General features: G+C 41.5%; 12 protein-coding genes across 18 annotated transcripts; 7 read left to right on the top strand and 5 right to left on the bottom strand.

Moving 5' to 3' along the window:
• Positions 1-3,850: 3,850 nt before the first annotated feature.
• Positions 3,851-42,216, top strand: LOC119781631. The gene is made up of 7 exons (XM_038282171.1): positions 3,851-4,149; positions 12,510-13,274; positions 14,018-15,023; positions 37,759-37,874; positions 38,102-38,158; positions 38,563-38,619; positions 41,231-42,216. Exons 1-7 carry the CDS (start codon positions 4,125-4,127, stop codon positions 41,989-41,991), a joined length of 2,787 nt encoding a protein of 928 aa, XP_038138099.1. The 5' UTR covers positions 3,851-4,124; the 3' UTR covers positions 41,992-42,216.
• Positions 42,217-47,727: 5,511 nt separating this feature from the next.
• On the top strand, positions 47,728-83,180 carry LOC119781639 (zinc finger C3H1 domain-containing protein-like). 2 transcript variants are annotated; one of them, XM_038282179.1, is made up of 35 exons: positions 47,728-48,402; positions 49,532-49,942; positions 50,204-50,382; positions 54,139-54,535; positions 56,424-56,632; positions 56,710-56,833; positions 56,917-57,008; positions 59,061-59,252; positions 59,458-59,616; positions 59,693-59,830; positions 59,912-60,030; positions 60,101-60,226; positions 60,321-60,495; positions 60,579-60,707; positions 66,666-67,277; positions 67,403-67,509; positions 67,590-67,721; positions 67,791-67,912; positions 67,988-68,089; positions 71,322-71,450; positions 73,444-73,618; positions 73,687-73,873; positions 74,158-74,346; positions 74,506-74,743; positions 74,819-74,924; positions 76,262-76,460; positions 76,540-76,634; positions 76,706-76,813; positions 76,924-77,028; positions 77,115-77,268; positions 77,444-77,544; positions 77,889-77,990; positions 78,447-78,486; positions 81,770-81,832; positions 82,537-83,180. In XM_038282179.1, the coding sequence occupies exons 1-35, from the start codon at positions 47,865-47,867 to the stop codon at positions 82,645-82,647; spliced, it is 6,165 nt and encodes a 2,054-aa protein (XP_038138107.1). In that variant the 5' UTR covers positions 47,728-47,864; the 3' UTR covers positions 82,648-83,180. The 2 variants fall into 2 exon arrangements, with proteins under 2 accessions (XP_038138107.1, XP_038138106.1); XM_038282178.1 differs by having other exon boundaries at positions 47,729-48,402; positions 59,437-59,616.
• A 7,181-nt stretch (positions 83,181-90,361) lies between these two features.
• On the top strand, positions 90,362-113,290 carry tbc1d15 (TBC1 domain family, member 15). Its single transcript, XM_038282206.1, has 17 exons — positions 90,362-90,460; positions 91,332-91,433; positions 97,279-97,353; positions 97,442-97,589; positions 97,710-97,917; positions 101,640-101,742; positions 101,830-102,024; positions 103,100-103,228; positions 103,710-103,813; positions 106,068-106,162; positions 107,661-107,777; positions 107,906-108,006; positions 108,367-108,466; positions 108,546-108,643; positions 109,292-109,408; positions 109,631-109,717; positions 112,579-113,290. The coding sequence occupies exons 1-17, from the start codon at positions 90,443-90,445 to the stop codon at positions 112,750-112,752; spliced, it is 1,971 nt and encodes a 656-aa protein (XP_038138134.1). The 5' UTR covers positions 90,362-90,442; the 3' UTR covers positions 112,753-113,290.
• A 5,380-nt stretch (positions 113,291-118,670) lies between these two features.
• tph2 (tryptophan hydroxylase 2 (tryptophan 5-monooxygenase)) lies at positions 118,671-136,568 on the top strand. Its single transcript, XM_038282211.1, has 12 exons — positions 118,671-118,899; positions 124,208-124,342; positions 124,513-124,696; positions 125,162-125,262; positions 125,366-125,433; positions 125,611-125,807; positions 131,157-131,292; positions 132,721-132,847; positions 133,385-133,480; positions 134,299-134,432; positions 135,842-136,047; positions 136,290-136,568. The coding sequence occupies exons 1-11, from the start codon at positions 118,726-118,728 to the stop codon at positions 136,014-136,016; spliced, it is 1,527 nt and encodes a 508-aa protein (XP_038138139.1). The 5' UTR covers positions 118,671-118,725; the 3' UTR covers positions 136,017-136,047; positions 136,290-136,568.
• A 2,630-nt stretch (positions 136,569-139,198) lies between these two features.
• On the bottom strand, positions 139,199-144,610 carry si:ch211-218c6.8 (apoptosis facilitator Bcl-2-like protein 14). The gene is made up of 7 exons (XM_038282172.1): positions 144,567-144,610; positions 144,091-144,154; positions 143,276-143,447; positions 143,037-143,126; positions 140,591-140,649; positions 140,242-140,514; positions 139,199-139,338 (listed from the first exon to the last, which is right to left on the bottom strand). Exons 1-7 carry the CDS (start codon positions 144,608-144,610, stop codon positions 139,321-139,323), a joined length of 720 nt encoding a protein of 239 aa, XP_038138100.1. The 3' UTR covers positions 139,199-139,320.
• A 73-nt stretch (positions 144,611-144,683) lies between these two features.
• Positions 144,684-147,570, top strand: snx20 (sorting nexin 20). Of its 2 annotated transcripts, XM_038282212.1 has the most exons (3): positions 144,699-145,025; positions 146,066-146,208; positions 146,407-147,570. In XM_038282212.1, exons 1-3 carry the CDS (start codon positions 144,971-144,973, stop codon positions 147,076-147,078), a joined length of 870 nt encoding a protein of 289 aa, XP_038138140.1. In that variant the 5' UTR covers positions 144,699-144,970; the 3' UTR covers positions 147,079-147,570. The 2 variants fall into 2 exon arrangements, with proteins under 2 accessions (XP_038138142.1, XP_038138140.1); XM_038282214.1 differs by lacking the exon at positions 146,066-146,208 and having other exon boundaries at positions 144,684-145,025.
• Positions 147,571-150,778: 3,208 nt separating this feature from the next.
• On the top strand, positions 150,779-155,711 carry mphosph6 (M-phase phosphoprotein 6). The gene is made up of 5 exons (XM_038282174.1): positions 150,779-150,984; positions 153,283-153,395; positions 154,571-154,661; positions 154,767-154,870; positions 155,073-155,711. Exons 1-5 carry the CDS (start codon positions 150,937-150,939, stop codon positions 155,206-155,208), a joined length of 492 nt encoding a protein of 163 aa, XP_038138102.1. The 5' UTR covers positions 150,779-150,936; the 3' UTR covers positions 155,209-155,711.
• A 3,671-nt stretch (positions 155,712-159,382) lies between these two features.
• On the bottom strand, positions 159,383-175,211 carry gpia (glucose-6-phosphate isomerase a). Its single transcript, XM_038282193.1, has 18 exons — positions 174,979-175,211; positions 171,535-171,625; positions 168,965-169,033; positions 168,768-168,887; positions 167,993-168,076; positions 167,755-167,901; positions 167,576-167,647; positions 167,442-167,486; positions 166,718-166,771; positions 166,430-166,490; positions 166,038-166,081; positions 165,400-165,552; positions 165,183-165,312; positions 165,036-165,112; positions 161,362-161,490; positions 161,156-161,231; positions 160,983-161,049; positions 159,383-159,667 (listed from the first exon to the last, which is right to left on the bottom strand). Exons 1-18 carry the CDS (start codon positions 175,095-175,097, stop codon positions 159,544-159,546), a joined length of 1,662 nt encoding a protein of 553 aa, XP_038138121.1. The 5' UTR covers positions 175,098-175,211; the 3' UTR covers positions 159,383-159,543.
• A 2,006-nt stretch (positions 175,212-177,217) lies between these two features.
• lsm14aa (LSM14A mRNA processing body assembly factor a) lies at positions 177,218-198,467 on the bottom strand. Of its 5 annotated transcripts, none has more exons than XM_038282182.1 (11): positions 198,144-198,467; positions 195,481-195,644; positions 188,736-188,895; positions 187,399-187,473; positions 185,622-185,825; positions 182,413-182,487; positions 182,025-182,204; positions 181,710-181,875; positions 179,502-179,540; positions 179,104-179,338; positions 177,218-178,776 (listed from the first exon to the last, which is right to left on the bottom strand). In XM_038282182.1, the coding sequence occupies exons 1-11, from the start codon at positions 198,262-198,264 to the stop codon at positions 178,753-178,755; spliced, it is 1,443 nt and encodes a 480-aa protein (XP_038138110.1). In that variant the 5' UTR covers positions 198,265-198,467; the 3' UTR covers positions 177,218-178,752. The 5 variants fall into 5 exon arrangements, with proteins under 5 accessions (XP_038138110.1, XP_038138109.1, XP_038138113.1 ...); XM_038282181.1 differs by having other exon boundaries at positions 182,025-182,207; XM_038282185.1 differs by lacking the exon at positions 182,413-182,487.
• A 551-nt stretch (positions 198,468-199,018) lies between these two features.
• LOC119781644 (transcription initiation factor TFIID subunit 4-like) lies at positions 199,019-224,412 on the top strand. Its single transcript, XM_038282187.1, has 15 exons — positions 199,019-200,080; positions 204,216-204,376; positions 204,478-204,561; positions 206,164-206,331; positions 206,406-206,528; positions 206,621-206,710; positions 209,463-209,654; positions 209,762-209,837; positions 209,914-210,019; positions 212,995-213,164; positions 213,539-213,669; positions 217,916-218,047; positions 218,159-218,215; positions 218,988-219,110; positions 224,067-224,412. Exons 1-15 carry the CDS (start codon positions 199,120-199,122, stop codon positions 224,223-224,225), a joined length of 2,733 nt encoding a protein of 910 aa, XP_038138115.1. The 5' UTR covers positions 199,019-199,119; the 3' UTR covers positions 224,226-224,412.
• A 924-nt stretch (positions 224,413-225,336) lies between these two features.
• On the bottom strand, positions 225,337-238,396 carry LOC119781643 (BTB/POZ domain-containing protein kctd15-like). Its single transcript, XM_038282186.1, has 5 exons — positions 237,890-238,396; positions 234,037-234,212; positions 229,499-229,643; positions 228,966-229,271; positions 225,337-225,624 (listed from the first exon to the last, which is right to left on the bottom strand). The coding sequence occupies exons 1-5, from the start codon at positions 237,914-237,916 to the stop codon at positions 225,463-225,465; spliced, it is 816 nt and encodes a 271-aa protein (XP_038138114.1). The 5' UTR covers positions 237,917-238,396; the 3' UTR covers positions 225,337-225,462.
• A 9,050-nt stretch (positions 238,397-247,446) lies between these two features.
• On the bottom strand, positions 247,447-272,430 carry LOC119781638 (carbohydrate sulfotransferase 8-like). The gene is made up of 4 exons (XM_038282177.1): positions 272,282-272,430; positions 257,951-258,106; positions 251,342-251,382; positions 247,447-249,513 (listed from the first exon to the last, which is right to left on the bottom strand). The coding sequence occupies exons 2-4, from the start codon at positions 258,069-258,071 to the stop codon at positions 248,557-248,559; spliced, it is 1,119 nt and encodes a 372-aa protein (XP_038138105.1). The 5' UTR covers positions 258,072-258,106; positions 272,282-272,430; the 3' UTR covers positions 247,447-248,556.
• Between the last annotated feature and the right edge of the window lie 15,149 nt (positions 272,431-287,579).

Consider the following 287,579-nt stretch of genomic DNA (forward strand, 5'->3'; position numbering starts at 1 on the left):
CGTCAGCTACAGTTGGCTCACTGGATTCTCTCGCAGAGATAGAAACTCAGGTTAGTGAATGTGAATCTAAGACCGGCCAAGACTATGAGCATAAGTCACTAACATTAGTCGCTTTTTTGAAATTAGAGTCGCTGGAGGGGTCTGAAAAGTCGCTAAATATAGCAACAAAGTTGCTGAGTTGGCAACACTATTTACAGCTGACATATTTTCACCTTTTGTGACTCTGGTACCAAAGGAAAATCAGCCAGCTTTAGCAATAACACATCTAGTTAGCTTTAAAGCTGGAAACCCACCAAACTTTCCTGGAAATTCCTTGAAAAACAGATCAGCAGTTCTGCAACAGGAACCAATGAAGGACATCTCTCTTTCAAATATCATCAAGATCAATACAGTTACCCTCCAAAGGGGCCCATAAACCCATAAAAATGGCACAAGTTTTCGGGAATGCAGCGGCAAATGGTATTGATCATCTCTGTAACACCAAGAAAACAAAACTGTTTCACTAATAAAACTGTCAGACGTTACAGAAAACATAATCCTGCTAACCCCTGGGGAAAGACTGAATGTATGTAAAGTGCTTTGGGAGGCGGGGTACACTATGTATAGGTCGGCAGTCAATAGCAGGACAGGCCAAGTCTCTTGACTTGAAAAAGTTCTCAATATAAGTACAGACCATTTACCAAGGACCCTAGTTGATCAAGTTTAAAGTTATTATACTACAGCATGCAGAGATGCTTATAACCCTGTAACAGGTTAAGACCGACTGAAATAAAACAAAATATCCATATTTCTGGTCAGTGAGCTAAAGAACAAGTGTCTGCAGGATAAGAACACCATGCATGGCCATGCAGATTTTATCCAAATTAGCTACAACTGGGGTTTGAATCCAGGAACAGTTTTTGCAAGGCAAAAGTTCTAACAAAGGGACTGCTGTGTACAAAGAACTGTTGCCTCTAAAGTTGTGAAACTGCTAGGATGATTCAGAGTTTTACAGAAACATCAGGTGAAAGGAGCTGAGGCAAGAAATATAAAATAGACTATTCAAAAACAAGACATCATCAGTTAACAGCTGTGTACCCAGTTAAGCAAAAGTATGGACAACAAAATGACTGCTTCTGGTAAGTGTATGTATTACTTTAATTATGTGGTCAAACAAAATTAAAGAGATCATTTTTAATAAGAGAATAATTTCATGTCAGTAAAACTTGTGAAATATTGATCTATTGAGTAAAGTTGTGGATGGAAATTGCTAATCAATGTCATTGTGAAGCATTCAACCATGTAATCCAGTTAAAGCAGATAGATGGTAATTCACTCTGTTGGCAATTTATTATCTTTCTTCTATCCAAAACACTAATTAATAGGATAAACAATGAATCATTTCCATGTAGCCTTGGAGTTGTGTCATCTGAGTGAATACTTTTAAAGATAAAATAAAATATTATGAAGGGATTCTATAGTAAACAGATCTCCTTCCCATCACAGTTCCACCCATTTGATTATAAAAAATATATTGTTTTATGTAAGTGATAATAAAAAAAGGAAAAATCAAGTAATAGAATACAAGGGGAAAAATAAACCATAATTATGTGAGGATAACATAATTGATGCAATTGAAATTTTACTTAGAACTGATCCAAATTAATTTGACTCCAAAAGATTTATCATGGTATTTACTCATTACTACTGAGATCAGTTTCAGGAGAGGTTCAGATAAGAAACCAGGAGTCAGGTGTGTCTGTACTGGAGAGAAAACTATCTATGGCATTCATTTCTTTTCAAGGAAAAGATTTAAAAAGGCTAAAATTGTTGGGATCCAGAGGTCTGCCCTCCAGAGGGCGATGTGGATCCCTTTCTGTGGGCTTCTGTTGTCTGTTGGGATCCAGAGGTCTGCCCTCCAGAGGGCGATGTGGATCCCTTTCTGAGGGGTTCTGCTGTCGGTTGGGATCCAGAGGCTTGCCCACCAGAGGGCACCGTGGATCTTCTCCTGAGAGTTGGTGCTCATTAGAAGCAGCTGATCCCCATCTGCTGATTAAGATCTCTCACTATATAAGCTGAGTGAAAGCTCCCCTCTGAGCCGGATTGTTGTCCTTGCTATGGAAGCAAACCTGAGCCGCTCTGCCTGTTAACCCTGCCTGTCTGAACCTGCAAACCTGTGAGTTTGTTCCTGTTAATCTGTTAACCTGAACCTGACCTGCTCTGTCTTCTCTGCCTCCCAGGAGGGAGACTTGTGTTGCCAATAAATATTGGACTTTAATCCTGCCTCTGTGTCCTTGAGTTCTGCATTTGGACTAGCAAACCTCCCACATCATGACAGAACAATCCGGCCAACAGACTAGCCCAGCAGACTCCTTCTACGCGCTCCTGGGGAGGCCCGCTCTTAAACCTCCGCAACCACCCTGGCAGGTGGCTTTGAGTCGACATTATGATGAGTTGGTGGCCTCCTTAGCCCCTGAGCCCGCTCAGAGTCGTCCGCCACCACCCTGGCAGGTGGAGTGGTGCCGGCGTAATGAGGAGTGTAATCGAAAATCGGAGATGGAGCGTCGTCGACGAAATGAGGAGTTGGATCGCCAATGGCAGGAAACTCTTAGCCGTCTAAGGACCCCTTGGCCCGGTTGGAACCGTCGGGAGACTCCTGAGCCTGCTCCTGATGTGAAGCCACAATCGGTGGCCTCCTCTGCTCCTGATTCGGAACCGCAATCGGCAGCTTCCGGTGCTCCTGATTCTGAGCCAGAGTCGGTGGCTTCTGGTGTTCCTTATGCAGAGCCGCAATCGACGGCCTCCTCAGTTCCTGATTCAGAGCCACAGTGGGTGACCCTGTCTGAGCCTGTTGCTGAGCTGCAGAAGCGGAGGCGGCGTCCTCCTCGGAGCTTCCTGCAGCAGCAGAGGCAGCGTCCTCCTCGGAGCTTCCTGCAGCAGCAGAGACGACGTCCTCCTCCAAGGCCCCTGCAGCTTCTGAGACTCCGGTCCTGCGGTTGGCCTCCGGAGCGTCTGTTTCAGCTCCGTTTCCACGGCCGGCCACCTGAAACTCTGCCCTGCTGCCGGCCCCACGGCCGGTCATCTGAGACTCTGGGGGTACTGTTGGGATCCAGTGGTCTGCCCTCCAGAGGGCGATGTGGATCCCTTTCTGTGGGCTTCTGTTGTCTGTTGGGATCCAGTGGTCTGCCCTCCAGAGGGCGATGTGGATCCCTTTCTGAGGGGTTCTGCTGTGGGTTGGGATCCAGAGACTTGCCCACCAGAGGGCGCCGTGGATCTTCTCCTGAGAGTTGGTGCTCATTAGAAGCAGCTGATCCCCATCTGCTCCCCTCTGAGCCAGATTGTTGTCCTTGCTATGGAAGCAAACCTGAGCCACTCTGCCTGTTAACCCTGCCTGTCTGAACCTGCAAACCTGTGAGTTTGTTCCTGTTAATCTGTAAACCTGAACCTGACCTGCTCTGTCTTCTCTGCCTCCCAGGAGGGAGACCTGTGTTGCCAATAAATATTGGACTTTAATCCTGCCTCTGGAATTATATCCCAGAATTTGACAAATTACACTTCAGCTGGCAAAGCCCCATTTCAATTACTGTCTTACTTTTCCTGATGACATTTTTCATGACAATTTCAATTGCTGATAAAGAAAAAGGAAAATTATTATTATTTTGAGCTCTAATCAAAACCAATTACCTAACATTTTTGTTTTAGCTGGAAAGAGAAAATATCAACAACATTCACAACAATGGAAAAATAGACTATCATGAAAAAATTATACTACAGCATGCAGAGATGCTTATAACCCTGTAACAGGTTAAGACCGACTGTAATAAAACAAAATATCCATATTTCTGGTCAGTGAGCTAAAGAACAAGTGTCTGCAGGATAAGAACACCATGCATGGCCATGCAGATTTTATGCAAAATAGCTCCAACTGGGATTTGAATCCAGGAACAGATTTTGCAAGGCAAAAGTTCTAACAAAGGGTCTGCTGTGTACAAGGAAACATTGCCTCTAAAGTTGTGAAACTGCTAGGATGATTCAGTGCATTACAGAAACCTCAGGTGAAAGGAGCTGAGGCAAGAAAAATAAAATAGACTATTCAAAAGTAAGACATCATAAGTTTACAGCTGTGTACCCAGTAAAGCAAAAGTATGAACAACAAAATGACTGCTTCTGGTAAGTGTATGTATTACTTTAATTATGTGGTCAAACAAAATTAAAGAGATCATTTTTAGTAAGAGAATAATTTCATGTCAGTAAAACTTGTGAAATATTGATCTATTGAGTAAAGTTGTGGATGGAAATTGCTAATCAATGTCATAGTGAAGCATTCAACCATGTAATCCAGTTAAAGCAGTAGGGGTGTAAATAATGATTGTTTTGTATCGATGCATCGATCCAACAGCCGACGATCCGATACATCGACACGTCCGCAAGACAATCGATTCATGTTTTTTTTTTCCTTCGGTCTATTTTTATCCATTTGCTCCTGGGCGTAATTCTCCCTCCCGTGCTGCGGTGCCGCTAAACCTATTTTGCCCTCCTACCTCGCTTCCTGGTTATACTCTTACAGCAGTTTGTTGCAGTGAGCTTAACACAGACATTTTTAAATTATGCTCAATATTGAAGCGTGGTCTGTGCTACACGCTGTGGGTCTAGATACGGCCGAGGCGGCGAGGAAGTGGGGGTGAGTTTAGTCCGACGACGGAGGGACATGAGGGCCAAAAAGAGCGGAGATCCAGGTGGAAAAAGGGTCCCAGCGTTCTCGCGCACCTCGCTCTTCTAGCGGGTCAAACTCCACAAGTTGTTTTCCGCAATTTCGGTCATAAAAACAAAACAAGCCGGCCTCCTGTCTGCGGTCAGCTACAATTTGGGAGAGGAGCAGTGGAGCTACTGTGGAGGGTGCGGGGACGTCTGGAGCCCAGGTATTGCATTGCACTCATTGCACTGATTTTCTGCAGTATTTTTTAATGCAACTTTTCTACTTCTGTTATTTGCTGTTGTTTGTAAAAAAAAAAATGCATAACGATATTACAGCTTTCATGGATTTATTTCAAACTTGAAACTTTGTTTAGCCTGTAAGGTGAAAAAAAAAAATAATAATAAAAAAAAACTTAACCGATTAATCTATTAATCAAACCGAATTGAATCGAATCGTGGTGTATTCTTGAGTATCGAAAATAATCGAATCGTTGGGTCAGGAAATCGATACTGAATCGAATCGCCATGATGGGTGTGATTTACACCCCTATAATGCAGACAGATGTTAATTCACTCTGTCAGCAATTTCTTATCTTTCTTTGCAGTGAGAGAACAAGACAAATAATAGTAACCCTTCGAATTTATTGTTTTTGCCCTGTTCTTATTAAAAAAAATTTCCTCTCATTAACTCAAACCCTTTTGAAATGCTGTGAAGGTGTCCACATATAAAATATTGTATGTATTTATGTTGTAATAAAAAAAAAATACAGTTAAGGAAAACAATAAAATGTGATGAATAAACTCCGAGAAAGAGTCTAGGTTTTAATTATCTCCCATTCTTCCATGATGATAATTCTCTTGATAAGGGATGTAATTGTTGAAAATGGAAATATAACATTATTATTTTTATCTTTAACCATTATAATCAAGTAACTTTTTGTTTGTCCTTGAAAGAGAAAATGTCAACATCATGCACATCAATTGAAAAATACTCTTTCATGTGTATACTGCTGCTGCACAATGGAATATCCTGTAGTACAGACTACTGCAGTCTAAAAAATCCTTTTTTAGACTGCAACTTTTGACCACACACCTACCAGCAATTATACACAACTCTCTGATCTCTATGCTAAAAAAAAGTGACCAACACAGAATACAGTGATCCTGAAACTCTAGCTCTAGCACTAGTCTTACAGGGACAGTGTTAATAGATTTTAAAGTGCCATATTCCAAACTTAATTAAACTAACAATTTTGTTTTTGTTTTGTTTTTTATTTTAGTTGTATTTGGTATTAAATTAGCCCACTTGGCTATATATGTCACGTTTTGGTTGTGGTTTAGAGGACCCAAAATGCAGAGGCATAGAGGCTGAGGTGATTTCTTGTAGTTTTAATGAAGAAAGCAGTTAACAAAGGAAGGAATCCAACTGAAAATGTATCACAGACCAGAACCGTGGAGACATCGGGGGAAACACGCACAAGGAGCCAAGGAGAGACGAGGGCAGCAGATAACAGCGATGACAGGACCAGCAACAACAAGGAACCAACAAGCAGTGACTGCAGAGGGAGAGTACATGTAGCTGACTGAGACAATGGCAGGGCTAACGAGGTGACAAGGAGCAGGTGTGAGAGGAGACAACGAGGGAGCCAAGGGGAAAGGAACACACACAAGAAGGCAACAGAGGAAAACAACAGAAAAACCTGAGAACATAAATATAGAAACTACAACAAAATTGGAAAAAACCAATAAAACTAGGAGACATGGAGCAAAGTAAAGCACAACATAACCAAAACCATGACAATATATACAGTATTTGAATACATTTTACTTTGCCTACCCTCATTACTTAATTACTTCAGTACTGTGGTTCTGTTATTCTTTTTAACTGTTTGGTTTATGCAAGATAAACAAGAAGAGCAAAATTTGGTCAAAGCAGTGGACATAGCAGTAATTTACACAGAGTTTCACTGATAGAACGGAGGCTGTCTCGACTTGTGGTAAATGCTTAGATCAACACAGTCACTGGAAATGAAAGAGCTGCACCAATGCCTCAAAACATCAAACTGCCCGCAAGCACCTCTAGCTCAGCCACCTGGAACTGCCTTGGCGCTGAGCGGAAATCTTACCAGACATCTGATAGAATGGATCCCTCATGGAGATAATACATTGTGGCCAACAAAAAGCTTGAACATCCCCTCATCAACATCAGTACTAAAAAAGGACAACAAGCAGCTACAGCCCACAGTATTTAACCTTTTTATTTAACCATCAGAAGAGTTTGACTTTGAGAGTCTCAGGTTTGTACCTTGAGGGTTCTTGGTTAAAGCTTTGGGAGGAGAACTAATGGGTCCAGAGATTGTTTGTTCAGCAGAGTCTGTTAGCTGCTTCAGCGTCTTACTTCTAGAGAGAGGGCAGACCTTGGTCTTGAGTTTCCAGCTCTTGGTCCAGAGCTGCATGGAAATCCAGAGAGGAGTCTTCAGGTTTGGCTCAGAGGGCAGACTCGGCAGGTTAAGCTCTTCCAGAGCTTCACAGGAGAAAAACAGGTTTCCTGAAAGTAGAGACAAAAAGGGTTAAAATCCAGTCTGGATTCAAAATCAACAAAGTACTCAGAAGGATCTTGTCTTAGGTGCTAACCAACTGGATTCAACACTGTGGCATTGAGGCAAGGTCTGAAGACAGCTTATATAGTGTGGACCCTCTGATGAAGGAATGAGCCTCAGCTGTGCAGGAGGCTCGGCTCCGGAGGATCCACGGCGGACTCTGCTGGAGGAAGGTGGTACTACTCCAGCTCCCAACAGTACCCCCCCCTCAAGGGCGGATACCAGACGCTTCAGATAAGACCTAGGGAAACAAGGGAACAAAAAACAACCCACCAAGGGTGGGCGGAGGGGGCAACATACTAGGAAAGCAAGAAGCAGAGTCCACAACAAAAAAACCAACCCACCCAGGGTGGGCAGAGGGAAAGAAAAAAAAAAAAAAAAAAAAACTGAGTCCCAGAACAAAAAACAATCCACTAAAGGTGGACGACAACAAAGAAAGTCTCTGATATTTTACCGGGAGACCACCGGTAGCAGCTCAGAAATAGGTGCAGGGCGGGGCCGCCCACTGCGGCACCGGAGCTGATTCAGAGGGGACCGCCGACTGCAGCTCTGGCCGCAGCATGGAGAGAGCCGCACACGACGACTCCGGTGCAGCCTCCGACGAGGTGTCCTGGGGCGCCCACCGTGGGCTCCTGGATGCTCGGATCGGCCGTAGAGGGACTCCAGTAGGTTCGGCGGAGCGGGGACTGGTTGACTGACTGGAGGCATGGCAGGAGGAAGACCACGATTCAACGTGTCTATGAGTCCAATTAAAATGAGGGTCGTGTCGCGCCAACCACTCATATCCCAGAACCAAGGGAGAACAGGCTGATGGGAAAACAAGAAAGGTTAAGGTCTCTCGATGACTACCAGAAACTTGAAGCTGAAGAGGCTGAGTCTTGTGGGTAACTTGGTGTAGACTCCTTCCATCTATGGCTGAGACTTTAAGAGGCTTCCTCAGAGGGGTGGTCTCAATGTTTAGCTGTTGAACTAGATTAGAGTCAATAAGGTTTCTCTCACAACCAGAGTCTATGAAGGCTGACAGAGTGAGAGTCTGATCAGAACAGAACAGAGTAGCAGGTAAAAGTAGATGAGAAGATTTTCTATTTAGTTGATGCTTCACCAGACTCCTCATAATCTCAGACGAGCCCCAAATCCTTTTCTTCGCTGGACAGGAAGAAACAAAGTGCCCAGGTATTCCACAATAAAAGCAAAGTTTCTCCTTAAACCTTCTCTTCCTCTCATCGGGTGTGAGCCTAGTGTGACCAATCTGCATTGGCTCCCCCTCAGTTGATTCAAAAGCTGGAGGAACAAAATGAGTTCTAGACACGGGATCAGATTCAGGCTGGGCACGGCTCTCAGTTCTGAACGCCTCTTCAGGAGAAACAAAGGAAGAGGTGTCCCTTCTCTTAGCCGTAGAAACAGAAACTGGTAAAATATGACTCTTAATCTTTGACTTGGATCTGGTTCGAAGACGGTTGTCCAAACTAATTGTCAACCTGATGAGTTCCTCCAGAGTCTCAGGTACTTCGAGTGGGGTGAGTTCATCTTTAATATTTTCGTTTAAAGCCTTGAAAAAAGCACTCTTAAGTGCACACTCATTCCAGCCTGAGGTTGCAGCTTTAACCCGGAAGTCAATGGAAAAATCTGCTACAGAGGAATTTCCCTGTCTAAGAACCAACAGAGCACGAGAGTAAATTGTTTGGTCAGAATCATGGTTAAACACTTGGGAAAACTCGGAAACAAAATTGGAAAAATCACATCTGAGGCTATCTTCGGAGGCAAACTTTGCCTCCGCCCACTCTAGGGTACGTCCGGTTAGTTGGGACAGAATAAACGTTATTTTTTTTTGTTCAGTTGGGAAACTGCCAGGAGAGTTCTGAAAAATAAGTCGGCATTGAAACAAAAATCCCTTACATTTGTTAGGGATACCTGAAAATTTCTCTGGGAGAGACGGACGGAATTCCGGAAGTGACGTGACAGGCTCTGGTTCCGGAAACGGAAGTTGAACGGGCTCCGCTCTAGGAGTTGATTGTCTGGAAAACTCCTGCAAAAACACATCAAATCGTGTGTTAAACTCACGAACGAATTTGTCCACAAGCAGGTCGTGAACATCACGAATGGCGCTCTCAAATCTCCTAGCCAGTTCTTCGTGGCTCTCACGGAGGGAGGTTCCAAGGCTCTGAATCTGGGCTCGTTGATCACTCAGAATCCTCCAGAGTGGTTCCGCTGGGTTAGTCGGTTGGCCGCAGTGTTCTGTCATGATGGGTTCACAAGAGAGACCCAAGTATGCAGAACCCACGAGAAGGAGACTGGTTGAAAGGTTAACAAAGGTTTATTGTTTCACAAGAACATGGAAATAACACTGGTACTGGTTCAGGCCTGGGGGGCTGGTTCACTGGAGTCTGCGTGGGAGACAGTTCAGTTAGCGTAGCATCAGAAGAGTTTGACTTTGAGAGTCTCAGGTTTGTACCTTGAGGGTTCTTGGTTAAAGCTTTGGGAGGAGAACTGTTGGGTCCAGAGATTGTTTGTTCAGCAGAGTCTGTTAGCTGCTTCAGCGTCTTACTTCTAGAGAGAGGGCAGACCTTGGTCTTGAGTTTCCAGCTCTTGGTCCAGAGCTGCATGGAAATCCAGAGAGGAGTCTTCAGGTTTGGCTCAGAGGGCAGGCTCGGCAGGTTAAGCTCTTCCAGAGCTTCACAGGAGAAAAACAGGTTTCCTGAAAGTAGAGACAAAAAGGGTTAGAATCCAGTCTGGATTCAAAGTCAACAAAGTACTCAGAAGGATCTTGGCTTAGGTGCTAACCAACTGGATTCAACACTGCGGCATTGAGGCAAGGTCTGAAGACAGCTTATATAGTGTGGACCCTCTGATGAAGGAATGAGCCTCAGCTGTGCAGGAGGCTCGGCTCAGGAGGATCCACGGCGGACTCTGCTGGAGGAAGGTGGTACTACTCCAGCTCCCAACACTCTGACTCTGTTACCAAAAGAAAACAACCAGCTTGAGCCATACCACATCCAGTTCACCTTCCGAATGGAAACCCACCAAACTTTGCTGGAAATTTGTTGAAAAACAGATGTGCAGTTCTGCAGCAGGAGCTAATGAAGGTCACCTCTCTTTCAAACATAAACAGAGGTATGAGACAAAATCAATACAGCCACCCCAGAAACAAAAAAAAAGGCCAAAAGTTCTCATTGTCAGGATTCAGCGGTCAATGCTGATGCTCTGTAACACCAAGAAAACAAAACTGTGTCCAAATGACTCTGTGTCAGATGTTACAGAGAACATAGTCCCACTAACCAGTGAGGAAAGACTGAATGTAGTGTAAAGTACTTTGGTCAAGTCTCTTGACCAAAGGGCAATGTAAGTACCGGCCATTTACCATTTGCCATGGACCATCTAGTTGATCAAGTTGGAACAAATTATATTACAGTAGGCAGGGATGCTTACAACCATGTAACAGGTTTAGATTGGCTGGAAAAAAACTAAACAAAAGAAAGAATTAATATTTTTGTTAAGTGAGCCAAAGAACAAGTACCTGCAAGAAAAGAACAACATACAAGGCCATGCAGATTTTATTCTAAAAAGAAATTACTTGGATTTGAATCCAGTAACAATTTTTACAAGGCAAAAGTAAAAGTATGGACAACAGATTTACTGCTTTCCGTTAACCTCTTACACCCTCAGGGGGTATAAATACATTTCTGCCTGACAAAAACACACAAAAGTAAATCACTTATAGCCTCACAGCTATTAGATTTAAGAAGAAACTTTTGGTAGGTCTGTAAAGGTAAGATGTCATAGAATGGTTTTCTGGTGTCAGCACCATTGTAGCTTTGACCCGGCCTGAAATATTAGGGACAAAATACAAAATATTTTGCATTTTTTGAACCTCGCCAAAATTTTCTTTGAAATAAACATTGCAAAACACTACCAAAATATTATTTATAGCACAAAAAGTAGTACAGACTTTCAAATCTAAATGTTGTGTAAAAATATACCAAATTTGGACTCAATCAGATGAATCATATTTATTTTAGAATGGTATTAGTGAGAAATTTCTTAGGCGGAGAGGCCATTTTGGCACATTTATCCAAAAATGTCACCAAACTGTGCCAAATGTGTTTTTTACATCAATATTGGGGGTTTGTTAAAATTACGAGGTCACGTAGCAGCTGGGCCCACCAGTGGGTCCGTAGGGTACTAGGGGTTAACTTTAGGCAGGTAAGATCTTCCGTATCATTCTATCTTGTACCGGATCTGGAGAAGCCTATGAATGACGACACTATTGTTAAACATTTTGATGTCATCTCCTGAGTTTCCAGGGCAGTTCCTAGAACAGAGCCAACTTTTTTTTTCATTAGCTTTTTGAGCTGTTTTGCTCTGATGCTGTTACCCCAGAAAATGATGACAGAAGAGACAAAACTGTCCAAAAGACATGTATAGAAGATCTGCTGCAAATGCTGAAGGACCTAAACTTCCTCAGGAAGTTCAGCCTTTTTATAGACCGCTTCACAGCTGCTTCTCCACTTTAGTTTGTTGTCCAGGTGAACATCAAGGTATTTATACTCCTCATCTGGGTTCTCTCCTGGTACCCCAGCCTTATTCCACAGTCCAAAAACATGTCTGTTACTGGCTAACCCTCTCTAAATTAGGTGTGAGTTTGTGTTATGTTTCTTTGTGTGTCTCTGTGTTGCCCTGTGACAGACTGCTGACCTATCTATGGTATAGCCTCTTGCCCATAGACTCCCAGAGAAAGGCACCGGTCCTGCCGTGACTCTGATGGAATAAGCAAGAGAAGGTGGAAGGATGTTTTACTGTTGGATTAGGCTATAATCTATAATCAAAGCATCCATGTCGTTTGGTCAACCTGTGTTTGTTTGTGTGTTTGTGTGTGTGGTGTGTGTGTGTGTGTGTGTGTGTGTGTGTGTGTGTGTGTTTGTGTGTGTGTGTGTGTGTGTGTGTGTGTAAGTGATTCATTTTCACAAAACCTTTTTATGAACAAAAAGCAAATGGTGATCCTGGTAAAGGCCACAAGAAGACATGTTGGTGAGCTGATAGAGTTGTTTCTTCAAGCATTGCTGGAATCACGCCTTCAAAGAAAGTCACAAAAGTATAGGCAATGACATAAAGTTAAACAAAAGTTTTACATCCACAATAATGTTTAATTCAAAGGCAGCTGCCTTGGTGAAATGTTGAAGTTTTTAGATCAGGAAAAGTTTTCTTTTGGTTTACACTCTTTTTCAAATTCTCCAACAGCTTCCCAGGAACCAGAAATCAGGATGGTTCTTATCGGAAAAACTGGAACTGGAAAGAGTGCAACAGGAAACACCATATTAGGGGAAAACCTCTTTAAATCTAAACCCTCTATGTCATCAGTAACACTCACGTGTCAGAAGAAAGACTGTTGTTTTGTTGGTCAGAAGCTGGCTGTGATTGACACTCCAGGTCTGTTTGACACAAAAGTAACAAACAGAGAAACACTGAGAGAGATCGCAAAATGCATCAGCATGGCTGCTCCTGGACCTCATGTGTTCCTGGTTATTCTCCAGCTGAACCGATTTACAGAAGAGGAACAGATGGCAGTGACATTAATCCAGACATGGTTTGGAGAAGAAGCTTCCAAATACACCATGGTTTTATTCACTCATGGAGACCTGCTGAGTGAGATGAGAGGAAGAGAAGCAATGGGGAGTTTAATCAAGGAGAATAAAGCTCTCTCTGACCTTATGGAACAGTGCCAGGGACGACACCATGTTTTTGACAATAAAGACAGGCATCCACATCAAGTCAGAGAGCTGCTGGAGAAGATTAACCAGATGTTAACAGAAAATGGAGGAAGCTACTACACCAATGAAATGTTCAAAGAGGCAGAGAAAGCCAACAGAGAAGAAATGAAAAGACTTCTGAAAGAACATCCAGAAATGAGCCCTAAAGATGCAAGAGAAAAAGCAGAGAAAGACAATTCATTCATTCGGGATTTTCTTGCAGGAGTTGCTGCTGGAGCTGCTGCTGGAGCTGCTGGTGGATCCACTAATCAATTTTTTTGGGAGCACGTTATGGAGTGGGAGGTGTAGTGGGAAGTGTAGTGGGAGGTGCAGCTGGTCAGGCAATATCATGTATTATACTGTGATTGTATTGTCTTGTTTTTAATCATTAACCTGCAGCCCCTTAGGGGCTTTATTCAGATCATATTAAAACACATTTATTTCTCAGTTCTTTTGGTCATTAAGCCTGGGATGCACTATGATATATAGTTAAGCCTTGCTTGCAGCCCCAACTCAAATAATGCAAATAAATCACAGAATTAAAAATTTTACAGCTTGCAATGTTTGTCCTCACACTCTGCGAACTGATGCTCAGGTGCAATCTGAGAATACAAATGGTACTTCCTCAAAAAAAAACAGGTCGGGGTCTTGAACAATCAAAACATTGAACATAATAAATAGGAATAGCTAGTAAAAGAAGAAAAAACTTCTGTTTTTTTTTTGTTTCATGCATGCATAATGTGAAAATCTCAGAGGAAAGAGCTCTCAGTCCGATTTGAAGATTAAGAATCAGATTAATCTAATTTGTTGATTCAGTTATTTCAAGACATAATTCACCAGAACCTTTGCGTGACTTTATAATACATCAAAAAAACAAATAATAAACAGGTAAATTAGTCAGTCTTCTTACCTTTATTGTGAATTATCTTTAAATGTTCTCAGATGGCCCCATGACATCTGAAGCTCTGCCCACTGCTGATGTAATTTTGTTATTTTCAGAATCAAAGCAAGAAGGGGACCTCAGAGTGGTGCTGGTGGGTCAGGAGAAAGTTGGGAAGAGCTCAGCAGGAAACACCATCCTGGGAAAAAGGGCATTTGACTGTCATGTCAGCTCCATCCCTGTGACTCTGAGCAACCAAAGGATGGAAGGAGAAGTTCTGGGCCGTACAGTCTCTGTGGTGGACACCGCAGGGCTCTGCAGCTCCCGTCTTTCTGCAGAGAAGATCAAAGAAGAGCTGGAGGAAGCTATCAAGCAGAGCTCTCCTGGTCCTCATGTTTTCCTCCTTGCTCTCCAGTTAGGAAGGTTCAGCAAACAGGAGCAGGAAGGGCCAAAGATCCTGCAGAAGATTCTGGGTCCTGAGGTCCTCAAACACACCATGATCCTGTTCACCTACGGAGATCGACTGAAAGACACTGATATAAACTTGGATCAGTTAGTTAGAGAGGATCAGAACCTGCAGAAGCTGCTGAAAAGCTGCAGTGGGATTTACCACGTTTTTAACAACAATGAGATGGAAAACAGGAAGCAGGTCCAGGATCTGCTGGATAAAATAGATCAGGTCTCAAGTGGAGGTAGAAAATATTATGAGAAAGGTTCTCAGTCTGATGGACGGTTGTTTGGAAATATTTGCTCATTTCTCCATAAATCCACCTGCAGCATTTTTTTTTCTGTCACAAGGTTTTTTGGTAAAATGTGCAGATATCTTCAAATAATACCTCACTATAAACATCTTTTGTTTTTCACTATTTCATTGGGAATTCTTTACAAGTTAGGATACGCAGATCTGATCCTCATGAATCACTTTATAGGTGATAGTGGAAACAAACTGGTTTGTTGGATAACAATGAAACAACCAATAATGCTACATGGTAACCTCATCAATTTTACAAGATATGAATACTTATTTGTTACTGTACCTTGCTCTGTTACTTTCTCCCTTTTTGTCAAAAAACATTTTATTTTCATGCCGTTCTTCTTTTCTAATAATCAGAGACGTTCATCAGCGTGAAAGCTTGCCTGCAGTAGTTAAGAAAGATATTTCAAGTTATTAAATGTTTATGAAGACTGAAGTAAACACTTTTTTAAGTTTACCCTCTAAAGTTATAGAGATTACTAAGGCATTTAGTTAATCTTTATTTGCTTTAGGCTTGCTGAAATCTACATGACTGCATGTGTAACATGCTAATAAGGGAATGTCTGATATGGGACTGATGCACCTTTTCTGTGTATTTTGAGTTTTTCTATTTCTTTCACAAGACTGATGATATGAGGGAATTTTATTTTTGTTTATTTTCGTCAGTTCTAACAATCATATTGGTTCAATTACGACTTCATATGCATGTTGAAAAGCTTGTTTCCAATTAAAATATTATAAAAATAAACAATTTAAGTATCTTATTGAATCTGAGTGAATAATATAATCCAATAGGATAAAATCTAAAGTTGTGTCATTTTAATCTGAATTAGATTTCACTAAATGAAAAACTAAGAGAATTAGATTTTCCTTTCCTCCAAAAAAATACACATGTATATCATTAAAACATATGAACAATGAAATCAGCAATTTTCCTCCCTTAAGTGTTTAAAATAAATAAACCTTACAGTTTTACCAAATATATGGAATATAGTTTGAAAAATGCAACTAAAATATATAAAAGCAATGTCTGGTCTACAAATACCAGCCTGGAGAGAAATGTGTGGCCTTGAGAGAGAAACAGACTGAGTGAAAACTTTTATAGTGAGTAAATAGGATAAATTAATATATAACAGAAGAAAGATAACATTTTTCCGACAACAGTCCACCCTTTCGATTATAAAAGGATATTATCCTTGTGTAATCGATATCATAAAACAAGGAAAATTTATGAATATAAGAAAACTAAGAAACTAAAATTGTGAATAAATGTAAAGAAAGCTAAAAACTACAAAACTAAAATAAAAAAAAATTAATAATAATGATAATTAAAAAAATAATAAATCAAAAATCCACAACTGCATTAAGTCGGTGGACAATGTTAAATGATTATAATAGATGGAAAAATTATGGAAAGGATTATGATAGCTAAAATATGTTGACAATAAATAGAGCCCTGGAATCACACCTTAGTTGGCAAAAATATTTACTGTTTTTCCCCATTATGATACTTTATGGTAAAATATCTATTTGCTGAAAATGTAAAATTTTAGTTCTCATCATTATCAGTTATCCTTTTTTTTCTCCCTGGAAAGAGAAAAGTTCAAATCAGTCAAAACAATAGACCCCTTCATCTCTACAAAGTGTAAGTCAAATTATTAATCCGAGCTTCATTAAAAATAAAAAAAGGATCAATCTCTATGCAAAATGTTAAAATCATAACACAAAGTTGTTTCACACAGATTCAGTTCAGCTCTTCAGAATCAGGCTCAGTCAAAGCACACATTGAAAAGTTGGAGGATTTAATCTCAGCCCTCCTCTTTCCCAATGGTAGCTGATATGACCCGATTATCAGAGTTCATTCTCTAATCCAGAAATCTCTGCCAATACTGACCATCAGCCATCAGGTGCTCATCTAACATTTGGACTTTCTTTTATTATCAAGAAAAGTAATATCAAACACTTAGACACTAAAAAGGTTAATCTTTGATTAAAATACAACCCATCACAACAGATTTCCCTTCTCATTCATGTTGTATGATTAAAAATCAAAAAGCCAAAACTGATGTCAGACATCTTCAGGTGGGCGTCTTCATCTTTCTGTTGATGTTGGTCCCTTATACAGGCGACATTTTGAACGTTGTCTACAGAACAGCTGGTCCTCAACACATCAGGTGGACTACTGATGTGTTAATTAACCAATCAGAGGGGATTATTCTGCCCCTTTATTCTGATTTCTTTTGTTGAAGCTTTTCCTGGTTCCTTCCAGATGAGCTCTGATCACTTTCTTTTGATGACTTTGAGCCACACCTTCTCCTGCTGAAGGATGGAAGGATGGCTGAGAAGGTCCTCCATCAGGATCTCCAGGCACCTTGGTCCGTCTGTAAAGCCGTCTCTGACTAAGGGGAAAAAGGTCTTGTAGATCATTTTATGTGTCACCTGTCAGTCCCAGTCTGGCCAGCGGTCAGTGGTCTGGCCCGTTCAACATACAATAAGTAGAGTGGATCCACATCGACAGACAACATATAAGACAAACAGATAAGACAAACAAAACACAAACAAATGGCCATAACATAAATGATTAAACGTAATTGTTGCATGCAAACCTTCATGTGTGTCAGGCCCTTTTCTCTCACGGGGGGGGGCCTTAGCCTGCCCATCTTTACTGAACCTCCTGTAACTGGGTCAACGGTAAAATGGACACTTTTCTGTCTATTTATACGCAGGTACTTTAACTCTAAACAGCGAATCAGTTACTATTCTGCTGTAAGCCAACCATTTATAACTTTATGTCAGGTGCTATTTCAGTTCTAATTCTGAAAGTTAGGATGTTTTTTTGTTTTTTATCATCCTTGATTTAAATCCATTAAGCAGGTTTTAGGTCTCATTCTCTTTTAAACATACTTGTTTTAAATGTGCAAAATTCTTATTAATATTATTTCACTCTCTCAGGAAAATATGCCACTTTGATTCAAATCTTTCAGGATTTAATTATTTATTTTTTGCAAATATATAATTTTAGTTAATAAACTCATAGCCTTTATGCATTTTAGTTAGTTTTTCCCAAACTACATCCAATATATTTGGTTAACTGTAAGGTTTCTTTATCTTAAACACTTAAGGGATGGAAATTGTTGATTTCATTGTTCATATGTTTTAATGATATACATGTATATTCATATATTTTTGGAGGAAAGGAAAATCTAATTCTCTTAGTTTTTCATTTAGTGAAATCTAATTCAGATTAAAATGACAAATAACTTTAGATTTTATCCTATTGGATTATATTATTCATTCTTTTTCCTCTATAAGTTGCTGTTTTGTTTACATTTTCATAAATCAGAGCAACATTCACCAACATTCTCCATCTTAGTCAGAACCTCAGACATTCATGGCACAGGGATAAAGCAACATACCACAAAATCATGAAGAGATGAAGCTAATCTCTCCGAGTGGCTGCTGTGGAAATAGAGAATTTGGTTTGTGACTAAAACCTGTGCGCATTTCACAACTACTGTGTCAGACCATGTTTGGACCCTTTTCTCTCTCTGGATTTGCCTAAGTTTTCATCTCCAGGTCCGTCCATAACATTATGGAACATGGTGACAGCAGGAAATGAACAAAACCAGACCCGTCCTGTTTTTAAACAACCACAGGCCTGATAATAAACGTTTTGTTTTCCAGTCCTGAAGCCGACATAGGAAAAGACAGTTGCTGCTGAATTTTTCTCTTTTAAAAGATAATTTTTGGTTTAGATACTTAAGGATGATTCTAATTTGATCAGAAATGATTATACTGACTCTAAAACAATCCTGGTTCAGTGAAAGCCAACCAAGCCGTACATTATCACCTTCATTAGACATCTTCCCACAGATAAAGTCATGTCAAGAAAGTCACTCTGTCAGCAAGCATTTTCTTAATTGCAAGATGCAGAAAGGAATCTAATAAGAGAAAGTTATCAAACTTTTCTTGAATAGTTGGAAGTCTATGGAAATGGAATATAAAATGAAATTAAAAAAAGAAAAGAAAAGAAAATATATAATGGATCACAATACCCTTTTACTGATTTCTGCCAACAGGCGGTTTCAGTCCTGGAGCTCCACCACCTCAGTCCAAAAGGTCAGCCACTTCTCAAACAAAACAAATAATTCAATAATAGAAAAATTTATTTAGCACCGGAGAGAAGGAAAGCCTTATGTTGGTGCACCTCCTCCTTGTTTCCCCACAAAAAAAATGTCCCCAGTGTCTCTGTCCTCATGGTTTTTGCACACACACACATTGTGAAGCAGGTTGCAGCTCAGGTGAGCTATTAGGGTCAGGGGTTCAGAGCAGATGAAAATCCTTTTGTGTTGCTTTCCCCAGATTTTAACCCATCATTTCCATCCGGTTGCTGTGTCGGTGTGTGTGCCTTGGGGGGGTGGGGGGAGATTGATGCTTGAAGCAGGCTGCCTTTCTCTGGCGGGCTGATGGGAGGGGTGCATCTCCCCCAGGTCTGAATTCCACAAGGAGCGGCTCCGATCAGGGAGTCCATGTTTAAAGGGCAGGGAGTAAAAAAACAAAAAAACAATGATTATTTAAAGAAGAGTTTCAATATTTCAAATGAATAATAATAAAAAAAATAATATAAAGTTGTTCATCTTTACCATATAAAAGAAGAAGCCTTTTCAGGAAGGAATGTTGTCTCGTCAGTCCCCCACTTCATCCTTCAGTCACTTTAAGTCACATTTCCCCTCTCGTCACAAACTTTTCTCATCTAATTTTCTCATATTTGCTTTTATCATCAACCTTGCTTTTCTCTATTTAATTTTGTTTTTCTCTATTTAATTTTAGGTTAATTCCTCCATTTTACTAGTTTTTTCCGTTTTAAACTTTTAAATTGACCTTATTTTATGCCCCACTTACTTTTTTCTGTAATAATTTAAAAGTATTTTTATTTTTAGCTATGAGTTATTAACTTCCTGTACAAATTTAAAGTTTAGTTTTTTTAAAAGCACCATTGAAATTAAAATTCATTATTATAACTTAGTATAGTGTAAGTTTAATATGTAATACAGTGTAAATATGTTTAGTATAAGGTTTAAACACTGCCTTTTTTGACTTCTTATTTTAACCCATTTCTTTTTGAAGCTGAGAGTTTCTTTGAACTCTCCTTTTAACCATCCATCATTTTAAACTGTTTTTTCTTTTTTCTTTTTCCCTTTTTTTTTTTGTTTTTTTTTTTAAATCTGTAAATTTCTTACCTTACCTTCTTTTTAGCCTCTAACGTCTCATGATATTGGTTTATCTTATTTTTAACATTTTTGTTTATTGCAACATTAAAAGAACCTTATTTTCTTAGCAATTGTTCAAAAATGTCTCCTTGGGCAGTTGACAATTCCCTGGAACCTTGCCTTTTGTTCTACTACCATACTGTAGAACTGCAAAACCTTTCCCATTATCTACAGGTAATTTAACTCTGCCCGATGCACACCATTCCTCTGGTGCCGACCTGGATAACTGGGGGGGATCCCACTCTAGATTACTGACGTCTCAGTAAAATTAAATGCCTTCTGGTGGCACCTACAACCTTCCTCTCACCCTTAGAGAGAGCCTCACGTTCCTATGCGATGTCTTTTGGTTCACAGGTGGAACAAAAACCTGAATTGCCTTTCTGCTCCCCAAAAAGAAAAGTTATCTTTTATTTTGTATGTATATTCTTTAGTATTATACTAATGGTAATGCTTTTGAAATGATTAATCTTTAATTTAGTTAGATTTTTTGCTAGATTACATTTATTTTTTTGATTATTTTTAATGGAGAAGAAGAGGACTTTGTTTGAGCTAATTTTCCAGTATTTGATTTCTAATTATCTTTAAATCTGTTAACAACCTTTTGTTTTGTAATTTAGTTTTTGAAATTTAATCTAAATTGTGCCGACAAAATATTAATCTCACCGTCTCAAAAAAATGGTTCGTTTTGATCCTCCTGCTGACCTCCAGGACCTCAATGTCAGAAGTCCTCACTCCCTTAACCTTCTAAACGGGGTATTGAGGCTGGAAGACTGCTTCCTCCAGGTGGTACCTGACACTTCTGACAATCGCTGTCCTCAGAAAAAATCACCAAAGAGAATCCTGCCGACAACGCCAAATTGTCATGGGAAAAAAGTATTCAACTATTCATCCTAGTTAAATAAACGGAGATCGATGGATTTCACTCAGTCGGCACATTTATTAATCATCTTTGCAAAGAGAGAACAGTCATCATGGCACAGCATTCTGCTCTGTTCTGATCTGGGCAGGGTTCGTTCCCCCCTATCGAAAGCAGTCAGAGTCATAACAAATTACACACACTTTGCTTAACAGTAACATGTTATGAATAAACCTTGAGAAAGAATCTGGATTGTTATGGGAAGAAGCTATGTCTGGTCTACAAACAACATTCTGCAGGGAAGGGTGTGGCCTTGAGAGAGAAACAGCCTGAGTGAAAACTTTTATAGTGAGTAAATATGAATATTAATATATAATAGAAGAAAGATATAAATTTTCCCGCAACATGAGCTAAACCCATATGCAGAACACCAGACTGGAGAGACTGGAGGAAAAGTTAACAATGTTTATTAAAGGAAGATGCACAGAGAAACATGGACTGGTTCTGGTACAGGTCCGGGTCTGGCATCACTGATATCTGGAGAGATGGGAAGTTGATTAGCCAGGTAGTTAGATGGATTGATGAGTGGGTAATTTTCGAATGTACCTTGAAGAGGTTCTGACAGATCCTTGAGATGGGGAACCGATTGGGTCCAGAGATTGAGGAAGTAACAGACAGCTCAGCAGCAGCAGCGTCTAGCTTCTGGCTAGTGAGCCTCAGACGTTCCTAGCTCTTCCCTGAGAGCTGAAGGAGGAATCCAGGCTAAGACCTTCAGGTTTGGCTTCCTTGGGCAGGCAGGCAGGTTTCCAGGTAAAGCTCATTCAGAGCTTCTGACTTCTGTCAGGCTTTCTGTGAGTAGAGAAGATAGAGACAGGTTAGAATCCAGTTTCTCTCTAGAGTCTACTGTGATTCACTAGATGTGCAGAGGCTTAGGTTTGCTAACCAAACTTGGTCAACACTCCGGCATCAAAGGAAGGTCTGACTGCTGCTTATGAAGGAAGATGTCATGATGCGATGGTTTTACTAGCCCAAATGCAGAACTCACAGACACAGAGGGAGGATTAAAAGTCCAATATTTATTGGAACACACGGAAACTGCAGGTTCCAAGTTTAGACAGGCATGGTGGCACAGGAAACACAACGATCCAGCTCAGAGGGGAGGTTACACTCAGCTTATATAGGGAGAGCTTCCTTAATCAGCAGAAGGGAAAACAGTTGTCCATGCTGAGTCCAAGCTCCCCAGGCATGGATCCACGGCGCCCTCTGGTGGGCAAAGCCCCGGATCCTAACAGTACCCCCCCCCCGTCAAGGGCGGATTCCAGACGCCCCAAAGAAAAAAAACAACTCGCCCATGGAGGGCGAAGGGCGAACCAGGGATGCCAGGAAGAGTCTCAGGTGGCCGGCCATGGAACCGACAGCAGAGCAGAGTCTCAGAAGCTGCAGGGGCCTTGGAGGAGGGCGTCACCTCCGCTTCAGCAGGAAGCACCGGGAGAAACACTGTCTCCGCTTCAGCAAGAAGCCCCGAGAAGGAAGCCGTCTCCACTCCCACTGCTCTGCAACAGGCTCAAACAGGTCCGCCCACTACGGCTCCACATCCAGAGCAGAGGAAGCCGCCGACTGCGGCTCCGCATCAGGAACAGAGGGAACCACCGATTGTGGCTCGACCTCAGGAACAGAGGGAACCACCAATTGTGGCTCCACATCCGGAGTCTCTGGAAGACGCAGAGCAGGCTCAGGGGTCTCCAGACAGCACAGAGCGGGCTCAGGGGTCTCCAGACGGCACAGAGCGGGCTCAGGGGTCTCCAGACGGCACAGAGCGGGCTCTCCAGGAGCGCGTAGAAGGAGTCTGCTGGGCTAGTCTGTTGGCTGGATCGTTCTGTCATGATGCGATGGTTTTACTAGCCCAAATGTAGAACTCACAGACACAGAGGGAGGATTAAAAGTCCAATATTTATTGGAACACACGGAAACTGCAGGTTCCAAGTTCAGACAGGCATGGTGGCACAGGAAACACAACGATCCAGCTCAGAGGGGAGGTCACACTCAGCTTATATAGGGAGAGCTTCCTTAATCAGCAGAATGGAAAACAGCTGTCCATGCTGAGTCCAAGCTCCCCAGGCATGGATCCACGGCGCCCTCTGATGGGCAAAGCAGAAGGTCTCCTGATGGGCTGACGAGCTTCAGGTGTGCTGGAAGCTCCAGCCCAGGAGACACACAGCGCTCTCTGCTGGAGACAGATGGTAACTCTCCAGATCCCAACAGTAATCCCAGTCATAACAAAAAAACAAATAACAGAAGAGGATCCTTGGCGCCCTCTGGTGGGCAAGCCTAAGGATCCCAACAATTTGATTCAATTGTATGGAAACAGAGACACATCTAAATGGTGAAGAACACCAGACTTGACCACTAAAATGTGAGATCCCCTGGTGTATTTTGATGTAATTTGAAAAGAAAATACTTTTTATATAGATTTTCTATTTAGATATGATTATGGAATCAGGGCGGTTTTAATGCTTTTTTTTTGTTTGTTTGTTTGTTTGTTTTTCGATCTGACTACGATTAACATATATAATCTCTCTTTTTTTTCTTGCTCTCCATAAAACTTAAGATGAATAATATTTTTCACAAGGTATGTATTGTAGAAGAAGGACCAAATTACATTTAGAACCTCCATGGAGTATTGTGAAGGATCAAATAAATTCATTTTAAAATAATGTAAAACTCAAAGTTCTTGGCAAAATCCAGAAACTGGAACAGTGGTGAGCAGAATGGAAAAAAAAGCAACAGTGGTAAATGGGAATTAAGGAGTTTAAACAATTGGGAGAATTTGAGGATGACAGAAAACAACCAGATTAATGCAGAGAAGCTGAGCTAAATAAAACCAGTCAAAGCATATGGCATAACTAAATACAATAGGTAATTACAATAGGAAAACACAAAACCAAACACTAATATGAGATATAAACAACAATGCATAGAGAATATAACACCAACAACAACAAAAAACATAAAAAAGAAACTCAGAGGAAGGAGTGAATATACCAAGATCCCAATAACATTGTAAAAACAAAAACTAAATGGCAAGACTTTATTAACAACAATGCAAAATACAGAACTTATTAGAATGCAAACAAACCTAACAACAAAAACACCTGTAGGTAATGATAGATCTGACTTTATTTCCCCTGTTCACCACCTGCTCCTTGTTCCCAGTCTGCTGTCAGGTCTCTATCAAAGTAATACTAGAAGGTTTTCACCACTTCATCCCTGCTGTTCTGGTTCTGTTCTGTTTCTGTCTGCACTAGAAGCTGCTGCTCTGCTCTGCTTCACTTCTTTAGTTTCCTCTCATCACAAAGAGCTTCTGTTATTCATACATAGAGAAAACAACAGGCCAACTTCCTGTTTGTCTGCAGCTGCAGCGTCCGGTTAACTAAACATCAGACATATTATAGGAACACTTACAATGACAAGTGGGTTTAGGTCTGGCCTTATTGTATCTGTAAACCTCACTATTAAAAAAAAATATATAAAAAAAAAAAAAGAAAACAAAAAGAAAAAAGTACATAAAAAAAATATATATATATATATACATATTTGTTATACATATTTTTTATTTTAGTTTCTTCATAGTCTTAGTTTCTTCTTATATTTAAAGGTATGATGTTCCTATGTTGATCATATAATTGTTCTTTTCATTTTACAGCTATATGATTACCTTGAAATGATCAATTATTGCTTATCTCCATTAAATACTAGCTACATATTTTAACATTTGTATATATTTATATAATATTTATCAACATATAATCTTTAGAGTCCTAGTAGAAATGACTTTTATAAATATATATAATAATGACAGAAATACTATGAAAATTATAATTATAGACACACTACTAATAACAATGATTATCATTTATGCCTTATTCTTTAATCAAATAATATAGAATTTTTTTCACTTACACAACCTTCAAATTCTTATTTATTTTATTTTTTATCTGTAATATTTATTTATCTGTAATATTTACATTTTCTAATGTTTTTAGTCTTTTGTAGACACTATAAAGTGTAATTTGTTTTTGCAGACACTTTCTTATCCTTTTTTTCTCCTAGGAACAGTTATTTTACTTCTGTATTTGTTATTACAGCGGACAGTGTTTATCATAGATAATAAAGTCTCATATAATTGCTTTGATAGAGAAATAGAATAAGTTTTTAGGAAATAAGTGAAGCTGAGGTTATTCAAAGAAAGTCTATTAGTCCTTTAGAAAGCTTGGAGAACGTTTCTTCATCAGGTTCCATATCAGTAAGAAAAGCTTTGCACATATACTTTCAAGACAAAGCTCACATATGACTGTTCTAAAAAAAATGTAAACATATTGTTAGGTTTAAACACCAAACACCTTATTCAGCAACCTGCACAAAGAATGACACAGAGAATTTAGTATATTTTACTTGCAAGGAGAGGGGATCAGAAACTGCATTCAGTTACAACTTCAAACCCACTCTGAAGCAGTATCTGCTCTCCAAGCCCTTTATTGAAGAAACGCCCTGATTACAATGTGGTTTCAACCGCTAAAGGGGGAGGGAACAGAACCCAGTTGAAACCAGAATTTTCGTACAACATCATACAACATCATACAACATCATAGGATAAGGAGAACCCCTCTCCTTATCTAGTTGCACAGTTCTCCATTCTCTTCCACACCCTTAACGACATCTGTTAACAGCAGTCGCAGTCAGCATCCCTCCTGCACAGACTTAAAAAACATTAATGACACAGCAAACAAAACTAAATGTTTTAACACTCTTTGTAATATGAGTAAGATAGAGATAACAAAATGTGTAAGTATAATATGATTAAAGTAATATGATTAAAGTAGAATAACTTATGTACAATTAATTAACCCAACATTTCCCTCCTGTTTATTCACTTTAAGCTATTTATTTTATCATTCAATAGTTACTTCTTTTCAGATTTTCAACTAAGAAATCATTCTTTTTTCTTTTTTTAGCTGTAAAGGGTACACTCAGAGGTACTTTAAACTGGTGGGTTATTGTCGTTGGGATTAGGATAAAAGTCAGGAAAGTGTAAAGAGAATTCATCCTCTTCGCTGTCTTCATCATCCGATAGGTGTTCCTCAGTGGACATAAGGGCATACATTTCTGTTTTCATGGGTTGTATTGCAGTGGTAATTAGTCTATTTAGCAGCGCTCTAATACATGGAATACAACAACATCCACATAAGGTCAGGATGGCGGCAAATATAGCTACAGACATCAAAATAGAAAGTACCAGTTGTTTGTATTTACCAAAAATGTCTCCAGATCCATCCCACATTTTTGTGTCAACTCCAGAATGGTCTTTCATTTTGCTGTTAAGAGAGCGAAGGCCTTCAAGGGCCTTTGTGAGGCTGCCATCTGCAGCAGTGTTGTTGGGAATAAAGGTGCAACACTGATCTCCAAAAATAGAGCACACACCACCTTTTTCAGCTAACAACATGTCAACAGCAATACGGTTCTGGAAAGCCATCAGAGAGGTAGCTGACAATTGTTCATGGACGGCGGAGAAGCCTTGTTCTGTTTTATTTCCCAGCCTCTGGACGTTATAATGGATGTAGTTGATCCTGTCTACATTTTTATTTATAGTACACCACCAGCATAAGAAAGATTCAAATCCTGCAGAAACTTGATTCACTAGTTTATACTCATCTGGAACACCTCTGGGTACTCCAATACTGTTAATATAAGTAGGGTCATCTGGACTCCACGCATTTTCAGATGCCCTCCTTCTTCTAGTATGCCATGTGTGAGGTAAAATACTGTTTACAGTCGTTAACAATTCATCCATTGTGAGTGAAGTAATAGAAACAGGTAAAATCAAGGTGACTGCAGCACACAATCCAGTGGTGTTGCATGGAAGTCTGTCAAACAATTTGTCATCTCCACACCACCACCAGATGTCACTGCGGGATTGAGGTTTAAAAAAGGTGGATACCAGTAAAATACTTGCACATTGTTTTTCATTTAGTGTACCCAATTTTGGGCCCACTCCGGTCCTGTTTACACAGGTGAAATTTGCCACAGCCACTTTCTTCAAAAAGATTGGTTTTTTCTTCTCATCTGTGGTCAGGGGATAGATCTTATCCCAATAGGTGCAATTATCAGTTGGAACTGTATAATTCATTATATTTAGAAGACATTGAGGAGTTATGGTGGCAGGAACCACACGTAACAGCGGTCTGGCTCCCATACACACAAGACAATCATTAGACACTGTTTTAGCTGCTTGTTCTGCCATTAAAAGCCAGTTATTTGTTTGCCCAGAGATTCCAGTGGTGACTTGAAACAGTTCATCCGTTTTAAGCGGGTCATTAATATTTTGAATTTTTATCTGTTCACCTTGGGCAGAAGTAAGAATCCCTTGTATCTCATTTTCTTCTTGTGTAACATTTGCAGAGCACAGATACAATGTCCAACACGGATCGGTTTCACTAGACCGTGCACATATAAATGAGGAAGAACAGCCTTCCTTCTCAAGGGGTTCTGCTGTGGAGTTTATTGTCATAGTGAAAACTTTGGAGGCATGGTTAACAGTGAACCCTGATATTCTACTCATCCATTTCTTAGCTAAAGATGTCCATCCATATGATCCTTTTTTCCACTGTCCAGTGGTTCTGAAAACGTCTCCCCAACTCTTTTGAGTTCTTTGAACTACACGGGGATATAGGTAGAAATCATAACCTCGCCAATCTCCCGGGTCAATTTTAAATCTTTGCGAGAATGTTTGAAAAGGAATAGTCACTACACTGATTACTCTAGTAGAGTTATAGCAGAGATAGACGTCCCTTTTACAAATAGCTGGCTCATGGGGGCAACAAGAATCCTTGCCCTGAGTGAGAGCTAAAAACAAAACTAATATGAAAAGTTGCAACATCATCTAGGTTCAAACTTCAAAAAGTTTCCTATGGGTAATCTTTTACACAGTGGTCTACTTCCTATGACCTCTCGGCAGAGTTGTTGAACCTTCACCAGTTTGAGATGGTTGTATGCTAAAAAATACAACCCCCTTTGTACGATGGACTTCCTCTGAAGGTCGGTGAAGGAGACCAAATGCGTATTCTATAACAGGTACCACAGTAGAATTACTAGAGTGCTAAGCAGTACGGTAAGGTTCCACAGAATAATTAAGAAAGTGATTTTACACATTACTCATCTGATCTATCTATCACTTTCTTGCAGTGTGACAAGTGGATCCATGTGCTTCTTTCAGCTATTTTTAATGCAGTTGGAGTGGTCAACAAAACCTGATAGGGTCCTTCCCACTTAGGTGAATACCAATGTTTCCTCTTTATGCTCTTTATGAGGACCCAATCACCTGGTTCAACTAATTGGTTTTCCTGTGGAGACACAGAGGGTGGGACACTGTCAGTTTGGTTCAGCTGTTGCTTTTGTTGCTCCAGCATCTTTCTCATGTAGTCTGCTAGAGTACTTTCATCATCTGTTTCCCAGCTATTATTAAAATAGGGAAGTCTATATGGTCTGCCAAATATTGTTTCATAAGGGGTCAACCCGGTCGTACTTGTAATATTTATGTGTAGTTTAACTAAATCCAAACATTGAGTCCATGATCTTCCCGTTTCTTCCATACATTTCCTAAGTCGGTTTTTAACGAATCCGTTCGTTCTTTCCACAAGGCCTGCGCTTTGTGGATGGTAAGCACAGTGGTTTTTCAAGTCTATGTGAAAGGCTTGTCCTATTTTGGTTATTATCTGATTTACAAAATGTGTGCCATTATCACTATAAATTTTCTCTGGAATCCCATAACGGGGAATTATGTCTTTGCATAATGCTTTTGCGACTGTTAGTGCATCTGGATGTTTTGTAGGAAACAGTTCTACCCATTTAGAAAACGAGTCAACTATTACTAAACAGAACTTTTTACCTTCACTAGGGCTTAGTTCTATAAAATCCATATGTATATGTTGAAAGGGGTAGTTTGGCTTTGGGAATTGTCCTCTTTTAGGCCTTAGGTTCCCCTGAGCATTGTGCTTTGCACATATTAAGCATGCTCTACAAAAATTTTTTGAATAAGCATTAAAACCATAGGTCGTATATGTTTGGTTTACCAATCCTACCATCCCTCCGGTTGACACATGGGTTTTACCATGGGTCAATATAGCTGCCCATTTGTATAAGTTTTTTGGAAGGATTGGTTTATTTTCTGGTCAGGTGTAAATCCCCTCCTTTAATCGTGCTCCTTTGCTTTTCCATTGTTCTTGTTCCTGTTTAGGAGCTTGCTGCTGCATGTCTTGTAAGATGTCGTCTTTTAGTGAATTGTCTGTTAATGTTAATACTGTTATTTCTTTTAAAGCAGCTTCTTTTGCTATTTTATCTGCAAAGGAATTCCCTTTTGAAACAGCATCTTTTCCCGATGTGTGGGCCGCACATTTGCATATTGCCAGCTGCTTTGGCAGCTGTACTGCTTGTAAAAGTTCTTTCAGTAAATTGGCATGGGTCACTAGTTTCCCGGTTGATGTTATCATGCCTCTGTTTTTCCAATGTTGTGCAAAGGTATGTGTTGTAGCATAAGCATATTGACTATCTGTCCAGATAGTTACTATTTTGTCTTTCATCAATTTGCATGCTTCAGTAAGAGCAATCAGTTCTGCTGCTTGTGCAGAGTAATGTTGTGGTAAAGCTTCCGCTTTTAGCACAGCGGTATGTGTCACTACAGCATAACCAGTTCTTGTTTTCCCTTTTTGATCTTTTTTAGAGGATCCATCAACAAATAATGTTTCTCCTTCTGACAAAGGAGTGTCTTTCAAATCTGGCCTACTTTTAGCAGTTTGTTCAGCCAGAGCCTCACAATCATGAGATTCCCCATCATCTGGTGTGGGGATAAGTGTTGCTGGGTTCAGCACCGTGCAGCGTTCTATTTTCAAATGCGGCTGTGACAGAAGTAAAGACATGCATGAGAGGTGTCTGGCTGGGGATAGAAAAGTCATTTTAGTTTGTAAAAGCAAAGCAGACACCGAGTGGGGAACTTTTAATGTCAGTGGATGGAATAATACTATGTCAGCACTGGACGTTACTGCCAATGAAGCAGCTATCACTGCTCGCACACAGTGTGGAAGTGCACATGCTACAGCATCTAATTTAGTAGAATAGTATGCTATTGGCCGTAATTTATTCCCATGCATTTGAGTTAAGACCGAGGTCATAAAATGACCTTTACAGTCCACCATTTGTACAAATTCTTTTTCATAGTCTGGGAGTGCTAACGTGCAACTGCTCACCATAGCCTGCTTAATGTTACAGAAGGCCGCTTCTGCTTCAGATGTCCATTTTAGGTTGTCTGACATTTTCAGTTCCTCTTTATACATAAGTAAGTTTAACGGTGCAGTTATTTCTGCATAATTTGGTACCCAGCTTCTGCAATACTTAGTGAGTCCTAAGAAGGACATCATTTGTTTCTTTGTAAGTGGCTTAGGCGCATGCAGTATTGCTGCTTTTCTTTCTTCCATTATGGTTCTGCCGCCAGCACTTAATTGATGTCCTAAGTATTTTACACGTTTTTGGCAAAATTGTAGCTTGTTTTTGCTAACTTTATGGCCTTCATCTGCCAAATGTTTCAGTAATGCGATTGTATCAATTTCACAACCTTCTTTAGTCTCAGATGCTATCAAAATGTCATCAACATATGTTAATAGTTGGCACAAAATTCCCTTTAACATGGTGCCATTCTGATCCTAATTGGCACATCCAGACTTGCTGAACCTCTGCACCATTTAAATGGTAAGATTTTCTCAGATTTTCCATTTGAATTATGCATTCTTCTACATCCTCCTTTGGAGGGGGAATTCCTTCTACTGCTTTTCTAACATCTTCCTGTGTCCAGGTTCTATATACCATTATTGTGGCTGGTTGTCGGTTATTTCCTTCAACCTGGCCCGCTAAGGGGTTTGGTAATTCTATTAAAGGAAGCGTAAGGACTTCTCCTACACCTTCCTGTTTTACAGGCATCACTCGGAGTGCCTGTGGGGACAGAATGTCACTAAATGTTGTCGCTAAAGTTTTTGACCAATCTCCTACGGACCCTTTGGACCTAGTAGCATATCCCTGGGAGGTATTAGCTTGTGGAGAAGCTGCTTGAAGAGGGGCTGTTTTCAATGATCCTTCTGGAGGAGGTATATGCTGTGGGGGAGTATATTGTGGAGGATCCCCCGTGAGTGGCGGAGCTGAGGGATCGGCTGCAGCGGCAAGCACCTCCCATTTGTGGGAGATTATGTATTTGATGTAGCAGGTCAGAATAGGGCCCTACGTACTCGTCATCTTCCTTTCTATGAAACATTATTGATCTTTCCTTTTCCTTTTTTCTTTCTTCACTTTCTCTTTCTTTCCCCTTCTTTCTCTTTTCTTTGTCTCTCCTCTCTCTCTCTTTTAGCTCTGCGCTCTCCCTCTTCCCTCTGTCCTGCTAATTTCATCCAAACCATGGTTTGCATGTAACCTTCTTTTGCCATCAAAGTGTCTTTATTTTTGCTTTTTGTTTTTATTTTTTGCTGCAATTCCTTTATGTTTGTGGTGCTCAATTTACCATTAAAACCGTAGTTTTTTATCCAGTAACACAACGGCTCTGCCGCCCATGGGTCATCATTTTCAACTGCTTTCCAGTCTTTACACTGGAGTTCCTCCAATAACTTCTGTTTTTCTTTACTTTGCCCCTTTCCCATTTTGAACTAAATTTGGGCCCAGTGGGTTTTCAACACCTGTCGTGTTCTAAACACTGGGGCTTCAGACAAGATGGTGATCAACGACTTTTTGTGGTAAAACTCACTTCAACCCTTACAGGTGGAGTTTTCTTGTCTACAAACATCCACAAAAGCTCACCATTTAACCCTTGTCTTTTTGGTATGAAATACAGATATCTAGTGATATCTATATTTCCTTACACACGCACACACACACACACACACACTCACTGCGCAGTTAACTTTTACTTTATTTCTGTTTACTTATTTTAAACACAGAGGACGCCGCTATCCTATGCAGAATTTTACTAGTTTACAACTCGGGGAGCCTGCCCTTACAAACTAGGGGAGCCTGCCCTCCCGCGGACTTTAACTGTTTTAAAATTTCTATTTTACCTGATAGAGTCTAGAATTGTCAGGGTTTTAGTACAAAAGGGGGACCTCGTTACCCCATGCGGAATTTAACTATTTAAGATAGAGGACACCGCCGTCCTTCACGAGGTTTAAACTGTTTGCAAAGGGGAATCTCGTGACCCCACGCTGAGAGGACTTCAAAAGGGGAATCTCGTGACCCCACGCCCTTCACTTCGATCTTTTTTTCTTTTTTTTTATATTATTATATTTTTATAAATTTTTTATATTTTATATATTTTTCTTCCAATAATTCACTCACTCCTTATTAAAAGAAAAACTACTCACAATTCTCTGCGTCCTCGAAATGCTTCAACCGTCGGACCCCAGCTTGTAAGGGAGAGACCAGTCCCGTAAAGGGTCTCTTTGCTGCGGCCGCAGGCTTATCTGGATCTCACTCACCTGCTGGGGGTCGTCGGGTATCTTGCAATCCGGCTCGAAGGACCAATTAATGTTAGGTTTAAACACCAAACACCTTATTCAGCAACCTGCACAAAGAATGACACAGAGAATTTAGTATATTTTACTTGCAAGGAGAGGGGATCAGAAACTGCATTCAGTTACAACTTCAAACCCACTCTGAAGCAGTATCTGCTCTCCAAGCCCTTTATTGAAGAAACGCCCTGATTACAATGTGGTTTCAACCGCTAAAGGGGGAGGGAACAGAACCCAGTTGAAACCAGAATTTTCGTACAACATCATACAACATCATACAACATCATAGGATAAGGAGAACCCCTCTCCTTATCTAGTTGCACAGTTCTCCATTCTCTTCCACACCCTTAACGACATCTGTTAACAGCAGTCGCAGTCAGCATCCCTCCTGCACAGACTTAAAAAACATTAATGACACAGCAAACAAAACTAAATGTTTTAACACTCTTTGTAATATGAGTAAGATAGAGATAACAAAATGTGTAAGTATAATATGATTAAAGTAATATGATTAAAGTAGAATAACTTATGTACAATTAATTAACCCAACACATATTAAATATCATCACATCTGTGTGTGTATTTTGGTTAGTTTAGGATAGTTTGAGTCAAAACAAGATAATATGGAAAATATGAGAAATGTTAAAGATAAGATATTTCCTGCTGTCAGGTTTCTGAATCATCCTCTTTGTGTTAAATCCTCACACTTGTCTTCTATAAGTTTTAACTGTATTTATTTAATGGGGGTTACTGTTCTTCTGTTTTCATTTTATGTAAATATAATTTAAATATCCTGCATCGTGAGCAGATGAACTGATGCTGTTTCATCCCTGCATCCATATCTATGAAAATGAGGTCATCCAGAGTAGACCTAACAGTAGAAATGCAGGGAACTGCAGCAGCATGACTCCAAAAAAGCAAAACATAAAACATTTTGACAGACTTCTAAAATAATTTAACTTTTTAATACTGTTAAAAACTTTTGCTAGTTATATAACGACTCATTGGATGATCGTCTCTAAGATCTGAAATTCTCCTTTTTAGGGCTGAGGATCCTTTAGACATGGGAACCCTGATCTGAACCAGGTTATCATAGGTAGTCTATGGAACTACCTGAAGGTGCCCAGGAACCATTTTATCTTTGTATCAATATTATACAGTAGTACCCTCAGTGATCAGAGCAAAGAACATGAATCTTTGAGCTTCTCGACCTCTACATCACTTTACCTACTTTATACTTATTGACGTCAGAGGTAAGGTAGGTAGGTTCTATAAAGAGATTGTGTTTTCAGAAAAGGTAGAGAAATTATTGTCGTTGTCTAAGTGTCCTGTTCCATAAACCCTAAACCTTGGACTTAGACAACTTTTATTGTCATTTTTGTCATGAACCAAGGACAGATGGACCCAGTATTCAGGAGAGACAGTCAGTAGGAAAGTTCAAAAGGTTTATTAAAATAAAACAAAACAAAAGCGGAGCTGTGGCTCGCGGACACTGCAGGCGGGGGGACGGGGCACCGCCCAATCTCAGACACTCTAGGGGAGGAAACACAGGTAAGTGACCACGATAAACTGATATATGATTATCTGGGTTGGTCACTTACCTGGTTTAACAGTCCAGACCATGAGTGTCCCCAGTGCTGCAGTCCCAGAGGTCCTGCTGGAAGCTGATCCTGGTGAGGGATCCAGAACAGATAGGAACAGGCAGGATCCAGATCAGACAGGAACAGAGACAGGTAGCAGGATCCAGACTTCCATGCATTCACAGGCTTCCAGGAGGGTTCAGAGTCAGACTGGGACAAGAAGCATGACCAGGTGGTCACGCACAGGAGCAGACAGGATCAGGTGAAGACAGGCAGGCACGGTGGAAGAGGGTAGCTGAGACAGGACGTAGGAACCGGAACTTGAAGCAGGACTTTAAACTGGTCTCCTCCCTGGAGCCAGGCTTACTTTGATAAAAACGGAACCTCCCCCCATAATGAGCCAAAAACCCAGAGGACTCCGTGGGGGAGGAACAGTGGACGATCAGGAGACACTAAAACCCTCTTTCCACTGGCAGCTAGGATCCAGGACATGGACCAAATAAAAACTGAACAGAAAGACAGACAGAAAGACAAGCAATGATCTGGCCCTGAATGCTCAGGCTGAACTGAATATAAACTAGAGGAAACAGGTGAGAGGAATAAATTATAATGAGGCAGGGAAGGAAGAGGGCAGGTGAGAGGATTTACTAATTAAGGGAGAGCAAACAGGCCAGATCATGACAATTTTGCATACACAGAGTGTATATATAAAACGAAATTTTGTTTTGCACAGCTCATGACATTTCCATTTCTTAAAGTGCAGCAGTGATCAAATGTAAACATTGTGGGAGAAAAAACACATTCACATGGTCAGCTTGATGTAGAGTCTGTGACATGATTTAGAGGTTTTTTTAACAGTTTAGCTGTGTGATGGCGGTGGGTAAGAAGGTGTTTCGGAATCTGCTGGACCTGCATCGGATGCTGCGAAGCCTCTTCCCAGAGGGCAGCAGGAAGAACCATGGTGGGGGTGTGAGGAGTCATTGATGATGTTACGGGCTCTGGACATGCAGCGCTGGGATGAAACGTCTTTAATGGAGGGAAGAGGAGCCCCGATGATCTTCTCTGCTGTTCTCACTACTGTGAGAATCATGTGTTCCACCCTAACATGGTTTTATATCATAGGTCATGCAGACAGTTGTTCTTGAAGCTTCACATACTCTTCCATTTAAGACCAAAAAAAATGAAAAATAGCTGCCAGTAAAATAAATTAAAATTGACAAAAGTAGTTATAAATAAAAATTATAAAAAGTGGAAATCATTACATTGAATTTGAATAAATATATGCATATTTTTATGTTAATAAATGAAACAAATAAACGAGCCTGATGGAGCTCCTGAACCAGAATGTTGTTGAGCAACATTTTGAGGCAATAATTTCTGAAATCAGGTGTTTTTCTGTAACATTCAGCAAATGTTCAGTCAGACTTCTGCACCTTTCAATAGGGATGTAGGTTCACTGTTCATCTGCAAGGGGCTTTAACTTGTCTGGGATATTTTTTTAGGCATTTAAAAATAAAAATCAATATTTTATCTTATTTAATGATCATTTAGTAATTTATTATTACTTTTTCAGTTTTTTGAAACACTAGTGTGAATTTATCATTTTCTTTGATGGTTAAAGAGTTTGTAAACTTTTAAGCACAGGGTTAAAGCTTTCAGTATTTGTTGCTGGATCTACAGACAGTTTGTCTTAACCCTTATATTATGTTAAGGGTCAATTTGACCCATTTCACTTGTTGTGTTGATCAAAGTTATCTTTTTTTTTTCTTCATGAAATTTGGTGACTTTTCCTCATCTGGGGTCATGAACATGTATGTAAAATCTGGCCACTCTGATGTGTAGTGGAGTGTCTGTGCAGAGTATGTATACAAATATGATGTTGTGGGTCATTTTGACCCGGACACTTTAATGTGGGTAAGTAGCCACTGAGGTAAATAAAAATGCTTTTTTGATGTACTTTACTGTTTTCATTTGCCTCCGAGAGCCAGACCCAGGTATGGTAAGGGAGGAAACTTTCTTGCACTAGTTCTTGTCACTGCTCTCGTGTCATCTATATGAAAAAACTCACCAAAAAATTAGCTCCTGAAGGAGAACAGCTGAGTAGTCTTTATCACAAATTTTGAACTGGGACAGTGATGTAGAGGAAGAGGTTTCTGAGACAGAGGATCTTTCAGAATCAGAAGACAAAGTTATTGTTGATCCAGATGATCAATTTTCCTACGATGAGAAGGATTTAGAGGAAGAGTCTGCCATTGTCCTAGCCTGACGTAGTCCGACTCAATTCTAGGCAGAATATGAGTCTGATGCTGCTCCATAGAGCTGTGATTATGGGGCGTGTTTCGAACGAACCAGGAAAAAAAATGCCTCTGCACTCAATTGGATAGACCTACAACCAATAAGAGCAACGGAGTGCGTGATGTATGTTAAGCGAGGCATAGTTGTTGTCCACAAAAATCAAAGCGTGCGGTTTCACGCCTAGAATAAGAAGATGAGACTTGATCGCGTTTCTCTGTTCCTCTTTTAAAATTAATTTGCTGTCGATATCTTCTAGAACAGACCTAATAGCAGAATCTACTCACCCAAACTCTCCAGCGGCAGCCATTATTGTTGTCACCCAAGCGCGCTTTGGTCACGTGGTTGATTACGTTACTGTTTGTCATCTGTCCATCATCGTATAAAGCCCGCCCTGACAATTTGATTGGATCGCCTTACAGTGGGCGATAATACTCGCGCTACTATGGAGCAGAGCCAGACCGAACTTCCCCGAACTCAAACTTTGTGGGCGGGACTAAGTTCGGAATGGCACCAAGGCTACCATTGTCCCCCCAACAGATGAAAAGCCAGGAATGAGGCACTCATCTTCCACAAGAGTGACATGGAAATCTGAAGATTGTAATATAAAATGTTCAACATTACCACACCAGAGTTGATGCAGACTGTCATCAGCTAATTTGATAAAAACTCCTTGTCCTACCATATTTGCCATCACACGAATTGAGGAGATTCAGTCAGCATTGCTCAGAAGCAAAATCCAGCTATGCTTGGAATATGCAAGTATATACTGGAAGCTACATGGAGGAAAAGCTTAGAAGAATCAGGGGATGTGTGTGGTGCTGGAGATGAATGAAGGGCTGCAAGTCATAACATCACTTGTGACGACCTCTTTATGTCCTACCTCCTTGGAGAAGAACTTCAGAAATGAAAGCTGACCATCTTGGGAACAGAAGGTTCTTAGAGTTAGGGTTAGGAGTACAATGCAAGCTGATATATCTCTGAGCACAAAAGAGGACTTGAAGGCAAAAATTATCCTTGATTATAACTCAACCAGAGGAGGAGTTGGCAATCTGGACAAAGTCACAGCAACATACAGCTGCCAGGGCAAGGCTGCCCGCTACCCAACCAACATGAAGTGGAGAGGAAAAGATCCCAGCTCTGTCCCTCCCAGTAAAACAACTTGTGTGAAATGTATGAATTCCATCTGCAGAAAGCACTTACATTCTTCCCATCATGTGGAGAACTTTGAAATTGTTAAATGTTCAAAATATTAGTAACTAATGAATTTTATAGGTAAAGTAAAAAAAATAAATAAATAGTGAAGAGGGAACATTTTAAACCTAAATGAAGTGTGTGAATTAAAACTGTATTGTTTGTGACTTGACTAAATGTTTAAGTAATCTAAAATAAATAATTTATTGGTTTAACCTGTTTTCTTGACTATTTTTGCATGCATTTACGCAGTGCGGGTCAAAATGACCCGCAACATAATGAATGTCAACATTCACATTTCTGTGGGTTGATGATGGGAGGGGACTGGGATCAGCGTTTTATATAAGAACAGAGATGGGAGTCAAGCTGGTCACCACCAACACCTTAACAATCGGAGCACCTCCTCCTGCTGCCAGGAATATGCCCAAAAGAAAAGGTGAGTTTATATATGATGCTGATCTTGTTGATTTTGTTGCAATGAATAAGTTCTTGTTGTCCAATTTTTCAAAATTAGGTTATTTTTCTGCTTTATTACCAAACTGCATCTTTATGATATAATCAGATAATTTAACAAATATTGAGCTCATTTCAGGGACACCGATGAAAAAGAATAATATCCTACAGTCATTTATGTTTCCTCTATTTCTGCTTAAACCCTTATAGGCTCAGCCACAAACAAGGAACAGGCCCAAAGCAGAAAAAGAGCCCAGAAATCAAAAGGTGAGCTCAAATTAATCTAATTTCGAATTTATGTAAATAAATAAAATATATATGCAATATATCTAAGATTTTACTTACCTATGAATTTCTAAATATTCCTTAAACAAGTATGTGTTGTATATTTTAATTAGTCTGCTTTAAATCAATTTCATTATGTGAGATTATATTTTTATGGATTACGATTCATTTCTTACTATAAGAAATTTAATTTTTGATATCTATAATTAGTTGTGTATATTAACCAATTTATTTCAGTTTTAGAAAATAGTGATAATCTGTTTTAACATTGTTAAGCATTTTAGGCATCTTAACTTTTGTCTTTGAATGCATCTAAACTTCATAAATTGATTAAATGTCTTTGTTTATACGAACATTGATGTAAAAACTTACTTCCTCTACTTAAGGTTCAGGCAGGAACTCAGGACCAGACAGCAGCCCAGAAAGGATCCAGAGACTTTTAGGTGAGTTCAAAATGATATGAATAATAGTTTAATCCGTTTTTAAAATAGTATTTTCTGCTGTGTAAGTGGGATTTTACTTTTGCTTGTATTCCTAAATGTTCCTTAGTGGATCTTTTATGTTTTTTTTCCACCTTTTTTAATTATAAGAAATGAAAAACGCTTTCATCCAAAGGTTAAGATTAGAGAATCAGATGCGTGCAATCAGCATTTTGCAGTTGGTGCAATTCAACATAATGCTGCATTCATGTCTCTGTTTAATGATGAAAGCATCTGATAACAAAGCCGATGGAAAGAAAATAACATATGGTTATAATGTGGGAGTGGAGATGAGTGGTCATCATTAACACGGCAACTTAGGTGGCTGGGAAACACAAAGCCTGGCAGAATGGATGAAACCTCTTAGACACTAAACAGCTAAAGAACCTGTAGAGATCACATATGTTAAGTTTAGATGGTTATAATTTGTGACTGCATTTTTAAAAACTAAAAAATACGATCTTAAATGCTTACATTTATAGTATATTCAGAGAATTCAACACTTTTATGTAAATTTAAAAGTTGTATTTGACTAGTTTTCCTAAATCTATATTATAGGAGATAACGATACAGCACATAAACCTAGAGTACACTGATTAAACAATTTGATTTTTTTTTTTAATCATGTGGAATAAACATACTAATGAGTTTATCAGACAACTAATTCATAGCATTTTATGTGAAATTAAAATAGTCTATTAGAAAGACAAGGCAGATTATATAATGTAGCACATTTCGGTAATGAAACCTTGCAAAGTTTTTTTTATTTTTATTTATTTATTTATTTTATTTATTTCGAACAGACAGTAAAAACAATCAAGAAAGAAAAAAAAATTGAATGAAACAAACTTAAGAATGAAAATATAAAACAAATTATTTTGCCCATGTGACATGTAAATTTTATATTTTCTGTTCGAAAAGGAGCAGGTAGAAGATACATCTTATAATGTCCTGCCCCTTTCCTACTTGTCAATTTATCATCAATTAAATGTCAAAACATCAAAAAACCCAAAAAAACACTTGTTTCCATTCCACATGATGTTTAGCCATGTACAATTATTTTAAGTTCTATTTATGTCATCAGTTACATTATAGACTATTAAACAGTCATCTTATATAGCGTATTTTGAAATGAGCTCGGTTTTAATCAGTTTATTAAATTGGTTTGCATTTTGAATTTTTTTAAACTCGTCATTCAATCCATTCCAGACAGTTACTCCACACACAGATAAACAAAAACTCTTTCTGTTTGTTCTAAAGTGTTGTTTTTTAAAGTATCCTTCACCTCTTAGATCATAACCCCCCTCTCTGTCACCAAACATTTCCTGTATATTATGTGGAAGTTTTTGATTTCGGACCTTAAACATGAATTGTGAAGTTCTAAATATTACCAGGTCCCAGAATTTCAGTATATTTGATTTGATAAATAACTGGTTTGTGTGTTCCCAGTATCCCACTTTATGTAGTATTCGGATTGATTTCTTTTGTAAAACGTATAATGGCTGTAAATTTGTTTTGTATGTATTCCCCCAAACCTCCACACAATATGTTAAATGTGGTACAATGAGTGTGTTGTACAGAATAAACAAAGATTTGTAATCCAGGACGAAACTAATTCTTCTTATAACAGCAACACTTTTGGCTATTTTAGATTTTACTAGGCTGATCTGAGGTTTCCAGCTAAACTTATCGTCTAATTATTTATTTGTTCTGCTAACTTAGGCCCTACATTTACAAAGTTACAAAGTTTACTTGGAAAAAAACATAAAAAAGTTTGACGCAGTGGCATAAAAAAGGCGGGTAAAGAAAAATTAAGCTTGAAATCTAAACTACATTTCGCCTAACAGTTGAAATAGATTAAAGTAAACTCTAAAAAATATATCTTAACCTTGACTTTAAACTAATCCGAGGTTTCCAAATTTCTCATTTTTAAAAAATATTATAAGACGAGCTTTTATTGTATCGTAGAAGTAAAGTGTGGATGTGACAGTGTAATAAGAAATAGTAAATAGAGGATCAAAAAACTTGCACAGAAGAGTAATGCGTGAAAAAAATAAAAGTTCTAAAGCTCAGCAGAAACAGATTGCAAACATAAAAAAACTATTCAGTAAAGTAATAATATAAATTTAGTTAAAAGAATTGAGAAAATAGAAAAAAAAAAAACAGCCACTTTACAGAATGATGTCAGAAACTGCAATAGACATGAAAAAGACTGGAAAATAATATTAATTTTTAAAAGATTGCTGGTTCTGGTTCTGCAGATTAGATCTGCTCCAGTTGACCTGGATGGTCTGGCTGTTGATTCACTGTCAATCACTCTGTAATGTATTTTAGACTGAAGCCATTCAGTGATTTCCAGAATAACAGAAGGATTTTAAAGTCTATTCTCTGCAATGCAGGGAGCCAGAGGAAGGACTTTAGAACTGGGCTGATGTTCTCAACTTTCTTAGTTCTAGTGAGGACGCAGGCAGCAGCGTCCTGGATCAGCTGCAGTTATCAGATCACTAGAGTGTCTTGTTTTTTAAATAAGCTGGTTTAAACAATAACTTTTAACAGACCTTTCTTTTTTTAACAGCTCCGGAAGAAGAGAAAATCACTGTATTGCTTGTTGGTATGACTCGAAGTGGCAAGAGCTCAGTGGGAAACCAGATCTTAGGAGGAATTTTTTTTGTACCAGGAATTGAAACTTTGCATTGTATGAAAGGAACTCGTGTCCTAGACACTGGAGATAATTTGGCAATAATTGATACTCCAGGTCTGTTTCACAACGGATTAACACCTCGTGAAATGAAGAGAGAGTTGGTCAGATGTGTCTCCCTCTGTGCTCCTGGTCCTCATGTGTTCCTGATTGTGATCAACCCAGATCAGTGCAGACCACCAGAGGAACACATTGTGAGAATCATCCAGACTCTGTCTGGAGGTGGAGCAGCCAGTCACACTATGGTCTTGTTCACTTATGGGGACATAGAAAACATCAGGAGAGAGCAAGTTCTCCTTAACCTCATTCAAGATTGTGAAGCAGGTTACTACGTTTTGAATAATAATGTTAATGGTCTAATAACCAGATTTCAAGAAATTAAAAACAACAGAGGCTACTATAGTAATTCCATGTTTCAGCTCGCAGAACGAGCAATAAATGCCGAAATGAGAGGAACAAACCCTGATCAGAGAGCTGAGGATGAGCGGCGCCAGGGGGAGACAAATAACACCTACATTCGGGCTGTTGATGCAGTGGCTGATCTTGATGAGGAGGAAGGTACTGCCCTCATAGCTGAGGTCGGACCTTTACTGGCAAGAGCTGAAATAGGAAGGCGGCAAGGGTGCATTACACAGTAATAACTAATTACTCAGCAGCGGAAACCTTGAAAAGAAATCTGTGTGTGAACTTAATTTCCTGAAAATGTTATTTCATATTGTTCTTCAGGTTAGAATAGAGTAAGTCAACTTTCCTTTAGTAATTAGTAGCTTATGTAAGCAAAGGAGTATGAAGAGGTATTGTTTGATGTTTTTCTGAAATATATATTGAACTTCAGAGAACCTTAATATTAAGTCTGCTGTAAAAACAAATTTATCACATATCTCTTGTGACATCTAATAAAACATTTTTATGCCTCTTCTGTGATTATTCAATTCAGTTTATTCATATAGCACCAACTCATAACTCATGTCATCTCAAGGCACTTTACAATTCTGTCGTTGCTTGGATGAACACTTGTTCAGAGAAAGAAGGAGGAAACATCAAAAAGCCTAAAAGACACAGGGCTTAAGTTGGATGCTATATCAGTTTAAAATAAACCACGGATTCAAATAAACACAAAACCCTTCAGATGTCTTCAGGCTACAATGGCAGCCTATTGGTTGGTTAGATGCAACTGCAGCGCTCACCAACCAATAGGCTGCCATTGTAGCCTGAAGACACCGCCCCTCATTATCATATTAAAGCAGAAGCGAAGAGGGGAAAATAGAATGTGATAAATTAAAAAAATAAGGAAATACTTAATGAATAAGGGAAATTGGAAAATGGGAAAATTAAATTTTTTTCAAACAAATGGTAAATGAAAAATAGATAAAAGAAAAATTGGTAAATAAAAAAGGGATATTTGAGAAATTGATTATTGAAACTGGGAAATAGAAAATCGGGTTAATGGAAAAAGGAAATTGAACAGTGGTTAAATTAAAAGATAGATTAATGAAAAATGGGTAAATAGATAAAGAGATTAATGAAAAATGGGTAAATGAAAATATAGATAAAAGAAAATGGGTAAGTAAAAAAAGGGATATATGAGAAATTGATTATTGAAACTGGGAAATAGAAAATCGGGTTAATGGAAAAAGGAAATTGAAAAATGGTTAAATTAAAAAAATAGATTAATGGAAAATGGGTAAATAAATGAAGGGATAAATGAAAAATGGACAAATGAAAAATTGATGAATGAAAAATAGATAAAACAGAAATTGAGAAATAGATAATCTGAAAAATAATTAAATAAATAAATAAATTGGCTTAATGAAAAAGGGAAATTGAAAAGTGGTTAAATGAAAATAAGTTTAATGAAAAATGGATAAAGGGATAAATGACAAATAGATAAATGAAAAAGAGAAATTGGGAAATTGATAATATGAAAAATAAACAAATTAAAAATTGGTTTAATGAAAAAGCTAAATTATTTATTTAACACATTTTTAATTTATTTCACTGATTTTCTTCATTTTTTGATTTATTTTACTCATTTTTTATTTATTTCACCCATTTATTTATTTAATTTTGGCTGAAATGGCTCTCCATAGTAAACTAGCTCCACAGTCGAGAGTCAGTTAAAGGGACATAGTCACAGTAAAAGCTGAGCCCACAGCTAGTCTAGGACAGAAACAGGACTAAACACTAAAAAATAGGTCAGGGCATGATGGCAGCAGCACAGCTGATATTTCTCTCCTGAATGGTGTAACAGCCAAACAGGGACAGACCAGATGAAGCTATTATGATGAGAAAAAGCAGAAAGAGCAAAACGTTTGAGATAGAACTAACTAATATTGCAGAATAGGAGAATAGCGATGAAGGGGTCCGTATGTTCAGTCTTGATAAATAAAGGCAGTTTTCATTTTATATGCAGAGACAGATCCAAACATATGAGGAGAACTGATATAGATTTTGATACCATCAAACTGAAATGGCTACAGAGCTTCGTTTATAATTATGACGTATGGGATTTGTACATTTATTGGTGGAGTTAAACTTTTGATGAACTGTGACTGTAATTTCTAAACTAACTATAAAATCAACAGATTTTTTAATTATTAGAAACTTCTTTTTAAAAACATAACTTTTCAGCACATTCTGTCCCCATTTGGAACAACAGCTACCACCTGATAAAACAAAACAATTCAACAAACACTGGATAAAGAAAGGTATTGTTTTCTTTTCTACACCTCATGGAAACAGATATAAATTTTGTGTCAATATAATATAAAAAATATATGTACAAAAAATGTAAATTTAAGAAAGACTTAAAGGCACGTCCTCTCACTCTGATTTTACTAATTAAAGATATGATTATACATTCACTCAACCCCCAAATAACCATCTTTGATTAGAAATGGCATTGACTTTATTTACAAAAATGAAATTATTATTTCACCAAAAAAAACTTTGCTGTCAATATTTTTTACATCAACCTGAAAAAGAAAACATTTATTTAAAAAAACTATGGAGATATCGCTTTTAAGAAAACCAGAGGCCTGTTTGTTTCCTTTTTAACTCCCACAAAAAGTAAATTAAAAAAGAACAACTTCAAAATGATGCATGTTTACCATTGTTATTACATTTTTCAACAAATATTCAACATACTTGCACCTTACCAACATTACAATCAATTCCTGTGTGTTTTGAGATTCTGTAATTAAGAAAACAGAACTTCTCTTTTTTCAGCTGAATCTTGCATGTGAGTTTTAACCCTCTTTTAAAGTGTAATATAATAAAGGTTGGTCTCCTAACAGGAGATAAAGACTAACACTACTGTTATAATAATTAACTGCTTCTGGATACGTTCTTATTCAAAAGAGCATTAATTTTGTATTATCCCAAAGCAGTTTTTGTTAAACAAGTGTTATTTTTTTTTTACTATCCAGAAGCCCAAGTAGTATTGCTAATATAGTTTAAATTTGAAAGTCATCTTTGTTTTGTTTTCTTCTGACATGGTTAATTTTTTTATTTTTTAGTTTTTGTGGGGGGTTGTTTTCCAATGTTTATCAGTCATACATGTAAACATCTCCTCAGTCATAATATGTAAACTTTGTCTCTTTTTTTTATGAAATCATGCCTAGTTACATCTGAATCTAATCAAAATAACAAAAAATAAATAAATAAATAAATAAAAAAAAAAAAAATATATATATATATATATATATATATATATATATATATATATATATATATATATATATATATATATATATATATATGTCAAACCTTTTTTTGCTGTTAGTCACTCAAAGAATAACTGTGATACATAAAATAAAACCTTTATATGCTGTTAAAGATTCTCAGTCATCCAGGTCATATTCATTCCAAAAAACTTAAAAAACAATCCACTGGACTTTGTTTCCAAGTTTCAAGACGTTTTCCTTCCCATCCAGGAAGTTTTTTTCAATTAAAAATGTCAGAAATAGCACGTTTGAGGCTTCATAGAGTGGACCCAAAAAAAGCCTTGTTTAAGCTTAGAATTGCAGTGATAGAATCGATTCCTTCCTGTATATTCGCAACCCCCACCCCCGTACGAGGGAATAGAACATCTCGCTTGTTCAGCCAGGCCAACAATTCCCTCTTACGACCCCTTTAAGAGGCATAGACAGGTAAGGGGTATTGCATGCTACCAAAGAACCCTAAAGACTGCTCTTTCCTAGGGGGCGAACTTGTTTGTCCAGTCCAATTTGCATGTTTTCTAAGTCAAAACAAGGCTTTGTTTTTGATCCACTCTACAAAGCCTCGAACTCAACACTATTTCTGCCATTTTGAATTGAAAAAGCTTTCTGGATGGGAAGAAAAATGTCCTCAAACTTGGAAACAAAGTCCAGTGGATTGTTTTTTTTGTTTTTTGCTTTTTTTTTTACTTTTTTGGAATGATTATGACCTGGATGACTGAGAATCTTCAACAGCATATAAAGGTTTTATTTTATGTATCACAGTTGATCTTGGAGTGACTAACAGCAAAAAAAAAAAAAAAAAAAAAAAATGGACACAAACAAAAAGTGGACACGCTGACATTTTTTGAAAGGAAAAAGCCTCCTGGATGGGATGCAAAACTGCATTTTTAAACAATCTACATAAACAAACTGTTTTATCTATCTATTGTTTTTTACTTTCTCTGAAGTTTATATGTTTGTATTGAGTGTGACCTGGGGCCTGTTTCAGAAAGGAGGTTAAGTGAAAACTCTGAGTTTGTTAACCCTGAAATGAGGGAAACTCTGGGTTTTCTGTTTCAGAAAGGGAGGTAAGTTAAACCTGAGAAAGCAGAGTAAGTCAAGCCCGTTTCTGAAAGAGAGGTAACTTATACTCAAAGTCAGTTACCATGGCAATTTACTCTGTGAACCTAACCTGGTCGGGAGCAGGTTTTCTTCAGAAAATCCAGAGTTTATTTTGGTCTCCTCCCCTTTTTTAAAGAGGAAGTGGTGTTTAAACACCTCATTGATTCTTTGGGGACATACAGTATTCATTGCACACATTTCAGTCACGTAGAGCGCATCAAAGGGAATGAAATGGCATGTCCTTTTATGGATGATCCTGTTTGTAAAGCCAGGTAGCTACTCTACTCCCATGGTGTGCTCAAGGCTTACCTGCTTGAAGTATGTTTTTATATTTCATTTTCAGCTGCTGCCATGTTCTTTTGATGCCTGCAGGATTGCACCTATCCATGAAAACTAAATTAGGTTTAATAAAATACTGTTCTTCCAGTTTCACCTCTGATACTATAACAGTTGGGTAAGTTACTCTAAAATAGTTCTTAATTACTAACTACAAATTTTATCTTCAACAAGTCTAATTAGATTAATGTAATAATTAGACTCTAGAAAGTATTGGTCTACTTACTAATTTGTTTTACTTACTTATTAATTACTTTCTAAATCCCAAATCAACCTCAACCACTTGAACAATACAAGGAGAGACAAGAAACTGCACTTCTAATGCTCTCAAATAAACAATATTCAATTGCATGAATTAATCTTAAATTGACCAAAGTGTGTAACTAGAGGGAGAAAGTTCAAATCAAAATATACCTTTTAAAAATTTGATATTAAATCCACAATTGTTTTATAGTCTTTAATTTAATTACAGTATTTATATGACTTAAGTAACTTAATTCATTACACCCAACACTGTATAAAAGTAATTAAAATGTAAACTTACGCATTGACTCTAGCAGCTATTTTCACCCAAGCTAACTCTCTCTCCTTCGCCGCTGCAGTCGTGTTGCTTTTTTTTTTTTTAAATACATGTTCAAATTCTGCATATGCTTGCATAAGTACATCCAGTTCTGCTGGTGAGAAATATGCACACCTTTTTTTGTCTGACGCTGTTGCCATGGTGACTCGTAATATCTGTGCTCCATTGATAATGGCTTTTTATAGTTGTGGTGCACACGCTTAACTCAGAGTCAGTCAATTTAGAGTTGATTAAACTAACTCATTTCAGCTGTTCTGAAACCCAAAACTCAGAGTTTCCAATCTCAGGATAAGTCAACTCAGAGTTCAAGTTTTAACTCAGAGTTGGTTGAACTTCCTTATTGAAACAGGCCCATGATGTCAAATTATTTGTTTTTGTTCACAATCATGACCAATAATACTCATTTTGAAAGTTAATCCGTCCTAATGCTGAAGTTTCCAATTTTTGAACCTCTTAATCATTATCTGAAACAAACTGGTTTATTTGAAAACTTATCATTTATTTTATTTTATTGCTGTTGTTGTTTTTCTTTCCTCTTTTGAAGTCAGTTGGTGGCGGTAATGCACCGATACGGTAATGGAGAATCGCCAATTATCACCACGAAGAAGAGAAAGCTGAAGTCTCGCGCAGCCTTGGTAGTATCGCGATTGTTTGGATTTGCTAGCAGGGACCTGAGAAGAACCGGAGTAGTCAGCAGAGAAAACGGACAACCAGCTAGAGAAGCTAGCTCCTCCGCGGCCGTCAGTTGATCCGCAGCCCCGATTACTCCGACATGAACTCAAACACAACCGGGCGACCAGCGGCAGAGGACGGGGAGCTAGAAGACGGAGAGATCTGTGATGATGAAACCGAGGAGAGAGCTCCTCCGCGGCGGGGGGAGGGGCGTAGGCCTCGCGGCGGCCCCAGGCCACGGCCGAGGAAACTGCACCAATCACCGCACAACATGCGACCTCTACTGGGTCCCCCACCCCAGGATTTCAGACACATGATGCCCTACAACCCCGTACCCCACCTCCACGGTCCGTTCCCCCCCAACCTTAGGCAGCCAGACCGGCCTCCTGCCCCTCCGCCTCCCGGGATGCCGCCTCTGCCCCTGCCGCCGCCACCCGGACTCGGTATGCATGGAGAGACGAACAACCGGTCCAACTTCTGGGAGCGGAGCCACGGGGCCCTGGGGAGGTTCCGGCACCGGGTGATGCCAAACGGAGGACGGGGCTCCTGGAACCGAGGAGGAGGACCAGGAGGGAACATCAGGGCTGGGCCTGGAAGAGCTGGACCCATAGAGCTCCACGGATCTCCGTCCAGGAAGCGTATCCTTTCTGGACCTGAGTCCATGCTCTCTGACAGGCAGGACAATCCCCGACAAGAACAGAACCGGTCCGGATGAATGGGTTATAGAGAGCAGCCGGAGCAAACCATTAGCTAAACTGGATCCTGGTTTATAAACATTAGGATCAGAACCAGAGTGACAACAGGAGCAGCTGATAGTGGATCAGGATGGAGATCAGGGGACAGATTTTACTGTCTGCGTTTAGAGATGACTTCAGTTTATGTTTAGAAAGAAACGAAACTCAAGTAGATTTTTATGACTTGAAGTTGATGAGATGTTTTCTTTTAATGCAGTTTATTTAATAATTAGATGTTTTAAACAGACTGATCAGGGATCAGCCACTCTGGATAATGTTGCACAGATGCAATATTTGGGATACCTGGCTGTGCATTATTGGTCGATACTGATACCATCTGTTTGAAATTGATCTGTGTATATCTATGAAGAACTGCATATTACTTGGATGTAAAATAATTGCCATCATGGCTTCATGTCAAGCTGCTGCCTACCTTTGTGAAGCAGGAAAAAGACTAATACAAAGTGAATCCAGTAGAACTTTTTATTGCTGGATCCATTCGATACTGGTATCGGTGCAACACTAGTATGAATTTCAGTTTAGTGCACCGATACCATTTAGAGAGCCAAAAGTTTATTCAACTATTGTCATTCATTCCAGGTAGGCAATAAAAAGTTCTACTGGATTCACTTTGTTTTAGTCTTTTTCCTGCTTCACAAAGGTAGGCAGCAGCTTGACATGAAGCCATGATGGTGATTATTTTACATCCAAGTAGTATGAAGTTCTTCATATAAACACACACATCAATTTCAAACAGATGGTATCGGTATCGACCAATCATAGCGGGTCCAAAAAATATGGCATCGGTGCAACACTGGTAAAGACTCAAAATTCTGACTATTTGATAAATCAGCTGAAATGTGAGGGTTTGTTTTTTTAGTAGATGTGAAGTTTGTGGACCAACTCTCCTGATTTTCTGTTAGCTACGTATGTCATCTCTCCACAAAATCCTTTGTTTTTTTCTAAAGGTTCTCCTCACCCTTTCATTTCCTGACTTCTTTAATGATTAGTTTTCCTTATTGAGAAACCTCAGAGAAGCAGCCGCCGAGGGTCCGGGTCAGGAAAGTGGGTTCTAGCGTGAACAGGGCCAGTCCCAGTATGGACGAAAGCTTCGAGGATCTTCTGTCCAAGTACAAGCAGATCCAGCTGGAGCTGGACTGCATCCGTAAGGCGGAGACTATGGCGCTGGAGCCCGCAGCTTCACCTGTCCCAGAGACTGACGCCGCCCCTGCTGCTGCTCCTCCTGTGGAGGCCAGACTGACACCAGAACCAGCACCAGAACTGCCTTTGGATCCTCCAGGTGCTGAACAGCTGGAGAAGAGTGAAAATAAAACTTTCCTTGCGTTCAACATCAAACCGCTTCGACATAAACTTCCCACGCCTGCTGACCTGGATGAGGTGCGGTGCAAGTTGGAAGGGCAGGATGCAGGAGGGGGGGCAGATGGTGAGTGTGATGATGAGGAGACCAGAAGATGCTGCTCTTCTTCACTGTTAGGGGACTCAGTGGTTACAGGAATCCAGCTTCCTGCATGTTTAACTGCCCCTCCCATCAGCTGGGCACCTGATATGTATTTGGTCACATTTCTGATGCTTCAGTCAATCTTTTAACCCTTTAAACAGCTGGTTCCTTCTCTGATTCACATCTGCTTTTCAACAGAGCAGAAACGGATGCCAGTTACACTTCATTGCCTCTGTGTCTCATCAGGTGCAGAACCAGGAAGCTCGGCGGCCACAGAACTTGAAGGAAATGTTGCTGCGACTGTGGAGGAGAAGCTGAGCGCTTCCTGTGGTGAGGAGGCCGATCAGGAGGAGAAACAAAACGCTCAGGATGTCAGCTTTTGTCGCAGCGAATCGTCTGCCTCCAGCGAGGAATCGACTGACAAGGTGACGCTCTGATGCTACGTCTCAGGTTTTAGTAATCAGTTCAGCAGCTGTAGGGAGAACTCTGATACCCTGCGGGTCAACTGCTTCTGTTCTCGCTCGGTCCCTGGATCCGTTTGCATGTTTCACACACAACCTTGTGAGGTTCCAGCTGCTGTTAAAGGACTAGTACACCCAAAGCATGATTAGCCTTCATTTTCTACTCACCCCCATGCTGAACAACACCCTGGAGTACTTTTTTGATATCTCAAATGCATCTGGAGATCTGGGAGGCTTCTTGCTGTCTGCTGACATTCAAATAATGGAGGTCTATGGCGCCCGAGGCAGAAAGGTCCATAAAAGTCCACAAAAAACGTGTCAATCTTCCTCCATACTGCTCGTCCAATGTATTCCAAGTGTCCTGAGTGGGTAGCGTCCATAATTTACTCAAAACGAAGTCATTTAGAATGTTTTTAGAGCATAAACAGTAGTGTATAGGATTTCCTGAAAGCGCGTTCACGAGTCTATGGAAGCCGGCAGACCAAACCAGATGAAAGTGCGCATTCAGCTCGGCAAAGAATTCATGCTCTTCCTCAACACTGAAGTCCTCAGACATTTTTCTTTCGTTGTTTCTTTCTTTGCACAGGTAAACAGCACATTTCTTCTTCTACGCTTGCATTATCGGCAGAGCAGACGCTGAATGCGCACTTTCATCTGGTTTGGTCTGCCGCGGTTTCCATAGACTCGTGAACGCGCCGGGATTGACGGAGCAAACTGATCACAATAATTAAAATAGGCTGCGCTTTGTAAAGTGAAAAAAGTCGTAACATGCAACTTTTGTCAAAAAAAATGAACATGGCACGGAACCACCATGTTTGTTTGGTTTTAAAGTGGGGAAACGTATCGTTAGTTTCTCAGGTAGCTCATCTGATGCTTTCCTTACCGTGTTAGTAGGTTACAGACAGGGATAAGGTTGGCTACTTATTTTACTTTTAATTTCATTTGAATTAGCTTAAGCAGCGTTTGTATTTACTTTATAAATAAATTAACTTGCAAATTATGAGGGCAAGGCTTTTAAAGTTTAAATCTTCTGGCAAAGATAAAGTAAAGAAGATCCTGCAATTTATGGAAGTAAAGCAGAATAAAATCCAGCAAGATCAGTAATATTTCAATTAATTATCTGCCACATTCCCATGTAAATATCTGTCTTTGGAGGATGTGTTTTTTACCACCCCTAGTTCTCTCATTTTTATTCCAAATACAATTTATAATTTGAATCACAGGGCTATTTTTATCTCTATGGTTCAGTATTTTCTCAAGTAGCAACTTTAACTGCTATACTTTCCTGTCTTAAAAGGCAGAACTCTTCTAGTCTAAAAAAACCTCATTTGTTGAAATGGGGGGGCCTATTGTTTGAACCCCTTAGGGGCTTTTAAAAACAAAAATGTATTTTTTTGTGCTTTATGAAACAAACTACCCTATATTCTGTGGATGTACAGCTACATTTCTCATGTAAGTTTGCGTAGTTTTAACACAAACATTTATTTTTCATATTGCACCAGTACAGTTAATGAGCAACCTGTACTTGTGTGCTTGTTTGTTATGTCTAAAATTTTTATTTTGGAATAAAGAGGTTAATATAAAAAAAATTTTTTGTCCGATTCATCGAATAATCGGCCGATTCATTGATTTTTAAAATAATCGGTAGTTGCAGCCCTAATATCAACGTATCTGACGTGTTCCAGACGAGCGTTGAAGGTGTTTCTAACTTCCAGCTACTGTATAATGGCGTATTGGCAGCATTTTGGTATAAAGGGGGTTCACAGGAGGAAACCGTCTGTCGTCCTCCAGACTTCATCCCCATCATAGGGGGAGAGGGAAGGTGAGTGTGATGGATCTTTGCTGCGTTCACGACGATGACCAACAATCCTCCTAGCAGACATGACGCTTAATCTGAGCCACTGCAAACCTTCTTTCTTTTTTTTTTTTCTTTTTTTTTGAGGGAGTGCACACGGTAATCAGCCCACCTCAGGAGTAGCGATGCACCTGAGGGGAGCAGCTTTAACTGATGCTTCGTGACGCCTTAGGCTGCTGTGCGTTATGCATAAGTTAGGCTGTCGTTGGACATAAGTTTTGGACTCGTTCAAAATACGCCGTGTATACCCCCTAAAATGAAAGAAATACCTAGAAAGTTCAGCGTATGCCAGCATTTTAGGAGATTCTGGGACGTCAGGCAGACGCTGGCTAGATCGTCGAGGTGTGAGAGAGGCCTAAGGGATCTCAGAATGAGTTGATATAAATGCGATTAAGTTAGCTGCTGTGATCTGGAAGCCATTTTCATGAAGCCATTTTAGTCAGGGGGGGGGGTTCTCCCCAGAGAGTCCATCTGGAACAGAGAACGGAGAACTTTACAGGAACTATCTGCTGTTCTCTGAAAGCAGCCGAGGAGCTCTATCCAGAGCTGGATGGACGGGTTGATGCCTTCACTGTCTTCAGCAGCGGTTTCAGTGTTTGCAGTTAGATCACAAAGAATGAAACAAAGAGCCTCCAAGGAGGGGAGGCTCTAACCAGAGTAAAAAATCAGCAGCAGGTTGAGTGGTAGAAATTCGTTTTTTCTTATAAAACAAGTTGTGTTGCTTTTCTGCATAATGGGAAAAACAGAAAACTAACTGGCGTTGGTTGCCATGACGATCCTGCAGCGCTGTCTATCATTTATTACTCTTTTCTCTGGGTTAGCAGTTCCCAGCACGTCGGGTTGAATCTGCGTCATGCAACCAGAGATCAGGGCTGCGCTGATCCGATATCTGTCCAATATAAGCGAAAAAACATGTAGCCGTTTATATCTGACTGCATCTAAAGTCTGAAATATTTGCATGATGATATGAATCCTCTGCTTCTTTTTAAAGTTAAGCTGTGTGTAATAGCACATGACCTATTGTTGTTCTTTCAGTAATGTCGCTTATCAAGCTTTTTCTAACATCCAACACTATGAAACAGTAAAACTATGTATCATTAATGCTAATATTTAGGGATGCACGATATAATCGGCCCCCTATCGGTATCGGCCTGTATCGGCCTTAAAACTGAATATCGGACATCGACCACCCCACCGATATTTAACCCAATATTTGATCAGCTTCTGAGTTTCTAAAGTCTAAAAAAAAATAAAAAATTCTTCTTCTTCCTCAAAAACTTCTTTTTTACAGACTTAAAAACTTCTAAAGACGAGGGAAAAAATATTGATACATTAAAATATCCCAATATCTTTTAAAATATCGGCATATCGGATATCGGCCAAAATCCCAATATCGTGCATCCCTACTAATATTGTATCTGGTCAATGTTGGTATCGGTCAAAAATCAAAGCTGAAGTATCGGTGTCGCATCGGAAATGGAAAAGTTGTATTAGGACACACCTGCCAGAGATGGACCAATATAGCGACCGACTTAATTTTTTGGTCAATATTAGTATTTGTTGTTTTTTAATATTTGCGGAATCTTGCATGTTCGCTGATTTAGTGCGTTTAGACATCCTTTGAGATCAAACGAAGGATATTCATTTCTGGTTCCTCCATCTGCTACCGCAATTAATGTTTTCTTTGATTTGTTACTAAATGTGTAACATTTGTTATCATTTGAGGAAGAGAAAGAATAATGTTTAAGAATCAGGCAAAATGTTTGGCAGCTTAGGTGATTGGTTAGATCTGAAAATAATCGATATATCTTCAATCTCTACATATAAGAATGGGATGTTAACAGCTTCTAACTCTGTGTTCTCAGCCTGTGGAGAAGCTGGAGGAGGAGGAGCTGTCAGAGCTGCAGCTCCGCCTCCTGGCGCTGCAGTCAGCCAGTAAGAAGTGGCAGCAGCAGGAGCAGCAGGTGATGAAGAAGAGCAAAGACCGCATCGTTAAAGCCTCCCAGGAGAAGAACTCCGCTCCTGGTTCTGGAGCCACTCCTCCGGACAGACAGCGAGTCACGACCCGGTCGGCGGCGGCCGCCGCTGCAGAGCAGAACAGCAGCAGGTCCAAACCTTTGGAGAAAGACAGAGCCAAGAGCGGGCCGAGACCGGCTGACAGGGACCGCCTCAAGCAGAGTCCTAAACCCGGTTCCAGAGTCCCGGCTGACAGGAGCCGGACCCCAGCAAGAGCTCACGGCACCAAGAGGCTGATCAGTCCAGGTGAGGCTGGGGGTGGAAAGAGTGGGCGGAGCCTCTTGAATGATTAAAAACATTCCTATCACTGCAACAAAACCTGTTTATTTAAAACTTTGTTCTGTCTGGGTTCTTCTGAGGGCGGTGTACAAAAGACCCTTAAAGGAATAGTACACCCAAAACATGATAAGCCTTCATTTTCTACTCACCCCCATGCTGAACAACACTGTGGAGTACTTTTTTGATATCTCAAATGCATCTGGAGATCTGGGAGGCTTCTTGCTGTCTGCTGACATTCAAATAATGGAGGTCTATGGCGCCCGAGGCAGAAAGGTCCATAAAAGTCCACAAAAAACGTGTCAATATTCCTCCATACTGCTCGTCCAATGTATTCCAAGTGTCCTGAGTGGGTAGCGTCCAGAATTTACTCGAAACGAAGTCATTTAGAATGTTTTTAGAGCATAAACAGTAGTGTATAGGATTTCCTAAAAGCGCGTTCACAACGCTACGGAAACCGCGGCAGACCAAACCAGATGAAAGTGCGCATTCAGCTCGGCAAAGAACTCATGCTCTTCCTCAACACTGAAGTCCTCAGACATTTTTCTTTTGTTGTTTCTTTCTTTGCACAGGTAAACGGCACATTTCTTCTTCTACGCTTGCGTTATCGGCAGAGCAGACGCTGAATGCGCACTTTCATCTGGTTTGGTCTGCCGCGGTTTCCGTAGCGTTGTGAACGCGCTTTTAGGAAATCCTATACACTACTGTTTATGCTCTAAAAACATTCTAAATGACTTCGTTTTGAGTAAATTCTGGATGCTACCCACTCAGGACACTTGGAATACATTGGACGAGCAGTATGGAGGAATATTGACACGTTTTTTGTGGACTTTTATGTACCTTTCTGTCTCGGGCGCCATAGACCTCCATTATTTGAATGTCAGCAGACAGCAAGAAGCCTCCCAGATCTCCAGATGCATTTGAGATATCAAAAAAGTACTCCAGAGTGTTGTTCAGCATGGGGGTGAGTAGAAAATGAAGGCAAACATGTTTTGGGTGTACTATTCCTTTAAGTAGTTTAGGTTTCGATGTTAGGTACTGCTGTTTATATTCTGTAGTTTCTGCGCAGTGTTATTTTGGCCCTTAAGGCATGCAGAAGTTAGGACAGCGTTGCCGTGACGACCGTTGCTGCTGCTGTTTGGAAAGTTCAGGCAGTTGAACCACTGAGCTAACACAGAGAAAGGACTTGGAAATATGTGTGTTCTTCAAATAAGTGTGCGTCACTGACGAGTAAGTTTAATATTTGAGTGTTTATTGCAGTTAAATGGGTTATTTTCGTTCTTAGTTACCTGTTGATAAGTCTTGGTTATCTGCTGTGTGTGTGTATCGTAGAGTGTTGTGCCAAACCTACGCATCCACTAGATGGCGCCAAGCAATGATTGTTAGCTAACTTTGTCGTTTGCTGATTAACAGTATATTAGAGGTTAAACTTTTTAGAGTTTAATTATTTTCTCCTTAGCTTATCTATGGTGTAATGTGTAATGATAGGGTCATTTGAATTATCTTTCTTGTCTTGTTTTAGGAAACCACACACACACTTACACACGTACCTACCTGGAAATACCTTATGTTTATTTAATCAATTGGAATCCAAAATTGAGTTTGGAATACAGACCATTTAAAGGATCCTGGCTCATGTCTTCATTCTCCACCTGCTGCACCTTCTCCTAACATCTAGTCCTGATTAAAATCCTGGCCTGAGTAGCGTTCTGGCTGACACTCCCGGATGAGAGCAGTGATAAACCGAGCAGTACCTTACAGTCCTATAACTGACAGCAAACTCACCTACAGGCGGGTTGTAAAGTTCTTAAATAATGGTGGAATGTGATGGCATCATGATGCTGGTCCCTCTCCACAGGCTCCATGGCCAAGCAGGCGGCCCGGAAGCAGCAGCTACGAACCTGGAAGCTGCAGCAGCAGCGGAAACAGGAGGATAACTGGCGGCAGGAAGACGAGGATCGGCGGAAACGCGAGGAAGAAATCCGCCGGATCCGGGACCTTTCCAACCAGGACGAGCAGTACAACCGCTTTATGAAGTTGGTGGGGGGACGGAGGACCCGCAGCAGGGTAGGAGGCGGCCTCGGCGCCATCTCAGGTGAGTCCGACCTTCTCCTACAATCATCCAATCAGCTCTCTGCCTTCAGTCCAGAGACCAGGACCTCAGGAAGTGTGCTGGAAAGCCCGGCCTGGACACGTCAGGGAACCTCTACCAGTACGACAACTATGATGAGGTTGCCATGGATACAGACAGTGAGACCAGCTCCCCAGGTGAGCCGATACCTGTGATCAGTGCCATACTTCCTGTTAACGGGTAGCCAAGACGGTAACTAGACGCTTCCTGTTTCTATCAGCGCCGTCACCGAAGCACACCCTGGTGCCTGCAGATGAGTCCTTGCCCCCCCATCTGGGGTTCTACGGGGCTGAGGCGGCCGCCTATGGGATGGTACGCTCAACATTACCACCTTCATTCAACACCAACCCTTAAAGCTCCTGCCTTTGCCTTTCAGGGCCGTCAGAGGCAAATATGTATTGGCCTATAGAGCATCGGTTTGATATGAAATTGCTTTTTTTTTGTTTTTTTTCCAACCCTGAAGAAAAACGCCTGCCTTCAAAACAATGCTGCCTCTCTTTGTCTGCGTGCCATCCAGTCCATGACTCTGCCTTATCACCAGACCTCTAGAGACCAAAAAGAAACCAAAAAGACAAAGAATAAATTTCCTCCCAAATCTAATAAATCCTTTTTCCCCTTAAGTTTTATGATTTAAAACCGACAGTTCACATAAATTATTCAAATAAAAAAAACTGCTGTTTTTTTTAGTCAAAGCTGCTTCCTGTTGGGATCTGATGCAGATATTCTCCACCTGCTTGTTTTTACAGGTGAGGGAGGGGCTGCTGCTCAGACAGCAGAACTCCTGAGGATTAATTTATAGACGCAGGAATCAGTCCAAACACCAGTTTAGAGACTTTGGAACAGCTTTAGAATATAGTTAAAGTCGTAGGGAAGTCATATTTAAATGTCAAATAATTCTGGCTTAAACATGTATATAAATGTGCTCTTTATTCAGTTTTGTTATTTTTTTTCCGTTATCTTATACGTGCCAGTTATACATCAGCTTGTACACCTAAATTCGGCCAGTCATATATCAATGATCCTCTGTCAATCTAATTTTTTGGTCATAGCATCTTGATTCTTATGTCGCAGCTAATATACGCAACGGTTGAAATCAGAATCCTTTCCTTTCCCATTGAGTTGCGTCCCAGTGTTCACGGGGATGGACGTCTGTGTCTTCGGCAGGCGTAGAGCTAACAGAACTGGCAGCGTTGCGAGGCAAGGGCTCAAACGTACGGCTGGAAGCCTTCTACACCAAACCAAGCTTCTGCCGCCCTGGCGTCCTCTTCCACAACATCTTCGTCCCCGCTTTCCTCCTCTAAATAAAAAATGGATGACGGAGGAGACTCATCCACAACCTCCGACACTAAACTCTCCTCTTGCATGTTTCGTTTCTAAGTGCTACTTGGTCCCAATGGAATTTCCCATTGGGAACCTGCTAGCACTAAGTTGCTAACTGGTTAGCAAGATGCTTCCGAGACACCGGCCACTATCAAACTTGTTTTCGAACCTTCAGCCACAACAATCCCACCCCCTTGATAATTGACCAATCACATTCGTTTATTCACTCCTATAAAGTCGTGCACCACTCGGGAGAACTTTTGAATGGCCGTTTCCGTACGATTTTAAAAGCTCAGAGTGGATTTTTTAAGCATAAGTCCTATTTACACTACCCTCTGAAAACTGGTCCGTGCTGAGCTTGGATCAGTTAACCGTGCCGAGGTCGGGTCCTTACGACCATTTACACATCAAGCTAGCATGGTTCCTCGCCTCCTTGTGGCAATCTACGGTTCTACTGCTCTCTAGAGGGAAACAAGCGAACCAACATGGCGTCGCCCATAACATTCAGGATGTTTGCAGGCAAAGAAGCCAGTCTTTGATGAATTTGACAGAATCAGCTTTTGGGAAGTGGATACGACAAACGATAGTCTAATCAGGGCTTACAGACACAGGAGACAACAAGTTGAGGTTTACTACACCACTAAGCAGAATCATCACTGGAAATCGTGTGGTACGGTAGAGAAGCTAGTATTTTTATGAATGTCTGAAATGTCATGATTACGGAGGCCGACGGTAAGGAGAGGACGCGGTCTGCTCATGCTCTCTTTGACCCGAGCCAGAACTGAACCGCGCCGAGTCTTACTGATGAACTGGTACCATGTTAGCACAGTTTGGTTGTCTGGCACAGTCCGGTTCATTTGTGCCATTTTGACTTAACAGTCATCTCGGCACGTTTTCAAAAGGGTAAATGGGGCTATAGAGACCCTTTAATTGGAACCCTTCCCTGCCTTCTGATCCCCGAATATAAACGTGAACTTGAACGCAGCCCACTATCCAGACCCTTATTCCTAATGAATAATGTTCTCTTACTGTCTTCCTCCTCAGGATTTCTCGCAGGCCTTCCTCTCCCCCATCCTGTCGGGCGTTCCTCCCCCACCTCCCCCTCTCCCCCCTCCTCCTGATGAACCGGAGCCGCCCCCCAAGCCTCCGTTTGCTGACGAGGAGGAGGAGGAAGAGATGCTGCTAAGGGAGACATGTCTGATGTCGATGGCCAACAAAAGGGTGGCGGCGGCTGAGGTGAGTCTTCTTGCTCAGACTGGTTAAACTGGTAAACTGGCTGAGGCGAGCCAAGCAGACTGAGTCATCAACCGTCGCTCCTGAACGCCCCAGCTTTATCATCTAGAGCCAAAACTAAACTAAATTACAGCAGACAGGTTTCAGGTTTAATCATCTGAATTCAACTCCTTTCTGCCATCATCAGGGTGTTTTCTGTCCTGAGCAGAAGAGCTCCAGCGGTCCTCCGTCTCCCAGCGCCCCGCCTCCTGCGGAGGTCCAGCCGCCTCCCAGAGGGAATCTAAGCACGGTCAGCCTGAACACGGTGCCTCCATCACGCAGCAGCAGGTTCAGCAGAGCGCTTCCCGCCGCCAGAGGTCCACTGGTGGTAAGAACCTCCAGATGTTGGTGTTTGTCCCCCCCATCTGGTCCAGGATCAGACTATCTGCATCTTCCTCTTTCAGCTCCCCAGGCACAAGTCAGTGGTGGTTTCCCTCAAAGACTCGGATGACAGCGACTCGGACATGGATACCTGCAGCTCCTCGCAGGCCGTGTTCGGAGGTCTGGAGTTCATGATCAAAGAGGTCCGGAGGACTGTGGAGGTAAGGCTCTGTCTGGGCCGGCGGTGACGCCTGCTGCTCTGCTTCACGATTAAAGCTGATTCTTCTGCCGATGTTTCAAAGGCGACGAAGCCGAAAGCAGCATCAGGAAGCGAGAAGGAGAACAACCCGGTGAGAACTCGAGAAACACTACCAGAGGCCAAGAAGGCAGAGTACCGCCTCCTCAAAGAGGAGATCGCCAGGTAGGACCAGGAAGGAGTGAGATAAAGACTTGGAGATGTTTGAGTTCTGAAGCGTGTTCTGGTTCTGCAGCAGGGAGAAGCAAAGGCTGCAGAAAGACCACGGCTCCTCTGCTGCCTCTGAACCCGTCCTGGATTCCTCCAAACCATCTGCGGAGCTCAGGCTGACTGAGGCCGAGCAGAAACTCAACAAGCACAGGTGAGTCTGAACCCCCCCTTCCACCCCAGAGAGCAGAGGAGGTTCTACCTTCCGCCTCTGAACCCCGAAGCTGATGACCTCGGTGTTTCCACAGAGATCTGCTGCAAAGAGACGAGGCCGTCCTCAGACATCTGCTACAGCAGGAGCTGAAGAAGACGGAGACGCTGAGAGCGTCTGAGACCAAGGTGATCAAACTGAGGGAGCAGCTGCAGGCGTCTGAGAAGATCGTGGCGGCCAACAGGGCGCTGCTGAAGAAGCTGCAGGAGCAGGTCGGCCCGACACGCATGATCCCCTGGTCCTGTTGGTTCCATTCTGTTCAGACCGCCAACAGGAGCTTCCTGTCCCCCTGCAGGTGCAGCGCGTTGAAAAGCGTGTGTCCCTGAAGAAAGTGGTGGCCGTCCGACTGGAGCAGGAGCTGATGCAGGCTCAGCTGGCCGCCGGCAGAGGACCCAAACGGCCCGCAGAACTCAGCCAGACCGTGGTGAGAGGGCCGGCTTTAGCTTCCTGTCATTCACAGGAAGCATTTTCTAGAATTTGCCTTTGGGGGATTCTTATGGTTGCCCAGGTCCCGCAGGGCGGTTCACTATAGTGCTGCTTTTTTTTTTTGCGGAAAGTTTAGAGCCACATTGGGAAAGGCAGGGGCTACATATTTCGGACTTTATCCATGACAGGATACAGTTTGAGATGTCAAAAAACCTCAGCACAAGAAAAGCACATGTAAACACGAGGCGAACATTTCAGCAGAAGGAAAGCCTTCCATGAGTCGATGGTGTATCCCACAAAGTATGTCCCGGCAGGACAGGATGCTTCCCCTTTTCCCTGTCTTCCAGTTGAGAAAATCCTTTGTCTAAATTCGAGTGATATGAAGAGAGTGTTTAGAAAAGACAGAAACACAGCAAAGCAGGGACAGATCTCCCTGCATGAACTGTTTCAGAGCAGCAGGAAAATGCGACCGCCTCTTCAAGAGTCAGAACAACAGTGCAAACGGATAAAGCTTTCCTCTAGGCTTTTTGTTAAAAGGATGCTCTAATGAATTAATTTATATCCACCATCTGACTGCAGGAATCTCAGTAGATCAGAAGTTAATCCAACACTTTTTATTTTCTTACTGACTCTGTCATATTACAAGCATTTATTTTTCATTGCTTACCGGAAACGATACAGAGAGATGTTATCCATCGACAACCTCCACTGGAACGATAAGCTGTTACATTTTTAGTGATTCTGGAAGAAACTGACCAAGCAAGTAACTGGAAAGTTGAGTGGAAGGAAAAAAGTGCGGTTGGTAGGCGCCAGAGCATGTGAACGGAGCACAATTCCTGCTCCCCGCTCAGGAGGATGTTCGCTCTGCCGATCAATGTTGCACCTGGATGCTCCGGCGAAATCTCTCCACACTCGCTTTTCTGACGTTTTTCCTTCATGTAATTATTTAATGATTTAATGATGTTACCGATACATGTGGATTGTCTTATTTAACTGGCTGTTAAATTATCACACTCTTTCCCATCTGTGAACGCAACAACTCGCTCCATTCATGTTGCCCCGCGTTTCCTATTTATTACTAATTTATTTTACTAAAATACATTAAAAAAAGGTCACTTTGCCTCCCATTGCGACTGAGATAGCAGCGTATAATGCATGTATGCGATCCATTTTCAAAAACAGGCTCTTACCACAACGATCACTTTATGTAAACCCACTCTGTATTGTTAAGTATAGTTAGTGTATCTTTTTATGATATTTTACAACCCTTTTTTATCACACAACATGAAATCCTCGTCTCTGAAACAGACTATAACAGATTAGAGGCACAGACTACAGCATATGGATTGGCCTAGGATTTAAGTCAATCAATCAAATAAATGTTATTTTACAAATTTTATAATCCAATATAGTGATGCACGATATTGGGATTTTGGCCGATATCCGATATGCCGATATTTTAAAACTCATGTAGCCGATAACCGATATCGATACTGATGTTAAAGCTGGACAAAAATAAGTAGTCATTGAAAATAGCAGTTTTCTTATCCATTTCTGACACTTTGAAAAATAATAAACTCAAATATATTTTCATATGCTGATATCAAATTGATTTTTAAAAACGCGGTATCGATCTATTTTACTTTCAAAATCTCGTGAAATTTCATCGTTCTGTTACAAACTCTCGTGATATTTTGCAAATTCTTGTGAGATTTTGTTAGTAAAATAGATCGATACCGCGTCAATATATCAACATATAAAAATATGGCAAAATTTCGTGAATTTTCGGGGGATTTCGTAGCATAACGATGACATATAGCAATATTTCATTAGTAAAAGAGATTGTTATGGTGTTTTTAAATGGCAATATATCAGCAAATGAAGATATTGGGATATTTTAATGTATCAATATTTTTTCCCTCGTCTTTAGAAGTTTTTAAGTCTGTAAAAAAGAAGTTTTTGAGGAAGAAGAAGAAGTAGAATTTTTTTTTTTTTTTTTTTTTTTTAGACTTTAGAAACTGAGAAGCTGATCAAATATCGGGTTAAATATCGGTGGGGTGGGGTCCGATATTCAGTTTTAAGGCCGATACCGATAGGGGGCCGAATATATCGTGCATCCCTAATCCAATATTTTTAATTGACGGGAACGCATCGCAGCGAACTGGAGTGGAGCGAAAGCCACACTCCTGCCTTTGAATTGAAAACTGCTCCGCTCACATGCTCTGGTAGAAGCTGAAGCAAAAAGGATAACAGAAGCCCGTTAGTGGACTGAAGCAAAGCCCACACCAAGAGTTTTCTATAACTACAGTCATTTAAAAAGCTGAAACGAGGTGATGTGATATTTTTCCTGTGAGGCCGCTCCTGAGTGAGAGACGTAATCGGAAACCTCTCCCTGTAGTAAAGGGACTGGGCTGCTGCTCCGTTGTCCAAAGGTCTTTTAATGAGTCTTTAGAAAGCCAGAAACTTTAGCTGGTTTGCTGTGACGTTTCCACAGTGGGTGATCAATCTGTGGGCTGCGGCTGTTGATTCACTGAATTTTATCAAGTTCAAAGTCGACTCCTTCGTCTGACAGGAAGTTTTATAGGATTACATGGTGTCCCAGGTCCCTACCTTTATAGAGACACTGGTATCACTCTTAAGGAGGACCTAGAACCCACACATAGCCAAACAGTAAAACACTGGTTTAAATCACCATGGTTACTAGGGGCGTGATTATGAGATCTTATCTCATTATTACGAGATAAGATCTCATAATAATAAGATAATATGTTATATTTAGCAGATCAGGAAGGAAAGTCATTGCTGAGCTATGCTACATGAAACACGAACAATGAGTTGGTTGTCAGATTTAATCTGCTTTTATTTCCTTTTAGTTATGCAACACAGTGAAATACTGAGTTTCCTCAATTAGTTTTAGTTTGTTAGCATTGCGCAGTGATTCCTTAGGATTGTTTAGGCGGAAAAGCTCACTCTACCCTGACCTGCTGGAAGTCGCACTGTTCCTGCAGGAGCAAATAAACCAGCACAGGATGCTTATTGGTTATAAATGAATGCATCTGAAATGCATCCCAGCTGGCTTAGTGGTTTCCCAAAGAACTGTCCGCTGGCACCTTCTCAAAATCCTAGATCCGCCAGGAGAAAAGCTGAGGCTTCAGCATTGTTTAAAACGACCAGGTCCCAACTTGATGCGGCATGACCATTCATATGAAAAACGAAAACTTTATGGAATCTGTATTAATAGAGCTGTTGACGGATTTTCACTTATGGTCATAAGGCTGCATGCTTATTATAGGGATGCACGATATTGGGATTTTGGCCGATATCCGATATGCCGATATTTTAAAACTCATGTAGCCGATAACCGATATCGATACTGATGTTAAAGCTGGACAAAAATAAGTAGTCATTGAAAATAGCAGTTTTCTTATCCATTTCTGACACTTTGAAAAATAATAAACTCAAATATATTTTCATATGCTGATATCAAATTGATTTTTAAAAACGCGGTATCGATCTATTTTACTTTCAAAATCTCGTGAAATTTCATCGTTCTGTTACAAACTCTCGTGATATTTTGCAAATTCTTGTGAGATTTTGTTAGTAAAATAGATCGATACCGCGTCAATATATCAACATATAAAAATATGGCAACATTTTGTGAATTTTCGGGGGATTTCGTAGCATAACGATGACATATAGCAATATTTCATTAGTAAAAGAGATTGATATGGTGTTTTTAAATGGCAATATATCAGCATATGAAGATATTGGGATATTTTAATGTATCAATATTTTTTCCCTCGTCTTTAGAAGTTTTTAAGTCTGTAAAAAAGAAGTTTTTGAGGAAGAAGAAGAAGTAGTAGCATTTTTTTCTTTTTGTTTAGACTTTAGAAACTCAGAAGCTGATCAAATATCGGGTTAAATATCGGTGGGGTGGCCGATGTCCGATATTCAGTTTTAAGGTCGATACCGATAGGGGGCCAATTATATCGTGCATCCCTAGCTTATTCCAAAAGTAGTAAGTAGTAATCCCGGAGTTATGTGTTTACTTTGTTGATCAAGTGAAAAACAGGAGCGAATCTACAACTGTTCAGTGGAACAGTTGTAGATATTTATAAGAGATAATCATAAAGACCAGTTTTCTGAGAGATGCTCCCTTACTGTCTCAAGTAAATCATGACCAAATCTATAGACAATATTTCATGATTATGAGATAAGCTGTCTGATTTTATTTTGTTTTTTCGGTTTTGTTTTGTGAATGCAGAACGCTTCCTTAGAAAATGGGCTACCTTTGTACCGCCACTCTGGTAGACAGTGCTGTGGCGCCCTTTGGCTGTGCGGTGCAGCGCGTTATCTGTAGTTGAGGTGGTCACAGTGGAAGACATGAACTGACTCAAACCCCAAACAACATGGATGCCAAAATAACTGAACGATCGATATCATCTAATGAACATGTACAGAGTAGGGATGGGGATCGTTAATATTTATTGATATCGATACCTTTATCGATACTCCTTATCGATCCGAGTCTTTATCGATACCACTATCGATACTTTTCTGTTATTTGGTGGAAAGACGATGCAACAAATTTTTTTAACAGAACTGGTATTGCTTCTATTGCTTAACAAGTGAGCATAACAAAAACGTTTCTAGCCTTCAATAAACATGGCTAATGTGATAGGCCACTTCGAAATGACATAAAACTAACTAGAATATATTTTCACAATTGTTGGTTAATGTATTGTCTACTGTCACTTTTCATCATGTTTTTAGTGATTAGGAGAATATTTAACAAATAAATAATTGTATTTTAAATTAAATGTAATTTTTAATAAATGTTGGCATCAGTAGTTTAATTATATATAGAGCAATATACAACTGTAGTACTCATGTTTCTCACCAAAAACTAAATTTCCCCTTTCTTTACGTTACACTTGAACGCATCATGATAACCTAATTGTCGTTTTACTGAGCCAATCTGAACACATCATCACGCAGCATGTCTGAAACTTTATTTACTTTTCAAGCTAACTAGCTTGTATGCTGCCGATTACAACACGGATTTCACAATTACTATTTTTAACTGACCGGACAAGCTACAAAGTCTGTGTGCGCGCTTATCAGTGGTACTCTGAGTGGATGATTAAGACGGGCCCGACTGTGGTGCGGCGGCAGCAGCAGGAGGAGGAGGAGTCTTTTCCGTTCAGCCATTCTCGAGTCGCGAGCAAAGTTAAGTGCCAGACTTCACTTGTTTTACTTTTAATATCTGTTTGCTTACAATTTCATTGCAAAACATTGGTGGACATGCTGCAGTGATTGGATTGATTAGATTTAAATGCTGTGACGCGACTCGAGGTACACACAATTATGTTACAGGACCTCCGGGAGAAAAAAAACAAAACGACCAGACTCGATAGTGGTATCGATAAGCCCAAACGTTATTGATTTTTGGGTTTTGAAAAAAGTGGAACCGGGTCCTTGTCCTTGATGGAACCGGGTTTCGATCCCCATCCCTAGTACAGAGGCTGGTTTTTTGTCTATAAATTGTATTTAGATAGCAGGAAAATTATCGCAATATAGTGATGATATTGTATCGCAACACCCATGCCAATACTCGCACCTAATGGCTACACTGCGGTTGATGAGGAAGCGGTTTCTGGACTAAGATGGCGCTGCTATCAGCAGTTTGAAGACTGATTTTCCATCAGTCTGATGACAAATGAAGGATTATTCTGTGCTTTATTTGAAAAGTTGCTTCCTGCTGAATTCGGCTGTTTTGATGATAAAAAGATTTTATTTTAGTTTCTTATTGATTTTTATTTTCAAATGGTGTTTAATTCATTAACGGTGACCCGAGCAGATCTCGGCTACATGCAAACCGCTGGACAGAATCTTCCAGATGTTTTCCTCTGCCGGTCTGATCCGTTCTGATAGAGTTTCTGTTCTGTCTCTGCAGCCCAGTAAGGTGCAGCGTCTGGACGCGCCCCCCCGCGGCTCAGAGCGGCACTTCGCCGAGCTCATCGCTCAGAAACGGCGTCTACAGCAGCTGGAGTCCGAGTACGCGCTCAAGATCCAGAAACTGAAGGAGGCTCAGGCTCGGCATAACAAAGCGGTCCCGGCAGAACCGCCGGCTCCAGCCTCCACCCCCCCGCCTGCAGCCCAGAGCCAGCAGCCTCCCCCCGCAAGCCCCTTCCACCTACCTCAGCCGTCTCTGCACGACCTGTCCCAGGACAAGCTGGTTCTGGACAGCGAGGACATCCCTGAGGATCCAGATCCCGCCCCTCCCTCGGCTGCGGTCAAAGGCGGCCGCCGATCCTCCCTCAGGAAGTCCAGCACCTCCTTCACCAAACCCCACCTGGAGACTCCGACCTCTGCGTCTCCTAAAGATGCCGCCGGCTCCAAGCCAACCAAGATGGCCTCCAGCTCGGAGGTCCCCGAGCAGAAGTTTGCAGGTCTGGACCTCGATGGCCTGAAGAAGAGATACCAGCAGCAGGAACGGCTGGAGGAGCTGCTGCAGAGGGAGCTGATAAGAATACAGGAGGATCTGAACGACCCGCCAGCTGGACAGGTAGGTCCCCCTAACCTCCTCAGCTGGTTCTAACCAGCAGGGCTCCTCTGGTCTGATCATTGACTGATCATTAGAGGAACCAACAGGGTTGGTTTGAAGCTGACTTCTCCTCTGGCTCTGATCAGGTGATCCCTGTGGAGCTGGACGCTGGGAACCAGCCTGTGGTATCAGAGCTGAAGCCGGTGTCCTTTGAGCCGTACCACAGCCCCCTGCTGGTCTTCAAGTCCTACAGGTAGAAATGATTTAACCAGAAGCGTTTGGAACGGTTTGGCTGCTGATTGATGATTAGATTAAAGCGTTTTCGCCCGGCAGGTTCAGCCCGTACTACAGAACCAAGGAGAAGTTTTCTCTGAGCTCTGTGACATACAGCAACACCATCGAACCAAACAAGTGTTTCTGCCGCTTCGACCTGAGCGGAACCTGCAACGACGACGGCTGCAGATGGTGAGTTCCTGCCGCTCGGTTCCGTCTCCATCCTGACCGCCGCCCGCTCTAACGGCCGTGTGTCTGCAGGCAGCACATGAGGAACTGCACCATGGGTGGGAACCAGCTCTTCCAGGACATCCTGTCCTATAACCTGACTCTGATCGGCTGTTCAGAGAGCAGCTCGGACGAGGAGATCCGCACCGCCACAGGTGGGGTTGTGCAGAACCGCAGCGTTTGATGCATCCAGAAAGAGAGAAATCATTGAAAATGTTTCTGTTGTGCAGAGAATTACATGAAGAAGCTGTTTGGTCCAAACAAAGACCGGATGGGCGTCGATCAGAAAGCCGTTCTGCTCGTCAGTAAAGTCAACGAGAGCAAGAGACACGGTTGGTAGTGTTGTGATTCTATAGGTAAATTCTATTCCCAGCCCGCTGGGAATTTATGTTTCTGATACTTTAAGATGTTTATTGCCCTCCCCTGTAGGGGTGGTAAAATATCTTAATCAGATATTATTTCAGCTGTTATATAGTGTTTATGACACACAGTCCTACTAACTATGTGTTAGAACAATAGATGAAAGATTGATTCCAGCACTAATCATGGTCAAACAGTTATTTCTGCCCATACAGGTGCTGGTCATAAAATTAGAATATCATGAAAAAGTAGATTGATTTCAGTAATTCCATTTAAAAAGTGAAACTTGTATATTATATTCATACATTACATACAAACTCATATATTTCAGATGTTTATTTTGTTTAATTTTGATGATTACAAATGACAACAAATGAAAATCTCAAATTCATCATATCAGAAAATTTGAATATTACTGAAGACCAATAAAAACAAAGGATTTATAGAAATGTTGGCCAACTGAAAAGTATGAACATGAAAAGTATGAGCATGTACAGCACTCAGTATTTAGTTGGGCCTCCTTTGGCCTGTATTACTGCAGCAATGCGGCGTGGCATGGAGTCGATCAGTCTGTGGCACTGCTCAGGTGTTATGATAGCCCAGGTTGCTCTAATAGTGGCTTTTAGCTCTTCTGAATTGTTGGGTCTGGTGTATTGCATCTTCTTCTTCACAATACCCCATAGATTTTCTATGGGGTTAAGGTCAGGAGAGTTTGCTGGCCAATTAAGAACAGGGATACCATGGTCCTTCAACCAGGTACTGGTAGCTTTGGCACTGTGTGCAGGTGCCAAGTCCTGTTGGAAAATGAAATCTGCATCTCCAAAAAGTTGGTCAGCTGCAGGAAGCATGAAGTGCTCTAAAACTTCCTGGTATGTGGCTGCGTTGACCCTGGACCTCAGAAAACACAATGGACCAACACCAGCAGATGACATGGCACCCCAAACCATCACTGACTGTGGAAACTTTACACTGGACTTCAAGCAACATGAAGTGCCTCTCTTCTTTTCCTCCAGACTCTGGGACCTTGATTTCCAAAGGAAATGCAAAATTTACTTTCATCAGAGAACATGACTTTGGACCACTCACCAGCAGTCCAGTCCTGTTTCTCTTTAGCCCAGGCAAGACGCTTCTGACGCTGTCTGTGGTTCAAGAGTGGCTTGACACAAGGAATGCGACAGCAGAAACCCATGTCTTTCATACGTCTGTGTGTGGTGGTTCTTGAAGCACTCACTCCAGCTGCAGTCCACTCTTTGTGAATCTCCCCCACATTTTTGAATGGGTTTTGTTTCACAATCCTCTCCAGGGTGCGGTTATCTCTCTTGCTTGTACACTTTTTTCGACCACATCTTTTCCTTCCCTTCGCCTCTCTATTAATGTGCTTGGACACTGAGCTCTGTGAACAGCCAGCCTCTTTAGCGATGACCTTTTGTGTCTTGCCCTCCTTGTGCAAGGTATCGATGGTCGTCTTTTGGACAACTGTCAAGTCAGCAGTCTTCCCCATGATTGTGTAGCCTATAGAACTAGACTGAAAGACCATTTAAAGGCTTTTGCAGGTGGTTTCAGTTAATTAGCTGATTAGAGTGTGGCACCAGGGGCCATCAATTTTGAACCTTTTCACAATATTCTAATTTTCTGATATGATGAATTTGAGATTTTCATTTGTTGTCATTTGTAATCATCAAAATTAAACAAAATAAACATCTGAAATATATGAGTTTGTATGTAATGTATGAATATAATATACAAGTTTCACTTTTTAAATGGAATTACTGAAATCAATCTACTTTTTCATGATATTCTAATTTTATGACCAGCACCTGTACATGGAATAAATTCACCACAACTTCTGTTCAAAATATAAGAGTTTATTAACAAAAATCATTCAGCTCCAAGTCAAACATATTTCAGTTTAACACTCTCAACCAAGACTAGTAAAACTCAACTAAACTAAACTAACTACTATGTACAAAGAGGAAGGGGAAAACGGTTGAAAAACATATGACAGGTTAAGATGGATTCTGTGTTTGAAACCAAAATTTATCTGGAAGAATTTGGGATCTGATCAAATTAGCTTTTCACTAATTTTAAGGACATTGGAATGTTTTCAGACCAATTCACAATGCAAATCCATGAGGTGAATAAAACATTATTTGGCCAAATAATGTTCTATTAAATGATTTGCTTAATCAAGAACCAAAAACCTTTAGTTAAATGATTCTTTACCCTCTTTGAAATAGCTAGCAGCGAATAGACATCAGGATTCCACTAAATGACTCTTGGTCAGACTTGGTAATGGAAATGTAATGAGCATTTGAGGAACACGTGAACACTAATGTTATATCAGTGTTTAAACCCTTAGTGAATAAAGCTTGTCTAAGCTTTAGCAACAGCTCAACACATATTCCTGTAGCATAGCGTAGCATGCAGTCCATTCTTTAACATCAATTAGCGTTGTCTTTGCTCAGCTTTAAACACACGATATGATTAGCATCATCAAAGACACATTGCTTGTTCTGTCCCTAATCATGCCAGACCTGCAAACCTTTTTCCATGTCCATTTGGAAAGCTTGAGTTTCATCCAGTTTTGCAGCTCTGCAGTCAGGGACTCATTGTCTCAGTCTCACAGCAGGGGTCCTCTCAGTCTCACACCAGGGCATGCTCCTCATCCAGTTTGGCTCTGTAAGTTCTGAAACTCAAGAGAAATGTATTGCAAAAGTTCTGTTTGCAGCAGTTTGGTTCTGAAGGGTTCGACTTATCCTCGATGGTTCTGGGGATCTGGTTCCCCTGGGGCCCGCATCTCCACTGTGGGCCACAGTGGGCCCCAGCTTTGAGTGCAGGAGCAGAAGCAGGCTGGATCAGAAGAGGGAGAAAGAGAGAAGAGGAGAAGAGAATCCTGTGTGCTCTGTGGTTTTGTTCTGTCCTCACAGGGAGGGGGGTAGTTTTTCACACCTCTACTGGATTCCATGTGACTGCTTGTGACTGCTTTTGCTGAAAAAGGGGGGGCTGCAGAAGTCCCCCAGCTGTTACTCTCCAAAGCTGCATTTTCTTCTCTGGTCATCCTATCAGGATGAAATATGGACACTGCTTCCCAATGTCCAAAAAGTATGATCATGGCATATGGCATAACAGTAGATCCTCCCTTAACTCTGATCATCAGCTGCTGCAGCTTTCAGACCTTTTAATCGACCTGCTCTGGCTTCTCAGTGCCTCCATACACAACCTGCAAAGACACGAGGAGGTGGAAACCAAATCCGTCGGCACAGATTCCCGCCAACCCAGAGGATGACTGCGATGACGAGGCAGCGGCTGCATATCTGACCCCCGAAGAAGGAGGTGAGACTCCAGAGCTGAAGCTGTTTTCCTGTAACAGCTTCTGATTTTATTACGTTTCTGAACAAAGTAAAGTTTTATCAGCTGCAAAAAATTTATTGGAAAGAAATTAGTACCCTTTTAAAAAAAAGAATTTCTTTAATTTATAGGGATGCACAATATAATCGGCCCCCTATCGGTATCGGCCTTAAAACTGAATATCAGACATCGGCCACCCCACCGATATTTAACCCGATATTTGATCAACTTCTGAGTTTCTAAAGTCTAAAAAAAAAAAAAAATACTACTTCTTCTTCTTCCTAAAAACTTATTTTTTACAGACTTAAAAACTTCTAAAGACGAGGGAAAAAATATTGATCCATTAAAATATCCCAATATCTTCATATGCTGATATATTGCCATTTAAAAACACCATATCAATCTCTTTTACTAATGAAATATTGCTATATGTCATCGTTATGCTACGAAATCCCCCGAAAATTCACGAAATTTTGCCATATTTTTATATGTTGATATATTGACGCGGTATCGATCTATTTTACTAACAAAATCTCACAAGAATTTGCAAAATATCACGAGAGTTTGTAACAGAACGATGAAATTTCACGAGATTTTGAAAGTAAAATAGATCGATACCGCGTTTTTAAAAATCAATTAGATATCAGCATATGAAAATATATTTGAGTATATTATTTTTCAAGGTGTCAGAAATGGATAACAAAACTGCTATTTTCAATGACTACTTATTTTTGTCCAGCTTTAACATCGGTATCGATATCGGTTATCGGCTACATGAGTTTTAAAATATCGGCATATCGGGTATCGGCCAAAATCCCAATATCGTGCATCCCTATTAACTTAGGTTATATTCAAATAAAAGCACCCTGTTTCTTTAGCACCAATTCACAACACGTCACATCAGGGGACTTTCCAGTCATTTCAGTGGGATTAAAGGACGCATAGCCACCGCAACCGCTGTCGCGCACTAAAAAAAATCCTGACTATGCGTCGGATGGTCGCAAACCCATGCAGACCGGAAGCAGAAGTGCGCAGACAAAAAGCAGCTGTGATTGGTCCTTAGTATGCCTTTCCGGCTGTCTGTGTGGTCGTCCTTCTCGATTCGGTTTTGGTGGCGCCATTTTTAAAAACCAAGAAACAACTACAATGGATAACTACGACGAAAGGTTAATCAAGGACAAACTATATAAAGATGCCAAGATCTCTGCCAAAACGAAGTTCTCGTGACCATCCGCCGAAGTTCTCGCGAGTTCTCGGATAGGCTCCACCCTGCGCCTTGGTGGGAAACTGCTGTGCTTCCCTAGAAATTCCAGAGCGACGGTGCAGAAGCACACCAGCAAAACTGGTTCACGACCAGACCCAAGCGACATTTGATGTGTTCGGTTGCAGAAGTCTAATCTGCCCTTTAAGGTTCAGTTTTCTACCTATGGGAAACTTAGACAAACTTTATACAAAATGAAATTTCGTTTCGTACAGCTCTCATGACATTAAAGTGCAGCAGTGATTAAAAAAAAAAATCTGATTTTATCCAGTCATTAACTTGTCCAGATTCATATGAAGTCAGAGTTCTGCGTAAAGCTCTCGTGCTTAATAATCACTGATATGAGCAGTTTTATTAGAAAAACACATAACCTATTCTCCATACATGTTTTGAATCATTAGCTCCCCAAAATGTCACAGCCAGGACTCCATCCTCCTTCTCCAGTTTTTTATAATTCCTTAGATTATCTCCTGCTTACATGTCAATATTTTTCTCTGGGCTCATGTCAACTTTTGTCACTTTGAGGGTGAAGCCATCTTGAGAAAGTAAACGGCCTGTGATTGGCTCATTTCCAGGAAATCTTTCTGACTTCAGATTCTCTCCTCCAGTAGAGACAGACCTGTGCTTTCATTGCAGTTTGCAGCATGTATGTAGATCCCAGTTATTTGGACCAAGCTAGCAGCTAATCGCTCCATCTGTGTCATGCTGTTCGATCAGCCGACCTCTCTCAGAGCGTCATGCTTGCTGTGGACGTGGTGACCTCCGACGACCGCCGCTACTTCATCAGCGAGACGGACGACATCTCCAACCTGGAGGCGAGAATCCTGGAGAGTCCAAGAGACACTCAGCTGTGGATCAAACTTGCCTTCAAGTACCTGAACCAAAGCGAGGCGTAAGTTTCTGTCCCAGCTGCTTTTTGCTCCGTGGTTCTGGTTCCAACATGTGTTTGGATCTCTCCAGCTCTGCAGCCGAGTGTCTGGAAGCAGCTCTGAACACCTTGTCTCGAGCTCTGGAGAGCAACTGTGATGACCCCGAGGTGTGGAGCCACTACCTATCTCTGTTCTCCAGGCGAGGCAGCCAGGAGGAGGTGCGGGAGATGTGTGAGATGGCCGTGGAGCACGCGCCCAACCACAGAGTGTGGTGGAAGGTAGGCCCCTGTTTCAGGGCCGAGTCCCCTTTAAAAAGTCACAGTCCTTCCTGATGCTCCTGAGAGCAGCTTCCACTGATTCCACAGTTTGGAGGCGGACGAGTGTTGAGATAAAGCAGTGAGGCGAACATCGGCTCCTGTTCAATAGAACATGAAGCTGCTGTTCCATCTGTGTTACAGGCCTCCGTTAATCCTGCCTGACTTGCAGTGAGACCCGAACTGCTGTCAGCTGTGTTTAGGATCTTCATCAGGTTCTAATGGGTCTTCCTGGTTCTGCTCCTCAGTACCTGAACCTGGAGAGCTCGTTTGAGGGGAAAGACTACGTGTGCGACCGCCTGCTGCAGTTCCTGCAGACCGAGGCGTCGGCGGGCGTCACTGAGAAGCTTTCCTTCCAGCTGATGGAGGCTCTGCTCTACAGAGTGCAGCTGAGTCTGTTCACAGGCCGGATGGAGAGCGCCTTGGCCATCTTACAGGTAAAACTCCTCCTGATGAGACGTTAAAGGCCGCCGACATGTTGTTAGACCGTTTGATGACGGCAGCAGGATGCTCAGATTTAAAATGAATTCATAATAAAGGCTTTCTTATTGGCTGCAGATCTTTTCATGGTGTGTCATTTTTTTTTTCTTTCTCAGGCGGCCTTAAAATCCACTAAGGATCACAGCGTCGCCGAGTTCCTGACGGCCAGCCACAGGGCGCTGCTCTGGCTCTCCTACATCCACCTGACCGAATTTGACCAGCTTCCATCCAGCCTCTACGACCCGGTGCAGTCCGGCCCGGGGCGGCTGGTCTGCACAAAGTCCTTCCAGCTGCCGTGGAGAACGCAGCAGGACATCAGCACGCCGCCCGACATCCTCGTCGCTCTGTTCAAAGGTCTGAGGCGGCGCCTCCGATCAGAGCAGCTAAGGCTCTGATCTCCGATTCTCATCTCTTCTGATGCCGTTTCAGACGCCATCAGTCAGTGTAGCGAGGAATCTGTGCCGGACAGCGAGAGGACGCTGGCCTGCATGCCGCTCTACGCCAACCTCATCCTGCTTTACAAGGTGCTGCAAAGGTGAGTCCATTACTTCTAGTCAGTTCAGTTCATTTAGATAGTGCCAATTCACAACAAACCTTCTCAAGGGACTTTACAGAGACACCACAGCATGTATAGTGGTAATCCAGGCTGTCAGAGGTGTGAATCTGTTAAGGGCTGGTTATAATCCCGGCAGCAGTGTGTCGCAGATATTTTTGATTTATGCCCAATATTGAAGCGTGGTCTGCGCTATGTTATTCCACGCCACAATGCAAGAGGGACAATCAGGAACTAGCTGTGGGTCTAGATAAGGCCGAGGCGGTGAGGAAGTGGGGGCAAGATTGTGTAAAAACGGAGGGACCTGAGGGTAAAAATGAGCAGGGATCCAGGTGGAAAAAGGGTCCCAGCGTTCTCACCAACCTCGCTCTTCTAGCTGATCCATCTTTACGATTCATTTTCCACAATGGCGGTAAAACAAAAAAAACGAGCCGGTAAGGTACCAAACAGGAAATACGCATAGTGTAGAGCGGATGTAGATTTGACCAATCAGAGGCCTCCTGTCTGCGCTCACCTACAATTTTGGACAGGTGCAGCAGAGTGTCTGCAGCAGGGGCGGGGGCACATTTTCACTGCAACACACATGCAGACGACCTGGTTTCTGAGCATAAATCAGCCTTTAGTGTAATTACTTGAACTGCGCATGAACGAAGGAAACACTCAGTGCTCTCTGCACTGCCCTCTGGTGGTCAGTAGGGATAAAATAGAACACATAATTAAAAATCCCCACAAATTTTACTTTATAAAATAAATTATTGTATTTGTTAATATTTAACCTTGAGAATATTTACATATATAAATGATGTTGAATCATTAAATGTAATGTAAATACAGTGGCTGAGGTGAATCAGTTACTGGGAGGATCTAATTAAATGTAACAATTAAACATGTTCACCTTCTATCTTCATCCTGCTTTCTAGTTCAGGGAATCAGTGGAAGCTTTGCTCATGTGTGATTCGTTTGAGTGGGGAAACGGACTGAAGTTGTTCTCCTCTCTGCTTTGGAGGAGGGAGAGGCTCATAGTAGCAATCACTGCTTTCACTTGTTGCCAAAGTCAAATGATGCAGAAAGATTTAGTATGATTTGTCACTTTGTGAGGGGAAAAAATAGAGGGGTCTAATCTAGGTGCGTCTGAAACGTCCCTAAGTTGGCGCCATTGAAGCGAGTGAAGTGAGAGGAGGGCCTCCAATATTGGCAGCGTGATGTTTGAGTCTCCCTGAATAGTTTAATACGTTCTTAATAAAACTGAGGAACAGTAGGACCATCTGAAGGGTCCCGGGGCCGTTTAGGTCTGATCAGGAAGGTGTGTGTCCCTGCAGGTACGATGAGGGCGTGGCTCTGTGTGTCTCCCTGCTGGAGTTCTGCCCCGACTCGTGCTCGCTGCGTGACGCTCTGGCCGACCTCCACATCAGCAGAGGAAACGGCGAGCAGGCCGTCAGCATGTGGCTGAACGCTCTGGCCGACTGCCCACACAACGCCCAGGTGTTCTACCACTGCTGCAGGTTCCTCGTGGCTCAGGTCAGTCCCCCCCCCCCCCACTCACAGAATGCCACCGTTGTTTACACTGTTCAGATCTGATCTGTAATGTCCTCTGCAGGACAAGTCCAACGCCATCCCTCCTCTGTTCCGCGGGTTCATCCTGTCCCTCTGTGAGGACGAACAGAGTCAGAAGGCGCCTGTGGACATCCTGCGGTAGGCAACGCTCCACATGTGGCATCCAGAGGAGTTTACATAAGGTTAACGTCTCTTCTTCATCCAATCAGACACTTCTTAGGCTTTTCAACCCAGGAGCATCTGAGTGGCGCCATCATCAGGAAGGAGCTGGAGGAGCAGCTCAGGCAACAAACATCTTTCCTTCACCTAATTCACTGGTGAGTCTTTCTGTAGCTCTCAGGTCATGACCAAGGTGGGCGGAGCTTAATCCCAGGAGGGATTGGACCTCTGAGCATCTTTAGGGCTAGATTTAAATTTATCTTTTCAGTCGTTGGATGTGGCTGCACGGCTCTGAGGAGGAGGCGGTAGAGGCCTTTGAGCAAGCGTTGGGGTCGGTGCTGCAGCTGGAGGACCTTCACACCCTGTGGATGGAGTGAGTGTTCCTGCTGTGGGGGGGGGATGGAAGCGTAAAGGTTTGCTCCCGCTCGTCTGACTGGGCTCTCTCTGTTCCCACCATAGCTACCTGCTGTTCAGCTGCAGGCCGCAGACCCTCAGCGCCTCCAGGAAGCTGTTCCCAGATCTGGTCCATCGCTGCCTCAGCACGCTCCCCTCACGGCTGGAGCATCCCTTCAACCCCGCACAGTTCTGGAGCTGCTACCACTTCCATAACAAGGTGAGACACCGGCAGGTCCGGAGCGCGGCCGGGTTTACCTCTGAACACCTCAGAGTTGATGGTCGGTAAACCGGAACCACCCAGTTTGTTAATGCAGCTTCAGAAACTTTGAATCAACTTCAGTAACATGAGGATCCGTGTCGCTGCTGCTGATGGTTCCTGTCTCCTCCTGCAGGTCGTGTCCCTCTACCTGAGACATGTGCCGCAATCCCAGCATGCTTTGGTGCTGGAGAGGCTGAGAAACGCCATGCCAGGCAACACTGAGCTGGGCCTTAGGTACGCACACCTTCTCATCCTGCTATATCTAGTGAGGACCATCTCTTTGACTCCCTGTTGCTTTCAGGAGTACCGAACTGCCGGAGCAGGGTTCCGCCATTTTTACATCAGTATCAGAAATGCAGTCGGTCCGACGGGAATCTAATGGCCCTCAGGTTTAAGGTTCCTCCCAAACTTCTGGTGTGACCTTTTTGTGTTTATTTAAAAGTAGAGACAATCAAGTAACAGAGAGCAGCATTTAAACAGCACATGTCCTCACAAAAAACAGGAGCACACGCTTTTACGCCCCTACAGATTCGTCCGTGATGTTGCAGCTCTGTGTGAGCCGTGCTGTTGCCTTGCAGGTTGCTGCATCAGGAGTTTGTTGAGGGAAACATGGAGCAGCTGAAGTTTCAGGCCCGTATGCTGACCACCAACACTCCCAGATGTTTGTCCAGCTGGAGAATGTGAGTGAAGACCTCAGCGACTGTGGATCATGATCATAACAGATCAGATATGATTCAATAGTTTGATTTCCAGCTGAACCTCTGGTTGATATGTAGAACTGAGTATAGATTCAGGTTCTTATTTATTTTTTCTCAAATGCAGCTTGTTCCAGATGTTTTGTGATTAAACCTTATCCTTTATAGGAGTCTCAGACTTTCAGTTCAGCATAAATTATTATATATATATATATATATATATTATAGTTTATAATCTCTGGAATATGTTGGCCTAAATTACTGCACTCATTTGTGATATATGAGCTGAATTCCCAGCTTATTGCAGCTCTAAGCGATCAGTTTAAATCAAAGCACTTGAGGAACTGGTTCAGTGTTGGTCTCAGTTTGGGAGACCGACCATCGACAGCAGATCCAAAGATCAGAACCGACTGACTGACTGTTTGTGGTGTTTGTGTTCAGAGCGATCGCTGTGGAGCTGGAGCTGAAGGAGCGTGGCCAGGTGAGTCCCTGTACTGTTGGGGGGGGGGGCTAACTTCATCATTCAGTCTGCAGTAACCATCATCTCTGCACTCAATTGGATAGACCTACAACCAATAAGAACAACGGAGTGCGTGACGTATGTTAAGCAATGCATAGTTGTTGTCAACAAAAATCAAAGCGTGCAGTTTCACGCCTAGAATAAGAAGATGAGACTTGATCGCGTTTCTCTGTTCCTCTTTTAAAATTAATTTGCTGTCAATATCTTCTAGAACAGACCTAATAGCAGAATCTACTCACCTCAACTCTCCAGCGGCAGCCATTGTTGTTGTCACCCAAGCGCGCTTTGGTCACGTGGTTGATTACGTTACTGTTGATCATCTGTCCATCATCGTATAAAGCCCGCCCTGACAATTTGATAGGCCCGCCAGATATTGTGCGAGCATACTCGCGCTACTATTGAGCAATGCCAGACCGAACTTCCCGACCTCAAACGTTGTGGGCAGGACTAAGTTCGGAATGGCACCCAGGCTAATTATTTTCATATTTAAGCGTAAAATTTGTAACCTGACAACAGCCAGATGCATGTCTCGCTCCGCCTACTGTAGCTCCACTCACATACATCTGGGAACCCGCCATAGGAATTGCCTTTACTGAAGGCTGGGCCTTATCAAAACTCCTTGCATATGATTGGATAAGCCACTTGTCTGTCATCTTTATTGACGTGCTATTTCAACCACTCACATCGAAGCTAACCCGTGACGCTGTGAGAGGAGGAGCCATTTGGTAGATCAAGCTCTTGCCAAATCCGGTCGGGAGAAGGGCGAAAACATCGTTTCCACCAACAAAAGCCTTCAAAGCCGTTCTCTGATGTTCTTTTAATGAAACAATATCAGATAGATTGGACAACACAGAAGAAATAGCAGCATCAATGCCAACGCTTGCTTCCTCAATGCGAGCCGCCATTGTTGTTGGAATCTCACGGTCGCTTCTCCACTCCAGGACACACCCGCCCTGCGTCCTGATTGGACAGACCATAAATTCGGTTGGGGAAATCACTTTCAATGAGCGGGTTCCCAGATGTATGTGAGTGGAGCTAGGCGGAGCGAGACATGCATCTGGCTGTTGTCAGGTTATAAAATTTCATCTTTACACCACATTTTTTTTAACCCTAAACTTTTCCAAAGAAGCAGGACTATGTCCTCTCTATATACAGGTGCTGGTCATAAAATTAGAATATCATGAAAAAGTAGATTGATTTCAGTAATTCCATTTAAAAAGTGAAACTTGTATATTATATTCATACATTACATACAAACTCATATATTTCAGATGTTTATTTTGTTTAATTTTGATGATTACAAATGACAACAAATGAAAATCTCAAATTCATCATATCAGAAAATTAGAATATTGTGAAAAGGTTCAAAATTGATGGCCCCTGGTGCCACACTCTAATCAGCTAATTAACTCAAACCACCTGCAAAAGCCTTTAAATGGTCTTTCAGTCTAGTTCTATAGGCTACACAATCATGGGGAAGACTGCTGACTTGACAGTTGTCCAAAAGACGACCATCGACACCTTGCACAAGGAGGGCAAGACACAAAAGGTCATTGCTAAAGAGGCTGGCTGTTCACAGAGCTCAGTGTCCAAGCACATTAATAGAGAGGCGAAGGGAAGGAAAAGATGTGGTCGAAAAAAGTGTACAAGCAAGAGAGATAACCGCACCCTGGAGAGGATTGTGAAACAAAACCCATTCAAAAATGTGGGGGAGATTCACAAAGAGTGGACTGCAGCTGGAGTGAGTGCTTCAAGAACCACCACACACAGACGTATGAAAGACATGGGTTTCTGCTGTCGCATTCCTTGTGTCAAGCCACTCTTGAACCACAGACAGCGTCAGAAGCGTCTTGCCTGGGCTAAAGAGAAACAGGACTGGACTGCTGGTGAGTGGTCCAAAGTCATGTTCTCTGATGAAAGTAAATTTTGCATTTCCTTTGGAAATCAAGGTCCCAGAGTCTGGAGGAAAAGAAGAGAGGCACTTCATCCATGTTGCTTGAAGTCCAGTGTAAAGTTTCCACAGTCAGTGATGGTTTGGGGTGCCATGTCATCTGCTGGTGTTGGTCCATTGTGTTTTCTGAGGTCCAGGGTCAACGCAGCCACATACCAGGAAGTTTTAGAGCACTTCATGCTTCCTGCAGCTGACCAACTTTTTGGAGATGCAGATTTCATTTTCCAACAGGACTTGGCACCTGCACACAGTGCCAAAGCTACCAGTACCTGGTTGAAGGACCATGGTATCCCTGTTCTTAATTGGCCAGCAAACTCTCCTGACCTTAACCCCATAGAAAATCTATGGGGTATTGTGAAGAAGAAGATGCAATACACCAGACCCAACAATTCAGAAGAGCTAAAAGCCACTATTAGAGCAACCTGGGCTATCATAACACCTGAGCAGTGCCACAGACTGATCGACTCCATGCCACGCCGCATTGCTGCAGTAATACAGGCCAAAGGAGGCCCAACTAAATACTGAGTGCTGTACATGCTCATACTTTTCATGTTCATACTTTTCAGTTGGCCAACATTTCTATAAATCCTTTGTTTTTATTGGTCTTCAGTAATATTCTAATTTTCTGATATGATGAATTTGAGATTTTCATTTGTTGTCATTTGTAATCATCAAAATTAAACAAAATAAACATCTGAAATATATGAGTTTGTATGTAATGTATGAATATAATATACAAGTTTCACTTTTTAAATGGAATTACTGAAATCAATCTACTTTTTCATGATATTCTAATTTTATGACCAGCACCTGTATGAGGCGGAAACTAGTGAAATTATTCACCAAATATTTCAGCTAATCATCATACTCTGTTAGCCTGTTTTACAAGCTGAACTTGGATGTTCCTCTTATTTTTCCTATTATTAATTTTAAACTGAGATTAGCATCTATTGTTAGCGATAAGCATCACAGTGGAAATCAGTCTGCAGCATCTTCCATAAGGAAAAGAAGTAAATAGCTTGACTAAAACAGCTTAAACATCTTTGTTCCGCTTCTGAATTTTTAATTTCCTGGCAAAATTAAAAAATCAGAAAAAAACAGCGTCCACAGTGAGGAGTGTTTTTGGTGCCTGGAGGCTACGGACCAGTAATATGAGACAGAAATCTGAGGCTCATCTCTCTCCCGCAGGTGTTTCCTGTCTACAGCTGTTCCTTAGCCTCTGCTCAACTGAGCCGACGCTCCGCCGTCTCCTCTTTTCTTCTTCTTCTCTTATTTTGTCTGTTGTTCTTCTAGGTGCGTCTTCTGTATCAGCAAGCTCTCCAAAACCTGCCGCTGTGCGCCGCCCTGTGGAAAGATGTAATTCACCTGTGACACACAAACACACACACACACTCAGTAGTTAATGCTCCTTCACCTCCTCAGTAATTGAAGCTTTTATTTTGAAAGGCCCACTTTGAGCTGATGTTTGTGTTCTTGACATGACATGAAGCATGCACTTTCTGGACCAACTGAATAGCTAAAAACAAAAAAACCACAGATGGGAAAAAAAAAAAATGTTTTCATCTATTTTTTTGTGGACTGGGTCTGACACCAGAACCGGTTCTCATCTGTACCCAGAAAACAGTTTGAGCTTTCAGACTGTTTAAACACGCCATAAACATTTAGTCAGTGAAACTGGAGGAAAGTTTGTATTTGAAAGAGATCAGAACCAGTCATGGACCCAGTCTTGGTTCTGGAACACGACTTAGTTTCCTCTAATGTGAAGGAGTTAAAGGAACCTAAAGTGAGGCTGTAGATGATGTACAGGCTGATCAGTATCCGTCTGTATCGATCACTTTGTTTTGATTGGTTCCTGATGATCAGATATGGATCAGAGACTCTAGAGGTCATGTGACTGAGCTGTTTTGACTCGCCTCTGTACAGCATGTTCACCTCGCCCTTCCCTCCGTCCCCTCCACCCCTGTGTGACCTCATCTGTCTGCTCCCCCCTTCTGATGCTCCTCCCCTTCCTCTGTTCTCCTCCTGCTCCCCTCTCTGCTCTCTGCCCCTCCTCTTTGCAGCGGTTGTTGTTCGAGGCGGCGGAAAGCGGAGCCTCCGACCGTCTGCAGCGGCTGGTGGACAGCTGCCAACAGGCGGGGGTCATCTTAAGTGTCGGGGGGGTGGATCTGTGATCAGACTGATAGTAGAGCTGATCAGTGGGTGACTGATTGACGAGGTAAGGCCACGCCCCCAGCCTGCCACCCTACCTCAGTGAATGTAAGTATGAGCTGCTGCTGAGTGACGCCTTTGCTCTTCACCACCTTCTCTTTAGTTGCTCTCACCTTTCAGTTGGACCCATTTCCCTCCCCTTTTTTTTATTTCACTCACTTAAGAAGCGGTGGGGCAGCCACACCCCCCCTCCCCCCCCCACTTTTATTTTTTGTTTTCTATGTGTGTGGACTTTTATTTTGGTAAAACTGATCAAAGACAAGTGTTCAGGCTGTTGAACCGGTATCAGTGTGAAGACGGCCGCCTGCCGCTGTAGTGTTTTCTGATTGGCTGATATGTAAGAGACTGCCACGGAAACCGAGTCGCCACGGGAAGCCGCAGAACTCAGCCGGACTGCTCATGTGCAATCTGTTGTCGTAACAACTAAAAAGACTTTTGTTCTGCCAGTGTTGTTTTCTACATATTAAATGTTATTAAATTATTTTTTATAAAGATGGAAATGAGTCTGGAGTTTTCTTGTGTCAGTGTTGTTGTTTTTTTTAAACATGACGCCATGATGGATGGTCGGACATCACAAGTCAGACCTGCTGGAACTGAAAATCGCATCAATTGCTTGAACAGATAATCGACTCGTGTTTTAAGAAAATGGTTTTGAATTCAAATGAAAAAATCTGATTTGTTTGGGGACAATGCTCTGAAAACACCAGCAGATTGTTGATTAACTTCTGATGAAGATGAGGATCAACCATGAAGACTTCACCTTGTCTGAAAAAACCAAAGGAAGCAAAGATTAAACTGAGATTCTGCATTTCTTAGGAACCATTGCAGAAACCAGTCACTCTGATCCCTGAGAGCTGCCGTCTTAGGGCCGGATCTATCAAAGGTTTGCGTGTATAAAAACGTGCACGCTAAAAATGTACAAACTGATCTATCAACAGCGTGCTAAAAGGATTTGGTCTTTAAAACGTGCTAAATAGCGCCTCTTATCCATTTAGTACTTTTTCTGCAATGAATATGCAATATGGGGCGTTTACACGCAAAAGTGCGTCTTGTAGGAGGAGAACATGTAAATATATTAATTTAGCACTTGCAACGTGATTTATCAAACCTGAAAGCAATTTTGCTAACGGTATCTGACTCTATATTTAACACGTTTCAAAAGCAGGTGCAAATGGTCTGTATGCGTAATTGCGCACACATGGCAGCGGTTATTGTCGCAAGAAGGAGACATCGAAATGAAGCAAGGAGACGCAGAGAACGCATTTTTTCACTCCGTGTGAATATTTTGGAATGAACGAGGAAACGATCATCAAAACATATCGTTTATCCAGCATTGCCATTTTGGAGCTGTTGGGGGAACTCCGAATGGATTTGGAGCCAGCCACAAGGAGGACCCACGCAATACCAGATATCACAAAACATTGGATCTCCCAATCTAGTTTTTCAGAAGTGCTGTCTGTCGTTCTAAATGACATGTCGCCCTGACACCCTAAAAAAAATAATAAAAAAAATAAAATAAATATATATATATATATATATATATATATTGGAGGGTGTGGGGGTGTCACTGTAAGATTTAAATTTCTTAATGCACTAGTTTGTACAAACTACTTTGCCGCAAACCACAAAACGCGCAAAACCATCATTTAAATAGGGCGTCTCCAACAGTTTTGCACCTGCCACCAGTTACGCAATCACTCTTGTTAAATCACCCGCAAACCATGGTTCAGCCCCTTGCGCAAAATTCCAGTTTGCGAGCGCAAATTACTGCACGCAAAATTGGATCTTGATAAATCCGATCCTTAGTTTTAAAACTTAAACAATATAAAGTCATTTTTGACAATTTACATCAAATCATAATTTGATAAAGTAAGAATAGGACTTAAATGAACTTAAAAAAATGTCCATAAAAATACAACACACATCATTAAATCATGAAATACCAGATTGTATCGAAATAACAGTTTAAACAGTGCTGTTTAAAAATTCTGACACATTTTGTCCGTTTTCTGATCTCTAAATGTATAAATTACCTTTGTGTGTATATGACACATTAAATCCAAAATGTTCTTCCATACTGTATAAACCATTTTACAGCAATTTATAGGCGATTATGGTCTATTTAATGCAGAATTAAAGATTCTTACAATTTAAAGCACATGTATAGGAAAAAAATTGTGATTTTTTTTTTTATTAAGCCATTGATATTTACATGAAAAATACTCTCAGAGAGGATGGCAAAAGTGTACATGAACAGATGATTAATTAAAATTGAAAAATACAACATAAAACAAATAGCAGGGGATTTATATCAAACATTTGGAGAGAAAGAGCCATAGAAATATGAAAAACAACTAGAATAGCAGATGTTGGAAAGATTTCAAGACTCAATCTTTGGCATATTTTATCTTTTTAAGAGAAGAAAAAAAGGTTTCAAATACATTAATAAACCAATGAAAGGAAGGTTTAGCATTTCTCCATTTAGCACAGTGGATATGACATTTATCCAACAGCAGGACATTAATAGTATCAGAAACAGACAAGGGAAGATGGTCCAAATAAAAAATGACATCAAGAAACATGTTCAAGAGTTTCACTATTATTATTACAAAAGGAACATTGATCCACCTCCAAACCAAATCCTTTTCTTAAAAATTCTGCCACAGGATAAATTCTGTTTATAACTTTCTTTGGCTTTAGGTAGAATAGACCATTTAACACATTTTGAGAAAGCTTTATCAACTGTATGTGAACTACCAGGATTATCTCTCTTCCAAGTAAATCTATCATAATCATGAAATTTTCTGGCTTTCAAAAAACTGCTAATGAATTTATTATTGCATTTTTATCAAGCAAGTTGCATTGTGAAATCAACAAATTGGGCAATATTGGTGGGTAATTATTATATAACCTAGAATATCTAACCAAGTGAATTAAAAGCAGTGGAATCGATTTACACAGTTTGTTATACTCTCTTAGAGAAAAATTTACATTATATATATATTTTTTAACCTGAATGACTTAAAATATCGCTGTTTATCATCCAATGAATCTAACATAATGTCTTTGTTGAGCCATTCCTTTTCAAAGATAATAATAATAATACATTTTATTTAACAGCGCCTTTCTTGACACTCAAGGTCACTTTACAAATAATACAAAAAAATAAAAAGAGATGAAAATACAGATACAGGAACATAAAAAACAATAAAACAATCATGGATAGGGAAAAGAGCAGTATATTCACAGATAAGCTGGAACAGATGGGTTTTGAGTCTGGCTTTGAATAAGGGGAGAGAGTCAATACTGCGGAGGTCGGGAGGAAGTGAGTTCCAGAGCTGGGGAGCAGAGCGGCTGAAGGCTCTGCTCCCCATGGTGACAAGTCGAGCTGAAGGTACAGTGAGGTGGATGGAGGAGGAGGATCTAAGGGAGCGGGAGGAGGTGGCAATGTGAAGGAGGTCTGACAGATATGGAGGAGCAAGGTTATGGATGGCTTTGAAAGTATAGAGAAGGATTTTAAATTGAATTCTGAATTGAACTGGGAGCCAATGGAGTTGGTGAAGAACAGGGGAAATATGATGGAAGGAGGGGGTTCTGGTGATGACACGAGCAGCAGAGTTCTGAAGAAGTTGAAGTTTATGGAGAGATTTATGAGGGAGGCCAAAAAGAAGAGAATTACAATAGTCAAGACGGGAGGTGATGAGGCTGTGGATAAGGACAGAGGCAGTATGAGTGGTGAGGGAGGAACGGAGACGGTTAATGTTGCGAAGGTGGAAGTATGCAGACCTGGTAATTTTATTTATGTGAGACTGAAAGGAGAGGGAGGAGTCGAGGATGACACCCAGACTCTTGACCTGAGGGGAGGGGGAGACTAAGGAGTTGTCAATGGGTAGTGAGAAACTTTTGATTTTAGATAGGGTGGATTTAGTGGCAACGAGGAGGAGTTCTGTTTTATCACTGTTTAGTTTAAGGAAGTTTGAGGTGAACCAGTCTTTAATTTCAAGTAGGCAGTTAGTAAGGGACAAGGGGGGGAGTGAGGAAGTGGGTTTACTGGATAAATAAAGCTGGGTGTCATCCGCGTGAAAGTGAATGTTGAATTTCCGGAAAATACTGCCAAGGGGAAGAAGGTAGGTGATGAAGAGGAGGGGGCCAAGAACTGAGCCTTGAGGAACACCAGAAGTGACAGGGGAAGGGTGCGAAGTGAAAGATTTGAGCTGAATAAACTGAGTGCGGTCGGAGAGATATGAGCGGATGAGGTCAGAAATTTCAGAAGAAGTGGGCAGTAGGAAGGAGGAAAATGACTGGCTACGGGGGAGGGGGAGTGGGAGGCAAGGCGGTCATATGTAATTGCTGGTGAATGGAGCAGATTTTTTCATTAAAGAAGGTTGACAAAGAATTACAGGTCTGAGTAGAATACATGTAAGAAGGCAGGGTGTCAGGGGGGTCAAAGATCTTATGCATTATGGAAAAGAGAGACTTGGAATTTCCATCATTGGAACAGATAAGGTCAGAATAGTAATTTGATTTAGTAATGGCTATTGAATTTGAATATTGAAGTAGATGAGTTTTATGCATTTCTTTGTGTATGGAGAGACCAGTTTTTTTGTGGAGGCGTTCCAGTTGCCGACCTTTGGCTTTCATGAGGCGGAGCTCAGCAGTAAACCAAGGGGCAGAGCGGGAAAAGGATACAGACCGGGTTTTGAGAGGGGCAAGGGAATTGAGATTTACGATTAATTGTGGGTGAAAATAATTTTCCAATAATGCAAAATCTGCTTGTTGAAGTTAGACATCTTAGTTGGAATGTTTAAATGACTCTAAAAACAGATTTTATACCACTTACAGCTGATGAGTTTACCATCAAAGGAGAAACACTTCTTGTGCTTGCTCCTTTCATTCTAGCAACAGTGGAGTTGTGTGCAGAGAAGTGTCAGGGTCAAAGGTCCTCCCAATGATGAAAATACTCTATATGGCACTAGAGCGTAATGATTCAACTTTGCGGACTGAGGCAGCAAAACGCCTACATGAGTACCTGAAGCATTGAGTCACAGACACTGCTTCCAACCTGGAGTCATTAAGTGTGTTGACCCTGGGGACACTTCTAGACCCCAGATGTACTACGGTCAGAATGTACATCTATAATTGGAAGCACAAATGAGCCCCAGCCAGGAATATCTTCACTTCAGGCATCATGTTGGGCATTATTTGTTTGTCGTTTGTCAGTCATGTACTAAAATGGCTATTTGTTTTTGTTTTTTTGTTTTTTTTTTAGATAACCTTTAGAAACTTCTTGAGATCGAAGTGGGGAGGCAGAAAGTGCCACAGCTGATGCCATCCACGAAGTACATAGATACTTGGTAGAGGGCTATATTGCTAGGTCCCAGGATCCTATTATATCCATCTATCCATCCATCCAGCCATCCATCCATCCATCCATCCATCTTCTTCCGCTTATCAAGGGTCGGGTCTAGGGGTGTGGGAAAAAATCATTTTGGCAATATATCGCGATTTTTGGCTGCCTGATATGATATCGATCTTTTAGTTCCTAGTATCGATTTTTTTAAAGGAACATTTTTTTTACCTAAAACTGAGGAAAAATGGTCTACCTTTGTTCCGCCACTCTGGCAGATGGCGCTGTGGTGCCCTTTTGCTGTGCGGTGCAGCATATTATTTATAGTTGAGGTGTTCATCGTGGAAGACATAGACTCACTTAAACCCCAAACAACATGGATACCAAAATAACTCAACCATCAATATCATCTGATGAACATATACAGAGGTTGCTTTTTTATCTATGCATTAAATTTTGATAGCAGGAAAAAAATCACAATATATGGTTATAATGCAATAAAGTGATAATATCGTATCGTGACCCGAGTATCGTGACAAGTATCGTATCGCAACACCCATGCCAATACTCACCCCTAGTCGGGTCACGGGGGTAGCAGCTTCAGTAGGGAGGCCCAGACGTCCCTCTCCCCAGCCACTTGGGCCAGCTCCTCCTGGGGAACCTCAAGGCGCCCCCTTATTATATATACTGGGGGAAAAAAACAAAAGACAGGTCTATCCAAACCTCTTTCACCTTTCCTTACAATTTCTCTGCACTCCAGCCTCATCTGTGCTGTTTGAGCAGGTGTTTTCCACAGCTGGAGAAGTGATCTCAGAAAAACAACAGACTGAATTTCAAAACTTTGAAACAACTTATTTTTTTTAAATAAGAATCTTTAAAGAAAAAAAAAAGAAGCCAGTTCACAACATCCTAATTTACATGTTTATTTAGAGGTTATTACATTACAATACAGGTTCACATTATTTATTGACTGTATGTAAAATATCAAAGATGTTTTAAATCGAAATTAAATGATGAAATAATACAATGCAGCACGTGCTTGTTCCTGTTTGGCTATGACACCATCCTGAAGAGAATTAACATCCGTACAGCTCTCATCAACACCTTTGTTCATAGATGTTGGAGATCGGCCTGTTTTCCAGTGTAGCCCTGTTTCTCTGACTGTGACTGGATGGATGTGCTCTCTTCATCCTCTGGCATGGGCATATGGGAGCTGGCTCGGAGCTCGTCTGTCTGGCTGTGTTTCCTGGACGGGGTCGCCTTTTACAGATGCTTTTTGTATCGCTGCTTCTGCCTCCTTGAACCCCAGTGGGCCTCAGCAGATGGCCGCTCACACTGAGCCTGATTCTGCTGGAGGTTTCTTCCTGTTAAAAGGGAGTTTTTCCTCTCCACTGTCGCTACAAGCATGCTTAGTGTGAGGGATTGCATTTGAGTCAATGAGTCGATGCAATCAACTGGTTTTCCTTAGATAGAAAACTTTGAATCAGTTTGACTGGATGATCTGGTGAACTGTAAAGTGCCTTGAGATGACATGTGTTGTGAATTGGCGCTATAGAAATAAACAGATTTTTTTTTTGTTTAATGACTTAATTTGTATTATTGTGTATAATAGATCATTAAATCAGTGTCAGTTAACTCTGTCAACTAGGTTGCCTGTAGGGATTTCATTGTCCAGCAGGTGTCAGTATTCAGTGAAACAGTATCAATAGAGTTTGGTAACGTATTAAAACGCTTCATGATGCCTCATCAACCATCACTAGTCCAAACTTTAATGTTTATTTAATTGAACTTAAACATTATTTCAGTACTATTAAACCCTCTTCTCACCAAAAGGCACAAAAACCCTTTCAATCTGTTCCCAACTAAATATCCTGGACAATTTATCGATGTAGAGGACATGTGTATTTGTAAAATATATGTATGTATATATGACATTGCTAAACAAATATGTTTGTAAGTTTGTTTGTCTTTCCTCCTGACTGTACTTGTTTATTATGATTATATCATTATACCCTCTGGCATATTTATTTGTTTATCTGTATGTTGTATATGTTATTGTTGACTTTAAGTGAAATAAAAAATAAAACAAAATCAACCCATCACTAGTTACAGGTATTTAGAGATGGTCTAAACTGGAGAAGGGATTAGATCAAATTCAGCTTGAACCAAAAATAATCTTGTGCTGGTTTGATATCAGCCTGTATTTCAGTTTTACTTCAGGTACTTAAAAAAAAATAAAAAATACTGAATATAAATAAAGCTTAGATTTCTTAATTTAAAAAAAAATGTCTTATTTTTTTTCTAAACATTTGACCGGAAACTGTGTTTTCGTCACCGGAAGCTGAGCTGTCAGCTTTGTTTTGGCAGCTGCTGGTCACGTGACGCCTTGTCGTCAGATGTAGAGCAGCAACATGGCGGAGCTGCTAAAGGTAAGAAAACATGAAACGAAAACATGGGTTTCAGCAGCCAACCAAGCGCGGGGTTCGGCCTCAGACTGGGCCGGGCTCCGTGGAGCCATTCGGGCTAAACCTCAGGCCGTTAACCGCCGTGTTAGCGGCTAGGATATCCGTGGCAGGAGGAAGCAGCTGAGGGGAGGAGGCAAACTGTCAGCAGACAGACCGTTCTAGTCTGAGCTGCACTCCGAACCGGTTTCCTACCAGACTGGTCCGGCCATTCGGGTGTCGGAAAGTCGCGGGACGCGGAAAGTCCGACCGGGGAGTGACGCCCAGAAACAGAGCTGCTGCCCAGGCTTCAGGCCGAGGTTCCCCTCCCAGGGCTGCTAGCAAAGTTCCCAGATATACATCAGATCACATGAGCCAGCCTGGCTAAAATGAAAGTAAAAATCGGATTAAAATTGTTTATTTGTTGTTTTTTTTTAAAAACTGTTTTGTCCTTGTTAAAAATATGTAAATGTGAGAAACCACGCTGACATAGTGGTTCATTTCTGATCTGGTTCCTATGGTTACTGATTTGAATCTGGTTCCTATGGTTACTGATTTGAATCTGGTTCCTATGGTTACTGATTTGAATCTGGTTACTGATTTGAATCTGGTTCCTATGGTTACTGATTTGAATCTGGTTACTGATTTGAATCTGGTTCCTATGGTTTCTGATTTGAATCTGGTTACTGATTTGAATCTGGTTCCTATGGTTACTGATTTGAATCTGGTTACTGATTTGAATCTGGTTCCTATGGTTACTGATTTGAATCTGGTTACTGATTTGAATCTGGTTCCCATGGTTGCTGATTTGACCTGATTCTGTTCCTGTCTCTCAGTGACTGAACGTTTGCCTCTGCAGGTGATATTTGAGCATGATGGGATCTTCCTCCATCCGAGCCCAGATGATGGAGGCCTGGACCAGGATCTGCTGGTTTCAGGATCCCTTCGGATCCTGGAGAAGGTGAGAAAAATCTTCAAATGAATTTGTGAAAATTTAAGAATTATCTGCCAGAAAGATCTTGATAGACATTGATGAGGCTGTGTGGGAAAATATTATTTCAAATGTGGGAGGGGCTACAAGGGATGCAAGAAATCAATTTATTCACTACAAAATTGTACATAGGTATTATTTTATACCAAGTAAGCTATGCCGGTCTAATAAAGGATAACAAATGTTGAAGTGTAGTAAAGAGGTGGGTACATATCACTATGGGATTGCCCCTTTTGGAATATCCTGATGAACCAGACTAAATGTAAGTTTAAATGTGTAATCTAGTTTGGCCCCGATGAATGAGACATCGGAAGATTGTTGATGAGAACAACCTGTTGTCTTTCAAACCATGTCTGTGCCTATTGGCCAACGCTCTGACCAATGAGAGCAACTGACTGTGACGTATTAAGCGCCAAAGAAAGCTGGTGGGTGAGTGTAAACAAACAGCCTGTCGGTAAAACGGCGAATACGTCCTTCTTAAAAATAAATGAGCGTAGAGCCTCTTCCTGCTCATGTTTCAACCAAAACCCCAAGTCTAATCCTTCCAAAACTGATTCCAGAGCTGAGTCAAGCAAGAACCGCGCAGCTTTGTCGTCCATCCCTCAAAACCCTGACCGCTTTGCATCCAGAAATTCAAAACACATCTCTGTGTTGTGATTGGCCCAACAGTTCTAGGGCCTGGAGCATTGATTGGGGCTAAACCACTCGCAGACAAAGAAGATTTTTGCCGCTGGCGGGTGGGGCTAGTTTACTAGGCTACATTTGGAAGGCAGTTTTGAAAAAAACTGGAGGACTGGCTTCTGCAACCGCTCACATCAAATGTCGCTTGGGTCTGGTCGCAAACCAGTTCTGCTGGTATGCTTCTGATTGGTCTGGAATTTCTAGGGACGCACAGGAATTTTCTGCCAAAGCGCAAGGGGGAGCCTATTCAAGAACTCGAGAACTTTGGCGGCACCAGCTGGAGTTTTTATTTTCCAAAACAACAATGGCGCGTCTGCAAGATATCACGGTCACGGAGATGGATCTATAGTTGCTAGACATCGAAGAGGAACAGGTTCTGTTAATGGAGTTGGCAAAAAGACAGATTAACCTTTGGTCGTAGTTGTCCATTGTAGTTGCTCCTCAGTTTATAAAAAATGGCGCACCCCGGCACCGAATCGAGCAGGACGACCCCGCAGACAGCCGGAAAGGCATACCAAGGACCAATCACAGCTCCTTTTTGTCTGCGCACCTCCGCTTGAGGTCTGCGTAGGTTTGCGACTTTCCGACGCCTAGTCAGGATTTTTTTTTAGGTGTGCGACAACGGTTGCAGAACCTCTGCGTGGGGGGGCGTGGTCGCTTTTTGATGGATTTGACTTTTGCAGAGACTACGTCAGAAGTATAAATTGGCCTTTAGTTAACCTTTACCAGAGTCTGCACAATTCCGCCTTTTAGGAGATACAGGTGCTGGTCATAAAATTAGAATATCATGAAAAAATAGATTGATTTCAGTAATTCCATTTAAAAAGTGAAACTTGTATATTATATTCATACATTACATACAAACTCATATATTTCAGATGTTTATTTTGTTTAATTTTGATGATTACAAATGACAACAAATGAAAATCTCAAATTCATCATATCAGAAAATTAGAATATTACTGAAGACCAATAAAAACAAAGGATTTATAGAAATGTTGGCCAACTGAAAAGTATGAACATGAAAAGTATGAGCATGTACAGCACTCAGTATTTAGTTGGGCCTCCTTTGGCCTGTATTACTGCAGCAATGCGGCATGGCATGGAGTCGATCAGTCTGTGGCACTGCTCAGGTGTTATGATAGCCCAGGTTGCTCTAATAGTGGCTTTTAGCTCTTCTGAATTGTTGGGTCTGGTGTATTGCATCTTCTTCTTCACAATACCCCATAGATTTTCTATGGGGTTAAGGTCAGGAGAGTTTGCTGGCCAATTAAGAAGAGGGATACCATGGTCCTTCAACCAGGTACTGGTAGCTTTGGCACTGTGTGCAGGTGCCAAGTCCTGTTGGAAAATGAAATCTGCATCTCCAAAAAGTTGGTCAGCTGCAGGAAGCATGAAGTGCTCTAAAACTTCCTGGTATGTGGCTGCGTTGACCCTGGACCTCAGAAAACACAATGGACCAACACCAGCAGATGACATGGCACCCCAAACCATCACTGACTGTGGAAACTTTACACTGGACTTCAAGCAACGTGGATGAAGTGCCTCTCTTCTTTTCCTCCAGACTCTGGGACCTTGATTTCCAAAGGAAATGCAAAATTTACTTTCATCAGAGAACATGACTTTGGACCACTCACCAGCAGTCCAGTCCTGTTTCTCTTTAGCCCAGGCAAGACGCTTCTGACGCTGTCTGTGGTTCAAGAGTGGCTTGAGTCAAGGAATGCGACAGCAGAAACCCATGTCTTTCATACGTCTGTGTGTGGTGGTTCTTGAAGCACTCACTCCAGCTGCAGTCCACTCTTTGTGAATCTCCCCCACATTTTTGAATGGGTTTTGTTTCACAATCCTCTCCAGGGTGCGGTTATCTCTCTTGCTTGTACACTTTTTTCGACCACATCTTTTCCTTCCCTTCGCCTCTCTATTAATGTGCTTGGACACTGAGCTCTGTGAACAGCCAGCCTCTTTAGCAATGACCTTTTGTGTCTTGCCCTCCTTGTGCAAGGTGTCGATGGTCGTCTTTTGGACAACTGTCAAGTCAGCAGTCTTCCCCATGATTGTGTAGCCTATAGAACTAGACTGAAAGACCATTTAAAGGCTTTTGCAGGTGGTTTGAGTTAATTAGCTGATTAGAGTGTGGCACCAGGGGCCATCAATTTTGAACCTTTTCACAATATTCTAATTTTCTGATATGACGAATTTGAGATTTTCATTTGTTGTCATTTGTAATCATCAAAATTAAACAAAATAAACATCTGAAATATATGAGTTTGTATGTAATGTATGAATATAATATACAAGTTTCACTTTTTAAATGGAATTACTGAAATCAATCTACTTTTTCATGATATTCTAATTTTATGACCAGCACCTGTAAGTCATTGATGCCAGAGGGTATTCCAAAAGCTGAACGTAGACGAATGATGACAGGCTTTCTGGTAGCAGCCAGAATTATTCTTCGTAAATGGAAGAGCCCACATAGACCGGAAATGAAGGAATGGCTTCAACTTATGTCAGAGGTAGCAGCTTTGGAGTCATGATTTCAAGGGTGCAGAAGGAGCCGAGTAAAGTTAGCCAAGGTGTATTTTGATACATATTTTGGGTGTTGGTATAAATTCTTAAGGAAATCATAATTAAATGTCAAATCTTTCTGGGTTAAACGTGAATATAAATGTACTCTTTATCAGATGATATTGTCCCCAAATTTTGAAAATTTCTATAAAAAAAAAAATAATAATCCCATCTTAAAATCTGTTTTTTTTTTTCCCGTTATCTTATGCAGGCCAGTTAGTTATACATCAGTCTGAACACCTAAATTCGGCCAATCATACATCAAAGGTCATCTGTCAAGCATACTTTTTTGGTCATAGCATCTTGATTCATATGTCGCAGCTAATATACGCAACGGTTGAAATAAGAATCCTTTCCTTTCCCATTGAGTTGTGTCCCAGTGTTCACGGGGATGGACGTCTGTGTCTTCAGCAGGCGTAGAGCTAACAGAACTGGCAGCGTTGCGAGGCAAGGGCTCAAACATGTACGGCTGGAAGCCTTCTACACCAAACCAAGCTTCTGTTGCCCTGGCGTTCTCTTCCAAAACATCTTCGTCCCCGCTTTCCTCCTCTAAATAAAAAATGGATGATGGAGGAGACTCATCCACGACCTCCGACACTAAACTCTCCTCCTCTTGCATGTTTCCGCTGTCCGTAGCGTTCCTTGACAGCGTCGTTACTAAGTCACTAATTTAGTGCTACTTGGGCCCCGTCCACACGAAGTCAAAACGAACACGAAACACTGATATTTTCCAAAACGTTTGTCGTAAAGACAAGAGACGTAGAGACGTAAAATAAATGTGATTGTCCACACGAATGCATGAAAACGCTGCAAAATGTATGCCAGGCCTGTAAGTGGCGCTGTGGTGCCAAAGCAAAAATAAGCGACGAAATGTTGGGCATGCGCACTAATATTTATACATGTTTGCCCTGCGGGTCCATTTTCGTGGTTCAGTCAAATTCAGGTGCTGAACTATGTCGTCGATATTGCTCTGTTCTTCCTGGAGATATTCCAGAAGAAGAAGATTCTGTTGTAAGCCCGACAGCAGGGTGAGTAGCATGAGCAGCAACCATTCAACACAGTACGGCGCCATTGTTGTTGTGATACTGTGTCGCGCATGCGTGTTTAGAGGCGACGCTATGACGCATGCGTGTAAAAAAAAAAAAAATGCGGTTAGAGCTTAAAGATGGAAACGCGAAAACGGCGTTTCAGAATCTTCCCGCTCTGAAGGCTGAATAAAAAAAGATCGTTTAAAGACCCCCGAAACGCCGCGTTTAGGCCAGGGTTCGGCTTCGTGTGGACGGGGCCTTGGTCCCAATGGAATTTCCCATTGGGAACCTACTAGCACTAAGTTGTTAACTGGTTAGCAAGATGCTTCAGAGAAAACGACCACAACCAAACTTGCTTGCCAACCTTCCGCCACAACAATTCCGTCCCTTGATAAAAGACCAATCACATTCACTTTATTCACTCGTGTAAAGTCGTACACTACTCGGGAGAATTTGCGAGAAACGGTTGGAAAAGCCGCTTCCCTACAACTTTATGGGATTTGGGGTTTGTTGCATACTGTGTGTATGTACATCAATATGTTTGGGAATAGATATTTGATGAGTGCTGTCATGTTCTGTGTTGTTGCCCATGTGTTTGTGTGTTTTTGTTTTTGAAAGTCATTTTTCTGTAATTGTATTATTTTCTTAAAAGCTGAACAATTAAAAAAAAAAAAAAAAAAAAAAAATATATATATATATATATATATATATAAATATTCAAATGAAGCCAAAACATTTAGTTCCTCCCATAACTGATTAGAGAGCTGATAACCATCAATATATGACCATGGAAGCACAGAAAAAAACACATGCAAGGGAAAATGCTTCAAGATATTAAAGTAAACCTGCAAATTGGATTGTCACAACAGATCAGCTCCAGAACACAAAGAGAATTGAATTAAGTCATTGATTTATAATGGTTATAGTCTGTTTCCATTCCTTTCCGCTATGGCAGGACATTATAGCCAAAAAGTATATTACAAAATATTTGTTAATAGGATATGAGTTATCGATATAAACAAAATAAAAAGCTTTGATGGAACAGAAGCCTGACAGTTATTCTACTAATTTTATAAAACTTCTCATGTAACATTTTAGAACTATTTGCTTTTTTTGAATGCTTAAAAACCAGAACGTCAGTGACGTATATTACAATCATAGACATATAGTAAAATGTGTTTAAGTCATATTACTGTTAGTGAATAGAATGTTATTCGTTATTTATTAATATTAAACTATTCTCCAGCCTTACTTCTTGTTTTTGCTCCTTTCAGCATTTTTCTTTTGGATCCGCTTGCCGTTTCTGAATAATTTTTGCGGTGTGTTGTATTTTGCTGCTCTCTATTAGCTGAAGATGCAGCATATCTTCTTTGCAGCTTATTTCTTTTGCATGTATTTAATGTGTTTGTTTTTGTAGCTTTTTTTCTCCGCATTTTGTAATTGCATTGCCTTTTTGTCACCGCAGTGATGCGTTTAGAAAAAGATGAGAACGTTTTATGTTTGGCGGCCTGCTGATCAGTCTGCTTATCTACCTGCAGGATGCAGAGATCCTGGTCGAATACCGGCCTCTGGAGGACAGCGTTGACCCGTCCAATATGTTGTGTGCTGGACAGGTTTGGCCCTGCTTCCTCTGTGACCTCACCTTAGCTTAATCCCCTTTAATGACGTCATGATCTGTAGCTGCGTCTTGTTTCTCCTCAGGACTCCAGTTCGGTGGTGGAGTGGGCCCAGTGTCCCAGGGAGAAGTCCCAGTCCCGGCAGCAGCTGGAGACGCAGCAGAGCTATGAGACAGAGTGGGACATGGTGAACGCCGTGTCCTTCAGGAAGAGGAATTACACCAATGGAGAGGGTGGGTCTACACATGACTGATGGAGGAGTTTCTGTCAAGGAGTAGGAACTGTCTATGTTGGAGTCTTTAAAAGCAGCCCATCTGTCGGGTGTTTTCTGAGCCCTGCGTTTTGTCTCTCAGGCTCTCTGAATCACAGCAACGAGCGGAGCCGCTGGGCTTTCACTGTGAACATCAGCGACCTCAGCTCCATTAAGGTGAAGGAGGAAGGTTGGACCTTCCTCATCCTCCAGTTGAAGGACTCCTCCAGCTTGCTCCCGTCGCTGCACTTCCACCAGGGCGGCAGCAGAGAGTTCCTGGACAGCCTGAGGAGGTTCGCTCTGCTGACAGAGTGAGTAGCTGCAGAGTATAACCAGCCCTTTAGCCTGAACTAGACTTTGATCATTCAGAAGAGCAGAGCAGAACTTGTGTTTTTATGTTTCCAATCAGCACCAAAAAAACAAACAGAATGACAGGAATAATTTTCAAAAGCTGCTGGATTATTAGACTTAGACTTCCTTTATTGTCATTGCACAAAAAAACACAAGCTGAATCTTGACAACGAAATGTCGATTACTTGGCTACCAGTGAAAAAGAGCTAAGATCTTATTCCTGCACAATAAATATGTTTTCTAAAATAGAAATACTGTGAACAGTTTCAATATATACAGAAAAAGAAGAACCTTTCACTAGAGCCGCAACCACCTGATACCGGGATCAGATATCAGCTCTGATGTTGACTAATTAGCTGAATCAGTTGAAGGACGCCCATCCAGATATTTCATTGTTTATTAATATCAAACCTGGTAAAAACACTCAGTTACAGTTATCTAGTCACTTCTATTCTATGTTTGCAGTGTTGGTTACATCATCACACAGAGCAGCACTGCAGCCTCTAAGGATTTATATCCGTTTCTGATTTTTTAACTATCGATTTTCAACATGTCAAGCCTGATCATTCATTAAACAGTAATGCTGGGTCGGTATCGGCCCACTCAGTCCAGGTTATTAGTAGTGATGCACGATATAATCGGCCCCCTATCGGTATCGGCCTTAAAACTGAATATCGGACATCGGCCACCCCACCGATATTTAACCCGATATTTGATCAGCTTCTGAGTTTCTAAAGTCTAAAAAAAAAAAAAAAAATACTACTTCTTCTTCTTCCTCAAAAACTTCTTTTTTAGAGACTTAAAAAATTCTAAAGACGAGGGAAAAAATATTGATACATTAAAATATCCCAATATCTTCATATGCTGATATATTGCCATTTAAAAACACCATATCAATCTCTTTCACTAATGAAATATTGCTATATGTCATCGTTATGCTACGAAATCCCCCATAATTTACAACATTTTGCCATATTTTTATATGTTGATATATTGACGCGGTATCGATCTATTTTACTAACAAAATCTCACAAGAATTTGCAAAATATCACAAGAGTTTGTAACAGAACGATGAAATTTCACGAGATTTTGAAAGTAAAATAGATCGATACCGCGTTTTTAAAAATCAATTTGATATCAGCATATGAAAATATATTTGAGTTTATTATTTTTCAAAGTGTCAGAAATGGATAACAAAACTGCTATTTTCAATGGCTACTTATTTTTGTCCAGCTTTAACATCGGTATCGATATCGGTTATCGGCTACATGAGTTTTAAAATATCGGCATATCGGATATCGGCCAAAATCCCAATATCGTGCATCCCTAGTTATTAGATTAGATTGAAAAAATCTGGATTAATGGGTCTCTACTCTTCACAGAGGAGAAAAGAAAAGATTTTTGCCTGGAATAAAAACATGTCTGTCAGGTTATAAATATCTAAGATGATTATTTAATAGTTTGAGTTTAGCAAGAAAAACGTTGGGGGGAAAATTATTATCCCAACCATTTCGGAGCTGATAAAAGTTATTTTTAACAAGTTTGACAAGTTTGTTATAATGTACAGTTTGTTTGTTTTTTTGTTTTTTATCAGCGTCACACTGAAACAGAAGGTGGTGAAGATGAATCATTCAGGGACTTCCTGGCAGAGATTTACCGATACATCAGACGGCCGATATTTTAGGCCAATATTTTTCTTGCATCTGTATCAGCCGAAAGATGCAGCGTAAATTTATTACTGCTTTCAGCAGCTTTGCTTTAAGATCAGATGAAACTGATCTGCTAACGCTCCCTCCATCTGCTCTCCACTGTTAATTTGTTAATAAAGATTGGTTTGATTTGTTATGAATGAGATTAGTGCAACATTTGATGTCATTTTGATCTCGAAAAAGAAGAAAGGAATATATCAGGCCTTTAGAAAAAAAGAATGACAGTAGATCTAAGATTAATTTAGTCATTTTGTATACACAGTATAAACGAAAAGAAAGTCAGTTCAGGATGGCTCATTAGACCATCTTATTCTTTAAAGTGCAGCCTTGATAAGGCAAGCAGCAGTGATTTAAAAAAAAAACAACAAAAAAACACTGATATTAAGTCACTATATGGGCGTTTCTCAATTCACGAGAACGCGAGTACGTACTCGCGTTCTCGTGAAGTCCGTTCTTGCCGAGAACGCAGGAAGATCGGACTTGACGAGAACGCGAGCACGCAAGCACGTATGTGTATTGGAACAGAAGCGTACTCGTGACGTCATCACATGCAACGTTGTTTAGCATTTCTTTAAAAGTCAAAACTATTTATTCCCTACACAAAACATTTTGAAAACAATATTTTTAATTTCTAAAGCTTAAAAAACATTTAAAAAAAATTACCAAACCGCAAAAAACCGCCATCAGAACGAGCGGTAGTTCACACATAACTAGACCGAGAGAAGTGCACTACAGACGGGGTAACATTAGCCCTGGCTGCGGTTACCCTCGGAGGTCTGCTGGTCACTCTGGTCCGCTCAACGTCAGACTTTTTTTTTTTTTTTTTTTCGCACTAACTCTGTAAACAAACCACACAGGGAGGCTTCAATGTGTAATGTTATCGCCTCAAACGATTTCAAAACGTACTTTTGAAGAACAACAGCAGCAGAAAAGGGAATGTTTAACTTAACACTGTGAGCGCTGTCTCGAATCAAGCTGCGGCCGCGGGGCATTCTGGGGAAGCGGTCAGTCTGAAGAACGCACAAGTCTGCTCTGATGCATGCTCGATAAAGAGGGCGGGGCAGAACAACATCCGGGGATTTGGTGCGTTCTCGATCTGGCGTTCTCGAGAATTGGAACGGTACTCGGGCTGAGGCTGATGACGTGTCACGAGCACACGAGAACGCTCAAGAGCGCATATGGAGAAACGCCCTATGTTTGCTTGGCAGCAGTGATGTCAGACAGATCTGGATAGGATCTAAGCATCCAATATGGGATTTTTACCCTGGTGGAAGAGGATCTGATGCTGGAGCATTAAGGGCCTGTTGCCTGTGCTTCACCATCAGTTGTTGTTGAGCTGCTACTACTGCCTCCAGCTCCTGAAGCACTCGTTTCTCCTAGCTCAGGAGAAGAAGAGGAGGATGGTGGCGATGCTGTAAGGGTGGTAGCCCCCTGGGTTGAAGAGGCTGACGTGGTTGAAGCAGTAGTGGTGCCATCGGCAGGTTTAGCAGCGACAGACGATGCTGGAGAAGGTGTGGAAGTTCTCAGTCCTGGATAAATAAATGATGGTCAGGTCCTTTCTGACTGTCTGTCTGACTGGTTCTTCAGAAATTCGGCTCCTCAGAAGAAATACGCTGCAAAGACAGAAATGTTTGGAAAAGTAAGGAATTTTAAGATGGAAATCTGCTGCCTGTTTTTCGCAGAATTGTGAGTCTCTTTTTGTTTGATTTATTTCCATAAGCAGACAGACCGCCTGCAGAGACGGATCATTTCGATATTAATTTCTACAACGATAAAATGTTGTGAGGCTGAGATGAAGTCAGATTAGGTGTTGAGGCTCTCTGCTGCTGCTGAGGCTGATAAGTCTTATTAAAGTTCTTATCTGCGTCTCAGTGAAAGGCTGCGTCGGTGCCGGATGTTTGGGTCCAGATCTGTTGCAGAGGGACGTTCTGCTTACGCACACGCCGAGCTGACTGAGGGTCTGTGTGTTCCAGGTGTCCTGAGGATGAATCGTGTCTACTGGTCAGCACCCCAAACAAAGCTCTGTCCCAGTCCTTCGAGAACCTGATGGACGACAACAGCTTCGGCCTCATTCATGTAGGAACATAAACACTCACACACCCTCCAGAGTCTGACTGATGGCTCTGATCAGCATCTCGTTAATCTGAGGTTTTCCTCCTGCAGAAGTTTAAGCGGGACCCGTATGTGACGACGCTGGGCAGCTTCTCCAAAGTCACCAACTACATCTACGATGCTCTAAGGGGGACAGAGGAGCAGCAGCAGCGCCCCCCTGAGGAGGTGGCAGACCTTCTGGGTGAAGTCATTCCAGGTCTGGAGATCAACCAGCAGGAGGAGCCGGGCTTCGAGGTCATCACCAGGGTGAGCAGCTGGAACATCAGGTTCAGACGTGATCCCTTTCAGCCAATCAAGAGTCAGGGAAGCAATCAAGCTAAAATCCATCCAGCTGCTTTAACCTCCTAATATCCACCTAATTTCTGGGAAATTCGCCTATTTTTTATACCCAAATGGAAAAGCAAATAACTTAGCAAATGTAAGCCCAAATTACATGTGTGATACGTTTTTTGAAAGCTTAACACCTTTTAGTTTCTGAATATATACATGAAAATTGGGCGAGTAAAACACCCAAGCTGCATCAGTTCAAACATGACTCAAAGTTAGTTTTTTTTATTCTCGAAAATAATAAGTATTTTTTGAACAGCAGTGATAAAGACATGCTTGCTTGTTGTGGCTGCTTTGTCATGCTACAGTTCGACATGCTGCTTTGTTGCTTGCTATGTCCATAAAATGAACTAGGTGGTTGAATTGTGGAGAATCTAAGCTTTCCAACGATGTCTAACATGTCTATTGGTAAACATTTTACCAGTGTAATTTTCATGGATTCTGAGTTATCCTATGTAAACGCTTTAAAACAGTGGGTTTTGAGAGGCAAAGGGGTGGTTGTACTCTCACAGCAATGAGCCGCAGATAATTTTGAGTTATGCCCAGTTTTAAAGTGTGGTCTGCGCTATGTTATACCACCCATTCCATGAATTTCAAAAACGCTTGATTTTCTCCCGACCTTACGATTCCTTATGGGGAGGTGGTCTTGAGAGGCTGATCGCCCCTCGTTACTCCCTGTTCACGACGCACGATCAGGCTGAAAGTCGGAAAAATTCTCACACAGCTGGAAAATCGGCCTGAAAAGGGCAAAAAATTGTACAGTTTATGCCCGGCTTAACAGAACCACAGAAAGTTCATTAAACAGGGGAAGTAAGTAGTAGCAGTAACATTATAACAGACGTTTTCATTTAATTAGATGGAATGAATTTAAATCATAAGTTATTTATCTTTTTTAATCTCTACTTTTAACCAGTCTGTCTGAATGATCTGATTGAACATGTCACTTTAAATACACTGAACTGAAGTTCGGACATCATTACCTCCAATGTGACAGATCGACCTCGGGTTGAGGCCTCAGGTGACCCGGGCGGAGCCGCTGTCCGCAGACGAATGGAGTAAACACCAGGATCCCGAGGGCAGGATGGAGGATGAGGCCACACTCAGACAGAGGATCTTTAAAGGGGCAAGTCTCAGTAAACCAACACAGAAATCAGCTCCTTCTCTCAGTGAGCAGGATTCCTTACAGACATGGTGAAAAGAACTCCTCCATGTCTGCCGCCTGTTTCTGTCCTTCCTGGATGTGTTACATCCAGGCCGAATCAGGCTTTTAAACCCTGATGTTTTTATTGAGGCTGCAGGCAGACAGGTGAAACAGGAAACAACATACCAAAGTGACATAAAATCTAGATAGTGACTCAAAAATGGCTTCTGTTACCTTTAGTAAGTCTTTCATGGTTTGTCTGTAGGAACATGTAGCAGCCTTTTTTCATAAAGAACTACTTTACCCATAATGCACCATGCCCATACAAGAACCTGCAGCCTTAAAATTAAGCACTTAGATTTTCTTACAATCAAGTTTTAACATGTTGTACCGAAGGAGCTCCCTGTCAGTCATGTGACCTCATGATCAGACCAGATGACCCGGTTCTGTCTGTTGCCTGCAGGGTCTGTGTCACGCTATCAGGAAAGAAGCCTGGAAGTTCCTGCTGGGATATTATCCGTGGAGCAGCACCTTGGAGGAGAGGAAGGCTCTGCAGAGGGCCAAAACGTACGAACCCACAAACATCTTTGTCTTCCTGTCTTTAAGGGGACTCCGCATTCAGCTGCATTCATTTCTACGACCATAGCATTAGTTCCCACTTTAGATTTACACCAGTGGCGGCTGCCTAATAGAGGGCGCTAGGGCACCGCCCCACCCACCCAATGACCCTGATTAAGACTAGGGATGCAGGATATTGGGATTTTGGCCGATATCCGATATGCCGATATTTTAAAACTCATGTAGCCGATAACCGATATCGATACCGATGTTAAAGCTGGACAAAAATAAGTAGTCATTGAAAATAGCAGTTTTGTTATCCATTCCTGACACTTTGAAAAATAATATACTCAAATATATTTTCATATGCTGATATCAAATTGATTTTTAAAAATGCGGTATCGATCTATTTTACTTTCAAAATCTCGTGAAATTTCATTGTTCTGTTACAAACTCTCGTGATATTTTGCAAATTCTTGTGAGATTTTGTTAGTAAAATAGATCGATACCGCGTCAATATATCAACATATAAAAATATGGCAACATTTCGTGAATTTTCAGGGGATTTCGTAGCATAACGATGACATATAGCAATATTTCATTAGTAAAAGAGATTGATATGGTGTTTTTAAATGGCAATATATCAGCATATGAAGATATTGGGATATTTTAATGTATCAATATTTTTTCCCTCGTCTTTAGAAGTTTTTAAGAAGTTTTTGAGGAAGAAGAAGTAGTAGTATTTTTTTTATTTATTTTTTTAGACTTTAGAAACTCAGAAGCTGATCAAATATCGGGTTAAATATCGGTGGGGTGGCCGATGTCCGATATTCAATTTTTAAGGCCGATACCGATAGGGGGCCGATTATATCATGCATCCCTACTTAAGACATAAAAAATATATTTATTTATAATGTAATTTTAAATTGAAATTTGAAATATTTCGAAATATACTGTATTGATATATGTTTTTGAGATGTGCAAGATAAATGTTTAATCTCTGCAAAGGACGCAACTAAGCAGCGACCTGAAGTGACAGGAAGTGTATTTGCTCGCTAGTACTACCCGATCCGTCCTGGAAGCACGATCCGTTCTGCACATGCGCCATCAGCTCATATGCGCATCCAGATATACATCCGGGTCGTCCTCGATTTTATTTTGTTAAAAATACCTAAATGACGTTTTCCCTCCGCAAAAGTATTAAACGTACTAAAATATAATTTGTTAAAGTTTAATAAAGTATTTCCTGAGAAAATAAATGCCTTAAAATCCTTTCTGTTTTATTACTCGTCTCTGCCGGATCTGCACCGGAAATTGGATCCTACACTACTTCCAGGAGCTAACGTTTTCGGCTTTGGATTTAAACATAAATTTAGTCTATTTGAGTTTTATGTTTTCCTTTCGTGTTAACATTATGGTATAATGTGTGTGATCTAAAGAAAGAAACAACTAAAATCCAGATAAACATGGTTTAATCATATTTTGTGGGACTGGAAAATTGTCTCACAAAAGTCATAAAACATTTTTTAAAGATGTGTTTTAGCATTCTTTAGAGAGTTAAGAGGCAACTAATTTTAGAGAATTAACATACAATAAAGTGTACTTTTTCTAGATGTTTGTTAATTTGCATAGTTTCTCTTAAATAAACACATTCTCAGTAAATAAATAGTTTTTATATATTAAAAAAATATAAAGCTGACTAATAGCTTCTCCATAATTAAACTGGTACATAATTTTTTTAGGTTTTTAACACCATATTGGACCATGCAAAAAACAAATTTACATTCACAAAGCCTTAGAAGGGCAATATTTATGTACAAAAAGTAAACCTGTACATTAAATTATTTTTTTTTTTTATAAATAGTTTTTATAATATTGTTTTTTGCTGTTGGCATTCATATAAATATACTTGGTTTTTGGTACGTCTTGATACGTTGATACTTAATACGTCTATTTTGAATTTATAGCCCCCTGGAGAAAGCACCACCTGCCGCCACTGATCTAAACCCTACAGCTAGACTCTAAAAGATAATCCAGGCCTTTAATGTAAAAAAAATTTTTAAAAATGGTTCCTTCAACAACTAACCTGGAGGCACGAGCCCAGGAGGCCGCAGACGGAAAACTCAGGAGGTTTTTAACGAGGCAGCTCGTTTAGAGCCGAACCTGTTAACGTCACTGATCCGAAAACGAATCGGGTCAGGGATTAACAGGTAAACTAAGGGATGTATTTCCATGGTGACGGTGACTCCGTGTGTCTCAACAGGGATGAATACTTCCGGATGAAGCTGCAGTGGAAATCCATCAGTGAGGAGCAGGAGAGGAGGAACTCCAGACTGAGAGACAACAGGAGTCTGATCGGTGAGGAAAAGGAGGAGCCTCCAGGTTTCATCAGCAGAATCCTTCTTTGAACATTTTAAATCTGCAGAATCACGGCGCTTCTAGAGACTCCTAATGATTATGATGATGATCAAATCTTTATCTGAAGCCGTGGTCCTGCCTCTTTCAGCAGTTAAATATGTCTGATTATTGTGGAAGGCAGACGGGATGAGACCACATTTTTACCATCATAGGACCAGGATGAACGTCTCCAATGTTTTAGGAGAAAATGGTCCAGTTTTACCACCAAATAAGCCTCCAGTTTACTGTTGAAAGGATTAGAATAATTCTGGGCCCATAAACCTCAGACGAGTTGAACTCCTCTGTTTTCCAGCAACATAGTAATAAGCAAACTTCAATTTACAGATTGACTGATAGAGGTTTTTAAGGCTGACACAGATGCCGATTATTCTGCAAAGTCTAACCGATCCCTGATGTGGCTGCAGGTATTTTTTAATCTATAATTTAGGCTGATATTTTTCTTTCTCTTCATTTGCATGAAAATAATGACATAATGATAAGAAATGTTATGCAAGATTTAATGAAAAAAACATTAATAACGGAGAGCAAATGGATGGATGGATGTGTCTGGCTGCTGAGTTCAGTTTTTTTTTTTTTTTTATTTGTTTTGTTCTTACACAGTAATATCAACACAAATAGTTAAGCCAATTATAAATATTAAACTAATAAACACTGAAACTAACTCAGCCAACCAGCAGTTTATTTACAAGTAGCTTTGTGGACATTTCTTGGATTAAACCCTTTGTTTTGTTTATAAATATCATCATTCAGCACAAAGTTTAAGTCGGTTTGTTATTTTTTATTAACATTGTGTCTTATGTCTATTTTTTGAAAACATTAATCAATTTAGCTTTTTTAGTTTCTCCATTGTCCCACAAACAGAAACGCTTCAGTACTTCGGTTCTAAATGTTGGTTTTACAATTATTTCACACCATTTTAAATCATAACAAATATACTTTTTATCAGATATCTTTTAAATATTACTTGGTAAACATGATGTATGAGCTTCGTAGTTCAGTTTCTAAATACTGTAATAAGCTAAATTAGGAAATTTTCATAACTGTCCTCATTTGATGGTTTTCTTGATCGATTTCCACTTACATTTCTTTTTGCGATTTTTTTGTAAAAAGAAAACTGGTGTTAAGTCTTTTCCTATATTTCTATGCAGTAAGTCAGAAATGGAACGATCAAAGTGTTTTATTATAGATATTATGTCTTATTATTCAATTAATCTTTTACTTTATGTAACACATAAGTTATTTTAGTGGTAAATCAGTGAACAGAAGCGCATAGAATTCGATAAAACATTAACGTCTGCCTAAAATATCGGCCGGCTGATGTACCGGTCCATCTCAGCTGATCCAGTTCCAGCAGGTTGGAGCGTTTTGGAAGCGCTGTACATACAGGATGTCATGGAGGTCAGAGAAGGTTCAATATGTTTGTTCTGTTCTGCTGCAGAGAAAGACGTGAACCGAACGGACCGAACGAATCGGTTCTACGAAGGTCCGAACAACCCCACCCTGACTGTGCTTCATGACAACCTGATGACCTACTGCATGTACGACTTCGACCTGGGTGAGATCTTCATCACATCAATCATACAGCATCATGATGCCTCTGATCCCTCTGGGCCGTCAGAACCGGGTCGCCCCCTGCTGGACTCCAGAGGTTCTGTCACTCACCGACCCTCCATGTTCCTCCAGGGTACGTTCAGGGGATGAGCGACCTGCTGTCACCGATCCTTTACGTTATGGAGAACGAAGTTGACGCTTTCTGGTGTTTCGTCTCCTTTATGGACCATATGGTAAGAAACCAAGTCAGAACCAGAACCATCCATGTGAAGTCACTGGTTTCAGCTCAGGAGCCGATTGGTTCAGGAGGTCAGAAGAACTTCACTTCCTGCTGTTTCAATGGTTACATCAGAACACATCAGAACTTTCAAACCCAGTTCAGGTCAGAACTCCTTCTGTCTATCTCAGTTTATTCCGGAGTTCTGGAACCAAACCAGTAGAACAGAATCTGGGTTCTGATTCTGAGGTTTAGCTCATGGTTCTGTTAGAGACAACCAATCTGCCTGAAACGGGTCTGTATGAAGAATTCTGTTCTATTTAAAGGAGACGGCTGAGCCGTTAAATCATGCAGGTTGGGTTTGTTTGTATTGCAGCATCAGAACTTTGAGGAACAGATGCAGGGTATGAAGACACAGCTGATCCAGCTCAGCACGCTGCTCAGACTGCTGGACCTGGCGTTCTGGAACTACCTCGGTATGGAGCGCTCTCTGGATCTCACTCTGCTCACATTCCCGTGGATCCGTCGCTGATACCATGTTTCTGTGTCCCTCAGAGTCCCAGGACTCCGGCTATCTCTACTTCTGCTTCCGCTGGCTGCTGATCCGCTTTAAGAGGGAACTGAGCTTCCACGACGTCCTGCGGCTCTGGGAGGTCAGTTTGGAGATTGTATCTTCTAAAGATTTTTCTAGCAGGTCCCTGAAGCCTGCAGAGCATCAAAGTCCTGCAGACTTCAGAACCAATGACTTTGTTTAGATGCTGGTGACATACTTCATATTTCCACTTCTACCTGATGATCCTCTGCTTACATGGTCACCATGGAAACCATCCACACTGAAAATGTTAAGATATAAGCCTTTTTTTTCTTGATGTAACTTTATTTTGTCTTTATTTTATTCAGAATGATCAAAAACATGTAAACATAAAACATAGGTTGAAAAAGGAGCAAATATATAAAACTGAACATTTTGGTCATCGTGGCACATAAGGGGTCTGAAAGTGAGTTTTTCAGATTTAATGTTAAGAGTTAAAGTCAAGGAGTGAAGGACCTGCAGCAGTAAAGTCTCTGTCTCTTTAAATAAGTTAAACCTGTTTAACACTTAAATGACCTGATCAGAAACATCAGCTGGAAGGTATGTCTTTACCTCAGCAAGCAGTTTGAGATACAAAGATCTAGATTGGACCTGTGCAGAAAAGATAACCCATAAACCTCATCCCAAACATCCCATCCCGTTCCAATAGTCTAGATCCTAATCTTTGCCATATCTGGTTCCTAGTGACAACATGTCCATCTCCCCTCAGGTCATGTGGACCGGGCTGCCCTGTCAGAACTTCCATCTGCTGGTCTGCTGCGCCATCCTGGACTCTGAGAAGCAGAAGATCATGGAGGAAAACTACGGCTTCAATGAGATTCTGAAGGTAAAACAGGATCAGCCAGTTAGCTTCAGCATATCAGGTGCACCAAGTCAGCTGCAGCACATTAGCTTTAGTTATTTAGAAACAGCCAGTTAGCGTTAGCCATTGATCCTTATCCCTAAATCAAACAAAAGTAAAGCTTGAGCACAATAAGATTCCTGTGAAGACCCAACAAGCAGGAGCTGAAACTGAATCAGCTAAACGATTCTTTTCCTCATGTTTCAGCACATCAACGAGCTCTCCATGAAGCTCAACATTGAAGAGATCCTGCAGAAAGCTGAAGGCATCTACCATCAGATCCGCAGCTGCAAGGTGGGGATTCAGTTCTCAGGGACTCTCTGGGAACCTGGTTGTTTACAATGATACAATGGCCCAAACGGGCAGATTGGATGTTTGTTACCATGGTTTCAAGGCCCCGATAGGCAGATTGGATGTTTGTTACCATGGTTTCATGGCCCAGATAGGCAGATTGGATGTTTGTTACCATGGTTTCAAGGCCCCGATAGGCAGATTGGATGTTTGTTACCATGGTTTCAAGGCCCCGATAGGCAGATTGGATGTTTGTTACCATGGTTTCAAGGCCCCGATAGGCAGATTGGATGTTTGTTACCATTGTTTCATGGCCCAGATAGGCAGATTGAATGTTGGTTACCATGGTTTCAAGGCCCTGATAGGCAGATTGAATGATGGTTACCATGGCAGATTGAATGTTGGTTACCATTGTTTCATTGCCCAGATAGGCAGATTGGATGTTTGTTACCATTGTTTCATGGCCCAGATAGGCAGATTGGATGATGGTTACCATGGTTTCAAGGCCCCGATAGGCAGATTGAATGATGTTTACCATGGCAGATTGAATGTTGGTTACCATTGTTTCATTGCCCAGATAGGCAGATTGAATGTTGGTTACCATGGTTTCAAGGCCCCGATAGGCGGATTGGATATTTGTTACCATTGTTTCATGGCCCAGATAGGCAGATTGAATGATGGTTACCATGGTTTCATGGCCCAGATAGGCAGATTGAATGTTGGTTACCATGGTTTCAAGGCCCCGATAGGCAGATTGGATGTTTGTTACCATTGTTTCATGGCCCAGATAGGCAGATTGAATGATGGTTACCATTGTTTCATGGCCCAGATAGGCAGATTGGATGTTTGTTACCATGGTTTCAAGGCCCCGATAGGCAGATTGGATGTTTGTTACCATTGTTTCATGGCCCAGATAGGCAAATTGAATGATGGTTACCATGGTTTCATGGCCCAGATAGGAAAATTGGATGTTGGTTACCATGGCAGATTGAATGTTGGTTACCATTGTTTCATTGCCCAGATAGGCAGATTGAATGTTGGTTACCATGGTTTCAAGGCCCCGATAGGCAGATTGGATGTTTGTTACCATTGTTTCATGGCCCAGATAGGCAGATTGAATGATGGTTACCATGGTTTCATGGCCCAGATAGGCAGATTGAATGTTGGTTACCATGGTTTCAAGGCCCCGATAGGCAGATTGGATGTTTGTTACCATTGTTTCATGGCCCAGATAGGCAGATTGAATGATGGTTACCATTGTTTCATGGCCCAGATAGGCAGATTGGATGTTTGTTACCATGGTTTCAAGGCCCCGATATGCAGATTGGATGTTTGTTACCATTGTTTCATGGCCCAGATAGGCAAATTGAATGATGGTTACCATGGTTTCATGGCCCAGATAGGAAAATTGGATGTTGGTTACCATGGCAGATTGAATGTTGGTTACCATTGTTTCATTGCCCAGATAGGCAGATTGAATGTTGGTTACCATGGTTTCAAGGCCCTGATAGGCAGATTGAATGATGGTGACCATGGCAGATTGAATGTTGGTTACCATTGTTTCATTGCCCAGATAGGCAGATTGGATGATGGTTACCATTGTTTCAAGGCCCCGATAGGCAGATAGAATGATGTTTACCATGGCAGATTGAATGTTGGTTACCATTGTTTCATTGCCCAGATAGGCAGATTGAATGTTGGTTACCATTGTTTCAAGGCCCCGATAGGCAGATTGAATGATGTTTACCATGGCAGATTGAATGTTGGTTACCATTGTTTCATTGCCCAGATAGGCAGATTGAATGATGGTTACCATGGTTTCATGGCCCAGATAGGCAGATTGAATGTTGGTTACCATGGTTTCAAGGCCCAGATAGGCAGATTGGATGTTTGTTACCATTGTTTCATGGCCCAGATAGGCAGATTGAATGATGGTTACCATGGTTTCATGGCCCAGATAGGCAGATTGAATGTTTGTTACCATGGTTTCAAGGCCCCGATAGGCAGATTGGATGTTTGTTACCATTGTTTCATGGCCCAGATAGGCAGATTGGATGTTTGTTACCATTGTTTCAAGGCCCCGATAGGCAGATTGGATGTTTGTTACCATTGTTTCATGGCCCAGATAGGCAGATTGAATGATGGTTACCATGGTTTCATGGCCCAGATAGGCAGATTGAATGATGGTTACCATGGTTTCATGGCCCAGATAGGCAGATTGAATGTTTGTTACCATGGTTTCAAGGCCCCGATAGGCAGATTGGATGTTTGTTACCATTGTTTCATGGCCCAGATAGGCAGATTGGATGTTTGTTACCATTGTTTCAAGGCCCCGATAGGCAGATTGGATGTTTGTTACCATTGTTTCATGGCCCAGATAGGCAGATTGAATGATGGTTACCATGGTTTCATGGCCCAGATAGGCAGATTGAATGATGGTTACCATGGTTTCATGGCCCAGATAGGCAGATTGAATGATGGTTACCATGGTTTCATGGCCCAGATAGGCAGATTGGATGTTTGTTACCATTGTTTCATGGCCCAGATAGGCACATTGAATGATGGTTACCATTGTTTCATGGCCCAGATAGGCAGATTGAATGATGGTTACCATTGTTTCATGGCCCAGATAGGCAGATTGAATGATGGTTACCATGGTTTCATGGCCCAGATAGGAAAATTGAATGTTGGTTACAATGGTATCATGGCCCAGATAGGCAGGTTACAGGTTGGATGATGGCTGCCATGGATACTATGGCTCAGATATGCAGATCTATGTTGGAGACTCAGAGGGTTCAGCTAAGAACTGATGTTAAGAGTTGCTGCTAACCAGGACCTGGTTCTGATTCTGATCTTCTCCGCAGGACCTTCCTCACTCCATCAGCACCATCCTGGGCTTCGACACAGAGCGCCGAGTTTCACACAACTCAGATTGCGGATCCGCTTCACGGCCCGTTCAGCAGCAGGACGTCAGTTCTAACGGACACTACCGGGAAAACAGACCCCAGAACAGCTCCAGAGGGGTCTTCACTTCGTAGTTAACGCATAGACTGACTGTAGGTCAGCAGGGGGCGCTGTGTAGCTCCAAGGTGGATGGAGAAGGATGTACAAAGGATCGCAGATTATTAAGAACCTTATTTTTCTAACTTCTTCTTCTTTCTAACGTCTCTCTGCTCCTGATGTTTTCTAAGATCCTGACCTGCAGGACAGACAGGAGCAGGTGGGGACTCACCTGGACTCTCACATATGTGCCACTCGCGTGTTTCCCAAGTCAGAACTCGCCTGCTGATCTGACACTGCCGGAGAATATATTCGTCTTGCAAACAGCAACTAATCAGTATTTCTATTATCGACGCATCAGCTGATTTTTATTTTTTTTTTTCATTTGTTTCTCTTTTGTTTTTTTCATCTTTAAAGTGTAAAAGCCCAAAGTGACTTGCTGAAACCGCTCAGCCTGTCCCAAATTGAAGTGTATTACCTTCCTTCATTAAAAAAGCTGCCAATGCCCTTTTTGGTCTCATATTAACAGCTTCATCACATATGTCTCTCTTAATAAAGCTACCAAAGATGACTGAAGCTAAAAGCTCTTCAACACATTTCAGCTTCATGTTATTCTAGTGTATTTTGGTGAAACTAATGCTGTGTTTAAGGAGACCCATTCTGCCTCAGAGGGTTTACAACCATCCGCCTTTGGTCCATTTAATCTGATGCTAAGGGATTTAACAGTCATTTGGAGAAGGAGGACACAGTTCACTCGACGCTTTTTATTTCTGCAAACTACATTTATTTACCTTTAATTATTCCTCTGATTGTTTTTTAATCCCTCTTTTAAAGTTTGAATCACAGCTTAAAATATCAACCAAAGGCATTAAAGATTTTATTGGTTACACCTGAATGTAGAAGCTGCATTAAAACAAGGATATAGCAATTATGCTCTTTATTAGTGTTGCACCAATACCAGTATCGGAAAGGGCCCCAATCCAGCACTAAAATGTTGGTATCGGTGTCGTCGAGTACCAACAAAAAGGGCACTGATACCATTTTGAGAGCCAAACATTTATTCAACTATTGTCGCCCATTCCAGGTAGGCAATAAAAAGTTCTACTGGATTCACTTTGTATTAGTCTTTTTCCTGCTTCACAAAGGAAGGCAGCAGCTTGACAAAGCCATTATTTTACATCCAAGTAGTATGCAGATCTTCATATATACACAGACACATCAATTTCAAACCGATGGTATCAGAATCAGCCAATACTGCACAGCCAGGTATCGGGACTAAAAAACTGCATCGGCGCAACACTGCTCCTTATTGAGAAAATAAATGTCACACATCTCAAATGAGTTTAAATAAATATGTTGAGAACAAGATAGAGCCTTGTCTCAAATACTACAGGACTGCTTTTTACATCTGAACATGTGGAAGTTCAACCTTAAGGGTTACATTTAAATATCTTGGAGATAAAAACATCCACATTAAATTTGTTAAGTTTAAATGTATCGAATTAAACTCCACATTATATCAAGATTTAAAAATAAAAAGTCCACTTTAAACTCGTTATATCCAATTATGATTTCTCCTTTTAAGCTCTACATTAAATCCAAACCTTTTTAGATTAGATTAGATTAGATTCTACTTTATTGTCATTACACAGGTACAGGTACAAGGCAACGTAATGCAGTTCAGGTCTAACCAGAAGTGCTATAGCAGCAAGTGCAGGATAAATAATGGTTCCATAAATACAGGACATGGGTTTCTACTGAATGAGTATAGAGATGAATACCATTATAAATAATTAACATAATATATAGGTAACTAGTGTTATGAACAAAATTTGCAGCTAGATATGTATTAAATATAATATACAGGTGGATATTACTATAAAAAGGGTTTTTACAGTTATGTACAATAACATATATACAGACGGGTTTTCTATAAAATTTATAAATAAAGTATCTAAATTATCTAAATATCTAAAAGAGCAGTGGAAGGTAATTGCATATTACAGTTAATGTACGTTATTGCAAATGTAAATGTAAACAATTGGTAGTGTGAATTAACAGTTGGCAGAGCAAATCAATAATCAGTCAAAGTGAGTAGTGCAAGATGCATTTTTTTTATATCTGGAGGAAAAATGTTTACCTTTAACCTGTTACATCTAAGCAGGGGGAAATTCCACCTTAATTACATCTGAAGAAGGTAATTCCACCTTAAATTCCTTACAGCTCAATTTGGTATACCAGGCTACACACATATGTCAGTTATTGTGTTAAATCAGTTGCTTTTAATTTAATCAATAAAAGGTAAAATTATTCAGAGCTTCTTGATTAGTCTGTTTTTAATTGCAAGGTTTCGATACAACTTTTTCCATTTCTGATAAGATATCGGCACAAATCATACAAACTTTTAATGCTTATTTTGTTGTATGGAGATTCAAAAAAATTTTGATCAATTGAATTATATCGGTGCAAACCGATATAATTCAATATATTGAATTAGGACATTCCTAATCTTGAAAACTATTTAAACATTTTTCAATATTGGTGAATATTAATCTCTTTGGTCCAAAGAACCTTTAGATCAAGCAGTTAACAGGATGTTGTTCTTTACTCATAGATCTAGCTGAGAGATGGAGGTGTTCTGGATCTAAAAATGTGAAGAGAAGCTCAAATAGAACCATGTTTACTGATTTTTCCATCAGTGTGAAGCTCAATCTTCATCTTTATGGTTCTTTCTCAGGTGGCCCTCGGAGCAGCTGCTGGTTCTGAAGGGAAATGGAGGCTCTCACTCCAGTTTAAACTCAGGGTCTGTTCTCATTAACCTGTTTTTTTTCCTGTCTAATCCCTCGTTAGGAACTTAAATGTCAAACCAGCTGATGCCTCCTTAAATGTCAGCTGAGCAGCTTCAATGGCTCTGATAGACGTCTCCTCCTCCTCTTGGTCTGATAGGAGCCATTTGAAGGTGGAGGAGACGGCCGTCAGTATCACCTGCCATCTACTCATAAAGTCGCATCAGAACCAGAACAAAGCCCCTCGCCTTTCATTTCCTGTTCTGCAGGAAATTGGGAGAGAGGCGGCTGACGGCTGCTTCTGCTTATCAGCTGCTTCCTCTGAGCTTTATGAGGAGGCTGAGCGTCACCGTCTGACCTGCTGCTCCTCATCCTCACTAGGAGGAGGAAGAGGAGGCCGCCTCAACAACAGGAACATCTTCAGTTCTGAGAAATTAGAGGCAGAGTTTATTAAAAAGACAAGGATTTTTTTTTAAAAAAAAGCATCATAGAAACATAAAATAATCAGTTTTTAGTTTGACTTCTTCTCAACCAAACATACATTCCTGTATTTTCCTTCTCTGATAATCAGGACTGCACCTTAAAAACAAAAATTTCTTCCCTGGATGATTCTATCAGGGTGTTCCCCCTTCTGCTTTGTTCTGGTTCTAAATTTTGAGCAGGTTGACCCATAACAAGTCATCTTCTCAATCTTTTCCTGCACCTGCTGGATGTTTGGGATCAAAGTTTCTTTAAAGTATCCTGCTGGTGTAACGTGATAGTACCCAATTAGCTTTCATTTTCAAAATGATTAAACCCAGAACCATGACGGAACCTCTACCGTGTGCTGCTGATCAATTTAGACTCAAGTTTTGCCACAGTACAACAATCAAACATCAGAGTGATGAATAAAGCTGCAATAACTGAATATCATGGAAACGAAAGCAGCAGGGAATCCAGAGTTGTTTCTCAACTGAGTCCATCTGTTGAACCCAGATTAATTAATCTGATACAGCAGCCAAATCAGAACATCATCTGAAGGTCTGGGTACAGTTGCTACACCAGTGCTGAGCATGACTGCTTCTCTGGTTCCTGTCCCGCTGGGAGAACAGGATGTGGATTTCAGCTCCTCTGTCTGAAATATCTGAGAGAAACGATAGCATCACGTCAAATATTCTGTTTTTAAAACATTTTTCACTAATCCTTGTCTATCCTGAGGTTTTATCTCCGGAAGACAAATGATTTCAATTGCACTTGGACCACAACAATGGACCATGAAGTGTGACAGTGAGCAGGGGAGGGGCGAGGGGTGGCCATGACCCCCACCTGTAGATTTTTTTGGACATCAGGACGTAATTCAGCAACTCTACACCAGAGATTAGCAGTAGAAATGCTCAAGTTAAATATCATAACTACTTATTACCTCTATTGGTTATAGACTTAGACAGACTTTATTGTCATTTTGTACACACAGAGTGCATACAAAAAGAAATTTCATTCAGCTCTCAAGACATTTCCATTTTTAAAGTGCAACTATGATAAATGTATGATCTATAGTTGACAACATTCAGGGTTTACATATATATATATATATATATATATATTTTTTTTTTTTTGAAAACCCCATTTTTTAAAAATGTTGCTGTCTAATGGCAGTAGGGAAGAAACCGTTCTGGAATCTGCTGGACCTGCATTGAATGCTGCGAAGTCTCTTCCCAGAGGGCAGCAGGGAGAACAGTTTATGGTTGGGGGGTGAGGGGTCATTTATAATGTTACGGGCTCGAGACATGCAACGCTGGGATGGAATGGAATGTTCTCACCTTCTTCCAGTCTGAGGCGCTGCAGCCTCCACACCACCCAGTGAGACAGCTGGTCAGAACGCTCTCTATGGTGCTTCTGTAGAAGGTGGGGAGGATGGGTGGGGGCAGGTGGGCTCTCCTCATCCTCAGCAAGAAGTACATGCGCTTCTGTGCCCTTATGATCAGTGAGGTGGTGTTTACATTCCAGGTGAGGGTGTCTGTGATGTTCACCCCCAGGAATTTGGTGCTGTTGACCACCTCTACAGCTGAGCTGTTGATGAGCAGTGGAGCGTGGTTAGGCCGGTTCTTCCTGAAGTCCAAGATGATCTCCTTCGTCTTCTCCACGTTCAGGATCAGGCTGTTATCTTTGCACCAGTCCACCAGCTGCTCCACCTCCTCTCTGTAGTTCTGGTCATTGTCATCACTGATGCGGCCCACCATTGTGGTGTCGTCTGCAAACTTCACAATGTGATTGGTGGTGAACCTGGGGACACAGTTGTGTGTCATCAGGGTGAACAGCAGGGGATCAGGATGCAGCCCTGAGGGGATATATATATATATATGTTATATTACCAATAAACTCAGAGCCACATATCACTACACTCACATTGAGCATGACAAACATACAGTAATTCATGCTCCATTAAAGCTTGTTTTTTTTGTTTTTTATCGGAAAGAGGAAACGTATTTTGTCTTTGTGAGTCATCTAAGAGTTTTATAAATATGTATTAAAAATAAAGAACTGCTTCACTTAGATATACTGACTGCTAGCCTCAACCCCAAACTGTAGCCTGTGTCACCGCAGGTTTCAGAACTATGAGCAAACAGGGAGGTGGAATTTAGTTTATTTCAGAGGCTTTCAAGGAAATTTGATTAAATGAGGTGAAAATGTGATGTTCAGGTGTTCATCTGGAGATGAGGAGGACAGAATGGCGTCAGAGTGGATAAGATGGATGAATGATGATGATGTGTAAAGGTGGAAATAGGTGACATGGAGATGAAGGCAGCACGCTGTGTAAGATGAGTGGATCTGCTGCCGGTTGTTTCCTGAAACTATGATTGGTTGCATCTTTCACGTTGACCCATTAGTTAATGAAGGTGTCTCATCCAGAAGGTCCTGATATATTTGATCAATTCTGAGCTTATTTCTTTAAATTGAAGCTAGGTTAGAATAACCCATCCTTGTTCTGGTGGATCCAGATGTTTTTAAGCCCCGCCCCTACAGGTGTTTGGCAGCTTCACACTCTGCATCAGGGCAAAGCCCTCCTATAGAGGGAGGTGGTTCTATCCCTCCCCCTGCAGCAAGTCCATCCATCAGTGGGTGGAGCTGCTCCCCCCCTCCCCTCCTGTGGGAGTATTTAAATGGAGCAGTGTTGGTTCTGGTCCTCAGCATCAGCATCAGGACGGCAGGCTGGAGCCCTGGTACTCTTACACTCACTGGTTCCCCATGGCTTCGGCCCATGTGATGAAGGACGGCGGGTCAGAGCCGATACCTCGCATGCAGCCGGCCATGATGATGTTCTCCAGCAAGTACTGGTCCAGGAGGGGGATGTCTCTGGACTCAGCCATGTTCGACCAACAGAACCGCCAGCAGCAGCAGAAACACACCGGAGGACAGATGGTGAGAGTCTGGACTCTTCCTCCTCTTCATCCTCCTCTCCTCTCTGGGTCTGTCTGCCTTCAGGTGCTTCTGCTCAGTTCAGCTAAACTAGAACTTCACACTGGGTCAGGAGGAGCTTCCTCAGAGTTCCTGACACTGGTTAAACTGGTTAAACTGGGGCCAAAAAAAGTCAGGAAAAAATAAATTTAATCAGTTTGTGAAGCAAATCCAGTATTTATCAGATCAGTTGAAACTAATTTCTTTCTTTATTTATTTAACTGTATTTTATTTGTACTATATTTTCCCTTGATTTCAGAGGATGGGAGAGAATGATTTACATTTAAAATAAGACGATAAATACCCCATTATCTTATTTTAAGTGGATAAAATCTAATTATTTTTATTCTGGGAGCAAAAATCCTCATTCTTTTGGCAGATCATTGTATTTATCTTCTTCAATTAAGAGTAACTACACCTAATTTAAGATATTTCTACTGATTTATTCATCAGTTTTTACAGTGTCATTTATCATAGTGATCAGGTTAGAGGAAAAGGAGGATGGTGTTAAAATGAGAATTCGACTGGATTCATTTTATTCCTTAGTGAATAAAATGAAGTCATAGAGCTGAGGGGATAGATTTCCTTTGTTTCACAATACGAAGGAAGATCTCTATCTGGAAAAAAAAAATCCTGGGTAGGATTAGAAATCATGAGCTTTACATTGGGATTTAAACCAGCAGCCTTCCCCTGTAGGTTCCAGCAAATCGTGAATTCATTTCTTAGATCCAGTTTATTTGGAATTCAGTTCCCTGTTACCGGTTCCCTGGTTTCACTTTATTTTCCATGTTGAAATTTAACATTAACCAGTATGAAAATCAGGCATTAATACAGTTAGTATAAATATTGTTCTAAGTAAACCCTCTCCTCACCAGACTCCAGTCATCTCATCAAGTTATCATGTTAAGACTTAGACTCACTTGATGAGATGACTGGAGTCTGGTGTGTTATTGATTGGTTGGAAAGAAAACCTGCAGCCAGCCAGTTTGACATCCCTGCTGTAGGGCATCAAGCATTTCCGGATCATATCCTGCAGCGAAAGGTTTGCATGTCCGTGTCTGTCAGCATCTCCATGTTTAATCAGGGAAGCAGCAGCTGCAGCTCGCCTCTTTGAAGCATTACTAACAGAAAAGAGCAGCAGTTTCCTGCTAATTCGCTGCAGGTTGGAAATTTAAGGGACCATTGTTGGTTTGTCAGTTTGAATCTGCGGAAAATGACCAGAGAAAACCAGCAGAAAAGCCACAACCAGGTTCAGGTTCAGTGCTCAGCTTTCTGAGATGTTCTGCTGTTTCCTCCTCTTCTGTCTGGTAAATCTCAGCCCGATTGGTTCCTTCTGTTTCTATGAAGCTCAGGTTCTTTGTCCAGAACTGAGACGTTTGGGTTCTAGTAAAGGTCTTGCCTGGCGTTTTTAATACTGAAATCATTTAATCACAGACCTCTTCATGTTCTGTTAAGGCTTCAGCTGTTCGCCCCGCCTGCCCTGATCTTCATATCTGGTATTAATAATTCCATGGAACTTTATTATTGTTCTCCGATGAGGAAAATTCCATGTTAGTGACGTACGAATACGCCAGCAGAGAAATACCTGCAGAAAGATGGGGTTAGAGACGCTCAGGGATGGATTCACATGATTGACCAGCTTCTCCTGTATGACTCCTTCAAAGATCTGACCTTGCAAACAATCCCTGAAGCTTCCTGGAAGGACAGTTTAGACCACAGGTGTCAAACTGGTTCCAGAAAGGCCGTGTGGCTGCAGGGTTTCTTTCCAACCAAACAATAGCACACCAGACCACATTCATATCATCAAGTCGTTATGTTCAGATTAGACTCCCTTGATGAGATGAATGAAGCCTGGTTTCGACCAACAGCATGGAGATTCCTGGAAAAAGATGCCATCTGTGAGGAAACCTACTGCTTCTGTGCTGGAGATCCAGAGGTTTAATAGAAACACAGTTTCCTACATCTGCTCTGTACTGAACAGCTCTTCATTTCTCTGGTTTGGCTGATCTGAAAAATCTTTGCAAAGACTGAAAACAAAAGGTTTTCTTTTTGTTTTATTCTAAAATATATATATACACTCACCAGCCACTTTATTAGGTACCCCATGCTAGTAACGGGTTGGACCCCCTTTTGCCTTCAGAACTGCCTCAATTTTTCGTGGCATAGATTCAACAAGGTGCTGGAAGCATTCCTCAGGGAGTTTGGTCCATATTGACATGATGGCATCACACAGTTGCCGCAGATTTGTCGGCTGCACATCCATGATGCGAATCTCCCGTTCCACCACATCCCAAAGATGCTCTATTGGATTGAGATCTGGTGACTGTGGAGGCCATTTGAGTACAGTGAACTCATTGTCATGTTCAAGAAACCAGTCTGAGATGATTCCAGCTTTATGACATGGCGCATTATCCTGCTGAAAGTAGCCTTCAGAAGTTGGGTACATTGTGGTCATAAAGGGATGGACATGGTCAGCAACAATACTCAGGTAGGCTGTGGCGTTGCAACGATGCTCAGTTGGTACCAAGGGGCCCAAAGAGTGCCAAGAAAATATTCCCCACACCATGACACCACCACCACCAGCCTGAACCGTTGATACAAGGCAGGATGGATCCATGCTTTCATGTTGTAGACGCCAAATTCTGACCCTACCATCCGAATGTCGCAGCAGAAATCGAGACTCATCAGACCAGGCAACGTTTTTCCAATCTTCTATTGTCCAATTTCGATGAGCTTGTGCAAATTGTAGCCTCAGTTTCCTGTTCTTAGCTGAAAGGAGTGGCACCCGGGGTGGTCTTCTGCTGCTGTAGCCCATCTGCCTCAAAGTTCCACGTACTGTGCGTTCAGAGATGCTCTTCTGCCCACCTTGGTTGTAACGGGTGGTTATTTGAGTCACTGTTGCCCTTCTATCAGCTCGAACCAGTCTGGCCATTCTCCTCTGACCTCTGGCATCAACAAGGCATTTCCGCCCACAGAACTGCCGCTCACTGGATTTTTTTTCTTTTTCGGACCATTCTCTGTAAACCCTAGAGATGGTTGTGTGTGAAAATCCCAGTAGATCAGCAGTTTCTGAAATACTCAGACCAGCCCTTCTGGCACCAACAATCATGCCACGTTCAAAGTCACTCAAATCACCTTTCTTCCCCATACTGATGCTCGGTTTGAACTGCAGGAGATTGTCTTGACCATGTCTACATGCCTAAATGCAATGAGTTGCCGCCATGTGATTGGCTGCTTAGAAATTAAGTGTTAACGAGCAGTTGGACAGATGTACCTAATAAAGTGGCCGGTGAGTGTATATGAATAATATAAAAAAAGAAAACAAAAAAAAACAACTTATTCTTAGAAAATGATTGTGATCGTCGTACTTTACCACAGTCCACAAAACATCCGACATCTCCCCATTTCTCTGACCCATTTAAAATCCTTTCCATTGATTTTTAAATGTAAAATGAATCCCTGATGAAACCCACATTAGAAAAGTATCATAACTATTTATACATCTGAAAAAAAGTTTCTGACCAAACCGGAGCAGAGCTCTGAAAATGTAAATCCTCATGATTAAAAAATTAGCTGGTTTGATTGAGTTCTGGTGAACTGAGTGAATAAGCAGCAATGTTAGCTTATCCTTCCCAACCTGTTTCCACTCGATCATCACAGAGGAACCAAGAGAAAGTCCAAAGCCTGGCTGGAGTGTGCTGGTGGAAGCTTTGCTTTCCTCCTGAACACGTTGGTTTCCAGGCAGATTAGTTTTGTCAGACATTATTCTGATGCATTTTTACTGGTTTTGTTACAAAAATCTCTGATTTCTTCAAAGAAGGAATCAGATGTCTATTAGAGCATCTGGAAAATTGGATCAGCCTCTCTGGTACAAGATCAGAGACAACAAAGATCACATGTGGGGTTCCTCAAGGGTCCATCTAAGGTCCCCTCCCTCTCTCTAACTCAGATCTAAGTAAACAACACTATAAGTTAATATAAGTATGCAGTACCATGACACCATGTGACTGGCTCTGGGTGAATGCAGAAAAGAAATATACGCATGGATGAGCTAAACTGCCTAATGAAACCACCCCACTTTAAAAAAAAATATATTTTAATCTTTAATTTAAATTTCAATAATCATTCAATAACTTTATTATTTTTTTTGTGTGTAAATTGTTTGATTACCTTTATGCTCCTAAATCTTTTACTTTTTGTTTCGAATATTTGTTATAATTTAATTAAATTCAGTTTATTTCTAAAGCGCCAATTCAAAACACATGTCGTCTCAAGACACTTTACAGTTCAACCAGTTCATACAGTCAAATTGAAGTTTTCTATCTAAGGAAAACCAGTTGATTGCATCGACTCATTGACTCAAATGCAATCCCTCACACTAAGCATGCTTGTAGCGAGGGTGGAGAGGAAAAACTCCCTTTAACAGGAAGAAACCTCCAGCAGAACCAACCATGTCAGAGGATTAAGAGAGCACATCCAGCCAGTCACAGTCAGAGAAACAGGACTACACTGAAAAACAGACCGCTCTAAACTTTACAAACTTTTTCTAACATGGATGGAGGTTTCCTCTCTGAACAGGAGCAGCTGGTTTCACTGATAAAACTCAGTAAAAGAGACAAATAATCACCAAACTGATCTGGTTTCTATCTCTAACGATAAAATCTAAATCTATCCTTAGTCTGTTTGTTTTGCTGATGATTTTTACTGCTGTCTGACATTTTTTTATTTCAGTTTGTAGTTTGTAATTCTTCATTTCAATAAAATTGAAAAGCAATCCACTGGACTTTGTTTCCAAGTTTGAAGAAGTTTGGCTTCCATCCAGGAAGCTTTTTCAATTGAAAATGTCAGAAATAGCGTTGAGTTCAAGGCTTTATAGCGTGGACTAAATACAAAGCCTTGTTTTGGCTTAGAAAACATGCAAATTGAACCAGACAAATTGCAACAAAGTCCAGTGGATTGTTTTTTAACTTTTTTGAAATGACTATGACCTGGATGACTGAGAATCTTCACCAGGATAATCCTTTATTTCTGCAGCAGGGATTAAAGTAATCAGATTATTCTGACCTGTTCTGATGCCCAACGACAAAAGAGGGCAACGTATTTCCGCCTGTAGGGAGCTGAAAGTAATCAAGTACATTTATTCGATTACTTTCTACTGCTTGTTCTTTAAACTGTCAAATGTTCTCATAAGATTTAACCTCCCAAACAGAAACTGGACTCTGATCTAACATGATGTGGTTTTAATTGTTTTCTTCATCCTCATCATCCTCAGTCCAGGAGGACATCCTTTTGTCCAATCAACGAGACGCCAGAGGGCGAGAGCGCAGAGGATTCTGGGAAAACAGCGGTGGTGTTTTCACTGAAGAATGAGGTTGGCTGTCTGGTCAAAGCTCTCCGACTCTTCCAGGTCAGAACCAGAACTGCAATCTGATCCAAAAGCTTAAGAGGTCCAGAACCCTATTCACACCTAATACCAAGTGCAGGATCAGAACAACATCTAATATAGAACCAGAACCAGATATGCTGCACTTAGATCAGCCTAAATGAATCCCTTTCATCTCAAACCTCTACTTCCAGGAGAGGCGGGTCAACCTGAACCACATCGAGTCCCGGATGTCGAAGCGGGTTCCTAATGAGGTGGAGATTTTTGCTGACTGCAAATGTAGCAAGAAAGATTTCAACGAGCTGCTGCAGCACCTCAAAGACCACGTCAACATCATCTCCTTTAACACGCCTGCCCACGTGTGGTCAGCTGAGGCAGGTAAGAACACGGATATGACACACCTGCAGCATGTTCATAGGTTTGAGCGCAGGGGGTAAAGATAAGTTCAAAACAAGTCAAATGGATTCTAAAAAAACAATCCACTGGATTTTTTTTTTTCAAAGTTTGAAGGCTTCTTTTGTTAGCCTGCAATGCCCCATATCTCTCTAAGTGTCTGAAGGGGAGGTCGTTAAAGGGGATTGTTGGCCTGCCTTAATAGACGAGGTCCTTTACTCTCCTGTACAGGGGCTAGGCTGCTATGATAGCGGAAAGGGTTTTCAAAAACATACAATGTAGCAATTGAGTTAATCCCTTCCCACTATCATCGCAGTCACACCCCCTGTACAGGAACTGATTTAGGATCCCTTAAACCGATTTAGGACAGGCTGTAAATCTGGGACCACGTCTACAAGCAGAAACGCTGACAGAAGGTTTCCTAAGCCTGCTTCTGTTTTGTTTCTACAGATGAAGAGGATGTTCCCTGGTTTCCCATGAAAATCTCAGAGTTGGACCAGTGCTCCCACAGAGTGCTGATGTACGGGTCGGAGCTGGATGCAGACCATCCTGTGAGTTTATGATGGCAGCTGTGTGATGCTCCTGTATCTTAAGCATGGTCTCATCCAGACTCAGAATGTTCTCATCTCTGTTCCTCTCTTTCCCTTCTGTCAGGGGTTTAAGGACAATGTTTATCGTCAGCGCAGGAAGTACTTTGTAGAAGTGGCCATGAACTACAAATTGTGAGTCATCTGCTTTCCTCAGTTCTGATTGAATTCCTGATTTCTTTCTCATGTGTCCTTCTACTGATCCATGCTTTCTTTAACTATCTTTAACCCACATATATCAGCACCTTGAACACACCTTTAGACTTAGAGCTCTCCGTGACATGTATTTTTTCTGATGTGTCTCCTTGGCAGCGGGCAGCCCATCCCTCGGATCGAGTACACCCCGGAGGAGGTGAAGACGTGGGGGGTAGTGTTCAGAGAGCTGACCAAGCTGTACCCGACCCATGCCTGCAAGGAGTACCTTAAGAACCTGCCGCTGCTCACCAAACACTGCGGCTACAGGGAGGACAACATCCCACAGCTGGAAGACGTCTCCCACTTTCTTAGAGGTTGTTCACCAGACAGCAACTTTCTGTCCCTAATTCTGCTGCAGTCACCATCCTGAATAGATCTAAAGTTAGGACCCCTTTAAATTCTAGGAAACTTCTAGCAGACGTGGATTGTCACGGTGGGGGGGTAGGTTTGACAGGACCCAAATGCAGAAACTGAAGCTAAATGTGTTTCTTGAAGATTAAATAACAAAAAGGGGTAACAGAAGCAAAAATCCCAAAAACTAGTGATGTTATGAGATGAGTCAAGGCTTCGAGGTGTGTGTCGAGTAATGGAGGGTGCGTTTCATTTGGAGGAGGGACGGCCGAAGCCTCGCTACCCAAACATACCACTTGACCGCTTCGGGAAGTTTAGAATACCGTAGATTGGTTGCAAAAACAACCAGTCTAGTTGGTTAAAACTAGTTTAGTGAGATTGTAATGATCAATTTAATGATCAAAATCTGAGCAAGCCACTGGTTACAGATATTATGGGTTTTAATTAGTATAGTGGCATTAGCTGAATGATATGGATTTCCACTCCTGAAGTTGTTGGTTCAAGACCGATCTTTGAAAGTTGCAATATAACACAAGTATTTTGGCTAATGTGACTAATTTGTATTGTTTGCCCTAGTACAAATACAGATTTGGTAAAAACACTACTAAATTAGATTGGTTGTTTTAACCAAAAGATTGGTTGAACACAGAATTTCCAACCCAATTAAATCCAAAAACTGTAGAAAAATTATTATGTTTGAATAAAATGACTAACGCCTTTCATTTTACTCATTTTGATTTGCACAAGCAATTTGCACTCTGCTTGAGCTTATCTCACTAAAATGGCAGATAAACTGTTCCTTAAATGGTTTTTCTCTTCTAAGGCATTTTACAGAAAAAAAACTTACAAAAGCTTTTATTATATACACCAATCATGAATTTCAAAGGAACTTAAATTGGAAAAGAAAAAACAAATAAAAAAAAACTAATTGCAAAAAATCTAAGATTATATTACTAACTGTAGTTCTGCACTCCACCAGTAGGTGGTGACATGTTCACATGAAGCTTCATGAACACTGTTGGAATCATTTAAGCAATTGGGCCAAACCGTTCAATGCCTCATGAGGCTTCATCTCACCATCACTAAAAAAAACATAAATCCACAAAATTCAAAAAAATTGAGAACTAGGAAAACTCACAAAAAGGGGGCAAAGAAATGACGACAAACTAGCAACAGCAGGAGGTGTATATACGGGAGAGAGAAACAAAGACCAGGCTAATCAGCAGATTGGGAGCAGGTGTGAACAGAGGAATCTAGAAGGGAGCTAGGGAAAAGGAAACTGACACAGGAGGGTAACAGAGGGAAAACAAGAAAAATCTAAGAACTCAAATACATAAAAAAACACACCCCAAAATAGGAATTAAACTATTAAAACTGGAAAACAAAGAAAAACATGGATCAAAGTGAAACGGAAAACTCAAAAGGAAAACTTAAACAGAACCAAAACCCAGAGATGGGGACTCGAGTTTGTGACTCGTACTCGAGTCGCACTTAAGTTGCATATTTAATGACTTCAGACTCGACTTGGACTTGTGATTTCTGACTTGTGAACAATATTTTATTCCAGTGTAAAAACACTTATTCAAGTGTTTGTTTTACTAACTTGACTGATCGCCGCTCGCCTTACCCGCACACAGAAGAGGTAAAAAAAAAAAAAAAAGTAGCACTTGTGGCCAGTATGGCCCCACACTCAGTCTTTGACACAAGGGGGAGCAAACAACTCAAAGACCCAAACCGTGAAGCACTCAAGTTCAAGTGTTTTATTTATACAAAAAGCCACAGCAAAAGTGGCATAATAAAACAGTCCTTTTCTTTTCCTGATAAAACCTAAAATTGAAACGCCAGCATCCACGCGCCAAAACCCCGTTGGAAGATATATTCCTGTTTATGCTTTAAGCGAGGGGGAGCGCTACAGGCAAGGTTCCTCCTCTGCCCTAATGCTCCTTACTGGGCCATCTGTGCACCCGCCTGCATCTCCCCCGGCAGCGCGTCCGTCTCTGTCACCTGCAGATTCCGTTCTCCTTCTCCTTTCCTTCAGACTCCTTTTATGTCGGCGCTAATCAGCCCTTGCTCACACCTGAGCGCAGCAATTACGCAGTGCAATTAATGCACTCCGCCTCCTCAGACAACTACTTCAGTCCAGTGCGCATGGATTGTCACAAGGGAAAAACAAACCAAAACAACCCAACATGCAGGAAAAATTCAAAAAGGAAAACAATCATATCTTCCTCTCCAAACATGCAAGGCATAAAACTAACATTTAAATGAAAGAAAACCATAAATCATATTTTTCCCTGTGCAACACACTGACATCACTGACGCAACAGTACAGGTGCTGGTCATAAAATTAGAATATCATGAAAAAGTAGATTGATTTCAGTAATTCCATTTAAAAAGTGAAACTTGTATATTATATTCATACATTACATACAAACTCATATATTTCAGATGTTTATTTTGTTTAATTTTGATGATTACAAATGACAACAAATGAAAATCTCAAATTCATCATATCAGAAAATTAGAATATTACTGAAGACCAATAAAAACAAAGGATTTATAGAAATGTTGGCCAACTGAAAAGTATGAACATGAAAAGTATGAGCATGTACAGCACTCAGTATTTAGTTGGGCCTCCTTTGGCCTGTATTACTGCAGCAATGCGGCGTGGCATGGAGTCGATCAGTCTGTGGCACTGCTCAGGTGTTATGATAGCCCAGGTTGCTCTAATAGTGGCTTTTAGCTCTTCTGAATTGTTGGGTATGGTGTATTGCATCTTCTTCTTCACAATACCCCATAGATTTTCTATGGGGTTAAGGTCAGGAGAGTTTGCTGGCCAATTAAGAACAGGGATACCATGGTCCTTCAACCAGGTACTGGTAGCTTTGGCACTGTGTGCAGGTGCCAAGTCCTGTTGGAAAATGAAATCTGCATCTCCAAAAAGTTGGTCAGCTGCAGGAAGCATGAAGTGCTCTAAAACTTCCTGGTATGTGGCTGCGTTGACCCTGGACCTCAGAAAACACAATGGACCAACACCAGCAGATGACATGGCACCCCAAACCATCACTGACTGTGGAAACTTTACACTGGACTTCAAGCAACGTGGATGAAGTGCCTCTCTTCTTTTCCTCCAGACTCTGGGACCTTGATTTCCAAAGGAAATGCAAAATTTACTTTCATCAGAGAACATGACTTTGGACCACTCACCAGCAGTCCAGTCCTGTTTCTCTTTAGCCCAGGCAAGACGCTTCTGACGCTGTCTGTGGTTCAAGAGTGGCTTGACACAAGGAATGCGACAGCAGAAACCCATGTCTTTCATACGTCTGTGTGTGGTGGTTCTTGAAGCACTCACTCCAGCTGCAGTCCACTCTTTGTGAATCTCCCCCACATTTTTGAATGGGTTTTGTTTCACAATCCTCTCCAGGGTGCGGTTATCTCTCTTGCTTGTACACTTTTTTCGACCACATCTTTTCCTTCCCTTCGCCTCTCTATTAATGTGCTTGGACACTGAGCTCTGTGAACAGCCAGCCTCTTTAGCGATGACCTTTTGTGTCTTGCCCTCCTTGTGCAAGGTGTCGATGGTCGTCTTTTGGACAACTGTCAAGTCAGCAGTCTTCCCCATGATTGTGTAGCCTATAGAACTAGACTGAAAGACCATTTAAAGGCTTTTGCAGGTGGTTTGAGTTAATTAGCTGATTAGAGTGTGGCACCAGGGGCCATCAATTTTGAACCTTTTCACAATATTCTAATTTTCTGATATGATGAATTTGAGATTTTCATTTGTTGTCATTTGTAATCATCAAAATTAAACAAAATAAACATCTGAAATATATGAGTTTGTATGTAATGTATGAATATAATATACAAGTTTCACTTTTTAAATGGAATTACTGAAATCAATCTACTTTTTCATGATATTCTAATTTTATGACCAGCACCTGTATATGCCCGTGCGCATGCATGCATGCAACCCATACAGATATGGAAGCGATGATAACCCCCCCTGTTTCTGTGCCACCGTTCATAATAACCTTTGGCTACAAAAACTTTACATAAGGCGGGAATAAAAGAGCAGCAAACTGCAGCTTCTTTAGAAAAAAATACACGTTGCTTGGTCCACCATATCTAACTTTATCAGCCACAGTGCAGTGCAGGTGTACAGCCAGGGACATCACAGACATAAGGCAATAATTCAGGACCTTATTATTTCATGCAACCTCCCCTTGTCTTTGATCGACAAGCCCAGCTTTAAAAGCTTCATGGCAGTGGTAGAGGAGAAATATGTTGTGAATAATGTTGTAAATTCACGCTAAATAAATAAACTGAATTGAATTGAAAATACTGCCCGCCAAGTCATTAAGTTACAAAAAGTTATTGCCACAATCTTTCTTTTATAAAAGTATTATTATTGTCCTGCTATTTGTTTAGGGTTTTTCTTTATCTCTTGTAGTTGCTAACCTCATATGTATTAATAAAAGGCAGGATTGTGATTGTTTTTTTTCCCCACAGTCCTCATTTCCCCAAAAAATAAAAGAGCAGACATTTACTGCTAAAACTAGAAAAAGTTGTAACCACAAATGTCAGGTAAATACTGTAAGAAAATAGGTTTTTTTTTAAGAAAAAAAAAATAAAAATGCAAAATTTATCTGGAAAAATGTTTTGCATGTGTGCTTTTTTTATTTGTATTTTTCATTTAGCAGTTCAATATAATGATAATTCCATAGATATAATAGCGACCTTTAAGCTATACCGTCTCAGTGACGGAGATGAAAACACAAGGAGAAACAAGCAAGCACGCAAATTATTGCACTTTTTTTAATTAATCAAGCGATTAGAATTTTTTGTGCGATTAATTGATTATTGCGACAGGCCTTCTCAAGACTTGACACTTGACTTGGACTTGAGCTCTCAAGACTTGAGACTTGACTTGGACTTGAGCTCTCAAGACTTGAGACTTGACTTGGACTTGAGCTCTCAAGACTTGAGACTTGACTTGGACTTGCAAAAAATGACTTGTGAACATGTCTGCCAAAACCATTACACAGGATAATTCTGAGAGGACGGAAAGCAGACAGAACGTTCTCGGTGGTGGTGCTTTTTATAGGAACAATAAAGACACAGAGAGAACATAGTTAAGGGAGAGTAGTAGGAGGAAATAGCAGAGAACAGCATTACTTCAGTGATAACTCCTGATAACCTCAGATACCCATTAATAGGAAGGTTTTAAACTGTCTTTAAAAGTGGGGCTAATTATCATGTTGCTGTCCTGTCGTATAACGAAGGACCTTGACATCACTTCCTGTGTCTTTCAGAGCGTTCTGGCTTTACGGTGCGACCTGTGGCAGGTTACCTTTCTCCCAGAGACTTTCTCGCTGGTTTGGCCTACAGAGTGTTTAACTGCACACAGTACATCCGTCACAGCACTGACCCACTCTACACACCAGAACCGTAAGTCCTTATAGCCTGAAGTCTGACTCACTTTCATTTCACATCCCTTATAGCTTCTGACACTCTGTTCACTTTGTTTATAAAAACACTGATCTGTTATCATGTGCTCAAATGTGATAAAAGTGTCTGTTTACAAGCCTTTATCACCATCTGTTGGTGTTTATAAACCATAGCTGAAACTCTGGTAGTGACAGTTTGGAGTCTTTATATATATCCCTATCTGTTGTTTGAAAGCCGGAATAAAACTTGGCTCTGTTTATAAACACTTATAAGAGATCAGCAGCTGAGTTCTGACAATCCGCCACAGCTCTGTTAAAGATTTTGTTTATAAATACTGTATTGGATTTCCACAGTTTATAAATCCTGTGAACAAAAAAGTTTTATATCATGCTTCTAATTACTGCTCTACATAAAATGGTGATGACCATTTGAGGACATCTTCCTTAGAACAGACTGATTAACACGACATCTATAGAGCAGTTTGCTGCATCGATTTAACTGATTTTGTCAGAGGGTGAAGAGAGCACATCCAGCCAGTCACAGAGAAACAGGACTACACTGAAAAACAGGCCGATCTCCAACATCTATAAACAAAGGTGTTGATGGCAGCAGCACAGCTGATATTTCAACCAGTAACAAAAGAGGCGAAGCTACTATGAGAAAAAAGCAGAGAGCAGAACGTTAGAGATTGAACTAACAGATTCTGCAGAGTGGGAGAATAGAGATAGAATGAAGCAGAATTATGAAATAGGGGTCCCTATGTCCTCCAGCAGTCTAAGCCTATAGCAGCATAACTGTAGAGATAACTGAATAACATGAGCCACTCTAACTATACGTTTAATCAAAAAGGAAAGTTTAAAGCCTACGCTTAAAAGTAGTCAGGGTGTCTGCCTCACAGACTATGGAGACACGGGGTGAGTTCAGTTATAATCTCCTACTGCTCTGAAACCCCCTCTCCCCCATCCTCTCTTTTTATTTGATTAAAGGACGTCCCTAGTTACATGAATGTTGCTGCTCTAAAGGAAAAGGGAAAAACAGCAGCAATACTATCTTTATGTTAGATTTACCTAATAATAAGAACTTTAAAGGGAATGTTTAAAGGGAATTGTCTAGAGTGAGGAGACAGCTGCTCTCTGTCACCCCCACTTTAACTCCCTGCATACCATCTCAGCATGGAGACCGGTACAAGAATTCTTAAAGTCCCCGTCTCAACTTCTGCAAAACATGTCAACACAGAAATAAGTACCAGGCCATTGCAATTTTAAGGGAAACAAATAGATATTCAGTATAGAAGTATAAAAGGTATTGTAAAATATTTAAATATGAGATATTATATACATCTGTTCCAACAGTCTCCAAAGCTGAACAACCCCTGTCAGATTGTCTAACCTGAGGTCCAAACCTATGATCTTTTCTTTGTGTTCCTAGAGATACGTGTCACGAGCTGCTGGGTCATGTTCCTCTTCTGGCTGACCCGAAGTTTGCCCAGTTCTCCCAGGAGATCGGCCTGGCCTCACTGGGAGCAACCGATGAGGATGTCCAGAAACTTGCTACGGTGAGGTGGGGGTGAGTGAGGGTGGGTCGGTCGGTACACCCTAACGGACCAACCACATGAAGTTGTCTAAAGTCTGAGGTGAGGGAGTTTAATCGTTAATCATCATTTATCAGAACAAATACTGATCGTATCAGAACCATCTGGTGCTGTCAGCTATTAAATGAAGAGATCGGTGGTCTGGCTTCAGTTTATTCCTTTCTTCCTGACTATTGAAACCAAAATGTGGGGCGACAGTGGCGTCGGGTGCAAGAGTTTGCCCTGCAATCGGAAGGTTGTCGGTTCAAGCTCCGGCTTTCAATGTCGCTGTGTCCTTGGGCAAGATACTTCCCCTGATTTGCCTACTGATGGTGGTCAGAGGGCCCGGTGGCACCAAAGTACAGCAGCCTCTCTTCTGTCAGTGAGCCCCAGGGCAGCTGTGGCTACAATGTAGTTTGCCACTATAAGTGTGTCTCCATCTCCCTAACCGCTGTTACACACAGTGGCCTGATGGTGGCGCTGCTCGAAAACACTGACTTCTGCTGGTTCTGTGTGTTTCAGTGTTACTTTTTCACCATTGAGTTCGGACTCTGCAAACAGGACGGTCAGCTGAGGGCGTATGGAGCTGGATTACTGTCGTCTATTGGAGAGCTCAGGGTGGGACATCCATTCAGACACAAAGTTTGTTCAAAATCCTATTATTTGTGTTTTTGCTGAACTCTGACCTTTACCCTTAAAACCAGTTTATTTCTCACTCTTAACTTTACATAAACATGGTACCTGATTAGCGCCAAGGTTTGCTCTCCATGAAGCCTATCAGCCCCTAGTAGATATATCAAAAATATACCTTAATAGGAACTAAACACAGATCTATGCTTTACATTCTTTTTGAGGAACGTTTCTTTTACTTCCAAAACCTTCAAGGTTATGAGAAAGAGAAAACAATGGACTAATCAGACACCCGTGATGTTTTCCTCTCTTTTACAAAGAGCTTTGTTAATCCTCTCCTTTGGACTTTAATGTAATTTTTCAAAAACTATTTCTACATAGCTAACTCACACCTTGAACCCTAAACCTGACTCGTTTGCAGAAAAAAGCGAGGCTCAGAAAAAGATCCTCACTTTATCTTACTTGTAAAAAACAAAAAGCATCTGTTCACCCAGCTGCAAGAAGTAGTACAGGTACAAAGACAGAATTACAAAGGGATTCAAAGACCTTCCCTCCATGAAATAATATGCACCATTATCCAGACATATCTATGTCTCAGGTTTACAGAACCATAGCTCCATGTAACAGCATATTGTTGAATATCTGACTTTGTGTCACATGGCGTCCCTCAGGGTTTTGTTCTGGAGTCTCTTCTTGTTTTTTCTGGTTCAGATGATTGCTGCACATATGACTAAAAACCCGCCCATCACTGAATTCTAACTTTTTAGGTTTCTGTTGAATGTTGATCAGAATATTTTTTTTCCCAGCATGCTTTGTCTGATAAAGCCTGTGTGAAGATGTTTGATCCAAAGACAACATGCAACCAGGAGTGCCTAATCACCACCTTCCAAGAGGTTTATTTTGTCTCGGAGAGCTTCGAGGAGGCCAAGGAGAAGATGAGGTGAAGAGCAAAACACATTTATGTCTGTAGAAAACTCCCTGATAAAGACGGAGCAATCATCTCCTCAGGAGTTGACTTAGACTTAGGCTACGTTCACACTGCAGGTCTTGATGCTCAATTCCGATTTTTTTTGTGAAATCCGTTACGTTGCGGTTCACATTTCCAAATATATGCGACTTGTATGTGATATCCTGTGTGAACTGAAGTCATACAACGCAAGTGTCCCCCATGCGCAGTAGAGGACGCAATGACATCACGGGCCAGCATGCTCTGTGTTTGAAGTAAATATGAATGGTAGCGCCAGAGTGCATCTAGCAATCTTTCCCAACCATAAAAACACAATCTTTTCAAGATGGTTAAACATAAATACTGCTCTCCGCATTATCTTCTGCAATGGTTGTTGTTTTTCTTGCCGTTTCTTCATAGCAAGAAACAGAATAGTGACCTTTGTCGGGTCGGATGAATGCGACCTGACCGTTCAGACACAGGTTGCATTTGAAAAGATCTGATTCGTATTCAGATTCAGGACCACATAGCCAAGTGGCCTGGGTCGCACAGGAGAAAATCGGATCTGTGTTGTTCAGACAGCCATAAAAAAATCAGATACAGGGCGTATATGGGCCAAATAATTGGATTTGGGTCACTTTAGACTGCAGTGTGGACTAGGCTTAGACAACTTTTATTGTTGTTTTGTATACAGAGTGTAAACTAAACAAAATTTCATTTTGTACTGCTTTCAGAATGTAAATAAGCAACAGCTTAGCAGTGAAATTAACCTTTCCATTTCATAAAGTGCAGCAGTGATAGAATGTAAACTGTGGGAGAAAAGAACATGGTTTAAAAGACATTTATATGGAAGCTAAGAGAAGTGCAAAAATACATATGGTGCTAAAATGCAGTAGAAAATGTTTTTTGAGTTGAGTCCTTTTTGTTTGGTTTTATCAGTGTGATGCAGAGTCTCAATTTGTGACTTGATTTAGAGTTATTTTCTTTAACAGTTCAGAAATCTGATGGCAGTGGGGAAAAAGCTATTACAGAATCACAGAGAGCTGTAACAAGCCACTGCCTACAGACGCAGCCAACACGGCTCTACATGTTCAGCTCGCTCCTTTTAGCTGCTCAGAAAGAGAGATGTTTCAGGAGTTTTACCCACGAGTTAAAACACCTCCAGGTGTTACTTCCTGAAACAAATCAAGAGCATTTTGGTTAAGGCTCTAGCTTTTAGTGTCACTATGAGATGTCCATCATTCTAAACCAACCTGAGTGAAGCTAAAAAAAATTATCAAACTGTTAACTGACTGGTGGTGTTTGCACCAAACAGATCCATTTATTCTGTCCTGAAACTGTATCACCTGATTGAAGGCTCGGGACTAATGACGTTCTCGATCTTCATCCTTTCTCTCTCACAGAGAGTTTGCCAAATCCATAAAGAGGCCGTTCTCTGTGTACTACAACCCCTATACGCAGAGCGTGGACCTGCTTAAAGACACGCGAAGCATCGAGAATGTGGTGCAGGACCTGCGCAGCGACCTCACCACGGTCTGCGACGCCCTCGGCAAGATGAACACCTACCTGGGCATCTAAGGCCAACACCAGAAAAATGATCCAGAAATAAGTAAAAATTTCTTAAATTAAGTAGGTACATGAAATAGTTTGCCAATGGAAAGAGTATTTTTACTCTTAAAATAAGAAAATTGCATAACATGCACAAGAAATAAGACAATGTGATTGTGTTTTCTTATTTTAAAGGAAAATTGTCTTGTTCCATTGGCAGAGTGTCTCTTTTACCGCCTCAATCCAAGAATAAATACACTTGTTTTAAGAAAAATGACTTATCCAGATTTCGATTTTTTCCAGTGAACGCCCTGGAAATCAATGGAGCTTTCTTTGGTCAGCTTTACCTGTTTAACTTTATCCATTAATCAATCAATCTCTGATCGGGTCCAAACAGGTGGTTCTGATCCAGTCTCTTCCAGGTTACTAAGCTGCTTCAAGTGTTTGTTGTAACTTTCAGTCCAGGGTTCCTCCTGTCAACACGTCGGAGTTCATCCAGTTAATGTGGTCCTGTATGCTCTGTTCATGTAAATGGTCTTCAGATGATTTCTGCTGTAAAAATAAAGTGAAGAATCTCCTCCACTCTGATGGTTTTTCCTGAAACTGATCCTCAGTTCATGAATCAATAGGCATGGAAGCGATCCTCCTACATTCATAAGACCATGAGAAAGGAGCTGATAAGAATCATTACCGAGATAATGAAAAATGTAGATATAAGAAAATAGTGGGATGAATAAATACATTAATTTATTCATAAAATACCTAAAAAGTTTGAATATATTAGCAAAAGACTTTGCTAAACAAAAAAGTTTTTTGTTGTATTTAAAAGTTTCCATAGAGTCATTCACACAGAGGGACAGAAGCAAATTATCCCAGTTTTGGGGCTACAGCCTGATGAATGGACAATAGACGAAGCTTCTCCAGCCCTGGTGTCCTCTTCTACAACGTCTTTGTCCCCACTGTCGTCCTCTAAGTGCAAAATGTATGATGGAGGACACAAAACTCTCCTCCTCTTGCATGTTTCCGCTGTCCATAGCTTTCCTTGACAGTGTCGTTTCTAAAGGGCAGCTTAGACTTCTGCAACCGCACACATCAAATGTCGCTTGGGTCTGGTCGCGAACCAGTTTTGCGGGTATGCTTCTGCACAGTTGATCTGGAATTTCTAGGGACGCACAGCAGTTTCCCGCATAAGCGCAAGAGGAAGCCTATTAGAGAACTCGTGAGAACTTCGGCGGATGGTCACGAGAAAGGCAAACCAAGAAACCAATCACAGCTGCTTTTTGTCTGTGCACTTCCACTTGAGGTCTGCGTGGGTTTGCGACCATCCGACATGTAATCAGGATTTTTTTGAGTACAGAGACAGACTTGACTGGTGCAGAGGCTATGCGTCAGTAGCATACATTGGCCTTTAAGTCACCAATTTAGTGCTATTTGGTCCAAATGTAATTTCCCATTGGGAACCTGCTAGCACTAAGTTGCTAACTGGTTAGCAAGATGCCTCCGACAAACCAGCCACAACCAAACATACTTGCGAACCTTCCACCACAACAATCCCGCCCTCTTGATAAACGACCAATCACATTCACTTTATTCACTTTTACTCACTTTATTCATTTTATTCACTCATGTAAAGTCGGGGACCACTGGGGAGAATTCGGAAATGCAACGGTTGGGACAGCCATTTCCTTACGACTTTAAACGAAAAAGCAGAATCTTAATAATCAATGTAAAGCAACATGAAAGCATTATTATTTTTAAATCTGATTTTAGCAGCAGTCTTCTCTGTTTAGACATATTTCTAATTAAATAAAAACAGCCTTGTCAGCTGAAGGGAGCAACCCACTAAGGACATAGAATCACTAAACACGACCCAATGGCTGCCTTTCGCTGATGAGCCCGGAGCAACAAGGTGTGCTTTGATCTGCGGGATCTTTTTTTATCATCATATCACTTTTATCATAGACATTTGCTGGTGCTGGTTTGGGATAAACTTCCCACTTATTGGATACAACCTCTCTGTAATTATAATGGGCTCTGGCCAAGTGTTCATATAGAGATATGATTCTTCAACATACTGTACCAGATGTCAAACTAGAGACAGATTCAGGTGAGCCCAACCTAATCAAGACTGCAGAGATTGCTCCCTTTCATCAATTGAAGTTACTTGAACCCACCGTTTCTCTGGACCTGAGCTGGTTTTAACAAAAAAACATTGTTCAGGAGAAGGTCTAACAGAGAATGAACTTGGTAACAGAAGTCCAACTGTCCACAGGAGCTGCTGATTATTCTCTATATCCTTTTTCAGTCTGCCTGTCACATTCATCACTCTTTGGTTTTACTCAGCCATGAAACAGGACACAGTTCAGTAAACAGGCAGGTCTGTTTGAGAGGATGATTGAGGCTGGTCCATCCTCCATCCAGGACTTGTTTGGGTCTAGAATCCTGGATATGCCAGCTAATATCACCATTGACCAAACATGTCAGCGAGCCAATCTGCTGAGACATTTTGCTACAGGTTGGAGCCGCAGAGCCGTATTTGCAAAAAACAGCTGCCGCAAAAACTATTTCTCCTTTTAGACAGTCTCTCATAATGAAAACCTTACAGCCTGAGTCGTCTGCTGTGAAATACACAAGCACATCTGCACTGCCATACCCTAACTTATCTTTCTATGTAAAACATGGCGGTTTAAACAAAACATATGCATCTTTAAAAGTTTATATATTAATGCTTAACATCTATAAGGTGTAAACATGAAACAGATATCATTACAATCTGTCTGTACAAACAATCTTTGCCATTAAAACTGATAATGATGTATGCTGAGGAACAGTGGACAAAGACAGGAGCCTTGTGGAACTCCTTATAATATTCATCTGTTAACTTTAACAAAGCTAGATGAAACTAACTGGTTTTAGTTTAGCAACTAAGATCAGAACCAGTTTGGCACAGCAGCCATCTGTTAGTCAGTATTTCCTATTTCCTTAAATAAAATGTTGCACTGACAGTAAAGCTTCTGTAAACATCTCTAAAATCAATCAATTAAGTAGTGACTTTCCCGTCGAAGCAGTTAGAGGTTCAGCAAAGGAAGGAAGGAAGGAAGGAAGGAAGGAAGGAAGGAAGGAAGGAAGGAAGGAAGGAAGGAAGGAAGGAAGGATGAATCAGAAGGTCAGTTTTCTTTATCAGAGATTTTCAATTATTCCAGCTGTAATCGTCAGGTTTTTCATCATTTAGATTTTATTTTGAAACATTAAGACGAATATTAAGGAGGTAGGAAAAAAAAAAAAAAAGCATATCGTTCACAGTTTGGTCGCCTCCATCCATAAGATCTGCAGATCAGTCGAAAGCTTCGTCCTGGACACAGAAATAAGATCAGATATCATTTTCAAAATTAAGCACACGAAAACAAAACAGTAAAAACATTTAGATATAATATCTGTAACAGAAACATATGTATGGAGGACCAATCCTGCCATAATTTAAAATACATAAAGAAATAAATGAAGGACTTAATGATATAAAATTGCTTGAAAAAGTAGCTAATAATATTACGTAAAAGTTTAAAAGCAATCCACTGGTTTCCAAGATTTGAAGACGTTTCGCTTCCCCTCCAGGAAGCTTTCTCAATTCAAATGTCATGACATTTAAATTGATTCGTAGATTGTTTTTAAACTTTTATGGAATGACTATGACCTGGATGACTGAGAATCTTCATCAGCACAGCTAATAATATACACTTATGTGTCATTAAAGGCACCATGTGTCTGCTAATATTAATTAATGATACAATAATAAGTTAATTTACTATAAAAATCGTTAGGTAATATGATGTGATATCGTCTGCTGATCTAATACAACAATCTATATCATAACTTATACATTTAAATTAAAGCATTATTCTTATTGGAAAATATCAAAAGAACAACAGGTCATATTGTGGCGCTATAATGTTGGTGAATTGAAAAGATGGCGACGGGGTCGATATTTTCATTTCCATCTATATGTTTTTATAGTTAATTAATCGCTTTATCAGAACTGATGGATGAATTGTTACACCTTCTCATTTTAGACATTTTAACAGTGTCACCAGCTTAGATGGTCTGTCCTCTGATTGGCTCCCGCTGTCAGTGGGCGTTACCCTCACTGTTCTACCAGAACTGACCCAGAAACATTTTCCAGACTGAAATCCCTCTGATCGCCGTCTGCTGCATAGAACAGCTCAGGACAATCCAAGCGGATCAGAACCACCCCTCTCACCCAGCCTCCATGCTGCTGGACCCAGCCAGCATGGTTCTGTTCGATGTATTGGGCTCCAAAGTGCAGTACTGTTCTACGCTGGACCACGTGGACCGCTGACAGTCTGCTGGTCACTTCAAAGGCCCAGGCAATCCTCTGCTGCTGGACTGGGCCATCAGAGCCCGGGCCCGGTACCGATGGCACCAGCAGGTTCTGCACAGTGGAGGTCAGCTTCTCGAACATATTGTAGTTCAGGTTCTGAAGCTGCTGCTGCAGCGCAGCGTTCTGTTTGAGCTGAGTGGGAATAGAAACTGTGATTATCAGACAGTTTGGACCCGTGGTTCGGTTCTGGATCTGGAACAGAACACACCTTCGTTTCAATGTCATCTCCAAATGTTATCAACAGCTGGACCAGTCTCTGGATGATCTCTGCAGAAACACAGAACTGATCAGAAACCTCCCGCATCCAAACAAACCCAGACAAGGACAGAACCATGGAACGATTTCTGGTACCTAATCGGTTCTGAAAGATTCTCCTATCAGAGGAGAGATTTTATTTATTTATATATTTAACCAGGGAAAAAAAATCCCATTGAGATTAAAACCCTCTTTTTTCAAGGGAGTCCTGGCCAAGAGGCAGCAAAGTTACATATTAAAAGAAAATACATTAAATTAAATGACAGGTACATAAAAAACATCAAGTAAAACAATTACAGGTCATTGAGGCTGCTTCAAATTCTTTCTCGTTTCACTTAATAGCATTTAATGATAAAAACTCCCCATCATGTCCTCTTAACCTTGATGTTCAGTAATCATTTAGATCCGAGCAAATGATCCATTCTCCTGAGAAATCCTGGTTGTAGGTGTTTTGAAGGCATCTTAAAGGTCACTTCATGATGCTTCAAAGGAAACTACAGCAGCTTTATAAGGGTGCCCAGGTAATAACCAGTGACCACTGAGGGGTGGATAGGCACCAGAACCTCTGGGTCAATCTACGCTGTTCCAACAGGACAATTAATGAGTAAAACATCCATATTTTCTAAATAATGACAAACTATACTTTCCTACAGCCTTAAAGGAATAGTACACCCAAAACATGATTAGCCTTCATTTTCTACTTACCCCCATGCTGAACAACACTCTGGAGTACTTTTTTGATATCTCAAATGCATCTGGAGATCTGGGAGGCTTCTTGCTGTCTGCTGACATTCAAATAATGGAGGTCTATGGCGCCCGAGGCAGAAAGGTCCATAAAAGTCCACAAAAAACGTGTCAATATTCCTCCATACTGCTCGTCCAATGTATTCCAAGTGTCCTGAGTGGGTAGCGTCCAGAATTTACCCGAAACGAAGTCATTTAGAATGTTTTTAGAGCATAAACAGTAGTCTATAGGATTTCCTGAAAGCGCGTTCACGAGTCTACGGAAACCGCGGCAGACCAAACCAGATGAAAGTGCGCATTCAGCGTCTGCTCTGCTGATAATGCAAGCGTAGAAGAAGAAATGTGCCGTTTACCTGTGCAAAGAAAGAAACAACGAAAGAAAAATGTCTGAGGACTTCAGTGTTGAGGAAGAGCATGAATTCTTTGCCGAGCTGAATGCGCACTTTCATCTGGTTTGGTCTGCCGCGGTTTCCGTAGACTCGTGAACGCGCTTTCAGGAAATCCTATACACTACTGTTTATGCTCTGAAAACACTCTAAATGACTTCGTTTCGAGTAAATTCTGGATGCTACCCACTCAGGACACTTGGAATACATTGGACGAGCAGTATGGAGGAATATTGACACGTTTTTGTGGACTTTTATGGACCTTTCTGCCTCGGGCGCCATAGACCTCCATTATTTGAATGTCAGCAGACAGCAAGAAGCCTCCCAGATCTCCAGATGCATTTGAGATATCAAAAAAGTACTCCAGAGTGTTGTTCAGCATGGGGGTGAGTAGAAAATGAAGGCTAATCATGTTTTGGGTGTACTATTCCTTTAATTTCCTATAGCCAAACAGAAGCATACATGTAAACATCCATGCTTTCTGCAGCTTTCTAGATAAAAGGTATAGTGGATAAAGCTCTTTCAGGTTTGAGTTCTGGGGTGAACATCTTTTCCATTGTCATTACCTACTTTTATCAATAATCATCCTTCATAAAATTTATATTTACAAGTACTATTATCTACATAAAATAGTTTTTATTAAAATAGTTATTTATCTATGATTTCACTTAAGACTCCTAGATGAATGCAGAGACACATAATTTTCTCTTTACCCCATAAAACACTAAATCTAGTTATAAAAAGAGCATGAATTCTGTATTTATCATATTTAATGTTAGTATATTGATGTGCATAATTATCCACAGTGTTTTTGTTATCAAGTAATTATGAATATCTGATAAAAAATAGTAAGTAATATATGAAAAATTTAAATGTTTTAAATATTCCACTTGATTATTAGAGAGAATAAAATGGTAGGGGTGGCCATGGCTACCCTTAGCCAATCATTGGCCACCCCTGACCCCCCTTCTAGCTTCGCCCTTGAACTACAGAACACTGAACTGGTTGATGATCTTCTGAAGGAGGTTAACGGTTCAGACTTGGTTCTGTGATCTAAACTTTTGATGAAGCTCCTTCTATCTCCAAACCTCTGATCCATCTGCTGATGGCGGAACCTCCAGATGTTTCTGTAGATACTCTGAACTCTCAGAATGTTTTTTTTTTATCCTTGTCCAATTCTGTTTCCAGAACCTGACGATTGAGGATAAAACCCAGAAGAATTAACAGAACCAGCTGCTGAGGAACAGAAGGTAGTTTGATGGATCTCACCGTCTTGCGTCTGCAGGTTCTGCTCAGCGATCGTCGGCGAATCTGCGATGTGCGCCGAATCCACGATTGTCGCCAACAGTGTCGGGACCTCTGTGGAAAAATCAGAGGAGTTGTTAGATATTGTTTCCATGGAGACATTCAGCTACCTGCTTCACCGTGAGACAGACATCTGGAACATTCAAGTTAAACGCTGCTGCATGAACAAGAAGACCAAGTGTATTTTTTTAAATGGGTCCCACCTTTTTCCACAGATGCAGATCGATAAAAAGAGTCAGAATCTAACAGATTATTGGATGAGTCTAGATAACCCTCTTGCAGTACACAAGTGACCTTTGGCCTGGGACCGCAGGACCTCAGTTTGCAGTACTCCTCCAGCAGGTTCAACACATTGCTGTCTTCCTCCATGTTCACCTGAAGGAAAAGAAGAAGATGACAGTTCACAGTAAACCTGTTCCTCATGGTCCTGATCTCATACCTCACCTCTTCCTGTTTTCCTGCTCTAAACTCATTTGCTTTTTATTCTATTTTTACACTGAATCAGATAAATCCTCTGGTTGTATTAGTTTCATTTTTAGATTCTGTAACCGACAGAGATTGTTCTGGAACTTTGAATCCTTCAGAGCAATAAGCTGATCTATCAGGCTGTTTGACTTCAGCGGCAGATTTCCTCTGAAAAGTCATTTTGCAGCAGCTGGAATCAGGTTTGCAGACCCGTCATTTATCCCGGATGTTCCAAACAACCAACAGAAAAGACTCCATCTTTTATAAAAAAAAATAAAATAAAAAAAAAGAAACTATAAACGGTTAGTAATTATTTCAGAAACATCCGCTATTAGTATGAAATTAAGTTCCTGTTACTTCATAGTTTCACTTTTCGCAGAAGCAGCAAACAGTAACGAGACTTCTGCACGCGCATAATTGCAGCGCGGGGCGCGCGTGCGTGTACAATAAAACACCCATACCTTTGCCCCGAAGGTGTCCGAAGCTGTTCCGAGCCAGAGCCAAAACCAGAACCAGAACCAGAACCAGAACCAGAACCAGAACCAGAACTCACCTTGAAGCTGCAGTGAGCAGCCAGATGACCGTCTTCCTGAATCTCCTGCCGCTGGGGGGCGCTGCTTTACAGAAAACAAGTTCTAACAGGTAACTGTTCATTCCTGCTTCTCCAAACACCACGAAAGAAGGTGAAATAAATATATATATTTTTTATAATAATTTATACATTTTAAATGTTTTTAAGAAAAAAAGAAGAAAACTTGATAATTTAAAGGATAATTTCTCCTTATGTTAACAGATGCTTTAATCATAATAATGTTTGTTATATTAACCAACTATTAATCTAAATGTTTATTCAGTTACTCTAACATAGCTTTGAGCTTTCCTGCAGAAGTGCATTCTGGGAGCTGTAGTTCTCCCTCTGTGACAGCCACTACAGAGATGATCCCCCTCTTCTCCCATGAGGGTCTGATGGCTCTTCAGATATTTTCCATTTTACTTTCCCAGTTGATTAGACAAAGTTGGAGCTCTGACTTCACGCAGATGTGCAGGTGGGATCCAAACCTCCCTCCATTCATCCTCTGCCTGCCAGACAGCCTGGCTACACTGTAAGCTGCAGAAGCAAAGATTATTTTGCAGTCATTGATACTACCTCCACCCCTCTGCTGTGTCAGCAGCCCATAAACAAGCGCTTCCTGGCCATTGTGTTGTTGAACTTTGGTTCCCTTCATTTGGTTCCTGTTTTATCTGTAGAACTTCCTCATTTGAGCACAAACATGTTCTGAATTCTTGATGTCAGGACAATCAGTATGAGCTTTTCAGTGTCTAGCAGACCTGTTTGATCCTAGAACCCAGTTTAATGAGAGGAACCCTGACATTTCTCAGCACCGGATCTGACCTCTGGTTTTCTCAGCTCAAGGATCCGCTGCAAAGACCCCATGGCAGAACCAGGGAGGGGCTCTGATGACCCGAATGACAGTGATCCGACTGCAGGTACTGACGTTTTTGCCTCGTGTTGTGTTTGCTGTAAAATGGGGAGTTTAGCTTCAGGTCTCATTAAATCAAAGCTCTGTAGGTATCAGATGAATCTGGATGACATATTAAGATTTCTGAAGAAGATCCAGACTTCCCTGATCAAGTAATGAAAGAATGGTTCTTCCGGAAGGTCCCTTAATGTTCTTCACCATGATGACCAAAAGGATCTCTATCTGTAATCTAGAAATTCATCTTAAAAAGGGTTCTGTTCGTTTATCAAGAGGAGATAAAAACACTATAAGGGAAGTTGTTAGGATCGTTATTGGCCTGGCTTAACAGGCACAATGTTTTGATCACCTTTATGATGATCTGGAGCTTTCTAATGAGTTAAGCCACATTTTTTATTGTTTTGTTGAAAATCTGCATTTCTTTCTTTAATCAAACAAAGATCTGCGGTCATGAAGAATAGTTTAAAGTGGAGGTCTTCAACATGGGGTCCGTGACCTACAGGGGCTCAACGACGGTACTGCATGGGGATTGCGAAAGTTTTGGTTGTTTAGACTTTTTTTTATATTCCCCCCTGCATATTTTTCCACTAATTGAAATGTTTTTAAATCCATATTAGCATGAATTCAACAGACTGTAGTAAACAGATAAATGGAGGCAGAAGATGTCTTTCAGTCATCAATGCTCACATTCAGCGACACACAGGAGCTCTTTCAAGCTGGGCACCGTTTCATTCACAACCCCTGTCCCATCAACCAGGAATCAGAATCAGGGATAATTTAATAATCCCAGGGAGAAATTAATTTCGTTACATTACTTCATCTGTAATAGAGTGACTATAGGACCAGTTTGATATAACACAATTTCATACAATATGTATAATTAGGGGGTCCCCGCTCCATCTCACCATCAGTTTGGGGTTCCTTGGCCTGGAAAACATTGAAGATCCCTGCCCTAAACCTTTCTGACTGTTGTTCCCCCACATTTAAATGTGCTTAATCTTTTCTGACTGTTGGGGTAAAATGATTGGGTTCTGTCTCTTTCTGTGTTAGGTGGAATGCCCAGTTGTTCCAGTTTAACCACTAGGGAGCTCCAGCAGAAGTGGAAGCAGGCAAAGCAAAGAGAGCGTCCAGTTCGGCTTTTGTTTGAGATCCCATCGAGTCGAGTTGTGGAGCAGCCGCTGGACAAACACGTGGTGAGAAAACCAGTAGAAACACAGAGCAGTCCAGGCAGGAGGGTCCAAGGGGACAATCGGAGGCAGAATAAGGGAGTCGGCTGCGACTGAGAATAAAAACTCATCAGGAGAAAAGAAAACCCACAGCATATGAAGCTCAGGAGGAACCTGCTGTCTGAATCTCTGAATAATGCTGGATGTGTCCTTCTCTGTTTCCAGGTGTTTCAGATCGTGGTGATTCGCTCTGGCAGCTTCGATTCCCGCCGTGTTTTCGTAGAGCGCCGCTACAGTGACTTCCTCCGGCTTCACCATAAACTGTTGCAGGAGTTCGATGAAGAGCTGGAGGATGTTTCTCTGCCCCGGAAAATTCTGACGAGGAACTTCAATCGGGAGAAAATTTCGCAGCGGCGGCTAGCCTTGCAGGACTACTTGGCCAAGCTGTTCTCCACTCGCTGTGTCAGACACTCGGCTCTCTTCTCGGAGTTCTTCACCGAACAGGAGCAGAAGCAGGCCCACGTGCTTCTCCGAGCAGGGCAGTTCAAGGCCGCGCTGGAGCTGCTGCTGACGGTGCTGGAAATCCAGGAGAAGCTGCTGCCGTGGCAGAACTCCACCCTGACCGTCCCCACCCTGTCAGCCGTCGCTGTGTGTTACCGCGACCTGGATGAGCCGGAGCAGGCGTTCTCAACCGCTCAGAGAGCGCTCCCTCCAGTGAGGCGCTATGGACTAAAGCACTACAGAGCGGCGCTGCTGGAGCTGCTGGTGGACCTGGGCTACCAGCTGGGACGTCCCGTGGCTCAGCTGCAGGACGAGCTGACGGCCCTCAGAAATGGGGAGAGAGGTGAGGTGTCCTTCCAATCTTTGAAAGAGGTGGTGATCCACAAATTCATCTGAGGGGAACCCAGACTGACCTGAGAACCTGGAACAGTTAGAAAATCATGAGGATTTTAAACCAACTTAGATCAACCATCTTCTACTGCTTCTCTATCGGGTCGAAAGGTCACCAGTATATCCCAGAGACACACACCTAACGCCAGAGTCATCAACTAACATAACAGTCATGTTGTTGGACTGTGGAAGGATGTCAGACTCCACTCCATGAGGATCAAGAGTCGAACCCAGGACCTTCTTGCTGCAACGTAACACTGCTACAAACTGCATCACCGTGCCGCTCATCAAATGACGGCCTTAGATAGAAGGAACCTAAGTATCACTTGAAAAACCTAACAACAATATGTTTGAATTACCTCTGAAATCATTTACAATCAGTTTATTTCTATAGCGCCAATCCACAACACATTTCATCTCAAGGCACTTTACAGTTCACCAGATCAAACAGTCAGATTGATTCAAACTTTTCTATTTAAGGAAAACCAGTTGATTGCATCGACTCATTGACTTGAAGGCAATCCCTCACACTAAGCATGCTTGTAGCGACAGAGGAGAGGAAAAACTCCCTTTTAACAGGAAGTAGAACCAGACTCAGTATGAGCGGCCATCTGCTGAGGCCGACTGGGATTCAAGGAGACAGAAGCAGAGATACAGAAAGCAGCTGTAAAAGGCGTCCAGGAAACACACAGCCAGGCAGACGAGCTCCAAGCCAACCCCCATGTCAGAGGATGAAGAGAGCACATCCAGCCAGTCACAGTCAGAGAAACAGGACTAGACTGACAAACAGGTTGATCTCGAACATCTATAAACAAAATATTTAAGTCTCCTGAGATCCTTGAATCGAAACCTTTTAATTTTCTGAAGATCCTGAAAAGGGAGCCTTCGAATCACCTGAGAATCAGAAGTTAAGGCCTTCTGGAAACCTGAAACAGGAACCTTTGATGCAAAAAGAAGTTTTCTGCAGCTGAAACTTTAATATAAAGATGACTTTTTAAAATCAACCTAAAACATCAACTTTTATTCCCAAGAACAGACCAGAGCATGTGAATGGAGCATAGCGCCGCACAATTCCCGCTCCTCATTCAGGCCGATGTTCGCTCATCCGCTCCCTGCTTACCTTAATTTTCCCGCTGCTCCGACGAAATCGCTCCACACTCGCATAAATTTTCAGGAGAAGGCATTTTTCCCTCATGTAATTTTGCCAGGGCTCTGGGACACACAGCGTTTGATTTAATGATGTGACCGAAACATGTGTATTGTCATATTTAAGGTAATGTTAAATTTCCCAGCTGTGAACATAACACCTCGCTCCATCATGTTGCCCCAGGTTTCCTATTTAAATACTCATTGTTGAAAAAAATCCCACTTAAATCAAATAAATGCTATTTTACAAATTGTATAATCCAACATTTTTAATCGATTGAAGCGAACTGGAGTGGGGCGAAATCCTCGCTCCGGCCTTTGAATTGAAATCCGCTCTGCTCACACGCTCTGGAACAGACAGATCATAATATTTTTTTTATTGCTACCACATTGTCGTGTGGTAAACAAAAAAATAATCTAATTTACTTTCAAAAAAACAGGTTATCTGAAGATAATTTATCAGAGCTTGAATTATATAAATACCATATTTTCTGGACTATAGAGCGCACTTCAATATAAGCCACACCTACAAAGTTTTTATTTTTACTGAAAACGTACATATAAGTATAAGGCTCACCGGGCTATAAGCCACTGATATCGACTGAACAGTTCCCCACTAAACCTGTAGGGGGAGCTCTACATATCACTTCTAGAGTCGGGAAGAAGATAAATGCTAGCTCCAGCATTACCTTGTTGACTCGCAGGAGTCAGAGCTTAAAAATGAGGCTTAGTGAGCTCTTAATTTCAGCTCTGCAGGAGCCTCTTCATTGGTTCGACGTCTTTAATGCAACAAATACATTTCCAAATGTGTGAATTTGGGACATTTGTTCAAATTTTGATCTACAAATCTACAGAAAAGCCACACCTTCGTATAACCGCATGGTTAAAAGCATGGCGGCTTATAGTCCGGAATTTACGAAGTTTTCAGTATTTAAGCGTATTTGATTTAAGACTGTTAACCAGCATAATGCTTTAGTCCTGACATTAAAAACGAGTTAAACAAGCTTTATTCTGTTCACCAGTTATTTTCTTCTCTACTGTGTTTGATCATCTCTCTACTCTGTAAAACCATCTTTTCTTTTTCTCAAGCTTTTGTTTGCCATCTTTTTCACATTTTGTTCTTTACGGAGCCTTTATAATTTCCATTTGACCGATCTTCTGTACACATTCCAAATAAAAGGTGTCTGGTTGTTGCCCTGTTTTGCACAGTAATCCAGTCTTTCTGTTCTGTTTTATCATAAAATCAATCCCCAATCTTTTTTTTCTTACCTCCTGTTAGTTTACTTAGCTTCAGGACCCATACATGTTCAGTAAACACTTTGAAAGAGGAAGCTGGGAGGAGAAAAGCTCATAGAAATGACTGGAAAATTAATCAATATAAAAGTCCTATTCCAATAAAATGTTATTTACTGCTGCTTCCAAGATTGATTTTTATCCCTTAATCCTGTTAGAAATCTGTAAAGACTTTTTTTTTTAAATATGTCATACTTTTGAAAACCAACTTTTAAAATCATGGAGAAATCTAATATGATAATGATTATGTGTATGCAGTGTAATGTAAATCCCTTATTGTCCCACAATGGGACCATCTCCTTGGGGAGCAGTGGGCTGCCATTGTGCGGCGCCCAGGGAGCAGTGTGGGGTTAAGGGTCTTGCTCAGGAAACCAGAGTGGAGGCTTTGGGACCAGGTACTTGTGACCTTCTCAGAGCACAAGCGCACTGCTCTAAGCACTAGGCCACTTTGCTGAGAAAGGAAGATTTTCATCATTTGCAACAGAAAGAGCTCCAACATTCCTCAGAGTGGTGCCTTTAAATAACTGTCAGAATTTAAATCAAAAGACTAATTTCTGAGAAACTTTTTAAAAGTTTCAAATTACATTTAGTTTATTCAGTTGTTAGAAACCTCCAGTTCTCCTGGTTTTACCCTTTAAAGGGCACATGTGTTACTGGAGTCCAGGACAAGACCTTATTACCTTTGTAATATTCAAATGACATGGATATTTTGAAGGCAAAAATTGATATCAATTTCATAATGAGAAACGCAAACTTGCATGAATATATTAAGAATAATAATAAAAGTGCTCCTATAAGAAATTCATGAAAAACACAGTGAAAGAAACACTTTTTTTTTTTTTTTTTTTTTTTTGGTACAACATTATCTTAGAGTCATTAATGCTGATATTGGCACATACATTTTTTAGTTTATAAACCTAAATATTATTTTTAACTAGGCTTATTAACTTTTTAACTTTTCAATTAGCTTTTTACCTTTTTTTCAACTTACAGTAGGTAATAAATGGTCAGATGCCAAAATAAGATGTGCAGCCATGTAGCAGTATCAAAAAGAAAGAAAAAAAAGCCATGTAGCAGTATCTTTGCTGCTTTTTCCATTTGTAAGGGGTATGCAAGTGATCAAAACGTAAGTTGCCCTTTAAAGGGTTAAAGTTGAATCAACGTATTTTTTTCTCCTCCACACCAGGAGGGGGCACTGCACATACAGGAACAACCGGAAGCTAATCCTGTTCGATTAAACTAACTGCTGCGGCTGGTGCTCGGCGACCGGGGATTGATTAATTCGACTGAGTAGCGTGTGCTTCAGCTCGTGTCGTTAGCTTGGCTCATAAACATCAATAATTCAAGTTAATTAGATTTTTTTTTTGTGTGTTTCGTTAGTTTAGAGTAATTATAATAATTTTGTCTCCCGAGCGCGCTTTAAAGATGGCTGGTGACTCCGTGAGATTGTCTAAAAACCTGCTAAGGATGAAGGTAAGAGTTAGCATTTATATATACATAAATTCTCACCATACACAGTGGCATGTTTCACATTACAGATTGTACATATTATTACACAGATTTTATGACACATCGTCTAGTTTTATGTCAAAAGCGACGTAATATTTTGGGTTTAAGCCACGTTTACATTTTTTAGCAAAGAGCTGAGTGAAAGAATAAACTTACTTTAAAAAAAAAAACTTAGCTCATAATTTCTTATTTGCAGACTCAATCTATTTTAAAGTCACTGTATTAGCTGTCTTTATCAGTAAAAAGTAGTGATGGTTAATGAGGCATCATGAAGCCAAACTGTATTGATACAGCCTTGAGACTGTGTCGCACAATACTGCCACCTGCTGGCCATTTAAAGACACTACAGGCAGCTGATTTGACAGATTGAACTGAATTGATTTGATGACCTAATATATGATGATATAATTAAAATATTGTAGGTTATATTGTATTTTTTCATTTCTGTTTAAATTGAAAATTTATTTGATGTTTTTTAAATGCAGCCAATAAATAATGTAAACATATATCATAACGTGAAAATGTAAGGGAAAATGTGAATGAGGATGCTTGTGGACGAGGATTTCTAATCCAATTTTTAAAACAATAAGTACAGTAAAAACAGCAAATAAACTAAGAGTCAATTTTAAATGAATTTTTTCCCCCCAACAATATTTTTATTATATTTTTTACAGATATATCTGTCGTATAACCAATATCAACAACAACAACAGAACGCCCTCTTAGACACATATTTGCATCAATTCCTTTAAGTATACAGAAGATGACGGACCATCTCTGAGGCTCCCTTGATTAATCTTATGGTCCAAGGTTAATCTTGTGTTTAGCTGGCTTCTTCATCTTGAGACAAGTTCACTCCTTCAACAAAATTCCAGAAGGGTCTCCAAATGTTTTTCTTTATAATAATTTGCTTTTCCCTTTTTGGAGGCGTGTTATGCGTTCCAGGGGTAAAGTCTTCAGCCATTGTTTGATACCTGCTCCTGTTGTTTTCTTGCAGAATTGTGCCATCAGTCTTTTAGCTTGTAGTAGGCACATATCAATCAATAATTTTTCACATGTGGTAAACAAATAATTTTTTGGATGCAAACCTAAATTTAGGAAAACCGGATCTAGTGCAACATCCTTAGAGAGAAGATGTTTTATAGTTTGTTTTATTGCTCCAAAATTTTTGCATTTTCCTGTATTCCCAGATAAAATGAAACAAAGTCCCCTTTTCATATAACATTTTGTACACATATCTGGTATGTTGGGATTATAGCCATTTAAATTAACTGGTGCAATATAGATTCGCGTTAACCTTTTGTATTGCAGGAACCTTCAGTATGAGTTAACTGTATTCATACTGTCTTTTAGATTGAGATTTTGGGGGCTTGGATAAATCTTTTTTTTTTCTCTAATGTAGCTACTGAGCTGAAGATAAAAACAATTTCTATTTATATAAAATTTTTGCCTGGATTCCTCAAAAGACATCATGTAAGTTGAATTTGCTTGATATAAATCCTGAATTTGATCTATTTCCTTTGTTTAAATACAGAGTCTGATCTTCCAGGAGTAAAATCTTGGTTTCCCCATGAATTTGAAATGAACTTTTACTCAGATAAGTTGAGTGATAACTGAGAGGAAAAGGATGACAAAACGAGAAAATGATAATAAAAATGCAACAGCTGAAACGTTCCTATTCCTTTTACGCTGCTCTTGACATTTATTTTTTTTTAAGCAGATGCCTTATGTTGACAGATACGTTTTTAAATACAGTTTAGTGAGTCAGTCGGTTAAAAAGACCTCCTGTATCTGTCACATGACTTTCTAGAAATGTCACGTATGCCTATACAGTGTTTTGCTCGACGCATCGGCGTTGGTGCATCATCACTAGTAAAAAGCCAATCAGTGACCATCTGTGCAAAGGAGGACAGTTAATAACTGACTCACAATCAGGGTGTGATTGTTAGGATTCCCGGAGCAAATAGAAACTGATGATTATTTGAAAATAAATGTTAACATAAATATTTCTGACACGCGGCCTGAATTAAAACACAAAACAGTTCAGAACCTGTGATATTGATCAGATATATTCAGGATCTGACAGCCAGAGTATTAACCTGAGATCCATCCTACTGAACGGCAGCCAGAGGATGCAGCTTTAACTGGTTCTTTAGTAAATGAATTCAGGTTCCACAGGTTTTAGGGATTATAAATGTTTTATCCGAGACTTTATTCCGGGCATTTTGCACCAACAGATGTCTCTCTCTCTCTGTTCCCCAGTTCATGCAAAGAGGGTTGGATGCTGAGACAAAGAAGCAGCTGGAAGAGGATGAGAAAAGGATCATCAGCGACGAGCATTGGTACCTGGATCTGCCGGAGCTCAAAGCCAAAGAGTATGTATCAGCTGCTGATCTGGAATCAGCTGCTGATCTGGAATCAGCTGCTGATCTGGAATCAGCTGCTGATCTGGTTTTAACTCTGCTTTCAGATGGTCAAACTGACATAGAAAGGAACTTTAATGGATGTGATTAACAGCTTTTACAGCATCCAGAGGTCACATCTTCATTCAGATATGAGTTTTAATAATTAAATGATCTGAGATTATATATTAAAACTAATTAGTTTCTATAAAATCTGTCTTACTACAGATGAAGATGGAGGTTCAACTCAACGCTCAGCCTGTTAACGTTTCTGTGGCACTTTAGTGACCTCTAGTGGTCAGATTAGATTAGCCCTATTCTGACAGGATCAGTTTTAAATTGGGGCCACATCAGATTTGTGTGAATCAGCCATGTTATTAAAATGTGATTTCAATAAGTGATGAGGTGTATTTATTTCAAAGGCTTATTTTCTCACTGCAAACACAATCAAGAAATAGCAAAAATGTCTTAAATTTAGTGTATTTACCCTTAATTTGAGTAGGTTAATAAGATCATTTGTCAATGAAATGAGTTGTTTTAATCTTGGAATAAAATAATTAGATAATATACTATTTAAATAAGATGCTGTAATTGTTTTCTTGTTTTTAGTGTAAAATGTCCTGTTTCATTGGCAAAGTGTCTCACTTCCTCAATTCAAGAAAAAAATGCAGTTATTTTAAGAAAAAAATGACTTATTTAGATGTTGTTTTTTGCTGTGCTATTGGAGAACAATAGATGTTCTTTCTGTTGAGGTTTTAAAAACCTATTGGATCCCAGAGAAACTCTCAGTTTAGCACAAACCTTAGAGAAAGAGGCTGAAGGGAAAAAGTAAATCAGATGCAAATGTTTGCTTAATTTGAACAGATCTAAAGATCAAAAACAAACCGTTCCTCAGTCATTTATTTTAATACATTTTATTGATTTATATTTTTGACTGTTTAAGAGTATTGTTGCAGGGCTGTCAGCTCTATGATGCTGCTTTGCTTTCCTTGAATGTAAGAGGCGCCTGTAGAATGGTTATTTTTAACTTTTCATAGGTGGGTCCAAATAAGCTCCATCCAAAAAGGTTCTGGTTGTCTGACCCGTTTAGATTATCCAGCTGCTGTTTTCTTGAAGATGTTCTCTGCTCGTTCTGGATGTTGTTACAGGAACCTGATCATAGAGGAGAAGAGCCTGGTGCCCTGTGAGGACCTGCTCTACGGCCGCATCTCCTTCAAAGGCTTTAATCCAGAGGTGGAGGTCGGTACCTTTGGATCAGAACCAGCAGCCTCCACAGAATCGCTTTAGGTTTTTATTAATGCTCTGCTCTCTGACAGAAGTCTGAACCTTCTGCTTCCTTCCCAGAAACTGATGGCGACTCTGAATCCTAAAAATGAAGTGGAGGAAGAGGAGGAGGAGGAAGAGAGGCGAATGCAGACAGACGTCACAGATGAAGAAATGGCTCTGAGGTAAAAATCTGGATGATCAGAACCTGCAGCTTCAGAGGGTTTGCTCCCTGAGCCGTCGGCAGACGTGGAGTCGGAGAGGAAGCGCTGATCTCTGCAGCTTCAGTCAGACTCTCTGCTTAGATTTTAAAAGCTCTTTGCTGTTTCCAGGAACTCGCCTCCTGATTGGTCCACTTGGACTCACAGCTTCCTGTTTCTGTTTCAGGTACGAGAGTTTGGTGGGAACCTTGAAGAAGAAGTTTGCAAAAAAGCGCGAGCGAGCGGCGCTGGACGGGGACGACGTCAACCAGAACGTGGCTGAGAAAACCTCAAAGAAAGCTTTCCTCAAACCTCAGGACTGACCAGATTCTGGCTGTTAGGACTCAGCGGCGCCACGCGGTTAGTTTTAATCTTTCTTCGCCTGCTGGACGTCTGCCGTTGGCGATCTGACCTGGTGTATGGTGAGACTCTGAGAGGCTGCGGCGTGTTTGGATGTTCAGACGGAGCGACTTGCTGGGATTCTCAGCTGCTGGAACCTCATGAAGCTCTGATGTCAGCAAAGCTGCAGTGAATGTCCAGGCGAACCAAACCAGAATCGGGTCGGATTCTGGAGACTTCCTGATGTTTTACAGTGAAGCTGCTTCAGAACCAGACTCTTTGGACTGAGCTAATTTCAGTACTCTTTAGTACTTGTTTTTTTTTTTTTTTAAGAAATTGCTTAAAATCTGTTGGGTTTTTAAAAAATTTTTTGTTATATATCTCTGCTGCTGCAACGCTTCTGGTTTTCTATGTAGATGTTTGAAAAATGGAATGTTAACGAAGCAAACTGTCATTTTAAATAAACCTCGATGACCTGTGTCAGGAAGTTCTATTGAACTGTGGGATTCAAAGATGTTCAGGTTGCTGAGCCCTGAATATTTTTACAAACAGGTAAAGGTATAATGCAGGATTTTTCGTGAAGACCCGCCCTCTCCACTTCTAAAAATGATGTACATTCCTGTAGCCGCTCCCGAGAGGGAACGCCTATTAAATGCGTGCAGGAGCTCATTTCTCCTCGTGCACGATCTGTTTAAGAGTTGCTGTTTGCATCACTCATACAAGCTTACTTTCCAAAAGATTTGCAATTTTTCCACTATGTCAGACTCACCACCGCTAAGTGAAAATGGGGAGGGCCTTACCTAAACATCACCAGGATTGGAGGGCCACTTAATTTGATGATCCACCCGGAAGAAGAAAATCCTCCACTATTCCTTTAAATAAGGAACGGCTCCACAGTTATGAGGTCTGCATGCAGCCATCTGGTGCCAGTATGATGGTAAAATATTTTCCCAGTTGAACCAGTATCACAGCCGTTAATGGGTCCAATTTAGTTCTGTTTAAACAAACTTTTTTTTTTTTTTTGATCAGTAAAAACACACCATGAAATTCTTTTTTGCAAACCCTGGAGAACCATAGATTTTATTTCAGGGAAAAACTTCTATAACAAATGATGAAGGTGGGTGTCATCCTAGTGATTTTAAAGGAATAGTACACCCAAAACATGATTAGCCTTCATTTTCTACTCACCCCCATGCTGAACAACACTCTGGAGTACTTTTTTGATATCTCAAATGCATCTGGAGATCTGGGAGGCTTCTTGCTGTCTGCTGACATTCAAATAATGGAGGACTATGGCGCCCGAGGCAGAAAGGTCCATAAAAGTCCACAAAAAACGTGTCGATATTCCTCCATACTGCTCGTCCAATGTATTCCAAGTGTCCTGAGTGGGTAGCGTCCAGAATTTACTCGAAACGAAGTCATTTAGAATGTTTTTAGAGCATAAACAGTAGTGTATAGGATTTCCTGAAAGCGCGTTCACGAGTCTACGGAAACCGCGGCAGACCAAACCAGATGAAAGTGCGCATTCAGTGTCTGCTCTGCCGATAATGCAAGCGTAGAAGAAGAAATGTGCTGTTTACCTGTGCAAAGAAAGAAACAACGAAAGAAAAATGTCTGAGGACTTCAGTGTTGAGGAAGAGCATGAGTTATTTGCCGAGCTGAATGCGCACTTTCATCTGGTTTGGTCTGCCGCGGTTTCCGTAGACTCGTGAACGCGCTTTCAGGAAATCCTATACACTACTGTTTATGCTCTAAAAACATTCTAAATGACTTCGTTTCGAGTAAATTATGGACGCTACCCACTCAGGACACTTGGAATACATTGGACGAGCAGTATGGAGGAATATTGACCCGTTTTTGTGAACTTTTATGGACCTTTCTGTCTCGGGCGCCATAGACCTCCATTATTTGAATGTCAGCAGACAGCAAGAAGCCTCCCAGATCTCCAGATGCATTTGAGATATCAAAAAAGTACTCCAGAGTGTTGTTCAGCATGGGGGTGAGTAGAAAATGAAGGCTAATCATGTTTTGGGTGTACTATTCCTTTAATCCCCAGATTCCTCAGCCTCCATCACCGCTCCGCCCGGCTCACATGCACCCTGCAGAGTCATGCTAATCGAGAACTGTTGCACACCCACCGTTATTCCAATCTCACCAAATGGGAAAAAGGATCAAAAAGAACCGATTTGTCAAAAATATGGTGACGACAAATCCGTAAATAAATACTAGAGCATGTTTCTATAAATTCCCAATAAAGAATTGGATCCAAAGTAGTGGTACTTCATTCAACATACAAGGAAGCAGTTTTTTCATCTTGATCAAAATATTAAAAATTTGTTAAATCCAATCACAACTTTCAAAAGCGCTTCACATAGCTTCAAAACCACACTCTGTTCGCAGGAATCCCCCCCCTTCTTAAAAAAAATCTTTAAAATCCTCCACCTTCTTAAATTACCATTCCCAGTGACATTTTATTACTGAATATGTCAAATTTCTACTATTTATTAAAGGTAATGGCAATAATATTGTACTTTCAACATTTGGTGGGCTGTGGGCTTATTAGCCTGAGCATAATAAATCAAAGAAGTGTCCTACCATGACTAGAGGTGAGTATTGGCATGAGTGTTTTGATACATGTTGCGATACTTGGGTCACGATACGATATTATCACGATGTTGCAGTATCGCTATATATTGCCATATTTTTCCCAGCTATCAAAATCAAATGAGATAAAACAGAAAGTGCTGTATATTTTCATCAGAAAATGTTGATTAGGTATTATTATATTTCAGTTCTACTGAAAGATGCCTTGGTCAAGGTCAATGGCCGACGTGTAACGACCACAACATGCATATTGCTTTTAGGTTAAGCCTTTAAAGGGCAAGTCCATTTCTGATCCCTTGCATACCCCTTACTAATGGAGTCCCCACCCCCCCCCGTCCGTCCCTCAGTGAGGTCTAGAAGCACAAGATCTATATCCAGCCATTCAGCAAAGATGCTGCAAAATGGCTGTATATCTTATTTTGGCATTTGACCAATTAGATGAGCCATTGAATGATTTATTTCCTACCGCAAATTAAGTTTAAAAAAAGGTAAAAAGCTAAATCGAAAAGTTAATAACCCTAGTTAACAATTATATTTAGGTTTATAAACAAAAAAATTTCAGTGCCAGTATCAGCATTAATGCTTTAAGATTATGTTGTACCAAAAAAAAAAAATGTGTTTCTTTCCTTCTGAGTGGTTTTCATGAATTTCTTATAGAAGCACTTTATTTTTCTTAATATCTTTGTGCAAGTTTGCTTTTCTTATTACATTGACATTCATTTTTGCCATCAAAATGTTCCAAAGGTAATAAGGTCTTATCCTTGACTGATGGTGAATTTTCGTTAAGTTGTTACATTAAGCTCGTATTGTGTTCCTATGAATTAATATCATGCATGGAAGTCAGAGCGAGGCAAGACAGGAGGAACCGCAGAGGCGTTGCTTTTCGCAGGCAGGATGAAGCGGAAGATGTGGGAATTTCAGGGTAAGGAGTTAAATCCTCTGGACGTCTAGCAATGAGAAATTTACTTGCGTTTATAAAAAGGTGCATCTTGGAATATTTAACGGTCAAATTAGTTCTACCAAATACTTTTTCTCCATGTTATCCAGTGGCAGTGGGCTTAACGTCTCTTGAAGCTCTCCATCTATTGGACGTCCCAGAAGAGCTTTTTTTATCATCTTAAACTCACCAATTTTAGATTAACTTTCTGCTGCTGATGGAGCTGTTGTGTTGAAGAGGAGATAAAACGAAAAGCAGATGCAGAATTTTTCTAAAGTCCGATATTGAGCAAAAAAAAATCTTAGATGAAATAAAATATTAGCAGTGGATGGAGGGGCGATGAATGAGCTCCGTGTGATCTCAGCATGGCTGCTGAATGCACCAATGAGTCGGAGAGTTGGTGCACGCATCAGCTGACACTGAAAGGAAATCATTGGCTGATGCATCAGTGTTTCTCTAAGCAGCAGTTTTCTTTTTCTTCCCTTCAGAATCGTTTTTATTACAGTTCGGATCATCCAGGGTTTGATATGAAGATGAGCTGTTGCCACGTCTCATCAGGGTTTGATGATTACAGAAGTGATTGGTTGGATCAGACCGTAAGAACCAAGCTACATCAGTGACAGACAGACAGGGCTTTTATTGTGAAAGTCTGCTATCAGGATGGCCTACAGGAACATGTGCACAGATCAACACTGAAAGCAACAGGTGAAAACTCGCTAACACTCAAAACACAGTGGTTCAGCCAATCACAGAGCGGGAACAGACGGGTGGGCGGGGCTTAGGCAAAGTTCTGTTTCAGGAAGTTGATGAGGCCGTTGGTGGACGAGTCGTGAGTCGAGACTGGGGAGGCGTCCTTCAGCTCCGGTTCGATCTTCTTCGCCAGCTGCTTCCCGAGTTCCACCCTGAGGGGAATGTCATAGATTCAGGAACAGCTTTAACTTTCCAGAGCATCAACATGAGACTGGTGTAGGTACCAGATCTGCTCGGGGCCCCGCCCCTTCTTATGACGTCAACATATTCAATTCACAACACATTTCATCTCAAGGCACTTTCCAGTTCACCAGATCATCCAGTCAGATTGATTCAAAGTTTTCTATTTAAGGAAAACCAGCTGAATGCATCGACTCATTGACTCTTCAGCAATCCCTCACACTAAGCATGCTTGTAGTGACAGTGGAGAGAAAAACTCCCTTTTAACAGGAAGAAACCTCCAGCAGAACCAGGCTCAGTGTGAGCGGCCATCTGCTGAGGCCCACTGGGGTTCAAGGAGACAGAAGCAGCATGTTTTTTTGCACCCCATCCCAGGATGAAGAGAGCACACCCAGCCAGTCACAAGTCAGAGAAACAGGACTACACTGAAAAACAGGCCAATCTCCAACATCTATAAACAAAGGTGTTTATGACAGCAGCAAAGCTGATATTTTTCTCCAGGATGGAGTCACAAGAAATTCCACTCGGATAAACAGTATTGCACCATCTTAAGGATCGAATCTCTTTTGGAGTCTCAACATATTATTACCTATATTTGCTATTATTCTAGATTTCTTTGGCGATCTAAAGTAGCAGAAAGTAGAAAACAATCATCGTCAGTCTTGAAGGAAAGTACTGCCTTCTAAGACAGACTGAGCTCTGCCATTTAACAAGGTGACAAAAAAGTCTATTTTATTTATCTTTTTATTAAGATCAGAGGAGGACAAATGGCACATCTTAAAAAAATGACGTTCGTAAAGATTTTAGACATAACAGTTATTCTACTTGTAGAAAACAAACAGTTGTTGTTGACACAAAGTTACAAGTAGTGAAGCTTAATATGGCTAACTGACCAAGCTAAAAGAGGCTAACCTGTTAGCTTCTGAGCACAGCTAGCCACAGCGCTACCCAGCTCCCACCTTTATTTTATGGTCTTGCAGTTACTTTATTCACCATAAACAGATTTTTTTCAGTTTTGTTATCGATCAGATAAAACTTAATTGGTCATTAGACACGCTAACGCTACAGATGCTCCCGACTCGGAACACTGACACCGTCTGATGTTATAGTTGCCCGGGCAACCACAATGTTTTACATCATGTGGCAACGTTCAGCCAATCATGTAGCATAACATCACTGGCAGCAGATCTGGTGCCCACACCGGCCCGCAGAATCACAACAGAACCAGCAAATGTTCAAGCTGCTGCAGGAAGTCGAAGCCTTTCAGAGTAAAAGCCTTTAACTTACCCCCACTGGTCGTAGCTGTTGATGTGCCACAGGACGCCCTGGACGAAGATCTTGTGCTCATACATGGCTGAAAGACATGAGAGGTCACATGACCTTCAGCCCCGTGCTGCTGACCGCCCCCACTCCATGGTACCAATCTATCTGGGTCGTGCTGCTTAGCTCCCAGTACTCACCAACCAGCGCTCCCAGTATGAATGGAGTCAGCTTCTTGAAAACGATGGAGTTGCTCGGCTTGTTCCCTTGGAAAACCTTTAAATGAGAAGAGAAGTCCATTTATTGTCATGGGACCGAAAGCAGAGGCAAAACTGGACCACAGAACCGACGGCTTCGCTGAGAAGCATCTGGACGTGATGGAAAGGGTTACGGTGGGACAGATTACCTTGTGAGGCAGCAGCTTTTCCAGAGCGTCTCCTGACATTCCCGCTGCTTCCAGTTCTTTCCGAGCTTCATCAGAAGTTTTCCCCTTCATCAGAGCTTCGGTCTGAGCCAGGAAGTTGGCCACAAGGATCTGCAAAAAGAGTCAGAGGATCATCAACATCTGGAGCCGTCTCACAGACCAGAGCATCTCTGCATAAACAGCAATAAGTAGGAGTCAAAATGAGACGTGATCAAAAACCCAACAGAACATTTCAGATCACAGCCGACTTCCTGCTCAGATGCCGCCATGAATCAAGCATTCAAGCTGTGATCCGCTAACATGATCCCCCGTTCTAACATGATCCCCAGTTCTAACACGATCCCCCGTTCTAACACGATCCCCCGTTCTAACACGATCCCCCGTTCTAACACGATCCCCCGTTCTAACACGATCCCCCGTTCTAACATGATCCCCCGTTCTAACACGATCCCCCGTTCTAACACGATCCCCCGTTCTAACATGATCCCCCGTTCTAACATGATCCCCCGTTCTAACACGATCCCCCGTTCTAACACGATCCCCCGTTCTAACACGATCCCCCGTTCTAACACGATCCCCAGTTCTAACACGATCCCCCGTTCTAACATGATCCCCCGTTCTAACACAATCCCCAGTTCTAACACGATCCCCCGTTCTAACACAATCCCCAGTTCTAACACGATCCCCCGTTCTAACACGATCCCCAGTTCTAACACGATCCCCCGTTCTAACACGATCCCCAGTTCTAACACGATCCCCAGTTCTAACACGATCCCCCGTTCTAACACGATCCCCAGTTCTAACATGATCCCCAGTTCTAACATGATCCCCAGTTCTAACACGATCCCCAGTTCTAACACGATCCCCCGTTCTAACATGATCCCCAGTTAAAAACCATGAAAACCACATTCTATCATTTACTTTTTGGGTGATTTTCTTTTATTTATTACAATGTTATGCATCTCTCACAGAAGCATGTTTCAGTTGTGACTCCCGCCGTCATTTCACCAAAAGTTAAACGCTGCGTCATGCTGTGAAATCTGCTGTTTTGACAATAAAAACACTTCTAACAAAATAAAATAGACATTTAAAGGTTTGTTTTGTGTCTACTATTTTCTATGGTGTTGTGGGAAAATAAACAAATCATTGTGTATTTTGCTCAAGGATCTAGGTTGAAGACTTAGACTTTGTCAGTTTGTACACATAAGCATCTACAAAAAGGAATTTCCTTCAGTACAACTCTTTAGACATTTTTATCTTTTAATGTGCAGCCTTGATAAAGGTAAGCAGCAGTGATAATGTAAAACATACGACCTCAGATCTTAAAATAAAGAATAAAATAAGCTAAAAGATTTATTTCGCATCTTGTTAAATGGCAGAGCTCAATGCAGTAATTTCTTTCAAGACTTAGAATTAATGTTTTCTACTTTCGGCTGGTTTAGATCACCATGAAAGGTAAAATAGCAAATATAGGTCATAATATGTTGAGACTCCAAAAGACATTCGCTCTTACTTTGAAAGGATTCGAATGAACTTCCCATTCTGACAGGAGACCTCAGGTCTGCAGCTACACTTTCTTGCACTAAAGCCACTGGATAACAACATGTTAATACCATTTAACACCAGAGTTCGTCAAGTTAGATAAAAAAAAGTAACTAGTTACTTTTCAAAAAAATTAACCACCTCAGTAACTCAGGTACTTTTATTACCTAAATTGTTGAAGAATTTTACAAAATATCCTGTTGTTGGAGTTTTAAATACAACTAGTGATTCAACTATGAAATATAAGGTGATAGCTATTAATAACTAAATAAAAGGCTCTGAACACATTGAAATAGTGATGGGTCCAGCAGTACCGATGCATCCAGCCCATAGAGCAAAACACTATCGGTGAGCGTGTCGTTTCAAGAAAGTCATGTGACCGATTCAGGAGTTGTTTCTAACTGACAGACTAAACTGTGTTTAAAAACGTATCTGTCACCATGATGCATCTGCTAACAAAATGTCTCATCTTTTGCTGTTTATCATTTAATTATCAAGGATTTTAGAGCAGTCTAAAAGGAATAGGAACCTTTCGGCCATTGCATTTATATTTTAATTTCCTCATTGCGTCATCCTTTTCCTCACAGTTATCACTCAACTTATCTAAATTAAAGTTAATTTCAAATTGACTCAGTTTATTTACTGTTTTGACTGTACTTATTGTTTTGAAATGTTGATTTAAAAACATTGTCCACAAGCATCCTCATTCACACCCCCCCCCCCCCCTAAATTTTCACGTTATGATATACGTTTACGTTTTTTATTGGCTGCATCTAAAAATATCAAAGATGTTTCCAATTCAAACAGATATGACATAATATAACCTACGATAAACTTAAATATTGTATTAGGTCATTAAATCAATTCAGTTTAGGCTGTCAAATAAGCTACCTGTAATGTCTTTAAATGTCCAGCAGGTGTCAGTATTCTGTGATACAGATGCATCACTATTGAAAACTAATCAGCACTATTTTTTGGTTTGACAGGTGCAATGAACCAGATTATGTAGATGTGATGATGTTTTTGTTTATTAATAAAAGAAAAAAGTATATATTTCTTTACATTAGCAGCCTTCAACAGGCTATAAAATAGGTAAGAAGCTTAAAAATAATAACTCAAAGTAGTCATGAGTAACGCGTTACTGTCCTTTAAAAGTAATTAGTTAAGAGTGCTTGTTACAGGAAAACTACGAGTTAGTGTAAAACGTTACACAATTTTTTTTTACTGTACACACTGTATACAAAACGACAATAAAGTTTGTCTATTTCTAAATCTTAATGCGTTAGTCCAAACACTGATGTCCACATAACCAAACATTCAATAAATCAATATTTACAACTTTAGCAAAGAGGGAAAAAATATATACAACTTAAAATGATAATCATAAAATTTAAATAAGATAATGCTAGTAAAATAATCACGTTTTATACTTTTTTTTAACCCTCTAATAGTGAAATGGTGAAAATGAAAAGTCAGAATGACTCAACAGTTTCCAGTTTCTGCCAGCAGGGGGCGTAGTTTGACCGTTTAGGGGAAGTAAAACGTTCAGTCAGAAGCTGAAGGTTCTGCTAGAATCCAACAAGCAGAACATTCACAGCTGGAGCTCCTGCCTCCTGGCAGAACAAAACAAAATTACCCTAAAAGCTCTAAAATCAATCTATAAATCCAAAATTTTTTACATCCTATAAAACTAGAATTTTGTTTTTAAAATGTCTAAATTAATTTCTTAGTTATTCATTTTATCTGAAGGTTTACGGAGCGACAGATTAGCCTTTTTAGAGACGCATTAATGCTTCACTCCGTTTTTTTCTTTTTTAGACAGAGTAGCTACAGGAGCCCAGGAGGACCATGACGGTCCTATTTCTGCCTAAAGCTGGACCAGTGAACTGCTGCTGGTGGGTTTGGCCTTAAAAGGTTTAATCTGTTCCAATTTTTTGTATAAAATAAGAAAAAAAGTTGAAAAATAGGAATCAAAAACTGCCAATTCTAATTATTTTTATTTTGTCAAATATTTTCACTCTAAGGTTTTTAGTCATCCAAATGTTTTAACATTTAATCCACAGTAAACGTCCTGCATGTAAGTCCAGTGGAACAGGAGGAGCCGCTGCTGTTACCTTGTGGTGCAGGTTGTCCCTGATTGGATGCTGGGACTGAGCAGGAATCAGGAAGTCGGCAGGAATCATCCGGGTACCTGCAGGGCCAACATGTGGTCAGTGATGGGTAGCCAGTGACCAGTAAACCCAGTAAACCTACTCAGTCACCTTGGTGGATAAGCTGGTAAAAGGCGTGCTGTCCGTTGGTGCCTGGTTCTCCCCAGACGATTGGTCCTGTGTGGTAGTCCACACGGCTGCCATCTTTGGTAATGTACTTCCCGTTCGACTCCATGTCACCCTGGAAACGGGGGGTGGGGGTGGGGGGGTTCAGGTCAAAGGTCTGAGACCCTACAGAAGCTCAGAGAGCTGCCGGCGATGCACTGACCTGCTGGAAGTAAGCGGCGAAGCGGTGCATATACTGGTCATATGGCAACATGGCGTGAGTCTCAGCCTGGAAGAAGTTGATGTACCAGAGGCCCAGAATGGCCAGCAGAACCGGGACGTTCTGATCCAGAGGGGTGCTGCGGAAATGGTTGTCCTGGAGGAAGAGGAGGGTTTGGTTGGAAAGGAACTCAGAACCGCAGCAGTTTAAACATCAAGTCAAAAATGTTTTTGCTTTTTTCCCAAACAATCTAAAGAAAAGTTGTATGTTTTTATTTAAGCCCCAAACCTGAATAGTTGATCCAGCAAAAATTCAAAAGGAACCTTTACAGAAACCAAGGTTTTTTTAGACAGCAGGGACCCGGTTCTGGTTCATAGGACAGTTTAGTCTGTGCTGCAAAGGGCAGCTGTCTATGAAGCTGCAGACATGAGGGGAACTGGGATAAAATGCAGAGCCAGACCCAGCCTGTTGTTCCTTAATGAGCAGAACCAGTAAAAGCTTCATTTAGAACAACCAGAACCTTAGATCCATAGATCCGTCTCTGCTGAGAGATCAGTTCTGCTTATTTCCTGATAAAACTTCCCTTCATCCAAACAGACCTCAAGCGTTTCTGTTCTGGTTCTAAAGTTATGTTCTCCTACCATCCAGTGAGCTCCTGACAGAAGCTGCTCGAAGTTCTCAAAGCCTGAAACACAAACAGAGGGAGATTGTTAGGATATGGAGAACAATCAGAACCTGAGACCTAAAACCAGAACCGCCAACGTAAACAAAATGACATAACAGCAGAACCAGCAAACTGAGGAGAACCTTTGTCTCTACAGGCTTCATGCAGATCTCCTTCTGAGCTGCTTTCAGAACCCGATCATGTTCTACCTCTTTGGATCAGAACCTGAATGTTTCTCCTCCTCAGTTCTGAAAGCAGTCTCAGCTGAAGATTCTAGATTGCTGAACCAGAAAGGATCTGTCAGTGAGGTCATCAGACCCGCTGTGATGGCTCCGCCCCCAGTCCCACCCCCCCGCTGTGGTGACGTACCTACGTGCAGAGCGATGGACAGACCGATGGCCGACCACAGTGAGTAACGACCTCCGACCCACTGAGGACGAGCAGACATGACATCACACAGTCATTCCACCAATTAGAGCAAGGCACTTCAAAATAAAAGCATCAGCAGGCTCAGCAGTTAGTTCAGAACCCCGTGGCAGTCGGTGGTTCTATGAACAGAACCCTACTGATCCACTGAGGTTCTGCTGAGGTTCAAGCGCCAAACAGCTGCTGCAAAGTCCGATTCCTGGAACCTGAGCAGAACCAGCAGAAACTTACATCCCAGAACTCGAACATGTTGGCCGGGTCGATACCGAAGTCCTTCACTTTAGCCTGAGGAGACAAAGGGACTGATTAGGCAACCAGAACCACTGGGACTGGTGAGAAGCAACTGCACTGACAGCGAGGACCAGAACCAGTCAGAACCTGCAGGTCGAATTACTACAGGGTTTATACAGGGATGAGTAACTCTTATTTAATGCTCTTTGAAATTATTTTAATGCCATCAAAAAGTACCCATGACTCTGATATATACGCGGAAAAATCCTACATCTTTATCATCGACAAGCTGCAGCCATGTCGCAAATTCCTCGTTTTCCAGCCAGTTTTGTGGAAATTAGAATTTTCCCTTGCCTGATGAACCAGACTTAATGTGAGATTAAATGTGTAATTTAGTCTGGCCGCGATGAATGAGACATCAGAAGATTGTTGATGAGAATAACCCGTTGTTTTTCAAACCATGTCTGTGCCTATTGGCCAACGCTCTGACCAATGAGAGCAACTGACTGTGACGTATTAAGAGAGACAGAAAGCTGGTGGGGGAGTGTAAACAAACGGCGAATACGTCCTTCTTAAAAATTTATGAGCGTAGAGCCTCTTCCTGCTCATGTTTATCAGAATGGGCTCCAGCAGAATTTAACTGGTTCTAGACATTCTGCAGGTCTGAAACCAAGCTTTGATGCATGGGCTGTATCTGTGACCCAGTTCTGGCCCATTTACTCACCGCGTTGGTGGACAACGCCACAAAGTGTTTTGCCACTGCAGATTTCTGAGGAAAACAAAGAACAAAGCGTCACTTTTTAATCCAAACGGGTCAAAGTATCAGAGAAAGTTCTGGTCTCCGCGAGCAGAACTCACATCCCCGGCTGTCTGCAGGAACCAGTCCCGGGCTGACTCAGCGTTGGTGATGGTCTCCTGGGTGGTGAATGTCTGAAAAGGGCCCAACAACAGAAACATCAGTGACTGATGATCTCACACCTGCAGGTCAGGTGAGCGTGCACAAGTGTGAGCGTACACAAAAGTGAGCGTGCACAGACCTTGGAGGCGATGATGAAGAGCGTGGTTTCTGGGTTGAGCTGTTTCAGGGTCTTGGCCATGTGAGTCCCGTCGATGTTGGAGACGAACCAGACGTTCGGACCTCCATCTGAGTAGGGCTTCAGAGCCTCGGTCACCATCAGGGGTCCCTGAACGCACCACAGAGTCACGATATCTCCGATAACGGATCAGAAAAGGGTTTGGTTTGAACTGAATCCTGATACGGGTGGGTTTGCTCACCAGGTCAGAACCTCCGATCCCAATGTTCACCACATCGGTGATGCTCTTCCCACTGAAGCCTTTCCAGTCTCCGCTGCGAACTTTCTAGAAACGCAGAAATCAGGTGGACAGTGGTTACACTGTGGATCTGAACCAAACTCCCAACATTAAGAGGCCGTCGAATGTTTCATCACATATCAAAGCATGTTCAAATAAATGGTTTTTATATTTAGGAGTAACGAAGAAAAATAGGTACATAGAAAACATGAAAAAACGTAATTCTTTCTGTACTCTTCTTACAGTGTCTCTGGCTTAGGGCTGAAGGCCTTTGGCAAAAATCTAAATTGCGATTATTTTCAACCAACATTGCGATTTTATTAAAATTTTGATCTGTTGAACTGTAAAGTGCCTTAAGATGATGTGTTGTGAATTGGCGCTATAGAAATAAACTGAATAGAAATTGTTGCAGGACTTTAACCTTTTGTTTGGAAAAGTGCTTACTATTGCTTGCATGCACAGACTTGCATGCTAGGTGGACGTTTATCTTTCCTATTAAGTGCCTCTGCGTTTTGACCATTTTATTTTCCCTAATTGCGATTATATTGCAAAAGTAATTTGTTGCCGAGCCCTGCTCTGATTCTGTTTCTTTTTTTGTTGTTGAAAATCTAGCTTGTAGGAAAAAAAAAAAAAGATAAAATAGGAGTGTGACACATCCGAACCGGACTCTGGGCCTGTCGGTCCCCAGAAGGTTAGGAAAAGCACCAGAGACGGTCCTAATGCGGAAACATTATCACACCTGGCAGAAAGCCTTCATCTTGTCCAGCACCCGGTTCACTTCAGGCATCACATCTTTCCCGTCCACCAGGATGGGTGTGTTGGAGCGGTTCCTGAGGGCCACATGGAGCACGGCTCGGTTCTGGACACAGAAACGACACCAAGGTTAGAAAATCTGGCGGTCTTAAGCTGACAGCTTATACCGGGGAAGCTCTGCACCTCAGTGAAGTTGATCTTCTCTCCGGTGAACATCTTCTCTCTGGCCTCCTCCACTCCTCTGGACTTGGCCTGAAAGCAGAAACACAAAGTTCGACCAGAACCAGTTTATTCATCTTCCATATTCAGCTTCTTTTGATGATGAAAATGGATCGGAACCACTTTGCCAGAAAGACTGAAGCATCCACAGCTAAAAGAACCGCCATTAAGAACATGGATAATATAGCAGGGATGATCCTAAAGGGTTCTACTGGGTTTGGTTCTACAGAACACCGGCTAATAAAGCTCAGACCACAGCTTCCAATTTACCTCATGTTATAATTTCTGATTGTGTCTGAGCTACTCTATCGTTTTCCCCTGAATGTTTCCTGATGCTCGAATGGTTCTGAGGAAACTCTGCAGCATTATTAGCTTCCTACCAAAGCAAACAGAAACTGTGATAGTTGAGCAAATGGTGAAACCTGGTTTCTCCATCCCTGCCTTCTGTGATAAAGGAAGTGGTTTCAGTCTAAGCTTCGTTTCCTCACATCCCGCCTGCCTGTGGCTCAACATGTTTTCTCTTTCAACACGAGGTTTTGTAATGTTCCTGCTTCCTGCAGCTCATGCACCGTCTCCGACAATGAAAACTGAGCTCAGATAAGACGTGTTGGGACATTTCAGGCATTCCTCATGCAGGTTCAAACCTGCTGAGAGAAGCGGGGATCAGATGGTCTCTAGACCTGTCAAGTTCCCACTAAAATAGTCTGGTTTACTGTTGAGTTTCAATAAGCTGTAAATCAGGATCACTTTCAATGATCTGTAAGTAAACATCTAAAGTTTACAACTAAAGTTTAACATCCTCTGCTCTGCAAAACAAAGAGTAAGGACCAAGACTGATCCAGAAAATAGTTTAAACCTTCGTGATTTTAAACTGTTTCTTCTATCAAACGTCCTGCAGCATCTTTACATGATCTGCTGACGCAAAACAAAATTAAGTTCATTTGAGGCAAACAGGTTTTCTGTAGAGATGATCTCTGCATATTTCTTCACTCTAGAACCTGCTAGGCAAGGAAATATTTTACTAACAATTAACAATAGTATTCCTTTGTAAATTATATTGCTTTGCAATTATTTATATCACCAGGAGGTCTGACGTTTCTATGGTAAAACCTGACTTGGTCTTTAGTTAAAACCTGCTAAAATATTTGCAGTGTGAAAGATTTTGGTTCTTTGATTTCAGAAACTCATGGAAGGATGCTAACATTAGCCTGTATAGCTATCACCGCCCACATCTCTATTCCACCAATAAGGGACTCCGTTGCAGTCAGTCACCAAGTATTGCTTCTTGTGCAGCTTTTTAGAAATCATGTCAGACACCAGGAAGCAATGGTGAACAAACTATGGCTAGCTGCTAACGCTACACTGAATTCATATGAACACCTACCAGGCAAATTGTAATCTGAAACCCCCCCATTCACAGGGAAATAAAAGGAGCCCTGAATGAGCTCCAATTCATTATTTCCCCTAAAATGATTATATTGAATTTAGAGCCAATTTTAGAAGGACTGAATGAGTAAAATACCAAGTTATAGCTCAACAAAAGCAACACTGTAACTTTTAGCCACTAGGGGCACTAGACCTGTAACTTCCAGGTTTGGCGCCTCCCTGAAGGCCACTGGCAGCACTGCACTGGAATCTGATAGCAGACCAGTTTGGACCAGCAGTAGAGATCATGTTCATGTTAGAGACGAGGAAACATTCACCCTGTAGATTAGATCCTCCATCAGAGAACCAGACATGTCTGAACAGCTTAGGGTCACAGCTAACAGCAACTGTTAGCTTAGTTCGCTCTGGTGTTTAATGGGCGCTCAGACTAACGGAGCTCTGGGTCACATGACCCATTCAGAGCCTCTCAAGTTAAATACGAGTTTATGAGGGGAGCAGCATAGAGGGAGAATAGATACGCAGCAAGAGCTGAATGTTAACCTAAAAAAAAACCCTTAAAACAATCTCTTAAATGATGATGTAATCATATAATTTCTAAAGCTAACTGGGGTCTAAGGTTATCTGGTGTTGCTTCATTATTAACACTAATTAAAAGCAATTGTATTTTACGACGGAGTTTTCGGGCCAGGCTAGAGATGTTTTTCTCTTCTATTTCGAGAATAAAGTCGTAATATTACGAGAATGAAGTCCTCATATAACAACCCATTTCAGAAAGAAAGCTTGGAGCTCGGACCAGCAGATGACGGCCGACCAGCTCCACCAATCAGCAACCCGAGTTCACTTTGACCTGCTGCCCAATTTGATGCTGCTGCTAAAATATTCTCTTATTTGTCAAAACAGAGCCAAAGAATAACTTCACATGAGGCGTGACATTCCTCATTTTAGTGAAGACTGTGTTTCTTTTAAGAGTTGTCATAAAATACAACTTTATTCTTGTAATTTTACGACTGTATTTTCGTAATTTTATTAATTTATTCTCGTAATTTTGTGACTTTATTCTCCTAATTTTACAAGTCCCACTTCACAGAGCCCAAAGGAAAACAGAAATCAGTGTCAGTCAGTAAAAGCATGCAGAATTCAACCCTCACCAGGGCCAGCAGCATGGTCATCACACCCTGGTTGATCAGGTTCTTGGAGTAGTCCACTAGGATCTCTCCGTCGTCCGTCTTCAGGGTCGTACTGTGGACAGACAATCAGGGAAACGTTATCAGAGACAATCACATCCAGGACGTCAGTAAAGCCGAAAGGAGGATAAATAGTTGGAATTGGCCCGCTCCCTCATTAGAACAACCTAGGTCTACAATGTAAGCCCGAGTGTTGTAAAAACACCAACGTAAAACAATACAATATAGAGGCAGACAGGCAGTTCTTCAAGAATGAATACATAAAAGCTCAGCCGTGTGTCAGCACTCACCGCCAGTCTAGATGGCATGTGGGCAATGAAATGGAATAATGTAAACAGATGCAAAATCCCATCATGCACCACAACATATTTTTGCATAAATTACATAAATTCTCCAAATATAAGAGAAAGGATTTTAGTTTTATTATAATTTAGTTTGTTGCAAGGATTTTACAGTTTGAAGAAATAGAAAATGACACCATATGCCAACCGTCACAAGGATGTGCATGACGAGGAAGGGCTGTATATACTGCATGCATCCTTTAGGAAGTTGACACATTACTTCTTGAGCTCCCAGAGTTATTCACTCTCATAGGTAGGAGCTTTGGCCGGAGAGTAAGTGTTTGGGGCCGGTATGATCTAAGGAGAGCCGGCCCTCATACCCTGAAATAAGGACCGACCAGAGTTGTCAAGTAATGAAGTAAAAATACTTTGTTACTGTACTTATTTTTCTTCCTACCTCTGACTTCTACTCATTACATTTTCACACAAGTATCTGTAGTTTCTATTCCTTACATTATTAAAACAATCGTTACTCTTGGCTTCTGTTTTATGTTTATAAATATTTATTTTACCTCATGTGCTCCATCCAATGCAGATCATTGGCTCCACCCACATCTAGTGAAAACTAGTGTGATTGGATGAGTCTTATAACGCAAACACTCATTGGTTAGCTAAAGGAAATCATCAGAAGCAAGCAGGTGTTCTTCAATCTGCTAACGTGAATTGTCTATGCCATGCTACAATGTAGGATTCAGAAAAAGATGTTGAAATGTCTGAAAGGTCGGACACAGGCGAGAGCGTATCGGGAGATGGAGACCAACAAGACCTCCCTCATCCTTGGCCCTATCTCAAAGAATTTTTCTAAATAGTTGAAAAATTGAGCTTTCAATTCATATAGTGGCATCTGGCTGTTTTTTTAAAGGTTACTTTATACTTTTATATAGGGATGCACGATATTGGGATTTTGGCCGATATCCGATATGCCGATATTTTAAAACTCATGTAGCCAATAACCGATATCGATACCGATGTTAAAGCTGGACAAAAATAAGTAGTCATTGAAAATAGCAGTTTTGTTATCCATTTCTGACACTTTGAAAAATAATATACTCAAATATATTTTCATATGCTGATATCAAATCAATTTTTAAAAACGCGGTATCGATCTATTTTACTTTCAAAATCTCGTGAAATTTCATCGTTCTGTTACAAACTCTCGTGATATTTTGCAATTTCTTGTGAGATTTTGTTAGTAAAATCAATATATCAACATATAAAAATATGGCAACATTTCGTGAATTTTCGGGGGGTTTCGTAGCATAACGATGACATATAGCAATATTTCATTAGTAAAAGAGATTGATATGGTGTTTTTAAATGGCAATATATCAGCATATGAAGATATTGGGATATTTTAATGTATCAATATTTTTTCCCTCGTCTTTAGAAGTTTTTAAGTCTGTAAAAAAGAAGTTTTTGAGGAAGAAGAAGTAGTATTTTTTTGTTTTTTTTTAGACTTTAGAAACTCAGAAGCTCATCAAATATGGGGTTAAATATCGGTGGGGTGGCCGATGTCCGATATTCAGTTTTAAGGCTGATACCGAAAGGGGGCCGATTATATCTTGCATCCCTACTTTTATACTTTAAGTAGCTTTTGGAGCACATAATTTTTCACTTTTACTTGAGTTAAGAGGTCAAATGGATACTTCTACTGTTACCAGAGTGTTTTTAAACTGCAGTATCTATACTTCTACTTGAGTAACAAATGTGTGTACTTTTGACACCACTGGTACCGGCCCACCAGGCAAATGCCTGGTATCACAGATTACCAGTCCAAGCCTGCTGACAAGTCCCTTCACTTGGGTAAATTTCAGGTTCTGACAAACAGTTTCAAAACCAGCTGAAGAAGCTCAGCTACGAGTTCATCCTCCTCATAATCTGATAATTTCATGGTTGTGGAAAAAAAAAACCCTCAAAACTTCAAATTGGTCATGTGACGCAGTAACTTAGCGTTCATTTTAAACAGGATCATGTTCTGGAGTCAAACATTCATTCAAGTCCTGAAGGAGGTCTGGTTCTGGTCCAGATCAGAGGAACCCTGGAGAAGCCGTTCAGAAATGGACAGTAGAACTGCTCAAAAGGACCAGAACCTTTTTAACAGAATACAGTTTCAACATGTGGTCCTCAGCACCATGAGGGGATGCATCATCATCCTCCTCCTCCTCTTCATCATCAGTTTGCTCTCAGTCACGTCTGCTGCATCCTCTCAGCGCACTGCGCATGCGCAAAAACCTCCTGTGCGTCTCCTTTTAGCGATAGGAGCGATCCGGGCTGCTGCGCTGCAGAATAAAAACTACTAATTGTGACCCGGTGGTTCCTATAGAGTAGGTTTTAAACAGAACCCAACGGGACCGGTCCAAAGGCTCTGTTCTGTTGCATGCGCAAACCGCAGAAATGCAGGAACTCTGGGTTCTAAGTTTCTTTCTGCAACCAGAAACTAGTTTAAATCGATCCAATCCACTGGGTTAAACAGTTCGGACCCGGTTTCAGACCCGAAGGTGGGAGCTGTTGGGTTCGGGGAGCCACCAGATCGATACAGACAGAACCTAAACTGAAGGCAACTTCAGATTGGACTGGAACAGGTGGGCGTCAGATTAAATATAACATATATGGAACAGTATAAATACATATATAAACAGGTTCTGATGAGTTGGGGTTCGGTTCATGGCTCGTATGATGAACCCAGTAAGACCTTCAAATATCGCGGAACCCGAACACGCCCCAGTCCGATAATGGATGCTGTGACATTAGCACGCGGGCTAACCGTTAGCCAGGTGGGTCCAACAGTCCGGGACTGCAGGTTCTCTGGTTCGGTTCGACCGAATCCTAACTGGAGGAATGTGGTGAAGGGAGGGCAGCTGAGGACTGGATGGGACTGTTCTTCTGGGCCGAGATAAACGGGTGAAACCAGCGGCAGAGAGGTGACCTTGTGGCGGCCAGGAGGACCACCGACAGCGACTTAGTGAGCACCGGAACCTGCTGACGGTGTCTCCGGGGAAACCAGGGTCTACTGTAGGGGACCGGGCCCTTCCAGACCTGTCAAATAACGCCGCTCTGGTTGTCTCACCTGAACTTCCCGAACCGGTCCGGGTCGCTGTCAAACATGGCCCTCATGTTCAGGCTGTTGGCATTGCTCCGGTACCATTGCTCCAGCTTCTTGAAGTTCGGGTCAGCGTTCAGGGCCATTGTTGTAGTGGGGCGTCGGTGCTAGATACGTCTGTTGCTCCGGTCCAGGCTGCTCTGATGACCCAGCTGGCGGACGGCTGGAGGCCTTAACTGTCCAACTGTTCTCCACCAATCACAGCACAGCTCAACACTACGTCATCCCACCCAACACAAGCTCTGCAGTGATTGGCTGTTTCTTACAGGAAACATTATAGCCTCTAGGTAGCTACTAGGATTAATGTAGGGAGGGCGATTTATTACAAAATTAAAAACTACAAAAGAAAAAAAAAAAAAAAAACCGAAGTACGGAAAAGGATTAGGGCCACTGAAAAAAAATATATATATATCACTGGTTTTTTAATTTTATTTCAGTATAACATGAGAAATGATAATCACAGGATTCTGACCTTTTCTCAGAATTCTGACTTAATGTATTTGGGCACCATGAAGGAAGAGATGTGGGAGGACTCACCTTCACTGACAAAGATGTGAGTTATTTGGGAGGGCCAGTAACACATTGATGTAGAATTACGGAATTAAGCGACTTTTTACGTGAAGCTATTTAACACAAATATGCTATTTAATTAATGGAAAGGCAGAAGGTGATTAAAACAAGAAAGCTACTTTAGTCGTTAAAGCAGACATGGCAACAGCTAACATGTTTGTTAGCTGTCAGAATTGAGTCAGAATTCTGAGGTCAAAGTCGGAATTCTGAGGTCAAAGTCAGAATTCTGAGGTCAAAGTCGGAATTCTGAGATTAAAGTCAGAATTCTGAGAATAAAGTCTGAATTCTGAGGTCAAAGTCGGAATTCTGAGATTAAAGTCAGAATTCTGAGAATAAAGTCTGAATTCTGAGGTCAAAGTCGGAATTCTGAGATTAAAGTCAGAATTCTGAGAATAAAGTCTGAATTCTGAGGTCAAAGTCGGAATTTGAGATTAAAGTCAGAATTCTGAGAATAAAGTCTGAATTCTGAGGTCAAAGTCGGAATTCTGAGATTAAAGTCAGAATTCTGAGAATAAAGTCTGAATTCTGAGGTCAAAGTCAGAATTCTGAGATTAAAGTCAGAATTCTGAGAATAAAGTCTGAATTCTGAGGTCAAAGTCAGAATTATGAGGTTAAAGTCGGAATTCTGAGATTAAAGTCAGAATTCTGAGAATAAAGTCAGAATTCTGAGATTAAAGTTGGAATTCGGAGGTTAAAGTCAGATTTCTGAGGTTGAAGTCGGAATTCTGAGAATAAAGTCGGAATTCTGAGGTCAAAGTCAGAATTCTGAGGTCAAAGTCAGAATTCTGAGGTCAAAGTCGGAATTCTGAGATTAAAGTCAGAATTCTGAGAATAAAGTCTGAATTCTGAGGTCAAAGTCGGAATTCTGAGGTCAAAGTCAGAATTCTGAGGTCAAAGTCGGAATTCTGAGATTAAAGTCAGAATTCTGAGAATAAAGTCTGAATTCTGAGGTCAAAGTCGGAATTCTGAGATTAAAGTCAGAATTCTGAGAATAAAGTCTGAATTCTGAGGTCAAAGTCGGAATTCTGAGATTAAAGTCAGAATTCTGAGAATAAAGTCTGAATTCTGAGGTCAAAGTCGGAATTCTGAGATTAAAGTCAGAATTCTGAGAATAAAGTCTGAATTCTGAGGTCAAAGTCAGAATTATGAGGTTAAAGTCGGAATTCTGAGATTAAAGTCAGAATTCTGAGAATAAAGTCAGAATTCTGAGATTAAAGTTGGAATTCGGAGGTTAAAGTCAGATTTCTGAGGTTGAAGTCGGAATTCTGAGAATAAAGTCGGAATTCTGACTTTTTTTCTCCTATTATACTGAAATAAAATAAAAAAAACAGTTAACTTAATTTTTTCAGTGGCCCTAATCCTCTTCCCTACCGAAGGAATCAATTCTAAAAGACTATAATTAAAACTGGCTCTACTGCTGAGAACTGAACCGACCCAGCACCATGCTTCTGTAACATAACATCCTATTTATGACTTACCTAAGAGTTAAATAAATGTAACTAGACAATTGTGAATCATTAACCAGGTAACTTTGTCTCAAATTCTGATTTGAATGGTTCAGATGTGCTATATGACCTCACAGGCTTCTGATGTTCAAGCTGGTAGAACAGAACCATTAAAGTAAAACAAAAGGCACTTTTCTGCAAACTTAGTGTCTTTATTTCCATTTTTTTTTCTTATTTTACAATGCATCATTTAAAAGCTCACTTTTTCACCAGGTGTGGGTCCAGACTGGAACCAAAGCCCGTCACTAAACCCACCAAACAAAACTGTTCCCCTGCAAACCCAAACCAACATTCGGTTAGGAACCTTAATGTCTCTAAACAGTTCTTTCCGTCTGAACAGAACCGCCTTTGGGATTGGTCCTCTCCGTTTCCTGAGCAGTTTAAAGGTGGCTCTGCGTGTCGGATCGTGGAAGTCTTTCCAGGAGAATCTACAGGTTTGTCCGAATCAGAAAAAGACAGAGTTCAGAGCTGAAATAATTTAGCTAACTGTTCTGATTGGATCAGCTATTCGAGTCGTTAAATGTCAGCGCGCTAGCCGGAAAGTTCTGATACCTGATCACAGGTTAAAGACCCATTAATGATCCAAGCTAGCAGAAGCAACATTAAATTCTCCACTGACATTATTACGAGGTTCTGATCACGCTGCGGTCTGGGTCGGGCCCAGTGGAACCTACTCAAGAGACTGCTGATCATTAAAAGATCCGCAGGCCTAAACTTGTTGCAAAGTGCAGGAAGATTTTAAACAGACAAAGCGGCCACGCCGTCTATCTGTGCGACGTCACTTCCTGCCGGTCTGTGTGCAGTGCTGCGGGCGACATCAGTGGCTTCTGTGATGGGAGGGGGAGGAAGGAGGCCGGCCGAGAAGCTCCATGAAGATTTAGAGTCCAGGAAGAAAACCTGTTCAGACGGAGCTACGGGAGCTTCCTGATCCAAATGGACACAAATCTAAACTGAAAAGATGACGTGCTTAAAAGACCCGATCCTACGGGAGGATACATTGCTCTTAAATTGCAAATGATTCATTGGTTTACAGCAAGTTATTTTGGGTCATCTGAAAGATTTCTAATAATTTAAATAAAAGTAATTTATCTGGAGATAATGATGGAGATTGTTTTAGTACAGATCTACTCCTGTCGGTAGATCTTTACTAAACATTTCTCTGAAAGTTAAATTCTGACCCAAACATCTTGAGTGTGGATTAACTGAAGCAAACTGCAGTGAAAAACCCAAACAGAAAACTGGGAGTCAGGAAGGAAAACACCACGACCAGTAAAACCAGTTATTTTAGACGAGTGAAAAAGAGAACTTCTAATGGCCAAGAAGGGTTGAGGAAGGAGCTCAGTTCGTCAGCCGTACTAGTAGAAAAATCCAGGTTACAAAGAGCGTGCAGCGCCCTCTACAGGCAAACCCTGATAGAGCTACAGGAGGCGTCCACAGCCGAGGCGCTAAAACATTTAGAGGGAATCACTTTTCTAATTAACTCTTCATTATCGGGGTGGTCTGAGACAGACGGAACGTTAAGCTGCATTCAGAGTCTACTCCAGTGCTGGTGACGGAAACAACGAGGAGACAGTCTTCAGGGATTTGGTGGACAGAACGGAACCAAAGCTTGCTGTGTTTTATGGAAGAAGTTTCTGCTTTCTAGAGCCGCCGCCTCCTGTCGACACTACGCCGCCACTTTGTTGTCCTTCTGCATCAGAACACAGAAACATTTCAGGTTAGCGTCGATACTTAAAGGCATGGAGTCTGCTGACTCATTGACACTTGACAAAAGAAACTGATCAAATTAAAAACATACTCAGATGTTTGCAAACTTTGGCCATATTGGTGTCTGATACAAATATGGCAACAATTTACCAGTATTATTTATAAACCTTATATACTTCCTGATCTTCCTTATGCTACGAAAAAACAACACTGTGAAACTAGCTTCTCTGCTTCAGCTTAACGCCCCACACAGCATGATAGATGTACGGTTTGGAGGAAGACTCCTGATGCTGCAGCATGGAAGACTCACCCTGAATGGTAAGTTGGCGAATTCCCGCCCTGCCTGGTTTCCTCGGTAACCTCCCCTGTAGCCACCGCCCTGAGGGGGCCCAAAGGACCCTCGGCTGGCCGAACGTCCCCGCCCTCCTCTGTAACCCATCCCCCCGCGCCCTCTGTAGCCCCCGCGGCCTCGGCCCTGACGCAGAGGGATGCCGAAGGTCTCTGCGTTCATCCTCCTCTCCTCCGCCCAGGTCTGCCGGCGCTCCCTGCAGGAGGAAACATTCATTCACGGGGAGGGAATCCAATCTCACCTGGTTGGTTTGAACCGGTTCTATTAACAACAGAAAGCTGCTGATCGGACAGCAAAGATCTGAGTTCTGAGCAGAAAGATCTGATTTATGATGCAGCTCCTGGATGAGACGGACTCACCGAGGGAAACCTGAGGCTCCAGACTTTTCTCCAGCTTTCCTAAAACACAGAAACACAAACGTCAGGATCAGGGCGGGAAAACATCCCAGCAGTCAGTGACCCAGTCTTTGAAGAATGATAATACAGGAATGAGTAACTAATGCTTTTTATTGCTCTTAGAAATAATTTTAATGCCATCAACAAGTACCCATGACTCTTATACCTATATATATAAAACACAGAAAAAATCCTTCATCATCTACGCCGTCAACAGGGTGCAGCCATGTTCTGAATTCCTCGTTTTCCAGCCACTTTTGTTGAAATCAGCATTTTCCCATTCTCTCGTCTCGAGCTTCTTTTCCGAACATACGGCTTTACGAGCAGTGTTGGGCACGTTACTTTGAAAAAGTAATTAGTTATAGTTACTAGTTACTTCTCCCAAAAAGTAACTGAGTTACTAACTGAGTTACTCCACAATAAAAGTAACTAGTTACTAGTAAAAGTAACTATTGCGTTACTTTTGCGTTTCTCGCCCCCGTAACCCTCACCACCCGGCCCCCACCTTCTCGCGGTGTGTTTCCAAAGCCAGCTGAATAGAGCGGACGACAAAGACAAGAACCTGCAGAGAGTTTAGCATTTATTGCACCTCAATGTAAATGACATCAGGGGGGAACGCGATGTGAAGTTTTTTAACAGGACATTCAGATCTGGTGAAATTAATAACTGGGATGTCTAATTCTGAAATCCTGTGTGTTTGGGTTGTTATAGATACTGCAACATCTATCTATCCATCTATCTATCTAGATCTATACTCTGTGTGTGACATAAAATATGGATCTCCACCCCTGCCACAAAGGCCATCAAATAATGTTTAAAATAAAAAATACAGTAGGTTGAAAAGGCAGAGTATCCATCCATCCATCCATCCATCCAGATTTCTCCCTTTCATTTGATCATTCTCGCTCTCCGTAGTTCCCCTGTGGCGCGAGCACAGGGCGACTGTTGCGCGCCTTTAGCGAGCATGCGCGTTTCCTGACGCTTGTGCGGTGACTCGTGCCGCCTGCGCTGTGCGGAGATGCAGGGGAAACCGTATGTGATGGGGAAACGCAGCTCGACGTAACATCAGGAAAACGCTGTTTTGCTGCTGGATCCTCCTCACTCTACATCTCTCTGTGTGTGCTGTACGTTAACACCCACCAGCGGAAACACCCACCTACCCAACTGACAGACAGAATCTCACTATACATCAGCCATCCTCCCCTCTCTCATGACAAGGCGCGCACCTCTGGATGACCTAAAAAATAATCTTTAATATCTCTTAAACAAAAGTAGCACAAACAATATTTTTTTCTGCACAAATCTGCACTAAAGTTGCACTAACCATTCAGTCTATTTGCAGAGTTTTTTGACGTGGGTGGGGTGTCATCTTCACGCAGCTGCGCACGAGTCCTATCATGAAAAAAGGTTCATTGTGCGACCTGAGTAACGCGCAGTAACGGGGTATCTGCAATGGTAACTGCGTTATAGTTACAGTCAAAGTAATTAGTTAGATTACTCGTTACTAAAACAAGGTAACGGCGTTAGTAACTTTCAACGCCGTTAGTCCCATCACTGTTTACGATCAACCGGAAGCAGTTCCACACAAATATATCGCAATATAATACATCTGATGAAATCCTATTTATAAACTTTCATTAAAACTGACAATCACATTTAATGAATTTCAATGCCAATTAAGGCCTTAATTAAAAATATAATTGAATGACTTTTAATGAGTTTTTAATCACCCGCGGAAACCCTGTACTTTTTTTTTTCTCTGGCCAGAAATAATACATTTTTTTTAAACTTCTACCCGATGTATTCCAGCATCCAGCTGCCATGCACGTGGGCATTGTCAGTTTCACTATAGCTCTGGTGAATTTCAATGGTGAAGTCCTCTGGAAATCTTCAATAATTGTTGTTGATTGCAGATGTGTCTAGTAGTTTCCATTGATTCTGCTTGAAGATGTCAGGAGGGAGGTGTTACTATATTTGGGCAAAAATGGCCGGACTCGGAGATTGCGACGAATTTTAATTTTTTTTTACAGATTAACGCTAAATTCATTAAATCACCGCAAACGTATTAGTTTTAGGTATAAATAATGATCCATTGATTATTCCTTGCTGACCAGACTTTCCCTTTAACCTCTTCCAGCCTTTCAGGGCGAACGACCAACTTGAGATTCGTACCTGGTGTCGTCACAGGAGATGTTGTCGAAGAAGGACTTGGACTTGTCGTAGTAGCAGTTGGGGCCCAGCGGGTCGCCCTCGTCTTCGTGGTTCCCCTCGCTGTTCTGGGTTTCCACCCCAGAGTCTCCCTTGTCTTCTCCATTCAGAGCTTTCTCCGTCTTCTCATCTAGGACAGGACAGAGTCACATTTCAGCTGCAGAACAGCCGAGAACCAAAGTCTGGTTCTGATGGATCTTTACGAAAACATTACAGGGAAAAGTTTCACTGCATTGATGTTGCCCTTAAATTTCCCAGTAAAACCAGTAGCGGCCCAACCTTTCAGCTTCAGCTTGCTCTGGAACTCCCTCTCGATCTCTTCCTTGTTGAACTGGGCGTTGGCGCTCTCAAAGTCAAAGTCCTTCTCGAACTTCATGGGCCCGTCTCTGCGCACGTTGAAGCGCCCCCTGCCGTGGTGCCCACCTCTCTGGCCGCGCCGGTTGGCCGATCCGCCGCCGCCTGCTGGAGACAGAAGCACTGCGTTAGCGAGGAGGGTGAGGGGGGGGGGGGGGGGCAAAGAGGAGGACAAGAAGCAATGGAGGTGAGGATGAAGAGCAGCAGCATGGCTTCAGTTAGTGACACCGAACGATGGAGGAGATGCAGACAGATGAGGTCTGAAAGGCAGATGGAGAGCATGCAGGATGGCTGCAGAGGAGCAGACATTAACCTGTGGAGCGTTTACTGGACTCTCTGCCTTCGCCTCGCGCCTGCTCGCCCTCAGCTCTGCTCTGGACGTCTGATCCTGGAACAGCAACACAGTTTGAGTTTCTGCACTAATCAGGGAGCAGCTGCTCTTCTTACAAACTAAGTCCTGAACCAATGAACTCTGCAGCACGTCATGAATGGGCTGGATTCCTGGAGCTTCTGTCCAACAGGACAAAACCTGCTAACTTTAGACTCAACTAGGGCTGCAACAACGAATCGATAAAATCGATAAAAATCGACTTTTAAAAGCGTTGGCAACGAATTTCATCATCGATTAGTTGTGTCGCGTGATTAATGCGTCATCCGCAGCCGCCGTCATCACTGCCACTTGACTGAAACGGGGGAAGAAAAAAAAATATGGCAGAGCGAGCCAGCGCTGCAGGTGCAGTGTTGCCAACTCAGCGACTTTTCAGACCCCTCCAGCGACCATTTTTCAAAAAAGCGACTAGCGACAAATCTGGTGACTTTTTACGGCGTCACTGGCGGCTTTTGGAGACTCTTACATGAAAGCATGTATCATTCCTACTCTGCCGTGGGGCGCCTCCCCCCGCTCCCGCAGGAGTCCCTCTCAGCGCTGCAGTCAGAGCCTCAGCGTCCAGACTGCAAATGAAGCGCGCATGCGCCGGGATTGACGGAGCAAACTGATCACAACAATTAAAATAGCCTGCGCTTTGTAAAGTGAAAAAAGTCGTAACATGCAACTTTTGTCAAAACAAATTAACATGGCACGGAAGCACCATGTTTGTTTGGTTTTAAAGTGGGGAAACGTATCGTTAGTTTCTCAGGTAGCTCATCTGATGCTTTCCTTACCGTGTTAGTAGGTTACAGACAGGGATAAGGTTGGCTACTTATTTTACGTTTAATTTCATTGAATTAGCTTAAGCAGCGTTTATATTTACTTTATAAATAAATTAACTTGCAAATTATGAGGGCAAGGCTTTTAAAGTTTAAATCTTCTGGCAAAGATAAAGTAAAGAAGATCCTGCAATTTATGGAAGTAAAGCAGAATAAAATCCAGCAAGATCAGTAATATTTCAATTAATTATCTGCCACATTCCCATGTAAATATCTGTCTTTGGAGGATGTGTTTTTTAGCACCCCTAGTTCTCTCATTTTTATTCCAAATACAATTTATAATTTGAATCACAGGGCTATTTTTATCTCTATGGTTCAGTATTTTCTCAAGTAGCAACTTTAACTGCTATACTTTCCTGTCTTAAAAGGCAGAACTCTTCTAGTCTAAAGAAACCTCATTTGTTGAAATGGGGGGGCCTATTGTTTGAACCCCTTTGGGGCTTTTAAAAACAAAAATGTCTTTTTTTGTGCTTTATGAAACAAACTACCCTATATTCTGTGGATGTACAGCTACATTTCTTATGTAAGTTTGCGTAGTTTTAACACAAACATTTATTTTTCATATTGCACCAGTACAGTTAATGAGCAACCTGTACTTGTGTGCTTGTTTGTTCTGTCTAAAATGTTTATTTTGGAATAAAGAGGTTAATATAAAAAATATTTTTTTTTCCGATTCATCGATTAATCGAAAAAATAATCGGCCGATTCATCGATTTTTAAAATAATCGTTAGTTACAGCCCTAGACTCAACACCTTCTCTGCTTTCTCTCTTTACAGCTTTGGTCAAAAGTTTTCTTCTGTTGAAATAAGTTTCTGTCCAAATTAAACAGACAGGCTATAGAACATCTCTAGAACCTCAGTTACACTGATTTAAAGTCACAGGGAAATCATGTTTAAATGTCAAATCATTCTGGCTTAAACATGTATATAAATATATAAATATACTCTTTATCAGATGATATTGTCCTGACTGTTGTTTTCGTTATCTTATACAGGTCAGTTAGTTATAAGTCAGCTTGTACACCTACTTCATATATAGATGGTCATCTGTCAATCACATTTTTTCAGTCACAGCATCTTGATTAATGTGTAGCAGCTAATATACCCAACATTACAAAAGCAATCCACTTAATGAATAATTAATACATTGATATTTTACAGTGAAATACTTTCTTTTTACTCTACTTTCCATTTTCTAATGTTAGAAACAATGTCAATGACCAACTCAGTGAATATCTTCGAGTCATTCTGAGATAGCCAGACTATTGTTACGCTACCTACTATACTATGGGATACATCGGTGTGGCGTATATACGGATTTTCTTGGTAAGTACATCCAATGACTGAGAAATTACCTGTGGAACATCTTCCCACAGCCGGCAAACTGCTTATTTTTGCAGTCAAACTCTACACGAGTAAGCATTTTTACTGCGCATCTCCGTGGGAGTGGGGAGTACCAACATGGCGGCCGGTGGCTTCACTTTTTTCGTGCAATCAGTAAATAAATAGAGATCAGTGGTTTGCCAGCCAGGTGCGCTAATGCTAACAAACGTTAGCATTAAGAGTTGACTGATCTTATTGATTTAGTAATGGTTCATTGGTAATCTGCACTTTCCTCTTGTATCCAGAGGAATTATGAGCTTATAACAGATAAGCTTTGATTAACCTTCAGGTCCATCATGTGTGGAACATGAACTGCTAAAAAAAAAAAAATCTACAGCATAGACTGATATCTTCTAGATACTGTAACTATGTCAACCTGCAGAGGAACTTTAAAGGAATAGTACACCCAAAAACATTCTAAATGACTTCGTGTCGAGTAAATTCTGGATGCTACCCACTCAGGACACTTGGAATACATTGGACGAGCAGTAAGGAGGAATATTGACACGTTTTTTGTGGACTTTTATGGACCTTTCTGTCTCGGGCGCCATAGACCTCCATTATTTGAATGTCAGCAGACAGCAAGAAGCCTCCCAGATCTCCAGATGCATTTGAGATATCAAAAAAGTACTCCAGAGTGTTGTTCAGCATGGGGGTGAGTAGAAAATGAAGGCTAATCATGTTTTGGGTGTACTATTCCTTTAAGGTTATTCTATTTTATCAGAACCTTTAATTGAATGTTTCTTAAAACAAATTCTGGATCAGGAGGGATTTTCTCCACCTGGACCAGATAAGGAGCTTCTAGTTAAGCTTTTTACATTTTCTGTTTCGTTGAACTCATGAACCGATGTTCTGTCAGCACATGAGCCCAGAGATGGACCCAGACCCGGTAGGTGATGGTCCATCAGTGGATGAGAGGGGGAAGGTTCTCACCCTTCATGTGGTCTCCTCTATCCAGCTGCTGAACCTTCAGGCTGCTCTGGGCTGCGGAAGTGGGACCACCATGAACTGGACTCCTACGTCCCAGACCGGGCGCTGGAGCCATGGTGGTTGATGCCGGGGCCGCTGGGCCGCTTTGGATCGCCTGGTCCAGGGTGGGACTCTTTCTGAGAGCTTCCAGACCAGGACTGCCGCAGCCTGAGGAGAAGCAGCACAGAGAACAGGGTTAAAGACAGTCATTGGACCCAGATGGAACCAAACCACAGTGATCCAGAAACCCAGTGACTGGACCCCAAAGGGACAGAGAACCAAGAACCGCTGCTTCATACTTCTAAAGCCGAACCCCGGCCGCTGCCTTCAGGGTCTGCTGGGAATCCACTGCTTCCACCAAATCATTACTGTTTTAGTTCTGCTCAAGACCCAGGTTGAAACTCTGCATGGATGATGGCTCAGGAAGCCCACGTCTAATCTGATGAGTTTAACCGATTCCATCGGAACCAGAACCAAAAGAAGCTGTTGGAGATAAAGCAGCAGGAGCAGAACGAGTCCAGATCCTCTGAAGGTTCTGGTTTGCAGCACAACTCTGACATTAAGCTGCAGAAGAAGCCAATCCCCTAATCTAATCTCCTCCTTCATAAGAATCGTGGGAGGGGCTAAGGTTCTGCTCCCACTCTCATCAGATCCTAACTATAACTGATTCGTCTACTTCTATTGGTTAAATCTGATTACATAACAAAACATCAGTTTGTAGTTTGGGTTGAATACTTCAAATTACTTTATAGAGTTTTTCAGTAAAGCATACTGTTTTTTTTTAAGAGTGATGCAACAATCCAAATTTTCACCTCTGCTCCGATTCTGATCCTAAGATTTGGATCCTGCAGACTTTTTTTTTAATACCAGATCTTTTTTTGCTTTGATGTTCTCATTATAACTGTGATTTAAGAGGCTGTAATAAACTCCTCTCTACATGCAGGTATGTTTGAATGTAAACATGTTTATTCCTAAAGATTAGCATGAGTTTAGAACAGGAATTTATAAACAGTAAATCATGTTAACAGGACAGATTTCAGCCTGAAAACGAATATCAGCTCTAAAGATTCAAACTGACTGGATTTAATAAATCAAAGCCTGATTTCCATAGAATAGCAATTTTCCTGCTTTTCAAAAGATTTTTAACACAACTAATTATAGAAACAGACTCAACAAATCTAAATCAATAGCTGATCTAACATTTTCTGCAAAAGTTTCAGAGATTAATATTGGATCGGTGCTTCTATAATTGCATATAAAGTGTTTTATTTCAGATGGTGTTTAAATATAAAGTAATTTGTACCACTTGTATCACTTAAAGCTTTAATCATACAAAAAGCTTCTAATTTGTACCCCTAATTTACTTTGCGTGTTTATTTTCCTACAAATGTGAACAAATAAACCATTCCTGTTCCTTTTTTTTTACCCTTTTGTATGATAAAATAAGTCAGAGTATTGTTAAATCCTTAACGTTATCCATCCCTGAATCTTTTTATTTTGGACAGAAAGGAAACGGTGAAGCAGAGCGACTGAACAGGGATGAAGCTCTGGGCTCCAGAGGGTCTGCAGCAGAACCGATCCGACCGGACGGGTTAGATTACAGAGGCCAGCGGAGCCGGAGGCAGGAAGTCAGACAGCTAGAAACCCTCGGAGTGTTTGTGGGTCAACACCGACAGAAAAGAAGCAGGACAGGAAAAACAGGCGAGGAGGAACCGCAGGTCCACTTCCTGCTCTTCGTTACCTTCAGTCAAAGTCCCCACAGAACGCGACTCAGAATCACTCAGACCAGAGTTCACGAAGGAGGCAGAGGAGCGCCCTGTGTGGGAGAACAGAACTGAGACCGGGACGTTCTGCAGAAACTGCTGGGCTGAACTGACACCAGAACACCCAGAACTCGCTGGGGGGTACCGATACCAGTACCCCCTGGGAGAAAACCCAGAGCAGAACAATATCTAACCCAAACAGAGTAGCTGCCACAACTAAATCAAGGGTTTTAGTTTTGGTAGCGTTAGCTTCTAAGATGAACCTGATGTTCTAAATCTGCAGATGAACAGAACTAGAGTTGCCAACCGTCCCTTGAAAAACGAAATTTTCCTGTATTTAGAAATACAAGTACCTATCCCGTATTTAGTGGAAAAGGAACGCATTTTGTCCCGTTTTACTGTGAAAGTAAAAACATAGTCAGTAATAAGCTAATGGAAAATGAAGAACAAGGGCACGTTTGATACAAAACCTACAGTAAACTTCTTCCTGGGTCCTGTCCTGCATTGTGACCAATGAGCTGACAACATGTATGTAATGATCCAGAATCCCCTCATCCCATTGGTCGAGCCAAGTGTTGCTCATGGAGAAGATAGCGGGAGACAACAGAGCAGGATGGGGGACGAACAGATTCATTTAAATGTTGACGCTGCTTTTGGGGTCAGTGCACCTTCGAATAGCGATGCTCCTCCTCCCAAAAACAAACAAACAAAAAAAGATGCAGAAATATAGGGAGGAATGGGAAAAAACAAATACCTGGGTGGAAGAAGTCAGCGCTAATATAAATCACACCGCAAATATGCATCTAATTCAATGCAGATTTGATTCAAATAGTAAAAGAAAAAATCATTTCACACACAAAAGGGGGTTAAAAAAAAAATCACCACGCCTGGAGGGGTAAAGGCAATCTGGTCAGATTGCGCGCAAATAAGGTGTGCTTTTTTTTTTTTTTTCCCAGGGAGTTGGCAACCCTAAACAGAACCCTACTCCACTCAGGTCATTCCTGGTCCATTCCACCAGGGGGTGCACCAACAAAAGATGATCAGGCAAAAACAATAAAAATTAAAAACTAGAAAAGAAAAACCAAACGGTCCTGGAACTTTTCATTTGAACATAAACTAGAACTGGTTTCATCTGTACGGTCCGATACCGACCCACCTGCGATCACAGAACCAACCGAGCAAAAAATGTGTTAAAGAGACGGCGAAGGCCTCGACCCGAAATCTCCCCACTTCCTGTGTCATGAGGACCTGGTGAAGAACCTGCATGGATATCATCCTGACCCGATACCCATTCCTGACCCACTGCCCCACCTACCAACACCAACGGGTCCAAACTGGGGCGAGACCAACGGGCTGGTTCCGAACTGGTTGTAGGCAGGAACCTGAGCTCTGCTGAAAAGGCCGTAGGAACCAGAGGACTGGAACGGAGTAGGAGCCGAGGCCGCCGCCGAGGACGAGCTGGTGCTGATGGAGGACTGGAAGAAAAAACAGAACCTTTCAGGTTTTCCTTTTAGGACACAGGAACCAGGTCCATCATAGAAGTAGAATATATAGACAATGACAGATGCTGCTCTTGTGACATAATTTGGGATAAAAAACAAAAAACATCTTGATCGTTTTTATTTAGATTCAGAGAAAACAGGAACCCTGATGAGGATAAATCTTAATAAAAATATATAAATCCATCATTTCACTGAAAAGTTGCTTCTGAACATCATTTGCTGTTTTGGTTTCTAAACCTCTTCTAAACAAGTGAATTTAATCAGAAACGATTCAACGACCTAATGTGGTTCTAGTCAGGGATCCTACTAGGGTTGTCACGATACTAAACTTTTCAACTCGATACCGATACTAAGGAAAATATTCGATACTCGATACCATTTTCGATACCACAAGGATAAAAACAAAGACTCCAAAATTCTACAGAAATATTTTCATTAATAAATAAAATACAATAAATAAACACAATAAAGGTTGTATGCTGTGCATAATATTAAGCAAGCTTGATAAAAAACGTATAAAATTAAAATTAAGTGTTCCTTCCTTGGCTATGCTTTGCACACGTAACAATAACACTAGCCAAACCGGTTAAGAAACAAAAATAATTCTCAGCAGCTGCACCGCTTACAAAAAAAAGTCTGAAAAGAGCACAGAATTATTCAATCACACAGTGTTCTGAAAGTGCATTTTCCTCTATTCTGTACTCTAGATGAATGACTGCTTAGGTGCCACTGGTGGTGGCACTGTATCGATACTTTTAAAAACGAGTATTGTATCCGGATACAACATTTCATTATCGATACTTTTTTGAGTTTCGATACTTTTGACAACCCTAGATCCTACAACATAAGCCAAGTTAAATTCAAGACAAATTTTTTTCCTCTTGAAATAAAACTTTAATATCCACTTCATTTGGAGACAGAGGCTACGTTCACTCAGCCTGAAGTGACCCAAATCCGATTTTTTTTGCCCACATGCGACCTGAATCTCATCTTTTCATGACAGTCTGAACAACACAGATCAAATTTATTCCCAGGAGGCCCAGGCCGCTTGGCTATGTGGTCCTGAATCCGCTAAGAATCTGATCTTTTCAAGTGTGACCTGCGTCTGAACAGCCAGGCTGCATTCATCCGATCTGAACGCCATTAATACCCGACAAAGGTCACTATTATGCGTCTTGCTATGTAGAAGCAGCAAGATGGTGCGGAGAGCAGTATTTATGTTTAACCATCTTGAAAAGATTGTGCCATCATTGCGTCCTCTACTGCGCATGCGGGACACTTACGTTGTATGACTGCAGTTCACACAGCAGATCACATACAAGTTTCACAAAAATATGGGAATTGAGCATCAAGGCCTGCAGTATAAACATAACCAGAATGATTCCTCCCTGAGCGCTTTAACATTGTATCTAGCTAGTTTTGTTACAGAACACTGCATTATAAACTACAGCTGTAGAAAATCCGATTTTATCTGAATATGCATACAACATAACAACATGCTAACCTAAGCTCCCTGTGCTGGTTTGTAGCCTCTGGATGTCAGGTTGTTTTGCCTCCAGCAAACGTTCCGATTTAACTGATGTAGCCAGATAGAGGGTATATAGTCTTCAAGAAAACTCCTTGTTCAGCAAACAGACAAGATGCTAAATGCTGAGTGACACCACCCCCCCCCCGAAATAAGGTAAAAGAAAACTGAATCATTCGAAGCAGAGATTGATGTGGAGCAAAACACGACGGTTTAAATCATTTGGCCCTGAGGTGAACTGTTTGTTGGTTCCTTGTTCGAACTTTATTCATGTTAATTTATTTTAATTTTAAACGTGACCGGCATTGCGCTGCTTACTTTAAGAGTCTCTGGCTGATTGCTTATGTGGTGTTCCCACCGAACAGGCTCAGAGCGTCAAAAAGATGCCAAACGCCAAAGTCAGATGTGTACCGTATTTTCACGACTATAAGGCGCACTTAAACGTCTTTTTTTCCCCTCAAAATGTGCGGTGCGCCCTATGGTGCGGTGCGCCCTATGTGTGTTGTAACTGCGACTTTTGAGACCACCTCATTGAGGAGATGATGAAAGAGTGGCTGAATGTAAGGAGACCAGGTGTTTTTTTTTCCACTCATCACCATCGCTGTTAATATGTAACTCCATGCGTGCCCATCTCACAGCTGATGTGAAAAACATGGGGAAACAAATTAACGCTGTGCTCGCTGTTCAACCGCTCGACATCGGTGTGAACCGGACGCAGCAGGTGCAGCAGAAGCAGCGAGTTTACATGCAAAGTAAATGGTTGACGCGCGTATAGGCGCAGCAAAAGGTCCTGCAGCGCGTTTTGAGCTGCAGGAGCGTTTAAGCATCTGCCAACGCGCTGCTGCTGCTCGAGATGGAAAAATTGAAGTTTTGCTGCTGGACGCGCCGCATCAACCAATCAGAGAAGCTGATCTGGGAGCTGCCAGCGAGACAGACACAGCGCTCTGATGACATATGATATTAACGCAAATGGAAAAGGCTGGATGGATGAGGAGATGATGAAAGCGTAGCTGAGGGAGGTGTAGCCTATGTGAGGAGAACAGGTGGTTTTTTCCACGCATCACCATCGCTGCGTGCCCATCTCACAGCCGATGAGAAAAAAAGGTGAATCAAATTAACGCTGTGCTCGCCGTTATCCCGGGGGGTCTGACAAAGGAGCTTCAACCGCTCGACATCGGTGTGAAGCGGCCGTTCAAAGTAAGGCCGCGAGCGGCGTGGGAGCGATGGATGGCCGACAGAGACCACAGTTTCAGGATAATTGGAAGGCAGCGCCGGGCAAGTTACGCCACCGTTTGAGGATGGATTGTAGATGGACTAATGTGTCTGCTGGCTCTGTTGTTCAAGCTTTTGCAAAAGCCGGCATTATTTCTGAGGAGCCGCGCTGCACGGAAAGTGACTCTGACAGCGAAGAAGGGGAAACTGGCATGTCTGATTTAGCGCAGCTGTTTAATTCAGAAACAGAGGAGGATGACTTTGATGGGTTTGATTAATACTTTGTAATAAATACATGAATAAAGCACAAACATACTCAGTTTTGCTCCCGCTGTATTTTTCTCCCTGAAAACTTAATTCAACAGCAGCCTCTGGGTGCGTCTCCTCCTCTTCACCGCGGTGGCTGGCAGGTGTTTTTTCATCTAAATAATCTAAATCTTGCAGCTATATTTGCTGTGATCAGTGGGAATAAAGTAGTTTTAATATGTTTTTAAGTGAGAAAGGCCACCTGAAAACTTAATTGCAGTCAGTTCATCCAGATTATCTATTTCTGTCGGAGGCGCTCAGACCCTCACATACCAGCGGTGCACCGACAGCAGAAATCCTTTCATCAGCAGCCTCCGGGTTCACGCGGTGGATGGCAGGTGTTTTTCATCTAAATAATTTAAACTGCAGGCACCCATAAAAGCGAACATATTCCGTCGGCAGGTTTCAGGATTTTAAGTTAATTTAGGAGTGATCACAGCGCTGTCATCTGCGATGTGTCTGTCTCACGGCCAGCTGCCAGATTTGATTAATACTTTTTAATAAATACATGAATAAAGCACAGTCATACTCAGTTTTGCCCCCGCTGTATTTTTAAATACGCAGTAGAGGTATTTAACCCATTTAGGCCTAAAACGCCTGGAAAAAACACCTTAAAAACCTATGGCCGATTTTAAAAAATACCCCTAAAACCTGAAGTTTTTCTGTAAATTCAGCAACTGTGTCAACGCCTAGTAAATTATTGATATCTCAGCTTCTGTAGCAGATAGAACTCAAAATATATTTTATCTTTGAAATTCTTCCAAAAAAAAAAAGTGAAAAGCAGTAATAAAAAAATAAAAAATTCAACCTTTATTTTTTCCATATGTGATCATGTCTTCATTGAGAATGTGCAATATAAAACGTTTTTAAAATAAAGAACAAACATTACATAAATAACTATCTGATGATTACTTATTAACAGTATTATTATGCATAATAATGCATATGTCTGTGTTATAAATTGCATACAACTTACCTCCAGATGGCCACAAATCTGTCCCGGGACATATTTTGGGGGAACTGCGTCCTGAAGAGAGGTTTACTCTGTCGCCAATAATCTCTTCGTAGCCTACTGGCAACACAAGAAGTCCTATGCCCATACACAGCCCAATAAATGTCTTCATCTCCGTCACAGTCACGGGTGACCACTTTGCCATCTTTGCTCTTGTTGGAGTTTGGTTTGTTTGGTCACTGTACCTATTCGTCTCGGTAACAAGATGCATCCAAAGTTCTTCATTAAAAATATGCTCAAATGCCTGCAGCGGTGTGGCGTCTGCAGGCAAATCAACTTTCACTCCAGGTGTGCGGTTGAAAACACTCCGTGCATTGCGGTGGTAGTTCGATTGGTTCAGCGCGTTCAAAGTCATCATTTTCATCTATACCGTCATCAAAGCCGACACACTCCTCAAAATCACTGCCTTCCGACATCTCTTCTCTGTCAAACTCCTCCATGTTTGCTTGAAAAAAACTTCTTTCTTCTTGCTTGACTCATATGCTCTCCCGGCGTCAATGGTAGAATTACGCAACAGCGCCCCCGGCTTGAATGGTAGAAATGCGGTAATGCTTTCCCGGCCTAAATGGGTTAAAGGTAGTAGAGGACATGTACCTGTATATAAAAAACGCGCCCTATAGTCCGGTGCGCCTTATGTGTGCGTTAAATACAGAAATGGGACACATAACTGAGAGTGCGCCTTTTAGTACGGTGCACCTTATGGTCGTGAAAATACGGTATCTAAACTTTTGTTCAACGTAATCATTTCTTAAAATAACATGTAATTAAATACTTCCTGCGGGTTACCCTAGAGACGCCCATCGTCGGGTTTAGGCTATTTTCTGAAGGAAACATCCCCAATAAAGAGCCATTTGTTTGGAGTTCTATCTATGCAGTGGCTCACTCTATGGTGCTATAGAAATAAACTGAACTGAATTGAATTCAGTTTTACATAGTTTACCCAAATCTGCCACCATTGACAGAATTGTTCAGTCTTGTGATTGAGAGAGGCGGTTATTTTTTTCATTTTATATATGTTAAATGTTATGTCAATCAAGTTGTCTAAAGTTGGTTTTTATTATAAAAATTTTCTTGTAACATTTTTCTTACTTGCTGTTAATAAAATAGTCATTAATATATATATTTTTTTAGGCTTCTTGAGGAAGTATACCAATATACCTAAGCTTGATCTCTAAAGGAATGTTCTGATTAAAAATATCTTTTAAGGCATTATTTATCTATTTCCAGTAATCTTTTATAATTGGGCGGTCTCAGAAGAAATGATAATGGTTTGCATTTTGATTTCTATTTTTCCTCCAACATGTGGGGGGATTTCTATCATAGTGGCATTTTTGAGCAGGTGTGATAAAAAAAAACAGATTTTTCCATTCAAATTCTTACCATTGTAGAGATTTATTATACGGCCAATGATATTTCTCTGTTTTTGTCAAATTGCCCCCTCTTTCCCATCTTGCTTTGATATGTAGGGTTGAATTGTTTCTGAGATCCATTGTTTTTTTTATAGATAAGTTAAACAAATTTCCCTTTAAATTTTTATATATAGGCACTAACAAAAATGTCCAATAGGTTTATATTTTTGTCATTAATCAGCCTATTTTTTAAATTAACAAAATTTCTTATTTGTAAATATTGGTTAATTGTCCAAAGAATATTTTCTCCTGAGTGTTTCAAGATCACTTAATATTTTGTTGTTAATGGCGAGTCCATGTCATAGTTATCGATGGAAAAACCCCAACAATGAGTGGAGCTCGGCCCCGTTGGTACTGATGGAACAAAGACCCCCGATCTGCAACCAAGTTTGTGTGATTCATCAAGTGTACTGCTTATGCAAATTTAGCTTTTGGAAAATCAGGGTAATGTGTTCTTATAACCGATAAACTGGCTCACTGTGTGCTCCCACCAACGGTGAACATTTAGGTTGTTTTATTTGTTGTTTTACAGCTTCTTCACAGTTTGAACTTTGTTGCCCTTTAAATAAAGGTCATACACCCCCCCCCCCCCCCCGAAGTAGACGGTTGAAATTAAAGCTACATAGCTTTAATTTCGCCCCTAAGGTATTGCTATGTTACATCGAATATCTAATGAAAGAAAATCCACGCTTCATCTCTATGAAACGTTTTATGTCCTTTTTTTAAAAGCTAAAAATACAAATAAACTGTTGGCTGTTTAAAAAAGCAACAATTTCTTTATCAGATACTTCAAAGAAATGGTAAGAAGTGTTTTTTTTAAATGTTATAAACTATTTGCAGCTCTAAACCTTTAGTCAGCCCTACATGGGGGGAAATTGGCTCATTGGAGTTAAAAGGCTGCAGACCCCAGATCTAAATCCCACAGAGAGCCTCCACAGCCATCAGCACGGCAGCCCACAGCAGCCTGCAGCTCTTCTGGAGGTCAACCACAGCTGACAGGCTGACCCTGACAGAAATGTCATTCTAAGAACAGGGACTAAACCTCGGACCTGAACCGACTTCTCTCTCAGCAGCAAGAATTGATAGCAGCTTACCTGGACGATGGCGGGGTCCTGGGGAAGAGAGCATGGTGGTTTGGGCGGCTCACAAACCGTCAAGTCCTTGATGTCGCTGCCCCTGAAGATGATGTACTCAAAGACGTCGTCTCGGGGGGGAATGGGTCTGTCCGTCGGACGATCCTCAGTACCAAATGAGCGGACTGAGGCAAAGGAAACACATCCAGACAGCAGTGGTTTAATTAAATGACGGCAGTGGGAGGTGGTCAGAATGGACACACTGGTTCTTTGTCTTTACATTGGTTAATTTCTCAGATCGATCAAAGATAAATGTGCATCGGTGCAGAGAGAAGGTCCTCAGAGCCGTTTATTCACGCAGGTCCTGTCCTCAGCAGAACAACAGATGTGAGATAAATTGATCTAAAGTCTGACATCTATAAGCAGGGTTCCTACATCTTAATGGGAAAGTTCCAGTACTGGAAGAATCAGACAGATAGGTGCAGAAATAGACGAAAGGATCCACAGATGGACAGATTTTAGATAATAGAATACGGAGAAAAGTCTGGAGAGGTCTACAGCTTTTATACCAATTTATTTTACTCCTAAATGGATCCGTGATTACTTGTAAAAACAGACTTTATTAGAGGAATATTTATTTTACATGTAAAAGCAATACAGTAAAACTACTGTAAGCTGTTTGGATTTTATAAATTAAAATATCAATGTCCCTTGGACATTGTCGCCTTGTCGTTTACGCTGCAATGCATGCAGGGTAAATGTTATATGCTAGGTCCTGTAGTGCTAGCTCCTCTCAGCAAAAACAGCGACGACTAATGTTAAACCTTTTCAGTTTGGACTGCAACGTGTTGAAACCGATAAGAACGTAGAAAAGACAGGAGGTGGTGATGATGAGGAGGACCAAATGGAGGAAGATGGTGTTTGTGCTGCTAGGAGAGGCTAACCCAGATGGAAAGCTATGCTAGTTTCCAAATGATGCCGTTTATGGTTGGCATCATGATCAAAACATTCACACAGACCTGCAAACCAAACCCAGTCATGTTTTTCTATTGATAGTTTTCTTTTTATTAAATTTGAAATAACTGCGAAATAATGGAGGTGAAACTGTTGATCTAGAAGACTTTTTCTATGTTGTTTATACTTCAAATTGACAAAACAATGCTGCTTCTGCAGCTTAGATGGTGTATTCATCTAAAAGCTTTGCATAATGTATGTATTACATAAAAAATAAGTTTCCCATTTATATTTAAGGTTTAATAAAAAAGAGAGAGACTTGTTTATAATTTCAGGGAGAGTAAAATATTTATAAAAGCTAATGAAAGAATAAATATAAAGCAACGTCGCATTAGTTAATGAGGTCAACCTGTGAACGACATGATTTTTCAACGTTAGTTAGCAAAATGTTTAAAAACAAAATATCCTATAGTGAGTAGGTAAGTAAGGTTGCTTTTAATCATCAAATGATCATGAATATTATTCCCTTTAGTGTTTTTTTTTTTCAATGTTTACCATGTCTGAACACATTTAAATAAACACAACTTAAAGCTAGAATTAGAGATCTCTTAATATGGAATTGATATCAGCCAATAATTGAATATCTGGATACACCGGCCTGCATCTAAAATCTCTGATAGAAATAATTAACTTCTATCCCCCTCTGTTTTAAGTTTAAGTAATTCACTGATCAATAATAATAAATGAGTCAGTTGTTCAAATACGCATTGTTGTTTACTACTGCTGTGTTTGATTAATATCACTTGATCAAGTCTTTTTTAACAGCCACACCATAAAATAAGGAATAAAAGTAGGTATGATTTGTGCTGATATCATATCGAGGCTCCTTCAGTATCAATAAGCTACAGTATGGGTACAATATTACAAATTACAAAGCTGTATCAACATACAATACCGTAAAGATAAAAGAGATTTCTTTGACTTATTCTATTTTAAAGGTGTTTTCTTTGGAAAATTGGAGATTTTATGATGTAATATTGGCTGATATGGGTGTTTTTTTTTTTTTTGAATTATTGGATTCGTGCTAATTGATTTTGTTTAATGGCTCTTTATCATAAACTGAGGCCAGATTCAGTGCTGATACAGATTCTTGCTGCTTGTGTTTACGTCTGAAAAGCGAATAATTGGAGCTGAAGTCAGAGTCTGATTCGTAGTTTCTGAATCAGCGCCTCAGTAAAGGGCTATTCCGGATTGATTGAAGCACCTGGGTTAATGGAAATAATTCAAAATGCAGTTATTAACTGCTTTCTGACCCTGCACCTCGAGCACCAGGGTCAGAGATGCTTTAGGGGTCTGTTTGCTGCCAAACCACTGATTTCAATATATGGTGAAAAGGCTTATTACAGATTAGCAGATTACTTCTTATTCTAAGAATAGTCCATTTGCTTTAACATTTTAAGATCAAAGGAAATCTGCGTTTTGTTTGGAAAAAAAAAAGATTTTTATTATTTTAACATGCATTTACTGTCCAGGCTAGAAAATCTGGTCTGATGCGATTAAGATTTAAAAAAGAAAAAATAGGTTCATACGCCTTTAACAGCTGGGCTACTAATAAGAAACTAACTTCAGGCCGTCTCCGGGCAGTTCGGGTGCCTTAAGTTTCCTTTTACCCCCCCTGCAGGTTTAACACAAAGCCTCCGGCGCACCTTTAACCTGGGTGAAACTCTTACCTTTAGCAAGGGCCACAGTGGAGTTCTCTGTGTCGATGGTGTACAGGATCCCCTCGTAGCGAATCTCGGCCTTGGAGACCAGGCTGATCTTGCTACCGAGATAGGGCGTCCCGCCGCTCATGATGGCTCCCGCTTCTCGACTCAGAATACAGAAGGTGGAAGGGGCGGATGCCTCTGTGCAGCTCGGTCAACAGAATGGGTTCTGGAGGAACTCTCCAGTGCGTTTCGTTTCGGTTTCTTCTAAAGCTGACGCCGCTTTGCAATTACAACATGGCCGCCTCCACCTCCATGGCACCGCTCTGAGCGCGGGGGGACAACGCGATTTGGAGTATCGCGTGACTTCGAGGGGCCGTAAACCATAGAGCTATGTCAATTAGAACCATTTTGAGCCAACGCATTTCAATATACAGAAAAATAAGTTTCCAATGTAAAAAAAAAATAGTAATAAACAAAAATAGCGTGAAAGATGGATAGACTAAACTGTTAATTATCTGCTTAGAGACAAAAACGAACTGCGAGATTGATTTTTATTTGATAATAGATTTTACAAATGTGTTTTATATTCAAATAAGCTATTAAGACATTAAGTCTATAACAATATAACATAACATTGAATATTAAAATAATTGCATTATCACTGGCTCTTACGTAAATAAGTATATTGAAAGTTTCCAAATGTAATAAATAAATTATTACATGTGATTATTAATCGGATTAATTTTATTTCACTGGCATTATGTTTACAACTATAACACATTCAGACGTCTTATTTGGAACATCAGCTGAAGGTTCCTTTCTGTTAATTAAATCTAATCAATCATTTTGATCTCGCGTCAGAAAAACAAGGTTCAAACGCTGCTTCTCCCAGTTTTCGAATAAAGTTTAGTAGAACTAGATCTATGTTCGGAAAGCAGCCGGATCCTTGGCGCATGCGCATATTCTAAAAACCGATTTGCACAACAGCGAAGTATCAAAGATGGCGGGAGCCCCCGACCCGCTGGAGGACATGCTGTCCACCGAGGTGGACGAGAAGGCGGTTAGCGACCTGGTGGGCTCCCTGGAGTCCCAGCTGGGCGACAGGAAACCCCCCGCTGCTTCTGATCCGGACGGGAAACGGGACGTGGCGGCGGTTGGCCACCTCTCAGGGAAAGCGGGGTCTTCGGAGCCTCAACAAGGGCACCAAACGGCGGGGTCGACCCGGGAACCGGGCGCCAGCCTGCCTTTATCCGGGCAGACCGTTTCTTCTTCCGCCGGGACAATAAGAAACACCGGGGCCGGTCTGCAGGCGGCGGGAGCCCCCCCTCTGAGCGCGTTACCCGGACCGGTAACTCTGAGCAGCCAGCCCGCTGCTAGCTTCCCCCGGGCTGCAGTCCTGGCTCCCAGCCCGGCGGAGACCATCCGGACCTCCTCTCCCAGCCTGCAGAACCTAAACGGCAGCCCGGTAGCCGCGAAGGTGGAGGGCTCACCCGCTCCCGCTCCACCCGATGGCTCCCTGGGTTCCCAGCCTGGACCCCCTCAGTCCCCGGCGGGCTCCCCCGCTGTGACCCTGCTGGGCCACCCCAGCCCTGTGATCAGTACCGCCCAGAACGGCTTGGAGCCAAAGGTTTCCCCCTCTCTGCCAGCGACTCCGGTCCTGAACCACAGCAACCCTCTGATGCACACCAAGATGCTGGTGACCAGCACGCCCGCTCCAGCTGCAGCCCAGGCCTCCATCATCCAGACCCAGACCGGCTCTGCGGTCAAATCAACCGTCAACGGGGTGGCTCAGCCCGGGGTGGCGGTGGTGAGGCCCCCTGGAGGGGCCACTTCCATCCAGCCTCAGAGAGCCGGGCTGATAACCGCCACCACCCGGGCTGCTGCTCCTCAGACCACCCTGGCTGTCCGGCCTCAGCAGCAGACCACCATCCAGCTGCCCCCCGGCTTCACCATGCCTCCAGGTGGGCACACTTACCTTTATAGGGCAAGTTACAGTATCTGATCACTGGCATACCCCTTACTAATGGAGTCCCCCCCTCAGTGAGATCTAGAAGCACAAGATCTATATCCAGTCACTCAGCAAAGATGGCTGCACAGCTTATTTTGGCATTTGACCAATTAGATGAGCCATTAAATTATATATTACCTACTGTAGATTAAGATGAAAGGGAAAAAAGTTAACAAGGAAAAAAAAAAAAAATTAATTGAAAAGTTAAAAAGTAAAGTTAAAAAGTTAATAAGTCTAGTTAACAATTGCATTTAGGTTCATAAAACTAAAAAAATGTAAATGCCAGTATCATCATTAATGCCTTTAATGTTATGTTGTACCAAAATAATGTTTTTTCATGACACTTAAGAAGAACTTTTGTTATTTTTCTTAATATATTTGGGCAAGTTGGTGTTTCTTAATTGATTTAACCATCATATCTTAAATTTACCATAAAAACATCCATATGTCTTGAATGTTACAAAGGTAATAAGGTCTTGCACTATTGGCTTGAAATTTGGATTTCCAAAGTATTTCACTGAGTGCCCTATAAAGGGTTAATGGGTCAGATGATGATGATTTGGGGCGTAGACTCACCCAGTGGGATGATGGGTTCTGGTCTCTGCCTCCTTGGAGACTCTGACTTACCTGCTAACTCACCTGACGGATGGGAGAGGAAAATCCCAGCGATCCAAAGGTTCTGCTTGTTGATCCGATGGTTCTGCCCCAGGCTAGAGATCAGGACCTTTAAAGGAATAGTACACCCAAAACATGATTAGCCTTCATTTTCTACTCACCCCCATGCTGAACAACACTCTGTAGTACTTTTTTGATATCTCAAATGCATCTGGAGATCTGGGAGGCTTCTTGCTGTCTGCTGACATTCAAATAATGGAGGTCTATGGCGCCCGAGGCAGAAAGGTCCATAAAAGTCCACAAAAAACGTTTCAATATTCCTCCATACTGCTCGTCCAATGTATTCCAAGTGTCCTGAGTGGGTAGCATCCAGAATTTACTCGAAACAAAGTCATTTAGAATGTTTTTAGAGCATAAACAGTAGTGTATAGGATTTCCTGAAAGCGCGTTCACGACTCTACGGAAACCGCGGCAGACCAAACCAGATGAAAGTGCGCATTCAGCGTCTGCTCTGCCGATAATGCAAGCGCAGAAGAAGAAATGTGCTGTTTACCTGTGCAAAGAAAGAAACATCGAAAGAAAAATGTCTGAGGACTTCAGTTTTGAAGAAGAGCATGAGTTCTTTGCCGAGCTGAATGCGCACTTTCGTCTGGTTTGGTCTGCCGGTTTCCGTAGACTCGTGAACGCGCTTTTAGACTACTACACACTACTACTATACACTACTGTTTATGCTCTAAAAACATTCTAAATGACTTAGTTTCGAGTAAATTCTGGACGCTACCCACTCAGGACACTTGGAATACATTGGACGAGCAGTATGGGGGAATATTGACACGTTTTTTGAGGACTTTTATGGACCTTTCTGCCTCGGGCGCCATAGACCTCCATTATTTGAATGTCAGCAGACAGCAAGAAGCCTCCCAGATCTCCAGATGCATTTGAGATATCAAAAAAGTACTACAGAGTGTTGTTCAGCATGGGGGTGAGTAGAAAATGAAGGCTAATCATGTTTTGGGTGTACTATTCCTTTAACTTCAGCTGGAAAATCCATACAGGCTGTTTAAACTCAGACCCATAACAGCCAGGGGTGTAAATAATAATCGTTTTGTTTAAATGCATCAATCAGACAGCTGACGATCCGATGCATCGACACGTCTGCAGTAGTATCGATTCCTGTTTTTTTATCCATTTGCTCCTGGATGTAATTCTTACTCTCATGCTGTGGTGTCGCTAAACCTATTTTGCCCTCCTACCTCGCTTCCTTTAGCCACTGGCCTATTCCCCCATGCACACACAGTCACCTAAACGCCAGAGCTGTCAAGTACACTTTTTAGGTATCTATACTTTACTCCATTACTTATTTTTCTTCTTCTTCTACTCATTTTATTTTCAAAAAAGTATCTGTAGTTTCTATTCCTTACATTTTTAAAACAAACGTTACTCATTACTCTTGGCTTCGGTTTAATCTTTATAAATATTTATTTCACCTCATGTGCTCCATCCATTGCAGATCATTGGCTCCGCCCACATCTAGTGAAAACTAGTGTGATTGGATGAGTCATAGAACGCAAACACTCATTGGTTAGCTAAAGGAAATCATCAGAAGCAAGCAGGTGTTCTTCAAACTGCTGACGTGAATTGTCTATGCCATGCTACAATGTAGGATTCAGAAAAAGATGTTGAAATTTCTGAAAGGTCGGACACAGGCGAGAGCGTATCGGGAGACGGAGACCAACCAGACCTCCCTCATCCTTGGCCCTATCTCAGAGAATTTTTAGAAATAGTCAAAAAATTGAGCTTTCAATTCATATAGTGGCATCTGGCTGTTTATTTAAAAGGTTACTTTATACTTTTATATTTTAAGTAGTTTTTGGAGCACATACTTTTTCACTTTTACTTGAGTAAAAAAGTCAAGTTGATACTTTAACTTTTACCAGAGTGTTTTTAAACCGCAGTATCTATACTTCTACTTAAGTAACAAATGTTTGTTCTTTTGACACCACTGGTAAACACAGAGGCATTGTTATTTTTCAGTGAATTCGGTTTTTTAGCGGCCTAGGTGAAGTACAGCTTTGCTACTTCTGTTATTTGCTGGTGTTTCTCAAATAAAATGCATAACGATATTACAGCTTTCATCGATTTATTAAAAATTGGAAACCTGGTGTAGCCTGTAAGGTAAAAGAAACAAACCAATTAATCGAATCGTATCGTGGCGTATTCTGTAATATCGAAAATACTCAAATCGTTGGGTCAGGAAATTGATGCTGAATCGAATGATGGGTGTGATCGACGCCCCTAGTAACAGCTCAGGTTTGGGTCATCGGATCAGCCGCCATGTGGATTTTTTTTTTTTTACAGTTTTTGTTTTCTTTATTTCTTTGCTCTCGTTTTGTCTTTCTTTTTTACGGTACATCCTTTTTATTCGGATTGTTTTGTGCTGACGTGGGGAACAGAGGTCCGGTTCACTTCGTCCAGATCCTCTAAAAGCTCCAGATTTCCAGTTAATTGTTGTTGCTGATAATTGTTTGAGCTTCCACAAACTGATGGCTCCGATAAACTTGTTTGATTAATATCACTGGATCAAGCCTTTTCTAACAGCCACACTATAAAATAAAGAATAAAAGTAGGTATAGACAGATTAGAGATTTCTAATCTAGAATAGAGATTTCTTGGGCTTTGCCAGGATGCGTCAGTGTCTCTTTTTTTAAAGGTGTGGAAATTCTGAGATTTTATGGTGCAGTTTTAAATATTTGTTTCATGCTAATTTATTCGGTTTAATGGCTCTTTATCATAAACTGAGGCCAGATTCAGTGTCATCTTGCTACTTCCTTTAAATCCAGCCATTTTTGCTCTCGGGCTCGTTGAAGGGGATTCAGGAACGTTCTGAGCTGCCGCTGCGTGGATGCTGGATGGAGCAGCTCCCTCTCTGCTTTGAACCCGTTAGTTCCTCCCCCAGAACTTTAAAACTAGACCCGGTTCTTCTCAGAAGAAGATAAAAGATCTGGTCACTGTGTCTCCTTGCAGAACATGTGGGCCTTCCTGCCTTAGATGTGATCTTAGAGCCGCTGAAATAGATGCTGGATCCTTCTGCTTTAACGCTGCTGCCTTAGAAGTGGAAATGAACGTCTTTAGGGGAACTGATCCCATCCCATACCATGATACTACCTCATATGATTAGAGAACTGGACTGCAGGGACCGGTTCCTCTCTAATAACCTTAAATCTGATCTGTCTGTGCTTCATCAGAGGGATGAGCTTTTGTTCTGCAGACAGAAATGATTGAATTCCTTCATTTTCTCTCTAACTGTAAACATCCCTGTTGTTCCTTATTCCATAACTTTTAGCCCTAAACAGTTCTGATCAATTCGGGTTTCATCCCGATGGTTGTTCAGTTTGCTCCAGTCGGTTCTGTAGATGGATCCTTTTCTGGGATCACCGCCTCAGGATGACGCTACTTTGTGATCCTCCCTGCAGGTATGGTTCTGGTCCGGACTGAGACGGGTCAGCTGGTTCTGGTTCCCCAGCAGGCTCTGGCCCAGGCTCAGGCCAAGCTCCAGCAGGGTCAGACAGTGGTCACCCAGAGACCCACTGCACCGCTGGCAACACCCACCATCCGGGTCAGCACCGCCACCACGGTGAGTTTGGTTCCATCAGAGCAGTGTTGTTTAGGCTTTTGAGTGATTCCATCAGAATTGGACTGAAAATCATCACCGTCATCCGTCTGTGTGGTCTGCAGGCACCCGGGGCGCCGCAGACGGTCCGGCTGGCTTCACCCGCTCCGACCAGAATAGTCCAGTCTCCCACCACCACCTCTGTACAGGTAAGTCCTCCTGCTGTGACAACAGAACAGGCTGCAGCTCCGGGTCGGACAGTCCGACACAAAAACAGACGCCTCAGGAAGGCAGATGAGTTAAGGCCGATTTATGCTTCTGACTCGTAGCCTCTGGAACCGTCAAATCAGTCTCTGTGAACGGGGCATGCAGGCGGCGCAGTGTTTAGCACGCATGACCCATATACGTCCTCGGCGTGGGCGACCCGGGTTCGAAGCCGGCCCGCTTGCCTCTTCCCCTCTCTCATACTCCCTTTCCTGTTAGGCTATTGTCAGAAAAACAAGCCATTAGTGCCATAAAAACCGCAAAAAAAAGAACTGAAGTTCTGCAAAAGTTGTCGCTCACCTCAAAAAAATCGTTTCAATCGGTCACAAACCCGTGCAGATCTCAAGTGGAAGTGGGCAGACAAAAAGCAGCTGTGATTGGTCCTTGGTACGCCTTTCCAGCTGTCTGTGTGGTCTTGCTTCTCGATTCGGTGCCGGGGCGCGCGAATTTTAAAAGCCAAAGAACAACTACAATGGACGACTACGACCAAAGGTTAATCGGTCTTTTTGCCAACTCCATTAACAGAACCTGTTAACCTCTTCGATGTCTAGCAACTCTAGATCCATCTTTGGAAGATAAACACTCCTGCCGGCGCTGCCAAAGTTCTCGTGACCATCCGCCGAAGTTCTCAAATAGGCTCCCCGTTGCGCTTTGGCGAGAAACTGCTGTGCGTCCCTAGAAATTCCAGACCCGATGGTGCAGAAGCGACCAGACCCAAGCGACATTTGATGTCTGCGGATGCTGAAGTTTAATCTGCCCTTTACTCTGAGCTCAGTGAGCGCTCCACTGGAAGCTACCGCAGTGCATGCTGGGACAGCTATCAATCTTAAGAACGGACACGTCTGCTCTGATGCATGCTGGGTAAAGAGGGAGGGGAGATAACAGCATCCAGGGACTTTGTCCGTTCTCGATTTTCAACTTCTTGTGAACTGGAACAGTACCAGGGCTGAGGGTGATGACGTTTCACGAACACATGAGAACGCACAAGTACACATGTTGAGAAGTGGCCCAGGTTTCTTTCCAGGGCTTGGCATTCATCGTATGGTTCATCGATGTAGTAAAACATTTCTCATTGTGATAAAAACTAGATTTAATCTCAAAATGATAAGTGAGAATTTATGGATTTTCTATTCTTCTTCTTTTCGATAAATTCAAAGGATGCAATGAACGCAGCTACTTTGGGGTGTTCAGTAAGAACAACCAGACTTTATCTAATGGGTGTTCTAAGAAGTGCCTGTTTTAAATGTGGCTGATTTTTATGATTGCTGTGGGATGAATTTATCTTAGAAATATTGCAGAAACACTAATGAAGTGTTTGTTTCTTTGTTGTCACTTTTATTATTACTTCCTAGCACCATGAAATATGGAGATAAGATTTTAAGTTTCTCTTCTGTAACCTGTAAGAGAACATCTGGATCAATACTGGGTTTAAACTGCACAAAATGTCACAGATTCTACTGATTGTACAGGTTCTGAGTCTGTTTAGATCGGGTCTGAAGGTTCAAAGCTCTACGGTGGTTCTGACCGTCTTCTTCTGTCTCTTGAAGCCCCTCTCAGTCTCTCCTGCCGGAGCTGTGAAGATGGCGGCGCCTCAGAAGGCCTCCACGGTGATCACAGCGGGAGTGACGCCCGCAGCCAAGCAGGCGCCCGTCGCCGCCGCCGTCACGCCCCCTCCCGCCGCGCCGCCCGGCGCCAGGGTGACCGTGGTGTCACAGGTCGGCCCCTTCAACGTTCTTGTCTTTGTTCCGGGTTATTCTCCAGGTTTTTCACACGTGTTTGTGCCCAGCAGGAGATGCAGGAAAACGTGAAGAAGTGCAAGAACTTCCTGTCCACCCTCATCAAGCTGGCGTCCCACAACTCCCCGTCCCCCGAGACGTCCAAGAATGTGAAGGCCCTCGTTCAGGACCTGCTGGTAAGAGGTTAAATCTTAAAAGTTCACGTGCACGGACATCTGTCTCCGTTCCACTCTTTTCTTCACACTTTAACACATCTGTCTGCGTTTAGGACGCCAAGATTGAACCTGAGGAGTTCACGTCTCGTCTGCAGGATGAGCTGAAGTCCTCCCCGCAGCCCTACCTCATCCCCTTCCTCAAGGTACCGTCCTGCTCTCATCGTCAACAGACTACCTCATTGTTAACAGACGTCCGCAGTTATTTAACTTTATCTGGAGTTAATAAAGGCTAAAGATGGTTATCAGATCCAAATATGGATAATAAATGACTCTTTGATAGCTATAACTGCAATTATTTAACATATTTGGTTAGAGAAATTCATTGTTAGCTTAATGACTCTTTTATTACCGTATTTTCACGACTATAAGGCGCACTTCAACGTCTTTTTTCCCCCTCAAAATGTGCGGTGCGCCTTATGTGTGTTGTAACTGCGACTTTTGAGACCACCTCATTGAGGAGATGATGAAAGAGTGGCTGAATGTAAGGAGACCAGGTGTTTTTTTTTTTCCACTCATCACCATCGCTGTTAATATGTGACTCCATGCGTGCCCATCTCACAGCTGATGTGAAAAACATGGGGAAACAAATTAACGCTGTGCTCGCTGTTCAACCGCTCGACATCGGTGTGAACCGGACGCAGCAGGTGCAGCAGAAGCAGCGAGTTTACATGCAAAGTCAATGGTTGAAAAAGCGCGTTTTGAGCAGCAGCCGCAGCGCCTCGGGAGCGTTTAAGTATCTGACGCACCGCCAACGCGCTGCTGCTGCTCGAGATGGAAAAATTGAAGTTTTGCTGCTGGACGCGCCGCATCAACCAATCAGAGAAGCTGATCTGGGAGCTGACAGCGAGACAGACACAGCGCTCTGATGACATTAACGCAAATGAAAAAGGCTGGAGATGATGAAAGGCAGGTGTATGTGAGGAGACCAGGTGCTTTTTTCCACGCATCACCATCGCTGCGTGCCCATCTCACAGCCGATGTGGAAAAAAAAGGTGAATCAAATGAACGCTGTGCTCGCCGTTATCCCGGGGGGTCTGACAAAGGAACTTCAACCGCTCGACATCGGTGTAAGGCCGTTCAAAGTAAGGCTGCGAGCGGCGTGGGAGCGATGGATGGCCGACAGAGACCACAGTTTCAGGATAAGTGGAAGGCAGCGCCGGGCAAGTTACGCCACCGTTTGAGGATGGATTGTAGATGCTTGGACTAACGTGTCTGCTGGCTCTGTTGTTCAAGCTTTTGCAAAAGCCGGCATTATTTCTGAGGAGCCGCGCTGCACGGAAAGTGACTGACAGCGAGGAAGGGGAAACTGGCATGTCTGATTTAGCGCAGCTGTTTAATTCAGAAACAGAGGATGATGACTTTGATGGGTTCGATTAATAAATAAATACATGAATAAAGCACAATCATACTCAGTTTTGCTCCCGCTCTATTTTTCTACCTGAAAACTTAATTCAACAGCAGCCTCTGGGCGGGTCTCCTCCTCTTCACCGCGGTGGCTGGCAGGTGTTTTTTCATCTAAATAATCTAAATCTTGCAGCTATATTTGCTGTGATCAGTGGGAATAAAGTAGTTTTAATATGTTTTTAAGTGAGAAGGCCACCTGAAAACTTAATTGCAGTCAGTTCATCCAGATTATCTATTTCTGTCGGAGGCGCTCAGACCCCCACATACCAGCGGTGCACCGACAGTAGAAATCCATTCAACAGCAGCCTCACCTTGGCAGCTGGCAGGTGTTTTCATCTAAATAATTTAAACTGCAGGCACCAGGATACCGGCAATAAAAGCGAACATATTCCGTCGGCAGGTTTCAGGATTTTAAGTTAATTTAGGAGTGATCACAGCGCTGTGTCATCTGCGATGTGTCTGTCTCACGGCCAGCTCGCAGGTTTGATTAATACTTTGTAATAAATACATGAATAAAGCACAGTCATACTCAGTTTTGGGCCCGCTGTATTTTTAAAATACGCAGTAGAGGTATTTAAAGGTAGTAGAGGACATGTACCTGTATATAAAAAATGCGCCCTATAGTCCGGTGAGCCTTATGTGTGTGTTAAATACAGAAATGGGACACATAACTGAGAGTGCACCTTTTAGTACGGTGCGCCTTATGGTCGTGAAAATACGGTATGTTACTATTAGAATTGATCAAACTTTTCGTTTATAGATGTTTTTAATCTTTTTAATCCAGAAAATTCGATAATATATCCAATTTCTCCTTTCTTTTATTTATATATATATATATATATACTTCGTAAAAAGTCTTTAGGGAGCCTTTGGATATCCGATTATTAATCGATTAATGGAAAAAAATCAACAGATTTGCAGAATAATCATTAGTTGCAGCCCTAATCAGAAGAATATTAATGATCTTTCACATCTGTATTTAGCTCTAATGCTACGTTCCCACCGAAAGAAATTTGAGCAGCAAAGAAACGTCTGCTGCTTCGTCTTTGATGCTTGTCCACATTAAGGTCGGAGTAAAGCTTCAGCATCAGACTCCAGAAAAAGTCTTAAGTATTATAGTGAAGACTTGAACGCAGCACGGCAGCTGTTTGGAGAATCCAGAGGTTCCTCTCATGGAAAGTTTCTGCTGATTTTTATTTATTTATTTTTCATTTTATTCTTCTTCTCTTCCACTGGCAGGGATGTTTACATTTGTTCTGACGTAATGATCCAGTTAAGAGCAGAGATGGTCCTCCTGTATTTGACTCCACTCCAGCTGAATGACCTTAATGTTCCCAAACAGTAGAGTTTAGTGATGGAGGAGGGCGATGTATTCAGGGATTATCAGTATAAACGGATTTAGAGGTTAAAATTGGTCATATTTGACTTGAAAATCTTTTATCTGGAGATATTTTGACCAAACCCTCACCAGCAGCTTCCTCTGGTCCTCAGAAAAGCCTCCCTGCTCTGCGCCAGACGCTCCTCAACAGCCAGCAGTCTCTGACGCCGGCTCCGCCCACCACCTCAGCCCCGCCTCCGGTCGCCCCCGGCTCTGTCACCGCAGCCACCATCAGGCCGCGGCTTCCCGTCGGTGTCACGGGAACCACGGTCCGCATGAGCCCACCTGTCACCAACCCGGCCGTGGTACGCTCAGCTGATCCGCAGCTCTGCTGTTCTGTCGCATTCTCTGGGTGCTGCTTGCAGCGATGAGTTCTGAAACGATGATGATGATGATTTGGTTTCTGCTCCAGGCTGTGGGCAGATCCGCCGTCCAGACCATCCAGAGCCGCTCTCCTGTGGTCCTCAGTCAGCCGCTCAGACATCAAGGTGAGGCTGGATGCTTGGCCAACTCTGGGCTGGTTACTGGTGATCTGCTCTCACCCTGAATTCTTTGCTCGCCCAGCCACGTTCTTACGAGGGCCGTCCACCATGGCGGGGAAACCTCCTCTCCAAATGACAGCTCCGGCCCATCAGAAGAAGCCAACCGACCCAGGGGGCGGGACCTTCAGGTGAGTCTGATCCTCGGTCGTAATAAACCAGACAGGTGGAGGTTAACTTATGAACATGATCATTACCTTCAGACTATCGGCGTTGTCCGGTTGAAGGACTGTCTGATGTTTTAATCATTGTAGAGCTTCAGAAACTGCGAGGCTCACCTGATGGCGGCAAAATAAGCTTAATTAACCATTTAGATGTTTTAATGTTTCTTAAAGCGAATTACTGCAAGGCCAAAATAATCAGCAGCAGTACTGTGGTTGCTATAGTAACAGCCAGCCTGCAGTTTTAGGGTGATTACATTTTCATGCTGATGAGGCTCATCCTGCTGCAGATTCGAGCTTTAATGCAGTTAAACTGCAGGAACTTTACTTTGCATCAATCATGTAGAACCGATACCAACCAGCAGAGGGCAGCAGGTCCCCAAACTACTGCTTACGGAGTCTGAGCTGGTCTCTGTTTTAGCTCTGTTCATTTTTTATCAGCATTTTCTTTTCCATTTTGTGGTTTATTACGGTATATATTTGAACCAAATAATAGCCTTGGCTTTAGTCTTACATGTTAAATGCCTACATCTAATGTATGGATTAATAAATTAATGTGGTAATTAAAGGTACACTATGCAACCGGTGTTGATTTTCCAGCGAGGCTCCCCCCAGAGGGCGAAAGTAAAAGTGCACTGTCGTAAATATGCACAGCTGTTCTCCTGGTTTCTCCGTCAAGCCAGGCGCGGTTGTTTTGAGCTTAGCAGACAGGCGAACGCAACGAATGACTAAGCATCTGACGCGCGTGACGTGCCGCAAACGCGCTGCTGCTCGAGATGGAAAAATTTAATTTTTGCTGCTCGACGCGCCGCGTCAACCAATCAGAGAAGCTGATCTGGTAGCTGGCAGGGAGAGAGACAGCGCTGATGATCAGAGCGCTATGATCACTCCTCTGAAACAGTTTATTGACGCCTAAATTAACTTAAAATGCAGAAATCTGCCGGCAGAATATGCAGTTTGGATTATTTAGATGAAAAACACCTACCAGCTGCCGCGGGGAACCGCGAGGAGGCGACCCGGCCAGAGGCTGCTGATGAAGGGATTCCTACTGTCGGCGCACCGCTGGTATGTGGGGGTCTGAGCGGCTCCGACAGAAAAAATATTGAAGGCAAGATGATAATCTGAATGAACTGACTGCACTGATTACGTTTTCAGGTGTATTTTCTCACTTAAAAACATATTAAAACTACTTTATTCCCACTGATCACAGCAAATATAGCTGCAAGGCAGAGAAAGGATAGTGAAGCTCCATCCAACGCGCGTCAGACACACTTTTGCACCGCGCAGCCAGAGCAGCAAAGCTGCTTCAGCCGCGCGTCAGAACTAACTGGTACAAGCAGTAAAAATGAAGCAGCAGACGTGATTTTGCTGCTTTTGCTGCGTCCGGTGTGAAAGCAGCACTGCACAAAGATCGCCACTGCGCTAGCAAAGAGCATGCTTTTAACTGGGGGCGTTCTCGCCGTAAAGCAAGACCGACTCTCGCGAGACTTCTGAGCCTGTGGGTGCGGGTCGGTGCTCCTGCAATTGCAAGTGCGGTATTTCCCCCACAGACCACCAGGGCGGCCGAGAATACCTTTGTTCAACCTGAAATGACTCATTTAATCATCCAAAACGTTATGGAACACATTAATTAACTGAAAAATGTTGCATAGTGTGCCTTTAAATTGAGGAATCTATGAAAGAATTCAGTCAAATATTTGGTAAAGTTATGTATAAAATGTAAGTTTTTTGGTGTCTTTTCTGGCCTCCTGTTGTGTTTTCTTTCCAGAAAATGAAATCTAATTGCAGATCACCTTGAACATCTGAATTATTTAAATGATTGGGTTTTTTGTATTTAACCAGAAAAGTCCCATTCAGATTAGAAACCCCCCACCCCCACAGAATCCTTTGACGTTTATGTCCATAATCAGAGGTAGAAGCTTTGGTTCTGTCAAAATGTAAAAAATATGTGAATAAATAAACTACATTTTTCCATAAAATTGATACTTTTATCCCTCACTACACCAGACGCTGTGTGGATGTATTATTATTATTATTTTTTTAAATAAATATGTAAAAAAAATGAGGTGATTATCAGTTTGATTCATGCTCCACAATTAATTTCAGAAATGTCCCATTTACACCTTTGTGGTGTAACCTGCTGCAGGCTGGTTGTGGACTTCTGCTTGTGTGACATGTTTACAGCCCAACGTGTTTTGCCCAGAACCTTTCTTTAGTAGCTCAGTTTCTACAGACAGCAGATCACCTCCAGCCTGACCCTGCAGCTGCAGCAGTGAACATCATAGTCACTTCAATGTAAAGCAAATTAGAAAAACATGGCATCTCTAAGCCATACGAAATCGACCCGTCCTAATATTAACTTTTCAGGTTCAGAATCGGCTGACACTGTTAGTTCCACCAGAGTAGAACAGGGTTTCCACGGGTCATTAAATATCATTAAAAGTCATTCTTTTTTAAATTAAGGCTTTAATTGGCATTAAAGTTCATTAAATGTGATTATGCCACGATAATCACATTGCGATATATTTGTGCGGAACTGCTTCTGGTTGATAGTAAAGCCGTATCTTGGGGAAAAAAAGCTCGAGGCGGAGAAAAAGCTAGAGAATGGGAAATGAAAAATTTCAACAAAAGTGGCTGGAAAACGAGGATGGCTGCAGCCTGTTGACGGTAAAAATGATGAGATTAAAATAATTTCTAAGAGCATTAAAAAGCATTAAATTAGAGTTACTCATTCCTGCATAAACCCTGTAAAAGCTGACTGTAGGCTGTACCTTCTGCATTGTAAGATCAATAAAGTTGTATTCTACTTGTGTCTGGAGATGAACACCAAGGGTCTGGTTGATCCTGGCTCTGGGACAGTTGACCCTGTTAACCACCTGCAACACAGGACTGTCTGTTTAATACAGTGAAACCTGACCGACTCTTGTTTCTCTGACTGTCTACAGAGATGATGACGACATCAATGACGTGGCGTCGATGGCCGGGGTCAACCTTAACGAGGAAAACGCCCGTATCCTAGCAACAAGCTCCGAGCTGGTTGGAACGAAAATTCGGTCCTGTAAAGACGAATCCTTCCTGCCACCAGGCCTGCTGCACCGCCGCATCCTGGACTCAGGTGAGGCCATCCACCCACCTGCTACATTTTTTACTGGTTTATACTTCTCTTTACCAGCAGGGGGAGCCACTGCACCTTTGGAACCTGCTTCATATTTAGTTTATGAATCTAATTTCTTACCAGTGTTTCATTTTCTTCATCAGTGATCGAACAAATGATTTTTGTGTGATGGTTTTTTTTTTGTAACTGGTGCTTCTGAGGAGGATCTGAAGAATTGGCTCCATTCTGTGCTTTCTTTCTGTCACCTCCTTCATTCTAAGCTTCTCCAACTGTTCCTGTTTTTCCTGTTGGCTGCAGACCTGCTCTCACTCTCTGTTTGTGTTCAGGCCATTGGAGCGTTCTGTTCTAATGGCTCCATTTGGTTCTATCCCCAGCCAAGAAGCTTGGAGTGACTGAGGTGCCGCTGGATGTGGTGAACCTCATCTCACATGCCACGGAGTCCAGACTGCGCTCTCTGCTGGAGAAAGCTTCTGTGATCGCCCAGCACCGCACAGACGGAGCGAAGGTAAGAGAACCACTGAGAATGTGGAAACAAAACATGGAAAAACGAAAGTCGCATACGTTACTACAGTTGTATGAATTACCACCAGAGGGCGGTGCTGAAACCAGTGAATGTACCCTTCGAGCATAATTACCTGGATGATCACTCAGTAGCTATATATATTTATACTGGTGTCGTTCAAAGCTCTGTTTCTACAGAATCTCACAGAAGCATGGATTCTTAGGGACAGAGAATCTTTGGCATTTATCCATAGAACCATGGTTACTTTAAAGGTACACTATGCAACCGGTGTTGATTTTCCAGCGAGGCTCCCCCCAGAGGGCGAAAGTAAAAGTGCACTGTCGTAAATATGCACAGCTGTTCTCCTGGTTTCTCTGTCAAGCCAGTTGCGGTTGTTTTGAGCTTAGCAGACAGGCGAACGCAACGAATGACTAACACAGTGAAAGTATGAACATGCACAGAGAGAGAGAGAAACCATTCCAATGTTACTTACAATTGCATCAGCAGAAACGCGAGGTCCCCGTCAGCCTTGCAGCCTTCTTTTTATTTTAGCTCTCGCCATTCGGAAAAAACTTGCCCGATGTTCACCGGTGTACGACTCCTCTCTCTGTCCGGAGCCCTTTTCCTCTTTCTTGCCTGCTCCGACATGGGCTTTCGCTGTTTTCTCGCTGGTTCCGCCATCATAACTGCACAGATATCGCCACTGTGCTAGCAACGAGCATGCCTTTCACTGGGGGCGTGTAGCAGTTCTCGCCGTAAAGCAAGACCGACTCTCGCGAGACTTCTGAGCCTGTGGGTGCGGGCCGAGGGCTCCTGCAATTGCAAGTGCGATATTTCCCCCACAGACCACCAGGGCGGCCGAGAATACCTTTGTTCAACCTGAAATGACTCATTTAATCATCCAAAACGTTATGGAACACATTAATTAATTGAAAAATGTTGCATAGTATGCCTTTAATACCTTTTGTTGTATTTCACCCCTACTGACCACCAGAGGGTGGTGCTAAAAGCACTGAATGGCATAGTAGTGACTCTGATGTTGTAAAACCTGCTGAATATGCTTGGTGAAGCTCATGATGCTGCAGCACATATGGCCTCCAGCAAAACCCCCTCATAGCAGCCCAGGATACCGCGACGCTCCTGGTAGATTGGGGTCTTCACACCGAACAGCAGCGGGAGGCGTCCTCCGCTGTAGGCTTTGTAGATCACAATCCTGTCAAAAGGCAGTTTTATATGAGAGCCACCTAAAGGTATAGAGCAGAGGTCATAGATTAGCGGACCGCGGTCTGGATCCAGACCCACCTGCTGGCTAATCCGGACCAACCTGATTTAAAACATTTATAAATTACTGCTTTTTGCCTAACGGCAGTGTCTAACTTCACTTGTGCCACTTCTCCTGTTAATATGGTAAAGCCCTCTGGAGCGCCCGGGACCAGGCTAAACGTTATACAGATTAGCCAATGAGCTGCTGTCAGTCTGGGTTGCTGCTGCTAGTTAGGGTTAGTAGCTAGGGCTAGCTACTTTTAGACACAGCAGGCAAACCTGTGGCAAGCTCGGCGATGGGAAAGAAGATGAGAAAAAGAGAGCAGAGAAAGTTTGGACTGCTGGAAGAACTGTGGTAAACTGGTGAAAGAAAAGTGAAATGGCGTGCTCAAAGATGACCCTGCACATTTAGAGGATGTTTGGCTCAACCTGCTGCTGTGAAGCAGGATTCTCCACCATGAACAGAATCAACAATAAATCTGGATCCAGGCTCAAAATGAGCTCCTTGATATGTGCTTGAGAATGGCTTAGTCTCCATTTAAACCCAGGTTTAAAGCCTTGCAGGGCAGCCTAAAGCCCACTGCCAACATTGAGACAGAAAAAAGAAAAAAAACAAAGAACGATCAGTTCAGCTGTTTTATAAAATATGTGAATCAGGACATTTTCTATATACCAAACTGAACAATTGATGTTATCTACTTCAAAAAACACTTAGATTTAAAAATAGAAAAATGCTTGTTTTTTTTTGTTTTTTTTTTTATATTTTTTTAATTAAAAATTCAATGTATAACATGGATACATAAAAAACTTTAAACTCTATTTAAAGTAACAGATTATAATGAAAAATGTCTCCGGACCTTAACTGGTGAGGATTTTCTTGTATTCGGACCTCGCTGATTTTTAATTGATTACCTCTGGTATAGAGGCTATGTTTTATTTCTGGGTCGCTACCGGACAGCAGCGACTAAAAACAAAGATGGCGCAGTTACGTAACCAACAGGTGAGTAACAAGTAGTGATCATCTGTCCAAATGGACAGTTAACTGAGTTCGCTATAGAGTCCCCCGCTTTATATAGTGATTGAGGGATTTAGGGGTTAGAGCGGACATTAGGACACATTAAGCTTGTATGAGCTATGAGAACAACTTTTAAACCGAGCGTGCACGAGGAGAAATGGGCAGGTCCATGCTCTCGCACTTGTTTGTTGGGGGGCCGAGGATATAAAGGCATGGCCAGGTCACTGTGAGCCTTCAATGCCTGTGCAGGATGGGGTCCAGAAGAAAGGTACTGACTGAGTCCACTTAGATTGAAAATCTGGCAATTACATTAACTTTGTCCGTTCTCGGTCTGCTGTTCTTTTGAATTGGAACAGTACCAGGGGCTGAGGTTGATGACGTTTTTCGAGCATATGAGAACGCACAAGTACACATATTGAGAAACGGCCATACTGCTGTCAAAAAAACATCAGTGAATGCCTTAAATGTATAATTCTTCTTCTCAAATAAACTCTTTTTAATATAGCAGGGATTAGCCTGAAGATGCTGTGCTAACGGTGCTAGCAAAGGAAGTAAATGGTGCTGCCTGAAGAGGTGGGATTTCCTGATATGTAGCCAATCAAAGGCAGTTTACTTTCCCTGGTGGGTTCCACCTTTAAAGAGACAAAAGTTGACGCTAGCGCACAGAAACAGATGTGAGTTTTAGAGAATCTACAGATGCCTGCTGTGCACAGAGAAAGAGCGTGCCGTCATGAGAAACATTAGAGCCTTAGGGTACTTAATAACTTAAAAAAAGGGAGACGTTCCTAGATTCTACCGTCTTTTAATTTATGCACATAAGAAATGAGTCTGGTTGAGTTGGTGCTACTAAAACCTGATGGAAGGAAGTTTTTTGTGCAACTATGATAATACAAGGCTGATGAAGTTTTTAATGTGGATCAGGGTGTTAAAAAGTTGCCGTTCTGCAAACTGCCCTGTTCAGACACAGGTCCTCTTTTTTGACCGGATTCCTGACAGTTTTTCTCTTTGGGAATAAGTGAAACCCTATTGGTTGGCTCATCCAGACATTATAGATCAATTCATGCTGAAGGTTGCGTCGGCACTAGGGGTGTAAATCACATCCATCAGGGCGATTCGATTTAGTATCGATTTCCTGACCCAACGATTCTATTATTTTCGATACTCAAGAATACACCACGATTCGATTCGATTAATTTTTTTTAATTTTAAGGTTTAAGTTTGAAATAAATCAATGAAAGCTGTAATATCGTTATGCATTTTTTTTTTTTTTTAGAAACAACAGCAAATAACAGAAGCAGAAAAGTTGCATAAAAAAATACTGCAAAAATACTGCACAAAATCAGTGCAATGAGTGCAATGCAATACCTCGTCTCCAGACGTCCCGCCCCCTTTAGAGACGCTCCGCTGCACCTCTCCCAGATTGTAGCTGACCGCAGACAGCGCAGCAGACAGGAGGCCGGCTTGTTTTGTTTTTATGAACGAAATTGCGGAAAACAACTCGTGAAGTTTGACCCGCTAGAAGAGCGAGGTGCGCGAGAACGCTGGGAGCCTTTTTCCACCTGGATCTCCGCTCTTTTTGACCCTCATGTCCCTCCGTCGTTGGACTAAACTCGCCCCCACTTCCTCGCCGCCTCGGCCGTATCTAGACCCACAGTGTGTAGCTCAGACCACGCTTCAATATTGAGCATAATTTAAAAATGTCTGCATCAAGCTCACTGCAACACACTGCTGTAAGAGTATAACCAGGAAGCGAGGTAGGAGGGCAAGATAGGTTTAGCGCCACCGCAGCACAGGAGGAGAATTACGCCCAGGAGCAAATGGATAAAAATAGGCTGGAGGAAAAAAAAAACATGAATTGGTTCTCTTCGGATCGTCGGCTTTTGGATCGATGCATCGATACAAAACGATCATTATTTACACCCCTAGTCGGCACGGTGTGTGTTTAAACGTTCCATGGTCTTCCTCCCTCAGGATGAAGGAAACATGACCTACGAGCAGACGTCGGACGTTCGCTCCCAGCTACGGTTCTTTGAGGCGCTGGAGCGAATGGAGAAACAGCGGAAAGATGAGCAGGAGCGGGAGATACTGCTGAAAGCTGCCAAGGTACAAAACGCTCCCACAGCAACCAACACATTTCCACAGATGTTTCCACCTGTTTATTTAACCATCTAAATATAAAAAAAACTTACAGCACTTGATTCTTTCTTCTTTCAGAGTCGGGCCCGGCAGGAGGATCCGGAGCAGGCTCGACTAAAGCAGAAGGCTAAAGAGGTACGGCTAATTCTCTCTGTCTTCTCCTTAAACTACAGTAAACAGGAAATTTAAAGGATTTCTTCATGATAACTGTGAAAATATTTAAGATGATTGAGGTTTATGTCCTCTCTTCATAAAGAACACAAGTTTTTGAGGTTCCCTGAAAGCACCACAGCCCTCCTAATGTTTGTCCTCCTATTTTTTTTAGTAGCTATTTGAAGAAAAGTGACCAAATAGTGATAAACAACAAAGTATTTCTGCGTAAACTTCCACCCGTAGCTTACGGCCCTGTTCTAGGCCGAAGATGAAAAACACCATAACCAGTGTTTCTGGGAGAGGAGTTTCAGACTGCTTTATATTGGTCTAAGATGATGTCGTTTTATAGCGCTAACTACTGTTAGCACAACAAGCTAAAGAGTCTGTTTTTCCTGTGTTCACCACGTTCAGACAGAGGCAGTTCAGCTGTGTCTATTCCTGGTTTAAGGAAACCAAAATATAAACAGTATAAAAGCTTCAGTCTGTTTGATATAAATGGCGGCCATGTTGGATTCTGGGTTCTGGGCTGCAGCTGGCAAATATGGCTGGAAATCAACCCTCAGGGACAGGTTCTTGTTGCATTTTCAGCTAAGCTTATTTATACAGCACAAGATTGCAACGAATTTCATCTAGAGGCTTTTTACAGAAACTATTCAGTCAGTTTATCCAGTCAGGTTAGTTAAGTTTCTGCCTAAGGGAAACCGCTCCTGAAACCACTGGGTCTCTGTCCTAACCTGTAACTTCCTGTCCTCAGATGCAGCAGCAGGAACTGGCTCAGATGCGACAGCGAGACGCCAACCTCACGGCCCTTGCCGCCATCGGGCCGAGAAAAAAACGGAAGCTGGACTCAGGAGGCGGAGCTTCAGGAAGCAGTGAGGTAATTGGTCTCACAGTCATTGACCCTCTTACACCCTAAGGGAGTATAAATAAATTTCTGCCTGACAAAAAACACACAAAAGTAAATAACTTATAGCCTCAAAGCTATTAGATTTAAGAAGAAACTTTTGGTACGTCTGTAAAGGTAAGATGTCATAGAATGGTTTTCTGGTGTCAGCACCATTGTAGCTTTGACCCTGCCTGAAATATTAGGGACAAAATACAAAATATTTTGCATTTTTTGAACCTCGCTAAAATTTTCTTTGAAATAAACATTGCAAAACACTATTCAATTCAATTCAGTTTATTTATATAGCGCCAAATTCACAACACATGTCATCTCAAGGCACTTTACAGTTCAACCAGATCATACAGTCAAATTGATACAAAGTTTTCTATCTAAGGAAAACCAGTTGATTGCATTGACTCAAATACAATCCCCCACACTAAGCATGCTTGTAGCGACAGTGGAGAGGAAAAACTCCCTTTTAACAGGAAGAAACCTCCAGCAGAACCAGGCTCAGTGTGAGCGGCCATCTGCCGAGGCCGACTGGGGTTCAAGGAGACAGAAGCAGAGATACAAAAAGCAGCTGTAAAAGGCGGCCCCGTCCAGGAAACACACAGCCAGGCAGACGAGCTCCAAGGCAGCTCCCATGCCAGAGGACGAAGAGAGCACATCCACTCAGTCACGGTCAGAGAAACAGGATCACACTGGAAAACAGGCCGATCTCCAACATCTATAAACAAGGGTGTTGATAGAAGCAGCACAGCTGATGTTTCTTTCCAGGATGACGTCACAGCCAAACAGGAACAGACGAGGCAAAGCTACTCTGAGGAAAAGCAGAGAGAGCAGAGGGTTAGAGATTGAACTAACAGATTCTGCAGAATAGGAGAACAGAGAGAGAATGAAGCAGAATGATGAAATGGGGGTCCCTATGTCCTCCAAAAGTCTAAGCCTATAGCAGCATAACTATAGAGATAGCTCAGGATAACCTGAGCCACCCTAACTATAAGCTTTATCAAAAAGGAAAGTTTTAAGCCTAGCCTTAAAAGTAGACAGGGTGTCTGCCTCACGGACTAAAACTGGTAGTTGGTTCCACAGGAGAGGAGCCTGATAACTAAAAGATCTGCCTCCCATTCTACTTTTAGAAATTCTAGGAACCACTAGTAAACCTGCAGATTGAGAGCGAAGTGCTCTGTTAGGAACATAAGGAACAATCATATCTCTGATATAAGATGGAGCTTGGCCATTTAAGGCTTTATATGTGAGAAGAAGGATTTTAAATTCTATTCTTGATTTAACAGGAAGCCAATGAAGATAAGCCAGGATAGGCGAGATATGATCTCTCTTTTTAATTTTCATTAGAACTCTGGCTGCAGCATTTTGGATCAGCTGAAGGCTTTTAACTACAGTTTGTGGACTTCCTGATAGTAAAGAATTACAATAGTCCAGCCTTGAAGTAACAAATGCATGGACTAGTTTCTCAGCATCACCCCTGGACAGGATATTTCTAATTTTTGCAATGTTCCTCAGATGAAAGAAGGAAATTCTAGAAACCTCTTTGATATGGGATTTAAATGACAGGTCCTGATCAAAAATAACGCCAAGATTTTTTACTTTATTATCTGAAATCAGTTTAATCCCATCCAAATGAAGTGACTGGCTAATCAGTTTCTTTTTCAGAGACTCTGGTCCAAAGACTATAACTTCTGTTTTGTCTGCATTCAGAAGCAGAAAGTTAAGAGTCATCCAGGTTTTTATGTCTTCAAGACATGCCTGTAATCTATGTAATGGGTTAGCTTCATCTGGATTTATAGACAGATATAGCTGGGTATCATCAGCATAACAGTAGAAATTAATCCCATGCCGTCTAATAACTCTACCAATTGGGAGCATGTATAAAGTAAAGAGAATTGGTCCTAGCACTGATCCCTGTGGTACTCCACAGGTAATCTTTGAGCGTGTTGAAGATCTATCATTAACATGAACAAACTGAATTCGATCAGATAGATAAGATTTAAACCAGTCTAGTGCTGTTCCTTTAATTCCAACAAAATATTCAAGTCTTTCTAAAATAATATTATGGTCAACTGTATCAAATGCAGCACTAAGATCCAACAGGACGAGCACAGATACAAGTCCATTTTCTGAGGCCATGAGAATATCATTAGTGACTTTCACCAGAGCTGTTTCAGTGCTATGATGAGCTCTAAAGCCAGACTGAAACTCTTCAAAAAGTTCATTATGGTGGAAGTGATCGCAAACTTGTTTGGCAACTACTTTCTCAAGAATTTTGGATAAGAAAGGAAGATTGGATATAGGTCTATAATTGACCAAGTCATCTGGGTCAAGAGACGGTTTCTTAAGCAGAGGTTTAATTACAGCAACCTTAAAAGCTTTAGGTACATATCCCTGTAACAGAGATAGATTAATCACATCTAAAATGGAGGAGGAGATTAAAGGGAATACCTCCTTAAATAACCTGGTTGGAACTGGATCTAACATACAAGTTGAAGGCTTAGATGAAGACAATAATTTTGCTAATTCAGAGAGTTCAACTGGATCAAAGCAGTCTAAACCCAGTTCAGATTCCATGACTACCTCAGGTACAATCGCGGATAGAGGAGTGCTTATGATCTTATTTTTAATAAGATCAATCTTATTTATGAAGAATCCCATAAAATCATTGCTGCTAAGAGCAGGTGGAATGGACGGTTCAACAGAGCTATGGCTCTGGGTGAGTTTGGCAACTGTATTAAAAAGAAATCTAGGATTATTCTTATTCTCCTCTATTAATGAGGAGAAGTATGCTGCTCTTGCTTTAAAAAGGGTCCTCTTATACAGCAGTAAACCATTTTTCCAGACTAGGAAGGACTCTCGCAGGCCTGTGGAGCGATATTTTCTCTCCAGTTTCCTAGCATTTTGCTTCAAAGTACGCAGCTCTGCATTAAACCAAGGAGCAAGCTTTCTATTTTTAACGGTTTTCATTTTCAAAGGAGCTGCGTTGTCTAAGGCAATACGCAGAGAACTAGCAACCCCATCAACAAAATCATCAACCTGTGAAGGGGAATAAGCTAAGCTTTTGCACTCTGCAGCACTGCTCAGTGACACAGAGCAGAGAGAAAGTGAAGCAGATTCTTTAAAATGTATAACTGCACTATCTGATAAAGATCTACTAAAATTGAACCTTCTTTTGGGGGAGGAGAACTCTGTTAAAGTAATCCTGAAGGTTATTAGAAAGTGGTCAGAGAGGACAGGGTTGTGAGGAAATACTACCAAAATATTATTTATAGCACAAAAAAGTAGTACAGACTTTTAAATCTAAATGTTGTGTAAAAATATACCAAATTTGGACTCAATCAGATGAATCATATTTATTTTAGAATGGTATTAGTGAGAAATTTCTTAGGCGGAGGGGCCATTTTGGCACATTTATCCATAAATGTCACCAAACTGTGCCAAATGTGTTTTTTACATCAATACTGGGGGTTTATTAAAATTACGAGGTCATGTAGCAGCTGGACCCACCGGTGGCTCCGTAGGGTTCAAGGGGTTAAGACACTGGAGATTTTTTAATATAGAGACGGGATAATGGCTGATTTATACTCAGAAACCAGGTCGTCTGCGTGCGTCGTAGTGAACGCAAATATGCCCCCGCCCCTGCCGCAGACATTCTGCTGCACCTCTCCAAAATTGTCGGTGACTGCAGACAGTGCCGCAGACAGGAGGACTCTGTTTGGTCAATTCTACATCCGCTCTACACTATGCGTATTTCCTGTTTGGTACCTATTTGGTGTTTTGTTTGTATGACCACCATTGTGGGAAATGACTCGTAAAGATGGACCAGCTAGAAGAGTGAGGTGCGCGAGAACGCTGGGACCATTTTTCCACCTGGATCCCCGCTCTTTTTCGCCCTCATGTCCCTCCGTTTTTGGACAAACTTGCCCCCACTTAGTTTCCGCCTCGCCCGTATCTAGACCCACAGCTAGTTCCTGATTGTCCCTCTTGCGTTGTAGCGTAGAATTACATCGCGCAGACCACGCTTCAGTATTGGAAGGAAATCAAAGATATCTGCGACACACTGCTGCAGGGGCATAACCAGCCCTTAAGCCCTCCCCACTGCAGAAAAGGGTTCAGGCTTTTTTTTTTTTCTGAACAAGGACTCTCAGCCATGACCCCCCACCCCCTCCTCTTCGGCCCCTCCGGTTATATAATGGCCCCACCCTCAACAGAAGGGGGTCAGTGTCTGCCTTGGGGACTAATGGGGGCTCATGAAGCCCGTCAGCCCTCCATACCCTGGAGGCAGATCAGCAGATATTAGCTCAAGGCCCTCTTTTTGACGGTGGGGGCTGCTTATGCCCTAAAAGCCTCTGCCCTTTCTTTTAGAGGGGGGTGGAGTTCAGACGCACAGTTCACACTTGCTGGTGATTTTCCAGTTTAAACTTCTTAAATTCTGACAACAGTTTTAATTGATTCTGTTGAGATGATGATGGGAGAGGTGGTTTGTGAAACCAGTCCACCCCCTAAAAAATAGAGCGGTCTCTGAACTGGGTGAAGCATCAGAAGTTTCTGCATGTTAAGGGGTCTTAAGCATCATCATTCTGAAGCCTGATTGTTAAGACAGCAGCAGGAGAAAATGAAAGCTTCCAGTTGGGTCTGAAACCTGCAGCATATGGAGGGGGTGGTGCCTCCTGATGGACACAGGATCTTTGTAGTTTCAGCTCAGAGCTGATTGTGATGGAACCTGTTCCTTCAGGAACAGCAGCTCTATTTGGATCAGGTTGTTCTGTTTGGTAGGAATCCGTGCACTGATCTGAGTTCTGCCTTTGAATTCTATCGCTGGATGGCGTCAGAGCAGCAGCTCACCACGATCAGCAGCAGAACATCTGGTTTATAGACAAACATGTTTCATCTTCCTGTAGCTCCTAGTCTCTAACCCCCCCCTCCTCCCTCCAGGTGACAACAGGATCCGGTTCCAGCTCCTCTGCTTCCTCATCCCGGCAGCAGCTCCGGCAGCGGATCACTCGGGTTAACCTCAGGGACTTCATCCTGTGTCTGGAGCAGGACCGCAGCACGGCTCGCTCCCTGACGCTCTACAAGGCCCTGCTGAAGTGAGAAGCGCCTCCTGCTGGTCCAGCTGTGGTGCTGCTGGTGTTTCCGACTGAGGCTTTGGATCTTCCATCAACCCTGCTGGCCCAGTTGCAGAGCTCCCCCAATCAGAGCCGTTTCTGTGGATCAGGGCAGAAACGTGTTTAAGGTTCTGTAGGTGTTTATCCGCTCAGATGGGATGATCTGGTTCCACCTAAAACGACACAAACGTTTGGTTCTGCTCTCAGCCTGACATGGGAACATCTTCCTGAATAAAACCCAAACGCTTGTTTGAACCGTTTTGTTCAGAACTGAACCAGAGACATGTTTTCTCACTCAGGGACAGTTTGGTTGGTTCTGATGGAGGAGATCGATCCGATCACTTTGGATCAATCTCCTCTATCAGCCGAACCAACTCGATGGTTAACCTCCAGAACCAGTTCTGGGCTGAACCTTCGGCAGCCGCCCTGCCCTGCCTGGGTCCGGAACAAGTGAGGAAGAGGAGGGAGATGAAGAGGTGGAACGCTCCTTTAACCGCAGCGGTGTTGTGGAAACACCCTGCAATGTTGGACTGTGAGCTGCTTTGATTGGCTGTCATTGTGGCCCTGCCCCGTCCAGACTCCAGCGCTGCACCTGAACAGGTGCCTTCTGATTGGACACTGACTGTTCGCCATGTTTGAGATCTTCTGGATGCCCGGCCCGGCCGGTTGCCATGGTTTTAGGGTGTGTGTGTGTGTGTGTGTGTGTGCGTGAGCCACAGACTTTAAGGTTTTTAGGATCGGTTTAATAATCCACTTCCTGCTGAGATCATCATTGATCTGCAGGAACCAGCTGACTGGTTGTGATCTCCGTGGCGTCTGGAGCGTTCCCCTGCAGGGAGCTGGTTCTCCGACACACAGGAACTCTCTCAGGTTCTGACGGTCTGACATTCCATCTCCTCCTGGTCTCCATCGCGGCAGACTGAACCTGGAAGGTGGAATCTGGAAGACTCTGCAGATGGAACGCAGTCAGACTTTTCGAGCTTTAGTTTGGATCCAGCTCCTATGTTTCAGGACTTATTTATATTTCCTACATTCAGCCTGATGCAGTTTTACACCATTTGTACCTTTGTTACGAAATGAAATAAAGAAGAAGAAACTGAGTGGTTTCAGTTTTTTTTATCTGCAACACAGACGTTAAATACAAGGCTTAGAAAAAGGGTCCGGTATCACGCTCGGGTAGAAAAAAACCAGCTGGTTCTGAGCCGGTTTCTGTAGGATCTGTTTCAGTCCAGAGGCTCCTGTTTGATCCGAACCGGGGTACTGCTCAGGGACCGGCTTTCCTTCAGTTCTCGACACAGAACGTACTCGCTGAACTGGGTCGAGTCCACGCCGCCACCGCAGGACGCCTTGATGCTGAAGCCTTTGTGGAAGAGACGCTCTAGGACCTGCAGGACCAGATGGAGTTCAGGTTAGAAGATGGACTATGTTTTGAAGTCGTAGGCAAGCGGCCGTTCCAACCGTTGCATTTCCGAATCCTCCCGACTTCACACGAGTGATTAAAGTGAATGTGATCGGTCGGTTATCAAGGGGGCGGGATTGTTGTGGCAGAAGGTTCATAAGCAAGTTTGATTGCGGCCGGTTTGCCAGAAGCATCTTGCTAACCAGTTAGCATCTTAGTGCTAGTAGGTTCCCAATGGGAAATTCCATTGGGACCAAGTAGCACTAAATTGGTGACTTAGAAACGACGCTGTCAAGGAACGCTATGGACAGAGGAAACATGCAAGAGGAGGAGAGTTTAGTGTCGGAGGTCGTGGATGAGTCTCCTCCGTCATCCATTTTTTATTTAGAGGAGGAAAGCGGGGATGAAGACATTGTGGAAGAGGACGCCAGGGCGGCAGAAGCTTGGTTTGGTGTAGAAGGCTTCCAGCCGTACATGTTTGAGCCCTTGCCTCGCAACGCTGCCAGTTCTGTTAGTTATATTCAACGGTTGACATAGTACACGTAGAGCTAACAGGCCTGCGTAAGATAACAAAAAAAACAGGATTTTTTTTAAACTATAATTTTTTAATTCATTTTGGGACAATATTGTCTGATTAAGAGTACATTTATATACATGTTTAAGGCTAAATGATTTGACATTTAAATATGACTTCCCTACGACTTAAGGATGTTGTGATTTGGTCAGTTTCTGCGGTCGTTTCTGTCGGCGCTGGTTTTATTTCGGTTAAAATAGAACTGGAATAAAGTGCAGTCTGCTGTGCAGAGGCGTGCACAGACATTTTGGGGGGCAGGTGCTTAGGAGGGGGGGGTCACTTTTTAGCGCACGTGGAACACTTAATAATTTAAAAAAAATATACACGCATGTTGAATGAAATTTGACTTTTATTTGTAACATTCTCTAAACGTGAGTTTTCAATGGAAAAAAGTCACATCACCAACAGAACAGACTAAATGATCAAGTCTGTTACAATAACAGACTTGATCATCTTTCTTCTTCTTTCATCTGGCTCATCTCCCCGTTTTCCCTCACCCATCTGCTCTCCCTCATCCTGGTCTTTTTCTGTCTCTGTGTCTTCCCTGAACTCTTCCTCATCTCCTGTCCTGGTAGATGTTGATGGTATAGAGCTTCCCTGCTGTGACTGGCTACAATATAATAATAATAACCGTCATGACAATAATAATAATAGCTTTAACAAATAAGCCACATTAGTTTAAATAATGGGCTTTTAGGGCAACATGACTGGAAGTCTTGTTACGTGGATATGACTTATGGTAGCCTACAAAATAATAGCTATTTTAATACCTGCTTCACAAACCACTTAAAAATAAAATGAAAAACCACCTGCAAAAGCCTTTAAATGGTCTTTCAGTCTAGTTCTATAGGCTACACAATCATGGGGAAGACTGCTGACTTGACAGTTGTCCAAAAGACGACCATCGACACAAAAGGTCATCGCTAAAGAGGCTGGCTGTTCACAGAGCTCAGTGTCCAAGCACATTAATAGAGAGGCGAAGGGAAGGAAAAGATGTGGTCGAAAAAAGTGTACAAGCAAGAGAGATAACCGCACCCTGGAGAGGATTGTGAAACAAAACCCATTCAAAAATGTGGGGGAGATTCACAAAGAGTGGACTGCAGCTGGAGTGAGTGCTTCAAGAACCACCACACACAGACGTATGAAAGACATGGGTTTCTGCTGTCGCATTCCTTGTGTCAAGCCACTCTTGAACCACAGACAGCGTCAGAAGCGTCTTGCCTGGGCTAAAGAGAAACAGGACTGGACTGCTGGTGAGTGGTCCAAAGTCATGTTCTCTGATGAAAGTAAATTTTGCATTTCCTTTGGAAATCAAGGTCCCAGAGTCTGGAGGAAAAGAAGAGAGGCACTTCATCCACGTTGCTTGAAGTCCAGTGTAAAGTTTCCACAGTCAGTGATGGTTTGGGGTGCCATGTCATCTGCTGGTGTTGGTCCATTGTGTTTTCTGAGGTCCAGGGTCAACGCAGCCACATACCAGGAAGTTTTAGAGCACTTCATGCTTCCTGCAGCTGACCAACTTTTTGGAGATGCAGATTTCATTTTCCAACAGGACTTGGCACCTGCACACAGTGCCAAAGCTACCAGTACCTGGTTGAAGGACCATGGTATCCCTGTTCTTAATTGGCCAGCAAACTCTCCTGACCTTAACCCCATAGAAAATCTATGGGGTATTGTGAAGAAGAAGATGCAATACACCAGACCCAACAATTCAGAAGAGCTAAAAGCCACTATTAGAGCAACCTGGGCTATCATAACACCTGAGCAGTGCCACAGACTGATCGACTCCATGCCACGCCGCATTGCTGCAGTAATACAGGCCAAAGGAGGCCCAACTAAATACTGAGTGCTGTACATGCTCATACTTTTCATGTTCATACTTTTCAGTTGGCCAACATTTCTATAAATCCTTTGTTTTTATTGGTCTTCAGTAATATTCTAATTTTCTGATATGATGAATTTGAGATTTTCATTTGTTGTCATTTGTAATCATCAAAATTAAACAAAATAAACATCTGAAATATATGAGTTTGTATGTAATGTATGAATATAATATACAAGTTTCACTTTTTAAATGGAATTACTGAAATCAATCTACTTTTTCATGATATTCTAATTTTATGACCAGCACCTGTACAACAGAAAATATTTGTCTTAACACATAGATTTGCAATTGCAAACTCTACCGAAATTATTTGTAGCCTATGTGGTCGTCCGCACGTTATCTGTCATTGACTTGGGCTACAGTGTAAAACTTTATCTAGTTTAACTAGTTTATCAGGTGACCAGTCGGCAAAAATGCGTGTTTGGTGATGCTGAATGAGACATTTTAATGCAAAACAAAATGATTTTGCTTGATCTGTTTATTACCTGGCTAATGGGGCACGGGAGAAGCAGCCTGTCAGCGACCGTCCCTGCTATCTGAAGACGCTTACTGAACTGCTATGATGCTGCGCATCTGGCATGCCCTGCGGGCGACCGCACGAGTTCACGTGACAAAGGAAGGGAGAGAGGGTCGTTTGTGCGCAAGTAGGTGGCTCATTTCGGGGCATTGTTTCAGTCGTTTTTAATGGCTCAGGTTTTCAAAAGATCATTTCAAAACCGACCTCAGTAAAATCTTAATAATATTAATAATAATAAAAAAAACGAGTTTCAAAAGGGCATTTTCATTGATAAAGGGCAAACTTCCTAGTGCTTTAGCACCACCTAGTGTCTATGTGTGCACGCCCATGCTGCTGTGATTGGCTGACGCTCACCTGTACAGAGTTCAGTCTGCAGTAGCCGTTGAGCGGGAAGCGGATGACATGGGTCGGGTCCTGGTTCCAGCCAGCATTCACAGAGTTGCACATGACGTCCCCGGTCTCTGGGAAGACCTCCTCGATAAGAACCTTCTCCCCACTCAGGGCGATCCTCTCACCCAGATCTGGCGTCACCCGGACCACCAGGCACTCGCACGGCACCGATGCCCGTTGGGCCTCGCGCTCCGCATGCCAGCGCTCCAGGTCCCGAACCATTGGAGCCAGCTGGTAGAACCGTGCCTCCTCGTAGAGCTGAGGGAAGTCCTGGTGGTCAAGGGAAAGCAGACAGCTCAACCTGATAAGTTCTACTGGGTCCAGCTGAGTCAGAACCTTTCAGCGCACCAGCAGGTCAACTGTGGATCAGTTCACCCTAACCAGCTGAGCTCTTCTCTGAGCTGAAATCTCTTTAATACTTATAGGTTTTATCCGGTGGAAGCAGAGCCCAGTTTAAAAGTTGTGACCTTGACGGTCAGAACTGAGATCTGACTCACCTGAAAGTCTTCAGGCAGCAGCAGCTTGCAGGTCCTCAGGTAGCTCAGGATGAACCTGAAGATGTCTCCATCTCTGTCAATGAAGTAATGCTGCTTCAGGCTGTCCAGCACGATGGGCTCGCTGCCGCTGAACAGGCGGCCGATCCTGCAGGGACCCATTTCACACAAACGGTCAGAACAAAGAAAACGTCAGAAACTGCTCAGCATCCAATCAGACAGAAGCTGATTTATCCTGAAAAAAAAACAAATCATCTTCTATCTGTTCTCTACGGTGGCTGAGAAGTGCAAAACACATTTACAATTCAAAAACACAATAACAAATAAAAAGCAAAATAACATTTGAAGAAACAAAATTATATTTTATGAAACAAATGTATTTTTGAAAAAAGTTAAAATTTTTAAAAACAAATTCACATTTTAAATAAGTTAGATTTTAGGTGAGAGAAAGTTTCATTTTAGAGGAAAAAAAATACATTATTGGGAAACAAATTTACATCTAAAAAAAAAATTGACCGTTCGGAAACACTTGTACAAGTGCAAAGACAAAACTGCAAGTGGCAAAACACAGTTACATAGCCAAAAACAAATTAACAAAAGACGGCTACACGGAAAGGGAATGTCCCAGTGGCCGGATGTGACGTCACCATTACCCTGACTTGTAGTACAAACAGCTCAATCTGTAGTCCTCCTGCTTCATGTGAAAAGTCAGTGGCGATTTTAGATGGAAAGAATTGCACTGAAGCTGTTTTTCTAAAGTTTACGCTAACCGAACAAGGTTTTGCCCTTATTGTGGTCTCTGGAACTTTTACGGGACACGGACCAGGTGGCAGGACCAAGCAGCAGGGCCGAGCTCAATAGGGGGTTTTCAGGTGACGTTACGCTCACGTGACTACTCAGCGCGTCCGCCATATTGGGTGGCAGCCTTAGGCAATATTGACAGTGAAAAATGGTGAAATCGTGTGTAATTGTTGGTTGCACGGCCCGTGGAGGTGGAGATCAACGCTCTTTCTATCGCATACCAGCCGTAATCGTGAATCAATGTGAAAAAACAAAACAGCTATCTGAACAACGCCGTCACCTATGGCTGACACGGATATCCAGGTCCGATTTGGACGGTGTTAAGCTGGAATACGCCAGAGTCTGCAGTGCTCACTTTGTCACAGGTAATTAACTGTCAAGCATTTAAAACATGTAAGAATATATTAATAATAGGGCTTGGGCGTCATGACGTATTACTTTCCGTGGCCGCAATGTTGACCGTCTCCGCCGCCGCTACTCAGACTACTGCCTTTGACTACTGCGTACTGGACTCCCTCTCTCAGCCGTGTTTTAATTTGATGCATTTCACCTTAACTTGATTTCAACCAGCGGGAAAAGGCTCAAATATGCGAGAAACCCGGAGGGTTTAGGGAGGTTTGGCAGTTAACGTTACTAACCAAACCTTTGAAACACATAGCAGCTGGTTAAAAGTACATTACATGCCTGAGTGGTTGTTAGCACTAACGGTTAGCACTGTTTGCTGGCTTTATGAGCTGCAGCTCCTGAACCCATCCATTCGTAAACTGCACATGAGACTCCAAGGACTTGTAGCTTTGGAACTGTTCGCGCACCGCCGGCCGTTAGCCACCTAGCATAGCGAGCCCTGCGTCGGATTGTTTAAATTTTTACCATCTTATTAAAACTCACCCGTCCACGTATGATGGCGATTTCCTTCATGTACATCACTTCGACATCTCGTACCCAACCAGATGTGAACTGGTTGTGAGCCTCTAGACCCTTGTACGCTCTCATTTCCTCAAGAGTGTGCAGAGGGTTTTCACTGAACACCGGGTAATGAACTATGTTACCGTGCTCTACATTTGGCCAATCATCTGGATTAGTGCTAAACAAGGCACCGTGGAGGGCATAGGGATCCATATGGTCGATCACGGAACATTTCCTCAGATATGTTCCATGATCTGGTGGCTCTAGCCTGCTGGCGTACTTATCCATTCGTGACATGATATATATGATATACGATTATATGCCACCCAAGATGGCGGACCGGAAGCTGGCCAGTGACGTCACTGAAAACCCCCTATTCGTGGCAGTGGCTGCGTTGCAGCAGTTCCGGTGGTCCTGCCACCTGGTCCGTGTCCCGTAAAAGTTCCAGAGACCGTCCGCACGAAGAACAAAATGGTGTAAGTTGGCTGAAATTTGCTCCACAATAATAAAATCGCCGCTGACTTTTCACGTGAAGCAGGAGAATTGAGCTGTTTGTACTACAAGTCAGGGTAATGGTGACGTCACATCCGGCCACTGGGACATTCCCTTTCCGTGTAGCCGTCTTTTGTTCATTTGTTTTTGGCTATGTAACTGTGTTTTGCCACTTGCAGTTTTGTCTTTGCACTTGTACAAGTGTTTCCGAACGGTCAATTTTTTTAGATGTAAATTTGTTTCCCTAAAATGTATTTTTTTCTCTAAAATGAAACTTTCTCTCACCTAAAATCTAACTTATTTAAAATGTGAATTTGCTTCCTAAAATGTAAATTTGTTTTTAAAAATTTAAACTTTTTTTTTTTTTCAAAAATACATTTGTTTCATAAAATATAATTTTGTTTCTTCAAATATTATTTTGTTTTTTATTTGTTAATGTGTTTTTTATTTGTAAATGTGTTTTGCATTTCTCAGCCACCATAGTTCTCCTCAATCAGAACCTTCTCAATGTTCTAATTCAAACCGCCATCCTGTTAATCGGTTTCAACTCCTCCTCTGAATAACTGCCTGTTCTTTCATTGTCTTAAAGCCAAATTTACTGTAAACTGACAGAAAAACTTCCATTTTCTACTAACCTGATGAACCAGGCTAAATGTGAGATTAAATGTGTAACTTAGTCTGGCACCGATGAATGAGACGTCAGAAGATTGTTGATGAGAACAACCAGTTGTTTTTCAAACCATGTCTGTGCCTATTGGCCAACGCTCTGACCAATGAGCTCAACTGACTGTGACGTAGTAGGCGTGACAGAAAGCTTGTGGGGGAGTGTAAACAAGCAGCATGTGATGTGAGCAGTGGTTAACTTGTTAAGATCGTGGAGTTGGACAATTGTTGTCGTTTGTGCAAAAAAGACATGTGAGTAGCCGGTGTACTACACCAAAGTACACAAATTTTCTAAAGTTCAAATCAACCGTTGTCAGTGGCAGAAAGTTGGAGTGAACATTTCAATTACACCGGGAATATCCAATCGAGTCTGTCGAGCTTGTACAACGGTGTTGAATAGACTGGAAAGAGATCTGCCAATTTATTGGAGGTGGATTGAAAATGAGGTGGAAGCAGGTTCTCCTGCAGAACGAACAGCTGCTGAAAAAGGAGCTCGGGAGCCTATTCCCTCGAAAACACAGAGAGACTTGAAGAAGCTCCGTCACAACACAGACAAGCCGAGGATATCTGACGCTCTTCCGCTGAATATAGCCGAGGTAAGTGGACATTATCAGTATATGATTACGACCTGCAACCGTAAATCTATCTGCTTAATTTCCTAACACAGTCAAGCATCATAGCTTTATTTCCTTGTGCTTTCTTCAGCGTCGCGCAGCCCTTAAATGTTTTGCATCCAGAAAGTCAAAACACATCTCTGCGTTGTGATTGGCCTGCCAGTTCTAGGGCCTGGGGCATTGATCGAGGCTAGACCACTCGCAGGCAAAAAGGATTTAGGCCGCTGGCGGGTGGGGCTAGTTTACTAGGCTACATCTCTACGCGTTTCCATCCGAATGTTTTGGGAATTTAGGGAAATAGAAAAACACAGCTGGAGACATGTCTATTTTCAACTTTCCTCGGGTCTAGAATAGTTGCCCAAAATGAGCGGGCAGAGCCGACCTAACTATTAATTTTATTGCTCCAGAGTGGGCGTGGCCTGATTAATGAGGAGACTTATTTCATACTGTTTGAGCAAAGCCTGACTCATTCCGTTAAACCTAAAAAATCCTAAGTTGGCCTAATAAAGTTCAACCTAAATAGCCTGATTGTGATGTCACAGGCACCGTTTTGATAGAAAAGCTCATTCAGAAAGGAGATTCTTCTCAGAACCTTATTCAAAAACTCAGGACCTGGACAGGAAGCTCTGACCCTGAAGGAAACCAGTGAAGGACACACCTCTCCACTATTTAAGGAAAATTATCATTGATGATGTGAGTTTATTACACCTTAATATTTTGATAAGGCTGGAGCCATGGATGTCTAATCATATGCTAACATGTATGATGTAAAATAAGATGATGCGGCAGACTGGAGATGTATAAAATGCCTTTTAACTGTTAATTGGGGCCACTTCCTGAGAGGTTAGCAGCTGCCTTCTGTAGATTCTAAGCAACTTCTCTGATCTTAGTAAGATTACATTTTCTATCAGAATCTGTTGTCATGTCTCATGGTTATTTAATACATAAAAGTTATGAGATGTTATTTAAAGAGTTTGTCCCGAGTGATCTATTTTCAGGAAAAAGAACCAGAGAGAAAGCTTCAAGGTGTAGAAATAGAGCCTATCTTTAACAACTCGCTCTCACCTGGATTCAGGAAACTTGGTGAGCGTGGCCAGGCTGCTGGTGTACATGTGTCCGCCCACGTCGATGTGGACGGGGGCGTTGGCTTTGGTAAGCTGGGCAGGCGAGGGGATGCCCTGGGCCGTCATGGGGGAGGCAGGCGAGTGACTTAGAGACATCCTGGACAGGCTCCGCCCCTCCTGGGAGACACAATCAGCATGTAAAAAGAGAGTTGCGTAAGAGATCGCCCCTCAGCACTTCAGCAGCTCTGACCCATCTGAGTCGTTCTCATGTTTTAAGCCGACCTTTGTTTACATTAAGTCGATTACTGGTTGATTTACAGACAAAATATTAGCTGGATGACAGAAATGCCTGCTGATTAAACAACACATCACCTAAAGCTAATGTTCCAGGTATCTGCAGGTGAAGCTATCTGAGACTAAGTCTAGAACAAGCATTAACTAAATCCTTTTTTTTATTAAGGCCTTAAATGGCATTAAAAATAATTAAATGTGATTCCAGGTAGCATTTAAAACTCTGTTTTTATTACAGAGAAATACTTTTATACAAACAGATTTGTTAGATATGTTAATTAGGCAGAACCAGACTTAGGATCCACCTGGTGAAGACAGAGAGAAGAAGATAAGGTGCAGTTCATGGATTATAAAGAAAAGAGCCTGGTTCTGCTGGAGGTTCCTTCCTGTTAAAGGAATAGTACACCCAAAACATGATTAGCCTTCATTTTCTACTCACCCCCATGCTGAACAACACTCTGGAGTACTTTTTTGATATCTCAAATGCATCTGGAGATCTGGGAGGCTTCTTGCTGTCTGCTGACATTCAAATAATGGAGGTCTATGGCGCCCGAGGCAGAAAGGTCCATAAAAGTCCACAAAAAACGTTTCAATATTCCTCCATACTGCTCGTCCAATGTATTCCAAGTGTCCTGAGTGGGTAGCGTCCAGAATTTACTCGAAACGAAGTCATTTAGAATGTTTTTAGAGCATAAACAGTAGTGTATAGGATTTCCTAAAAGCGCGCACCTGCGCGATCACGATGCTACGGAAGCTGGCAGACCAAACCAGATGAAAGTGCGCATTCAGCTCGGCAAAGAACTCATGCTCTCCCTCGACACTGAAGTCCTCAGACATTTTTCTTTCGTTGTTTCTTTCTTTGCACAGGTAAACAGCACATTTCTTCTTCTACGCTTGCATTATCGGCAGAGCAGACGCTGAATGCGCACTTTCATCTGGTTTGGTCTGCCGGCTTCCGTAGCGTTGTGATCGCGCAGGTGCGCGCTTTCAGGAAGTTTTTTTTTTCTCTCCACTGTCGCTACAAGCATGCTTAGTGTGAGGGATTGCATTCGAGTCAATGAGTGGATGCAATCAACTGGTTTTCCTGATATAGAAAACTTTGAATCAATTTGACTGCATGATCCGATGAACTGTAAAGTGCCTTGAGATGACGTGTATTGTGGATTGGCACTAGAGTGGCTCAGGTTATCCTGATCTATCTCTATAGTTATGCTGCTAAAGGCTTAGACTTCTGGAGGACATAGGGACCCCTTTTCATCATTCTGCTTCATTCTATCTCTATTCTCCCACTCTACAGAAGCTGTTACTTCAATCTCTAACGTTCTGCTCTCTCTGCTTTTTCTCATAGTAGCTTCATCTGGTCTGTTCCTGTTTGGCTGTGACTCCATCCTGGAGAGAAATATCAGCTGTGCTGCTGCCATCAACACCTTTGTTTATAGATGTTGGAGCTCGGCGTTTTTTTCAGTGTAGTCCTGTTTTTCTGACTGTGATTGGCTGGATGTGCTCTCTTCACCCTTTGATGTGGGAGCTGGCTCGGAGCTCGTCTGCCTGGCTGTGTGTTTCCTGGACGGGGCCGCCTGCGGAGCTGGTTAACAATTGCCTTTTGTATCTATGCTTCTTTCTCTGTCTTCTTCTGTCTCCTTGAACCCCAGTCGGCCTCGGCATATGGCTGCTCACACTGAGCCTGGTTCTGCTGGAGGTTTGACCCTGTTAAAAGGGAGTTTTTCCGCTCCACTGTCGCATGCTGTGAGGGATTGCATTCCAGTCAATAAGTCGATGCATTCAACTGGTTTTCCTTAGATAGAAAACTTTGAATCAATTTGACTGTATGATCTGATGAACTGTTAAGTGCCTTGGGATGACATGTGTTGTGAATTGGCGCTATATAAATAAACTGAATTCAAAAGCTTTAGAAAATTAGCTTGAATACTCTGGTAAAAGTGGAAGTACTGATTAAACTTCTTTACTCAAGTAAAAGTAACAAAGTACAGGCTTGTAAATTTACTTAAAGTATAAAAGTAAAAGTAGAAACCACTTTTTTCATGCCGTTGCCTACATTTTAAATGGATGTCTGCCAATAGGACTAGATCTCCGTTGTGTTCATTTTCAATCATCTCGTCGTCCATGCTACTATGCTAACGCCACCGCCACCAAGCTGCAATGATTTGCCGAGAATGAATACCGCCGAATCTGTCGATTCATCTTGTAGTGGTGCGTCAAATGCAACGTAGATTCCCATCCAATTAGATTGAATTTGGTATTGATGACGTGAAAAATAATAACGGTAACTCCATTGAACTGATTCAAAACTAAAGTAACGAGCCAATTTTTTTAAATGTAAGGAGTAGAAAGTACAGATATTTGTGTAAAAATGTAAGGAGTAGAAGTAAAAAGTCGCCATAAAAATAAATAGTAAAGTAAAGTAAAAATATCAGAAAAATCTACTTGAGTACAGTAACAAAGCATCTCTGCTCATAACAAAATCTAATAGTCTAAGCCGTAATCGGCAAAAGCAGTGAACTGAAACCTTTTGGATCATAACTCGAATTAAAAGTGAGGCAAATAAGGTACATGCATTTATCCTATTTTCTAAATAACGAAATTAATCCTTTGGTATTTATGTTCTGTGGCCTCTGTGTCTTTTGTAGCGTTTTTACATCCACTGAGTTGCCAAATATTTTCAGTTAAGGTTATTTTAATTAGTTTTAAATCTTAAATGAATCCTTTCGAGGCCCTTTAGAATACATTGAAAGAAACCAACATTTTTATTAGGGTGAGAGAGAAAAATAAAATTACACAGAATTTGGACCTGAGCAGAAATAGAAGCCATAGATCAATAACTTACTGATCTACAATCTAAGGTCCAATTGGGGCATCAGGAGGCTGTGAAGCATGAGAAATCAGGAGGCTGCAGCCCAGTCTGCGCCCTGCAGCCTGTACCCCCTGCAGCCAGACCCCCCTCCCCCTCCTCCCTCTGCGTGTCCGCGTGCACGATCTGCGATATGACCTACAGATCCGGGCGCATGCACGGACACATTGTATGATCTCTGCTCATGTGAATAAAACGGGCTTTCTGCGCCTCGTTCCAGTCTCCGTTTAGAAACGTCAACATTTAGGATGTTTCTGCTAAACTAAAGGTCAGCGTGCGCCTCTGAGGGGCCATTTGTGCGGAATCCCCGCTCTCTGGGGGGTTTAAATGGTTTCGGGTTGTAACACCTTTCAGCAGAAACGCTCCCTGTGATAAGAGGCTGCTTTAAGACATCGGAGCTGCGGATCTGTCGGGAAGATCGTGTAAAACGCAGCGACTCAAGTTCAGATTTAGATTAGAAACCCAACTCTAGAAACCGCGAATCCAGCGCCGTTTTTAAGCCTCCATGACTACCTAAATAAAGCATTTTGGATTTTTGTTTATATAGCTGCTATAACCCCAAAAAGCTCCCAGAAACATAAAACCAGAGTTATTTTAGTGAAGTCTGGGCTTCCGTCGGAAACGTCGAGGCGCACAGACTTGATACCAAATGGTGAATATCAGGTTTAAACCAGCAGCACGTGCTTTTTCTCACCTGGGAGGAAACAGACACGGTAGACATGGACGGCAGCGCTGCAGCTCCAGCTGAGGTTCGGCTCCCGGCCCGGTGGGTTCTGCCTGCGTCCTCTGGAGAGAGAGAGAGCCGAGCAGAAACAATGCAGACCAACAGAGAGGAGAGCAAGCTGCAGGACGAATTTGGCCCCGGGCTCCTCAGACCCCCGGGGCCAGGATTAGGTCCTCCTGCCCTGACTTGTTGAGGAGCGCGCCTTGTGTTTGCGCTCTTTGTTGGAGGAAAACTCAGCTGTGAGGTGCAGCAGCAGCATCAGCGGGGTTCAGATCCACCCGGATAGAAAGGCCCAGCCTCCCCGTGGTTCGGGGCCACAGTAAATGACGTCTGTCGTGGCGCTTTGTGCCTCCAGCAGCCTGCGGCCAAATGCGCCATTTCAATTATTGCGCGCTGATAGATGGAGATGTTTGCCGCAGGGCAGAGCGCACTGAGCCGGTCCATGGCGCTCATCTGTCGGCTTCACGCTCCTCCCTCTGCTGCAGCGGATACAGGGGAGTCACTGCAACGGAACCACAGAACAGACCAGCAGCCTCTAAACAGAACCGATCTGAGGCCCTCAATTTCTACCCATTAAATGGATCAACTGACAGATGGTCAGAACATTCACTCCAGTAATAAAGTCATTGAAGGGCTGGAAGAGCTGTTTACATTCTACTTTATGTTGCCTATATTTATATTTCAATGTTACCAAGAGTAATAAAATAACCTACCATGTGTTAAGAGCAAAGAGTATAGGCCTTTTAGCCTATTTTGGGGGTGCTGAAGTAACTCTAAAATAAGAGTTTTGTTTATTAATACTGTCTGCACCTTTTACAATAAAAAAAATATTGGCATTGTAAAAACTATACCGCATCTGGTTATTTAACCCATTCAATTATGTTCTGGTTCATCAGAAATAACAGATGAAAAGATATAAACAAGCCTGATGGAGCTGTAAGTGTTTAGGAAAACGCTGCATTCAGGTGTTTCTGAAATGTTCAGTCAGATTTCTGCACCTATTGATGGTATGTTGGTGAAATGTTCACCAGCGAGGTGGGTCCTAGACTGGTTTGTTTCATTATTTTTAAAACCACAACTCGATATCAATATTTAAATTTACTGAATCATTAGTAAATCCTTATCATTTTCTTCAGTTTCTAGTTATTTCAAATTATAATCCATTTTATGATTGCCACTTTAAAGAGGGAAAGGTGTAAAAGTTTATGTAAAGGAACAGGAAAAGAACAGACAGAACAGCAGCAGATCAAACAGCAGTTGTTTAACAGGCAAAGAAAAATATTTCATTCAGTAGATTATTTTACATACGTCATGGAAGTAATTTTGGCACACAAAAGATAAAACTAGGGATGCAGGATATTGGGATTTTGGCCGATATCCGATATGCCGATATTTTAAAACTCATGTAGCCGATAACCGATATCGATACCGATGTTAAAGCTGGACAAAAATAAGTAGCCATTGAAAATAGCAGTTTTGTTATCCATTTCTGACACTTTGAAAAATAATATACTCAAATATATTTTCATATGCTGATATCAAATTGATTTTTAAAAACGCGGTATCGATCTATTTTACTTTCAAAATTTCGTGAAATTTCATTGTTCTGTTACAAACTCTCGTGATATTTTGCAAATTCTTGTGAGATTTTGTTAGTAAAATAGATCGATACCGCGTCAATATATCAACATATAAAAATATGGCAAAATTTTGTGAATTTTCGGGGGATTTCGTAGCATAACGATGACATATAGCAATATTTCATTAGTAAAAGAGATTGATATGGTGTTTTTAAATGGCAATATATCAGCATATGAAGATATTGTGATATTCTAATGTATCAATATTTTTTCCCTCGTCTTTAGAAGTTTTTAAGTTTATAAAAAAGAAGTTTTTGAGGAAGAAGAAGAAGTAATTCAAAGGTTTCCATGAAATTAGTTGATTTAAAAGCTTATATTGGTTGGAATATTCTTCTAAAAAATGCTGCGTCTCAGATCCGATGCATTAGTAAATGATGGATGGATAATGGCTTGTAGAGAGCCAAATTTGTGGGCACTAAGGTTTTTAGTGTGTATTTAAATAATTTTAGAATATATTTTTAATAATTTTACATACATTTTACTTCTTAACCATAATGTTTTTATGTAATTGGTATTGTAATTTAATCTTGTGATTTTATACTTGTGTTTATTTTTAAGGTTGCCTTTTTAATATCTGGCTGGGGGACTACCGATGAAAATTAGCACTCCTTAGCTAACTCGGGTATATTTACATTGTTTTAATGTTTATTAATGTACACTGTCCCCTTTCAAATAAACAATAAATGAAAATGAAAATGGAGTCAGTCAATAGCGCAGAAAACAGTGAATTGGTTCTTGTCTGGTCAGACAGCACTCTGGGTGCTCAGCACCCCTAAACCTCTGGTCCTAGCATCACACCAGGCAAAGGGTCATTTGCTTTATAGTTTCTTATTATTTCAAAAAAATACAATAGTAATGTGCGAAGCATAATCTGTGTTGCAAGAACAATAAAAAAAATAAGTTTAATAATTGAAAAAAAAAAAGAATTTCATAAAAAACCAACATGATCAAATAAAATATCAAGTGCTAACCTAAATGATGTGAGAGAAAAGTTATCTGAAAGCAGTTAAAAATGGTTTAAATATTCAAATTTAAAGTTTAATGATTAGTTCTGGGCTGCTCAGTGTTGCAGTGGGTAGCACTGCTGCCTTGCAGCAAGAAGATTTGATCCCCGGCCCAGGGTCTTTTCTGCATGGAGTTTGCATGTTCTCCCTGTGCATGTGTGGGTTCTCTCCGGGTATTCTGGCTTCCTCCCACTGTCCAAAAACATGACTGTTAGGTTACAAGTGCTGTAGGAGATCTGGGAAAAACAGTTCCAGCAAGCTATATTTTTGAACATACACAACCGTGCCTCTCCCTTTAGACCACCACACCTTCAAAACACATGAACGCGCACGCTGTCTGCAGCGCGTCGCTGATCTGGGAGCTGGCAGGGAGACATGCAGCACTGATAATGCAGAGCGCTATGATTACTCCTCTGAAACAGTCTATTAACACCTAAATTAACTTAAAATACCGAAATCGGCCGGCAAAACATATTCGCTTTTATTATCCTGCTGCCTGCAGTTACTTGAAAACCACCTTCCAGCTGCGGTGGCAAACTGTGAGGAGGCAACCGGGCCAGAGGCTGCTGTTGAAGGGGATTCTTAGTGACAGTGCACCACCGGTGTACAGGGGTCTGAGCGGCTCAGACAGAAATAATATTTGAAGGCAGGATGGTAATCTGGATGAACTGACTGCACTGACGATGTTTTCAGGTGGACTTTCTCACGGAAAATAGATTTAAACTACTTTTTACCCACTGATTACAGCAAATATAGCTGCCATTGTTACAGGCAAAGAAAGGATAGGGTAGCTCTGCAAAACGCGCATCAGACCCACATTTTCCACTGCGCAGCCAGAGCAGCAAAGATGCTTCAGCCGTGCATCAGAACTAAACTGGTACAAGCATAAAAATTAAAGGAGTATGCGCATTTTTGCATCTTTAGGTGTGAACGTCGATTCGTTCATGTGTCAGTGTACGTGCACAGGGGGGAGGAACAAGCAGACGACCATGATTGACGTGTCATGGAACCAGTCGTGTACAACCGACAGTCTTTTGTGATTGGTGGACGTTACTCATTGATTTCTCACTGTAGCGGGGACCATTTATTTTAGTTTCACTTCCAGACCTTCTATTTCACTGCTTGCTAAACGGCTGTGGGGAGATCTTTAGGCCACATGGTAAAAATTACATCAGAAAAGCACCTTGAACTTGGCTTCTCTAAACTCTCCTTAGGGGTGAGTGTGTATATGAAGCACCAGCTATATGTACGTATGTATGTGAATGGTTGTTTCTCTAATGCCCTGCGTTGGAATGAGGATCTGGGATGTGTATCTCGCCAATTGACAGTAGGAGAAGCATCCCCTGTGACATCGCTTAGGATAAGGGTGATGGAAAGTGGATGGTTGGATGATTAGTTCTTAAATATAACTATATGCATAAGCATTAAATAAACTAAAATAATAAATTTAGACAAACATTTGACCTCTTGTCACTTTTTTCTCAATACTTCACTCACTTCTAAACCGATGTTTCCAACTAACAAATGACATCGCTGCCTGTGTACATGTGATGATCAGTTTTGCTGTTAGTCCCCACCACTGGAAGTCAGCTCAGTCTTTTTCCGCAATGGAAATCTAAAGTAGTTTTTTATTAATTTAAGCTTGGAAAAGCTTCTCAGATGCAGCATCAGAGAGAGAGTGCAGCCTGTCCATAAAGATGTCCAAAGATTTGGGTACAACTCACAGATATGGGAATGGTGGGGTGGAGAACTCCTACAAAAATACAGCACTAGTAGTTTTCAGTCAAGGTTTCTCCCCAGGTTTGAGTCGCTTTGGCTAAAAGACCATTTTAATGTTTGTCACAAGGAATGCAAAACCTGCAAAAATGTCTCCAGTTTCATCTGCTTTTGCTCGCCTTGAAATTTGCTTGGCCAGCGAAAGCATTTCACATGGCAGGTGAATTCATGAAAGGCTCCTTCATCATGGAGTCTGCTGGTCGTTGGTTTCACCTCATCAATGCGTACATGGACTTGCAAAGCGACTCACCTGTTTTTTTACCTTAGAAAGTCGAACAAAGCTTTCAGGGTTCCGACGTTCATCAGATTCCGAGAGATGGAAACTGTATGGGGGTTACGGCCACCTCATAGGCTGACCATCTGTGCTGGAGGTAGGACGAAGAAACAGTCCTTCTAGGGCTAAATCAAAATGCCTTTAATTGAAAATTTAAGCCACCATAAATCCTGAGAGCATTCCCTCATCCTTTGTCTAAATTATTTTCTCTTTCATTTTTAATAAAGGTTTTCTCTGCTGCCTCCTTCACTGTAGCTCGCGGCCACATCTAGTCTCTGACTGAATTTTGCGATTTGAATTTAACAAGTTTTTATTTTTTAACTTTTCCAAATTTCACTTTGCTTAATTTGCAGGTAAGGCGGAGATCAAATTTAAGCAAAAGCGTGCCTAACTGTGTCACCTTTGCCCTGCTTTGCCCCAGATCCACCTTCTATGTAGAGATAACATGGGGATCCTCCATTCCAGGGGCAAAGTTCATGTTCGGTGTGAACGTACCTTTAGATGTGCAATTGATTAGATCAATATCGGAATTTGGTTTCTGTTTCCATTGTTTAAATCTAAAATCAAACTCAAGCAATAATTATAATACCTGGAAACACTTGAGCGGGACTGAATGACAAGGAGCAGTGCAGTTATTTTATGCATTTAAAACAAAGAAAAAAACTTTTAGCAAAAGCTTTTTTAGCACCATGCCTAACATTAGTGGAAGGCAGGGCCCTGAAACCGAAGAGGCTGATTTCCCAAAGCTATAAGCTTTCCTGAAACACAGTCATTAGCGGAACTACAAATTCATCCATCTAATTTAGGAAACGCCTAAAGCTGCAGGACTTTGGCTCTTAAAGACGGAATTAGAGAGCTGTGCTTTAGAGATTTAGTCATCTCCATCACATAAAGCCACCATAATGACGACTAAACACCTCAAACGTATACATTCAGGCGCTTTTTTTTTTAATGCAGACCAGGTCCTTTAAAGGAGGCAGACTTTAAATTATCTACAAATGTTTTTTTTTTTTCTTTTTTCTTGGAGTGGTAGTTTTGCAATCCTGCTTTATTTGGCCTTCTTTTGGGTGCGCTTGTTTTACAAAGGAGCTCACCCCAGACAAAGGCAAACTTAAATCATATTTACTACTTTATATAAAGTAACTGGATATCAGGTGATCGTCCAACAATGATCTCATTCAGAGATCCATAACTGGGTCAGATGGTCTGCTACAAACTGCTTCAGGAGGTAGTTCCCCTGGAGATTTGCTGGCCTTGAAAAAAAAAAAAGTATTTTAATCTATTTGTGCTTTAAAATCTGTATTTCAGTAAAAATGTAAATGCTTACATTTTGTGTTTATTTTATGAAACCCCTGTGCAGCTTCCCATGAACACCGCAGACACATTAAACATATATTTCATAGTTTTATTTTTAATGACACATGTAGAAAGGAGAAACAAAACAAAAAAACCCATCATCCTACCTGTGAGGAAAACACCAAGTGTTCCTAGTTCTTACATGCCCTATTAAAATACACAAGTAGAAATCATCCCCAGCTTTTCCCTATAGAGGGCGCCATCGGCTTTAAGATTAAGAAACCTTTATTGTCCACCAATGTGGACGTTTGTCTTCAGTTTCAATAAAAACACATCATAACAAGGAGAATACTTTTCAATATATAAAACACCCATATAAAGCTGGATTGTGGGGAGTGGCAGCCTAGTGGTTAGGGCATAGAGCTCCCTAAGACTGTCACTCTGGCACCCCACACTGCTCCCCGGGCGCCGCACAGTGGCAGCCCACTGCTCCACAAGGGCATGGGTTAAACGCAGAGGTAAACTTCTCCCTTGTGAGATCAAGAAAGTTCAATTATTACTAGTGTTGTGCCGATGCCATTTTTTGGCCCTGATACCAATACCTGGCTATGCAGTATTGGCTCATACTGATCCCATACAGATACCATCTGCTTGACATTGATGTGTGTGTTTATATATGAAGAACTGCATACGCCTTGGATGTAAAATAATTGCCATCATGGCTTTATCAAGCTGCTGCCTACCTTTGTGAAGCAGGAAAAAGACTAATACAAAGTGAATCCAGTAGAACTTTGTATTGCCTACCTGGAATGGGAGACTGTAGTTGAATAAACTTTTGGCTCTATAAGTCCAAAATAGTGCAACGTTTGTGAAATTATAACATGTATAATAGTAGTGCAACAGTAAGACAGTAAAATAACATTAATAATTGAATAATCTCTTTTAAACCCTGAGTTTTGGCTCTCAAATGCCAAAATAGTGCAACTTTCATGACCGTATATAACATGTATAATACTAGTCCAACAGTAAGAGAGTGCAATTACATTAATAACTGAATAAATTCTTAAAAGCCCAGAGTTTAGGATCTCAAATGCTATCCATGCCCTTTTTGTTGGTATTCGCCAGATAATGGTAACGGTGCCAAACTTATTAATATTCATGAATTTGGATAGAAACTCTGGTTCTAGCTGAGTGAAAGACAACAAAGAGTCAGAACCTCTAATATTTCTGAGGAGCTGATCTCATCTCAGTAAGTTCTGCTGACAGAGAGCGGCTCCAGGCCGGTGCTGATGGACCAACTGCTTACTGGCTGCCATCGAAACCCGTTCTTGTAATCAACATCTGATAGGAAACTGATGAAGATGTGTTCCTAGAGGACTGAATCGGTTCATCTAGGATCTCCTTCCATCTGAATGAGTCTAGACGCTGAAGTATCTTCATCACACTGATTAAACAAACTTGAATTTTTTTACAGAATAAATAATGAGCAATAAAACCCTGCAGCTTATTTCATTAAGTCACATTTAAACATCTAAATATCTGCTAAACTTGCCTCAGGCTGCAGGAAGAGGAGTGGGTTGTAACCATGGTGATGCTTAAAGAAAAAAAAAAAAAGCACACCCTTTAGTTCATGTGAGGAAAGAATGAATTTTAGGCAGATGGTTTCCTCTCTTAAAGGAATAGTACACCCAAAACATGATTAGCCTTCATTTTCTACTCACCCCATGCTGAACAACACTCTGGAGTACTTTTTTGATATCTCAAATGCATCTGGAGATCTGGGAGGCTTCTTGCTGTCTGCTGACATTCAAATAATGGAGGTCTATGGCGCCCGAGGCAGAAAGGTCCATAAAGGTCCACAAATAACGTCCAATGTATTGATTGATGAAAGTGCGCATTCAGCGTCTGCTCTGCCGATAATGCAAGCGTAGAAGAAGAAATGTGCCGTTTACCTGTGCAAAGAAAGAAACAACGAAAGAAAAATGTCTGAGGACTTCAGTGTTGAGGAAGAGCAGGAGTTCTTTGCCGAGCTGAATGCGCACTTTCATCTGGTTTGGTCTGCCGCGGTTTCCGTAGGCTCGTGAACGCGCTTTTAGGAAATCCTATACACTACTGTTTATGCTCTAAAAACATTCTAAATGACTTCGTTTCGAGTAAATTCTGGATGCTACCCACTCAGGACACTTGGAATACATTGGACGAGCAGTATGGAGGAATATTGACACGTTTTTTGTGGACTTTTATGGACCTTTCTGCCTCGGGCACCATAGACCTCCATTATTTGAATGTCAGCAGACAGCAAGAAGCCTCCCAGATCTCCAGATGCATTTGAGATATCAAAAAAGTACTCCAGAGTGTTGTTCAGCATGGGGGTGAGTAGAAAATGAAGGCTAATCATGTTTTGGGTGTACTATTCCTTTAACACACGCTGGTGAATTGAGTCCTCAACAGAAGAAGGCTGGTGGGATGGAAGTCGGAACCAGAACGACCAATCAAACCTTCTGTGACCTTCGATAGGATAGCCTAGGCCCTAGGCTAACGCAATCCAACCTACCAATGGATCGGCAATGCAAGGTTAAAATAAGCAGATAAAAACAAATTAAAATGGGTAAACAGAAGATCAGAGGTGTCCAAAGCATGGCCCGGGGGCCACATATGGCCCTCTGAATACATTTGTTAGGCCAATAATAAATCAGACCTTAAGCCGCCGGTGGTCAGTGCAGATGGACACATTTTATTTTATTTTTTTGGAAGTTTTTGTACAAAAAAAAAAAGGAAAATCTTGTTTAATTAAAATAAATTTCAGCTACAATTCAATTCTCTATCATAAACCAGTTTTCTGTTTTCACCTTAATTTTATATTAACAAACCTCAAATCAAATCTCCCAGTATTCATCATCTTTGGTCAAATACAGCAAGCGCTGAGTGATGACTGGACTGGTTGCTTACCATAAACAAAAAAAAATAAATTAATTAAAAATAATAATCAAACAATCAAGAAAAACATTATAGCATAAAACCTAAAACAAAGACAAATCCTAAAGAAACAACTTACAAATAAGTGAAATCAAAAAGGCAATCATACAGTCAGCTATGTACATTCTGCCTCTGCAGCGATAAGAGCACTTTGTTCAGAGGAAATTGTTCATATTTTAAAAGATAAAGTGAATTAAAATAAAAAATAAATTTTTTTCCCCCCATTTTGATTTATTGGAATTTTTTTTGTGGCTCACAGATGCCCTCAGTCTGATCTTAAAGCCAAAAAGTTTGGACACTTATTGTATATATTAACTGTGATGTCATAGCTGCACCTGTAATATATGTAATATATGTACACCTGAAGCACCTGTATTATTTTAATGTTTATTAAAATTGCATATTAATCTCTTTTGTGCCTTCTTGTGTGACCTGTTTAATATTTGGATATTTCTGTAGCTACACATTCAGGCTTGACCAGAACTTCCCTCTGAAATGCAGAAATTCTGGTTTGCCACACCTGAAACTGTCCGGTAGCTCTTCCTTTGGAAAAACGTAACTGGCTGCCATTGTTGGCTTTAAATTAAATAACAGCTGATAGTTGGCGAGTTCAAAGATAGTTTGTTCCAGATGTCGTCCTTTGTTTATAATAGTCCTTTTGGTAATTATCTTGATATAGATCTATTTGGAGTACCAATATTTTATTTTAATTATGTTTATCATTTATGTATTTTCTTATTATTTTAGTGATCAATGGCGTTAAATGTAAATATGTATCATTTATTTTGTAAATGTCTTGTGCGTACAGTGTGTAAAGTGATGTTACAAATTGTATTGTCACACGGAAGATTGGTGTCCCCCAGGAAGAATAGCTTTTAGCTTATGCTAAAATAAATAAATAAAACAAACAAACTGGTTGTACAATTTCCTTCTAATCGCTTCTGAGAGTCTTACTGTTCCTGAAGAATACGATCCAACCTAAGGGTTTACAGTTACAGTCTGAACCTGTTACCTGATCTAAAAAAACATTAACCAACACTGTGTCCAGTCAGTGAGATGATAAATAGTCACTTAATATTTTGTTGCTTAATGCGTTTCTCTTTTTGACGAAGGATCGATATTCAGCTCCATTCCAGCTTCAGTAACTCCACTTTTAAATACATCACTTATACCTGAGGAATGAGATAAATAGGATTCTGCATCCACCCTCCACCTCTAACATTTATGGTGTTAAACACCTGGGGAGACGTCCAGGTGATTATACTGCTCTGCATTGCTGATCATCTATGGCAATGTGAGCGGTCCAAGTGGCAACTGGATCTGTGACCAATTCTACAAAAAGTGGGATGCATGAAGGAATTGTGCAAATTCAAGTTCAGAGGTTTCTCACAACTCAAACATTAACTATGAAAACTACACACTTTTTAGTGCATGAGGCCCCAGGGCAGCTCAAACCGTCCATGAGGGCAGAAATTAGTGCAAATTTACAAATAGATCAGAACTTCCTTAAGGCGGAAATCAGTGCAAACTCAGACTGATTATCAGCTCACACTGTCCCTGAAAGCCCTTGGACATGACCCTCCCTGAAGGCGGACCTCTGTGCAGGTCTGGAGATTGTCTGTTTCAGTGCTCAGAGGAACCCTCAGTCCAGACCCTCCCTGAATGAGACCATCAGTGCAGATCCTGGAAGGGTTTGGGGTAGCTGAACATCAGGTAGTCCTGATAGTAAAACTCAAAGACCTTCTGCCGCTCAGTGCTGTTCAGCAGGGAGAAATATTCCCGAGTGATTCTGGATGAGGTCCGTTCTGCCAGCGGATTCCTGTCTTTAAAGTTGGGGAAGGTGAGGTTGTTTGGTGCCCGAATGCTGTGCAGCAGGAAGTCGGCGTCCTCCTGCAGGCTCTCAAACTTCCCAATGAAGTTGTAAGGGATCAGACAGGGGCTGCACAGCTTGCTGACCCGCTCCCAGTGGATGTCCATCCCAACGGGTTTCTGTGCATCCAGCAGGTACTGAACAAACTCCCTGAAAGTGACGCCGGCGCCGGTTCTGAGAGCAGACCTTGTGGCATTGGGCCGGTACCTGGAAATGATGGCCCGTCCAAACACAGGATGGTAGTATGAGTTCGGACTCTCAAACTTGTCCCTGAAGGCTGAGACAAGCCGCTCAAAGGGCTCCCTAACGAACAGAACCTTTGTGTAGGATCGGAGTCTCTCAGCGATCCCGATCCGATTGTAGCTGTCCAGCCGCCGAAGCTGGTTGTTATAATGAGCTGCATCATGAGGAATGTCCTGTGTGGAGCTGGCTCTGCCTCCCAGAACCATGAGGACCCGTTTCCAGTTGGAGCAGCCAGCTTTGGGCACCTCACAGTATAACAGGCGGAACCGGTCTTCCACATAAATGCGAGATACCTGCTGCGGTGTTATCCGCTGCCTCCCATGGGCCGGCCGGTACCGGGTGCAGACGTCGCTCAGCAGGCGCCGCCGGGACGCCTGCGTCCTCAGCTGCTGCAGCACCTCCTCCCCGCTCTTCAGCAGCAGCTTCGTTTGGCGCTTAGTGACGGGCTGCTTGTTGCTAGGCAACATGTCAGGACAAAGTCGGAGGCTATTAGTTGGCCGGGCTGCAGCTGGAACCTGAAACACAGAACAGTATCAAAACCTGAGGCTGCATGAGGAATCCAAAACCAGAATCTAGACTTGAGCTGCAGCTGTAGCTTAAAATACCAACTATTACCAGGATCAGAACCGGACCAGACAGTGAAGGAGACAGCAGAGAAAACCTAAGCTTAAATTTTAAAGGGGCCATACAATGATTCTATAGTGTATTTGGTGCTGGTCCTTAAGGTCTCTGAATAGGGTGTGTAACATTGATTGGGCTGAAAATGGCATATTTGCTGTTCTATGAGCCCTAATGCAACACTGGTTAAAAGCCCTAGAATGAAACCACAGGTTTTCTTCCTTTTATGGTATGATCATGAATATTTAGATGAGCTGTGCTCTGATTGGTTGGTTTACAACGAGCGAAGCTGCTGAGCAAAGACGCATCATAGCAACAAGCACTCACTCACTGAAACATCAAATTGTTGATATGGTAGGGTGACCAGACGTCCTCTTTTTCCTGGACATGTCCTACTTTTCATACCTAAAAAAATGGTTTGGTTGACAGTGCAGCAGAACCGTCAGCTGTTGTTTTATATTTGTATTTATCTGATAATTTTTCTTTTCTCAGTTAATTTCCTTGTTTTGTTTTTTTTATTCACATTTTTTATTGACAGGAACCAGCTGGGAGAAGACCTTTAAGACTTCTGATGAAAACTTTGAGGTTGGTCGCTGTATCCGAATATCTGCCCTAATCACTATATAGTGGTTAAGCCATTTTAGACGAGTGTCCGAACGTCTAGTGGATGAAAAAGTGGTGAGCTTGAAATTTCCCACAATGCAACTTTAAAAGTAGTGATCATCCATCTGAATGGTCAGGTAATTGAATTTTCTATAAAGTCCACCATTTTGCCCCCAGTCAATACGGTGATGGAGGGATTTAGGGATTCGGACATACATTCGGAAACAGCCACTGCTTCCACCTTAAAGTCGTAGGGAAACGGCCGTTCCAACCGTTGCATCTCCGAATTCTGTGGTGCCCGACTTTACACTAGTGAATAAAGTGAATGGTTGTTTATCAAGGGGGAGGGATTGTTGTGGCAAGTTTGGTTGTGACCGGTCTCTCGGAAGTGTCATTGCTAACCAGTTAGCATCTTAGTGCTAGCAGGTTCCCAATGGGAAAGTACATTGGGACCAAGTAGCACTAAATTGGTGACTTAGAAACGACGCTGTCAAGGAACGCTATGGACAGAGGAAACATGCAAGAGGAGGAGAGTTTAGTGTCGGAGGTCGTGGATGAGTCTCCTCTGTCATCCATTTTTTATTTAGAGGAGGAAAGCGGGGACGAAGACATTATGGAAGAGGACGCCAGGGAGGCAGAAGCTTGGTTTGGTGTAGAAGGCTTCCAGCCGTACATGTTTGAGCCCTTGCCTCGCAACGCTGCCAGTTCTGTTAGCTCTACGCCTGCTGAAGACACAGACGTCCATCCCCGTGAACACTGGGACTCAACTCAATGGGAAAGGAAAGGATTCTTATTTCTTATTTCAACCGTTGCGTATATTAGCTGTGACATATGAATCAAGATGCTATGACTGAAAAAATGTCATTGACAGATGACCGATGATATACGATTGGCCAAATTTAGGTGTACAGGCTGACGTATAACTAGACAGGTGTTTTTTTAAAATAGAAATTTTCTAACTTTTGGGAAAACATGTTCTGATAAAGAGTACATTTATATACATGTTTAAGGCAGAATGATTTGACATTTAAATATGATTTCCCTACGGTCTTAAGTGCTGCTGTTCAAAACTGCTGCAGTGATACAGGTGTCAAGCATGTGACATCATGGTGCCATTCTCACCTTCAGTACGGGCCGCCGCCGACCATCTGGAACCGGAACACCTGAAATAGAGAAACAGAGTTGAACAGAGCCCCTGGGAGAGCTGAACCATCAGTGAAGGGCGTACAGCTCTCCTCTATTTCAGGTTAATGTTTGTTCAGAAAAGTTAACATGGAGTCACTTCCACCATTGCTACTGTAATTCTCCTCTGCTGGGAATACTCTGGTCCTAATCTGGTTCTGTGCCAGCGTCAGATCCGGGCCACCTGCTCTAATGCTGGGCCTGTTTTAGTATCTAAAGCCACAGCTGTGCAGCTGCTGAGTTTGAACTGCCGCTCTCTATGTCTGTGCTGCATGTTGGAGAATCCATGTTTGATCTGTAAGGTTCTGGTTCCATATCAGTGAATCGTTTTTAATGAAATAAAGATGAAGCTGCAGAGGTTCTTCTGCTTCGCTGATGGGATGACACAGCTCCCCTGAAAGCTTCTGCGCTTCTCATGATACTTTTCAGTCACAACGGCAAATTTTCAAATATTAATGAGTTGGATATAAATAAAAGATGGACGGAGAGGATGAGGAGGGCGGACAGCTCTCATCTCCTAAGGAGGATTCAGCCAATCCACCCAACTATCCTAAGAACAACAGAAAGCCTCTTCCTGCTCGGATTGACAAACACAAGAACTGATGACTGAGGTCAGACCTTCATCCACCTGGCATGTTCTTGTTCCAGCTACATATTCCGCTCTATACTGCATATTTCACTCCCTGTATTGTGGTCCCCATGTTCTAACCGATATGCTGCACATGCTCTTCTTCGAGTCTTCCACTTCATATGTCCAGATAACATAGCGGGAGCAGACAATGTAGATCCTGCCCAAAGCTTTGCATGTTCTGATAATTATGCTCCTATGTCACATGCTCTCCACAAGTTCCAGTTAAATTTTTTTTAGCTTCACATGTTCTGCTCCACATGCTCTTTTCCAAATATATTCATTCATATATGATGTTTTTCATGCTTAGAAACAGGGTGATTAATGACACCAAACAATGCGACTGTTTTAGGCCTTGGTTCCTGAAACTGCTGAGCTCTATAATCACATCCAGCATATATTCTGCTCCATAGCAAAAAGTAAACGCCCTACATTATGGTTCCAATTTTCCTACAAATGTTTTGCCCCTTTGCGACAGACTGGCAGACTGTCCTGGGTTTATCCTGCCTCATGCCCATAGACTGCCGGAGATAGGCACCGGCCCCACCGCGACCCTGACAAGGACTAAAGGCTGGTTTATACCCACCCCTTCCACAGACACTCTGGTCCACCTCTCCAAAACCAGGTAGAAGAAAGAGGTGCATGAGAACGCTGGGACCCTTTTTCCACCTGGATCACCGCTCTTTTTCGCCCTCATGTCCCTCCGTTTTCGCACAATCTTGCCCCATTTTTCCACCGCCTCGGCCGTATCTAGACCCACAGCTAGTTCGTGATTGTCCCTCTTGCGTTGTGGCGTGGAATAACATGGTGCAGACCACGCTTCAATATTGGGCATAAATCAAAAATATCTGCAACAATCTCACTGCCACACACTGCTGCAGGAGTATAACCAGTCCTTAAGCGGAAGAAGATGGATGGATGTTTTGCTCCACATGTTCTATGCTACACCTTTGGCTCCACATGTCTGACTGTACATATTAGATACTGTATGTTCTGCTCCACTAGTTCTATAGGACATGTTCTTACAACATATCCTGCTGCACATGTTTTAAATTACATGCACTGTTGCATATCTTGCTTTACGTGTTCTACTTGGACACGTTCTATTCTACATGTTCTATACCAGGGTTTCTTAATTTTGGTGCTCAGGGCTCAGTGTCCTTCATGTTTCAGGTGTGTTCCAGCTTCAGCAGAATGAAAAGGTGATCATCAGGCTACTGCAGGATATGATGGCTGCTGAGGAGGTAATTCAATCATTTGAATCAGGTGTGTTTGAATAGAGACAAAGAAGAATAGGGTAAAGAAAACTTGTTCTATACAACATGTCCTGAAGCCTGTTTGACAAAGCAAGTTTAGGAAACAGACTCAAAGTCTCAATTCTAAATCGATCTAGCCCAAGGTTTCAGTTTATTAAAAGCTGCTGTGAGTTAGTTTAATCCACTCTAATGCTACGTTCAGACCGCACGCAGCAGAAGCAGCATAAAGCGCGCCCTGCTTCAATTTTGATGCTTGTACAAGTTTAGTTCTGACCCGAGGCTGAAGCATCTTTGCTGCTCTGGCTGCGCGGTGCAAAAGTGTGTCTGAGGCGCGTTGGGCGGAGCTTCACTATCCTTTCTTTGCCTTGCAGCTATATTTGCTGTGATCAGTGGGAATAAAGTAGTTTTAATATGTTTTTAAGTGAGAAAATACACCTGAAAACTTCATCAGTGCAGTCAGTTCATCCTGATTATCATCCTGCCTTCAATATTTTTTCTGTCGGAGCCGCTCAGACCCCCACATACCAGCGGTGCGCCGACAGTAGGAATCCCTTCATCAGCAGCCTCTGGCCGGGTCGCCTCCTCGCGGTTCACCGCGGCAGCTGGTAGGTGTTTTTCCTCTAAATAATCCAAACTGCAGGCACCAGGATAATAAAAGCGAACATATTCTGCCGGCAGATTTCTGCATTTTAAGTTAATTTAGGCGTCAATCAACTGTTTCAGAGGAGCGATCACAGCGCTCTGATCATCAGCGCTGTGTCTCTCTCCCTGCCAGCTCCCAGATCAGCTTCTCTGATTGGTTGACGCGGCGCGTCGAGCAGCAAAAATTAAATTTTTCCATCTCAAGCAGCAGCGCGTTTGCGTGTTTTTTTATTAGGCTATAAATATTAATTAGGTCTACAAAGAATATTCAGCTTCACATGCCCTATTCTATATTTATTTTTACGTCCTGTATAACAGAAAAAGGGTGATAACTCATGTTTGATTGAATAAAACGTTCAGTCCTGGATTCCTGAAACATCAAGGCCTCACAACCACATTCAGGAACCTAATAAATTATCAGTATTTGGCTGCAGGAGTTTGAACTGGGAGCAGAAAGTAGAGGAAGTCTCCACACAGGAGCATTGATGTGTGGAAGTTTATGGAAAACATAAATCTCTAGAGGACTTCGTCATGATAATGAGGAGCAGAGAGCTGAAGGCTACAGATCTCTGCTGTAGATCTGAAGGTTCTATTTAAGTTCTGTAGCAGAGCAGACAGTAAATCTACTTTAAAGTTTTAATTAGAAATTGTGGAAATTATAACAGATTCTCATTAGAGTCAGAGATATAGAATATAGTCATTTCTTTCATTATAAATAGTTTATAGTTTTTTTAAATTGCGAGGGGAAAAAAAAAATCTGAATTTTTTGGCTCCACCAGACTCTGCATCCAAACAAAACAATGGCAAAGTTTCGGCTTCATCTGGTTCAGATTCCCTAAAACTCTCAGATTAAGCACCGTTTGTCATTTGAAAATGAATCTGTTAATTGATTTACAGTCAACAGAAGAATTGATAAAAAGCATAACTGATGTTTCCAGAATCCAGAGGTCAGACTGATGATGCGACTCTTTTAGTTCCAGCTGAGGATGTTTTCAGATCTGTGTCACTTGCAACTGCCTACCTGCTGATTTAACTCATCATCATAAGCCTCATTATTTCAAGCAGTTTATCCTCTTCATATTTCTTAATGTTGAGACAAACTGAATTTCAAGCAAGAAGAAAGACGGTGTGATAAACCAGAGGACTAAATAGAGTTCTTGTCCATCTGCTGCAGCAGCTTCATGACTGTCCACACAGAAGGACGGCAGCTTATCGAGGCTGCAGACGGATGGATGAGGCGTCTCACAGAGTGATGCTGCCATCAGATTCATCTGAAGGCAGTTTGTTTCCACCTGCTGAACTCTGACCGACCTTCCTGAAGTTACTCTACTGCTTTCAGACCACATCCATTCAGGAGATTCTTCATCTTTTATTCATGAATCAGCATCCATCCATTCCTCCCAGAGGACCAAGAGAAATGTGGATGTTTTAAGGTTTATCAAGGCTAAAGCTGGACGTTTTGAATACAACTTCTAGTTCTCTAAATCTGCTCACCTTAAAATGGCTTGATTATTCGGTCGCTACAGAGTAAAGAGGGATTTCTGATAGTGAACAGTGGTTTTGCTCACTTTCACTTTTTGCTTATTTTGTTATAAAACTGTTTTACAGAGCAGATTTCCAACTGTCTGTCCCACACGATGCCCAATTCAGAGCCAGGTCAAAACCACACTGAATGCACGGCCACCATCGTGCTTTGGTCCTTAACCTCTTACACCCTAAGGGGGTATAAATAAATTTCTGCCTGACAAAAACACCCAAAAGTAAATCACTTATAGCCTCAAAGCTATTAGATTTAAGAAGAAACTTTTGGTACGTCTGTAAAGGTAAGATGTCATAGAATGGTTTTCTGGTGTCAGCACCATTGTAGCTTTGACCCTGCCTTAAATATTAGGGACAAAATACAAAATATTTTGCATTTTTTGAACCTCGCCAAAATTTTCTTTGAAATAAACATTGCAAAACACTACCAAAATATTATTTATAGCACAAAAAAGTAGTACAGACTTTTAAATCTAAATGTTGTGTAAAAATATACCAAATTTGGACTCAATCATATGAATCATATTTATTTTAGAATGGTATTAGTGAGAAATTTCTTAGGCGGAGAGGCCATTTTGGCACATTTTTCCAAAAATTTCACCAAACTGTGCCAAATGTGTTTTTTACATCAATACTGGGGGTTTGTTAAAATTACGAGGTCACGTGGCAGCTGGACCTGCCGGTGGGTCCATCGGGTTCTAGGGGTTAAACTCTGGATGTGATCAACAGCAGGAGGTATGAAGCTTCTGATCTGATCTGATATCTCAGGTGTCAGAAGGTTCATGACAGAACAATTAAGAAGACTGAATGAGCGAGAACGCCAGTTGTTCTGGGATCCAAGGTAGTTTGGATCGCTGCGCTCAGTGCCAATGCGCACTTTCATCTGGTTTGGTCTGCCGCGGTTTCCGTAGACTCGTGAACGCGCTTTCAGGAAATCCTATACACTACTGTTTATGCTCTAAAAACATTCTAAATGACTTCGTGTCGAGTAAATTCTGGATGCTACCCACTCAGGACACTTGGAATACATTGGACGAGCAGTAAGGAGGAATATTGACACGTTTTTTGTGGACTTTTATGGACCTTTCTGCCTCGGGCGCCATAGACCTCCATTATTTGAATGTCAGCAGACAGCAAGAAGCCTCCCAGATCTCCAGATGCATTTGAGATATCAAAAAAGTACTCCAGAGTGTTGTTCAGCATGGGGGTGAGTAGAAAATGAAGGCTAATCATGTTTTGGGTGTACTATTCCTTTAAGCAGGAGGGTATACTTTGACAGTAGAACAAACTGAATGTTTATGTATGATGAAGATCTATATCCTAAGAGGGAACTTTGTGTGAATCTGCAGCACAGTGTTGTGCAGAATCAGATTGCGAAGTAGGAGGATGCATTAACACCATCCCAGAGGACACTCACCATCGATCCAATTAAACAACAACAAGCAGCTGAAACCAGAACCACTCTGATCAGTCCACAGGGACAGTGGAACGCGCCATCAGTCTGACTCCTCATTTCCCAGGAAAAAAAAACATCATCGCGTCAGAGAGGCTGGATGGGGCTGCTGCATGATGCAGCTCAGTGGAGGAAAATGTTGATCTAATGAGTTTGGCTTTTTATTCTAGAAGATGATCCAGATGGAAACATGCCAGCCGGATTTTGAACCAAAGCTTTAAGGCACTGAAACGGTCCAGAAACCAGATCTAGATCATTTAACAGGTGAAACAGCAGCTGACCAATTGCGGTTTAACAGACAGCATCAAAAACTGAGGAGTTTACCAAAGATCAGACCCTCCAAAAAGGAAAGCACACTTCAGCAAACTGTTGGGATGCTGCTGCAGCAGAAAGGCGCTCCTGTTAATCTCACCAGGATCCCTCCTTTCAAGGATGCAATGCAACTTTACCTTTAACAGAGGAGGGTGGAGCGAGCTACAAACGCTGTGATCTGCTCAGCTCCAGCCCACTTTTAGACAGCCTACTTATACTGCTTATGAACCTCTACTGCAGCATCAGGACTAGTTTTAGGAGCCTGGGGACCCTCAGTGAGGATCAGAGTTCCTGTATGGATCTGCAGGTTGTTTTGCTCCCATCTAAAGAGGACTTTAAATGCTGTAGTTGGGATAATTCAAACTTTAGCCTTTAACGAAACACTGCTTCCCTGCCTGTTTTTATCTTCTGATAAGAACCAAACTTTTAACTGCTGGATGATTCCTGAACCTTAAAGGGGGAAAAACATTTCAGATGTAAATGAACAACAGATAAACTGTTTCCTAGTGATCATCAAATATTAATTCGCCCCAATTGCACATTTATTTTCAGACATGTAGATGTTTGTGGTGTAGATGTTCCCATGTAATTGCATTGATAAGATTCAGAGATGGTTGGCAGAGTGAGATATTTACAGCAAATCAATAATTAATTAGGAGTTTTAGATTTCATAGCATCACTGAAACTGAGCCCAGACCAGCTGACCTGGCAGCACTGACCTGGGTTCTTCTGCAGGATGGAGTCAGTGAGGTGATGCAGGTGAACCAGGAGGAACAGTGATCCTAACCCGAGGAGAGGGAGACACCACAGAGAACAGAGCAGGGAGCGGGGAAGTTTCATCCTCCAGCAGGCTGGTCCCAGATCAGCCCCAGATCCTGAAATCACAACATTTAGGATGTTAGACCTGGATGGAATCATCACCTGGAATGTAAACACCACCTTACTGGTCAAAAGGGCACAGAAGCTCATGTACTTCCTGCGGAGGATGAGGAGAGCCCACCTGCCCCCACCCATCCTCACCACCTTCTACAGAAGCACCATAGAGAGCGTTCTGAGCAGCTGTCTCACTGTGTGGTGTGGAGGCTGCAGCGCCTCAGACTGGAAGAAGGTGAGAACAGCAGAGAGGATCATGGGGGCCCCTTTTCCCCCCATTAAAGACATTTCATCCCAGCGCTGCGTGTCCCGAGCCCGTGACATCATCACTGACCCCTCACCCCCCCACCATGGACTGTTCCCCCTGCTGCCCTCTGGGAAGAGGCTTCCCAGCATCCAATGCAGGTCCTGCAAATTCTGGAACAGCTTCTTCCCCACTGCCATTAGACTGCTGAATGTTGTATAAAAAGGGATAAAAAAAAAAACGCCAAATGTTGGAAACTGTAAATCATATACCAGTTTTAAGTTTAGATTTGATCACCATGTTTACATTTATCACTGCTGCACTTTAAAATGGAAATTCCTTGGGAGTTGTACTGAACAAAATTAATTTTTGTATACACTCTGCATGTACAAAATGACAAAATATGTCTAAGTCTAAGTCAAACATCATAGAGGGTAAGAACAAAAGACATTAGAAGGACTCTAAATCTGGGGGTGATGCTGTTAAACTAGTCCATGCATTTGTTACTTCAAGGCTCGACTATTATAATTCTTTACCATCAGTAAGTCCACAAACTGTAGTTAAAAGCCTTAAGTTGATCCAAAATGCTGCAGCCAGAGTTCTAAACAAAGTTAGACTTCTATCACCTAAAGAACATCTCCAGGAATAAAGGTCTAATGTCTACTAATAATAATAATAATTTAACTATATCTCACATTGGAGAAGTTAACCTCTGCATTTAACCCATCCCCTTGGGGAGCAGTGGACTGCCATCACGGGGCGCCCAGGGAGGAATCAGGGGTTAAGGGTCTTGCTCAGGGACCCAGAGTGGCAGTGGGGGTCCAACTCAGATTCCAAGCTCTAAGCCCTAACCACTAGGCCATCACTCCCCCCAAAGGAGGGAGCAGGACCTTGATAAACTGCTTCCTGCTTCGTTTCTCTTTAGTGGAATTGATCGCTGCAGCGGCGTCTTCACAGGGCTTCCTAAAAGTGAATCAGACAGCTGCAGCTGATTCAGAATTCTGCTGCCTGCATCCTCACTAGAACTAAGAAAGTGGAGAAAATCAGCCATCCATCCATCCATCCATCCATCTTCCTCCGCTTATCCGGGGTCGGGTCGCGGGGGCAGCAGCCTAAGAAGGGAGGCCCAGACTTCCCTCTCCCCAGCCACTTCTTCCAGCTCTTCAGTAGGAACCCCAAGGCGTTCCGAGGCCAGCCGAGAAACATAGTCTCTCCAGCGTGTCCTGGGTCTTCCCCGGGGCCTCCCCCTGAGGAAGACCAGGGACAGGGAGGCCCCGGGGAGGCGTCCAGGAGGCATCCTAACCAGATGCCCGAGCCACCTCAACTGGCTGCGAGAGAGCAGCGGTTCTACTCCGAGTCCCTCCAGGATGACCGAGCTTCTCACCCTATCTCTAAGGGAGAGCCCAGCCACCCTACGGAGGAAACCCATTTCGGCCGCTTGTATCCGTGATCTCGTTCTTTCGGTCATGACCCAAAGTTCATGACCATAGATGAGGATAGGAACGTAGATCGACCGGTAAATCGAGAGCTTCGCTTTTTGACTCAGCTCTCTCTTCACCACGACAGACCGGTACAGCGCCCGCTTCACAGCAGACGCTGCACCAATCCGCCTGTCGATCTCCCGCTCCCTTCTTCACTTCATTTTCTCAAAGTGGAGAAGATCAGCCCAGTTCTAAAGTCCTTCCACTGGTTCCCCTAATCTCAGAGAAAAGACTTTCTAATTCTTCTGTTAGTCTAGAAATCACTCAATGGCTTTGCTCCGAAATACATTACAGATTGGTTGGCAGTGGATCGACACAAGTTCTTCTTAGATTCAAAAATTCTAATTAAATATGAAAACAATGAAATTTTAAGAAAACAGTTGATCAATTGTTCTCTTACAGCTGCTTTTTGTATCTCTGCTTCCGTCTCCTTGAACCCCAGTCGGCCTCAGCAGATGGCCGCTCACACTGAGCCTGGTTCTGCTGGAGGTTTCTTCCTGTTAAAAGGGAGTTTTTCCTCTCCACTGTCGCTACAAGCATGCTTAGTGTGAGGGATTGCTGAAGAGTCAATGAGTCAATGCAATCAACTGTTTTCCTTAGACAGAAAACTTTGTATCAATTTGACTGGATGATCTGGTTGAACTGCAAAGTGCCTTGAGATGACATGTGTTGTGAATTTGGCGCTATATAAATAAACTGAATTGAATTGAATTAGTCTGCATAATAAAATTAAATCAGGAAAACAAAGTCATTTCTGTGAGGTTCAAAGTTGGAACTGATTTTCTAAAGAGCAGCAAACCAGCCGCTGGTCAGTAATGATCAGCTGGAAACGACACAAAGCCGCTGCAGGAAACTGTTGCTCATATCAGAACATTAATCCAATCGTCTGCAGTCAGGAGCTAAACTTGCCCAGCTATCAGAAGGTTAATGATACACTGGCTCCTAAAGTGAACATCATCAGGAATCCCTCAACAATCTCCAGACCCTCTGCTCCCAGTCGTCCCAGTATTCCCAGTTCAGGTGAGCTTTTAAGGTCCTTTCGGAGACTCCGGTCCCATTCCGGAAAACTGGCATTAATTGTGGTGGACCCAGACTTCCTGTCCGATTTTCTCCAACAGTTTCGCCTGCAGCTCCATCAGCTGGAGAGGAGCCCAGCAGGCATATATTTATAAATCTGGTTATTTGTTCTTTACAAATACAGAAACAGCTGAAATCTGATTCCTGTTGAATCTGCGTAAGCAGACAGAGCAACCTTTATGCTGTCCCTGCAGCCCAACCACAGCCTGAGGAGTCCTAATAAGGAAAGCACAGAGGAAAGGGGTGATCACAGGACACACAAACTGAAACAGAGCTGCATTCATGATGGAGGATTACTGTGTTAATCAACACTGCATGATCTGAGAACTGAAGAAAAAGCCAAGAGTTAATCTGATGAGACAGATGGCTAAAGGTTTAACTGGTGCAGAGGTGGAACCATCCCTGAGCCAAAGGGCATAAACTGGAAGCAGCCGACAATAAAACTTAAGAGTAAAACAGATGATCTGTTGCTGACCTTTGACCCTTTGACCAGCCAACAGACTCTCTGAACGAATCAGCATGACGGGTTCTCTCTGTTGGATCAACATCTGTCCAGAGTGATTTGGATTTCTGCTTTCAATAAAACAGATGTAACTAAATCAGGGATGCAGAGATCCACATTTTTCCCTTCCAATTAGGTACATGTATGTATGAATGCACTCATGGATAACACAAAATAAAGCTGCAAATTAGTCTAAGGTCAGAAAAGAAGGTCATAACACATTCAATCATGCTAACAGGAGAAAAAAAACCAACGAAAAAACTAACGGTGTTATCACTACCTGATCTCTACCGGTAGCACAATTTGCACCATCGGCTCAACTGCGCATGTGCAAGCAGATAATTCATCTCCAATGAGCTCCTTGATATGTGCTTGATAATGGCTTTGTCTCCATTCAAACCCAGGTTTAAACGGTCACTTCAGATGTTTTATAAAATATGTGAATCAGGAAATTGTCTATATACCAAACTGAATGATTGATGTTATCTACTTCAAAAAACACTTTAGCTTTTGAAATGGAAAATTGTTCTTTTTTTTAATTAATATTATATTTTTTTTATTTAAAAAGTCAATGTATAATATGGATGCATAAAAACACGTTTTTTATTTCAGTGTTAAATTCTGTTTAAAATTGGTTACCCCTGCTATAAAGTGTTAAAGTTCAATAATGTATTTTTTGAGAAAATAAATGCATTTAAATCCTCAATCTTACGTCTGGGAACTAACTTTTTCATCTTTGGATTTGAACATAGATCAAGTATATTTGATAGGGATGCACGATATTGTGATTTTGGCCGATATCCGATATGCCGATATTTTAAAACTCATGTAGCCGATAACCGATATCGATACCGATGTTAAAGCTGGACAAAAATAAGTAGTCATTGAAAATAGCAGTTTTGTTATCCATTTCTGACACTTTGAAAAATAATATACTCAAATATATTTTCATATGCTGATATCAAATTGATTTTTAAAAACGCGGTATCGATCTATTTTACTTTCAAAATTTCGTGAAATTTCATCGTTCTGTTACAAACTCTCGTGATATTTTGCAAATTCTTGTGAGATTTTGTTAGTAAAATAGATCGATACCGCGTCAATATATCAACATATAAAAATATGGCAAAATTTCGTGAATTTTCAGGGGATTTCGTAGCATAACGATGACATATAGCAATATTTCATTAGTAAAAGAGATTGATATGGTGTTTTTAAATGGCAATATATCAGCATATGAAGATATTGGGATATTTTAATGGATCAATATTTTTTCCCTCGTCTTTAGAAGTTTTTAAGTCTGTAAAAAATAAGTTTTTGAGGAAGAGGAAGAAGTAGTATTGTTTTTTTTTTTTAGACTTTAGAAACTCAGAAGCTGATCAATTATCGGGTTAAATATCGGTGGGGTGGCCGATGTCTGATATTCAGTTTTAAGGCCGAAACCGATAGGGGGCCGATTATATTGTGCATCCCTAATATTTGAGTTTTAATTTTTCTTGTCCTGTTAAAATTATGGTGTAAATAGAGCATAATCTAAAGAAAGAAACAACTAAAATGCAGATAAACATGGTGTAATCATACTTTGCCAGACTACTCTGAGCATGTCCCATGATTATGTCAGACAAGCAGTTTAAAAAAATGACACCAGAAGTGAAAAAATGCAAAATATAAATCATATTTCAGACGACAGATGAGCTGACCATATGTGATTCAGAACAAGACATAAACTTTAGCCTGAATCTGGTCTCTACGGGTCTGAGGCCTGTAGCAACATGTTTACAGTCGGCAGGGCACCATGACGACGCCCGTCTGAGGAGCTATCCCATCAACAGGCTGGATCGAGTTACACTGGCACAAACAGGAAGTCAGCTGAGGAGAGATTATCCCACGGAGGATTCCTGCTGCAGCTGAGAGACTGTCCCACAGAAACAGGAGAGAAAAACCTTCTCTGGTTTTTCATGAAGCAGAGAGATAAAGATGTTCCTCTGCTACACCTGAGACCACCTGATTTAGATGGTTTGTTCTAGTATCTAATGGAAGCCATTTCATTGATGAAGGAGCTGCGTTTCAGAAGGACAACGCAAACTGGGACTCTAAAAAGAGTCAGATATGAGGAGTTGAGTGTCTTTAAGTGGAGGCCCACAAACACTTTCCACGCTGCAACTGTGGGTCTATGAAGATGAAAGCTGTACCTACGGTTTTAATCAGCTGCTTTAACCAGTTCAACCATGTAGTAAAGCACCGAGACAAGTTGTAGGGAAATCATATTTAAATGTCAAATCATTCTGCCTTAAACATGTATATAAATGTACTCTTTATTAGACCTTATTGTCCCAAAATGTAAAACATTTCTAGTAAAAAAAAATAATCCTGTCTTAAAATTAGTGGGAGTTTTTTTCCGTTATCTTATGCAGGCCAGTTAGTTATACGTCAGCCTGTACACCTAAATTTGGCCATCGGTCATCTGTCAATCAAATAGTTTCAGTCATGGCATCTTGATTCATATGTTGCAGCTAATATACGCAACGGTTGAAATAAGAATCATTTCCTTTCCCAGTGTTCACGGGGTTGGCCGTCTGTGTCTTCAGCAGGCGTAGAGCTAACAGAACTGGCAGCGTTGTAGGGTTGTAAATCACACCCATCATGGCGATTCCATTCAGTATCGATTTCGTGACCCAACGATTCGATTATTTTCGATACTCAAGATCATGTTCTTTTTCCTCCGCCACGTCTGTCTTGCCTACCTCTTCTGTCAGCTCCGCTATCTCGGCCATGTCTGTCTTGCCTACTTTTTTATGGACTGTGTGTGTGTGCATGCGGAAAGAGGGCAGTGGCTAAAGGAAGCGGGGTAGGTACTGTAGGTTTAGCGCCACCTCAGCACGGGAATCAGAATTACGTCCAGGAGCAAATGGTAAATGGTAAATGGCATGTACTTATATAGCACCTTTATTCAAGTTAGGAGACTTGACCAAAGCGCTTTACACTACATTCATTCACCCATTCACACACACACACTCACACACTGATGGTGGCAAGCTACATTGTAGCCACAGCTGCCCTGGGGCTCACTGACAGAAGCGGGGCTGCCGTACACTGGCGCCACCGGGCCCTCTGACCACCATCAGTAGACAATGCAGGCGAAGTGTCTTGCCCAAGGACACAATGTCACTGAAAGACGGAGTTGGGGCTTGAACCGTCAACCCTTCGATTTCAGGGCAAACTCCTACATCCAACGGCACTGTCGCCCCAAATGGATAAAAATAGACCGGAGGGAAAACAAAAACATGAATCGATACTCTTGCAGACGTGTCGATGCATCGGATCGTCGGCTGTTGGATCGATGCATCGATACAAAAACAATTATTATTTACACCCCTAGTGTACACCCCTGTTTGAGCCCTTGCAAGGCTCATGTACGGCTGGAAGCCTTCTACACCAAACCAAGCTTCTGCCGCCCTGGCGTCCCCTTCCACAACATCTTCATCCCCGCTTTCCTCCTCTAAATAAAAAATTTATGACAGAGGAGACTTATCCACGACCTCTGACACTAAACTCTCCTCTTCTTGCATGTTTCCTCTGTCCATAGCGTTCATTTAAAACATCGTTTCTAAGTCACCAATTTAGTGCTACTTGGTCCCAATGGAATTTCCCATTGGGAACCTACTAGCACTAAGTTGCTAACTGGTTAGCATGATGCTTCCAACAAACTGGCCACAATCAAACTTGCTTGCGAACCTTCCGACACAGCAACCCTGCCCTCTTGACAAACGATGAATCGCATTCACTTTATTCACTCGTGTAAAGGCGGGCACCAGTCGGAGAATTTGGATATGCAATGGTTGGAACGGCCGTTTCCCTATGCTGTTTAGATAAATACTGCAAAATTAAACAAGCTCGTATGAAAATGTAATCTCAATAGAAAAAGGGGATTTGGGGGTGAGTTACACTTTAAGCATCTGTCCGTACATTTCATCGTTCGTTCGTTTTACTCCAGCGTTTGATTGTTTTACGCGAGTTTCAAAGCCTGTTTGTCCAGAGTTCATCGTCACAGGATTTACTATTATTGTTGTGTGGGAAGTTCCTCTACTCAGATGGATAGATCTGAATGCTAGTTGCAACTCCATCTTCCTTTTAGTGTGGAGTCAGTACCACTTTAAGCCTATTACTGCCCCCTAAAGGACTGGAATGAGAAGGGCAGTGTCTTACTATGGTTAAAAGGTACATGGTCATGTTATCTGCCTACACCAGAAAGAACCAAATCAAGGAGACTATGATAAAATAAGGCTGTATATTCAAAGCATCTTTCCTGATTGTGTTTTGATCCTCCTTTTTAAGCCTAAATAGAATTCCAGCAACCAATTTTAAACATAAACGTGGCACCATCTACTGGCAGTACTGCCATTGATGCAGCTTCTGGAACGAAGTCCTGATTATGAAATGAAATCAGTGTCTCCATGAAGCTTACCAGCAGAGGGAAGCATGAAATGCTCTAAAATCTTCTGATAATTATTTGTGTTGACTGTTGATTTCAGAAAACACAGCAGAGCAACACCAGCAGATGACATTTCATCACAAACCGTCATTGACTGCACCTCGCGAGGCTTCCTTTAGACTCTGGGACCTAGATTTCATAATTAAAAGAGATTTTGATTTAATCTTAAAGAGGGACTTTGGACCCCTGAGTAACATTCTTAGTCTTCTTCGCATCACCGCTTAAAAGAAAGCAGTGACTCTTCCTCTGCTTGAATATTAGCTTATCAAGAGACATGTTGACATCTAGCGTGACCAAATAAAAAAAACAAAAAAACAAAAACAAATATGGGACGAATAGGATGCTTATGAGAGACATGTGGGACAGTCATGGCTAAAACAGCAGTGAGTTTCGTTGCACAAAAAAATATACTTTTAAACTACCTCAACGGGCGTGTATCTCTTTAGTCGTGTGCAAAAAACTATTACTTACTTTTTGGTGTTTTTTGAAGCGTATGTTGATCTGACCTTAAATTGTTTATTTTGTACATGACTAAAGGGAAAAATGCCTGTCGAGGTAGTTTAAAGTGTATTTCTCGTGCAAAACTAAAGGGATAAATGCAAATCCGGTGTCTTGCACATGCATATTGACTATTGGCATGCTGGTCCGACAGAACAACTGTCTACATAGTGGATATCCTTTAATTTAGAAATTTTTTTTTTGCTTTTGATGCATCACTTCTTAGTTTTTACATTTTAAAAACTAAGAAGTGATCCACCTAATTTAATATGCTTGTATAGCATTTTATGTAATTTGTGTAGCATATTTTGTAAATGAATATAATTAATATATTTACAATTAAGACATTTCGAAAAAGGTTTGAGGGTAACTTTGCCATTTTGTCAGATGTAGTTGTTCTTTTATGTTTTCTAACTAATTTTTCATGCTCATGGTCTGCATTGACCTTAGCAACATTTTATTGGTTAATACGCCTGTGAAAAGCCAAACATTTGTATTGAGCTTGAAGCGAAAAGCAAATGATCTGAAAAGCACAATTTGAAAATAATTTATTCATAAAACTATATCGGTTGAAAAACAGAAGTATTAAAATTGAATTGGAATAACCATTTTGTACATTTATGGTTACAAAAAGTGTTCTTTGATTGCAGCAATACTGGAAGAAAATACACACATGGAATTAGAGGATATACCTGTGAAGGAGTGTTAGGGCCAGGCTAGAGATTTTTTTTTCTTCTACTTCGAGAATAAAGTCGTAACATTACGAGAATAAATTCGTAAAATTACGAGAAAAAAAACTGCACAACGACAATAGTCATAAAATTAGGAGAATAAAGATGTAAAATTGCAAGAAGAGAGTCGTAAAAATTACGAGAATAAAGTCACAATGAGAACAGTGATAAAGTTACAAATATAAAGTCACAACAAGAACACTCATAAAATTACGAGAATAGAGTTGTAAAATCACGAAAAAAAACTCATAGAAATACAAGAATAAAGTTGTAAAATTACACAAATAAAGTCATGAGAATCGTCATAAAATTCAGAGAATAAAGTCGTAAAATTACAAGAATAAAGTCATAAAATTACAAGAATAAAGTCATAAAATTACAAGAATAAAGTAATAAAATTACGAGAAAAAAGTCACAACGAGAATAGTCATAAAATTAGGAGTATAAAGTTGTAAAATTCAGAGAATAAAGTTGTAAAATTATGAAAATAAAGTAATAAAATTACCTAAATAAAGTAATAAAATCACAAGAATAAATTCGAAAAATTACAGAAAAAAAGCACAAGAGAATATTCATAAAATTGCGAGAATAAAGCCATAGAATTCCGAGAATAAAGTCGTAAAATTACACGAATAAAGGCGTAAAATTACGAGAAAAAGTCACAACGAGAATAGTCATAAAATTACGAGAAGTAATAAAATTACGAGAATAAAGTCGTAAAATTACAAGACTAACGTCACAACGAGAACAGTAATACAATTACGAGAATAAAGTCATAAAATTACGACAATAAAGTCGTAAAATTATGAGAATAAAGTCACAACAACAATATTCATAGAATTCCGAGAATAAAGTCGTAAAATTACACGAATAAAGTCGTAAAATTACGAGAAAAAGTCACAACGAGAAGTCATAAAATTAGGAGTATAAAGTTGTAAAATTATGAAAATAAAGTAATAAAATTACCTAAATAAAGAAATAAAATCACAAGAATATATTCGAAAAATTACAGAAAAAAAGCACAAGAGAATATTCATAAAATTGCGAGAATAAAGCCATAGAATTCCGAGAATAAAGTCGTAAAATTACACGTATAAAGGCGTAAAATTACGAGAAAAAGTCACAACGAGAATAGTCATAAAATTACGAGAAGTAATAAAATTACGAGAATAAAGTCGTAAAATTACAAGACTAACGTCACAACGAGAACAGTAATACAATTACGAGAATAAAGTCATAAAATTACGACAATAAAGTCGTAAAATTATGAGAATAAAGTCACAACAACAATATTCATAGAATTCCGAGAATAAAGTCGTAAAATTACACGAATAAAGTCGTAAAATTACGAGAAAAAGTCACAACGAGAAGTCATAAAATTACGAGAAGTAATAAAATTACGAGAATAAAGTCGTAAAATTACGAGAATAAAGTCACAATAAGAACAGTCATAAAATTATGAGTATAAAGTAGTAAAATTACGAGAATAAAGTCACAACGAGAATAAAGTAATACAATTAGGAGAATAAAGTCATAAAATTACGAGAAGTAATAAAATTACGAGAATAAAGTCGTAAAATTACGAGAATAAAGTCACAACGAGAATAAAGTAATACAATTAGGAGAATAAAGTCATAAAATTACGAGAAGTAATAAAATTACGAGAATAAAGTCGTAAAATTACGAGAATAAAGTCACAATAAGAATAGTCATAAAATTAGGAGTATAAAGTTGTAAAATTCAGAGAATAAAGTTGTAAAATTATGAAAATAAAGTAATAAAATTACCTAAATAAAGTAATAAAATCACAAGAATAAATTCGAAAAATTACAGAAAAAAAGCACAAGAGAATATTCATAAAATTGTGAGAATAAAGCCATAGAATTCCGAGAATAAAGTCGTAAAATTACACGAATAAAGGCGTAAAATTACGAGAAAAAGTCACAACGAGAATAGTCATAAAATTACGAGAAGTAATAAAATTACGAGAATAAAGTCGTAAAATTACAAGACTAACGTCACAACGAGAACAGTAATACAATTACGAGAATAAAGTCATAAAATTACGACAATAAAGTCGTAAAATTATGAGAATAAAGTCACAACAACAATATTCATAGAATTCCGAGAATAAAGTCGTAAAATTACACGAATAAAGTCGTAAAATTACGAGAAAAAGTCACAACGAGAAGTCATAAAATTACGAGAAGTAATAAAATTACGAGAATAAAGTCGTAAAATTACGAGAATAAAGTCACAATAAGAACAGTCATAAAATTATGAGTATAAAGTAGTAAAATTACGAGAATAAAGTCACAACGAGAATAAAGTAATTCAATTAGGAGAATAAAGTCATAAAATTACGAGAAGTAATAAAATTACGAGAATAAAGTCGTAAAATTACGAGAATAAAGTCACAATAAGAACAGTCATAAAATTATGAGTATAAAGTAGTAAAATTACGAGAATAAAGTCACAACGAGAATAAAGTAATACAATTAGGAGAATAAAGTCATAAAATTAGGAGAATAAAGTCATAAAATTACGAGAGTAAAGTCATAAAAGTACGAAAATAAAGTAGTAAAATTGCGAGAAAAAAGTCACAACGAGAATAGTCATAAAATTATGAGAATAAAATAGTAAAGTTACGAGAATAAAATAGTAAAATTTTGAGAATAAAGTAACAAAATTACGAAAATAAAGTATCAAAATTACGAGAATAAAGTAATAAAATTACAAGAATAAAGTAGTCAAATTACGAAAATAAAGTCACAATGAGAACAGTCATAAAATTACGAGAATAAAGTTGTAAAATTGCGAGAGACAAGTTCTCGCAATTTTACAACTACAAGAAGCACTTTTTTCCCTAAAATGAGGAATGTCGAGCATCATGTGAAGTTATGCTTTGGCTCTGGTTTGACAAACAAGGAAATCTTTTAGCACCAGCATCTAATTGGGCAGCAGGTCAAAGTGAACTCAGGTTGCTGGTTGGGCGTCATCTGCTGGACAGAACTCCAAGTTTTCTTTCTGAAATGGTTTGTTCATTGATGACTTCATTCTCGAATTAGGAGAAATAAATCTCTGGCCCGGAGCTCAGTCGTATACAGGTGCTGGTCATAAAATTAGAATATCATGAAAAAGTTGATTGATTTCAGTAATTCCATTTAAAAAGTGAAACTTGTATATTATATTCATACATTACATACAAACTCATATATTTCAGATGTTTATTTTGTTTAATTTTGATGATTACAAATGACAACAAATGAAAATCTCAAATTCATCATATCAGAAAATTAGAATATTGTGAAAAGGTTCAAAATTGATGGCCCCTGGTGCCACACTCTAATCAGCTAATTAACTCAAACCACCTGCAAAAGCCTTTAAATGGTCTTTCAGTCTAGTTCTATAGGCTACACAATCATGGGGAAGACTGCTGACTTGACAGTTGTCCAAAAGACGACCATCGATACCTTGCACAAGGAGGGCAAGACACAAAAGGTCATCGCTAAAGAGGCTGGCTGTTCACAGAGCTCAGTGTCCAAGCACATTAATAGAGAGGCGAAGGGAAGGAAAAGATGTGGTCGAAAAAAGTGTACAAGCAAGAGAGATAACCGCACCCTGGAGAGGATTGTGAAACAAAACCCATTCAAAAATGTGGGGGAGATTCACAAAGAGTGGACTGCAGCTGGAGTGAGTGCTTCAAGAACCACCACACACAGACGTATGAAAGACATGGGTTTCTGCTGTCGCATTCCTTGTGTCAAGCCACTCTTGAACCACAGACAGCGTCAGAAGCGTCTTGCCTGGGCTAAAGAGAAACAGGACTGGACTGCTGGTGAGTGGTCCAAAGTCATGTTCTCTGATGAAAGTAAATTTTGCATTTCCTTTGGAAATCAAGGTCCCAGAGTCTGGAGGAAAAGAAGAGAGGCACTTCATCCACGTTGCTTGAAGTCCAGTGTAAAGTTTCCACAGTCAGTGATGGTTTGGGGTGCCATGTCATCTGCTGGTGTTGGTCCATTGTGTTTTCTGAGGTCCAGGGTCAACGCAGCCACATACCAGGAAGTTTTAGAGCACTTCATGCTTCCTGCAGCTGACCAACTTTTTGGATGCAGATTTCATTTTCCAACAGGACTTGGCACCTGCACACAGTGCCAAAGCTACCAGTACCTGGTTGAAGGACCATGGTATCCCTGTTCTTAATTGGCCAGCAAACTCTCCTGACCTTAACCCCATAGAAAATCTATGGGGTATTGTGAAGAAGAAGATGCAATACACCAGACCCAACAATTCAGAAGAGCTAAAAGCCACTATTAGAGCAACCTGGGCTATCATAACACCTGAGCAGTGCCACAGACTGATCGACTCCATGCCACGCCGCATTGCTGCAGTAATACAGGCCAAAGGAGGCCCAACTAAATACTGAGTGCTGTACATGCTCATACTTTTCATGTTCATACTTTTCAGTTGGCCAACATTTCTATAAATCCTTTGTTTTTATTGGTCTTCAGTAATATTCAAATTTTCTGATATGATGAATTTGAGATTTCATTTGTTGTCATTTGTAATCATCAAAATTAAACAAAATAAACATCTGAAATATATGAGTTTGTATGTAATGTATGAATATAATATACAAGTTTCACTTTTTAAATGGAATTACTGAAATCAATCTACTTTTTCATGATATTCTAATTTTATGACCAGCACCTGTACATCTATGAATTTCTGCAGGACAAATATTAAGTTTTCACTCCTCTCCACTCCTTACGGTATCATTCCTGGAAAACAAATGTTTATTCTTATGATCATCTTTAGTCAAAGTGACATTAACGTTTTAAAATAAAGGAGAATACAGCAGTAAAATCAGTTAAACATAGAAGAGTTTTTCTTCGCATTTCAATACCAGACAGAACCACATCATTTCAGCAATGAGGATTTCTCTATTTTTCTGAGTTCTGGTTTTTCAGCAGGTGTGGTCTCCGTTCTTAAGAATTTTAGGATCCAATAAATATATTTAGCTTTGAAAAAGCTGGCGCTGCTGTGGTTTAAGTGGAGCTTTCCAGACAGGTGCAACAGATTCACCTTCAGGAGGGTGAGGTATGGGCTCAGGGAGGAACCCCAGTGGGAACCGGGCCAGAGTGACACTCACCTGAGTCCGGATTAGTTCCAGGTCCGGTTCCCGCATGAATCCTTCTCACCTGGTCACTTTAAACCTGATCAAACCAGAGAACGCTGCAGGACAACTGATAGACGCCCCGATCCAACCACACGGAGTTCAGAGGAGGATCAAACCGACCATCAAGCTGATGAGGAGAAGAAGAAACTGGGCGGAAATGTCTCAACGGGGCCTTCACAATAAAAGCCAACAACATCAATCTAGTCCAGGGGTCACCAATAAAAATCAGTGGGGTCCGAATAAAGAAAATCACAAACCAGTAACCAGTCCGGAGGAAAAATAATAATAATAATAAAAAAAAAAGAACATTTGCCCATTTTAAAATGTAAAGTGTTTTTTGAAGTAGAGAACAACATGCGTTCAGTGTGGTATAAAGACAATTTCCTGATTCACATATTTTATATAACATCTGAACTGACTGTTTTCTTTCTTTTTTCTGTCTTAATGAGAGCAGTGGGCTTTAGGCTGCCCTGCAAGGCTTTAAATCTGGGTTTGAATGGCGACAAAGATATTCTAAAGCACATATCAAGGTGCTTATTTTAAGCCTGGATCTATATTTTTGATTCTGTTCATGGTGGAGAATCCTGCTTCACAGCAGCAGGTTGAGCCAAACATACTCAAAATGTGCAGGGTCATCTTTCAGCACGCCATTTCACTTTTCTTAAACCAGTTTACCACAGTTCTTCCAGCAGTCCACACTTTCAATGCTCTCTTCTTCTCATCGTCTTCTCCTTCTTTCCCATCGCGGCGGCTTGCCACATGTTTGCCTGCTGTGTCTTAAAGCGGCTTGCAACAGCAACCCAGACTGACAGCAGCTCATTGGCTAATTTATATCACGTGTAGCCTGGTCCTGGAAGCTCCAGATAGCTTTACTGTATTAACAGGAGAAAAGGTGCAAGTGAAGTTAGATACCGTCCACAAACAACTTGGTAATTTATAAATGTTTTCAATCAGGTTGGGTCCAGATTAGCCAGCAGTTGGGTCCGGATCCAGACTACGGCCCGCTAATCCGTGACCTCTGATCTAGTCTAAAACATTAAAACTTCCAGATAGGACAGAATCTCCTCTCTATGTGACATTTGTTTGTCCAAAATGCAGCTACCGCCAGATTGTCCAAAATCTGTCAGTATTCCTAAAGTCCTTTCATAATACAGCTTTACGAGGGTGTAACTTTGCGATAAAAGTTGGTGGGGACGCTCTAAGGGTGGTGGCTGATGGACCTGCAGTTACTCAACCCAAACGCTTACAATAGGGTTTGTATTTTCAAAAATTGAGCTAAAACATATATTTATTGAAAGCTTTACTATTGTTTAGAACACAAGAGTAACACAATACATTTGTGGTATTTATAGTTACAGACAGATGCCTGCCTTTAGTGCATTATTTTATAAACGGTTAAAAAAACATTAATGTATAAAAAATGGCGAATAACAGCCGATAGGCTACCAATGCCAACATCAATATATCATGCACCCCTAGTATGGACACAACTTCACTTCCATCCATCCATGCATGGCTTTCCTTTACGCTGCATCAGTGATTAACCTCCTTCACAAGCAGCAACATCTAATTTAGAAATTTGCCCCATTTGTCAATGACAGCCAACAACTATATAATGAACCTTATATTTGAAAAATCATTCATACTCTGATTTTTATTATTTGTGCTTTAATTCCTGTAGGTTACTTTAATTTTCAGTCTGTGTCCTGTGAGTCCAACTCTCGCTGGGTTGACTGACTATTTCTTGCTGAACTACAAAAGACAAGAATTTTATTAGCGTATTTTTTCTTGTAAACTTGGGGATATATTTTTTGATTTATATTTTTAAATCTGTTTCACCTTTAAATCTGCAGCTGTCCCTACTTCCTCTCTACCAATATAATGATGCCAGAGAAAATTATTTTCAGGATATCTAGCAGCTCTGCAGTGTGATTCTCTGTTCAATAAAAAAAAGCAACAGATATATGTTCATTTTAATCTCTAACTCTGAGTAATGGTCCTCTGAGAAGCCCAGCTTTTTTTCAACTTATTTAAATGTACAATCAGTTGTCATTTTTAGCTGAAAAAGCTCTGTATCTACATTTACCTATGCCTATCTGTCCTGGTCATGGTCCCACATTGCCATGGATTTTGTTACAGAGTTGCCCTTGTATCATTGACAGGTTTTCTTCTGGTCTGTCAACTTGGCTCAGATTTGACCTCGGCTCGGGATATTCTCTCATGGGCACTGAGGCATGAGAGGTGGCACTTTCTCTGAGCTCTGGAAATGTCTACTGCTGCAAACGGCCGACAATCACCCTCCCAGATTCCTCCCTTCCTCTGGGATCGTACTGGACTTTGAACCAGTTCAGTGACTTTTTCCTCCTAGTCATGATCAGCCCGACAATCCAGTCACTGACCTGTGTTTTTTATCTCTGCAGAGAATCCGGTTATCCGCTCTGCTGACGACCAGCCACTCACTGTGTTTGTTGTTAGAATAAAGCCTGCTAAAAGTCATCCCGGTCTGTCTGAATACTGGGTCCAAGATTCTGAGGTCATTACATGGGCTGTGGATCTATGATATGAGCGGCTAGGGCGTCTAAAGCAGGAAGGTCCATATGAGAGAAACACAGGTTAGTAACCACCATATTCTGATTCGGATGAATATGAAAGTGCGTCACTAACCTGGTTTGACTGTTCAATCCATGCCCAGAGAATGAGCATGATTCCAGCCGGTCGGCTGACAAGACACAGCTGACACTGCCAGAGAGTTACAGACGCTAAAACCAGGAAGGCTGCAGAGCAGGAGGCCAGATCCAAGCAGACAAAGGAAGGCAGGATAATCCAAAGGGCGAAGTCAAGAGGCAGATCCAGGTTCAGTCCACAGAAGAATTCAACAGGTGTCCGAAGACAGGTCAGGCAAAACTCAGGAGTCCAGAAGCAGAAACTAGTCAGGATAAGGTAATCAGAAATACTGCATTATGCTAGAAAATTCTCACACGAGGCTCGACAATAATCTGGACATGATGGCCGGGACCAAGGAGTTTAAATAGAAGCAGGAGCAGGTTGACCAGAAATGAGCAGTTAAGCCAGGCATCAAACCCAAGATCATGACAAATACAGCTATACGCTGGTGAAGATGGCTGAAATATTGGTGTCATTATAGAATCAGACAGAAACTATTAGAGGCTCATTAAGGCAGTTACTAAGTGAGCCTTTTATCGACTGAAGAACATTTCCATGATCAATAAATTCTGGCAGTTTCTTAACCTCTTAACATCCACCTCATTGTGGGTAATCCTCGCCTATTTTGCCTACCGACATGGAAAAGAAAATAACTTAGGAACTATAAGCTCAAATTACATGTGCAAAACATTATTTCAAAGCTAACAGCCTCTAGTTTCCTAAAATTGGCTGACAAGAACACAGACCAACCTGCATCAGTTCAAACAAAGTTGAATTCAAAGTTGTTTTTTTCATTCTCGGAAATTATAGGTCTTTTTTGAACAGCAGTAATAAAAACATTCTTAAGAAAAGGCAGATTTTATTGTATTATATTTGTTCTACATCATGTCAACCACAAATGCAGAACAGTTCAGATCTTAAGCTATTACAGTTCCAGAGCTGTGGGGTAAGCAAGTTTTCCGATTAGTGGGCTATCTTGGTTTTGTCTTAGCCTTGACAGTTGTTGGATTTATAATCCATCCATTCTTAAAAAGACACGCCAAGACATAAAGGCTGTAAAATGAAAGTGACTAAGATCTGTTAAGCTCGTAGCAAGATTTTACATGGCTCCTTTGAGTGACTTGGATTAGCCCTTCTTAATTTGCTGAATTAGAGCTTTAAATTATAGCTTTTTTGTTTAGGTGTTAATCTGTCTTGTCTGCAATTGCATGCATGTTAAAGCAGACAGAAAGGGCTTATCTGGGATTTGAACCCGGGACCTCTCAAAACCAAAGCGAGAATCATACGCCTAGACCAACAAGCCCTTGCAAATCTCTTTCTTAGGTGGCATTGTCACACCCAATGGCTTAACATAAAGCCCTCACCTATAACCTTAGTGCAATTATTGCTACTTCTAGGCAATTCAAACATTTGTTGCTTCCAGGGGCTCGTTACTCTAGAATTATGTTTCAGGGTCTTTTTGTGTGTGGTCCTTGATAGAAATCCTGTAGAAATCCTTAATGACGCTTTAAGGAATACCTTCATTCAGACTGCTGAAGTTAGACCGGTAGTTACACCATTATTACAAGATTATTCTTGTTTTTTCATGTATGAAACCATCTAAGCTCTCATTGGATGAATAAATAAACTGATAAGTGGAAAGTCCTGTGCTTTGTGTTCACACGAAGCATGCAAGGTTTTGCAAGTAGGAAAACCTTCCTGTGGTCTTAGCAAGATGTTTTGGCATTGTTTTGAAATGACTTTTTGCAGGCTGTTACAGAACCTGACAAATCCCTGTAGATTCTTGCTAAGACTCTTAACAAGGTACTCTGAAATGTATTCAATCTTTGAGTTGTATCACCAAAACAACTTCTGTATAAGAAGGAGTATTAAACAATGCACAAATTTGAGCAACTTCCAATAGGGAGTAGGGGTGTGTTACTGGAAAGCATCCTGCTATCTTTATCATCCAATCATCCTACAAAAAAAGAGAAAAAAAATACAACAACCTCAAAGATGCTATCAGGTAAAAAATTACATTTCAAGAGTTTCAAAGTATGAAAGCATGATGTCTTGCTCAACAGAATAAATGAATTTCTTACAAGACATTCAACTCTTTCCTTAAGAATCAACATTAATATGTTTGGTTATAATTTTAAGCAAGTTTGTGGTAATTTTCCGATTAGTGGGCTTTCTTGGTTTTGTCTTGGCCTTGACAGTTGTTCAATTTATATTGCATTATTAAACAAACATGCAAAGAGATAAAGGCTATACAATGAAAGTGACTGAGCTATGTTAAACTAAAAGCAATGTTGGGATGGCTCTTTTTGACGACCTGCAGTAGACCATCTTAAGTTGCTGAATTTCAACTTTGAGTTATAGTTTCTGTTTAGGTGTTTGTGGTGGATGATCCTCCCACCACCACATTGTGTTAGTATTTTCTTTTCTTGCTTTATATTATATTACAATTTATGTTTAAGTTGGTTATTTTAGACAGGTATTTTCTAATGGGTGCACACTTTAGTTAATGTCTGTCTGAATTGTTTATTTACACTTGTTTTTTTTGTTTGAGGTGCTGCTGATACAAACCAGCTGGAGAAGGAAATCTGGAGCGTACCATCTTTGAAAGACTGACAGGGGAGACTTGTTTCAAGAAGTTTTCAATTAGTTTGTCACTTAAATACTCACTTATTGTGCCTCTACTGGTTTCTCTCCATTCGAGTTGGTTTATGGCCATGAAGTGAGGGGACCCTTGGCTGTTCTAAAGGAACTATGGGAGGGGAAGCAAACTAACAAGAATCCTCTAAATGTTGTATCTTATGTACTCCAGAAGAGGGAGAAGCTGGAGAAGATGGCGACATTGGCCCATGAGCACATGAAGAAATCTCAGCATTAACAAAAGGCCTGGTATGACTCTGCCTTCCGGGAGAGGGTGTTCCAGCCTGGCCAAATAGTGCTTGTTATGCTACCTTCAGAGGATAGCAAGTGGCAAGGGCCTTATGAGGTAACAGAGAAACTGGGACCAACAACCTACAAAGTCTCTGTTCCAGGTCAAAGCCGTTCTACTCGGATTCTTCATGTGAACCTCCTTAAAGAGTGGGTGTCCAGGGACCAAGAGAAATCTGCCTCTTTCTACATCCGGAGTACAGAAGATGAGGAAACTGAGGAGCAATATTTCCCTGTTGCTTCACCCTCCCAGTCTAGTTTGAAACATCTGTCAGAGGAACAACAGCTGGAGGTCAGAGATGCCTGTTCATTTAATGTGTTTCAGAAAAATCCAGGTTATACTGATGTGATAATGCATGACATTGATTTAAAGAAAAATGCAGCTCCAAAACGAATGAGCTATCGCATTCCTGAGAGACTTCTGGAACCACTCAAAAGTGAAGTTGAGGTAATGCTGTCTCTAGGGATTATTGAGACATCACAGAGCGAGTGGTGTAACCCAATCGTTCTTGTTCCTAAAAAGGATGGCACAATTAGGTTTTGCATCGACTTTCGCTACCTCAATTCAGTCTCCAAGTTTGATTCCTATCCTACTCCTCGTATCGATGATTTGATTGAGAAACTTGGCAAAGCAAAATACCTCACCACCATTGACCTTTCCAAAGGCTATTGACAAGTACCACTCTCCCCTAGGTCCAAAGAGCTGACTGCTTTCAGAACACCATGGGGTCTTTACCACTTTAAAGTGATGCCGTTTGGACTTCATGGGGCTCCTGCCACATTCCAGCGCCTAATGGATAAGGAACTTAATGAGCTTTCACATTTTGCTTCATCATATCTGGATGACATCATTGTTTACAGCAAATGCTGGGATGAACACCTTCAACATCTAAATTTAGTTTTCGAGTGTCTCCAGAAAGCAGACCACAAATTTATTCCCAATTACTCTGCCAGGGCTGCTCTGCTCACAGACATGACCAGTCTTCGGGGCCCGAATTACTATTATGGTCTGAAGAGGCTAAGGCAGCATTCAGAGATATTCAGCAGGCGCTGAGCAAAGATCCTGTGCTCCATTGTCCTGATTTTCAGCAAGAGTTTGTTTTACAAACCGATGCCTCAGATAAAGGTCTTGGTGCTGTACTGCTCCAGGGACCACCAAATGATCGCCATCCAATTGCCTTCATCAGCCGAAAATTGTTTCTTAGAGAAACAAGGTATTCAACTATAGAGAAGGAATGTCTGGCTATAAAGTGGGCACTGGACTCACTTCGCTATTATCTTCTGGGAAGACATTTTGTTCTAGAAACTGACCACAAAGCTTTAAAATGGCTGGAGAAGATGGACACAAATAGCCAAATAACTCGGTGGTACCTTGCCATGCAGCCCTACAAGTTTGAGGTGCATCACATCCCTGGCAGACAAAACATTACTGCTGACTACTTGTCCCGCTGTGCAAGCGAGCCTTCAGAGGGGGAGTGTGTGGTGGATGATCCTCCCACCACCACATTGTGTTAGTATTTTCTTTTCTTGCTTTATATTATATTACAATTTATGTTTAAGTTGGTTATTTTAGACAGGTATTTTCTAATGGGTGCACACTTTAGTTAATGTCTGTCTGAATGGTTTATTTACACTTGTTTTTTTTGTTTGAGGTGCTGCTGATACAAACCAGCTGGAGAAGGAAATCTGGAGCGTACCATCTTTGAACGACTGACAGGGGAGACTTGTTTCAAGAAGTTTTCAATTAGTTTGTCACTTAATTACTTACTTATTGTTTCTGTTAAGTAAGTTAGTTTTGGTTTATTTGTTTCATAGAATGGTTAATTTTGTATTTATTGGTTCTTTTGTTATGTTGTGCCTCCCTCATTTTGTCGACTTGGGTTACTCCATCCCTTTTTAAGCAGCCTTTACTTCTTTGTTTGCAGGTCAGTTTTTTGTTTGAGTTGGATCCTCAGTTGACCTCAGTTAAGTTGGGCCCAGATTCATTTTATTTTGTATTGCTTTTGAGCCTTTGTTAACCATTTTTACACAATTAAATGGAAGCACTTTTTGAAATTTTGAACACCTTTTGTCCTTATTTTAGTTTGGTCCCTCACAGTGTTAATTTGTCATGTCTGCACTTGCATGCATGTTCAAACAGACAGAAAGGGCTTGTCCGGGATTTGAACACAGGACCTCTCACACCCAAAGTGAGAATCATACGCCTAGACCAACAAGCCCTTGCTCATCTCTTTCTTATGGGCCTTTCAGATAGGAAGCGATTTGCGCTGCGCTGGCCGCGGGGTTCAGCGCATTTGCGCTGCACTGCGCCGGCTGGGTTGCTGGGTCTAGTCATTTGTTTGTTGTTCCAGCTTTTGGTCAGCAGCAAATATGTATCTGACCCGTGCTAAGAAGCAAGCGCTAGCACTAGCCCTGCTAGTTCGAAGAAAAAGAGCAGCAAGGAAGATGAGGCTGTGGGTGCACGAAACCCTCAGGTCCAGAGAGCAGCTTGGGGAGTTCCGGCTTGTGAAAGAGCTTCGTTTTCACAGCGACCGGTTCCAGGTCTACTTTCGGCTCAGTATGGAGCAGTTTGAGAGTTTGCTGGGGAGAGTCGGACCAAGGATCTCAAGGATCCATACAAATTGTGTCATATAGTTCGGGGAATTCAGACACACACAGTATAAGCTTTTCCTCCATTTTGCTTCCTGGTCTTTCCAGCCGATGGCCCGGTTTCTATTGGCCACGCGTGCATTCGTCACGGCGCGCCGCGATCAAAGTTCAACATAGTTGAACTTTGACCTGGCCTGCGCGCGAGCTCGCGAAGCGGTGCGCTGCACTGCGCTGTGCTTGAGCTTTGCTTGACGCAGCGATAAACTGCCCTGGCGCGGCGCAAGCCATTGAAAAGAATGGGTTTCACAGCGCAGCAGTGCGGTCGTCGCAGCCTGTCTGAAAGGCCCATTAGGTGGCATTGTCACACCCAATGGCTTAACATAAAGCCCTCACCTATAGCCTTAGTGCAATTATTGCTACTTCTAGGCAATTCAAACATTTGTTGCTTCCAGGGGCTCGTTACTCTACATTTATGTTTCAGGGTCTTTTTGTGTGTGGTCCTTGATAGAAATCCTGTAGAAATCCTTAATGACTCTTTAAGGAACACCTTCATTCAGACTGCTGAAGTTAGACAGGTAGTTACACCATTACAAGATTATTCTTGTTTTTCATGTATGAAACCATCAAAGCTCTCATTGGATGAATAAATAAACTGATAAGTGGAAAGTCCTGTGCTTTGCGTTCACACGAAGCATGCAAGGTTTTGCAAGTAGGAAAACCTTCCTGTGGTCTTAGCAAGATGTTTTGGCATTGTTTTGAAATGACTTTTTGCAGGCTGTTACAGAAGCTGACAAATCCCTGTAGATTCTTGCTAAGACTCTTAACAAGGTACTCTGAAATGTATTCAATCTTTGAGTTGTATCACCAAAACAACTTCTGTATTAGCAGGAGTATGAAACAATGCGCACATTTTAGCAACTTACAATAGGGAGTAAGACCTGTCTGTCTTAGAAAAAAATCAGAATGTCGTCAATGTAGACGAAAACAAAGTCATTGATGAAGTCCCTAAGAACACCATTGACCAGTGATTGGAAAACTGCTGGGGCATTGGTAAGGCCAAAAGGCATAACTAAATATTCAAAATGACCCAAAGGGGTCTTAAAGGCTGTCTCCAATTCATCACCTTCACGTATTCTAACCAGATGGTAGGCGTTACGGAAGTCTAGTTTGGTGAAGATCTTGGAACCTTGGACTGGCTCGAAAGCTGAGGTTAGAAGAGGGAGAGGACATTTGTTCTTAATTGTAATTTGATTGAGTCCTCTGTAATCAATACAGGGCCGGAGAGACCCATCCTTCTTAGAAATGAAAAAAAAACCCAGCTCCCAAAGGGGATGTAGAATGTCGAATTATTCCTGCAGCAAGTGATTCATTGATGTACTTCTCCATGCATTCCCTCTCTGTCATGATGGGTCTCTGAGTTTAAACCCACATGCAGAACACCACAGGAAACGGAGTAAAAGTTTAACAGTTTATTATTTGAGAAGCACACAAGATTATTAATGAGCTGGTTCTGGTACTGGTCCTGGACTGGAATCATTGAGTAATCTGCAGAGATGAATAGTTTGGTTAGCCAGGCAGCGGTGATGACTTGTCAGGGGTTTGATTCTGGTTTGTACCTTGATGAGGTTCAGAATGATCGATGGAGAGAGGGAACCGGTTGGGTCCAGAGACTGTGGGTTCAGCAGAGAGCTCAGCAGCAGCAGCGTCTAGCTTCAGGCTAATGAGGTTCAGACCTTGAGTTGATGTCCTAGGTCTCCCTTGAGAGCTGGCTGGGGAATTCTGACTGATAGTCTACAGGTTTGGCTTCCTTGGGCAGGCAGGCAGATTTCAAAGCAAAGCTCCTCCAGAGCTACAGACTTCAGTCGGGCTTTCCTGTGAGCAGAGAAGACAAAGGCTGGTTAGAATCTAGTTACTCTCTAGAGCAGACAGAGATTCTCAAAGTTAACAGAGGCTCAGGTTCCGCTAACCAAAACTGGTCAACACTCCGGCGCCGAAGACAGGTCTGACTGCTGCTTATGTAGGAGGTCTCCTGATGGGCTGATGATCCTCAGGTGTGCTGGAGGCTCCAGCCCAGGAGACCCACAGCGCTCTCTGCCGGAGACAGGTGGCAGATCTCCAGATCCCAACACTCTCAGACTTAGAGAGGTTGTACAAACGACTAGAGGGTAAGGTGGCTCCAGGAAATAACTCAATAGAGCAGTCGTAAGGGCGGTGGGGAGGGAGAGAGAGTGCTCTTGACTTACTGAAGACTAGTTCTAAATGATGATATTCAGAAGGAACGTTAGATAGGTCAACAGTTACCTCACACCTCATGTCAGCGGGTTGGGAACTCACATGGGCAGAACGGAGGCAGCTTGAGAGACAATGGAGGCTCCAGGACTCAACTCTACCCTCTCTCCAGTTCAGATGTGGATTGTGTAATGAGAGCCAAGGATGGCCTAGGACCACTGGGGAATGGGGAGAAGGGAACACAAAAAAGATTAGTTTCTCATGATGGTTGCCAGACACAACCAACTCAATAGGTTCTGTAGTGTGAGTTACAACGGATAAAGGCTTACCGTCCAAAGCCGAGACGTGAACTGGAGAAGGTAATGGCAAAGTGTTCATTTTTAACTGTTTAACCAGGTTACATTCAATTAGGTTTTGTTCACATCCTGAATCAATTAACACCGGTACCTGAAATGATTCTTGATTCAGAAGGAGAGAGCTTGGAAGGATGAAACGGGAAGCAGTTTGGTTGAGCCCACCCACCAGTGTTCCCGTAACTACTGGTGGGCTCCCCCTTTTGGCCTCTCTGGACAAAGGGCAATGTAATGACCAACCTGGCCACAATATAGGCACGCCCATGAGTCCATTCGACGCTGTCTTTATTCAGCTGAAAGATGGGCACGCCCAATCTGCATGGGCTCTTCAGGGGACATTGTAGTGGTGGATGGATCTGAGTGGAACCTGGCAAAGGTTGGCTGGGGAGAGGGCCCCCCCCCCCTAAATCTTTTCTCACGGGACCGCTCTCTGATCCGGTTATCAATACGGACAGCTAAAGAGATGAATTCCTCCAGCTCCTCAGGTTCATCCTGATAAGCAAGCTCATCCTTTAAATGTTCATTGAGGGCTTGCCGGAAAGCTCCCTTAAGAGCAGGCTGGTTCCAACTAGAGGCTGCAGCTAAGGTCCGAAAATCTATGGCAAAATCTGCCACTAATTGTCTCCCCCGTTTGATACTCCAGAGCTTTCTAGTGACATCAGCCTCAGAATCAGCATAACCAAAAGTTTGCTTGAACTCAGCAATAAACTCATCATAGGATCTCCAAAAAAGGGTCTGTTGACTGAATTTTGCCTCAACCCATCTTAAAGCCCTTCCTTGAAGAAGTCCGGCAACATAGGAAATACGGGAGGAGTCATCGGGGAATGATTGAGGTGAACGACTAAACACTAGTGAGCACTGGAGCAGAAAACCCCCACATTTCCCGATCTCACCTGAATAGGGCTCTGGAGTAGGTGAGGAGGCGTCCTGGAAACGTAACTGTGCGGGAGGCGGCGGGGAGAGATCACTTGCTGCGCCGGCTGCGTGAGGAGGCGGACCTGCTGCTGGAACGGGACATGACAGTTTCTGATTACCTTCGTGCATTAACCTTGTTAATTGGTCCAAGCGTTGTCCTGAGTGGTGCTGCTGCTCGAAAAGGGACTGCAACATGTTTTCGTGTTTTACCAGAATACCGGCTGGGTCCGCTGCGGAACCAGGAGGTGATTCTGCCTGGTCTGACTGGCCTGATGGTTCTGTCATGTCTGGCTGAACCTTACGGACCCACATGCAGAATCAGGCACGGACACGACTAAAGGGAGAAAGTTTATTGTTAATTCAGCCAACACTGAATGGGGAAGAACTCTCTGGGAATACACTGCCACAGGCTGTGCAGGTGGCTGGAGGTGCGCTGAAGGAGGAGGCGTTCGTCATGGAGCTGTTACAGAGGTGGTGGAGAGCGGGCAGTCAGACTGAGGTGATCGTCAGAGAGTTTTCACTGAGGTGGTGGAGAGCGGGCAGGCAGACAGAAACTAAGCTGCAGATGAGATCAGCATGCTGAGTTAGACGCAGAAGGGATCAGTCCAGGAGCGCTTCGATTAAACCTGGGAATCCAGAGAGACAAGAGGTGAGCAATCAGGAAGCTTTCAACAGGAATCAGATAAAACTTTCTCGAGGGGAATTTCATGTTGGCTAGATTGGTACCAGAATATGGGGACCATCAGGCGCGGAAGAGATGGCTGCAGCTCCTTAAATCCCTCACAGGTGGATGGGTTGATTGATCTCAGGTGCTCAGACAGCCAGCCACGCCCACCTGCAGCGCTCCAGAAGAAATAGAGAAACACTCCACTCAAGGGTTCTGACAGTAGGGGCGTGTTACTGGTAAGCATCCTGCTATCTTTATCATCCAATCATCCTACAAAAAAAGAGAAAAAAAAATACAACCTCAAAGATGCTATCAGGTAAAAAATTACATTCCAAGAATTTCAAAGTATGAAAGCATGATGTCTTGCTCAACAGAATTAATGAATTTCTTACAAGACATTCAACTCTTTCCTTAAGAATCAACATAAATAGGTTTGGTTATAATTTTAAGCAAGTTTGTGGTAATTTTCCGATTAGTGGGCTTTCTTGGTTTTGTCTTGGCCTTGACAGTTGTTCAATTTATATTGCATTATTAAACAAACATGCAAAGACATAAAGGCTATACAATGAAAGTGACTGAGCTATGTTAAACTAAAAGCAATGATTGTGATAGCTCTTTTCAATGACCTGCATTAGACCATCTTAAGTTGCTGAATTTCAACTTTGAGTTATAGTTTCTCTTTTTAGGTGTTAATCTGTCATGTCTGCACTTGCATGCATGTTCAAACAGACAGAAAGGGCTTGTCCGGGATTTGGACCTCTCGCACCCAAAGCGAGAATCATACGCCTAGACCAACAAGCCCTTACTCATCTCTTTCTTAGGTGGCATTGTCACACCCAATGGCTTAACATAAAGCCCTCTTTCCTATAGCCTTAGTGCAATTATTGCTAGGCAATTCAAACATTTGTTGCTTCCAGGGGCTCGTTACTCTAGAATTATGTTTCAGGGTCTTTTTGTGTGTGGTCTGTTGTGGGAAAATGTATATCTTTCTCTTGTTTTATATTAATATTCATATTTACTCACTATAAAAGTTTTCACTCAGTCTGTTTCTCTCTCAAGGCCACACCATTCCCTGCAGAATGTTGTTTGTAGACCAGACATAGCTTCTTCCCATAACAATCCAGATTCTTTCTCAAGGTTTATTCATAACATGTTACTGGTAAGCAAAGTGTGTGTAATTTGTTATGACTCTGACTGCTTTCCATTGTTGTAACTAGGGGGGGACGAACCCTGCCCAGATAAGAACAGAGCAGAATGCTGTGCCATGATGACTGTTCTCTCTTTGCAAAGATGATTAATAAATGTGCCGACTGAGTGAAATCCATCGATCTCCGTTTATTTAACTAGGATGAATAGTTGAATACTTTTTTCCCACGACAATTTGGCGTTGTCAAGGCAGTTCTCTTTGACTGATTTTTTCTGAGGACAGCGATCGTCAGAAGTGTCAGGTACCGCCTGGAGGAAGCAGTCTTCCAGCCTCAATACCCCGGTTAGAAGGTTAAGGGAGTGAGGACTTCTGACATCGAGGTCCTGGAGGTCAGCAGGAGGATCAAAACGAACCATTTTTTTGAGACGGTGAGATGATCTTTTGTCGGCACAATTTAGATTACATTTCAAAAACTAAATTACAAAATTAGATTTAAAGATTACTAGAAATCAAATACTGGAAAATTTGTTCAAACAAAGTCCTCTTCTTCTCCATTAGGATTATAATCTAGCAAGAAACTAACTAAATTAAAGATTAATAGGTTAATCATTTTAATGCACTAAAATTAGTATAATACTAAAGATTATACATTTGAAATAACAGATAATTTTTGTTTTGGGGAGCAGAAAGGCAGTTCAGGTTTTTGTTCCACCTGTGAACCAAAAGACATCGCATAGGAACGTGAGGCTCTCTCTAAGGGTGAGAGGAAGGTTGTAGGTGCCACCAGAAGGCATTTAATTTTACTGACACGTCGGTAATCTAGAGAAGGGATCCCCCCCAGTTATCCAGGTTGGCGCCATAGGATTGGTGTGTATGATGAAGAAAAGGGTGGAAAGAAGATAAAACGAGAAAAACAGCAAAGCTAAACTCATAAGGATCCATATAGATGCTGTTTATTTTTCCATCTGGAACAGTCCATGTGGAATTTGGGTTGATAATTGAGAGCAGAATAAATAAACAACCTAAATAAAATACTAAATTATGACTAAACCAATAAAGTAAATAAATATGGGAATAAAATGGCCTTATAAAGGAAAACGATCTATTAAGGTAATTCTTAGCAGCAGAGGACAGAAACGACTGCTAGACTTCTGGATGAAGTTTGAACACCTCAGCCCGACTGTCTGATGTGCGTTTGGGAAAAACCAGCTTTGTTGATGTTTGTTGATGGTTCAGCTTCTTGCACCCCTGGTTTGGTGTTTCTTCACCTCATGAAACTCTTGTTTCTGGTTCTTTGATTTTGCTTCGCCTTGGAAACATCGTTCTTGAAATCGGATGGAAAGCCTATATTCTTCTTGTCTGGTGGAAGCAGCAGAAGGCTGTGCTGCAGCGTCTCCCCTTGTTTACAGCGCTGCAGGTCCTCCCTCCCTCCTCTGCTGAGGAGAAGTTTGTTTGGATTTCTGCAGGTGCAGAAGTGATAAGGGTACCGAACACTAAGGAAGTACATTTACTGGGTAAGTTTGAAATTATGGAATAATTCAATGATTTGTGACAAAGTTTAAAGTTCAAATTTTAATCTAAAGTTCTTTAAGCTACATGAACTTGTTTTATCTACTATTGTTTGTGAAAGGGTAAGATAACATCTGATCTGTCTTTCCCTCAGCTCCTTTAATTCAGCATGTTGGTAACTTTGACTCCCAGTTTTCCTCCCCATGAGCTCATGACGGGTCGACCCGTTCCTGGACCACAGAACGGGCCTGACCTCTGACCTCTGGCCAGACT

This window comes from Cyprinodon tularosa, unplaced genomic scaffold (genome assembly GCF_016077235.1).
Source record: "Cyprinodon tularosa strain WSP-4 unplaced genomic scaffold, ASM1607723v1 ctg180, whole genome shotgun sequence".
In the NCBI taxonomy this organism is placed as follows: Eukaryota; Metazoa; Chordata; class Actinopteri; order Cyprinodontiformes; family Cyprinodontidae; genus Cyprinodon; species Cyprinodon tularosa.

Coding starts and splice junctions, on each gene's coding strand:
- tbc1d15 (XM_038282206.1), top strand. Junction 103,814..106,067: donor GCTCTGCAGAGGGCCAAAAC/GTACGAACCCAC, acceptor GTGTCTCAACAG/GGATGAATACTTCCGGATGA. Junction 108,644..109,291: donor ACGTCCTGCGGCTCTGGGAG/GTCAGTTTGGAG, acceptor ATCTCCCCTCAG/GTCATGTGGACCGGGCTGCC.
- LOC119781631 (XM_038282171.1), top strand. CDS start 4,125: ATGAACAACAAAATGACTGCTTCTG. Junction 37,875..38,101: donor GAATATGCCCAAAAGAAAAG/GTGAGTTTATAT, acceptor AAACCCTTATAG/GCTCAGCCACAAACAAGGAA. Junction 38,620..41,230: donor AAGGATCCAGAGACTTTTAG/GTGAGTTCAAAA, acceptor TTTTTTTAACAG/CTCCGGAAGAAGAGAAAATC.
- gpia (XM_038282193.1), bottom strand. CDS start 175,097: ATGGCCCTGAACGCTGACCCGAACTTCAAGAAGCTGGAGCAATGGTAC. Junction 165,553..166,037: donor TGTCAGGAGCTCACTGGATG/GTAGGAGAACAT, acceptor CTCTTCCTCCAG/GACAACCATTTCCGCAGCAC. Junction 161,050..161,155: donor CATACTGGGAGCGCTGGTTG/GTGAGTACTGGG, acceptor CATGTCTTTCAG/CCATGTATGAGCACAAGATC.
- LOC119781643 (XM_038282186.1), bottom strand. CDS start 237,916: ATGTCTACCGTGTCTGTTTCCTCCCAG. Junction 229,644..234,036: donor ACCAAGTTTCCTGAATCCAG/GTGAGAGCGAGT, acceptor GGGTCCCTGCAG/GATCGGCCGCCTGTTCAGCG. Junction 229,272..229,498: donor TGCTGCCTGAAGACTTTCAG/GTGAGTCAGATC, acceptor CTTGACCACCAG/GACTTCCCTCAGCTCTACGA.
- snx20 (XM_038282212.1), top strand. CDS start 144,971: ATGGCAGAACCAGGGAGGGGCTCTGATGACCCGAATGACAGTGATCCG. Junction 145,026..146,065: donor TGACAGTGATCCGACTGCAG/GTACTGACGTTT, acceptor TTTCTGTGTTAG/GTGGAATGCCCAGTTGTTCC. Junction 146,209..146,406: donor AGCCGCTGGACAAACACGTG/GTGAGAAAACCA, acceptor CTCTGTTTCCAG/GTGTTTCAGATCGTGGTGAT.
- LOC119781638 (XM_038282177.1), bottom strand. CDS start 258,071: ATGAAACTTCCCCGCTCCCTGCTCTGTTCTCTGTGGTGTCTCCCTCTC. Junction 251,383..257,950: donor CATCCTGCAGAAGAACCCAG/GTCAGTGCTGCC, acceptor TCTCTATTTCAG/GTGTTCCGGTTCCAGATGGT. Junction 249,514..251,341: donor GGCGGCGGCCCGTACTGAAG/GTGAGAATGGCA, acceptor TCTGTGTTTCAG/GTTCCAGCTGCAGCCCGGCC.
- LOC119781644 (XM_038282187.1), top strand. CDS start 199,120: ATGGCGGGAGCCCCCGACCCGCTGGAGGACATGCTGTCCACCGAGGTG. Junction 204,377..204,477: donor GGGTCAGCACCGCCACCACG/GTGAGTTTGGTT, acceptor TGTGGTCTGCAG/GCACCCGGGGCGCCGCAGAC. Junction 206,332..206,405: donor GGGTGACCGTGGTGTCACAG/GTCGGCCCCTTC, acceptor TGTGCCCAGCAG/GAGATGCAGGAAAACGTGAA.
- si:ch211-218c6.8 (XM_038282172.1), bottom strand. CDS start 144,610: ATGAATGGAGGGAGGTTTGGATCCCACCTGCACATCTGCGTGAA. Junction 143,448..144,090: donor CTGCTCACTGCAGCTTCAAG/GTGAGTTCTGGT, acceptor CTTTTCCTTCAG/GTGAACATGGAGGAAGACAG. Junction 140,650..143,036: donor GAACCTGCAGACGCAAGACG/GTGAGATCCATC, acceptor GTGTTTCTGCAG/AGATCATCCAGAGACTGGTC.
- lsm14aa (XM_038282181.1), bottom strand. CDS start 198,264: ATGAGCGGCGGGACGCCCTATCTCGGTAGCAAGATCAGCCTGGTCTCC. Junction 185,826..187,398: donor TGTGGGGACTTTGACTGAAG/GTAACGAAGAGC, acceptor GCTTCTCCTCAG/GCTGCGGCAGTCCTGGTCTG. Junction 179,339..179,501: donor GGAGCCTCAGGTTTCCCTCG/GTGAGTCCGTCT, acceptor TTCCTCCTGCAG/GGAGCGCCGGCAGACCTGGG.
- LOC119781639 (XM_038282178.1), top strand. CDS start 47,865: ATGAACTCAAACACAACCGGGCGACCAGCGGCAGAGGACGGGGAGCTA. Junction 56,834..56,916: donor CAGTGAGACCAGCTCCCCAG/GTGAGCCGATAC, acceptor TGTTTCTATCAG/CGCCGTCACCGAAGCACACC. Junction 77,991..78,446: donor TGTTTGTCCAGCTGGAGAAT/GTGAGTGAAGAC, acceptor GTTTGTGTTCAG/AGCGATCGCTGTGGAGCTGG.
- mphosph6 (XM_038282174.1), top strand. CDS start 150,937: ATGGCTGGTGACTCCGTGAGATTGTCTAAAAACCTGCTAAGGATGAAG. Junction 150,985..153,282: donor AAAACCTGCTAAGGATGAAG/GTAAGAGTTAGC, acceptor TCTGTTCCCCAG/TTCATGCAAAGAGGGTTGGA. Junction 153,396..154,570: donor CCGGAGCTCAAAGCCAAAGA/GTATGTATCAGC, acceptor ATGTTGTTACAG/GAACCTGATCATAGAGGAGA.
- tph2 (XM_038282211.1), top strand. CDS start 118,726: ATGGCTTCGGCCCATGTGATGAAGGACGGCGGGTCAGAGCCGATACCT. Junction 125,808..131,156: donor CGTCTCCCACTTTCTTAGAG/GTTGTTCACCAG, acceptor TGTGTCTTTCAG/AGCGTTCTGGCTTTACGGTG. Junction 133,481..134,298: donor CGTCTATTGGAGAGCTCAGG/GTGGGACATCCA, acceptor TTTTTTTCCCAG/CATGCTTTGTCTGATAAAGC.